A 284,506-nucleotide genomic window follows, 5' to 3' on the forward strand; every position below is an offset into this window, starting at 1 on the left:
AAGTGAATACCAAAATGGCAATTAAAGAATTACAAATTTCAAGAAGGGAGTGGGGAGAAGCTGAAAATAATTTCATAGATAGAGGCTTCCTAGAACTTAAAAGGAAAATGTTATCACAGGGCAATCTAGTAAGATTTGTGATAAAATAGTGATGGGGCTAGCTGCGGCACATGGCTGAGTTACAGACTCCATGAGTGTGGGAACATGTGACCCTTGTGGTCAAACAGTCCTTTCCAGGAACAGAGCCTAGTCCATTGGAGATGCTAAGACAAACAAATATAAAATTTCCAATTAAAAATAAGACCTTATTATGCTATTAAATACAAACATAAACATGAATGTACTTTCCACATTCATTCATAATGAATTGTTAACCTATTCTAAGAACAAAGATTAAATAATTTGAACCACAAACCTCATATTTTATTGACATGCAAATGCTGACAGACTTCTTCACCAGCAAAATCATGTTTTAATAAATATTAAAAGCAGCCTTGCAGGCAGAGGAAGAATGATACCAGAGGGTAACACAGATCTAAACAAAGAAATTAAAAGCAATGGAAATAGTAAATAAAAGGGTAAATTATACATTTTTTCTAATTACTTAACTTCTTTAAACAATAACTGAATATTTAAACAAATATAACAATGTAGAGTTAATAACCTATATAAGGGGCCTCCCCGGTGGCGCAGCGGTTGAGCGCTGGGTTGCGAAGCTGCCCGCAGCCTCTGCAGCGCCGGTTCGATCCCCGGCTGCTCCCCGGCCACCAGAGGAGGGTCCCGCATGGCGCGCAGACCTCTCCTGCCGCCCGCTGCTCCCCTCAGCAGTGTACTTCAGTCCTTCTGCCTGTTCTGCTCCCCGCTCTGGCTCTGGTGAATTCTCTCACCCTCCCGCGCTTCTGACTGTACCCAGTGCTTGTATGCATGTATGTATAAATCAATCAATCAATAAAAATAAATAAATTTAAAAAAAATAACCTATATAACCATATGTATATGACACCAATAGCATGAAGACTGAGAGCAAGGAAACAGAAACATACTAGTATAATTTAGTATGAAGGTGTAAAAGTCAATTATGGTGATTTGAGGATGTGTGCTATAAGCCCAAAAGCAACTATACAAATAACAAAACCAAGAGCAATAGCTAATGAGACAATAATGGGGGTAAAATAAAATCATAGAAATAATACTTGATTAAACCCTAAAATGGCAAAAAAAAAAAAAAAGAAAAAAATGGAAGAACAGATGAAACAAATGGGAATAAATAGCAAGATAAAACAGAAGTATTAATCTCATTAAAGTAATGATCCAAATATACCCCAAAATAGGCAGAGATGATCAAGTTCAATTTTAAAAAAAAGCAAACCAAGAACCAGCTCTATGCAGCCTACAAAAGAATACTTTAAATATTACTAGCAAAAAAGTTATTTTATAATGATAAAGAGATTAATTACCAAGAGGTAATGATCATGCCATTATAACTGTTTATGTTCGCAATGTTAGGGGGAAATGATGTCCTGAGCTAATCCCATACAGGCTTTGTGGACCCCACCCCCACTCCAGACTAAAGCCAACAAGACATTGGGAAAGACAAATCCCCTCACCACCAAAGGGAGGTGGCTGGGACCTGAGGGTGGAGTTGGGCAGCCAGGTTGGATATAAAAACCAAACACGTGGGCCTTGGGGGGCTCGCTATCCCTCGCCTCCTGGCTTCACGGCTCCTGGCTGGCGGCCAGCTCTCAGAGTGCCATTTTGGGATTCCAGATCGGCAGATCGGGTAGGAGTCATTTAAAACTTTGTCTCCCACTTTTCTCCCTGAGCTGTACATTTCCTCATTTCCCCTTCCCTTGTAAATAAACCTTTTATTAACCTTTCGCGTGTGCCTGCAGTAGAGCATTGATAAGTCCTTTTAAGCATATGGGTGAGGACCCACAGTCAGGCACCCCGTTTTGTATCGGGGTTGCTCTACAACAGTAATAACAGAATTTCAAAATACATGAAAGAAATACTTATAGAACTGCATTGATAGATAAACCCACAATTATAGTCAGAGATCTCTATGTGCTTCTCTCAATAATTGGTGATACCAGTAGACAGAAAATCAAGAAGGATATATAATAATGAATAGCACTATCAATTTGTTCTGACATGTATAGAATACTTCACCCAACAGCAACAGAAAACAAAATTTTCTCAATTACACATGGGATATTTACTAAAATAGACCATATTCTTGGCTACAAAAAAAAAACTTTCAATAAATTGAAATGAGTTCAAATTATAAAAAGTATGTTTTCTGACCACAATAGAATTAAATTAGATATCAAAAACAAAAGATCTCTGGAAGATTCTCAAATATTTAGAAACAAAATAACACACTTCTGCAGAACCCATGGGTCAGAGAAAAAAACAAGGGGATATTGCAAAGCATTTTTAACTGAATGAAATTTAAAAGACAACTGAGGGAGAATTTATAACATATCTTAGAAAACAGACATAATCACTGCTTCAGCCACCACCTTTAAATATTACAAAAAGACAAGTAAATCAAAACCAGAATAATCAGAAGGAAATAATTAAGATTAGAAAGGAATTAAAAGAAATAGAAAACATAAGAACAATAGAAAAAATCAATATACAAAAAATTGTTTTGGCCCTTAAGTTTTATTCAAGAATTCATATAAAATATTTCAGATAGGGCCTCCCCGGTGGCGCAGCGGTTGAGCGCTGGGTTGCGAAGCTGCCTGCAGCCTCTGCAGCCGGTTCGATCCCCGGCTGCTCCCCGGCCACCGGAGGAGGGTCCCACATGGCGCGCAGACCTCTCCTGCCGCCCGCTGCTCCCCTCAGCAGTGTACTTCGGTCCCTCTGCCTGCTCTGCTCCCCGCTCTGGCTCTGGTGAATTCTCTCACCCTCCCACGCTTCTGACTGTACCCAGTGCATGTATAAACCAAACAAACAAACAAATAATAAATAAATAAATAAGACATGCCTCTAGAAAAAAAAAAAAAAATATTTCAGATAAATGAGCTTTAATCCTCAACTTCTTCCTCTTCTTGAGCTGTTAATTTAGAAGTCATGCAATTTGTAATTGTTATTAGCAACTACTTGCAACTGATCTTGTAGATTACACTTCCTCAAATATTTTTTGGTGAGCTTTCAAGTACATTTTGGAAAAGGCACCTCAGAAGTTACAGGAATTTTGCTCTTGCTCTGTTCAATGGTTATAACCCTTCCACAGAGATCCTTATCTTCCCATTCACTCTGATTCTCTCCTAAAGAAACTGCTCAAAATTGGCAGCATCCATGACTCCTCTCCCCAGCGGGAGTGCAGTCAAGAGGGAACTTAATAAATGCTTTTTTTTTCTTGTCACAAGATTTTCATGGCACCCTAGTAGCAGTGAAGGTAAAAGGGCTCAATTGTATTTCTCTCTATATTTCTATTTATGTATTGGCAATGAGCAATTGGATATTAAATTTTTAAAAACTGAGTTTAGGGCCTCCCTGGTGGCGCAGCGGATGAGCGCTGGGCTGAGAAGCTGCCCGCAGCCTCTGCAGCGCCGGTATGATCCCTGGCCACCGGCGAGGGTCCCACAAGGCATGGAGACCTCACCTGCCGCCCGCTGCTCCCCTCAGCCGTGTACTTTGGTCCTTCTGCCTGTTCTGCTCCCTGCTCTGGCTCTGGTGAATTCTCTCACCCTCCCGTGCTTCTGACTGTACCCAGTGCTTGCATAAATAAATAAATAAATCTAAAAAAAATATTAAAAACTGAATTTATAATAGCATCAAAAACAAAATACTTTGGGATATATCTGACCAAATATATATAAAGATCTCTAACTAAAATCTACAAAACTTCTGAAAGAAGTTAAAGAAAACCTAAATAAATGGAGTGATGCCTTGCCACAGGTCAGAGCATTCAGTATTGTCGTCAATTCTTCCTAAACTGATATATGGATTCAGTGCAACTCCAATCAAAATCACAGCGGGTGATACATGCTGCAACATGGATTAACCCTGAAAATTATACACTAAGTGAAAGAAGACAGATACCAAAGGGTATATAGGTGTGATTTCATTTCTATGAAGTGTTCATCAGAAGCAAATCCACAAAAACAGAAAATAGGTAAGGGGTAACTAAGATCTAGTGGGAGGGCAATGAGGAATGAGAGATGGAAATAATATGGAACTAAGTAGTGATGAAGGTTGCACAACTTTGTGAATATACTAAAAATAACTAAAGTAAACACTTAGAATGACTAAAATGTGAGTTTTTATGATGTGAATTTTATCACCATTAAAAAAAAAAAATCTACCTAAGAAAATTCCAGTAGGCATTTTTTGTAGTAATTGACAAATTGATTCTAAAATGTTTATGGAAATAGAAAGGACCTGATTTAGCCAAAGCAACTTTGAAACAGGAGAACAAAGTTGGAGAACTAACGCTATTTGATTTTAACACTTACTATAAAGGTATAGTATTCAATAGTGTGGCACTGAAGAAAGATAGATAAATCAACAGAACAGTGTATAGAAACAGGCCCACATAAAAGATAACTGATATTGAACAAAAGTGCAGAGGCAATTCAGTGGAGAAAGCATAGCCATTTCCAAAGGGTTAAGTCTCAGCATTATGAAGCTATTGGCAGCCTTTGCAGCACAGGTTCAATCCCCAGCCATGGAGCTAACCTACATGGCGCAGCAGCCCTCTTCTGTCTCGCCTGCTGCTCCCCTCAGCAGTGTATTTCAGTGGATCCACCTGTTCTGCTCCCCATTCTATCTCTGGTGAATCCTCTCACCCTCACCCTCCCACCCCCACACCTCTGGCCTACACCCCAGCTCTTGGATGCATAAATAAATAAATCTTTAAAAAAATAAATAAAATGTTATAAAGCATAGTCATTTCAAAAAATGGTGCTGCAATAATCAGATATCCCTATAACAAATAATAATAATTAAAAATTTTCATCCATACCATGTACCATACATGAAAGTTAACTCAAAACTTATCATTAACCTAAATGTGAAACCTTAACCTATGGACCTTCTAGAATATAATACAAGACAAAATCTTGCAATCCTGAGTTAGGAAAGATTTTAGATAAAACACCAAAAACACGGTCATAAAAGAAAAAAATACTAATCAAAATGTAAAGCTTCAGCAATTTAAAGGATTTTGTTAAAAGAATTAAAAATTAAGCCATGAATTGGGAGAAAATACTTTCAAAATATATATCTAATAGTGGACTTGTATCAGAATATATTGACCTTTCAAAGAAAGAAGTGGCCCTATAGTAAAAGAGAAGCAAACTGAGTCCTGGTATCCAGTACTGGTTACCCTGATGTTTAGCTATACTGGAGCCCTCCCTATAGTTTGTTACATGAATCAATGTTACCCTTTTTGAATAATCTGGTTCAAGTAAGTTTTCTATGACTTGCAACCCAAAATACATCTTTAATATGAGTCATTTAGAGAAATGGCAGTATGAGAGGTGTTGAGGAATGTAAGAATGCCTTTCTACAAGAGTAACTGTTAAGATTTGGTGCTATTATAAGGACCTAATGACACATGATTATACAATTGGCTGGGTTTATTTTTTACTGAATATTAAAATTTTTAAAGCATACATACATAGTTCGACTCAAAAAAATCAACTGCTGGATAGATCTAGCCTAGAGAATCTCTGGGATAAGTATAAGAATATAAACCACAGTTTCATTGCATTCAATAACAAACAAATACAAAATGAATTTATCCACTAGACGATGAATAATTAAAGAATCCACTGCAGATCCATATTGCAGACTATTTGGTAGCAATTTAAAAGAACGAGATAAATCCATTTGCATTGACATAAAAAAGAGCTCTATCCAAGAGGCTGTTATATGAAACAAGCCAATTGTATTCATTATTTAAACATTTTAAAATAAAACATATTAAACATGCAGGTACAACATTTCATTTGGTCCCTGCCAAGTGAAAATGGCTGTGTACACACTTTTAGGGTCAATATATTAGGGGCCGATGCATATAACCACCAATAATAAAATGACTAGACAGCACTTAGGTTTCTTTTTTTTTTATTATTTCAATTGGTATAGAATGTAAAAAATGTTTCATAACTATGAATAGACTATGTCACTTTTTAGATTTGTGCATTCTCATTGTTTAGATTTCCTAATTTAGTTGCAAAATCTGTTATATCAGCTTGATAGGAAACATTAGAAATGTTCTGAAAATCAAGGCAAAAAGAAGTTATTGAATGTGGAAGGGGGCAGGTAGGGAGTGGGAGGTGGGACTCAGAATCTAAGGAGACAGGAAATAATCATGTCTCAGGAAGAACAAGAATCTAGGGTATTGACAATAGCTGAGGCATCACTTTTTCCTGGAAGTCAGAATCTTGAACAAATGGAAGAAGATCAGAAAAGTTTTGGCAAGCCCAAAATCTTTGTTATGACCTCTTGGATACTGAACATTCTCTGTTCAGTTCCTGAGAATTTGGAAGTTTTGAAGACTTTGTGAGTTTACATTTCAACTGCTTTACTTACTAACACACATTCCAACTGCTTTTACTTTTACTTACTAACCATGTGAATCTGAGCAAATTATTTAACCATAACCACCTTCATCTGTAAATATGGACATAAAATTATACTTAGTGCCTAGAGTTTTTGAGAGGATTAAGTTATATAATGCATCTAAAATTACTGGCATAGAGTATTATTAATTCAACATTGGATATTATTCCTAAAAGACATCAAAATATCAAAATGCTAATTATTCATAGTATTGGATAAATGAAGGGATCTTCTCTCATCCTTTACAAAGTTTCTCTGAGAGTATTTTATTCTAATTGTAAAAAACTTATTTAAGCTGAGTCAGAATAATCTGATGCAAGAATTATAGTAGGATCTGCCACTCAAATTAGATATTTTAATGATCAATCAATAGTTTTATGTCTTTAGAAGAATATAAGAACTATGCTGTGAAATTTTACCCATGTAAATTAACAAAAAAAATTTGCCTCCAAAGGAAAAGATAGTAAAGTTCTTTAATTGGAACAGTCTTAGTTCAGTAGACTCAAGTAAATTTCAAAAGTGTGTATTTCATTGCTTGTCTCTCCTCTTCCCCCACCCCCCATTCATTATTCATGATGGTTCTGTCTTGGTCTTGAACAAATAAACACCAGAATATTTAAAAGTACTGAACTGTCTGTCCTGGCAAGAATTATAACCCCAATGACTAACCCCAAAAGGTCACAAGATGTTTCCCTTCATTTTGTCATTTGCTTTTAGATAGGCTGCTCTCAAAATACAAGCTATAATAAGTAGCTATTTAGAGACAAGACAGCCCAAATCTATCATTTAAAAGAGGAAATAAGTGGTAAGAACACTGCATCCTTAAACTAGAACTTCTGAGCTGAAAACTTTTTGTTTAAAATAATTCCACATGACAAGGGATCAGTAGGAGAAAAACCCCCAATCGGTGGTGGCAGATACTGTAAGCTGATTCCCTTCCCACCCATCTCTGCATCTGCACAGTGTGTGGACTAGAAAGTGGGATTCTTGCTTTCCTAGATTCAGTGGATGGAAGTAGAGTGGCCGTGTGATCTGGTTCTAGAAAATACATTGTAAACAGCAGTCTCAGCTGAGGTTTTTAGAAAAACTTTTTTTTAAAGACTGAGCTGACATCTCCCTTTACACTTTGCCACTCCTCCTACCTCCTTCTTCCCATGAGTATCATTGACATGATGCTTGACATGAAGTCCTCTTTAAACCATGAAAATGACAGCCATGTGAAGACATTCCTGGGCCCAGCTCTGGAAACTTGCCCTTTCCTCACATACCTTTTGTTTGAGGCAAACAAATCCTTTACTTTTTAAATGCTCTTTTTTGGATTTTCAGTTGTTTCAAACACATTTACAACTGATAATATTAACACATCAGGGAAAACAGATTTTTCTCTGACATTAGAAATTAATTTTTCCAGAAACTATAAAGGACCTAAGAAAAGAGATGTTTTATCAAATTGCACTAAAAATCCTGAGAAGCTTGATGGGCATGATGCACAGCATGGATTTTGCTTTGCTGTGTTTGTCACTAGAATCAACTTAATGAAAACAACTAAACAGTTTTTTGACTTTCATTTTCATGGAGAATGAATATGTAACTTAAAGAGAATATGAATGGAGGGCCTCCCTGGTGGTGCAAGGGGTTAAGCACAGCACTGTGCAGCTATCTGCAGCTTCTGCAGCATGAGTTCAGTCCCCATTCAGGATGCTGACCCACATGATGCAGCAGATCTCTCCTGTCTTGCCACTGTTCCCCTCAGCAGTGTATCCTGTTCTGCTCCCCACTCTGTCGCTGGTGAGTCCTCTCAACCCCCACACCTCTGGCCTGTGCCCCAGTTCTCCTATACCTAAATAGATACATATTTTTTAAAAAGAGAGAGAGAATATGAATGGGATTTTGACATGTGGATATATAAGTCAGTCTCCTCAGATCTCTCTCCCAAAAGAAGGTAAAAACATTTTTCACTACTAAGCCAAAACATCGCAACGTAACAACTACAGAAATGTTTTTCATTCTGGGAGTATGATGGGATTGGGGAGGGTAGATAAAGTAAATAAATACCAGCAACTTTCACAACCATGTACAATTATTGGAGCTTGACCAATCCCCTCTCCAGACCCCTAACCATGAAATGATGTCAATTTTGGACACAGCTCTTGGTTTTTCCTAATTTTTATAATCAAGTGACATCATTGGACATTAGATAGAGAAAATTCCCTACTATCTAACTTTCATCTATCTCCTCAATAGGAAAAAGACTTTTGAGCTACAAGCAAAGTTTACCTGCCTTGGAAGTATACCTATGGGTATATACCTGAAAGTCTCTGTAGACCTAACAGATCAGAGTTCTCATTCCCCTGTAAGTAAGTTAGTGATTGGCCATGACTTGCAAAATTTAGGGCATATGTTTCCAGAGCAAGCTGAGGTGGGAAGAGGAGGAAGAAATGGAAGGAAAAAGCCTTCATTTGAGCCAGAACTGCTGTGCTTTAGGCACTTCTACTTAAGGGGCTTTGGAATGAGTTTTCATCTGTAGCAAGTTTATATTGAAGCAATACAAGATTAAGGGATAGCCTAATGCCAGTTACAAATACAAATATATTACTTGGAAGAGGTAACATTACACCATCTGGCATCTCCATAAACATTAAAATTTAGCTTACTTAGTAAATTAGAACAGTGGAGCCGTCTGGAGCTATTCATTTGACTCTTGGGTTGTTACATCTTCAATTGAATTAAATAAAGATTAGTGCAAACCCATGAGTTTGTATTTATATCCTAACAAGTATTTAATCACTCAATCATTCAATCATTTCAATATGGGCAAGTTCACTTCTCTGGCCTGTTGTAACGGAGCTACCACCTCCACCAGGTATTTGTTCTCAAGAACATGTTTGAAGCACCTACCAGCACATGTCCCAAAGCAAGGGAATGACAATATGATTGTTTTTTCCAAATTCTACAGTTAGCTCTTTCAAAGACTTCTGGACTTCATTTAACTCTTATTGCTATTCTTAGAACAACTATTTCAGGGACAATATTTTTTTCTTTCCAAATCTGAACCCTTACCCATTTTTTATTGCGGTACTGCCTAATAATATCATAAGGGTCTCTGGGATGATATGACACTGAACTCTTTCAAGGGAAATGCACATTTGTTATTCCTATGACCAGAGTTTCTGTCTGATGTTTATCTCCTATTCTATGAATTTGGCCAGACAAAGTAGAAACCACAAGTATGTTTCCCCCTTAGGCCCAGAGAAGAGCCAGACTCTTTTCTCATAAGCTCTGAGAATGAAGTCATGGACCAAGAAGAAAGCAAGCCCTTTTAAAGTTCTGCAGGGGGAGAGGGAAGAAGACTCAGCAGGGGAGAAAGAGTGTGTTGATGCCTTTGTTCTTCCAGAATGGCGACCTCACTCTATTCCTCACTCTTTACTGCCTCCTTTAATGCTGCCCAGAACATGGTGCTAGAGCGGGAGCATGCATTAACAAGGCCTGTGGTTAACATGCATTTTCAAGGCCTGCTCTAGTCTCAGTCCCCTCAGAACCACTGGGGGCCAAGTTCATCCTTCACTCCTAGGAAATCTTGCAGTGCTTTACTATTCTAATCTATAAACTCCCATTTGGCAACTTTTATTTTAATGCAAATAGCTTTTCTCCTAATGAATATCATAAATACTGTGAGGGCAGATTGTAGACAATAGCACTTACTAAATGTTTACAATTGATCAAAAAAAGGACACTTTTTCCGGGAAAAGTATTGAGCTAACTCCTGCCTGGTTTATAAGACATTTGAAATTAATTTATCTCTTATAAATCAAGAAATGTCAAAAAATAATGACTGGGATTTCACCAGATTAGGAAAGCCGGTTTATAACCAAGAGCAAAATAAGATGCCACCAGACAAGGAAGTGGTTTAGAGGTTAGGTATAAGGTTAGCACTGCAGACACTGCAGGGACAACCACAAGGAGAAATTCCAGTCAGGAGTATTACAAATACACCTCCATGAAAGGGAGGCACATTCCCTTCCCGCCCCCAATTCACATACAGTCGCCTTGGATTACAAATCTCAGTATATCAAAACCAGATTTTTTTTTTTTTTTCAGTTCTGTAACTTTATTTGATAATCAGTGGTTAGTTATCATTCACATTGACTGGAAGATATGGAATGCCTCACGAATTGACATGTTATCCTTGTGCAGGGGCCATGATAATTTTCTCTGCATCATTCCACTTACAGTATATGTGCTGCCAAAGCGAGCACTCAGACTAGGTTTTCTAAGTGGGAGTTACTGGAAACTAGGGGCAGGGCTGTGTGGCCAGGTGGACCTATAAAACATGGATGCAGGCTGTGCTTCTGTGGACTGATTTGCATCTCAGTACTTGGGGGAGACATAAGCATGAGAGACATGTAGAGACACTTGGAAGAGATACTCAGAAGAGATATGTGGGTGAGAGACACGTGGGGAGGCTGCTCCTGGTCCTTGGTAGAGACAGTGGCATCCATTATCTTGACTTCCTGTTGGACTCTTTGGTATGTTTTGAGTCTCTCTTTTTGTCCCAGCTCTCTGGGACCTGCTTAATCCCTTTCTTAAGGTTCCTTGCCAGAAAGTACCTAGGCAAACTTTTGGGCCTCAGTGGCCCCCCTTTAGGCCGAACCAGCTTGACTGGGAATTTGCCCATGAGGGGATGGATAATTTTTGGAGACTTACTGAGAAGCTACTATTTGAAATCCTTTCTTCTCTCTATGCACACCAAAGATTCATAAAAAATCTTTCACACTAAGAGTCTGCTTCTTTTGCCTTTGTGCAGTGGATAGCTGAAGCCCTTTTAAAGCATGTATCCCTTAGCAGTTTAGGCTCCCTGGGTACCCCTCAGCCACATGCTAACAGGATTCAGCATATTGTTGTGACTCAAAGTAAATCATTTTATACCCCTCTGGATTCTTCTAGCTTGGCAAATAGTCCAACAATTATCAGATTGATAAGAGAAAAAGACAAAAAGAAGTCTCGTAATAGCATATATACCTTCTATATACATGAGGGAAATCCAGCATGACTGAGTAACTTGCACACATGGCTTCAAATGACGTCTTAAACAGTTTAGTTAGGGCAGGTCGTCTTTGGGAGACAGAAAAGGAGGGTCCGTAAGGGAGTCTGGTGCAGGGGGAGGCACAAAAGACAAAAAACATGCAGATTTAAGTTCTGCCTTCTCTAATGAAAAGAGATAAGATTAAATCTTCCCCAGAGAGTCCTTTACAGACAAATTTACATATAAATACCAGAAACAACCTGTATCCAGTCTTCAGAGTCACTCCCATAAAATTGAACTTTGCCTAAAAGACATTTTGGGGTAGCAGATTTTTAATCCCCTACAGCGTTAACTCACATCTGAGACTGAGGACTGATTAGTGGGTAGATCCACATTTGAACCACTCTTCCCTGTGTCATGTGGTGCTGGGGAATACCCACTGCAGGACTTTAGACCACTGTGATTTGTCTATTGCAAAATATGTACATACTTGTTTATCTTTAAACAAAATTTGGTTTTACTGCACTGCAATTATTGAACACAGCATGCAATGGAGTTCACGCCAGTTGACTACACCATCAAATGGACAGTTTTCTTGGGTTTGGGTTCCTGCCAAAGGACATGATTTTTAAGTAAAAAAAAAAAAAACAAACAAAAAAACCCACAAAACTCTTACAAACTTTCTGAGCCTACTTTTGTCTTTTCTGAAATGAGAGTATTTCTCATCTAACCAGTCTTTGCATCTACATTACCGTACAGAACATAGAGTAGACGCTTCATGAATATTAGTTTCCTTCCTTTCTTTATGCCATAAGTATATCTGGCAAGATGATTATAACTTGAGACATTAGTGCATGTTTAAGCTATAGTAAATGTTTCCTGTAAGAAAGTAAAGGAAATAGCCCAAGGTTTCAGAATCACTGAAGCCCAAAAAAGCATTTAGTTAAATTAGTCTTGTTCTTCTCCTAAGCAGATGATTTATTATAAAATCAAAGTGTCTTTCATTTGTTATTTTTATGATATGTTCAATTCTTATAAAATCAGTTCTAGCAATTAATTTTTTTTCTTTAAGAAGAAAATAATCTTTCAAGCAGTATTTATTTTTTTTACTTCTTCATGCATTGTGATCCTTTTATATCTATATCATATCATATTTATATCATATAATTTTAAGTTTAAAAGATTTAAAAAATAATTTTATTTTTTAATGATTTATTTTTTATGCATACAAGAACTGGGGTACAGGCCAGAGGTGGGGAGGGGGTGAGAGGATTCACCAAAGACAGAGTGGGGAGCAGAACAGGCAGATCTACTGAAATACCCTGCTGAGGGGAGCAGTGGGCAAGACCGGAGGGCTCTGCGGTGCCATGTGGGTTAGCTCCCTGCCCTGGGATCTAACTTGTGCTGCAGTGGCTGCGTATTGCTTCATAGTGCTGAGAATTAACTCTTTGCACCACCAGAGAGGCCCCTGAAAAGTAATTTTAAATGATATTTTCACTGGCCTATATTTATAACCTTGAAAATGAGTAGATTTGGCTTATATTGGTGCTTATTTCTGACTATCCATTTCTAACTATTCAAAAAAAACATTTAGATGTTCTTTTAAGGACTCAGCACATCAAATGAATCTGCAAATAAGTAATTTTTAAAAGACAGCTGAGAAAAACAGCAACCAGCAATTTGTATTACTCTGGAAAAGAGCAAGTGCAAACATCTCTTTTCTATTGGTGTGATTAATAGACACTAATGAAGTTGGAGGATATTGATCACATATACACCATTATATTAAAAAAAGAACCTATCAACTGAAACCTACAGTATTGCAAACTAATGTTGCCTCAATTTAAAAAAATGTCCACTCAGGTAGAAGTTACTAGCTGTTGATCATTAGTGATCATTAGTAAAGAGTGAAACAATGTGCTTCAATCAACAAATATTTATTAATCACGTATTACATGCCAAGCACTATATATTATATACCTCTAGGTCCTACTGGCTGTGAATGAGATTAATTCATTCATTCTCACTAGTTACACTGATTTGGATATACAGTCAAGTGATAGAATCATACACATTTTCATTTTTTACTGCACTAAAACAGAAAATTAAAGTGTGTTATATTTAAAAATATTTTATCACAAAAATAAACCAACAAAGAAGCCAAAAGTTTGAACCAAAATAGAAAGTCAGATGTAATAGCTACTGGATTTATTGCCAGTAAGTTACTTGGAAACTATTTTCTTCCTTCAGAATTCAAACTAGCTATAGAAAGCCCTCTTACTCCCATAGGGCATATTAGCAATAGATACTGAGATCAGCAGTTGGAGGAGCAGAGACAGAGCTTATGCAAAGTGAAGCCATATGTGCTAGAGCGGATTATTTTTCACAAGTCATCTATTACTTAGCCACATACACCTACAACACACTAGGCTGGATGGGTGCATTCCCCCACCCTATCAATGTTGCTTATAACTAGCTCTGGTCAATGGGATGCAACAAGAAGGACTTAAATGTCCTTGCATTCCTTGATTGCTATGAAGAGAGCTTGTGCCAGCTAGCAGCTGTCTCTTCAGTCTGGACCTAAGAGTGAAATACACGGGTAGTCAATCCTATATTTGACCTAAAGCCAAGAGCCAAGTCAAGCCAAGCAGGATCCTAATGCAGAGCCACACTAAGCAACCAAAACTAAGAATGCCTCACATTATAAGCCACAATGTTTTTGAGATCATTTTGCAGGATTTTGGGTGCAAAAGGTGGCTAACATACCATCCCTGGTTAAAGGAAGTAAGAGCACAAGTACAGTTTATAGCATTCCAACTAAAAAACAGTAAGAAAACTTTATGCAATTAGAGACAAAAAGACTTACAAATTATGCAGTTAATTTAAAATCCCTAACACAATAACCCCACCCCAGGGAAGGGAATTATGGGATACAAATAGAGTTAGTGGCAGGTGCAAAAACATGACTACAAACAAATGAAGCAGATCTAGACCTCACAGCCTGGCTTGGTTATTGAGAGTTGGCAGTCCCAGTGCAAATTGATCCAATTACCACAGTTGAATTCATCTCCTGTTAAAAACATGGAGCTTCTCTTTTTTCGTTTGCAGTTGAACCATATTTTCACAGATCAAAGACTTTTACTTAAGTAATTTAATAAAATGAGACTAATTTGATATCAATATAGTTTGAAAGGCAAGCACAATGATGTTCTTCGTTTTAGTTACTAAGGAAAGTACAGAGGCAGGCTTGTTATGTAAATTATGCATTTGTACCAAGACAAGGCTGAATGTTGTCACAACAAAGCTCTGTGAGTGAAGGTTTTGCAACAGTTCAAATAGAAAAAAGGGATGAAGAAATAATTCTTTACACAACACATATTTTGAGTGTGGGATACAGAACTCAAGACAACCCCACAGCATACTAGCCAATGTCATATTCATGCGAGGGAAGAACTTTAGGTTCAATAAAAACACATTTTCTATAACATTGTTGATTTGAACTTTTCAAAGGAAATCACCCTGTCTGCAGCCCTGCTGGTGACCCAGTCTAAGCAGTTCATCCAAGGGTGGCCAATCCACTGCTCAATCAATGGTCTATGACATTAAATATCCTCAGAAATGAACTGGATATTAGTTTCCTATGGCAGCCATGACAAACTATTACAAACTGGGTGACCTAAGACAATAGACTTGTATATTCCAACAGCTCTGGAGACCAGAAGTCAGAAATGAAGATGTTGGCAGGTCAGTTCCTTCTGGAGCCTCTGAGGGAAAACCACTTCCTGCCTCTCTCCTGGCTTCTAGAAGCTGACAGTCATTGGCATTGCATGGCATGTCACCACCCTCTCATTTCTGCCTCCCTCTTCACATGTCTTTTTCCTTCCAGCTTCTCTGTCTTCTTTGCTGAGTCTCTTAAGAACACTCATCATTGGGTCTCCCCTGGTGGTGCAGACGGTTGAGCACCACGCTGTGAAGCTGTCTGCAGCCTCTGCAGAGCTGGTTCAATCCCGGCTGGCTGGCGAGGGTCTCACATGGTGCAGCAGACCTCTCCTTTCGCGCCCCCTCAGCAGTGTGTCTCATTAGTCTGCCTGCTCTGTTCCCCTCTCTGTCTCTGGTGAATTCTCTCACCCTCCCGTGCATCTGGCCTGTACCCCGGTTCTTGTTAAAATAAATAAATAAATCTTTAAAAAAAAAGAACACTCATCATTGAATGTAGGACTGACTTTTACTCTAGGATGATCTCATCTCATCTCACCTTAATTAGATATGCAAAACTGCTTATTCCACATAAGGACACATTCTGAGGTTCTGAGTGGATATGAATTTTGAAAGGAGTCACTATTGCTCCTTCTACAGCTGGGTCAAGAAAATTATACTGGGCCTCCCTGGTGGCACAAGGGGTTAAGACGCAACCTATGAAGCTGTCCTCAGCCTCTGTGGCATGAGTTCGATCCCCGGCCTGCCAGGGAGCAACCCACATGGCTCAGCAGACCTTTCCTGACCGGCCCACTGCTCCCCTCAGCAGTGTACTTCGGTCAATCTGCCTGTTTCTCTTCCCCGCTGTCTGGTGAATCCTCTTATCCCCCCACACCTCTGGCCTGTACCCCAGATCTTGTATGCATAAATAAATAAATATTTTTTAAAAAAGACATTATTTAGAGAGCTAAAAGGCCAGCCAAAGACTTAGATCCAGAATATATAAGGAATTCCTATAAATCAATAAGAAAAAGAAAAATACTACAAGGAGATGAAACAAATGGTAAAATGTACATGAAAAGATGATTAATGCCATTATTCATCAAGGAAATACACATTGACACTATAATTTGATCTTATTACATTCCCACAAGAATGACTTAAGTTATGAAAAGGACTGTCAAGATGAAGTTAGTACTTGATGAAGATATGAAACTGGAATCTTTATACATTGGTGGTGGTAGCATTCAAATCAGTAAAACTAATTTGAAAAATTGCTTTGCAGATTTAACTAAAATTATGTGTGCTAGAAAATAACTAAGCTATTCTACTCCTGGAAAATTATTTATTTTATTTTATATATATATATTTTTTAAGATTTATTTATTTATATATATAAGAATTGGGGTACAGGCCAGAGTTGTGGTAGGTGAGAGGACTCACCAAAGACAGAGTGGGGAACAGAACAGGCAGATTGACTGAAATACACTGCTGAGGGGAGCAGCAGGTGAGTCAGGAAAGGTCTGCTACACCATGTGGGTAGCTTCCTGGCAGGCTGGGGATCGAACTCTTGCTGCAGTGGCTGTGGATAGCTTCATATTTTTCATCTTAACCCTTTGCACCACCAGGGAGGCCCATATTTTATTTCATATATTTTTGACATCACTTTTCATTTTGTACAATATATGTATTTTCATCTTGGTTATAGTCCCTGTAAAATTCCCACCACCCTTGTTTTGATACTACTCCCTTCTCCCCCCGTGTAGTGGGTCTCTGGTTTATAGTTGCCTGTTGATTTTGATTTTTACTTTATTATAATTAGTCTTTTTCCTGATCCCTTATTTGGGTCTTATAAATTCCTGCTATGAGTGTGAGAGACCACCCAGTATTTTTCTTTTTCTTGCATCAAGAAGATGTGGTACATATACACAATGGAATATTACTCAGCAATCAAAAAAGATAAACTCATGCCATTTGCTGCAACATGGATGGAGCTGGACGGGATCATGCTCAGTGAAATAAGCCAGAAAAAAAAAGAAAATACTCCTGGAAAATTCTACTCCCAAAAGAAATGAAAGTTTATGTCTGCCAAACGTCATATGTAAAAATGTACATAGTTGATTGATCGTAATAACACAAATTAGAAATAATCCAAATGCTTATTAATAGAATGGATAAGTGAATACTATGCAATGTTGAATAGCAATGAACAACAACAAACTACTGCTTTACACAGCAAATGACTACAAATCCCAGACATAGTAATGAGCAACAGTATAAACCATGAATGTATCCATTGGGTTGTCAGAAAAGTCATGACGCATTTTTGCTTGAAAAACAGAAAAAAATGTCATGGACTTTTCCAACAACACAATATATGAAATTAAAGAAGAAAAATGAATTTACAATGAATGAGGCCACAGAGTGAAACTCTTTTGGGAAAATGTTGCTTGGGAAGAGCCTGAGGAGCTTTCTGAAGTGCTGAAAGTAGTATGTATCTTGATTGGGCTGTATCTGTTATGGTGCACAGACATACCACACTCTAAATGTTTGTTCTTTGCTGTATATGCATATAACATATATGTACTTTTTAAAAATGTGTGGGTTATAACTTGATAAAAAGTAAATAAAAAGAGGGGAAATGAAAAATAAATAAAATTACCATTTCCTGTATCTGTAAGGACAATATATGCAAAACTCATGCCCAAGATTTAACTGTTACGGTGGCAATACTACAAACAAGTGTAGATGCACAGTCTCAAAAAGTTTTCTTTGTAAAAGTCAAGGTCTTGATAGAAAAACTTGGACCCTGACATCTAGCATAGTGATATTTGTATAGATAAATTCACTATCTTGAATCCCCAGAATGTTATTAATCTTCTGTCTGAAGAATCAGTCCTTTCACCCTTACTAGAGAGGAAAATTACACAAAGGCTAGAAGCTTTGCAAAAACCTCATCTCAGTCAGATGTCTTGCAGGATGGATGCTTTTTTCTGTTCAAGATTTGTTATCACATCTTTGTTGTCTCAGAAATATAGGGGTCAAGTGGGAAAATACATTTTCTACTTTGGGAGGAAACAGTTATACAATCAAAACAATTACAGCACCAGAATAACAAGATCTGAAGGAACGTACGTGGAAGTGTATCTTGAAAACATTCAATCAGGGTGATGATTAGGGGATAGAATATAAATCTACATGGTGGAGAACTTGTTAACATTGGGACACTCTCCTGTGACTTGGGTTTGGAATCATTCTAATACTGCTGAGATAGCGTCTCAGAGCTTGGCCATGTCCTTTCACATGTTATTTTAAGTGAGGTTGAGATGCTACCTCATTTACAGGGAACTACTTTGGCAGACTATTGATGGAGTCATAAGTCTCAGGGAGGTAAAAATGTTAATAAAGATTTATTACTTATTACATATGCTCAGAAAACCCACTATCTGATCACATTCCCTAGAAAATCCTAGAGGACATTGGCTTCAAAAAGGGAATAAAGAACACACAAGTGGGCCTCCCCGGTGGCGCAGCGGTTTAGCGCTGGGTTGAGAAGCTGCCCGCAGCCTCTGCAGCGCCGGTTCGATCCCCGGCTGCTCCCCGGCCACCGGAGGAGGGTCCCACATGGTGCGCAGACCTCTCCTGCCGCCCGCTGCTCCCCTCAGCAGTGTACTTCGGTCCTTCTGCCTGCTCTGCTCCCTGCTCTGCCTCTGGTGAATTCTCTCACCCTCCCGCGCTTCTGACTGTACCCAGTGCTTGTATAAATAAATAAATCTTAAAAAAAAAATTTAAAAAAAAAGAACACAAAAGAACTTTGCATAGGGATCTCTGAGAAACTCCATTACACATTGCCTCTATATATTAAAGAGATGCCTTGAAACCACCCTAATAATATCAATAGCGATGGGAGAATTCCAGAATGGCAGAGGCCAGGGAGTAGCATCTAACTGACAGAGTCAATATGGACATAACTACTTAAGAGACAGCAAGGCTGAAGTGGAAATCTGAGTATCTTGACCTAGAAATCTGTGGTGATAGTTACTAGATTATGATGTTCTTAGGGGTAAGGTGTATACACAATCAAAGTGCTATTTTACTTGCCTTGTAAACAAAAGAAAAAAACAAGCACTGAGAAGACTGACATCAGCTGCAAATTAAAAAAAAACTACTGAGGTCTTTCATGCAGTTTTACCCAGTTCATTGGCTAGAATTCATGATTAAAGAAGTGCAGGGGTTCCTTTGAGGACAAGCTATATAATACCTCCTAAATTATACACACTATTTCCCATTCATGATTCAGTCATTTACCATAGAAGGTGTACACTGAGGAAAAAAGTCTTCCCAAACTTTTTGATGACTGTAACATAACAGGGTCTGAAGTGAAACAAGCAAACAAAATACCATCACAGGCCACCAAAAAGGACTTACAGAGGCCACATCATAAATGTAGATCTGTGTACATTAATCCATGTTGCTGTGTGCTCCAAAATTCTTCAGTATACACTCAGAAGATAGGAAACAACCTACTCTGTGGTTAATTCTCCAGTTCTTATGTATGCAACTTGAAAGGACATAGTTATGGTTTGGCAGAAAATTCACTATCCTGACAATGTAAAAGCTAGTGGCAAAAAGAGTTGTGAAGAAATCTGAAAATACCCTCCTTCATTCTCACTGTGGTCAAAGTTCTAAGCTCTGGTACATGCATGGTATATAGCTCTTGATCTTATAAACACATTCTTTTCAATACTCAACAATAAAGAGGATCAAAAATTTTTAACTTTATCTGAAGGTAGCAGTCTATGTTACAGTCTAGATTCTTCTACATTCTTCACATTGTCTGCAAAATTCTTGACCCTCAACATTCTCAGAAAATCAAGTTGGCCCATTGTGATATCATGCTAAGTAGACCTGGGGACTGGAAAGGGACAAGTATTTTAGATGCCTCGGTAAAACCCCTATATGATGGATGATGGAAGATAAACAATAAAAAGATTCAAAGACTTGCTACTTCAATGAAACTTCCAGAGGCTCAGTAGTCTGGGATGACATGGACAGGCCACCTAAGAACGGGACAAGTTGTTGCACTTTGCCCCACAATTACTAAGAGACATAGGACTAGATGGACCTCTTATATTTAGAGCAGCATACACTGAATTGAGGAATACTGCTCTAGCCCATTTATTAAGCAATTTAGGAGGTTTTTGGGCAAGGTAGAGATGGAAACAGGATGCAGAAACAGAGACTACTATTTTTTGTTCTCTTATTGTTTGATATAGGAAAGTTTGCCTCCATTATCTTACTGTCTAAAAAAATCTTGACTTATTGTTATAATAGCTAAATTTATCCTTCCATCTAGCGGTCTTATCAAGACATTTGACTAGCCTTACACCATTCTGCATGCTACTCTATGAATGAGCTTAATAATCTGGGAACTTTCTTTTCCAATTTTTTTTTTTTTGGTGGGGGAGGCATGCTATATGCCTAAATGCATATATGAAAGTTTAATGCAGCTGTAATAATTTGGTTATTCTAATAGATTTAGCATTATGGAAATAAAGTGATGGGATTCAACCAGATATGTTCATCTTTGTTTGCTTTAAGTGCTGGATGCTTATAAGTTGATTTTTAAATGCCTAAACTCTAGTGTGACAGGGAAGACTTTGAGCCCCAAGTTTCTTTCTTAAGATGGTCAAGGAAACATTCTAGAGTCCTTATCAAGTTCAATCATTTAAAGATAGAAATAGTAAGAGGCTTCTTCTTGTAACTCAATTCTGACCCTCTTCCTTCTCTTTCAATTACAGTGTCAGGTGGACAACATTGATCATATAAATGATGTTTAATGTTCTCATTCTTTCCCACCTTCTGTTCTTTGGACTTTTATGCATCTTAATACAAATTCTACATCAAAGGAGTTAATAGTAAAGTTGCCTGGGCATTGTTAGCTGAAAAATAAATATAACTAACTCATTGCAACAAAAAATATGTTAATAGCTTTTCACGAAGATGGCACCAAAAGCAAAGAAGGAAGCCCCCGCCCCTCCCAAAGCCAAGGCCAAGGCAAAAGCTTTGAAGGCCAAGAAAGCAGTGCTGAAAGGCGTCCACAGCCATAAGATAAAGCAGATCCGCACTTCACCCACTTTTCGGAGGCCCAAGACATTGCGACTCCAAAGGCAACCCAAATATCCACGGAAGAGCGCTCCCAGGAGAAACAAGCTTGACCACTATGCCATCATCAAGTTCCCTCTTACCACTGAGTCAGCCATGAAGAAAACAGAAGACAACAACACACTTGTGTTTATTGTGGATGTCAAGGCCATCAAGCACCAGATCAAACTGGCTGTGAAGAAGCTCTATGACATTGATGTGACAAAGGTCAATACCCTGATCAGACCTGATGGAGAAAAGAAGGCCTATGTTTGACTGGCTCTTGACTATGATGCTTTGGATATTGCCATCAAAATTGGGATCATCTAAACTGACTCCAGCTGGCTAATTTTACAATTTTTCACCATAAAAAAAAAAGTTAATAAAATATAAACTAAATTCACCTCAATAGACTGTTACCTTTTCAAATATCACAATTATTGATGTTTTCAATGAAAGGAATTACTGAATGATTTTAAAGTAATCAAACCAAGACATTTAATTTGAAAATCACTAAGGATATGATATAAGGACCAAAAAAAGGACATAATTTTAAAGTATTCAACTTAAATACACACATGTAAATAAAGAGAAAATAATTTTGTGATAAATTAGCTAAAGAACAAATGGGAGCAATGATGTGGTTTGTTTCACTATAAAGTATTTTTTTTTTTACAATTTATCACCAATTTACACCAATTTACAATTTATCACCAATTACAATTTACTATTTATCACCAACCTGTAAACTCTATTATGCAATAAAATGTAATAATTTCCTTCTGCTTGTAGATTTAGCAACTCAGAGATTCATTACAGATCATAATAGGATCCAATTTGTAAAATTAATTTTAATACTGCAGGAGCTTGTCTGAATCTCTGAATTACGCTTCAAAACGTCCTAATGACAATCTTGCTCTTCTTAAAATGCTATTTTTTTTTAATTTATTTATTTATACAAGCATTGGGTACAGTCAGAAGCGCGGGAGGGTGAGAGAATTCACCAGAGCCAGAGTGGCAAGCAGAACAGGCAGTCTGACAAAGACACTGCTGAGGGGAGCAGCGGGTGCAGCAGGAGAGGTCTGCGAGCCATGTGGGACCCTCACCCGGCAGCTGGGGATCGAACCGATGCTGCAGAGGCTGCGGGCAGCTTCGCAAGCCAGCGCCCAACCGCTGAGCCACTGGGGAGGCCCTAAAATCCCATCTTACAACTTGGTGCTCAGTCTTCATCAGCCTAGATTAAAAAAAAAAAAAAACAGTAAGGGAACGTTTATACCCCAGGTGAAGTGATAACTGGAAGGGTTGGTGAAGTCTTTGTGAAGAACATACATGAATTCTTTTATACAAACTATACTCTAACTAGCATCATCTCCAGAAAAATCTCCCATTGAAAGGTGAAACATTTAATTATCTTAGATGTCTGTCAAAGACAATTTTCTTTTTTCAAACCCCACTAAATGAGTCAACTTTGTAAAACTAGAAACAACAAAATATTTCATATGAAAACACTGTCCTTTTCTTTTTCTATACTGTCTTCTTCCAGTGCCAAAATAAAACAATAACATTTATCATTATGGTTATATACCACATTTATAAGTGACACCAAGATTTAGGAAAACCAAAGTATAAGAAATGGGAGAAGGTCAAGGTTTATAAAAAAAGGATATAAATATTGAAAAATGTGCAAAAATGAATAAAATTTGTGACAGCTATGACTGATCAATAAAGTCATAAGTATTAGTATTGACTGAAAGATATGGAAATCACAAACATGTCTAATCATTTCAAAAAGCTGTGGCATGAGAAGATATTCATGATGGATTAAACAAATTATAGATAAAAGAAGTATAAGGTGATCTTCCTTCTCAGAGTTAGGAAAATAAATTCCCAGCAATGGTGCTAGTTATTTGAAAAAAGAAAAAAACAAAACAAAACACCAAGATCCTGTTTACTCTAGTTCAGTCTAGTGTAGATTTCTTTCCTACCTGGACTGAGACTTACACTACGAGAAGCACACCTTTGGATACATAATGCATACAGGGCATTGGCCCAGAGGATATAATTGCACCCAGTGAAGGTGAAAACTCTTCCTCTCTTTAGCATGGATTCTCTTGTAGATCACACATGAGCTGAGAGATTCAGGCCTCCCTTTCCCTCCCTCCCTTCTACTGAGAGCCTATATTCTTCAGGCGATAACTTCAACCATAGGTATCAGAAAATGAAAAGGAGAACGTCTTTTTCCTTTAGGAGCTCAGTTTGGCAGAAGATACCAATAGGGAAACAAATACAATGCAAAGTGATCTATTTTTCTACTAACTGATATGTGAAAAGAATAATATCCTTTATGAGCTAGAATGTGAGAAAACAGAGCACTGAACACCACTGCTAGAAAACTAACAAGTTTTCCAGAATCCTCTTTGGTACTATGTAGCATTAATCAGCTCAAAATATAGGTACTACTATATCTAGAAAATGGCAGTTTTGCATATATCAATAATGGAAAAATATCTAAGTTATATCAAGTGAAACTTGCTGAAAACTGTGCATATTCTAAACGGGGGAATTCATGCGCACACACACACCAATTCATATAGTCTACACACATGAGCACATGTAAACATATACACATGTTCATATTTTATACATACATGGATACATGTGTACACATGTTAATATATTGTGCACACATGAGTACATGTGTGCATACATATCTACACTGTTGTACCCACATTAGTACATATGCATACATATCCATTCATACATTGTATAAGCATGAGATAAAACCAATAAACATCTATCTAGAAGAGTTCCTTTACATTATTAAACTTTTAGTACCATTTACTTTATTTATTTATTCATTTTTTTATCAAGTACAGAATACCTCTGTTTATGTCTATCTGTCTGTCTCACTAAGTTTACTTTTTTTTTTAATTTGAAAGTTCAAATTGCAAACTATTCTAAGTGTGACTTAGGGCACTTGACATAGAGACTTTTCACTGTAAAGTCACATAGTCAAGTCACAAAGTCTTAGTACCATTTATTTTAATATTACATGCATGTATCAAAATTTATTTTTAAAGAGATCTATCAACTTTATATTACCAAAATTGACTTTAAAAAAAAGGAAGTTGGGTCCTCCTTGCTGGTGCAAGGGGTTAAGTCTCAGCACTACGAAGCTATCGCAAGCCACTGCAGCATGAGTTCAATGCCCAGCCAGGGAGCTAATCCACATGGTGCAGCAGACCTCTCTTGTCTCACCTCCTGCTCCCCTCAGCAGTGTATTTCAGTAGATCCTCCTGCTCTGCTCCCCACTCTGTCTCTCATGAATCTTCTCACCTTCCGCACCTCTGGCCTGTCCTCCAGTTCTTCCATGTAACAATAAATAAAATCTTTTTAAAAAAAATTAAAAAAGGAAGCCATATATAAACAAAGGAAAAATGTCTAGGATGATCTGTACCAAAATGTGAATGGTGTAATCATTGTCTATGAACATTTTTTCATTTTCTTCATTTCTATCCAGGCGTCTATATCTCAAGTTTCTAATTTTGCTGGTTCTTCTTTTCCCAGAGTTCAGCCTTTAATAGTTTTCTCCCCTTCGCATCCTCTTGGGGATCTCATGGAGTCTCAAGGCTGTAAATACCAACTACATGCTAAACAAGTTTATGTTTCCAGGCTAGATCTGAGCTCCAGAGTTAAATATTCAACTGTTTACTTAACATTTCCACTTGTATGTCTAAACGTCATCTCAAATATAACATCCAAAAAATGAACTCAATACCTGCTGCCTTTTAACACACAAGCTTTCCCATCTTAGTCAATGGCAAATACTTTCTTGTAGTTGCTCAGCCAAAAACCTAGGAGTCATTCTTGACTCATTTTCTTGCACCTCACATCCAGTCTCTAATTAAACATGGTTAGTTTTCCCATCAAAGTGGATGTAGGTTTTGACCACTCCTCACAGCTGCCATCTTGGTCCAGGTTCCATCATCTCTCACATGAATTACCTCAATGCTTCTACCATGCTCAGTGCTTCTACATTTTACCCATTACAGTTTATTTCCAGCAGGAGTCGAGGTAGTGGTCATCAGAATACAGGTCTGATCATGTCTCTTCTCTGCTCAAAACTCTGCAGATGCTTCCATTCCTCAAAAGAGAAAAGCCTAGACCCTTAAAAGGGCCCAGAAGGCCCACCTGTGCCCACTCTTCCACCTAGCCTTACCTCTCATACGTCCTCACTTCTTGCCCTTCTCTTCAACCGTTCCTCTCTAGCCAAGAAGATGGCCTCCTTACTGGTCTTTACATGCCAGATTTTCTTCTACCTTCTACCATTGCACTGCTTTTACCTCAGATAGTGTCATGATCCACCCCCTCCCTTTCTTGAAGTTTTTTCTCAAAATTCATTTTTTCTCAAATTGAAAAAATGAAAAAATAAACAAAATTCATCTGGTCCTTAGGTCTTCCATAGGTACCCTATCTAAAACTAAAACTGAGGCCTCTCTGGTGGCCTAGGGATTAAGTCTCAGCACTATCACCACCTTGGCCTGAGTTCACTCCCCGGCCAGGAAGCTGACCCACGTGACACAGCAGACCTCTCCTGTTTTGCCCACTGCAGTGTATTTCAGTAGATCCACCTGTTGTGCTCCCCACTTTGTCTCTGGTGAACCCTCTCATATCCCACACCTCTGCCCTACACCCCAGTTCTTCTACACAAAAATAAATTAAAAAAAATTTAGGGCCTCCCCAGTGGCACAGCGGATTGAGAGCAGGGAGCAGACTGTCAAGCTGCCCGATGTCAAACTGTCTGCAGCCTCTGAAGCATGGGTTCGATTCCCCGCCAGCCAGGGAGATACCCATATGGCGCGGCAGACCTCTCCTGCCTCGCATGCTGCTCCCCTCAGCAGTGTTTTTGGTCCATCCGCCTGTTCTGTTCCCTGCTCTGTCTATGTTGAATCCTCTCACCTTCCCACACCTCTGGCCTGTACCCCAGCTCTTGTATAAATAAATAAATCTTAAAAAAAAATACCTAAAACTGACCACCCACAACACTATTCCTTTTTCTCAGTTCTTTTATGTATAACACTTATCCTTTTCTATTCTATAGAAATGGATTGGTTATTACAGTTATTTTTTATAATCTGTCATGCTCACCTTCGAAATACAAGCTCCATGAGAAGCTTGTTGTTCCCTGAAACTAGAAAGCATGTAACATAAGAGATGCAGAAATGCATGTTAACTGAGTAAGTAGTATCATCTGTATAATAGATTAATTTAAAAATAAGAGTAACGGGCCTCCACTGGTGGCGCAGCGGTTGAGCGCTGGGCTGTGAAGCTGCCTGCAGCCTCTGCAGCGCCGGTTCGATCCTCGGCCGCCGGGCAAGGGTCCCACATGGCACGCAGACCTCTCCTGCAGCCCGCTGCTTCCCTCAGCAGTGTACTTCGTCCGTCTGCCTGCTCTGCTCCCTGCTCTGGCTCTGGTGATTTCTCTCACCCTCCCGCGCTTCTGACTGTACCCAATGCTTGTATAAATAAATAAATCTTTAAAAAATAAAAATAAAAAAATAAAAATAAGAGTAACTATAATGAATGAAAGTTACAAGTATCTACATAGCCATAATTCGAAAGATTTACTGATTATTTACAGTCTATTTTACTAAAAAAAAAAAAACCCTTCCAATTTTGTTATCTTAGGAAAAAACATTTCTGGTTTTTATGTATTTATTTCCTATTTATCAAGTAGAAGTGGAAAAAGTTGCAAATGATTTTATTTCAGTGATTGCATTTTCTATTACAGGCAGCACTTTAGAGGAAAGATCAATAGCATTAGCATTGAATGTCTCTCTCTACCAGTATGTTATATTCAAGTGCTTTCCAACAAGAACCTTCACCTCTCTGAGCCTCTTTTCCCACATCTGTAAAATGGGTATGATCTCTATCTCCCCAGCTTGTGAAGAGGAGATGCGATCAGAGTTAATAATTGCCAGGTGCTTGCATCACAACGTGGGTAATACCCCCTTTGTTTTCACAGTCTAGGAAATGGGCCAAAGATGAGGGAACTAATCAGATAGTAGGGTGAGCACTTTTCCATGAGCAGTGAGTCCAGGATTCTTTCCCTTCCACAGGCACAACCTCTTATCTGGTTGAGAGAGGATAAAGAGCAGGAAGCAAAGGCCATCTAAAAACAACTAACCAGCACTGCGGTCTGACTCTCTTAGCACTGGAGGGAATATCACCTTCAGCAGGGCTCTCTGGGGAGCCACGATGGTCATGCCGGGTGGAGCATGGATAATCTTAGGTTATCACCAAGTATGTGAGAGAGAATTAACAACAATTCAAGGCACTACCCCTCCCACTTCCCCTTTCCTTCTCATGTAGATAATTCTGGAAAGTCAAATGCTCCTCAGTTTGGTTTTACTTTTCAGGTCTCAGCCCAGTTATTTCCACTCCAGCAATCTCTTTTTCATACCCCACATACAAGTACTCGTTAATCCTCTTCCACCGTTCATTAACTCTTATTCAGTTACCACCCCTAAATCATTCTCTTTCTTTCCGACATTCTTTGCTCCATTTATAAACTCCAAAACAGCTCTTTCTGACTGGTTAGGATGTAGTATTCATAAAATACTTAAATAATGGAAAATAGCAAGTGAATACAGTGTAGTACATAGACAACCATTATGTGTCCCCATCACAATCATCTCAGGTGGCTGACTTTCCTCTTGATTCTATTTTTTTTTTAAAGATTTATTTAGTAGAAAAACTGGGGTGTAGGCTAGAGGTGCAAGGATTCACCAGAGACAGAGTGGGGAGCAGAACAGGCAGATTTACTGAAATATACTGCTAAGGGGAGCAGCGGGTAAGACAGGAGAGGTCTGCTGCGATTGAACTCAGACGGTAAAGGTGATAGCGCTGAGACTTCCTTCCTCTTTATTCTACACTAATGTAGCTGTGATCTGCAGTGGCTGATGTAGCTATGGGCTGCCCAAATCCCAATTCTATTATAAGAGTAGCTGACTTTGGGCAATTAACTTTTTGGGCAAATTTTTTTTTGGGCAATTTAACTTTTGCCCCAGTTTTATAAGAAGGGATCATCATAGAATCTCCCTCCTAGGTTTATTATGAGGAGTAAATGGGTTAATTCATACACAGTACTTTGAATGACTCCTAGAACAGAGAAAGAGCAAAATAAACATGTGTTCTTAATATTTCCTCAAACATGAAGTCATTATTTTAAAAACTATCATCTTTATTTCTTTCAAAATACTACTTTCACAAGTCTTTTAAAAACTAATTTTAACCACAAGTATAGTGTTTCAGTTACATAATCAAATATATTCTTACTAGGTAACAGTATTTGACTATCACTACCAACTCATTTCTATGGAAAGATTATTTTGAATTCAGAAATATTTACAGGTGAATTTCTGAAGTTCATTTTATCTGGAAGATAGGGAATGTTTATATTAAAATGTGAATATACACATAAAAATGACACATGATTGAACTTATTGGAAAATTCTTTACTTTTTTGAATTAGGATTTATTTCATAAGTAACTTAACTATTTCTATTGCCATAGCTGCTGTTCATCAAGTATCTTTGAGAAGTATAACTAAAAAATGAACAGGTCTGGGGTCTTATTTATTCACAACTTGGCTTTTGCAACCTGATCCACAGATGCTACAAAACACTGTTTCTATAAAATAACTACTTTAGGTCCTCCCTGGTGGCGCAGCGGTTGAGCGCTGGGTTGCGAAGCTGCCCGCAGTCTCTGCAGCACCAGTTCGATCCCCGGCTGCTGGGCGAGGGTCCCACATGGCGTGCAGACCTCTCCTGCCTCCCACTGCTCCCCTCAAGCAGTGTACTTCGTCACTCTGCCTGTTCTACTCTCCGTTCTGGCTCTGGTGAATTCTCTCACCCTCCCGTGCCTCTGACTGTACCCAGTGCTTGTATAAATAAATAAATAAATCTTTAAAAAAAAAAAATACTTTAGGCTATACTATCTGCACTTGGTTGAGGGGACAGTTTCCTGAAGATAAGATACTCAACTGAGAATCTCTGCTCTGCATGGGTACAGCACAAAGAGCAATAAAGTTAGACTTACAATGAGGAAGTCTATCCTACCAGCTCCTTCCTTTTTATCTCTCCAAATAAACACCACGGGGCATCTCAGACCTGGTGAAGTGAAGTTCTGTTTATTTTGGAATTAACGACAACAACAAAATAGCTATTGATAAGATTGCCAGATTTAGTAAAGAAAAATACAGGATGATCAGTTAAATTTGATTTTCAGATAAACAAGGACTAATTTGTTACCATAGTATGACCTAAATATTGCATGGGACATACTTACATGAATCAAGTATTCCCTACTTGAAATTAAAATTTATCTGACCAGTCCGTATTTAATATTGTCAACGTATTTGTTGAGGAATGATTTCTAGACACATTGCTGCTCCACCCTTTCTTTCTCTCTCTCTCAACACACAGTTTTCATACTTTGAAGGAATACATGTGTTTAATAAACTAATTAGTTTTTACCTTCAAGGTTTTGGAAACTGCATGATAAAGAACTACCAGTAATCCTCATTTGTGTTGACATTAGGGAAGAAACCATTAATTTCATGTATGTATATTTTATTTCTTTTTCAACTCTATACACTGACAGAAAGAAGTTACAGAATTGTTTTAATTCACATTTTTCTCTTTTCTCAAAAGTTAAACGGAATCTATATAGTTTCAAAACAATTTAATGAGATAATACTGCCACCTGGAGATCAGAGGCAGGTATTAACTTAATTTCTCAATCTTCAAGTAATGAGTTATTGAAATATGTGTTTTAATTAAAAATGCATTCTATCACTTGGCATTTTATGAATCCAATTTTTTTCACATTTACTCCTACACTTAATAAACATTTTTTTTAGTTTGTATTGTATGCCACATATGCCAGGCTTTGGGAATATAAAGATGTAGATCTAGTTTCTTAGACCTCCCTGGTGGCACAGGGGTTAAAGTCTCAGCACTGTCAAGCTATCACTAGCCACTGCAACTTGAGTTTGATCCCCAGCCAGGGAGCTAACCCACATGGCATGGTAGACCTCTCCTGTCTCGTCCACTGCTCCCCTCAGCAGTGTATTTCAGTCAGTCTGCCTGTTCTGCTCCCCACTATGTCTGTGGTGAATCCTCTCAACGCCCCCCACCTCCTTTTTCTGGCCTATACCCCAGTTATTGTATGCATAAATAAAAAAATCTTAAAAAAAAAAAAAAAGACCTAGTTTCTTCCAGGGAGGAACTAATGGAGTAGCGGGAAAGACAAGCAGATTACCAGGTATCATCCCCCGACCTTTGCCCTTTAAGATTAAAATAAAAATAAATATAACCACAATTTTCATATGGTGGAAAACTCATATCTCTCCCTTTCTAAGATTGTAGGATAGAATGTGATTGTAATTTTTTCTGTTCACCTTATACTCTAGCTCCTGCTTCATATGATATAGCTCAGTTTATGGACTACTCTATGGACATACACATATGCCCCTGGTCTCTACCAAATCTCTCAAAGTTGTGCAACACGAAGCTTTTTCCTTGACTTTCATAATGATTAATTTACACAAAGCTTTGGGTTTGCAGGAGATTCATCTTGATGTTTGGAAGCATAAAAGGGATGTGTGTGTGCGCGCGCGCACATGTATACAATTACAGCAATGCTAATGATTACAAATTGAGAAACATTTCATTGCTCTTTTTAGAAAACATCCACCATTTTAACTTTCTCCCTCTGATCCTCTCTGCTCTCTCAGCAACATTTTCCAACCTCTACCCTTCCCCCCGCCAGTGAACAATGCTTCCCATTTCATACAGAGCAATTAAACTTTCTCAATCTCATATCCCCAAATCCAACCTTCTGCCCACTTGTGCTTATCCAACTCTCATTGTTGTTTTTCAAGACTCAAGGGACATCTATATAGAGTGTCATTACTTTTCTTGTCCCTATATAAATATTTACTTTCCCACTGGCAGGAATTGTAGCAATTCCTTAAAAGACAGAGTGATAACAGTTTCAGTTTTAAATAACATTTTTAAACTCCTTTGTTAGATAGAGAGATAAATAAAGTGCCGATGGTAGTCATTTTGCCTTTCTTTCCTCCCTTTCTTTGTGCTCTCCCTCCCTCTTTACTTCATTCCCTCACATCTTTCCTTCTTCCTTCCTATTTCCCTTCCTTCCACTTTCTCTGCTGTCCCTGCAGGTATTACTGAGCAGTCTCGTGGTATTTCATGATAAAACTGCAGAACTCAAACTAAAATTCAACTAAAGATAAAAACTGAAGAAAGTGTTGTAACGCAGTATGCTAATTATACTATGTATGCCATTTTGCTGGTCCAAGGTGTATTTTATTTTCTGGGTAAGCCTACAACACAAGCTTTCTAAAGCTGGAGTCTAAATAGTTATCTTGCTGATAACTATTCCCTAATCTTGTTAACTACTCCTGGCCCTGAAAAAGTGAGAATGTGAAATTGCATTAAAACATTAATTTTGCAGAAACATAAACGGAAACGACTGTAAGATAATCAATCACCGATTTTAAATAATCAATCACCGATTTTCCTAAGCTAAGGATTATTTCCTTCATCAGATAGATCCCTTTGGTATGAAGGCTGGCAATTCAAAACACAAATTGCCCAGTTAAGAAAAAAGCACTTGCCAGAGTACTAGTGATGTCATCAGACTGATGGGCCCAGATCTTTGGACTTTCAGGTTTAAAGAGGGATTCTATAAATTACTTTCAGGAAATAAAGTCAGAGAACTTTGTTCATTTACAACATAGGTTTATATCATGTTCTATGCTTAAGTTACAAATTCAAATGACATATGCTAGCTGCCCTCAAGAAATGTACAGTCTAATGAAGAAGATGAATTTATCAGAGACCACATATGTTAAGAATTTTGTAAATGTCTAAGTCTTTGTGACTTTCAAGTCTGTTTATCCACTATACGTTTCTCCAAGGCAGTCAGCAGTAAAATACATAATTACAAGGGCCTCTGTCATTATGCTAGGACCCCTCAGTAATGCATAAGGTAGGCCTCTTAGACTATACAAGAAATCCTGACCTGGCATTCTTTCAGTTCCATGAATGCAGCAAGCTCGTTTCTGTTTTAAGCTTTTTCGCTAGCTGCTTCTATTTATTTATTTAAGCTTTTTATTTATTTTATGCATACAAGAACTGGGGTGTAAGCCAGAGGTGTGGGGAGGGGGTCGGTGAGAGGATTCACCAGAGACAGAGTGGGGAACAGAACAGGCAGACTAACTGAAATACACTGCAGAGGGAAGCAGGGGCGAGGCAGGAGAGGTCTGCTGCCCCACGTGGGGTTAGTTCTGCAGCTGCTGCAGTGGCTGGCAGTGGCTTGATAGCTCTGTCTTTAACCCTTGCACCACCAGGGAGGCCCCACTAGCTGCTTCTTAAGCCAGGCATGCAAAGAAGCATGGAGCCTGATGTGTCTTGGCCTAGGCATTTGCACGGAAGGAAAAGGAAATGGAGAAATAACTACAAAGTTAAGATAAAAAGCAAAATAAAAGGCAAAAAAAAACTTTTCCCTATGAGAACTACAAGGGACAATAAGGGGATAACTTGTTCAAACACTGGAATATGTATTTGTTTTGGGGTCAGCTGCCCTTTAGTGCATAAATTTCTTGAGAGGAAGAACAGTGCATGGTTGAAGCTCAACAAATGAGGCTGTACAAACAGAAGCATAACATGGGTCACTGGAGCACCTGGAAATATTGTTGACTCAAATCCAATATACTTCTGATACTACTGGAAATTTGAACGATGACTGGGTATTTAATTGTGGCTGTTTTAGGAATAGCAATATTGTAGTTAAGTTTCTAAAAATGTTTAAAGCTCCTTACTGAAATATTCTGGATTCCTTGATGTCTGGGTTTGTTTCAATGTATTATTAGAGAGGGGGAAATGTGGGAGGGAGATTAAGTGAAACAAGATTGGCTATGACTCAATGGCTGGATTATGGATACATGGGGATTCATTATATTATTCTGTCCTCTTTGGTATATGTTTGGAATTTTGTACAAGAATTTTTTTTTTTTAAGATTTATGTATTTATTTATACAGGCACTGGGTACAGTCAGAAGCGCGGGAGGGTGAGAGAATTCACCAGAGCCAGAGTGGGGAGCAGAGCAGGCAGAAGGACCGAAGTACACTGCTGAGGGGAGCAGCGGGTGGCAGGAGAGGTCTGCGCGCCATGTGGGACCCTCCTCCGGTGGCCGGGGAGCAGCCGGGGATCGAACTGGCGCTGCAGAGGCTGCGGGCAACTTCGCAACCCAGCGCTCAATCGCTGTGCTGCGGGGGAGGCCCAAGAAATTTTTTTTTTAGAGATTCCTGGGTTCCCAGAGATTCTGATCCAGTGGGTCTAGAGCCTGTACAATGTACATTTGCATCACTATCAATACTACGAGGTTCACCTCACCAGCACTCTTCCTTGCCTGCTCAGGCTGGAGAATACATTAATGCTGGCAGAGGTCCCTCAGTGAAACCTCTCACCCTCTATAGGAAGTAAGTATCTAAGCAGAGTAATTCACACAAGGTGAACATTTGACAGTTAACCCAAAGGAAGGATTTTTGCAGTTTAAAGGAAAATCTAGTAAGTTTCAAAGTACAAAATTTCTTTCAGGGAGGAACTCCATATTTCAGGTAAAAGAAATCACACTCAGAAATATATTTCTGTGACTCTAGCTCATTACACTCAATTAGTACAATTTAGTGACACTACCCCTTGCTTCGTTAAACATGCCAAGCTGATCTCATTCATCACATTCATAGATGAACCCTGATATCCCATCACAGTTTCTGGTGAAAATAGCGTCTTTGAGTACCTGAAAGGGGTATAGTTGGAAGGGTACCTTCTTAAACCTACATTTTATAAGGGGTTGCTAATGCAAATGCAAGATGGGTATGAAAGACAAAAGGTCCTAAATAAAAACTAGACTTGAAATGATATAATGGAGGCTGATGCTCTTCGGCGTGAACTATTGTTGCTAGACTACAATGTAGATCTAGTGTGGTTAGGCCTCATTTATTCATGGGATGTCAAAGATTCATTTTTTCCCATTTTTATGAAAATATATTATAGACCAATTGATTAGGCAATCAACCAATTAATTAACCCAACAGCTCTTTCTAGACCATCATTTTAGTCACCCGAATATCTATAGCATGGCCCTTAGTATTGGCAGGTGCTAAAAAATGCTTCTTTAAAGTGTTTATGGTAATTGTTTATATGCCTGTAATTCATAAATGCTAGTGGTGTCATCTACATCAGGGAAAGCTACAAAGAAAAAACTGCCAATAAGCACAACTCCCTTGCTTTTCTTCCTTTTTATCTTTGACCCTTTTCACTCATCTCTCTTCCTGATCCCCTGCCTCTGGCAACCACTGGTCTGTTCTCTGTATCTATGAGCTTAGATTTTTGTTTTGTTTAGAGTCCACATGTAAGATACATTATGTGGTATTTATCTTCCTCTGATTTATTTCACTTAGCATAACTTGTTCTCTTAGCTGTGACTTATTCCTTCAAGTTTAATGTCATGAGGAAATTTGAAAAAAAAATTAAAACGCTAGTGTTATGTGTAATGGTGAAAATAGGAAAAAAATCTAAATATCTATCAACCATGGGAATTCCCAAATAATGTGGCAAAGGTATTTCACAGAATACAATACAGTTTTAACGAATGAAGTCTATTTAGTTAGAAACCTCAATAGGATAGATATAAAAAACATGGAATTGGGTTTATAAAAGTTATAGAACAGGGGGCCTCCCCGGTGGCGCAGCGGTTGAGCGCTGGGTTGCGAAGCTGCCCGCGGCCTCTGCAGCGCCGGTTCGATCCCCGGCTGCTCCCCGGCCACCGGAGGAGGGTCCCACATGGCGCGCAGACCTCTCCTGCCGCCCGCTGCTCCCCTCAGCAGTGTACTTCGGTCTTTCTGCCTGCTCTGCTCCCCGCTCTGGCTCTGGTGAATTCTCTCACCCTCCCGCGCTTCTGACTGTACCCAGTGCATGTATAAACAAACAAACAAACAAATAAATAAATAACTTAAAAAAAAAAGTTATAGAACAGTATACAAATATAACAGCATTCATGTAAAACTTCAAGAGTCCCTGGGGCCTCCCCGGTGGCGCAGCGGTTGAGCGCTGGGCTGCGAAGCTGCCCACAGCCTCTGCAGTGCCGGTTCGATCCCAGGCCACCAGGCGAGGGTCCCACATGGCGCACAGATCTCTCCTGCCGCCCGCTGCTCCCCTCAGTAGTGTACTTCGGTCCTTCTGCCTGCTCTGCTCCTTGCTCTGGTGAATTCTCTCACCCTCCCGCACTTCTGACTGTACCCAGTGCTTGTATAAATTTAAAAAAAAATTTAAAAATTAAAAAAAAACTTCAAAAGTCCAGCCAGTCTATGTAGTTTATAAATACATAGTAGCACTGAAAATACAAAAAGCTAGATTAGCAAGATTCCAATGAAATTTACGATCCTGTAATTAGAAGAAAAATAAAGTGGAACTGAGAATAGGGGTCACCCGCTTTACCTGTAATGTTCTATTCGTTCACTTAAAAATATAAAATGACAAAACATCTATTTATTCTGCATAGTGGGTAGATGAATGCTTGCTGTTCTAAAAACATTTCGTAACTTTAACAAAGGAAGCATGGTGATGGCGGGCCAGTCTATACTATGGGCACATCTTTGCTCTGCTTCTATGTCAGTGGTTTCCTCATTGGAAAACGCGGGGAGGTACGTGGTGTTCTCCAGTCTCTTCAACCTAAGTCTACGAATCTAGAATGTTCTCAACCCTAACACTGGAAAAGCTATCCAGACTAGGTAATGAAACATGAATTTCTTCCCTCGTTTGCTATAGCTCCATCTCTCTCAACCCACAATTCCTTCTCCAGAGGCAGCATATCTAGTGAAGAACTGCCTTAGTGACAGTGAGACGTGAGTTTGCAAGTGTAAAACGAGGATTATAATACCTACCTTACAGAACTGTAGTGAGGTTTAGAGCCTGAACAGAGTAGGTATTAAAAACAGGCGCAATAACAGAATTTAGGGACTCAGCACCGGGGTGGCTGAACGGAATCACGCTTTTCACACCGTCTTCCAAACCAAAGTGGGCTCACCTAACCCAGCCCGGCCAAGCGTCGGCTACAAGCCAGGAGCAGTTGCCATGGCGACACTCTGGCTCCGCCTCCAGACCCGGCCGAACAGCATGCTGGGGATTGTAGTGCGTGGGCGCTGACAGCGAGGGGCGGGGCAGCTTCCAGGAAGGTACTGCGGTTCCCATTCCTGCCTCCCCCGCCAGCCCGACCGTCCCCTGCCTCTGGGCTGCAGGGCCCAAAACAGAAACCAAGGAATGGGTCCTCCTTTCCAGGCCCACCGAAGTTACGGCTACAGTCCGACCAGGGGACGCCATGAGGGGCCTAGGGGTGGGCGGGAGCGACACCGCTGGAGCCGGAAGAGGCGAGGCTCCCGCCCGGTGCGCAGAAGCTCCGCCTTCTTGCGTCACTTCCGTAAACAAAGGCCTCTGCGGAGGCGCGGGGTCCGGGATGTGACCCTGACTCCAGCCGCTGCAGTGGCATCGGCGATTGCGGCTGCGCCTGCGGCTTCGGAGGGCCCGGGGTGTTTGCAGGTTAGGGAAGACCCTCATCCTCTTCTTCCTCAGGTATGAAATGGAAATAAAGGCTCCCCCCGCAGCGTTCCCCTTTAGGTCCCTCCCACCACTCATTCTGGCCTCTGCTGGGTGCCGGGCGGTTCCTGAGGGGTCTTGGGGTGCTTTGGGGAAAGGAATGGGGTGAAGTCAGGGAGACTGCGGGTTCCTGACTCTCGAAAACAGCCTGTAAGTAACTCCGTGCAGTTTACCAAGGCCTTCCCTAAAACGCCCCTTGCTGCTTGGTGTACAAGGATTTCGTTTCTCTTGGGACAGATGTTACTTCCCCAAAAGGAATTGATTTTCAAACGCTGCCCCTCCGAACATCTCGGTTTATATCACTACACTGTTGTTTATTTGCATTACTTTACCTCCTGTGTTGTTTTTTTTGGTCCTTTTTCGTATATCACCAAATGTGTATTAGCATCATGAAATTTGAAAAACAGGGTGGTGTTTTTTGTTTTTCGTTTTTGGGTTTTTTTTTTTGGATCATAAATTTGTACAGATACTTGCCTCTTGGAGAACTGATATCCCATAGTCTCTATTTGGTTGGTTTTTTTAAGTTCCATTTAATTTGTGTTGCGTGTTGAAACTCCAAAATGTCTGTTCTGTTACTAAAAATGCTTTTTAAATGAAAATTGTTAGCCAAGATTTAAGTGGATTACACTTGGCATGTGGGATTAGAGACTGGGAGGTAAAGCCTTCCCTTTAGAAAAGCTCGCTGAGTCGTAGGTATCTAGTTTTACTTATGATTGTTTACAATCAGGCTGAACCACTGGTTTCAATTCCAGTGCTAGTGGCAGGTAGCCAGACAAAAGCGAAATTACCTGTTTTCGTAAAAATTCTCAGGTAATTGTTTAGGAGTGACATCAGTGGATTTGAGTCTTTTTGATTGGTCATAGCATGATTAAATTCATCACAATGTTCTGAAAAGATCTAAAGACATTTTACAATGTAATGAGGTAAATAGCCATATAAATTTCTCAAAATTTATGATGCATGAAATAATATAATCAAGAAAAATTTAATTTTATGCATAAATAAAAAGAAAATGTAGGAGGATCTTGTTACATGGATGAGTGTTAGAGGAATAAAGTGCTTTATACAAAAAGTAAGGGAAAAGTAATGGAGAAATATAAGGTTTTACACAGTCTCTCTGAAGGGGCTAGTTATAACTTCATAGTGTATCTTTGATGTTGACAGAATTAAACATATAATAAAATTTCATGTTTCCTTTGAAGTAGGTAGAGAATATATATACAAAATAGTCATGATGGAAGTTTAATTTTATAGAACTTTAATCCAGGAAGTAGAATCAGCTTCATTTCTATTCAGAAACTGAATTTTCGGCTTGGTAGTTGAAATAAGGTTTCTAGTCACTAAATACGCCTGTGTCAGTTACACAGCTTTTTGGGTCTATTTACTTCTTCCAAGAATACATTTTAAAAAGGTTGTATTTTAAATCTTCAGTCAGGCAGGGAACATCAGGTAGATGATTTGTTATTAGGTGTGTTCCCCTTCTATAATTCATGCTTTTAAAAAAAAAAAAACTTTTTTTGCCATAAAATCTATTGCAAAATCATCCTTTACATTAAGGGTCATACATAAAAATACTATCGAGCTCAGGAGGTCTGAAGTGGATTGTGAAGCCCACTGAATAGATCCTTCCTACTAAATGAAAGGGCAGAACCCTCCAAATCAACTCCATAAAAAACAGCAACTGTTATCTTTAGTTTTCTGATGTTTTTAGATCAATAGCTGACCCAAAGAAAGAATCCAATAAAAGTTTGTAGATGACATGGGTACATGATGTATAATTCATGCTTTTTTGAGGGCAGGGAATGTCTCTTTTTTAGTACATCTCCCCCCAAACCAGAATAGTTTCTGGCATGTGGAATAGAGTAAACACTTATGGGATCAAGTGAATAAAGAAAATAGTAAAAAAAAAATTTTGTCTAACAGGCAGTTTTGCATAGGGCTTTTGAATATATAGTACAGTGGGTTCAATTTAAGGGACCATTATTTTGATTTTCTCTGATGAACTCTGAAATTCTTGATCCCTTTTCAGCCTGTGAAATGGATCTTTGAAACTGTCTCATTTTGGCAAATATAGCATACATATATAATAATTTTCTTGTATTTCTTTAGGTCATAAGAAGCTGGTCTTGGAGCAATAAAGAATTTAAAACTATGGAAGAACGAAAAGTGAAGAGGAGGAGTCCTAAGTCATTTAGCGCCCACTCTACTCAGGTTGTTAATGCCAAAAAAAATGCCATTCCAGTTAGTAAAAGTACTGGGTTTTCGAATCCTGCATCACAGTCAACTTCACAGCGACCAAAGTTAAAAAGGTGAATTTTTTTACCTTATTACAGCAAAATCCTGTTAAATATTATATTTACTAGTTCTTATGTAACCTTTTTTTTTCTTCACTTGTAAAACAGTGGATTCACATACAACATGTGACTTAGAAAAAAATTGTAAAGGTAACAGTGTATGGCGATTAGAAAATACAAAATAAATAATTGGCTTGAAGCCCCTTTGTCTCATATTGAAATATACAGAGGAATAAAACAAAGTTATTTAAGCTGGCTAGAAATCGGGAAAATATAGATGAATTTGTTTTGTTTTTTAAGTAAGCTGAGTGTGCTTTGGTAATGATTATTTTTTAAAAAGAGTTGTTTCGTTATTTTTGTAGAAATGGTTTGCATTTATTGTAAAATTCAACAAAGGAAAAGTTCAAAGAAGAAATTTATTTTTAAAGATTTATTTTTTATTTTTATCTTATCTGTGCATACAAGAACGTAGTGTAGGCCAAAAATGTGGGGGAACGGGATGGGGTGGGGGGTGGGCTGAGAGAAGATTTACCAGAGACAGAGTGGGAAGCAGAACAGGCGGCTGCTTCTGTTTCAACACTTATTGAAATACCCTGAAATATACTGCCGAGGGGAGCAATGGCAAGACAGGAGAGGTCTGCTACGCCATGTGGATTAGCTTTCTGGCCAGGGATCAAACTCATGCTGCAGTGGCTGGCAATAGCTTGATAGCTCTGAGACTTAACCCCTTGCACCACCAGGGAAGCCCCAAAAAAGAAATTTAAAACACTGAAATCCCACTACCTAGAAGTAATCACATAATATTTAGTGAACATCATTTGTCTTGAGGTTCTAGGGGAAACAGGAGGAACAAGTTTAAAAGGTTATATACTACTGCTACATATATGTACTTTGTAATATAAGATATTTGGAAAACACTATTAACAATTTTAGAGAGAAAACCTTTCATGATTGTGCCATGTAATATTGGGGTGAATTCACCCGAGACAGAGTGGAGAACAGAAAAGGCGGTTTTATTGAAATACTCTGCGAGAGAGCAAGGGGTGAGATAGGAGAGATCTGTGTGTGAAGAATCTGGGGCTCCCTTTTATAACCTGTTTTGGCAGGCTTTTGATGGCTGGCAGAGTCTCTGCCTGTTGTTTTCTGCTGGAACATCAGGTTTCTTTTCAGTGGGCCTTATGCATGAGGGGTGGCCTCCTGGGTTCTGTTTGCCCTTTCTTCTGCATTTCTGCGAATTCTGGATAGTCCCCTATTGGTCATGTGAACCCATGGCCAGGTCCCCATGGTAACTATCAATTTCCCTTTCTTATCTATTTTGTGTCTCCCAGTATTGTTCAGCTGAGCAATAAAGTTTTAGCTCTATTAAATGATACCCTAACAATGATCCCAAGTTTCTTTCTATTTATGGTTAAGTAAATTTTCTAACACAAGCACGTGGTGGAGAATCAGGTAAAGAAACAGCACTGTAGCCCTCTTGTCAGTGGGTGTGCACCTAAGAATATTGCTGCCTTCATTATGATCTCACATTCTCTTTGAGGAAACAAAGGGGACATAACCAAAGACATTTGGAAAGGGTGTTTCTCCTGGAGGAACTTAATTTTAGAATCAGATTTTGAAATAAGGTAATGGCTGGTGGAAAAAGCAAGCCAAGAGATTTTAAAGGTAATCTCTCCTTTCTCTGAATACCAGACCGGTTTACTTGTATCCCATTGTCATTTCCTACCTTGTAATTTTATTTCTCTGTCCTTTGATAGAGGGTGAGCTTTTTGATCATCACTGTGTGCCAGAAGCACATGGGGGACTTTGCACGGGATAATTCATTGAGCGCTTTTTAATTGTTGAATTATTTTTAGCATAAAGTGGTACTGACATGATTAAAGCATATTGAAATAAGAATGAATAGGCTTTTATTCTCCTTTTTTAAAGAGATTTTCTAAATGATGAACTGATACAAAATCCTTACTTGGGTAAAACTTCCTATTTGAAAGAAAAAATATGTTTGCTATGTTCAAACCTTACAGTCATTAGTAGTTTATCTTAGATTTTAATGTGAATATGGTTGTCTTGGGAATCTTTTTAAAAAACAAATTTTATACCTCCCTTAGTCTATGGTCAGGCTTTAGATAAGCATTTCTAATAAGCTCACAGGTGATGTTGATGCTACGGGCTTTAATCAAAAATCATCTGTATAAAATACAGATCTTGCTTTCCGAAAAACTGTTAATGACCTACTAGCGATAGCTTATATGTTCTAATTTGGTTCCTTATTAAAAGTATTAGTGTCTTTATTGCCCTACCCCCTGCTGCCACCATATACCCCATTATCATATCCTTATTGTGGCAAGTATACCTATGAGGGAAGATGTCTTCATATAACATTACATGGAAATTGACTGAGTACTGAATGTGTATTTAAGATTCTCCCTTTTTTGCCCAGTAAACTCTTACTTTTTAAGCTTTCACTCATAACACAATTAGGAAGCTTCCTTTGACTACCCCTGGGTTGAATGAACTGCCTTTTCTGGTCCTATATCATGGTATGTATAGCACAATCACTTAAATGTTTGAGAGTTAAATTTAGACATGTAGAATAAGAGCTAATCTAGTCTAGGCTCTGAAAAGGCCTTCCTGGAGAAAGTAACCTGTAAACAGACTGAAGGATGTGTAGGTGGTACCTGACAAAGATGGCAGGAAGAAGGTTGCTAATGCAGGCAGAGAATTAGCATGTAAGTTGACAAGAAAATAAATTTCTAGGAAGCAAAAGAGATTCAGAGTGTCTAGAACCTAGACAGACAAGGGAGGGTAGGTTTCTTAAGGATATTGGACTTTATCCAGCAATCAGTGCAAAGCTACCAAAGCATTTGAATTAAGTAAAACATATGATCTAATTTTACTTTACAAACCTTTGCTTGACTGCTCGGTGGGGAGAGAAGGGAGATTAGAGAAAACACATAGAGACAGGGATGACAGTAGGAAGATGTTGGGGTATTTCAGTCAAGAGAGATCGGTGAGGGCCTCCCCGGTGGCGCAGCGGTTGAGCGCTGGGTTGTGAAGTTGCCCGCAGCCTCTGCAGTGCCGGTTCGATCCCCGGCTGCTCCCCGGCCACCGGAGGAGGGTCCCACTTGGCTCGCAGACCTCTCCTGCCCCCTGCTCTGCTCCCCGCTCTGGCTCTGGTGAATTCTCTCACCCTCCCACGCTTCTGACTGTACCCAGTGCTTGTATAAATAAATAAATAAATCTTTAAAAACAAAAACAAAAACTTAAAAAAAAAAAAGAGATCGGTGATAATGGAGGATAGGACTAGATTAGAGATATGAGTATTATCAGTAGGATTTCATGACTGTATTTAGGGGCCTCAGGGAGAGTAAGGATGATAGCAGGATTTTAACACTTCATGCTGCTGTGATTATAAATATATCTTCTTTTCTCCTTAGATTGGGCGCTCTTCAGTGTCATGACTGAGGTGTGCATCTTTGTAGACCTAGTACTTGGCCTAGAGTCAGCAAGAATAAGGGTCCCATTAACCATTTGTTGTGTGACTGATAGTTGAAAGAAAAAGTCTGATAAGTGTTTAAACGGCAAAAGTGTATATTTTGCTGAGAAATTAACTATGAAACATATGCTAGGAAAAAGATTTACTCATTCCCTTTTCCGTTTTTGCAGTCCAAAGAATTATTGTAATATATAAATGTATTAACCAATATTTGTATATGCTTTAGTTTTTACATTTCATGCATTTGTTTGAGATTTTTTCACAACTTGCTTTTTTGGTTCCTCGTTGGAAATTACTGGTTTTATTTCTTGTTAATATCTTGCTTCTAAGTGAAATTCTAGTTCAGTTACTATTTTTCCTTAATCTAGAATAGCCTAAAAGGATATAATTATCTCCTTTTTAAAGATAATTATATATACTTAATTTTTGCAGAGTGATGAAAGAAAAGACCAGACCTCAGGGCGGAGAAGGAAAAGGTGCTCAGTCAACTCCAATTCAGCACTCCTTTCTCACCGATGTCTCAGATGTCCAGGAGATGGAGAGAGGGCTTCTGAGCCTTCTGAACGATTTCCACTCTGGGAAACTTCAAGCATTTGGTAAGCTGGAGATGTTCCTCTGCACATCCTGTTTTTTGTATTTTGTTATTCCTTTTGAAGTATCATTTTCTTTTATTAAAGATATTGTAAAATATTGAGTCATTCAACTCAAATGGCAGTTGCCAATCTTGTAATCAGTTGATTTTGTTGCTTCTATAGTTGATATTCCTATTGAAAAAAATTACATTTTTTCTACCCAAGCGATGCTTTCTTTTTTAAAAAATGTATATCCTGTATAATTTGATTCATGTTTATGGTTATCAGCATTATTTCCAAAATTTGATTGTAATTATACACAGAGACAATGAAATCATTAACCTGATTTACACAAAAAGGGAAACTAATTTCTTTTGGAAGATCTACAGTTTAAAAGTTTTCCGCAAGAAGGTAAGTTTGAACTATCTTAACCTTTACTAATGTTCTGGAATGTTCCCCCAGGAAATGAATGTTCCATCGAACAGATGGAACATGTTCGGGGGATGCAGGAGAAATTAGCCCGCTTGAATTTGGAGCTCTACGGGGAGTTAGAGGAACTTCCTGAGGAAAAGAGAAAAACAGCCAGTGACTCCAATCTGGATAGGCTTTTGTCTGATGTGAGTATAGTTCTTCTTTATCCTTTTTTAAAAACAATTTTTTATTGAGATAAATTTACCCTTTTTATCATTTTAAAGTACAACTCACTGGTTTTCACAAATGGTTTCACCATGTTGTGCACACATCACTATTATCCAATTCCAGACACTTTCATCACCCCTGAAAGAAACTCTGTACCTCTCAAGCCTCCACTTTCCCAATCTCCTAGCAATCCCTCTATCTGCTTTCTGTCTCTAGGGATTTGCCTGTTCTGGACATTTCACATAAATGGAATCATGCAATATGTGGCTTTTCTATTTCTAGATTCCTTCATTTAATAGAATGTTTTCAAATTTCATCCATGTTTAACTTTTATTTTAAAGAAATATATTCCAAGGAAATGATCATATTTACATCTCAATATATATTATGAGAACACTGACAAATCTAAAAACAAATATTCACTTTTGTACATATATGACAACATCTTAAACTATAGGAAGTTTATATGTGTGTTAACCTGCTAGAACTGCCATAACAAAGTAGCATAGATTGGGTGGCTTCAACATCAGAAACTTATTGTGTCTGAGATCTAGAGGCTCAAAGTTGGAGATCAGGGTGTTGGCAGGGTTGGAATTTTTTTATTTGAGGTCTCTGTTCTTGGCTTGGAGATGCTGTCTTCATGTTCACATGTCATTCTCTTTATGCTTGGGCACCTGTGTACAAATTTCCTCTTCATGTAAGGACACCAGTTATACTGAGTTAAGGCCCATCCTCAATGACCTCATCTTAATGACCTCTTTAAAGAGCATATTTCCAAGTATATCACATTCTGAGGCATTAGGCCTAAAACAGGAATTTGAAGAGCACACAACTGAGCCCATAACACTGGGCATGATCCTTACACTGAGAGGTATTAATTGAATTTGCCTCTTTACATCTTTTTTCAGAACAAAAATAAATAAGAATTAAATTCAACATACCTTAGTTTCATATTTCATATTTACCAGTGAAAAGAGGATTAATTTCTGTTGCTTTTTCTATCTTTTGAGTAAGTAAAGGTGAGCGAAATTGTATGACCTTACCTTTAAAATTTCAAACCTATATTTATTTTAAATACCATGTTCGGTCTTTGAAATATTTCCTTTTGTAATAAATATATGCTTAAATTGCAGTACCTTTAGGAGAGTGGCTGTGATTGGTGAAAAGAACACTAACTTTGAAACTTAAAAGCCTTAATTTAGCCCAATATCTACATTTGTCTTATAACTGTGTACCTTTGGGCAATTTAGTTAACATTTCTGTAACTGAAATTTTTCCCTCTGTAGAATAAGGATGATGAATTCTTAAAATGGTATTATAATCATGCATGGTTTTGAAAATAGTTATAAAACTCTAGTTTTTATCATATGGCTTAAGTCTCCTCTCATATACTTAACAAATAATAAATACTAAAACTACTTTATAACTTTAATATAAATGAATTTGCAGTCTGGATGTTTTTGGAGAATTTTCTTTAGTGTTTTCATTTAAAGGAAGCTTAATGAAAAATACTTTATTTTAAAATGTATACTTTGCAATGATCTACTTATGCTATATATTAGAAAAATTAAATTTGTTTCTTTGTGTTACAGTTAGAAGAATTGAATTCTTCCATGTATCCTTTGCCTAATATCAACAGTGAAAAATTTACAAATTATAATTTATACTGAATAGCCTAATTAAGTAGACAATAACATCTACTCTTACTTACTTGGTTATCTCCACTTTGGTTTTCAAATGGAATTTTCTAGTTATTTTGTATGCTGAAATTTGATTTGTTTCTGGTTTGTACTGCTTTGCTTTGTATTTTCAGATTTTTGAATCATTAAAAACTTTTAATCAGAAGAAATGAGAATTAGGCTAGTTACCATATAGATTATTTTGAATCTTAGATTCTGATGCTAAATTGTAGTTGGATATGTAGATACATTATTACTGCACTTAGTAGCATTGCATGGAATATTTTAGATGCATCAAAAAGTGTATAATAGGATTTGCTTAGAGCAAGTCACCAGGGCACATGTGAAACATCCAGGTTTTGATTTTTCAAAATGTATTTTGAAATATACGCAGTTATCAAAATTTATTTGGAATATGGTGATAATCAGAATGTGAGACATATAACAATAGTAAGAAATGATTCTGCTTATTTACCAACTTTAGTTGATAGGTAAACATTTCTTTGAACCACACAATGATATAATAGGAAGGATATTGATTGTAGTCAAGCGATTCGATTTTTGAAATATGGTTCCACATCTTGATAATATAACCTTGGGCAATTGCTTAACACGTTGGAGTATCCTCTGTAATATGGAACAATTGCTACATGTGTATGAAAAACTCTAGACTATAGAATATATAGATATAGATATGTATTACTGTTATTATTGTGCATATATTATTATTAATTGCTGATTTGTGTAACAATGAAGAAACACGGAATTATGTATAAATCCAGTAATAACAATATCTAATCTATATCAGATACTTAAAATTTGCCAAGTATTATATGAAGGGTTTTTACACACTTTCTCTTACTTGGTCACACCTTTGGAAGCAGGTGATATTATACTCCCACTTCATAGATGAAGAAAATAAAGGTATTAAGTCAACTAAATTGTGGGGAGATATTAATGTAAAATATAATTGCTAAGAAAGACTTAAATATGCAACTAAGATACAAGTTAATTAGGAGGCTTTTTTTAGGAGCAGTACCTATTTCTTTGTTCTTATATTTATTTTAAACTTTGTTTTTTTCCTATGATTATAACACTTATCTCCTATCATCTTACTTGAATTTTTTTGTTAAACATTTAGACTTACTAGTCTCATCACTTTGCTCAGTTTAACCACCAGAATTAAACAAGGTGAAGTGGTAGAATACAAGAGCGTGATAATGGATTGCTTAGTTTCAGATCTGTGCAATCTTGTACAAAGTCTGGAATCCCTAGTTTCTTAATATGTAATGAATGTTCTCTTTGTACTCAAACTTTTCCATTCTGTTTTTCCCCTGTCATCAGTGACTTTGTTATTGTTATTTTCAAATCTATTCTATGACCATAGCAGACATTGCTAATCAATCATGGCACTATTTTCCATTAACCTGGACTTGGACATGGAATTATATGCTACCTCTCAGTTACATTTACTTGTCAGATATCATAAGTTATGCCTTTTATTCTTCCTTTATTCTCTACCCTTGCCTTCTGATTTCATAACCTTTCAGATTTCTGTTCCAGCTGTACAGCTGCACTATCTAAGACGGTAGTCACTAGCCCTGAGCTACTGAGCACATGAAATGTGGCTATCAGGATTGAAATGTGCTTTTGCAGGCACGCCTGATTTCAAAGAGTTATTCTAAATAAAAGTGTAAAATATCTCAGTATTTTCATATTGATTATATGTCAGAATGACAATTTTGGGTGCTAGTGTAAAAATATATTAAAAAAAATTATTTCTGTAGCTTGCATTATATTTCTATTGCTCAGTGCTACTGTATACTTTAGACATTGTCACTAAATTATTCTCCCTAAAATGTCACTTTCATCTTACCGTTCATATTTTTTAGCAAGTTTTTTTTACTAGGTCAAAAGGCTCAATAATTTGATCATAACCTGTACATCTGTTTTGTTTCTTATTCCTACTAAGCTTGTTCTCCAGACACCTAAGAGCACATGTGTTTTTGGTCACCTTAGTGTCTTTTGTTCAGGTTGCACTTCCTGCCGAGAGATGCTCTGGCCTCCCCCTTCTCTTTGTCATACAGCAATTAAGTTGAGCACGTCCATAAAATATTTCATTTCAAATCAGTGTTCTGCCTTATTGCATTATGTGTTACATTTCAACCTCCCAACTGGATGAGAAAGTCTTTGATGGCAGTGCCCTTGTCTGTATATTTTCACCTCTACCATCCATGTATTACTAGCATTTAGTTGTTCTTAGTGTATCTATGTCATTATCTGAATTGGGTCTTGAGAAATAACAAATGTGGGCAATATAGATGAAAGAAGATGAAAGGAAATGAAGATGGTAAGGGATGGTAATAATAAGTGCATAAGTTTTATCCTACATCCAATGTTCTTAAAGAATAATACAGAGGGTTATAGAAAAGCTTTTGGAGTTATGATAATTTTATTTTTACCTTTGCAAAGAAATTATTTTCCCAAGATGATAAAGTAGTGTTGTCCCCTCAAAAGAACAGTTTTAATCCACTGAGTTTTCATGTTTGCTTCTAATCAGCTCCTTAACATGAAAATGATTCTTGCCTGTATTACAGTAATTCTTTGTTCTGTTATAGCCTGTAATATAGTCTTGATTCAGTGGCTTTTTAAAAAGCCTTTGAATTCTATCTATAATATAATCACTTCACTACATTTAAAAATTGCCTTACCACTTCCAGCTTTCTTGATAGCAACATAGGTACCTTCCCTTTAAACATAGCTTCCCCCACCCCCTGCCTTTTTAAAAATACCTCTGTCTCTTAATCCCTAAGTGTAATTTCGAGAATTTGAAAGTTCTCATTAAAGAATGAAATTTTTCTTAACTAATGAATGCAGACAAAAACTCCATTTGGCAGATGCACAAGATGTTCCAAATACTTCTACCAGCTAAAATGAAATGCAATTGCTTTCTTGTGATTTGAAGTGAAGCAGCATTCTTTACATTTCCAGCTGAATCCAGTAGCAGAATCATCTTCCACAATATGGAATTAAAGTAATTAAAGTGCAAGTGCAATGATTGTTTCCACATATTGCTTTCAGTAAATTTGACTTGATGTAACTCACCATAACTGGAGGTCTGGGCCTGTTGAAGGTTTAATCAGGAAATGTGACACAGAGGTTGTGCTGCTATGCTTTATATTGTTGCCTTATGGGTTTATACTTGAAAATGTGTTGTGCTAAATGTCATTGATTGGGCTGAAGGGTTCACCCTTCCTGAGCTTACCAAACTTATTCCAGTGTTGATCATAAGTTGATGATGCTCAGGCTTTTTGTGGCAGCCCAGCTTCAGTTTATGTTTGACAATCAGTACACACACTGGTGTGTGTTCCAATGGCCAGTGACAACAAATGCTGAATGAGTATTTGTGAAATTCGCTATTTTTAATAAAGTGACTGTTTTAAATTAATCTCTGTTGTCTGTTTGGAAGAAACCTGTAGTTTTCACTCTGAGAATATAAAGATTCACTCCTTACAAGTGGAACTGTGCTTGTAAAATTTAAGGTTCTGAAACTTTCTTGCAAATTTTGTGTATTTGCATTACACAAATTTAAATATTTGTATAAGAAGAAGATCATGAGCTTTAACATTACTTACACCTTGATTTGAATCCTTATTCTGATCCTTAGCTTTGTGTTCATGTACATTTACTCAGTTTCTTTGAGTTTAATTTTTGTTTTTAATCTAGAAAATGAGGTTAATAAGCAGTTCACAGTGCTTGTTATGAAGAGGAAGTTTAAAAGTATGTTTAAAATATTTAGCACAATAACTGACACCAGTAATTAAGCAGCCTCATCACCCTTTTCAAACAGCTTGAAATAGTAATTCATGCATCAGAGAGTATACCCTTTTAAATGTACAATTTAGAGGTTTTTATGCACCCATCACCATAATCTGATTGTAATACATTTCATCACCCTAAAGAGAAACCCATTAGCAGTTACTTCCCATTTCCCAAAACGCCCATCCTTTGGCAGCCACTACTCTGCTTTCTCTCTGGATTTGCCTTTTCTGAATATTTTCTCTAAATAAAAGTATACAACATGAAGTGTTTTGTGACTAACTTAGCATGATGCTTTTGAGGTTCATCCATGTAACATGTCAGTACTTCATTTGTTTATCCATTCATAGCCCAGGTGCCTTCACCCCGCAGAAGAGGCTTGTGCTGCTGCCTCCTTGTTTCCAGGCCACAGAAACAAGCACGTAATTGGGGTTGGGAAGAGTAGGGACCCATTGAATAACACTGAAAAATATTCTTGGTTTTAGTAATTTTTGGCATTCTGAATTCAAAGAGTATTGATCAATTTATTTAATCAGTGTTTTTATTCTTTTGCATTCTCTATGTTTCCAGTTTGTCACTAACTTTCTTCAGCCTCATATTATACATGTTTATTTGGCTTTTGCCATTTGTATTTAAAATGGGGACGTTCTGATCCTACCCAAGTATTAATAATAGATTTTCTCTCTCTGAAAGCATTTTAGTGGCTTGTCTTGACATTATTATGGAAGATGCACTTAAAAAAATGTATTTTCTGCAACTCAACCACAATGACTTCTTTATTAAAGCTGTTGCCAAACATTGTTATTAAGGGCCAGGAAAAAAAGTTTAAAATGCAACTCTTAGCAGTAATAGTTGGCTTTAAGGTATGCAAACTATAAAAAGAAGCCAAATTCTTCTTATTGGAAATGATTCAAGCATAATCATACTTTTAAAATCACCAGAACATGAAATATGCCACTTTAAAAACTTTTCTGTTGGGTTGAAAAAATAGGGATTTGAGGGGAGAAAACTAGCACTCTAGGGTAAGCCCACAAAAGGAAATTTTGCCATATGAATGTTTTTCTTGGATGAGCCCTGAGATGGAGTAAAACAAAAGCTGTTTCCTGTGGATTAGTGACCAAGCAGCCTTTTGACCTTGTTTATTCATTCGTTCATTGGCCCTTTGTGTAAAATGAACTCCATGTGGGTCCAGTTTTAGTTCACCTAATTTTTATCTTTTCATGCAATTTAACCATGTTAAAAGCAACAGGGAAAAAATGAGAAGCTTGGATTAGAATACAACTTTGAGAAAGAAATTTACTATTTAGATGTTGCTTAATGTAGAAAAAAATTTAATTACAGAGATTTAAAAAAACCATACTAGGGGCCTCCCTGGTGGCCTAGGGGTTAAGTCTCAGTGCTATCATGCTATCACCTCTGCCTCCTCAGTTCTCTCCTGGCGGGGGAACTAACCCACATGGCACAGCAGACCTCTCCTATCTTGCCTGCAGCTCCTCTCAGTAGTGTATTTCAGTAGATCTTCCTGTTCTGCTCCCTGCTCTGTCTCTGGTGAATCCTCTCATCACCTTGCACCTCAGGCCTACACACCCAGTTCTTGTATGCAAAAATAATAAGCCTTTAAAAAAAAACATGCTACCATAGCAAACTGTATTTACGTACATATTTCCAGAATTCTTAAACTGTTCATGAAAATTAGATGGTAATATTCATACATAACCTGCCTTTATATACTTTCTGCCTCATACATTTTCTAACCTGCCTTTCATATAGTGAACATTTTTCCACGGAGAAAAGTATGCATCTACACATAAAAGAAAAAAAGGCTTTCGGATAAATCCTTAAAGACTGGCCAGCACCATGAGAAACTAATTGGAAAGGGTGGTATTTAAAAACGTTTGTTGTTTTGGTTTTGGTAACTCCTGCATAATGCTAAAATTGGCAATAATACGCATTAAAATACTCCAAGGATTGGCTGAAGGTGACAACCCCTACCTTTCCTCTCACACGGGCTTGAAATTGTTATTTAAGACCAAGCAAACTTTAGCTTTCGTGCCCCAGTCTCTTCGTGGGGTCCCCAGCCTGGCCTCTGGCCTCTCAGCTGACCCTCCAAGAGCTTCTAGGACAGGCAAGGACCAGGGCTGCACTGGAGGGTGGCAAAAGAGCTGGGGCTCCACAGTGGCAGGAATTGGGCTGCGGCAGGTGGGGACGCGTGCGGTGGCCAAGCAGGCCGGGCTTCGGCGCAGTCCAGCCGCAGTGACCGCTCTGTCCTGCGGGCGGCGGTGGCGCTGCCTTCGCGCGGGCTGCGTGCCCGGGTCGCTATGGAGACGGCGCGCGGCGGGCCCTACCCCATTCCCCTGCAGCGGTGCGGAGGGCTCGCTCTCGCTTTTGAGGTGCAAAGATCCAAAGAGCGGGCATCCCTGTCGCGCCTTACTGGGTCTCTCCGCCACCTCCCCGAGGTAAAGCCCCGGGCTCCGGGCCGGGTGTCTTTCGCTTGGGACCCCAGGGGCGCAGCGCCCGGGCCCCCGGGCCGGTGTGGTTCGCCTGGTAGCGAAAGGGAAGCCCCTGGGCTCGGAGGCAGGCGCTGGGCCGACCGCACTTCGGCTTTGACCTTGAGGAACCTTAGCCACTTGGAGGTGGCTCTGGGGAGCAACAAATCTCTGCCTTAGGGTCACGTTTGAGTTGGGGTGTGGCACGTGGACTCTGACCTCCAGAGCACTCTTTTGGGTGAGAGATGAAGTCGAGCTGCGGAGCATTTTGGAAAACACTGATTTTCATAGTATTCAAACTCCCTCCTTCCTGCCAGGTCTCCCCCTGTTTCCAGCTGGGGAGTCCAAAATGTGGGGCGAGGGGTGAGGGGTGAGTGTTGAGGGGCGGGGGAGCCAAGGAGAAATCCAGAGAATGCACTGCAGGTACAGTTTGTATAGAACGGTAGCCTCTCAGAGTTAAGCCTGCTGAGATTTGATGAATGGACAAGTGATTAAAACCACGTTGCTCCTCAATATTTGTTTTTTTGTTTTTTTTTTTTAAATGCTTTGCTTGTTAACAAATCTTGCCACAAAGACCAGGACAGAATATCCAGGCAGCATCTCTATTAAAGGTTAGGACAACCCATGCAAATGTTTTCAGGTCCAACTTGACATGTATGCTCTTGGGGAACCTCAGAAACCATGTTTTAAAAACAATGATGTCATTGGGGAAAAGCAAGGATTAAGGACTTGAAAGTAGAACAATAACTGGTCACTTTGCTTGGATGAATTTACACAATACAGCTGCTTCTTGCTGTGGATTTAATTTTCTTGCCTTATCCTTATTACCAGGGAGCAAACCCAGCATTTGATTGTGTCCTGCTTTGGCTCCTGTGGGTGTCATTGACTGTCACCACCTGTGCTAGCAATAGTACAGGCTCCTGCAAACATACTTTCATTCTCATTATCCATTATTTTTTCATGCATTTAATATTATAAACTGCTTTATGTTCAAAATAAGTCACATGGCCTTAACATAGGATATTAACTTAAGTGGAATGGTCTTTTATTTTTTGACTAGTCACATCCACATCCATTTTCCTTGTGCTTGCTTTTTTTTTTTTTGGTTCAGCCTTTAGAACCAGAAAACCTCTTGAGAGACATATTGAAAGGATTAACTTTTAGATAATAAAATAAATTGCATGTGTGAATTCCAAGAGCACTCAAATGTAGGTACCTCTGTGCCAGAGAACAATGTTTTAATTTTCATTCCAGAGCCAGACTAATACACATTTCTCCTCCCTGCCTCCAGGAGTGAATGTGAGGATTTAACTAGTTAGTGTATAGGAGAGAGAGTCACTAGCACAGTGGCAGAGTAGCCATTCCAGTGAAAACGAACATGTTAAATACAGCATTCATTAATAGCCGCCCTACTTTTAATTTTGTTACTTAATGTGTCTGTTGCATCCAGTTACAAATGAGAAGAGCACATATTGGAGTCTCCGGTTTTAGTCCTTTCTTGCATCAAACTTCAGAAACATTTAGAGACCTTGTTGCACAGAGTGAGATAAGAGGTCTCCAGTTAGCATCAACCACAATTTCAATTCAATGGAAAGTTTCAATTCAATGGAAAACTGGGCTAAAACGAAGGCAGCACCTGGGACTTTATTTTTCCAGGAGTGGCATGCTACTTTGTATAAGAACAAGAAAAATCCGACACTATGCTCCATGAAACTGGCAAGAGTGAGCATCCGTGAGCATCATGGCAAGAGTGAGCATCCTTGTCTTGTTCCTGATAGAGGAAAAGCATTCAGGTCTTCACCAATGAAAATTATGTTAGCTATGGACTTGTCATACATGGCCTTTATTATGTTGAGTACATTTCCTCTATACCCTCTTTAGTGAGAGTTTTTATCATAAATGAATGTTAACTTTTGCCAAATGTTTTTCTGCTTCTATTGATATGATCATATGATTTTTTATCCTTCATTTTGTTGATATGGTATAGCACAATGAGTTGCAGATTTTTTTTTGTTAACGATTTACTTATGCATACAAGAACTAGGGTACAAGCCAAAGGTGCAAGGGGTGAGAGGATTCACCAGAGACAGTGTGGGGAACAGAACAGGCGGATCCACTTAAATACACTGCTGAAGGGAGCAGCGGGCGAGACAGGAGAGGTCTGCTGTGTCATGTGGGTAGCTCCTTGGCTGGGGATTGAACCCATGCTGCAGTGGCCGAGGACTGCTTTATAGGTTGCATCCTAACCCCTTGTGTCACCAGAGAGGCCCTGATTTGCAGATTTTGACCCATCCTAGCATCCCTGGAAAAATCCTCTTTAATTGTAGCATATGATCCTTTTAATGTATTGCTGATTTTTGTTTGCTAATATTTAGTTGAGGATTTTTGTGTCTATGTTCGTTGATTATATTGGCCTATAATTTTATTTTCTTGTGGCATCTTGTATAGTTTTGCTGTCAGGGAAGTGCCTGTATTGTAAAATGGGTTTTGAAGAGTTCTCTCCTGTCCTATTTTTTTGAACAGTTTAAGAAGTATTGGTATTAATATTTCCTTGCATGCGTGATAGAATTTGCCAGTCAAGTCATCTGGTTTTGAGTTTTTTCTTGTTTGGTAGGTTATTGATTACTGATCTCTGATCTCCATACTATAATTAATGTGTTTAGATATTCTCTTTCATCCTGATTCAGTCTTGATAGGTTGTATGTTTCTAGGAGTATATCCATTTCTTCAGGGTTGTCTGATTGGTTGGTATATGCTTGTTCACAGTACAATGAGTCTTTGGATACCAACTCATTCGATGCTGTTATAATGTTGATGAGAAAAAAATTGTGGTCAGCCTTCATCAAAACAAAGTTATTTCAGGCCTCCCCTGGTGGCACAGGCGGTTGAGTGCCGCGCTGTGAAGCTGTCGGCAGCCTCTGCTGCACAGGTTCGATCCCGGCCAGTGGGCGAGGGTCCCACATGGCGCAGCAGACCTTTTCTGCCTTACCTGCTGCTCCCCTCAGCAGTGTATTTCAGTCAGTCTGCCTGCTCTGTCCCCTGCTCTGTCTCTGGTGAATCCTCTTACCCTCCTGTGCATCTGGCCTGTACCCTGGTTCTTGTATAAATAAATAAATCTTAAAAAAAAAAACACCAAAAAACCAAAGTTATTCAAGGACGTGGTTTCCATGTAGTCATTTTTCTTAATGTTACCGTTTCCAAGAATCTCTCAATGACATTGAGGACTTAATGTTTCTCAGCTTTGTTTTTCTGTGGTATTGGTTTTATCATCTCTTTCATTTCTGATTTTATGTGAGTCCTCTCTCATTTGCTTGGTGAATGTAGCTAAAGAATTATCAATTTGTTTATCTTTATAAAGAATTAGCTCTGTTTCACTGATTTTTTTCAAATTGTCTTTTTATTGTATTTCAATTATTTCTTCTCTATTCTTTGTTATTTCCTTACTTCTGCTAACTTTGGGCTTTGTTTGTTCCTTTTCTAGTTCCTTGAAGTGTAAAGTTAGGTTACATATTTGAGATGTTTGTTTCTTGAAGCAAATATTTATTGCTATGAACTTCCCATTAGAACCGCTTTTGATGCATCCTATTTTGTATTTTATATTACCATTTTCATTTCTCTTAGGATCTTTTTTGATTTCTTGTATGATTTTTTCATTGACTCAATTTTCAGTAGTGTTGTTAAATCTCCACATACTTGTGAATTTTCCAGTTTTCTTTGTGTAATTGATTTCTAGTTTATACCATTGTGGTTGAAACAGATGCTTGATATTTTAATCCTCTTAAATTTATTGAGACTTATTTTGTGGCCCAACATATGATCTATCCTAGAAAATGATCCAGGTGTACTTGAGAAGGACGTGTATTCTGTAGCTTTTGGGTAGAATGTTTCATATATATTTGTTAAGTCTACCTGGTCCAATGTCCCATTTAAGGCAGGTTTCCTATCTAAGATGATTTAGTCATTGATGTAAGTGAAAAAGTTAATAAAAATACATTTTATTTTAAAAAAAAATCACAAGAAATCCTAAATGATTAAGGAAGAACTGTGTGGTACAGTATTTTGGCTTTTGGAGAAATGATCCACAAAAAAAAAAATTAAAAATGGATGATAAAACTTTTGAATATTAGGATTAGAAACTCTCTTGGTATGAAGATATTGTAATATCGTGATATTGCAAGATATGGTGACTTCCATATTGTATATGTAATTGGCAATAAGTATTCTTGCCACAGGGTTAAGTATTTTATAAGTACCCTAAAATACTTCCCTTTTTTCCAGTGTGTTGTCATGAGAGAATTATCTGTCAGACCTATATATGCATTCAATTCTAAGCTTATTTTACTATATAACTCATTTAACATAATGATGGAAATTACTAATAAGAGGATCTATCATACAAGTTGATAAATTGTCACAATTGTGACATAGTTGTCAAATTCTAATATTCAGTAAAATAATTGGCTTCTCTTAGCTAGTAACTTGGTTTTTAGCTCTCAAATTGAGAAAATTGGTAGATATGGGTATTTACTCATTCAGCAAATTCTTGCCAAGGGCCTACTCAGTGGCAGCTACTTCATAGTAGGCAGCTTCTAATACGGCTCCCAGTGACACCCAGTATTAATTTAGGGAAGGTGAATTCACTACCCTCAGTGCAGGTTACCAAACTTTTTCTATAAAGGGCTAGGTATTAAATATTTTTTGACTTTGTAGGACTTATGTTTAATTATGTTTAGTTCAATCTCTCACACTTAATTTTGCTGATATGGTATAAAAGCAACCATAGATAATATATAAATAACCATGATAATCTATATTCCAGTAAACATTTATTTAAAAATGGAGGTCCTGCTGACCATGTTTAATGACCCATAATCTGAGTAGTCAAAAAGTGATGGTATATCACTTCTGAGATTATGTTACATGAAGCTTCTCTAGCTTCCATCTTGCCTGCTCTTTCTTGCCCTCTCACTTGCTCACTTGAGTGGCACCCCACTCCCATTTTGTGAATTAAGCTATGGAGAAGCTCACAGAGGGGCAGGCAATGGAGGAAGAGCTTCTAGTCAATAGCCAGCAAGGAACTGAAGCCCTTATTACAATAGTCTATAAGGAACTGAATCTTGCCAACAACCACTTACATGCATTTTGAAGTGAATCCTTCCACAGTTCAATTTTGGGATAACTATCATCCCAACTGGCACTGGATTGTGAGAGACTTTGAATGCCTAGAATCCCGACTCAGAAGCTGTGAGCCATTAAAGGTTTATTGTTTTCAGCTAACTTAGCAACAATATGTTATACAGCATATGATAACCAATACACACCGTGATAGGCTTCCCATGAAGAAGGGAAGCTCTACGTGTGGTTTTCTCGTGCTAGAGCTTCACTGTGACCATCAGCATGTTCAAAGTTCCAAACATCTTACCAAAAGAAACATGTTTGATTTTCTTCAGTCATTTCCTAAGCATATTTAATCATGTATCCTGTTTTTCTGGGGAATACCTATTAATTACTTACGGAGCTATAATTTGGTGAAATAGAAAATGTGGGACTATATATATAAGAAGAAACCATTCCATTTAAAGAAGTAGTGATTGCCAGCCTGCTATTTCTCCCTGGGTTGAATAACTAGTTAGCAAAGTTGACATCTTAGAGAATGAAAAGAATCCTGTAGAAATTTATATCTTTATAAATGCAGATTTCTATCTATCTCATGTATGTAATTCTACCAGCAGAGACAACCACTATTCTCTCTGTAATGTTCCACTCATTATGTAATTCAGTAATCCCTTAACACAAACGATAATAACAATTTTAAGAACTTGCTAAATAAAAATCCCTTATGTTGGTTCTTGGAGGGATTTCACATAACAACAGCTGGGCATCTTATGAAACTAAGGATTTGTTTTGATTTAATGTTGCTTCAGAAGGAGGTATTTAATTTCCCACATTGCCATGAGGTTTTTCTCTGAACAACACATTCTCATATTGTTGTTTGCCAAGACACATCACTGCCTTGCACAAGGAAACTGAGGCTCAGACTAAATTACTCGTGAACCTTCTATTTGGATCAGAGGGGGGACCCAAATCTGATGCTTTGTCATACTGCCCTTCTGTAGTATTTCTAAAACTGTTCCTCAATAGTACATGCTATTCTCATATGTTCATGTTTCAAATGTGCTTCTGTCTCACTGAAGTGTGGAACGAGAACAAGCACTGCAAATGTTTGTCCTATTCTCAGATTCTTCCAAGATAACTCTCTTCATCTACTCCAGGTCATATTGGTCTCTCTCTTCTTGGAATTTATAGCCACAGAGGGTTACTTAGAAATTTAGACGTTTCTGATGCTAGAATTTCACTGACAAGTGGTTGTTCAATCTGTGTTTTCATATCTCTAGTAGTGGACACAGCTCCTGGGATAACTGAAGCTGCTGAAGTGATTGTTTTCTCTCTTAGATTGATCCAATATCTGCCTCTTTCATGTCTGCTCTCTGACATCTCTCCATAGTTTTAATTTTGTCTTTTGGGGATTCACAAATCATATGTGTATATGAAATATAGAAAACCTTCAGATGGTGCATGTGTAGAGTAGGAAAGTGTCCAATTACTTTCTCTTTTTGTAACAGATATTCAACTTTCTATAAATAGAAAGATATATCTCTTTCTCTTGGATTTGTCATCTAACAAATGCCCATATATAAAAGACTTATTCAGGACTTTCTCTTTTGTTCCCCTGTCCCTGTCCCTGTATTAATACCATATCACTACTACAGCTTTATAGTAAGCTTAGATATCTAGAAACACGTGTCCCTCCATTGTCCTTCCAGACTGTCTTGACTATTTTTTGGCTGTTTAAATCTCCATAGATATTTTAGAATCAGCTTTTCAAGATACACCCCCCCCACACACACAATATCTCTTGAGAGTTTTATTAAGATTGCATTAAATATGTAGATCAGTTTGAGAGAATCTCTTTTCATGAATAAAACATCTCCTCATTTATTTTGGTCTTTGAGAATGATTTTCAATAAAATTGTATAATTTTCTTCACATGGGCCTCTCCATAGGGAAGTTTTCATGGCCACTGGCTTCCGTTAGAGCAAGCAATTAACAAAGCAAGGCAAGATATGAGAGGGAAGCCACAGTCTCTTTGTAACCTAAGCTCAGAAGTGATATCCCATCACTACAGCCGTAAAGTTTGGACTTTTGTTTTTTTTCTAGGTACTTAATAGTGTTTGATGTTTTTGTGGATAACACCTTTCTAAAGACTTTTTTCATTTTTTTATTCATTCTATTTCCACCCATAATGATTTCTTAACTAAGATAGAAAGGTATTAAAAAATATGCAACTCACAAGGGTAGAACTCAATGAATTATGGCGTGAACTCCCCTGGGCTCCCCCAGTACCCCAGATTCACCTCTTTTCCTTCCACTCATTGCCCTCTTTTTCTCCCCCAAAGGTAATCACCATCCTAACTTCTAACCATGGTGTAGCACTTTGTATAAGTGAAACCATATGAAACATATATTTTGTTACCAACCTCTTGTTTAATGTCTTATGTATGTGATTCATTCACATTGTGTTAGCAGCGGACTGTTCATTGACGTGTGGCATTTTACTACATGAATATATGCAATATAATTATCCATCCAAACTGTTGATGAATGCTTGAGTTGTTTCCAGTTTGGAACTATCTGATGTAGCTGTGAATATTTTTGTGGATGTGTTTGGTCCACATGTACATTTCTTCCCATTGGGTCAAGTGTATACATATGTTCAACTTTAGGAAATAATGCCAAACATTTTTTCAAAGTATACTAATTTATACTTCCACCAGCTCTTTATGAGAGTTCTGGAGGCTTACCAACACGTCACTTTGTCAGTCTGTGATAGATAACAAACCATCTCAAGATTTATTTTTTTTTTTTAAATTGTATTTTATACCTTGATTTGCAACACTGCTCACATCTTTTTTTTTTTTTTTTTTTTTTTTATTTGTTTGTTCGTTCGTTCGCCTCGCTTATACATGCACTGGGTACAGTCAGAAGCGCGGGAGGGTGAGAGAACTCATCAGAGCCAGAGTGGGGAGCAGAGCAGGCAGAAAGACCGAAGTACACTGCTGAGGGGAGCAGCGGGCGGCAGGAGAGGTCTGCGCGCCATGTGGGACCCTCCTTCGGTGGCCGGGGAGCAGCCGGGGATCGAACCGGCGCCGCAGAGGTCGCCGGCAGCCCCGCAACCCAGCGCTCAACCGCTGCGCCACCGGGGAGGCCCCCATCTCAAGATTTAATAGCTTGAAACAAGAAACATTACTTTTCATAGTGCTATGGGTTGCTGGAGTGTCTTCTGAATGTGAGAAAAGGAACTGTTCTGTAGGGTAAAATGTGAAACAAGGTATCAGTGCTCTTAGCCTTTTACCCTTGAGTCTGGGCTAAATTTGGTCACTTGCTTTTAACAGAACAGAGCAAAAGTGATGGGATATCACTTTTGAGATCAGGTTATAAGGAGACTGTGGCTTCCCTCTCATGTCTTCTCTTGCTTTGTTAATTGCTTGCTCTAATGGAAGCCAGTGACCATGAAAATTGCCCTATGGAGAGGCCCATGTGACAAAGAAGTTGAGGGAAGATCTCTAGCCAATAACCAGTGAGAACTGAAGCCTTCACTCCAAATGCCATGAGCAACTGAATCTATCAACAACTACATGAACACATTTCAAATCCTACAGATGAGAACGAAGTCCTCACCCACACCTTGACTACAGTCTTATGAGGGATATTGAAGCAGAAGCACCTGATATGGACTGAATTATGCTTCCCCCTGCACCTTCACCTCCATTGAAATTTGAAGCTCTGATTCCCAGTGTGACTGTATGTGGAGACAGAATCTTAAGTTAAATAAGGAGGAGTTAGAAGGTTATAAGAGTAGAGCCTTAATCCAGGAGGACTGGTGCCCTTGTGACAAAAGGAAGAGACACCAAATCAATCATGGATGCTCTCTCTGCCTTCCCTTTCTCTCCTTTGCTCTCTCTTACAGAAGAAAGACCATATGAACACGTGAGAAGGAACCATCGACAAGTGAAAAAGTGAGGCCTCCCCAGAAGCCAACTCTGACAGCATCTTGATTTTGGACTTCTAGGCTGCAGAACTGTGAGAAAACAAACTTCTCTTGTTTCAGTTACCCTCTTTGACTTGTAGCTCAAAAGATAGGCAGGCAAAGTGCCCTTTTTAAACCCTTCAGATTCATGCTTTCCCGGGAAAGAGTCAACAGTCCTGTCTGATGAAGGATCTATCTAATTTCTGAGTTAGTTTCCTAGAAACATTCAAAACAACCCTGGTTTAGATTCACATTTGGATGTAAGCAGGTGAGGACAGAATAAATTATAATGATATGGAGTTCATGTGCCCCCCCGTGTACATCTGAATGGATTATCTTGCATGCAGATATGTGTGTGTACTGACACACACACACACATATATGTATAGATTAACTATATGTATGTCTATAAAATAGTATAAATGAACCACTGTAATTCTATAATTCTATAAGAACATTAATATACTGGATGTTTCTAGGTGATCTTAATTAAATATCTGTTGAAATAAATCTGTAGTTCCTAGAACTGGAAGAAAATAATTTGCTGAGATGTCAGCTGGGGATTCAAGCAGGAAAGCCCTGGAAGTGGAGAGTTTCCACACAAGATTTAGTGCCTGGACACCTTTTAGCAACAAGTCATTAAATAGACAGGTGAGTTACATACTCTAGAATAAAAAATGCCTAATTTGTAAGGTTAATTTACTGTGCTGTCTTGGGTCTCATGTTACCATATTAAAAAAACACTCTAAAGATGGTTTTGAATTCAACCTACATTTGTCTGCCCCTAAGATGGTGTCTTCTCACCCCAGTTCCCAACGCCTACCTTGTGAGAGGCTCAAATCTGCCTCCCCTTTCCTCTAGGGGCAAAATAGAAATCTCCAGGACACACACTTGATTGCTATTGATATAATGGGGGAGAAAACAATGAGGATGGAGAAGGAAACAATGAGGATGTGCTATTGGTGGTGATTGGATGTGGAGAGTGTTAATAAATACCTAGTGATTCTATGTGGAGAGTATTTTTCTGTTTCTATCACCCTCTCTTCCCTTCCATGCCAACTATATGGTCTGATGTTACTTGAATTTGCTCTCCTTTGAAAGGTAGTGCAGAAAGTAGGCACTGAGTGGCCCAGCAGCTCCAGAGACCTCAGTGGAAAAGGCAGCTGAGTCCTCAGAGCACATGCATCATTCAGGCCTGTTCATAGGGGATGGTGACTGGGCAGCTTGGCGGCTCAAGGCTGACCCAGTGACAGACAGTTTGTATATGTCATCTCAGCACAGCAGGACTGAAACCCAGGTTTGGGGTGAGAAGGGGCTTGCTGGTCCTTGATGCTTGTTTTCCCCAGAGACACTAGCAATGGCTATGTAGAAATCATTATAAATTTTCAGTTTGGCAGGTGCTATGAAGACCAAAGACTGTGGCTTAGTCAAGTTGCCCTTACACGTCCCTGTTGCACAATAAACAAGTGTGGCCTATATGTGTCTTCCAGATGTCATGTTTGAACCTTTTCCCCAGGCCACATTAGCTTAGGAGGAAATAAGAACCAGGATGCATACTTCTTTGCTTGGCCCCTTCTGTAACTCTATCTCCCCACCACCCCCAGCTTTGCCAACCAGCTCACTCAACAAGCCTGGACTTGTCTTTTATCCCTGGGTCAAAACAGTTTAAGCTGAAGGGAGAGACCCTGACTACATATGTGAAAATACCCTGTGAACTGTAATGTGCTGTGCAAATATTAGCTGTGAGGTTGTTAGATTATCTATGGATTGCTTAGCAACCGAGAATATATTGAACTACACAGGACAATGTCATTTTCTCCCCTTTATAGCTCTTTCAGGAAAGAGTTGCTCTCATATGTCATTGGTTTGACCTCTGGACTAGCAAGCAACGTCAAGAGTTCTTATTCAAGATTTTTTTACGATGTACTAAATCACAAATAAGGTAAATATAGCCTAGTGATGTCATTATCATTAGTTCTTAAAGAAAATAAAATACAGTAAAAGTGTTTATATGATCATCAAGGGTTTCTTTTCCTTTTTCCCCCCCTAGGACAATAAAAAACAATTGACATTTTAAGGATTATAAAAAGACTCTCTGAAGCCTCCTTCCTGTTGGGATCATTTACACTTTCATACCATAGTGGGATGTTTAAATAGCCCAGCCAGTGAAATTTTAAGTTATTTTTTTTTTAGATTTATTCTCATACTATATTTAACATTCTTGTACTATATTAAATTCTCCATGGAATTATCAAACAAGGTATTGCAGGTAGCTATCCGGTACATGGTAGGCAATGGTAGCAACATTTTGGAATATGTGTAAGACTTGTGTGGTCCCTGATTGCCAGTGGGTCCTTGTTCTTTTTCTTAACTTTCCCTCCTGTTATGTTTGTAATTTGCTGTAAATACTCCAGCAGAGAGAGTGTGACATTTGAATGTGTTCGTTGAAATTACACCCAGGAGCAGCTAGTGTTCTGATCAGGAATAATCGAGGGGTGATTAGTTCGAATTGTATTGGAAGGTCACAGTGTCTCTGTTATTGCCAGATACTTTGCTAATTAGCATAGCAAATATATCACATGTTAGTCATTATCAGAGAAACTAGTAGCTTGTTAACTTGCCAGATGAATGTTAGAAATGAACTCATTATGGTAAAATTAAAGGTATTCATGTATAGGGACGGAACCAAATTGTTCTAGAGAGTCCTCCAGTCTGTGTGGACCTGGTTGAAGAATCCACCTTGGCCAGTGGCAGCAGTTTGTAAAGATGGTTTCTCAGGTTTATCCCTAAATTGATGAATTAATTGCCTTGTCGGTCTGGGGATTTCTGGTAGCCTGAAGCCAATAATGAGGGTAATAATAGAATCCTGTTTTTGGAACATTGGCTTTTCTCCATTTAGTGAATCTTTCACCCGAAGGACAGAGAGCTGGGACTTCATCAAGCCCACAGAGGCACTATGAAGTGGTTTGGGCTTACATAGTAGGGTTTGTTTAGTAAAACTCTAGGTTGGCATTATTTGCATTAGTTGCTTTCGCTGCAACCTGGTTGCAGCAACAAAAGTATCTGAGAGGTGCACAGGGCCAAATTGGCTTATTTTAGTTTACAATTCCTGCCTCCTGCTTTTTTCCACTGTCTGCTCATCTCTCCCGCCTACTCGCTCACCTTACCCGCAGTCAGCTTTCTCCTGTGTCCACAGTGAATTGTTAACTAGCTGTTCCTGGTGGAGTCACGAAATCCCTAGAGACACATCTTCCTGGCTGTGTTGAAAAGAGACCGCAAAGACAGACCACAGACAAATAAGTTGGTTAGTCAATGCTTAAACATCAGAGGGAAGGGAACTTTCTTACGGTCACACTGGCTAGGCTTCCTTTCACTCCAACTTTGCAGCTTTCACCCTAAGAAAGGAATAGACCAAATCTCATACCCACGCTTGTTTAATTGCTTCTTGGTGCATAGAGTTCTAGTCTCTTATCTCACACATCTCACGCAATTTTCCTTGTAACCACTGGAGGTCATTAGAGATCTTGGCTATATTTTGAGGTTCATTAAGATTAGGCCTGACATTTCATCAAAGGGAATTGCATCCTTTGTCTGGAACCTGAATTTTTCTTTCTGTGGGATCAGGATATGGAACTACGCTGCTCAAAGTGCTTTACTTTGTTTGACAGCAGCTGTTTTTCTGTAGAGAACTGGTGTGTTTTATAGTTCTGTATTCTGGGCTATTGATTTCAGGATAAGTTGAAAGTCAATTTCTGTTCTCCAGATTCGGCATCCTGAATGCATCTGTAATTTGTAGTGGTAGTTTTTGTTGTTAAACATCAATCAGCCCATTCCCCAAAGACTGGACTAAGTTTCTGTTTTGTTACTTTCTTCTCATCTCTCCAGGAGGACATTTCTTCTTTCCTGTCAACATTTACAGACACCCCATGCAGATAATCTAATCCAATTTCACCTGAGCTTGATTGCAATTAAATTTGAACACCCAACTCATTTTCTTTTTTAGGTTAAAATTAGTGCAGCCAACTTTCTTTAAACATCTCTATTGAGATATAATTTACATATAATAAAATTCACCCATTTAAATGGTACAATTCAATGGCTTTAGCACAGTCACAGAATTCTGTGATCATCACCACAATCTAAATTTAGAATATTTTTATCTCCCTAGAAAGAAACTCCCTGCCCATCAGCAGTTCTCTTCATCTCTATCCTTCAGCCCCTGGCAACCACTAACCCACTTTCTATCAATGTGCCCATCTGGACTTATAAATGGAATCATATAATATATGGTTTTCTGTGACTGGCTGCTTTTAGATATTGTAATGTTCTCAAAGTCCATCCATTTTTCAGCATGTATTAGTATTTCATTTTTATTGCCAAATAATATTCCATTGAATGAATAAACAAAATATGGACTATTCATACATCAGTTGATGGACATTTGGGTGATTTCTACATTTTAGCTATTGTGGAAAATGTTAAGAATGTCTGTATATAAGTTTTTCTCTGTGGATGTTTTTATTTCTTTTAGGTATTTATCAGGAGTGGAATTGTTAGATCAAATGGTAGCAATGCAATCAACTTTAATTATTAAGCATTAATTTCAAAACATTTATCTCTGTAATCTCTATTTCTCCCTAGTTGTGTGTTTATGAATAAAGAATTCAGTATTATTGAATGCCAGAAATCTTTATAAGTAAGCTATGCAATTCTTTGATTTTTGCAATTCTTTGTTGTCAAGACAGAGAAGCCATTGTTTTGGATGTTTTGTTTTGTAATTTCTGAATAGTTTTTGAAATTCAAGAAGTTTTAGCTATAAAATTTAATCAGGGTATTAAATTACTGATGAAAAACTTTTTCAGAATTTCTTTAAAAGTTTCTTCTTAATATCTGAGATATAGTCAAGCATCTAAGATTTTTCTTTTTGTCCTAATATTCCATATTGTTAAGTTTTGAGATTTTTTTTTAAATTATTTTTAAGATATTTTCCAAAGCAGCTGAAAACCTTCTGGCAAATTCTCTCACCCCAATTCAAATGTCATCTGTTCTGGGAAGCTTTACTTGCTTATCTTTCACCCCTCGCAATCCTTACATACTTCAATAGTGGCATTTCACCCAATACATTGTGCTTCTATGTCCACATGTCTAATGGCTTCCAGTGCTGTTGTCCTCCTGCACTTTGCTCGACTGACCTTTCCTATGACTCCTTAAAGGAAGCTGGGCTGTTTGTGTCTGTCACACTTGCAGGCACCTATGAGAAGTCTGAATCAGTCTCCTAGCCACACTGGTGAGACCGGTTTCAAATTGCCTCTGCGGCAACAGGTCACACCTTGTGCAAAGGCCTTTCATTCCAGGAGCTGTTCAAACTTGCAGCTTCCACGGTGGGTGGGGCAGCACTCGAGCTACTGCATTCCCAGGAGCTGGATGAAGTGTGTGCGAGAGTCTGTGTGTGTTGGGGAAAACGGGGAGCCTGTGCTGAGCTGCCATCACTTGTCTCCATCAGAATTGACTAGAAGTGGGCTTGTGGGACGGAAGAATATCCCGAGTGATGTCCTTAAGAGACACCACCCACTCTTTCCAAGCACCCCTTGGGGGGGTGCGGTGCAGGATGACACTATTTCAATTGTGATCTATGGTGTCTAAATTTTTCAAAGACAATCTACTTCTTGGTGAATGTTGAATATAGAACAGCTGTCTCCCTCTGAATCCTGAGGTCCATTTGAAAAGAGAATGTTTTTATGTGAAGGTGGTAGAGAGAAGGGAATATAGTCAAAGACAAACCAGTTTCTAAAAATCTAAAACAAGTCTGGAAATTTGGGTTTAACTTGACCCTTCCTCAGGCCCATATTCTGGACATATTCCTGTCCTTCCACATAAGCGGATCATCATGGCCAACCATATGAAGCATTAGCCTTTGTTGTGGGGTAGTTTTGGGGAGTGGATAAAGGAAGAAAATCTTTTATAAAGATAAAAGTTTATAAAGAAAGGGGAATCCAGAAGCCCAAAGCTGTTTTATGGGGTGAGTATGGGAGAGTGAATGGTGTGAAGGTCATTGCCTGATATTAGGCACAGTCTGTGCACATGAAATTCTTGCTATCCATTTTCTAAGTGGTGCCGCTCTCTCTTTTAATGTGTAAGCTTTATAGCACTTATATCACCTATAATTATGTACAGCACTTGTTACTTGCCAGCTTCATAAGAATTTAGTTCCATGAGGACAAGAACTTTTCTGGCGTCACTTTCTGTTTGGAGCACTTAGAGCAATACCAGTACATAGCAGCCACTCAATAAATGCTGCTGAAGAATGAGGACATCTCAACCCATCTGGTTGCCACAATAACAAAAAGTTAGGTCATCAGAGAAAAAAAAATTATTGCATGATTTTCTAGGAAGGACTTTTTCAAGATACTACATTTTCAAAGATGAGAGATTCCTAATACTTTGCATCCTTCAGATGAAGTAAATTATTATTTCCTTAACCTGAGACCCCTAAAAAGCAGTTCAAGAGGAAATTAAGAACAGTAATAATACCCTAGAGTACCATTTCAGGGGGTATTATCATCTGAGTGAATTAATTACAGGAGGCATTCTCGTCTGTGTGAATGGCACCTCTTAAAGTTGCTCATTGCACAGCTTCCCAAATGCAGTGGCCTTGATAGACTTCCAACCACTTGTAAGTCCCTGGTAGTAGCTTCCAGATCTACTGTGTCCTCTTACTCAGAGTGAAATTCACAGATAATTCATGGAAACAGAGATAAGTCTTTAAAACGTTGCCTGTGTTCTATATTCTGTATTTGAGAACCTCTTTAGGAAGTGTCCAAGAGGGTCCACTTCTTGGAATAAGGGGCCTCCCCCCACTGAGGCAGGAACACGGACCACACGAGTCTCCCATCCCTTCCTTCCTAAAACAGTGACCAAAATGATTTATGCAGGTTCTTAGTTTCCTTCTTCATCTTTCCCTTGGGATGCTACTTAGTGGTTTTAGAATGTGTTTCATTTCAAGTAACCCTAAACTTGATGTAAATAATACAAGAAGATTTTACTCTCACGTACCAGAAAGCCAGGGATGTAGGTTTGGTTGCAGCTGACGCTTTATGTGGAGGTTCAGTAAGAAAACCAGTGTCTGTTTCTTCTGTCCTTCTGGGCTGCCTTTGGCACTCACAGCTTCATTGTTTCCTTTCCTCAGATGTGTCCAAAAGTAAAAAAGTTTCTGTAGCAGCAGAAAGGGACAGGAGCAGGTTCTCTATGACCTGTAGCAGCAGAAAGGGACAGGAGCAGGTTCTCTATGACCTGTTGCAGACAGGTGAAGGAGTCCTGGAGCCCTCAGGGGCTTTTGCAGGCTTTTATTGGGATTTACCAGGTACACATCAGGCAAGGGTGCTGGGGGGCCCAGAGACTGGCAGACCACCCAACCCCCAGTGAGTTTTCTCTTTCTGGGCTCTCTGGCGTTCTCTCATGGCTTCTACTACTTTGCTCATTTCACTCTGCTCTCTTCACTCTGCTGGCGTCCCTGTGAATGCTGCCCTTATAAGCCCAGTCTCAGCCTAGGTGAATCCCACCTATATATGCCCTACTCCAGGTGCCCGCCATCAGGCATGCATTCAGGACCGCATGGATCCATCGTCAATCCTGATGGTGGGAGGGCAGAAAAGCCTGATACTTTACTTACCCTATAGTTTCTTTGTGCAGGTTTCACTCTGATTGGATTCATTTAAGCCCATGCCCACTTAGGACCAATTGTGGTAGCCAGGGCCTTGACCCATGTGAAACTGACTTAGCCTTGATCATGTGCTATTAGGAGCCAGGGTTGGCATTAGCATTTATGGAACTACAGGGACTGCCAAATAGAAATGGAGGTAATTTTACATAAAGGAGAAGTAAACGTTGGCTGGAAAAAGCTAAATTTATTCATTCAGCATCCAACACATAGTTACATACTAGTGTCTACTATGTGCCAAGTGTGGTTTGGGGTGTATTGGATTCAATGCTAAACAGAATGTAAAAAATTCCTGCTCTCTGAAATTCATCTTTTCATACAATAGAACTTGTCCTAAATAGAAGAGGGCACTGGCCGTGTCCCTCACTGGATGTTTAACAGCCCCATGTAGCACCACTGTAAATATATATATATATTTTAAGATTTATTTATTTATCTATACAAGCACTGGGCATAGTCAAAAGCGCGGGAGGGTGAGAGGATTCACCAGAGCCAGAGAGGGGAGCAGAACAGGCAGACTGATGAAATACACTGCTAAGGGGAGAAGCAGGCACGGCAGCAGAGGTCTGTCGCGCCATGTGGGACCCTCGTCGGCAGCTGGGGATCAAACTGGCACTGCAGAGGTTGCAGGCAGCCCCGCAGTCCAGCGCTCAACCACGGCGCCACCAGGGGAGGCCCCCACTGTAAATATCTTGAGGTGTTTTTCATGTTTCTGAAGTTAGAGCAGTACAGGAGGCTGGATAATGGCTTCCAAATATGTCCACACTAATTCCCAGGACCTGAGCATATTTCCTTACATGGCAAAGGGATTTTGCAGATGTGCTTGAGGATTTTGAAAAGGTGGTGTTGGTGTTGGTATTGGTGGGGGTTATCTCAAGGTAATCACAATGGTTCTTATAATAAGGATGGAGAAGGGTGTGAAGGGCCGGTTTTCCTGGTCCTTTGAGTAGCACTACCACGCTTTGTGGAAGCATTGGAAAATGTGATTAAATACCAGGAGGAAAATACCAGTCACCTGTAATGCCACCTCCCAAATAGAGACATCTAATTTTTTTATGCTTTATGTAGCCATATAACTTTATGGGTCAGAATTACAGATGATTTTCAAATCTTGAAAAAAATCCTGCTCTTCAACCACACCTCCTTATTGCCTTATGCCCACCCAGCTTTGCTTTCCTCCTTCACTGAAGACTTTAGCACGTCTCTCATTTTATGTGCTCCACCCTAGTGATTATTGTGGGTGACACTGGCGTCCATCTAGAAACCTAACTAATACAGCCCCCCAGCATGCCATAAAGTGTAAAGCCACCAGACACAGGGAAGAGAAGCAACCCAGGTGACTAGAAAACGGGGATCCTGCCAGTTCTACCCATCCCTCTCGGGGTTCCCAGTCCAAGTTGCTCTCCCATTCATTGTCATCACAATGTAGTCAGCTTCTTTCTATTTCTTATCAGAAATTTAAAAGCAGATTAGATTCAAGTCCCATATTACTAAGCCTTGTTGTTTTTGCAGAGTACACATTGTACGTTCGGTAGCACACTGCAAAGCATTATCATGAATTATTTAAGTGGAGCTATCCTTGTCACAATAAATGAGCAAAGCACATTCTGTTCATTGTCTCCTTACATGTTGTTATTTCTCTTCATGGATCCCTTACTTTGCAACATTAACTAAAATGCAATGAGCCACAATGTCATTACTGTGAACTACTCTAGTTCTGCTGCTCACACACTGATTTTTTTTTTTTTATGTGACTAAATCGTTTTTCTTCCTTCTTACTTAGGATTCATTCTAGTTGAATGTGTTCTTGTAGTAGCACACACTAAAAACAAGTAGACAACACGTATAATTGAGGTTTACTTTATAAGTACTCAGATTCAATTCTTCTCATTTGCTTGCCTGGAATGAAACAGCAGCAGCTGTGGTATATGGGAAGCAGGGGAAGGACAAAAACTCCAAAGATACTGAGACTCCTTTTTGAAAAGGAGCCTGAAAACATTTCTGGTTTGATCTTATCTTATCGATCTGTTTTTTAATTCCAAATGAGAGCAAATCGTCTCTCAAGGGCCAAGAAAGGCTGCTAAAGCCAAGCAGACAACGAGGAGTCAGCTTAGTGATCCCCTGGGATTGACTGCTCTTGGTGTTGGCCTGGCCTCATTTAGCTGGAATGTTAACCTCTGTTAAGACTGAGAAGATTCCCAGGTGACATTTCTGTCTGTGATACTATCCATGCACAACTCCATTCATTGTCCTGCCTGCTTACACAACACAGACACACACACACACACACACACACACACAGGGCACCTTTCCCAGACTGGCATTCCAACAGGTTCATTTTAAGACATTCTATTAGGACTCAAGTTGTGACAGGGCTGCATAAACAGGAATCAAGAAAGACCAGCAACTTGAAGCTGGGGAATAGAATACTCACAAAATAACTTAATGATTGCCTAATCATTAAACCCAGCAACTGAAGCAGGTAGACTCTTCTTTAAAACAAGACAAAACAAACCTTTTATATTGCAATCATTTTCCATGTATTGAAAAGTTGCCAAAATAGTGCAAATACTTCTTTATTCTTTCCACTTAGATTCCTCAATTTTTAACATTTTACCATTGTTGCCATACTTTCAAATCCTTTAAGAGTATAATGCCAATATAGCACCCCATGAGCTCTAAGCATTTCGGTATGTGTCTTCTTAAAAACACTCTTGAAAAAGCAAATTACATCCTTCAGTACCAGGAAATCAGCGTTGAGGTCGTACTACCATCCTAGCCACGGACTCTATTCAAATATCTTTGATTGTTTCAACAATGTCCTTCATCATTGTCCTTTTCTTCTCAGTCCATAATCTAGTCCAGGGTCATGTCGTGCATTTAGGGTTCATGGCTCTATCGCCACCTTCAATGTGGAGTTTTCCTTCAATTTTGCCATGTCTTTTATTGCTTGACATGTTTGAAGAGTATGTAGAGCTGCACCACTTTGTTGCATGGCCTTCAACTTGTGAGCTGACAATTCAAGATCACATTCAGGTTTTAGCAAAGATTATTCAGGTTAATCTTGGCAGGAAGAACAAAAAATGATGCTGTGTTCCTAGAGGATCATATTGTGTGCCTATTGTGTCAATTTGTCCTATTGCCAGTGATGTTGACTATCAAATCATTTGGTTAAGATGGTAAATTACTAAGTATTTTTATTGATTAATTAGTAAGTAATGTGAAAGTATTCAAGTTCTTCATTTTAAATTAAATTAATTAAAAAATATTTGAATCTATGTAAGTATCCTGTTCCTCAGTAAACCTTCACCCACTACTTTTAGCCTCAACTAATGAGTCTTGCCTGAAACAGTAATCACTGTGATGGTTGTCAGTGGTGATTATTTAATTCTTAAAACTCCTACTGCAGCTTGGTGTTCTGTTGCAAGGTGAAATTCTTCCTTCTCCCAAGTCTTGTAGATGAGGCAGCAGTTTGGATAAATTAATGGTCAAGACTATAGGGGTCTGATGGGTGTTCAGCAACCTGTTCATAAAAGAGACTAAGGTCCTTTTTGTCTCTTGCTGGAGGTGTCATCTTCATTTCAAATTGGAACATTCTTGAACTTGTATCTGGAACATGCCATGCTATAACTGCACAGCCTATCACATAAGAGATGACTGTCCAATGAGCTTAAAGAAAAATCCAGATTTGTAGATTAAGCATTTAGGTTTATTTCAAGGGGGCTGGGAATGGAGCGTAGGTGTTTTTGTTACTCATCTTCCTCTTTAGAATGCATTGTTGAAAGTGGAGGTTTCCAATCTAACCTTATGCTATTTAGGATTTAATTATTTTTATAGATAGAACATTAGTGAAATAACAATGACCGTTATTTATATTGAATTTTCAGTCAATTGTAGAATTAGTGTTCTGTACTAAATTTCTGCATCTTTCTTTTTAGGTTTGTTCAAGACTGGTTTTCAGAAAGGATGCAAGTTGCCAAACTGGATTTCTCTACAGTGTTGCCACGCTTCATTTCTTTGTATATATTTTCCTTTCTGAGTCCAAAAGATTTATGTGCAGCTGCACAAGTCAGCTGGCCCTGGAAGTTTTTAACTGAACAGGTTTTCTATTTGTCAATTCCTAGTAATGGGGCACAAATCCAACTGCTATCCTTAATGAGGCAAATGGGCTAGCTCCCTTCCCTGAAGACAATAGCTGAGGGTATCCAAACCATAAACCTACCCTTAAGAGAAAACATGGGGATAACTTAAATAATTATTTTGGTAGTAAGGGGATATATACTAGTCAAATAAGTTGTGTCATTTCAATACTCTTTAAAGTCAATTTAATCTTTCAGAAAACATTTTATCTTTGCTCAAGAAGTCCATTTTTTCCCATGAAAAAATATTTAGCTTTGGTTTTTATATATGTTAGCCATGGTAATCCAACTCAAAAATTTACTATATAATGACAACTTCAACTGATTCCTTTGTTCAACATCTGTTAAAGCATTTAAATCTAGGCCTTCTATATCTTCTGCCATTGATTCTGTGTCTGGTCTGTTTGCCCCTCATTTTCTTTTAAAAGATTTTAAACAATGTAATGCTAGACATACTTTAAATACAAATCAACAGCTTACTTCTTTCAATAGGACAAAATATCCAGGGTGGCTTGAGTTGAGATTCTGAATCTTATCTCTATGGAGGTCACACGCAAAAGCCTACTGTAAGGCCTGGATTTTCAGCATTTAAAACCCAGACTCAGTGCTTGCTGTCTTTTTACTTTTAACCTTTCTATGTCCTTGTATTTAAGCTGTTTGTGTTGTAGACAGAATGTGGTGGTGCTAGTTGTTTTTTTAATGTTTGGCAATCTTTCAATTTTATATGCATGTTTAGTCTGCCTAGGGGTGGGGTGTGTGTATGTGATGTTTGTATTTATCCTGTTTCGTGTTTTGCAGTGATTTTTGAATCTGAGATTTAATAACTTTTATCAGTTTTTAAGAAGTTCTCAGATGCTATCTCTTCATGTATTGATCCTGTTCGCTTTTCTCTTGCGTTCCAATAGCTACACACTAGACTGATTCACCATGTCCTCTAAGTATCATATTTTCATATGAAACATAATTTAAAAAATTGTTTCAGTGTTTGAGTCTAGAGTTTTCTTCTGGCCTATCTTTTATTTACTAATGCTTTCTTATTTGGATTCTAATTTGAGCTTAAATCCATCCATTGAGTTCTAAATTTATTTTATTATATTTTTCAGTTCTCAAGTATTGGTTCTTTTGCCAAAATTTTGTACCTATTTTATTTTTAGACATATCTATTATAGTTTTTATCAAGTTCATGTGTGATAATTACAATGAAGTCTCCTGAGGATCTCTATTTATTAAAAACTAAAGAAGAAACAAACAATTCTTGTGTGTGTAGCTATTTTTGATTGAGTACCAGACATTGAATATAAAAAATTCATGGGATCATTTGAGTCTCAGGGGGATGTTTTCATCCTCTGGAGAGAATTTGCTTTCCTTCTGGCATTTAGTGATACTAAGAACAGAACACTTAAATTTAACCAGAGAATGAGATATTTCAATGCTAACCTCAGTTCTTGGGATAGTTTGTCTACTCCCTTATCATCCTTACTGAAAAAGATCTCTACTGAAAGTCTCGTGTGACTATTAGGCCCTTCCCTTTAGTGGGTCATGATTTCAATTGCTTCCTTTCTTCCCTATAAGAATGCATAGAATGATTGCTTCTAGTCTTTCCGTCATAACTGTCTGCTCTGCTTTTTAGCCTAAGCATTACTTTGGAACTGTGTAATGCCTGGAAGTAAATGTGAAACCAAATATCACGCTTACTTCCCTGGGTTTCCTTTCTTGCTAGGGCCTTGGTTGTACAAGTCCTTACCTACTCTATAATGTCTTCAAACATCATTTTTTCTAAATGTTTGGTTAGATTGAATCATGTATTTCACTGCTCTCATATTTCAATGCTGTTCACATGTTGGCTCATCTGGACCAATCAAAGTTCTCGGTGATAGGCTTAGTCTGAACAAACCACTACACCATTGCTGCAGGCAGAATTCTCAGAATCTAGGATTAAAGTAACCAAATGCCCTGAGAGTATTGGATCAGAATACAGAGATGATTAATACTTATGTTTATATATAATGTATGTGTTCATCAAGAAGTATTTTTCCTGTGGAGTAAGCTATGCTTTTTATTTCTCAGTGGCAAGTTTAGATGACAGATCAATTGAACTAGAAATATCAACATAATAAAAAATTATCTATGTATATAAAAACTTTACTAGGAAACTATCTTAAAAATTTAGCTTTAAAAAAGACTCATATTTCTCTTTTCTTTTTCTGAAGGATTGCTTATGGATGCCCAAGTGCATTAAGTTTGGGTGGTTTCTGCCCTACACTCCAGCAGATAATGAGTATGGGGCTTGGAAGCATCATTACATTGCTTGCGTGTCCAACTTAGATTGGCTAACACCTAGAGAAGCTGCAGCTACTTATGGAACCCTGAATGAGCCCAAAACAAAAGATGAGGAGATACAAGAGAGACAGAGAGAAAAGTACCTAAGGAAAATAATTTGGGAGAAAATTACACTACGTAACAGTGAGTGCATTTTATTTCATTTATATTTTTTATTCAACTGACATTGTATTATAACATTATATAAGTTTCAGGAATGCATCATTAACATCTGTACATTAAATTAACATCTGTACATTAAGTTACCCCTGAAAGTCCAGTCCATCCTTCACCATGCCATTGACCACTTTTACCTGATTTCTACCCTCTCTTCCTATCTGGGAACCGCTAATATGGTCTTATAGTCTAAAAGTTTTATTTAATTCATTCATTTGTTTTGTTTCTTTATGTACCACATAGGAGTGAGTGCATTTTAAAATGTTATATCTATACCCAAGTATTGTAGAAACAACTGGATTTACATACAACTTCCCCCAGGAAAGAGGACAGTGTTGTCTTTCTGGTACAGCACATGAGAGGAAGTCTCTAAAGAATGTTCAGGATAAATAGTTTTTCTACCCCACTGTATAGCTCAACTTGGTTAATAAGAAAAAAATGAGTTCAGATAAAATATTTAAGGCAAATATTAGTACTTGCATTGTTGTGCTAGTTCCTCTTGGGTTTATAAGACCAAAAACAAGCAGGAGAGAAGAGTACAAACAGAGTCAAAAGCAAATAAATAGGTTTAGGACAGAAGAATTAGAACTACTGAAAGAAAAAAAAAAAGAACTGAAGAAGGAGAAGAAATGACTATGTTAGCAGGAATAATGACTTTTTTATTTAAAAAGCCATTACTTTTAAAAAAAAGTTTCTCAAGATGTTGGCAACAGATCATAGTATAGATGTATATTTTATCAGTGTGTGTCTTTATTTATATGTCAGTAGGAGGTAGAATACCTCATTGGCTATGGGGAACAGACGTGTTTATCGACTGTGAAAGCTGGTCTCCTTGTCCACACACCATGCATTTCCTCCCCAAGTGTCATATTCACAAATTAAACATCATGATACTTTTAAGGGTCCAGTCCTCAGAACAGAGCCAAAACCACATGTCACTCCTTACTTATTACAAGGCAGAAGTTCCTGAACAACATTGTGGCTGGTAGCTATTTCATTATCTGTAAGAGCATTAGCCCAGGCTGACCAAGTTCTCAACAACCACAAAAATGTGGCAACCAGAGTAACCACAAAGTTATCACAGGACATTTTCTACTCTCGACGTAAGGTTCATGTAACTCTACAGAGCACAGAGCAGCCCCGCCGCAGTGCAGGAAGACAGACTGCAAATGTGACATTGAGTTGGGGATAGGAAGAGTGATCTCTGACAAGGATATGAGTCCCCCAATCCACATTTACTTGTGGAGGTGTCTGAAATGCTGCCTGATTCAACCTGAATGGTTAGCCAGAAGAAGCTGTAATAGTTTTATTTTTAGCAACGTTAGGAGAAGGAGACACTAGAATTTCTATTTTGCCCATAAAATGCCCACAGATGGCAAAAGCAAATCTACTTGATTCTAGTAGATTTCCAAGCAATCTACTTGAGAACCTCGGTGAAGCTGAGCAGTTCTTGAGTGAGTTGAGCTGGAAGGAGGCTATTCTCTGTAGGAGAGCAGGGAAGTCAGGCCTGTGGGGTTGAGGAGGAGGGGACTGACAAACTCAGCAGCTCCAAGAATGACATTTAAAAAATAAATTATTGTTATTGAAGAACTATTGTTTCATGTCCTTGCTAGTGTGTTGACAGTATAGAATTTCTCCCCTCAGGTGTGGTCACTGCAGCACTCCCAACACTGCAGCACCTATAGTCCGCCCCCTCGCCCATTGTGTTCTCCCCCCACCCACGCAGTCCCCCTATTCTCATCTCTCTCTCCAGGCCTCAGATCTACTCAGCTTTAAAGGGTTGGAAAGTTTGTCTTTGACCCTTTGTTTGGTTTCTTTAAGTTCCACATATCAGTGAAACCACCCGGTATTTCTCTTTTCTTTTTGCCTTATTTCACTTAGCATTATCCCTTCCAGTTCCTTCCATGTTGCTGAAAATAGTATGAGTTTATCTTTTTTTGATTGCTGAGTAGTATTCCCTTATGTGTATATACCACATCTTCTTGATCCACTCATCTTTTGGGGGGCATTTAGGGTCTTTCCATATCTTGGCTATTGTAAATAGTGCTGCTATAAACATAGCAGTGCAAGTTTCCTTTTGATTTAGTGTTTTTTTTTTTTCAATTGGGTAGATTCTTAGGAGTGGAATTGCTGGGTTTTATGGCAGATCCATTTTTAATCTTTTGAGAAACCTCTATTTTCCCAGGTGCTGGTAAGGGTGTTGAGGGAAAAAAAGGGCATTTTTAAAGAGAGTGGAAAGGGTTAATGACAAGACATTTCAGCTAAGCCTTTTGGTTTGCAGTGTGTAAAAGTAATCAACAAAACTGAGTTGAGTATTCCCATTTTTTTTTTCACTGATGTGCCCTCTGTGAGATGGTAACAAATGGTAAATTACTTACAGCTAAGAAGGGATGTGAAGTCTATAAATTAACTGTTTTCCATAAGAAAAGAGTTGCCTGTTCTCTGAGCTTTGTTTCCTGACCTGAAATAACTGGTAACTCACAGCACAGTACTGGGAGGATAAGAAATCCAAACAGAGCCTGTAAAATTGGCTATAATTATTGGCATTTGGAATATTGCCCTGGTGCAGCTTTATTTGTGATGCCTTTATCTATGTAGACTTGGCTGGGAGAAGCACGCAGTAAACAGCGGAGCCTGCTGCTGTTTGTTTTTCAGAGGAGTTATTCAAAGTTCGACCCCCTTGGGTGAGCGGAACATCCTGCTCTAGATTGTTCAAATCCAAATGCCAACCACGTCTCTCCCAGACTGTGAGGGATCGAGTGGGATTACACCGAGCTTTGGAGAAACAGCTTGTTTTGGCATCCTTAGAAGCTTTGCCCAAGCGGTAAGCAAACCTCCATCTATGGAAGGCTTAGGGCCATCCCATGCCACCAAGAGAACATTCCAGAATATCTTAACCAGCATCCCAGGGTCTTGTATGAGTATATGGCTCATATCTTATGAAAAAACAATAGAAATATTTATTTCTTTCATCTTTGAGAATAGCGGTCTTAAACATGTTTTCTGAAGAAAGAGATACGTAATATTCAAAATTTATATTTCAAATAGTCTGCCAAGAGGCCACATTGTGGAACAGTATGTTTTCTATAGAAAGTCATTAAGCAAAAATAACCTTTTCCCAGAAATGATTTTTAGGGAGTAAGTGTACCCAAAGGGCAAGGTGGGGGTTGGGTGGCTGTGCAGAAATTGGAGACATTCCTCAGAAAACTGTGAGACCCAGATGATTAAGGAATTTAAAAATCTCCTGGCTGCTCCTTTTTAAAATGTCTTTTTGAGCCCCTAAGTGTGTCACTACGTTCGTTTCAACTGCCCAACAAAAGCAAAGTACATTCCAAGAGACCTTTTGGGGATCCCACAAAGGGAGAAAGAGAGGCCCCACCTGGCCCAGGACCCTCCTTTGCTGCTGCCCCTGAGGCCACATGTCTTGCCAGTGTATCTGATACCCATATTGGTGCTCATGTAGCAAAATCAAATTAAGAGAAAATTAAAACTGCACTCATGCCCCCCTTTTCCCCACAGAAGCAATGTTTCTGGCACCCATTCCTACCCTTTATTATCAAGGAAAAGTTGGCATGATGTTTATAAAAATGATGACAGAGCTTCCTGTGCACCCCAGCCACACTTCATATTAATATCATCTCGGATTCCTGCTTACGAGGTACGGACAGTGTTTTGAAACCAGCCCTTTCCTGAATCGGCTTTTTTTAAAATCTGACCTAGAGGATGTAAGGCAATCTTGGGCTGCCATCTGTATGAAAATGATTCCTCTCCTAAAAGGAAAATGGTCTGATCTAAGTGGAAATTTACAGACCCTCAGCTGTTTAAAAAACCAGAAGCAATAAAGACAACCATAAATCAAAATTATCTTTTTAAAAAGTATGAAAGACCCAAACTGACTTGCTCTTAGTAGGTGTCCAATGAATTCTTATGGAATTAAATTTGTTGCCTATTATTCAAAAAAGAATAAGGTGATTAGGAATTATCTTAAAACTTCTTTGTAATGTCCAAAGAATTTAACAATTCCACGTAACTATCATCTCTTAAAAGAACGTCAGAAATCCTATTTTGTGGCCTGTTTAATGATGGTGTCATTAAATTAAAATATATAACTTCATTATAGAAAGAGCATATTTCTAACATGTACAAGCAAAATAAAAGTACAAGCAAGGGAGGAGGAGGGAGAGAGGTCAGAGGGAAGGAGGGAGGAGCCCAGGGGACTGAGGTGATGGTGCACAGGTGCATTGGGGAAGGAAACTCTATGGGGACTACACCTGAGGAGGTGGGGGGAAGCAAATACTGTTTAAAAATGAACAATGATGTAAAAAATATAAATAAAAAGAAAATTAAAAAAATAAAAGTACAAGCAAGAAACAGGAAGCATGTATTTACATATATGTATGTGTGCATGAATACACATATGGGAACATTTGTAAGGGGTACTATTTAGAAGGTTATATTCATTGACCTACTTAGAAAATTTCCTAAAAAAAAAAACCCAAACTCCTATTTGTAATCAAGTGGTTGTTTTCAAGATATGAAATCACTCCTTTTTTCTGAGTCTGTAGGGCTATGTTTAAAACTGGATCTATTCCATAGGTTGTGGTCCACAGATAGTTTCCCCTGATACATCATGCTGGGCATAGAGGATAACTGGGCATAGAGTTGGGGTGAAGAGATTGGCATAAATAAGTCTCTTCTCCTTCCAATGTCTTTTTATTCTAATACTCTGAGATCATTACGTTCTTGGTTATGAATCTGATAGAGGTTTACATTAAAAATAGAATGGAACCATGCAGTAGTTCTCTAATTGAACTGTGACCTTCAGAAAGTACATGAGATTTAGGAAAAATCACTAACTTCAATGACTTTCCACTTGTCTGCTGTTAATGATGACAATGAAAGTTAATTTTGTTGCTGCGTTCAAAGAATAGTGGTTTTAATACTTAAATGGAAAATGACAATATTGATAAGAGGTCCATTGTAAAATTGTATGCTCTCAATGTTATTACTCTTTAAAAGTTGTACATATATCTCTGTGCGTGGGTGTGTGCAAAGATGAAATGGCTGGGGAAATAACCTAAGTTGTTAATAGTATTTATCTCTCTGAGTCATGGTGTTACAAGTGCATTTAATTTTCTCCTCTGATAATTAGAAAGGAGATAATGTACAAAATAACCAATGAGAGAAAAAGCTTATTTTCTCCCTTTTATAACTTCTGTAAAAGTTTTTATAAATGACAACATAGGTCATATTCATTATGTTTTTTATTTCCAATATTCTAAAATAAGGGGTTTTGGTTACTATAGCTTTGATTTCATTTTCTAGATGGTGGTGGACAGCGTTAGGGCAGGTATCATTTCTGTGGTGTATGAACACAGTGGCATAACCTTGGAGAGCCTGCTTTATCTTATAGAAAAAGCTCTGGATGGGCAGAAGGCCCAGAGCATGGGACTGTTTAGTGATGGAGATAGCAGAGAAATCAATTTACTTCAAGGTAAGACTGGGGATTTGAAAGAATAATTTTGCACTGATGTGGCAATAACCCACATCTATGACCGTCAGAGTATTACTTCATTTCCAGTTTGCTAAGAAGAGAGATATCCAAGTTCAAAGCAGTCAGATAGGAGGAGTTCTCTCTTATTAGGAGATCAGCTTTTTTGTTCTTCTGACCTTTAACTGATTGGATGAGGCCCAGTCACATTCAGGAGAGCAACTGCTTCCCTCAGTCTACTTATTCAAATGTTAACATCTTCCAAAAACAACATTACAGACACACCCAGAACACTGTTTGACCAAATATCTGGGTACGCCTGGCACAGTAGACACATAAAATTATCACACCATTATCCCATCCCTCTAGCCCTTACATTATTCTTCTGTTCCTATGAACTTGACTGCTTTAGATATCTCACATAAGCAGAATCCTGCAGTGAGTGGTTTATCAACACAGAGATTATCTGTGTTATAACATAGGAGAGGATTTCCTCCTTTTAAGGCTGAATGATATTCCATCTTATGTATCTATTCATTTGTTGAAGATTTAGGTTGCTTTTACCTCTTGGCTGTTGTAAACAGTGCTGTTGTGAACTATGGGGTACAAACAACTCTTTGAGATCCTGCTTTTAATTCTTTTGGATATATACACAGTAGCGGAATTCCTGGATCACATGGCAGTTCTATTTTTATTATTTTGAGGACTCTCTATACCATTTTCCATAACGGCTTTGTCATTTCATAATCCCAACAACAGTGCACAAGAGTTCCAACTTCTTCTCATCACCGTACATACTTGCTATTAATTATTTAATTTTTGTGGATAGTGGTTCTCTTAGTCGCTATGAGGTGATATCCATCATGATTTGATTTGCATCTCTCTGATGATTAGTGATGCTTAGCATCTTTTTACATGCTTGTCATTTGTATATCTTCTTTATGGAAGAAATCTGTTTCTTTATGGAAATATCTATTCAAGTCTTTTGCCCATTTTAAATTGACTTTTATTATTGTGGCAGTCATTCTTCATATAATCTGGATATTTACTCCTTGTTGACTACATGATTTGCAAATGTTTTCTACCATTCTGTAGGTTGCCTTTTATCTTGTCAGTATTTCCTTTGATGTACAAAAGTTCTTTAATTTTATGAAACTGAAGCAATTTCAATAGCAACAAATACCAAGATCTATAAATTGGCATGCACTAATAACATTTTTTGCACTCTCAAATGGTTTATATGACAAAGGAAAAGATTGACTGATATCATTAACTCAGTATGGGGCCATCTTATAAACATTACAAGGGTAACTATTTTGGGGGGAGGACATGAGAACTTTCAGTGTCTCTATTCTTCATTCTATAACTTGTATCCTTCCTTCCTTATAACTAAAACAGAATTGCTTCAAGTTTAATTAGAATGAAATCTTCCACCTGTGTGGGACAAAAGAATAAAGAGAAAAAGATGAATAAAGATTCAGCTGGCAGGCAACTGACAAAATGGGAAAATGAGTACTTAAATCATCTCTCTGTGGCTGGAACTCAGTGTACTTGGGACAAATTCAGAATATCATTATTTGCAAAAGCTGACTGCTTTTGGTTAGTTTTACCGTCCTTTTTGGCATTTCTTGTTAAGCTTGCCTGTGCCTCGAGCAAGTTGTGTCTCATATTCAATTTTATATGTTCCCTCAAAGTAAAACACAACTACTATTTTGTTTGGGGGCTATATTTATGGTTATATTAGTAAAGTGGTATAAATGGTGCCCTTTCTCTGAACGGTGGAGAGATAACAATTGCAAGTTTGTAACTGTGGGTATGGAATGACATGCTTATTAGGGATTCCTGATCCCCCCAGCCTTTTTGTCTCCTGGATGAGAAAGGTGTTTTTCTGTTGTCGTTGTTGTTTTAAAAGCAGTAGTAACAATAACAAAATATCTCAGAAAACCTAAGTTTCCCTTGATATAGCTTTTTTTCCCAAAAGCTTTTTCTGAAAACAGCAAAATGAAATCTCTTAGAACAGTCACCTGAAGAGGCGCTTCCATGTGTGAGAAGCTGTCAGTGGGATGGAGTTAACTAGGGTTCTAGTGGCTGACGTTGTCATTTCATCTCGGGGTTTAGGAATAGAGCATCTCCAAGACTCCTTTAGAAGTGGGCCCCGTCACCTGTAGATCAGTTGTGTCACTGCACAGAAAGCAGCCTTTTCCATTTCTGGGAGTCTTGTGCCAGCTCCGAATGACTTATTTTTGATTGGCAATTGTGGGAAACATTTCTGCTTTGGAAGTTGGTTGCAATATCCCAGGCTTGACTGACTGGTCATCCATTTTAATTCCGCGGTGAGCCTGATCACTCACATTGCTGCCAAGTGAGGGTGGAGACACAATGTCCTTCGGCCAGTTTCCAAAAAATCCAGAATTTGATGGCAGTTGTAGCCATGATGGAGCCAGCCTTGCCTTTTGTGGCCCTCACATGCTACCATGTTGAAGCCAAGGTGTCCTGCAAATCTTGGTCTTAGAGGAGATGTTGGCTTCCTGAATTGTGGAAGCATTTTCACAAACTGCTGAGTTTCTGTTCATGATAATTTACAAACTAATATGGTGTTTTGATTTTTCCTCAGGCTGTAGGATTGGTATTAAGAACTTATTGAGGCCTGAAGTGAGAGACTTCTGGGAGAAATTAGGAAGCTATGTGGCCACTGAGGAAGAAGGGGGTCATGTGGACCTCTTTGTGCCACTCGGAGCATCAGGTCAGTTTTGAAAGGGCCTGGTGTTGCCCACTGTATGATGCTATTTTGTGAATTTGTGAAATGCCCTCAGTTCAAATGACCCCGTCACACCATACTCTTTATTTATCTCTTTTTACTTCATACACTGAGGTATTTAGGGGGGATAGCATTGGGAGAGTGGTTAGAGTAACCTGTCTCTGTGGAAATAAAGTTACCCAGCAACATTATTTCTATTTCTTCTGAAATACATTAAACACAGTGCCCACAATCCAGAGGAGAGTGCCTCAATCTGAGTGTCAATCTGAGAAAACTCCCTCTGACAAGTTCTGAACCCAGAATCAATGAGATGAACTTAGTGACCAAGGTCCTGGCCTTGAATGCTATCCCTGCCACTCCAACTCTGTGGCCTCGGGTAGGGTGCTGGACCCTGTTTGCGCACATGAAAGTTTGTAGAACAGCACCTTACCTTAGAGGACTTGTGCCTATCAAAATAATGTCAGTACTGAAACAACATATAACAAATACTTAAATAATATTAGAATATTGAAAACAATGAGGTACTTTGTAAAAAGAGGAGTTGATTGATGATGGCTGGGGCTGCTGATACAATGTTAAGTGCCTACCTGTACAGTATCATCCTCCACAAGGCAGCATTTATTTCACTACTTGAAGGGAAACTTCAGAGACATTAAGCTAAATTCACTTTTTAGAAATCTTTTGAATAAAAGTCCTGCATTCTGGTTGTTGTTGTTTTAACCGAGCAGAGTAGAGGAGAGAGAATGTGAAATTAAATTTTCTCAAACTGCTTCTTATTACCCATTTCTTAGGAAAGCATGAATTTTAAAGTTCTTAAGTCTCAGCTTTCACTGACTATTGAAGCCTGTCTCTGGCAGGCTTCAAGCAAGGAAAAGGAAAAAGACAAAAGGATGGGAGGGGGATTAAAAGAAAACAAAATGTGAACTATTGGAAAAATATTTTGCACAGTTATTAAACTGCAAAATATGCATAGAAAATATGCACAGAATAGAAAATAGGCATAGAAAAATCTGGGAGGAATTGTAACAAGATGTCACAGCTTCTCTCGCTAGATAATGTGTTGTGCTAGCAAGGCACGGAGCAGGATCTCTGTGGATCTGGGAGACAGGTAAAGGAGAGTCCTGGAGCTCTCAGTGGCTTTTTCAGGCTGTTAATGGTCTTCCCACACTGTTTGTAGTGGAAGCAGGCAGCAGGGCGGGCAGGCAGGCGGACCAGGCCGGGAGGCTGGCAGGACTTTCAGCCCCCAGGGGATCTGTACACTTTTCTCTTTGGGCGCTCTCTGGCATTCTGTAATGGTCCTGCCTCTGTACTCACTCGTAGCAGTAGCCATAGCTATAGCCATTGGTGTAGCTGTTCTCTGCGGCTCTCCGCCCCACACCATCTTCTGCGGCTGTCCTCTGTGTGAGGCCGCCCTTATATCCCTGACCTCCTAGGCGCAGCGGTGCATACTTAAGCATGCCCATGCCATATGCCAGGTGTCCACCATCAGACAGGCGTACCCCAAGCCCACGATCCCAAGTACCTCCTGCATTCAAGGCCTCAGGTGATAGCCATAGAGGCTAAAGGCACAAAAGCCTGACCATCACTTACCCTACAATGTTTTTCAGATTTTCTGCTTTTGAAATCCATTTTATAAGAGTAGGTCACACAAACTTTGACTGTGATCCCAATGTTTAAAACCTGTGTGTGTGTGTGCTGGGAGGGTGATGGCTGTGGATGTGCAGACAGGGGTTGGAAGTACTAAGGTGTTAACAAAAGTTGGATGAAAGGTGAGTTTTCCTCCCTTTATTTTTATTTCTTTTCTTCCATATCTTTTATCTGCCTCTATTTTCTGTAATGCACCAGTATGTTATGCAATCATTTGAACTGGAGTCAAAGAAAGGAGGTATGGGACAGTCAAGTACTGGAAGGCAGAAAGAGTAAGAGCAAAGGGAGGAAAGACAATAGATTTGGTGACAAAAAGATAGTCTCAACTGAAACTTAATGGCACTGAAACAATACATATGCCCTCACCATTCTGGGTCCTAAGGCATTCCTTAAAATTCTTGTCAAATGGAACTTACCCCAGGGTGAACCATTAAGAAGCCACTCTGCCACCGCCCTCCGCCCCACACTGTCCTCTGTGATGCTGCCCTCGTAGGCTCAGCTTCCAGGCTCAGGGGTGCCCATTTACCCGTGCCCACACCATACTCCAGGTATCCACCATCAGGCATGCGTGCCCCGAGCCCACACACCCAAGTGCCTCCTGCATTCAAGGCTGCAGGTAATAACCACAGAAGCCAACAATGCAAAGGCCTGAGAAATCTTCATTTACCTTACAGTGCGCATTCCCGACCTGGCTGTGCTTTGCCTGATTCCTCCAGGGCACACAATTCCACTTTTTCACTCATACGATGATGCCTTTGTTTTCTTGGTTCTTTCCTTGCTTAACTTGGATTTAGTGGGTCAATGTTATCATTACCTTCTTGCAAAGAATATGAAATTCTGTTTCTCTCTTGGCTAAAACCTAATTCATTTGGCTAAATTCCAGTGCTGGTTAAAGCATAATTAACTACATAATCTAGGCCTGCCTGCACTACAGTGGCTGAGGACTTGTTAGAAAAAGCAGTGCAGCTGCTCTTATTGACCCACTATGTTGCCCAATATATTAGTTTCATTCAAGGCAAACCAACCTATGTGCTGAATTCAGTAATTCAGTCTATGCTGTTTCACTGATAAAGGGGTAAAATCAATGCCATGCTAAATTTTGGACATGGCATGTAATAGCTTTAACAGTTTTGCAGCTACTCTCCATGTTTCCCAGTTTTAAAACTATCCTCTTAAAATGAAACTTCTCCCTTAAGTCAGGCTATTTTAACAAATTTATGCAGCCTTACCTCTCTTTGGCCTGATTATTCCAAGTTTGAAAATGAGCATCGGGTCCAATATCATGCCCTCTTTCTGCACCCTGTTCTTCAGTCCTCATAAATGAAGGGTTATGGGTGAACTCTAAAGTGGTTATGGACCATTCCAGGAAGGATTTGACTTGAAGATGAAAATTGTTAGTGACCTTTCTTGGGCAAATCATTAGTGCTCCTAAGTAAAAATTAACTGTTCCATGGCAAACCCTGTGAAAACTAATCAAAGTATTTTTGACTGCAGAGGCTGGAATAGAAGTTCTTTCTCAGCTGTCTCAACTAACTGGCACTTTATTTACGGCCCCCACGGGGATTGCAACTGGCTCCTACCAACACAGTAAGTGTTTATGGGGACTGACCACCATGTCCAGGCACATCACCAACTCCAGGATCACTGAAAGACAAAGCACAGCTGGTAATATTGGTTCTGGTTGATGTCAGCCATTGTCTCTCATTCCTTCCCTGTCACTTCCCAGGGATCAGATCTTTGCTGATCACTCAGTTATTTGTTTAGAAGGGGATTACTTATTGCACATATTTGCTTCAAACCATTATTCACAAAGACTATTGAAAACATCATCTTTAACAGTTAAAGATTGTAGTTGCTGATCTAGAGAAATAAGTACAAAGGATAATTTTTCTTGGTACAATATAATCAAAATGGGTACATTTGAAAAAAAAAATCAATTGTAGCTATAAAGAGCTGGTGAAGAGATTTGTTTAGGTTCCCTTTTGGTAGTATTATAACGACAGGAAAAACAATCAAAAGTAAAATATACCTGACAGTAAAATTTCATTTGGATGTAGAAATGAATACAATCTAAATATAGGATCAAATATACAATATAGGATCCTATACGAATACAGGATCAAATTGTAACATTGATGGGGCAACAAGGGAACCAACCTGTTTTGCTACAGTAACACCGTTTTGCCCTCCCTCTGGGGTGATATAGGAACTATATGAATTTGTTTCTCTAATCCCACTTGCCAAGGGCCTTTTTTTTTTTTTAAAGATTTATTTATGCATACAAGAACTGGGGTACAGGCCAGAGGTGTGGGGAGTCAGAGGATTCACCAGAGAGAGTGGGGAGCAGAATAGGCAGATTGACTGAAGTAAGGGGAGCAGCGGGTGAGACAGGAGAGGTCTGCTGCGCCATGTGGGTAGCTCCCTGGCCAGGGATCGAACTTGTGCTGCAGTGGCTGTGGATAGCTTCATAGGTTGTGTCCTAACCCCTTGCACCACCAGGGAGGCCCCCAAGAGCCTTTAAAAATTGGGAGAAGCTGGACTGATTGGAATCTTGTAATGGAGAAGATTCCACGTAGGTAAAACAAAAATCACACTGACCTAATGTAGTTTTCAAGCAGAAGTCACATTAATTCCAGTTTATGTAGCAGCTCTCTAAAGGACAGCATATTTGTCCTGTGGAGAAAGGATTCAACCTTGCAGAGTGAAGCAGGGCACAGACATTGAGGTTTGTAAAATGGAACAGTTTTACTTCTGTCTCTTCTCCTCTATTCATCTTCTTTTCCCTCTCTTCTTATTCTACTTCCAGAAGAACATGTTGTAAAGATTTTCACATTTATCAATAAACATGGGGCAAATAAGACAATATATTTATTTAACACAAAAAATCAAACTGAACAGGCACTGAGTCATTCAGCAGTTGACTTTCAAGGACAGAAGCCCTCAGCACCCACTGCAGTCATCTAGAGATATCTACGGAAAAAGACAACAGCTTGAGTACTGATACACTGTAAGAAAGATAAGGGGTTGGCTACAATGGGGATGACTTTGGATGGTTTGACAGGGAAAGCAGGCAGAAGAGTTTTCTTGTCTTTTCATTTTTAGGATTAAGGAGAAAGTAGTATATTCTCACTTAGATAACTAATCTGCTCCCCAATGTAAAAATCCAGCGGCTATTTTTTTTTATTTCAAATATACTATCCCACACTTATCTATCAGAGAGTAGCTAGGTACTTGAAATTATTCATTGTGTCCTTTTTAAATTTCTGATTTACCTTTGAAAGCAGATTATGGGTATTCGTCTTAGTCTTCTAATAAGAAAGGACAATAGCCTGAGATAAACACATCTAAAAGTGTTCGTTGTATGTTAAACATAAAGGGGACTATTTTCATCTGAGCTCAAGTCTGCAATAACAAAAGGAGAAAATAATGTTAGTTTTCAGTGACTGGCTGGGACAACGTCAAGAAAGCACTCCCCCCACCCTCTACTTCAGCCAATCAAAGCTGCAGACTTGGACCAGCTCCATGGACTTCTTGGAAGATGCCTTGAAATCAGTAAGGAAAGAGTTAAGTCCTCTCTTCAAGGAATTTCAGAAGAACATCAGTGGCAAGATGATAGGTAAGAACTTTTGCTTATTCTATTGCAAGTTAATTGTAAAGTTTGTTTCATATTCAGAGTGAATATCAGTTTAGGAATGGCACAAGGACAAGCTGACCGGTGAACATCTTTGGTAAAACTTTATATTCCCTTTATTTTAATAACTCCTTTCAAATAGAACGAATATCCACTAAGAATAAATATACTCATCTTCAAAATGCTAAAGCTGGTGTATTTTGAGATTTTACCTTTTTTTTTTTTGAGGCATGTTTATTTATTTATTTGTTTGTTTGTTTGTTTTTTTGTTTTTATACATGCACTGGGTACAGTCAGAAGCGCGGGAGGGTGAGAGAATTCACCAGAGCCAGAGCGGGGAGCAGAGCAGGCAGAAGGACTGAAGTACACTGCTGAGGGGAGCAGCGGGCAGCAGGAGAGGTCTGCGCGCCATGTGGGACCCTCCTCTGGTGGCCGGGGAGCAGCCGGGGATCGAACCGGCGCCGCAGAGGCTGCGGGCAGGTTCGCAACCCAGCGCTCAACCGCTGCGCCACCGGGGAGGCCCGAGATTTTACCATTTTTTAATTATTTGCTAAGCTAGAGAATTCTGCCCTTTTCTCACTTGTTTGCTCTAAAAGTTAAGCACCTCCTAGGCCACAGTACATATTACTTAAATTGTTCTATATCTGTTCTATTTATCTGCTATCTAAGACATATAATTTTGTGACAGGCTTCTTGTTCCTCTGCTGAACCTATTGGACATTATTGAATGTATTTTCCCATTTCATACTTCATGCTCACAACTGAATTATCACATTAGTGTCTTTTGGAAATAATTTTCTATGTCAAATGGATCTTCACTTACAACAGTCTATTCTTTAAATGAAGTTGGGTTACTTTTTGTTTGTTTTTGGTTTTTACTTTCTGGGAAAATAAGCCCCCTTCACCAAGTCTTTATCCAATTTTTCACTAACTCTTCCCATCTAACTAAAACATCCTCTAGATCAAATCCTGGGTATCTATGTCTCATGTCCTTTCTTCCTTTCTTCTGCTGTTCAAAATATTAAAAAAAAAATAAAACATGTTTGTGTATGTGTGTTTGTATGTATGTATTTGAGCCCAAGTTAAAGAGTACAGAGGGTTTTTTGGCGGTATTGAGAAAATACAATTTAAACTTATAAGTTTCATTTCATATGTTCTTGTTGTCCAATTGATCAATTTCATTCAATAACAGCTTTGCTCAGTTGTATGGTGAAAGACCGAATTGGACGTTTAGTGGTGAACTTAAGTGGTATACACTGATGCTGATTTATTATGATATGTACCAGAAACTTTTATAATGTTGACATATTACTTCAATAAAAAAAGAAAAATTAAACAACAACCAAAAAACAGTATTAGCTTTACCAGGATGTCTACTTTTCATATGGTACACATTTAGTTGCTTTTGCTCATTTTGCATTTTTATCATGGGAAATAATCCTCATGACATAATAGAATTTTTATCCTTATTCTTTGCATCTTTATTTACTAAAAAGCAACTGTGAGGATGAGTTGTTTTCTTTTTTAGCACATATCTTTCATAAATTAATTGCAAAATATATGGCCTTATATTTACAGGGCAGTTTATGTTTGATACCATGAATATGGCAAACATTCTGAATAACCAAGAAATTGCACAAACTCTGGCAGATGGATTGACAGAGCTCTCAAAAGAAAATTCTGTAAGTGTTTATTTTGAAGAAAACAAGCTACAAAAGCCCTTACACTTACATATGTTTTTAGTTTATGTTTATTGTTTTGTACCATTTTATCCCTTTGGGGACACAATTCCTCAGAGAATACAACAGTTTGTTAAACCAACAGCTGAGGGATTCTGGACCAAAAATGTAATAGGTACACACAAAAGAAACAAACAAGAAAACCTTCTAGGTTGTTGAAAAGTTGATTACATTGTGCATTATTTTGTGTCTTGAGATTAATTCAGTCAGAGAGAATTTGTCAAATAACCTATGAATAGTTTTATATTCTTTATTATTATTCAACAGTTAAAAATGATTGAACAGTGAAAACAATACTATGACAGTTATTATTCAACAGTTAAAACAATACCATGGGAGAAAAACTGAGGAAACATAAAACCAGACATAAAAAATAGGCAGGCCAAAGAAGTTTCCATGAAAGAGAAAGGGTTTAGAACACAGAAACAAACAAATCAGCAATCTGGGTGGAGGAAGCCTGAAGAAGCATTTTCATCAGTCCCAAATCTTGGCTGCTCTCCCAGCCAAGTCAGTCTGAGTATAGAAGGGGCAGCACACAGAACCCACCTGACCCAGGATGAGAGCGAGGCTACGGGAAGTTAAATATGCTGCTCTGGGTTCTGGGGATGGTGAGACCAGGATAGCAACAGAAGTGCATAGAACAAAAAGAAGAAGAAGAAGAAGAAGAAGAAAGTCTTTAATGTTCCAAGGAGTGATGCGCAAATTCCTGTTTTCCACTGTTGTAATTCTACTTTATGGGTAAATCTCACACTGTTTTTGCACACATTCTTTATCATGTGTCTGTTCTGCTCTCCACTTGGCTTCTGGGGTAAGCAGCAGACATCTCCAGGTTTAGCAGACGCTGCTAAAGCGGAGTCTGAGAGCTGCAGTTGCCCATGATATATCTTTTCTGAAGATCCAGTTCTGCAGCTCTTTAGCCAATCCTCAGGCAGCCCAGAAATAAAGGCCCTGATAAACTTCAGGGGTGTTCATGGGGGCGACCCTGAGGCCTTGAAATATCCTACATAGTCTCCTGAAGCACTAAAGAATTACTAAACACGCTTGGTGTCCAATGTACTTATTGTCACCTAATTATTTAAAAATAACATAATGTGATATAATTTGGATGGTGCTCAAACCTATAGTCTGAGAGGGAAGCATATTTAGGGGCCTCCCAGAGTATGGTTCCCAGTAATTCTCTTGTGCAGCCTCACCCAGGCCTTCTATCCCCTGAAAAACAAAGATGCCCTCCTGTCTCCCTTCATCATGTCGCTAAGAGATCCATGTGGGCCATTTTGGGTCCAGAGATCTTGAGACCTCCCATAAGATGACGGCATCCTAATTGGATTGCAACAACAAGCCGAGAACTAAGATCAAGTAGAATGTCCTATATATCGACTAATCGAATAATAATCACTATGTTTTCTGGACTTACACATTAATTGGGTAGAAAACCTAAAACTACCAAAAATTATGTTCTCTTTTCTCCTGCACTTTTGTGGACTTGTATTTCAGATGAATGTTTTAAATAGGAATTCTTTGGGGGTATTTCAGGACAAACCTCTGGAATTTTTGTCACATTTTCTACTGAAGAAGTGTAGTAAAAAGACCGAAGATGTTGAAGGAAATGTTATTCTGACAAAATCTGACCCCAAAGCAACAGTCAGTTTATTCATGAAGGTAAAGTTATTGGCACATTTTCATGTTGTTGCTTTACTGTAGTTAGACACATGTGTTAAGAAATTCATAAACCATAGTGATAATTCTACCTGGAAAGCTTTAACTTGTCATTTCTTCTAAAAACTTTATTTTCATGGATTATTATTAAAAAGGGTGTTTTTCAGTTTCACAATATGAGTAGCCATTTAAGCAACTCAGAAGCATAAGCTACACCTTGTTGACCAGAGGAACGGTATTTGAGTCTTGGGGGAAGAGGTGGATGTTTGCATTTTGTTTGGCCATTTATTTAGTGGTGTTCTGAGAAGAGCTAAAGAGAATACTTATTCTACTTGCAGTCCAGGAGAGGGCTGTGTGTGTGTGTGTGTGTGTGTGCACGTGCAACTAACAATAGTTCTTCTTTTCTTTGTTGAGATTCAAATCCATATTTTAAAAAATTGTGTTTGGAGCTAATTCTTGTGGCAAAAAAAGTAATTCTGCCTGTACTATATTCAGAAACCATACATTCTTGGTTAAATGACATAACCAGGGTTCGGGATACACTGAAAATTGCATTTTCATTCAGAGAGATGATTATTTTAGAACAATTTTTATTATTTTAGAACCATTATTTTAGATTATTTTAGAACCATTTTTAGAAAAATCACCAATCTTTGATCATCTGAGAGTTGGGATACCACATCCAACATAAACTCCCCATGGAGCTGGCAGGAAAAGATGTGAGTTCCCCCAGCAGCAAATCATCTGTTGTCCTATTAATTTGATATTCTAGAAGTCTTTGCTAGCAATTCTTTAGAGGATAACACAGTGCAGGGATGGGCAGTATCCCTGCTGGTGGCAGTATCCCCTCTGCCAGGCCACCCCAAACTTGCTCAGCAAAATGAAAGACCCTGCAGTTATTAGTTATTCAGACCCACCCATCTGGTGTTACCTTAGTCTAACTCCTAACTGCTAAAAAGACTTGTTCTTTCAAACGACATGCATCCACCCTGAAAGGAGTCTTAATAAACACATTTCCATGGATAGCAATGACCCTTTGTAGGTCATTGCCCTGCTTTCTGCTGTCCCATCCCTAAATCTATCTTTTTCAGAAACTCTCAGAGATCACTTTTCTGTTTTCCCAGAAACAGAAACAATTAGCTGTGTATATGTAGAAAGAGAGTTGTTATATGGACTTGAGTTACATAATTGTGGAGGAAGCCTCCTTTGAGTTTCCTATCCACCAAGGAAAATTTATATATATAAAAAAAATGCTGCTGGTGAGCCAGAAACAAAGCCCCAGTGTGAGCAAACAGGTTCTAAAGTAACAGGTGGCGTGGGTGTCCTTGCCAACACCCAAGTGTGCATGCGAGCCTGCAGAATGGGATGAGGTCCCAGGTCCTCACTGTGTCCTGTACTGTCTGCAGGTCTCTTAGTCTTGGCCCAGACAGTTTGAATGTAATTTTCATTTAATTAATTAATAATGTCTACCTATATGACTGACTAGTGGTGTCACCACAGACCAATTGAAATTATCATTTCCTTTCTTTTATTAAAGATTTATTTTATTTATGCATACAAGAACTGGGGTACAGGCCAGAGGTGGACAGGTAAGAGGATTCACCAGAGACAGAGTGGGGAGCAGAACAGGTAGACCAACTGAAATACACTGCTGAGGGGAGCAGCAGGTGAGACAGGAGAGGTCTGCTGTGCCATGTGGGTAGCTCCCTGGCTGGGGTTTGAACTCATGCTGCAATGGCTGCTGATAACTTGATACACTGAGATTTTAACCGCTGGGCCACCATGGAGGCCCTGAAGTTATCATTTCTTGCTAGAAATAATCAGAACGTTTGTTTGAAAAGAAGAGAGTGTTCACTCAGACATTTTGAATTACTGTCAGAATTCAAAGTAGGTTTTTTTCTTAGCATATATATAAGTACATGCCAGGTTGATGTGGGGAAATAAGCAATAGGAAAGATGCTAGAGCAGATGGGAAGCACCCAGGCTCAGGTGGGAACCCCCCTGGCCAGATCGTGGTCTGGGACCAGGGCTCTGATAGGAAGGCTTCAAACACCCCAAGAAGTGGGGGCAGAGACAAAAGAAAAAATCGTTTTTGCCTGAAGAGAGTAAGACAAAAAGGGAGTCTTGGTTACAGATGCATGTTTTCCTTCCAGCCTCACCCCTAGATATCAAGGTGTCACATGGGTAGGTTTATCTTGGACTAGAAAGGGCAGCAGTCATGGCCATTAATTGTAAATGCTAATACTAGCACAGGACCATTGCTCCAGGGCCAGCCGGGGCCCTGGGATTCTGCAGGCAGCCAGGTGTGGCTATTGTTTTCTCCCACCTACTGTATATTTTACTTATTTCTACTTCAATTCAGAGTTAAGTTTTTAGAAAATGCAGCTGCTTTTTAAATGTGGTTATTTGTGTGGAAGCCCCAAGAACGAGTAATAAGATGAAGTGACGAAAGAATGAGCCACATCAAAATGAGGAAACTAACAAGTCTGGAATTGTTTCTGACACACATTTTGTTAGGTGAAGGAGGAGAGAATTTTTTAATGTGTTGTGAAGTTTTTCTTCTGGCATCTTAAAAAATAACCTATTTGTTGTCAACTGACAAGTGAAAGAGCAGAGCTGAGACAGAAGTCCGTCTCCCAGGAATGTCTGTGAGGAGTTGCTAACAACTGTATTGCTCCCCCTGGCACCCAGGGGAAACAGGAGCTGACTTGACTTTAGTTGCTTATGTATAATATAGTTACAAGGAAGCTAATGGTTTATTTTTAAACATCAAATCTAATTTAAGAGAAGCATCAAATTGGTCAAGGACTGAATTCATTGTGTCCAGAGAGCAATGTGGTGAGCGCTCGAGGCAGATAGCCTCTCCTGTGGCTATCTCCACAGCCTGCACAGGGTGTTCAGCGATGCCGAGACCTACCTCCAAGTAATCCAGTTTGCATTTAATCCTCAGGAAAGAAGTGTGCTAGAAGACAATCCTCAGGACACAAAGTCAAGTTTCAGCAAAAATGATCCAAATTTTGAGGTGCTGGTTAAGCTGGTAAGCTAATTTTCCATTTGTTTTGCTCCTGACAGAAACAAAACATAACAAAATAAAAAACAAACAAAACATCCTTCAGTCTTTTTTCTGGGTAGCTTTCCTTTTTTCCTGACAGTTTCCCTTGGGGGAGGGGAACCCCACATAAAATTGAAGGGAGTCCAGCTGATAGATTTTTCTTTTGAATAAGCCCTGGACTGGAAAGAAATGGCACCAAGAGAATGGAGGTATAGTGTCGTGGGAGCAAGAACAATCTCTATTCTACTTCTGATTTTCTAACATGATGCAAGGATGACATTGGAAGAAATGGCTCATGGACATGAAGCTTCAATTTCTCACCAATCCACCAAGTTATGTTCTGACTTCAAACACTGAGCATAATCAGAGTAACTTCTAGGGCTCTGTCTTTTGGTTTAGAAAGCCTTGTGCCTGGAAGTAGCTGCAGATCATAGACGCTTGTTCCTGACCTACCAAAGTCCTCACAGCATGCTTGTGATACCGTGTGTTTCTTTAAGGCACATGCACACTTACTATCATGTTTCATTCACAGAAGCCTGTAAGGTAGATGTAAGTAATTACATTTTATACATTAAGAACTAAAGTTAGAAATGTTAATGACTTCTCTAAGATCAAACAATGACCAGCGAAAGAGACTTGAATTCTGAGATCCCAACACAGGCTCCTGGCTCTTTCTCAGCCCACAATACCCTGGTGGGCTCCACCCTCTGCAGATGGTGCTGGGCCTGGCAGACCTGGATTTGGGTCACTCCCAAATCTACCCCAGGAATCTCCACAGAGGAGGGGCCTTACATAGTGCATGGATAGGATGGTATCTCATCCAACTCTTGGTAATAACACTGGATAGTGGTTTTAAGAAAACAATGAAAGGTTTTTACAACTCAAACCTTAAGTCAAAATGATTACAAATGTCGGGTAGCTGCAATGTTTTGTATATATATTTAACACGGGCTGCTTGTTAACTGCCAAGTCAGCATCTGGGATACAGATGTGTTTTTCAAACTCATTAGATAAGTCATTATCTAGGCATTATATACCATTATATATAGACTGTGTTTGAAAGATAAAATTTAAATAAACAATATGTTATATAATATTTCAAATGGGCTGAGTATTCAGATTTTTCTCTTAAATTACTTTTTCCAGTGAAGTTTATTTTAGTTCGTGAAACTGGTTGACTTATTTTGGGTAAAGATCACATAGCATTACACTTAGTATTGTCAGACTTAATTAGAGATAGTGTGGGGTAAGCTTAGGGCTGGAGGCAAAAGAGGAAATTATGTTTAGAGTATTAATAGTTCTAGTCTCAAATGCATGACCATTTAAATTAAAAAGGATGGAATATAATTGTCTTCATTATACAGCCGCTCATTTTTCAACTTTTTAAAGTACACATAAAAGAAACAGAATTCCTCAGTCCCAGTAATAGAAATTAATTTCTCCATATATAAACATACACACATAATAGGGTATGGAATTTCTTTACACTAGTGTATGATTTTTCCCCTCTGCATTAAAAAACAAATCAGAGCTTTTAAATATAGAAAACATGGGACATTTGGCAATGGGGGTACTCAGGGGAGAGATGAGTTCCCAGATCCTAAATACAGAAAGAAAAGCATGGGCTTCAGTGTTCTAGCATATGTGAGTGGGGAGCAAATTAATTAATGAGAGGGCTAGCTCATTTCAGTCCTTTAGTCTGATAATCAGTACAATAATCACCACTACGAAGAAGTAGAAAAACGCACAACAGTGGGCACCCCAAAGGCTTTCTCACTAGACGGTCACCCCCATGAAGACAGGACTCTGTCTCATCATTGGATAGCCGGAATTAGCCCCTGAGGCTGAATACGACTTCTCATGGAAAGATGGGGAAAAATAGTCTTCATTTGCCCTTCTGGGACAAAAGGTTAAAAGTCCTCGGCATCAGGCTGCCTGATGTGGGGAGCTAGGTGGTGATCCTGGGTCAAGTGAGGGTCAGCAGGGTCTTCCATGGGGGTTCCCACCAACCCGCATATCACAAACCAGGAAGGGGGCCGCAGAGTACTGCCGGGCTGGGTGATACTGCCATTCCTCTCTCCTCCAGCTCTCAGGCTTTTTTAAGGCTGTAAGCCTGGGAAGAGTCATTGTGCTTTCCCTAGGAGTTCTTAATGCTTTTCTACAGGAGAGGACGCTCCAGATGGACTCAGCTGAAAGGCGAACTGGAGTTGTCAGGGAACTCTTACAGAGCGAGAGAAAATATGTGCAGATGCTGGAAATCGTGAGAGATGTTTACGTAACGCCTCTGAAAGCAGCATTATCATCAAACAGAGCAATTCTGAGTGCTGCTAATATCCAGATCATTTTCTCTGATATTCTGCGCATTTTAAGTCTCAACAGGTAAGCCCTGTCATTTTTAAAAATATTCTTTATCAGGTGGGAGGAATCCACACTCAATTTTTTCAAAAGCTGTATAGAGGCCTAGTCATTCTTTGCCTCCGTGGGGACCCTGATCACCTCACAGAAGAGAGGACACTTCCCTCCGGGCTGTGGCCAGCAGTGATGAGCAGGGACTTACCCCAGCTCAGACCTAAGCCACAGAGTAGGAGTGGAGTTCCAGGCCTGGGGGATCTTTGCAGACCTGCCCTCTGACTGACCGGCCCCTCCCAGAGGTACACATCCATCATGGCACCCACAGCTCCTGCACCCCTGTCCCTCTGGAGCAGGTTCTGGGGTGCAGCCCCAATTGCCGGCCCCAGGTTGCTTGGCAGGGAAGATATTCTGGAGATTCTGTATTCAATATCCTGTTCATACAAAAGGCCATGGGAAGGAGAACCACGCGTAGCCGTCTTAATGGGCAGTGTTCAGTTGGGAACTGAAACCAAAGGGTTTAATGGGATTAAGTTATAAAGGTGCTTTGTGTAGGCTGCGAGTCAGCTCAGCAACAGTATGTGTCGAATATATACCAGCTGGCAGACAAAAGTCATCACTTGCTCTGCTTGTAAAGTAAGACAAGCTGAGCTTGTGCTTCTTTGCCAGTAACTTCTAGGTAACTCGGAACAAGGCCCTTACCCTCAGTGAGCCCCATCGCCTACAAAATGGAGCAGTTGAATTTGGCCTCTTCTGACTTGTACTTTAGATCCTCTGAGAAACAGGCAGGTGAAGGTTTATGGCATGCAGGGCTTGATACTGGGAATGCCTTACTCATGGCTGTGAAAACCCTTTACCCACCCTTGGGACTGGTGATGAGGGGATAGGCCGGTCAGGGGCAGCCAGCTGGCTTGCTGACTCCAGGCATTAAGGTGCAGAAGTGAGATTCTGTCACAGTCAACCTCCTCACTTCCCAGCTTCTTCTTCCCTATCAAGTCTGAAGGGTTCTATGTCGAGACAAACCATTTGACAAGAGCCCCACCATTGATAGCTACGCAAACACAGGCTGCATTAATGATAACAAACTTATTTTTTAAATTTGTAGATTGTCACTGACCAGTATTTCACAGTCATGCTTTTCTCTCTCATAGGCAGTTTCTAAACAACCTGAGAGACAGACTACAGCAGTGGGGCCCAGCTCAGTGCGTGGGGGAAATAGTCATCAAGTTTGGAAGGCAGTTGAACACCTACACCAATTTCTTCAACAATTACCCTGTTGTTCTGAAAACTATTGAGAAGGTAAATGATTGAATTCCCATCCAGGCATTCATTAGACCTTCTGAGCATGAAAGGAAGTTCTGTGTGCGATCCAAAGGGCTGGAACTAACAGGGAAGATTTCTTCCCAGCTCGTCATGTCAGATCGCCAGCTTATTGTGAGCTCAAAGTATTTAATTCTGTGTCACCAGGGGCTAGCACAGAGCTTGACAGCAGCTGATCCCAGGAGCTGGTTGTTGGACTGAACTCATCCTCCTACAAACAGCCAGACTTTCCTCTGCCCCAGATAGTCTGTGGCTCAGGTACACAAAAGTATTTGTCAGGTGGAAGCAAGACTGTGCGCTCTGAATTCACTCAGTCATTGTTGTCCTTTGTGGTTGTGATGAGTTCGGTTCTCTTAGGGAGAAAAGGAATGTATAATTCATGTTTCTTAGAATAAGGACACTCAATCTGTGAAACTTTATTGGGGGATAGGGAATGTTTTCTATTCCTTACTGAGTCCATTATAAACCATTTCCCTTATGGTGCCACATGCCATGTTCGCTGAGCAGGAATGTTCAACTCCCCCAGGATCACTTGTTTCTCTTCTTGGGATCTCTGTTGATAGTACTAAGATCCTCCTTTCTTCCCTCCCCAAGCTGCATGAGCAGTGTAGCAGAAGAGGCCACCTCGTGAGGTATGGCACTGCCAGCGTCCACTGTGTCCACTTTGCTGTCTACATGGAGGCCCAGGGCCTGTGTGAATAAGGCAACTTGCACCCAGTCACATTTTCCACCAGAGTCTCCCCATCTCTGGGTGGAGGAGAAAAGATATTGGAGGTCAAGAGTCCCCCAGGGGCTTCCTTTCCTTTGGAGCCTCAAATACATGATCATATTTCTCATTCAATGTGACATGAATTAGAGCAAAGTGTCACATATTATCAGAAACAAATTGGTGCCAAAATTTTATGGGTAATAATAATATCTATTTTGCTAGCACAGGGCGTGTGTTTAAGTACATAAACAATAAGTATCTTTGAAATCAGTGAATGTTTGACCTCTAACATTAGTATTACTGGCATCTTTTAGGCATGTTCTGAGAAAAATGAGGGCGCTTCTTGGCTAATGGTGATGGATGAATACATTTTAAAACAGATATTAAGTAGTGGGTGAATCAATGAGTAAAGTGGTGGATGGAAACTAGATTTTTGGTAGACACTACAATGTAGGAAGCAGAGATGTTACAGCATAAAACTGTACATCTGAAACTTATTCAATATTGTAAATCACTGTCACCTCAGGAAAAAAAAAACCTCCCCAACAATAACAGCAATTAAGTACAGTGGAGCCCTTTTAATAATAATAATACCAGCAGTATTACAGGTGAATATCATTGATAGATTTTTATGCTAAGGAAATAACTTTTACTGTGTGACAGGTACTTAGTGGATAGAGTTTTTCCTCTTCACCACAAGAATTAGGTGAAATATGCACAAAAAGACTGAGGTTCAGAGAAGTTAAATAACTTGACAAGATCACAAAGGATTACACAGTATTAGATTAGAATTCTAAACTGAAGCCAGGCCACCTTAGTAGCAAAGTCCCTTTTCATTTGTCTATACTGATTAGGTTCAGTGACTAGGATTAGTCCCATGGTATAAACAATACACTATTTAGTATATTAGTAAGCACCAATAGTACTAATAATACTGATCTGAGTTGCATGTGGCCTTTTCCCTTGAGTGTTTCTGAGCTCATGTTTGCTGGGAGAACTGTTCTGTTGAGCAAAGCTCTGACAATACACTCACTTTTCAGAGCAGAGAGATGACACCATCATTCCGTGCTTTCTTGAAGAGACATGATAAGACCATTGCTACCAAGATGCTGAGGTAAGTGGTGAGGGTGAGACAGGGCAGCTGGGACTCCCCAAGGACAGGGCATTGTCTGACCTTCGGAAAGAGACTAAGGTCCCTTCTCTGCCTCCTACAGCCTGCCGGAGCTGCTTTTGTACCCATCCCGAAGATTCGAGGAATATCTTAATCTTCTCTACGCTCTGAAGCTTCATACTCCTGCGGAACATGTTGACCGTGGGGACTTGACAACTGCAATTGACCAGATCAAAAAATATAAAGGTTACATAGATCAGGTTGGTTGCTGCTAAGAATGTATGTCCTTTAAAAAGATCACAATGCTTTCAGGGTGCTCGAACTCAAAGATCCTGAACTACCCTCTCCTCTTGTCATATACTCCCCCAACTGTGCTCGGGGATCTTGGGCACAAGGGAAACCTAAGCCAAACACCATGAGACAGGACGTTTCCAGATAGAACAATGAGCCTTTACCAACATGCAAGTCTGAAGACTAGGGTATTTGGACTGTTTTTTCTAGAAAAATAAAAGGAAAAAACCCAAAGTGTAAAATCCTTTGTTTCTGAAAGGACTTGACTAGTCAGCTTTTCTTCCTCAGCAAACATAGCAAGAAACTGAGCACCGTGGAGCACAGTGCTGCAGTTATGAAGCCTCAGCACTGTCCTGTGCGTCCTGCATGGGCCCTTGGGCTGCATGTAAACAAACACGCAATGCCCTAGAGATGCTGTTTTAGTAGAGTCGGATGTCTCCTCTCCGGGGGGCAGTGTTGGAAGTGGTGTGGAAAAAGGGAAAGATTACTCAGAGTCCATGTGGAGCAACAAGAAGCTTAGAGGGGCCACACAGGGATGCAATGTGCAGCCCCATCCAAAGGCAGTCTCGTATTTATTGGAACCGGGTACAAGGGGCAAGAACTTAGGGAGTGTACATGCGTGGGGGACAGAATCAGGGATGTAAGCTGGGGTGGAGTGACCAGGGGCCAGGTTTCCCAGTATGTTCCTCATACCTGGACTTTTGCCCTTGGTGAGAGGCCCCTGCCTGACCCTATACCTAGCTGACAAGCAGAAACTCTGGGCACCAGGACATTCCCAAGAACAAAGGGGACAGGGGACCCCACATTCAGATCACTTGCTTTGTTTTATAACATTGTGTACAAAAGATGAAGGATTTGAGTATAGTTAATAAAACTATGGAACTGTAAATCAAGTGCCATAGATATTTTAAAATCTATTTAAGTATAAAAGTCTCATAATTTTACTTTACCTAAAGTCACTGTTTTTTAGGTGAAACAAAATGCCAGTATGAAGGACCAGCTGTCAGACATCCAGAGAATCATCTGGGGGTGTCCTGTACGTATTCTGATGTACTTTATCTCATGCTCATGAATGTAACTTCACGTCATTGGCCACAGAGACATCCAGATGTCATTCAGCTGACATCTGTTGAATGCCTGCTGTGTGCCAGGTGCTGCCAAGCATCACACTTTATATCCTTGTTATCTGTGGGGATGCTATATGAGAAGAGGCACAAGTGGGTTTTACACCAGCCTATAACCCTTCTGTAGTCTTAACTCATTGCTTGCTGCTTCTGTGATCGTGACCTGCTTTGAGGAAAGAGGCTGTGTCTTCTATTGTTTTCTCTCTCCCTGCACATAGTACCTGGTACCTGTACACTGAGGATATCTGAAGAAATTTTAGAAGTCCTCTGTTAGCTATTTGTTACCTATAGGCTATCACTCTACCTTGTCTCTTACTGCTTTGCCAACCACTTCATGATCAAGCCCCACAGATCTACTCAGAAGTCCCCAGTAACACTGGCCTCTCATCACACATTTGTGCTTTATTCAGGCTCCTTTCTTGGAAGTTGCCTTCCTTTCTTACTCCACTGGATAAACTCCTATTCCTCCTTTAAAAATTCAATTATCTTCCTTGTAGTATTTCCCCAACATGTCCAGCTGAGTTGCCCCTTCCTAAGTATTCTGCAGCATCTAAAACATCGCCATCACATTTAATTGCAATGCTTTGTTCATCAGACTGGGCGCTCCATGAGGTACCAGCTCCGGCTCACTTGTCTTCTGGTGGCAGGTGGATAAAAAAAGATTAATACATGAACATATTCAACTAAAGTATCAATGGACTAGAGATTTTATATTTATTTTCTCAAATTGGGAAGGCAAGATGAAGTTGTTTTGTCAGAATTTAGATCTTTACATTTTAATAGGGTAAGAGAAGTGTGGATTATAATTGGATTATAAAGTCCCAAATCTTGGAATTCATGGAGTCCACAGAACTTGATCTCTGGGTCACTGTTCACATGAAGTGAGTATCTCCCTACTGAGATCAATATAAGAACCTCACTTCTTAATTTGTAACAATTTATTCATTTTCTTGATACATCCCTTCTTACCCACCCCACCCCACTTTGTTTAAATATAGATTTATTTATACATACAAGAGCTGGGGTGTAAGCCAGAGGTGGGGGAGTGAGAGGATTCACCAGAGACAGAGTGGGGAGCAGAACAGGCAGATCTACTGATATACACTGCTGAGGGGAGCAGTGGGTGAGTCAGGAGAGGTCTGCTGCACCATGTAGGTAGCTCCCTGGCTGGGGATCCAACTCCTGCTGCAGTGGTTGCTGAAAGCTTCATAGTGCTGAGACGTAACCCCTTGTGCCACCAGGTAGGCTGCCCACCCCACTTTTTGATCTTACAAATAAAATAATAATTTCAGTAGCTTTAAAAATTAGGTCATACACACAAATGAACATAAGAGATTTCATTGTCAACTCTGTGGTCTCCTAAAGAAAACTTGTTTGATAAACAATGAAAACATCCACTTTTTCATAACTGACTGAGTTTTACTCCTTAACTATATATGGTAGTATATAAAAGCATTTCTGTGATAGTGGAACTTTTTTATTTTCTAAAAATTGTGTTTCTATTTTTTTCTTATTTCATAGACTTTATCAGAAGTAAACAGGTATCTTATTGGGGTCCAAGATGTAGCCCAACTTCACTGTTGTGACAAGGATATATATTTCTCTTTAAGGTAAACACTTGACTATGCTACAGCTATGACTATGCCTTACTCATCTTGTACCTGGTGTCCAGTACCAAGTCTGACACATTGTGGGTTATGACAGATCTTTGTGTTGAACTGAAAAGTTATTCACATACACCTCTGAAATAAAGTAAGGCACTTTATCGCTATTCCAGGCAGTTACTGGGTAGAAAGGGAGAAAGTACATTGTCTCTGCCAACTCCACAAACTCTACATTAGCAGGTATTCTGCAGGTTGGCTACTTTCCTACAGGGAGGAGATCCAAGGGTTATGGGATATGACACCACTGAACTCAGTTATAAGAAAGAGAAGCCCAGTTCACTGTCCTCAGATAGTTATTGAAGTCAGCATTAAAGTCTCACCATAAAACCATTATTGGGTTGAAGTATCAGCATATCTGGTTTGCACAGTGCTCACTGTCCTGTAAGAACAAAAGATGGGAGAGTGCCAGTTTCCATAAACCAGCACCTCATTTCCTCCTTTAGAACAAGATGGGCAAATTTTTTTCTGTAAAGGGTCAGTTCATAAATACTCTGGGTCTTGCTGGCCAAATGGTCTCTGTGTCAACCACCTAGCTTTGCATTGTAGCAAAAAAGCAGGTACTAAAACAACACACTGCATAACAAAAAATACAATCTTGGTAAATAATATAATATATGCATGAACATGGCTGTGTTCCAATATGATTTTATTTATGACAGGGCCCTAGTTTGCTTTAGAAAATTGTAGCCAAGTTATGTTGTCAAAATTAATGGTAAAGGTGACAACTCAACAAGTAGAACCAAATGGAGAGGAATTAACTCCTTTAATTTGTCCAATCCAAAAATAGAGAAATAAAAATTGTCTTGTCTGTTATTGCAATGAATATTTTAGTGAAATACTTCCAAAGGTACAGGATGAGGGGAGTTGAGAGGAAGAAATCCCTTCCTCTCTTATCTCCACCTAGAGTGGATTTTAAATGAAATTCAAATTACACAATTGTTGATTTCTCATCATGGCTTTGTTTTATTAATTTTGTTGTTTTTGACCAGTAGCAATAGAAAAGACCTACAGTGATGGACGAAAACTAGCGACCGAACTAGCCATTCTAAACACACTGGTGTAATAGGAGTCATGCTAGGGATTGCTTCAATTTTGGATTATTAGATTTTGGCTTCATATTTTCATTCTAAAACACTCTTTATGTAAGTCCAAGTTTCTGACAAATCTGATTTTCCTTTTTTCTGCAGAACTTCTTTTACCATTTCTTCCTAGGGAGGCCAGCCGGCAATACATTCCCTCTATTTTTGTTTGTCTGAGAGAGCATTTCTCCACTACTGAGAGACTGTTTTGCTGCTACAGAATTCTAGGATGGAGGATCCTTTCTTTTAACATTTTCCCATTCATTCTCTCCTGCATGGTTTCTGGAGAGAACTCCAATACAATTCTTGTCCCTCTGTAGGTAAGGAAATTGTTTTGTTGTCTGGTTTCTTTTAAGATTTTTTTTTTGCTTCTGATTTTTTGGAGTTTGAACGTGATATGTATAGGTATAGATTTTTTTTGGTATTAATGCTGTTTGGTGTTCTCTAAGTCATTATTACTTTAGACATTTTTTTCTATTCCTTCTTTTTTTCTTCTCCATTGGCTACTCCTGTTAGACATATGTTACACCTTGGTAATTGTCCCATATTTCTTGGATATTCTGCTCCCTTTTTTTTTTTAGTCTTTTTTCTCTTTTCTTTATAGTTTGGTGAGTTTTTATTGATATATCTTCCAGCTCACTGATTCTTACTTTGGCCTTGTCCAGTCTACCAGTGAGTCTGTCAAAGGCATTATTAATTTATCTTAAAATGTTTTTGATTTCTTTTTTTTTTTTTAAAGATTTATTTTATTTGTACAAGAACAGGGGTACAGGCCAGATTTGTGGGAGGGTGAGAGGATTCACCAGAGACAGAGAGGGAAACAGAACAGGCAGACAACCAAAATACATGGCTGAGGGGAGCAGCGGGTGAGACAGGAGAGGTCTGCCGCGCCATGTGGGACCTTCGCCGGCCGGCCGGGATCAAACAGGTGCTAAAGAGGCTGTGGACAGCCTCACAGCACTGTGCTCAACTGCCTGCACCACCAGGGGAGGCCCAGATTCCTTGTATTTTGACTTCTTAGTTTCCATCACTGTTTTATTTACCCATTTATTATTCCACGTTGTCTAATTTTCCCATTAGTGTTCTTATTTATCACAGTTATTTTAATTTCTTGATCTCATAAATCCATATTGAGTCTGTTTCTGATGTCTTAGTTTGTCTTTTCATGCCTCTTAACATGCCTCATAATTTTTTGTTGAAACCAAACATGATGTATTGGCTTAAAGGAACTGGGATAGTGAGGTTTTGTTTAACTGGCTAGATGTTAGCCTATGTTTACCGTTTGTTATTGTGGTGTCAGAGGCCACAATTTTCTCATGTGTCCTTGTTTGTTTCTCACCCATTTTCGTTATTAAATCCTTAACTAGACCCTGAACCTTCATTTTTTTTTCCCCAGTTCTAAGCCCTTATTATTTTCATTTTAAATATTTATTTTTATACAAGAACTAGGGTACAGGCCAGATGCGTGGGAGGGTGAGAGGATTCACCAGAGACAGAGCGGGGAACAGAACAGGCAGATGGACTGAAACACACTGCTGAGGGGAGCAGAGGGTGAGACAGGAGAGGTCTGCTGTGCCATGTGAGATTCTCCCCAACTGGCCGCGATCGAACCCGCGCTGCAGAGGCTGCAGACAGCTTCACAGTGCGGCCGGTTGCCTGCGCCACCAGGGAGGCCCTAAGCCCTTATTATTAAAAGGATCCCCCACTGATGTGGTTGTAAGACTGTAGGGAGAAGAGTCCTATGATTAAGGCTCACTTTTTAGTGAGCTTGTGCCCCTGAGCTATGACCTTCAAAAGTGCTCCTCAGCTTTTTATTTTTCTCTAAAGTGTGTTGGGAAGGCCAGAGAGAGCTGGAGTTGGGTGTTTCTTCCCCAGTGTTTGCCCAGTTCTGGTACATTTCCCTTGAGGGCAGGCTTTGTTAAGAACAGAAATCTCTGTGCATGCTTCAAAATGGCACTTTTTCTCTCCCATGGGCAAGAATGAAGGGATTTTTCTTAGCTCTTCAGTGAGAGCCTATGGAACTCCCAAGTTTTAACTCATACAAGTGTTGAGGGGTGGGGGGAGAATCCCTGAGGCTAAGCCTCTGGGAGTTTTTAATCTCTTAAAAAAAAACCCCAAAAACTTCCTCACATGCAGTCTCTAGCAATTAGTCAATTATCCTTGAAATAGTGTTACTGTCGCTGGCTCCCGTTTCTGCTTCCAGTAAAATTCTCTGTATCCCTATGTCTCCAGCTTGTGGGGTGATTGTTTACCTTGGATCTAAGAAGAGATGTTGATTCTGAGTTTTCAGCTTTTTTTTTTTTTTTAAAGATTTACTTATTTATGCATACAAGAACTGGGGTACAGGCCAGAGATGTGAGGGGGTGAGAGGATTCACCAGAGACAGAGTGGGGAACAGAACAGGCAGACTGACTGAAATACACCGCAGAGGGGAGCAGGGGATGAGTCAGGAGAGGTCTGCTGTGCCATGTGGGTAGCTCCCTGGCTGGGGATTGATCTCATGCTGCAGTGGCTGTGAATAGGTTCATAGGTTGTGCCACCAGGGAGGCCCTCAGCTTCTTTTTTGTTATGTGAATAGAAGCAATGCCTTTCAAGCTCTTTACATGTGCACCCAGAAAAACCTTCACTTACTGGAATTTAGACCTCTTTCTTCATTATTTGAACAAAGAGTACATTTGAGAATCTGAGGATAATGGGGGAGTACTAGATTCCTTTATATTCTAGTTATGAGGTACACTTATATTTAAATAGGCACTATCTCAATAATTTGTCAATTAATGTCATTTTATATAGTATGTAAAAGTAAATGGAAAATAGCTGCATATTCCAAAAGGTATCATAGAATATTTAGCCTGTAATCTTGTTCTCTGTCTTTTTAGAAAGTCACGTAAAACCCAACAAATACCATTCCCATAATTTTCACCCATGGTTTCTACTTAGAGGAACTCTGCTTGGTGAGGCAGGAAGGACTGGAACCATATTATGCTGGGAATCTGAACCTAAGTTGTCCAATGGGACTAGTAAGTGCTGGTCTGGAACTCAACACCAGGTCTCAGTTCTCTTGTCACCGATTAGCCCAGCAGGTGGAAGGATGAAATAAGCCGTCTTCATAAACTCCCAAGTAACATCAATTACTGAGAAAAGAAATTACTACTAAATAAGATCTGTGACATATAAATAACAAATATTTGCTCTATAAATGAAAAAATTTTCTCTGGGGTAGAGATGAGGTCATGGCATCATTTTAGAGCCAGGACATTTGGAGGCATTTGTCCTTCCATGGATAAAGTGCACCAGTTTCAGTTTATCAAGCTTTTATAATACATTGTTACCTTGGAATTGGTGTATTATTGTTTTTCAGAAATACCAATTAGATTTCTGTGACTTTAGATATGCCAATTTTTTTTTTTTTTTTTCTCTTTGTAATGGGGTCTGGCCAATGGTGTAAAAATGGAACCATCTCAGACTGGTGGATAGTGGTGTGTCCTTGAGTCACAGAGAAGTGATGGAACCATCACTTCTCAGACCCTTGGGCCTCTTGGGGGAAGCCCTACTACACTACCAAAATGTAAACTTTGGACTTTCCCAAAGGGAGCTACAGTAATTTCCAAGGGTAACTATGTGCTAGGAAAAGGGAAATACCCAGCCTTGTTAGGGATACTGAGTTCTGGCTGAATTGGCTCTCACCCTGTGATCCATCTCCAGATTATGAGCATCCGGGGCTAGGTGATAAGTTTTGGCTCAGGTCTTCACAGAAGCAGTGGCCAGTTGTTGTCCTTGTCAAGGATTGTATTTTGGAAATTCCTTTTAAAGATCTTTATGTTTGTAGCAGTTGGGTTCTTCTCGTGGACTGGCTAATACTTCTTGTGGACTGGCTAATGTAAACACCTCTAGACTGGCATTAAGAATTTAAACTATAGACCTATCCTATTTTACTGAGTCATTTAACCTACTTGTGAATAAGCAAAGAAATCCTATCCAAGTCCAGGGGGAAAAATGTTACCCTTTGAGCTGATTCATTTGAATGTGACAGTGATTTTCTGAAGCCTGAGGATTCAGTTTCTACTTCAACTGCTCCATTCTATCAGTAGGAAAGGTAAAATGGTTTGCTTTTGCATATGTGGCGGAATTGTTCTGTGTTTTTTGTCCTTGGAAGAGAAGTGTTGGAGATCTTGGAGGCTTCAGTTTAATAAATGGATTTTTAAAAGCTTTTTTTTCCTAAATAAAACTCAGATTTATATATATTTTAAATAGCCCTCTCATAGCCAGATTCAGATACAGAAACTTCTTTGTGTGTTTATCTGTCCTGCTCCTAGTCCTCAGATTACAAGTGACCTCAACTCCCGGCTCCAGTTATTGTGCCTGCTCCTGCCCTTCTCTCTGCCAATAACCACCAGGTCCAAGTGGGTCACAAAACTGGGATTCACTTTTATTTACTTCCATTCTCGGTGTTCTCTTCCAAAGGAAAAAACTGAACATGTTTATCAAATCCAGCAGCCCCTCCAAAGCCACCTTGTAGTCACATTCCCTGATACTGCAGATAAAACAGCAAAGTTTTATTAGAGTCTTAAACATTTTCCTAAACTTGTTATGCTAGGAGAAATAATTGCCAAGGAAAGGGGCAAGAATAAAGGTGCAGCTCTTTCCCTTGTTAAATGGCCATTTATCACGTACAGCCCATCACACTCAGAGTCCATGTCTGTCTTTTATGCTTCCTCTTTTATCCCTTATTCCATATATCCATTATTATCAGAAAATTCTATCAGTTTCATTTAGAACATTATTTCTTACAAAGAGATATCAGAAAATGCGAAGCACACCACTCTTTCTAGCCAAAGTCATAATCACAGAGCAGGGAAAATTTTGAAAAAGGAAGAGCTGGCTCTAGTGGTCGTGTGAGCACTGCCTGCCACACACTTGCAATCCACAGGCTTACCACAATCTGCACTTTCAAACACTCTCCAAATAGCTGAGCCTGAAGCTCAGCAATGTTGAAAATGTTTACCTCCCTGACCTAATTCTTTGCCAGCAAACAGGCACAGTTTTGACTAATAAATGACGTAAGTGCCTCACTATTCAGTGTGTGGTCGGCATAGCAGCATTACTGGAGAGCTTGTTAGAAATATAGCTCAGGTGCTCTGGTTGTACTAAGAATTTACATCTAAGCAAAATTTCCAGGTAATTCAGATATGCATTAACATCTGCAGTATGTGTAAGTCAGAGCATTTATCAAATAAAGTGGATTCAAATGTGATTTATAGCAACTTAATGGAGAACAATCTGGAAGTCTTTGAAAAAATACACAGATCCTTCAATCAGTTCTAACCTCAAGAAGCCTGATAGAAATAAGAGTACATGTAAGGAATTTGTTCACAAGTAAGGATGAGTTTATTCCAACATTGCTTACATTCACAATAAAGAACAAACGAAATGAGGGTGAGAGAGAGGGAAGAAGCTAGTAGAGACTCAAGTCTCTAAACAAATGTCCACCAAAAGGGGAACTCCCAACAAAAGCACAAGAGTTGAATAATGAATGGATGGTCCATCCATCCCATGATAAAGAATGAAAGTCATACCAGTTAGCTCAGTGATTTCCACTGCTAAAGGAGAAAAGCAAGAAAAGGTGTGACTATTACCATTTTTGTAAAGTAATGGCAACCTATTTATAAATAGATGTGCAAATATGTACATATGTGTGACTACCTGACCTGGTTAAAAAAAATGGAAAGACAGGTACCAGTTCAGTACTGTCGGTGATCTGAGTAGAGGGAGGAGAAAGCTAAGCAAAAAGTGAAGTGATGAAAGTACACAAAAAAAAAAAGGCAATAGGACAGATTAATATTAACATTTATGTAAAGCTGTATGTGGACTTAAACTTAGTATTTAAAAGCTGAACAACGATGGTGAAGACAAAAGTCAGTAAGTTGACTACCTTCCTTAATTTCCTGAGGTTTGCTTGATGCTTCTAAGAGAAAACAAACTTTGGCTACTCTCCATCAAAATATCAAGCTTGTTACACTTAGGGGTGTGGTGCATCTTCCCAAGTTCCTCCTTATCATCACTTGATGCTAGAGTACAGAGAAACCTATAACTTGGACCCCACAATAAAAAAGCAAATGAGAACGGATGGTGGTTGGGGAAAATTTTGCCCATCTATAAATATGCCCACAATTCACCGTAGGAGCAACCACAGTGAAAATGAAGAGCTACTTAATTCTAACCCTTTCATATTGATGATCCTTTGCCCTCCAGTCAAAATTAGAAATTCTCCTATTTTATGCATAGCAAGTGCAATGCTTTTCTTGACCTTATGCCACATTGGTTCTGCTTTTCCCTCCCCCATCTGTAAATTTTAAAGATTAAGCAAAACTTATTTTCTCCAGATTGCCAAACATACCAAACACAAAATACCAAATGTGACATTAGCCTAAAAATACAATTTTAACATCATCTATGTCATAAAGGAAGACAGGTTCAACATTCCTTTCCCCCACATTGACAGAATACTTGTCTCAACGGGCAAGCTCAAACCATCCATCAGGCCACTGGAGGCCCACCCACAGTACTGGTCTGAGAGATACAGGAGGAAGTCTTCACACCAGGAGGAAAATCGTTCCCAGAACTTGGACGAGCCTTGCAAAGGGGGCAAAGTCTCGATTATTGGCCTGTTGTGATGCTGAATTGTGTGCGAGCACATATGGAAGTACATAAAACTGCTAAAACTGCTTCTTCTCCATCATAACACAGGCTCTATGAACATACCCGAGACCTCAGTCTTTTCCTCTTCAACGATGCCCTACTTGTTTCCAGCCGGGGCACATCTCATACTCCATTTGAAAGAAGTTCAAAATCAACTTACCAGTTCATCGCATCAGTGGCCCTGCATAGTTTACTCATTGAAGATATTCCAGATTCCAAGTGTATGTATGCTTTTCCTCCTAAGAGTTAAGTATTTAGAAAGGTGTATTATATAAAGCTCACTAACAATTAATACATGGAAAAGTAGGAATAAGTCTAGAACCATAATTGGCCTGTTTGCAAATAGTTCCCCCAATATTAGGACTTCATTACTGTAAACTTCCACCCAGCACCTCTGAAATACTGCAAAGACTACTGGCATTGTCAGACACACACCCTAGACATTAGGAACATCTTTCAAAATCACAGGAGGCATGACTCCACATCATAGTTCTTTGAAGTGCCACAGTCTTATGCTCACATTGTATCTTTCCTGTATTTGTTAGGCCAGACAATCTGAATATAACACTTCACATTCCAGCATTTTTCACTGTGTGAAGGAGTTAAGGTTAAAATTGGAACCAAGATCTCACTGGAGAAACTCATCTCAAGAAAGCTGCTCAATAATTTCATTTTAAAATCTGAGCCTGAGAAAAAAAACAGGTACCTAGTATAGGAATATTTACACAGAGGACAAACTCAGGTATAATGGGTTAGTTACCTATAACCATTTGGTATAGTATATGAAATGTCTCCTTTCAGTTCCCCTAAATCATCTCTGTCCCATGTCAAAACACTGTTATGTAACCTATAGATTGTGGGTATTCTGCTAAATTGGCTTAATTCTGTCATTGGTCCTCACACCAAGATTTTCCATGTCTAGTTCCCAGCATCTCTATCTAGAATCACTATTAATAATGACCTTTACTGATTCCAGCTCCTCCTGGAGTGGTCAAGACAAGGAATTAAAGAACACTGCATGATCTATCAGTCTTTAAAAGTAATTGCTAATTATAACTAAATAATACAATATAAAGGCACAATTAGATTATTTTTGAACTATTCAGTAATTGAAGGAAGTTATATTCTAAACTGGGTATTTGAACTTCTTTTAAAAAAATTTAAAGATGACTTAGTCAATTCTTGAACTTAAAAACACTCTTTTTTGACTGTTACCTGCAAATATTTATTATTGTACCTCAAATGTTTTCACAGATATCAAGAATGCGTTTATTCTTCAAGGTCCAAAACGTGAATGGATTTGTGCCACAGAGGTTTACGATGATAAATTCCTATGGTTGTCAGTACTCCAAAATGCAATCAGAAGCAGTATGGAGAAATGTGACTCGACTTAAAAACATCGAGGTGCCATCAAGGTGACACATAGTTTTCTGTTTTCCCTGACAGAGACACACATTGTGTATTTTCTGTTCTGAAGAGCCAGTAAAAAACACGATGATTTGTCATGGATGATGGAAATGGATGAACTAGGATGATCCATAAGGTTCCTCCTAACTTTTCAACTTTGTCATCTCTGCTCAACTACGTAAAATGTACATTAAGAAAAATTTGAGTCCAAAAATTTAAACCACTTCTTTTAGTAGTTATTTTTCATGGACATTATAATTTAACATGATGAAACCTAAGATATAAATAAGTATATTATGAATTAGTTTTGTCTTGTGAGCCAATGTAAAATAAAACCAGAATAAAGTTGCTTACATGACCAGTCTAGAATTATTATAATTTGATGGTGATTTATCAGTCTTCTTTAACATTTTCATAAAATACTGATTTAAAAAATATTAAGAAATAAAAATGACAAGTTAATCAAAGCTTGTCATATATATTCTTCAAATGAGTGTATTTTTTGGGAGAGGATTAAAACTGAACTACTACCAATGGTAAAAGGTTTTCTGTAATTTCTAAGTGTTCTTTAACTACAAAATTAAGATCTCAGAAGAAGCTTTAAAAGTTTATAGCACTGTTAAATTAGTAGGCTATTTGGGGAAAAAACTTAAAAAAATGGAAATGCTTGTAATGCAATTCAGCTGAGTACAAAATGAAAAAATCAAGACAGTTCTGTTTTGAAATAGAAACAGCAAAATAGATGTTCAGTAGTTTTTTGGGTCTTCAGTCTTCATTCATAACCTGCTATTTGGAACCGTTACCTGATATATGTAGTAGTATTTTTACTTATTTAATGGTAGATAAAAGCATGAGTCTTAGAAGCTTTTGGTTGTCAGTTCCTTTCGGCTTCAAATTCTCTTACAAAATCTACTAACACAGTCTAGGATTGTGAACTTGGATATTTTAAACATTTTCTTCTTTCCACAATTAAAATACAAATTTCTTTTAATTCTTAAAAGTGTTAATTCTTTTGAAAAATATAAATTAAAATACTGTGCTGTTTTATTCATGTAAAACCACTTTTGATCATGTTATGACATCACCATGCAGTCTGACATCTATGATCCCATACACAGACATCATAAAAGGATTAACTGTCTGTTAGTCAGCTACACATGCAAATTTACAAATGTGATCAAAATGTGTATTAACATTACATAAAAGAAATTCTAAGAGAGGATTCTGAGTAGCGCGCACTTCAACAATGCTTTGTTCATGGGAAAAAAAACCTGTCTACATGGCAAAAGAATGAGTGACAGGACAGCTGAAAGTAAACTAGAAATCTTAAGTAATTTCAATTTATTCTATAAATAATATTCTGAGAAGTTCAAAAATATTATTTGAAAATAAATCTCTGTAGAGATTGGCGTAAGCTTCTGAAAGTTACGCACATAAATCATGCCAGGAGTGATGTTTTCAAGTGGGACAGTATTTACATTGGGGTTCTGACACTTTCCATTCACTACTAGGGAACAAATAAGAAAGGGCTATTTTCCTACAGCTGCTGAATTAAAATTTCACACACAAAAATATTAAGTCACTAGTGATATTGATCAAATTTTCATAAGGAAAATATAATTGACCCCTGAATTGACATGGAAAAGTCTGAGAAGTTATCACCTGACTGCTGAAGAATGGTGATTTCTGTAGAGATTATGGTTAGACTCCTTATCCGATATAGTCCTTTTAAATGAAAAATTAAATAGGAAACTCATTTTGAAGATTTTTTTTCATAAAGCAAATGTAGATGTCATTTGTAAATCATGAACCCTAAAAGACAATGGATAGTTCATTTAATTTTGTCCTCCTTTGCAAAGATTTTTGAATCTGTGCTCGAGATGTCATTGAGAAGCCCAGTAGGTAAATCAAGCTGGTGTGAGGTTTGCCACACAGCACAGTGAATCAGTGTATGTACTCCTAATGCTGTGGAATAGCAAGGGTGGACTGTGCCAACAAACACAATGTACCCTCCAGAAAAAGTCATCCTGACCCTTTTATTGTTGAAATTAAAAAATAAAAGATACTTAAATACAATGGTGAACATATAGGGCAAAACAGAATCATAAAATTTAACGATGAATTAAGCAGTGAGCTGATGTTTGGGTCTCCAAATTGGCTTTGAACCCAAAACCACTTAAAAATGGGTATGTTCACAGTTAACGGCAATTGGCTTATAGATGAGAGAATGGTCGAAGTTGTTCCAGTTGAACTTCCAGGGAAATTCTCTCTTCAAGAACATCCTGAAAAAGATGTGAAAGCCAAGTTATTTTTCAAAGATTATAAAAAGGAAAGCTTATCTAAAACAGCCCCTGCATCAAGAAAATAATTTAAATTTGTGGTGAAAACAAAGGACAGCTATTCATATTTTTAAATTTTGACTTTAGAAGGTAGTTTCTTTATATGTGTAATATCAAAAATATCTTAATTAAAACCTATTTTCTTATTACATAAATTAGGTTAATAAAATATTTTTTCTCTATTTATTAGAAAAGTCAGTATTTACAAATGATGGCTAAAAATACATGAACCTTTGCCTAGAGCCCACACTCTGGCAGTAACTGCAGATAAATCTGTTAAAAGATTTTTTTCCCCTGGTGACTACATCTGGTCATAGCAACTCCCAAATCTCATGCTGAGTTTCAGTTTCACAAAAAAAAAATATATATATATTTACTTTGCAATAAAAATTTCCAATCACTATTGATTTTGAGCAGTCTTTTTAGATAGCCACCAAATTCTAATTTACCTTCTATTTTCCCTTTTTCTCTAATATACGAATAGTGTTGTATTTTAACAGAACTTCTTCAATTTAGGACCGTACTTCCTTTTTGTTCTCTAAGTCTGTACTGTCTTTTTGTTCTCAGAGAAAAGTAACTTTTAAAAAGACTCATGCATATATATTTTCTATGGGTTTCCCCAGCTCTTCAGAAAAGCACACAATAACTAATTTTCATCTCATAGAGTCTTCTTATGACCAAATTTTCACTCACTCAACAGCTACAAATACCTTCTTTGATTTATACAAGAATGTCATTCATTCAACAGGTATTTATCAAATCCATACCATGCATACCATGTGCTAGGTTTTGTGGCTAGAGACATGATGGTCACAAATTTATACAGGATAGTCCCAATTTACCCAGAAAGTCTTGGCTGAAATATTCACACATCTTTTCCCCTTTTCCCTGAGAAGTGTCTTGGCCAGGACAATATGTTATATGGTCACTCTAAACAGAAATGATTATGTTTTATCCACAGTGAGTTCAGCTTAGAAGGACAGAGAGATAAATATGCCATCAACAATAAATCCAAGAGAGTGTGGATGAAGGATATGAACAAGTGTTATGGAAATAAACTGACACTACCAAACATTCTATATTTGTATGGACTCTTCTCATTTTTGTGGTGTACCACACTGATAGTCAAAAGTGGGGTTAACAGTTAAGTAGCAGCACCAGTCCCTGGAATGCAGACTTCTCAGGCCCCATTCCATAGCTAATATGAATCACCATTTGCATTTTCACACAATCCCAAATTAACTGTGTATATACAAAGGTCTGAGAACTACTAGTTTAGAAGCCTTGAGTGCTTAATAATGTTGGTGAATAATGTGATTCCAGTTATAATTTTTATTCATAGGGATGTAGAGAAATCATGGTTAGCAGTAAGTAGGAAAAACAAACCCATTCCTCCCCAACAGAAATGACAGGAGTACACATAAATCATAAGCACCATTTCTTTCTTTAAGACTTCTCTTCCAAATGCAAGGTAATCTAAATTACTGCCATCCCTCTTCTTTTAGACCTGTTTAAACTCCCTATAATAGTATTTGAGCTGTCTTTGATAAATGCATAAACTAGCAATACTCAAATCATCTCAATTAAATAGTGTAGAGAGCCATGCATGTATGTGATGTATGTATGTGATCTTGGAGTATCTGAAGTCATGGTATTTTTTCTCTTGGTTTTCTTTATGAAAAGGAGTATTATATGACCAGTGATGCCTTATTATAAGTAGAATAAGGCAATGCATAACAGAATTGAGTACAAAAATTCTTCTTACCATTAAGGTTCAAAGGCTTACAAAAGATTTTACATTTCTCTTGCTACACAGAAAGTTTCATATAAGTCTAAGAACTGCTGGATGACCTCTAAGTTCCTGTTCAACTCAGATGCTGTGAGTCCATGGGAATTCCCACAGAAATGACATTACCTTTAATTGTTGTTGTAATTCACTATTCAATCTGGCCAAAACTGTGTTGGTTTCCTTATTGCGTCGAATTGATGCCTGAATGGCTTTCTTATCTTTCCCAACAGATCTAAGAAAATAAAGAAAGCAAAAAACCAGAACCTTCATTTCTTATCTTTAAATTCTTTAAAATTTTTAAGTTCTCTCCATTTGTCCCTGATCTATTTTTAAATCCAGAAAGTAGAGGAAGATAGTCTTTCACCTTATATATTAGCATAGCTCAACCTCTTTTTGCGCAGCACCAATGGGGAACCACAGTATCTAAGCTTTGGAAGTGTAATTCTTGTTGTTTTAATTATTCTTCAGTAGAATCCCTAGTTTGAGTCTAAAACAAGAATCTACAGACTTGCTGTTTATGGTCAGTAGCAAATATTAGTAAACAGTCTAGGCCTAGCAGGCCATAAAGTTTCCAAAGGATATTTTTGTTTTTGTTTATTTTTTCTTTTTCAGTCTTCTCTTCTCTCTCTTTTTTAATTTAAAAGTTCATTTATTCCTGAGTGAAATCCCATCTGTGCAGCTTAACTTTTGGCATTCCAAAAATGATTCATTTATATTAATCATGGCAAAGAAATTTCTGAGGTTGCCCTTACCTCTTAAATACCTATCTATAGGTGACTGTTCTCTCTTTTACTGTTTGCAAAAAATTAAAAGCCATTCTTAGCTCAAAGGCCTTGCACAAACAGGCTGAATGTGGTTATGAGCTGTAGCCTGCTGACTTCTGGTCTAGAACTATTAAACACAGTTAAATGATTGGTGTTACTGGACACTATTGATTTTTAAAAGTCTGCTTCTGGGTTTGCAATAAGCTATTAAAGTGAAACAGGAATTAAACTTAATAAAAGGGGAAAAAGTGTGAAGAATATTCTACCTACTCAAAAGTGAGGAAGCTCTCAACAAGGAACAGTTACAAGCCACTGCTCAATTAAAGAACTAGTCGAACCATAATTTCTTTCATTTTGATATTTTTTAATTGCTTTGATTTTTTGTTCCTAGTAATTAAATGTATTTAGCAATAGCTTTGATTACCTAGGAATAGAAGGTTGTGATGCAAGAACAGCAGCTAAGACACCTGTCTTTTGTGTATGTTCATCGACTTCTGGCCTTAATTCATCTTCTGATTTTAATCTTCTTCGAACAGGTTTAGGTGGTGGAGCAAGAGGTGTCGTGCCTTTGCTCTATAAGACAGGAATTCCACTGATAATGAACATTTCTTGAAGACATTCATTGTTAGTCAGCACTCTGCCAACATCATTTGTTTCTTTAAGCTGCTTTCTCTCTGAAAATTGAGTCACTTTTCCTACTTTAAAATTATATGTGGCAACAGCTAACTGAAATTACAATGGGAAGAACACCATTAGCTGACATCACAATTGTGAATATACCTACCATACAATTTTTAAAAAATGGTAACATAAGCTCTTTGAGGCCTGAGTCTGATTCAAGAGTGTAAAACCCAGTTTAATATTAACATGATACATCCTGAGTATATAACATGGGTTCAATAAATAAAAAAGGAGGTCTCTAGAAATAGGCATTCTTACCACATAATTTCCTACTCAAAAATACTAAGGTATATTATCTTAATGAATAAAACATATTATAAAGAAGTGGAAATCTAGGCAATTTTTAAACTCATTAAGATACACACTTAATCTTGAAAATGAGTGGACATTTTGTTGGAAATGATGAACCTGCCTGCAAGAGAATCAAGTATGACATTTTCGGGTATTTATCATAACCTAAAACGACCTGTTAATAAATAAGAATGAGTCAACTGTTTTGGTTAAATTTTAAATTTGCTTCTGTGAGATGCAAAAATAAAATTCACTGTTAAAAAAACCACAGAGTCACCAATGTAGTAAAAAAATCAATTGTTCAGAAGGTAATATTTAAGCAATTTTAGAAACATATGCTATTTCAATAACTACTGGAAATATCTGGATGGTAACTCAAGGGGGAAGCTTACTGATATCTGTTTACTTTGAAATGCATAAAACAGATAAAACACATTAACAGTGATAGAAGGATGGAGAGAAACCTGCTAAAGCAAATATAGTAAGATTTTAATGGCACAATAAAGATGTGGTTTTACTGACACACAATTTAAAATTCCTCTCTGTCTTTTCTGTATGTTTAAAATTGTTCATAATGAAATAGTGGGGAAAAATTACCCCTAAAACAGTTAAAGAAAAAAAAAAAACAGAATAATACCTTAGTGAATTAATTATTTTTCCCCATTACACTAGAGACTACAATAAATAAAACCAAATTTGATGAATGAAAAAGTTCTAGTTTCTATATTTGGAAGAATACAATCACATAAATTTTGAGAACCTGTGGTACTGTAGCATATAAATGACAGACTATCACCTCCTAGAATTTGTAAATAGGTAGATCTTGTTCAGAGACAGGCAGTGGAATGTGTCAAATGAGCCCTAGTTAACTTTCTAAGGTATTTAAAATCTTACCCAAAAAAAGATCTCATAATCTTTATATGTACAAAATGATCAATATTTAAAAAGACGTTTTGCATACCACATTGGCGGGAGCACTAGCAGCTGTCTTTTCCTCAATTTTACTCTCTGTTTTGGCAACTCGAAGAGAACTTGCAGGATCAGAAGTTTTTTCAACCTATAGGTGAATACATTATCATTACTAATTACATATAATATACAATTATGCATAAAATATAATAAAGTATTCATTATGAAAATAATAAATCTGAGATGAAGGTGAGAAGGAATTGGAAAAAGCCTTGTAAAATGACAATTTTCTACTACTCAAAAGTAGAAAGAAAGGAAGATAACAGATCTCTGAGGGGCAGGAGAAAGCTGAGGATGCAGCTGCAGCACAGACTGGGAAATTCTTGAGGTGGGGGAGGGGATGTGTCCACCCAGGAATGTGCGTATCTGTAGCTGTGTACTCTTGTACTTCCCTTCAGAACTATCCCTGCCTTCTTGAAGGTGCTGTCCATTCCCTTAGTTGCTCCAGGGCCAGTAGAAAGTTACAGGTTTAAAGAAATAGAAAAATGTGTAAGAAACCTTTATCTAAATTATGCCTGTCAAATAACATGGATTTTTAAGAGGCTCAGGATGAGTGGAGACAATGAGAACAGAGGTTTTAGAATTCCTCTGGCCCTTCCAACTCCACATTTATGTTTGGTGAGGTCACAGATCCCTAGAGAAGGTCTTGCCTCTAGAACCAAACGACCTTCTGAAACACTGTCTCCAAAGAATAGTTTTTGGCATCCTGTGGTCTGTAAGCCTGTTAACGAAAGTGACTTGTCAACTTGCATACATACTGAGCATTGCCATGGTTACCATAGCCTCTTATTACATAGAAGTCTACCCAAATCACACAATCCATATGCTTATCAGCATTAAGATGCTGCCCCAGAGCTGTGTTTTAGCCAGGACCAGATGGTGTGTGTCTATTCACATGTTACTGCCACCCAAGATCCTGAATCTTTTTAAGCATTAGACTACAACCAGCAGGTGCCGTGGCGAATAAAAACATTGAGAAGCACTGACCTAAGGAATATAAATCCTTTTAAAGAGGATACTTTACTCACTAATGTCCCCTCTGCTATATATTCTTTTAGGGGTTCCTCTGTTTACAGACACTCTATGAGTGTGATGTGGGTAAAGATTCCCAGTAGAAAAATGGGATAAGCTCATGAAAACTGACCGGCAAGACCTCTGGATGTTTCTCAGTTTCATCATCTTGTTCTTCATTTACATTTGATGCAGCAAATACTTCAAATTGGCTGAAATCTGCAAAATTTGGTTGTTCTGGTATCTGCTGAGGTGAGGTACTAGTGTGAGTTATTAGGCCATCGGCATCTACTGGGCGATGCACAACGGGACCAGGAGCCTATAAAATGGTTTGAAACATTTCATTAGTGAATTAGTGTCACAGGGTATCCTCCTCCTTTGAAATGGTATCATACAGGTGCTCTGTTTTATTATCTGTAGATTCAGGGAGGTAGGGAATATTTAGCTATTAATATTTAGCAATAAAATACCTGTAAATGAAATGCTAAAATACTAATAAAAAAATAAAGATGACAAACCTCTAATAAAAAAGATACTTTTATAAAATTATTATAGCTAAGAAATTACATCAGAGAGGGGAAGATCTGACTCTGATTCTCAGTTTGATCTATTATTTTCTTAACTGGGCTACTGCATAATAATTTGTTGATTAAACAAGTCATTAAAAATGTTTTATTATATTTCTAGAAAAGCTTATTTTTAAAGTGTGAAAACCACTATTCTAACTATTTTTCCAACTTCAATGTGCTTCCCTTTAATATATACAAGATGTACACAGAGCACAATTTTGCTAAAATCTACAATTGAAAATTACATTTATTCAGTTATCTACTTTTGGCCAAGTAGCTGGATATAACAGTGAGTAATACAAATAAGATCCATGCCCTAATAACACTGAATTCTAATGAAGAATAAGAAGTAAACAAGGAATTTAAGTACAATGTAAGAAGTTTTATGACCAAGGAAGTATAGGATGCTCTAAGTCTTTGAAATCTTTTCCCTTTTGCTCTTTTAAAATTCTCCATCTTCTTTAAGAAAAATTCTGTCCTAAGCATGACAAAGAATATACTTTTCCTTACCTCTTTTTATTTTCATTTTCCATTACTCTGAGTTGTACTGAACTTGAGGATATGGCAGCTTACACCTCTCTGGCTTTGTGGATGCCACTCCTTCAGTTTGGGATGCCTCCCTCCTCAAGAAATACCATTTTATTTTTCAACTCTCTGTGCAAGTCTTACTTCCCTCAACTCTCTGCGCAAGTCTTACTTCCCTCATTTTACTTACTCCTTTTCAATCTGATCCATAACTTTACTAGCTAGTAAGGTTAGCCAAAGTGTTTCATAAATACAAATATACCCGGCCATCAGAAAGTTAGAGTTATCCCGTAAAAACTTTTGTAAACCAAGTAGTCTAAAGTAAAGAAGCAATTACCAATCATTTGTATGGAAATTTTTTTGAGCATTTGCAGATCCAAAGAACAACCTACCAAATCATACCATGTAATACATAAAACCTAAAATAACATGACACACAGTAAAAGCAAGAATGGTTAAATACACAGCCTGTATAAAGCAGTTCCTTGGCAAGAAGCTTAGTGGTGGTGCTGGGTGCAGCTTCTAGAATGACTTGCTGCAAAGCAGCCTGAACATTATTTCACTTTACAACTTTTGTTATAAAAGCAAAAATCCTAAACAACAAGTATTGGTGAGGATGTAGACAAAAAGAACGCTCATGAATTGGTGGTGAGGATGTAGACTGATTTGCCTCCATGGAAAAGAGTATGGAGATATCTCAAAATATTAAAAATAGATCACCATATGATCCACAATCCTACTCTTAGGTATTTACCTGAAGAATACAAAAACACTAATTTGAAGGGATATATGCACTCCAATTTTCATTGCAGCCCTATTAATAATAGCCAAGTTGTGGAAACAATCTAAGGGCCCAAAGACAGGTGAGTGGATTAAGAAGGTGTGATGTATATAGATCATGAATACTTACTACTCAGCTATTAAAAAAAAAAAAAGAAAAAGATAAAACTCTTGCCATCAGTGACAACGTGGATGGATCTAGAGGGGATTATGCTAGGCGAAATATGTCAGAAAAAGAAAGACAAAATACCAGATGGTTTCATTTATATATAACAATATAACACAGAGAAACAAAATAAAGGGTCAGCTAAAACCAAACCAGCAACAAACCTTAAAAATCCGACTGAGGCTGAGGCTACCAGAGGGGGCTGTGGAAAGAGAAGGCATGGTGGAGAGGGGTACAATGGACTATGGTGGAGAACTGAGTCCTAGGTGATGGGTGTAGTATGGTAATATACACCTGGGCATGTGATCATACACTTCTAGATTATGTATAGTGTTGTAAGCCAATGTTACATCAAAAGAAGAAGAAAAAAAAAAGCAAAATTCTTGGTTGAAATAATCAGGTCACTCATATGGGTCTTACATAAAAGTGAAATTGGCACAACAAAAACTTCTGAAAAGTGGGGGATACCTGTATATCTACTTTAATGCTTCTACTGTAACTGCTGTCTGTACATTTGTCTTATCCACGAAACTGGTTCTTGAGTCAAGAGACTAACTCATTGAGTTTCAGTCTAACACCAGTAAAAGCATTTTTGTTGGCAATTTAGGTAATATTCATTATCTTTTATGATTAAATAATTTTAACTGCTACTAACTTCATTACAAGAATCTAACTCAGAAAAATCAGCCAAACTCTTTCATATAAAAGTCAGTCACGTAAATTTAACAGCTGCAATCCAAAAATCTATCCTGAAACGTAGCAGCTTTGTTCAGATCAAAACAAGTTTGACTTGGCAGGGTTGCAGAAATTATCCAGCACTTATTTTACTGATGCGAGACGTCCAGAGAGAAGTAGTGAGGTCACTCAGAGTAGCTATAACATCCAAGATATAAATGAGTATGTCCCTATTTCCTAAACCACTGTTCTTTCCACTAAACCCTCCTCTGTCAAAACACTATCATTTTTAAGCCTCTTTCAAAAAACAACTCAAGTCATTGTTGGAATTCTTATCTTCTAAAATAAGACTTAACTTCCCTGAATTAAATGTTCATTCAGAATGACAATTAGGCAATTTCTGATCTTCAAAATAATTCTAGAATAAAATCAAACACCCAACAGACAAATTTATTGTGGGAACTTTAATAACTGATGATTAGTGATGAATATGCTGGAGAATTACCTGTGAGGGCTGTGGTCTTGGAGGCACTGCAGGAGGATGGGCAACAACTCCAGCCTGTTGTTGTCCTGCATGAACACACGAGTCTTCTTTTTAGTACATGTTTAATTACCTTGCTAGAACTAAAATGTTGAATGAATGTGATCAAATGATAAGCATTTCTAAGAATGCTTGATAAGTACTGCAGGTATGTATTGTCCTACAGGCTGTCTAGAGGTGACCTAAGGACAGATTTCATGGCCTTCTCAGAATCATTTCTCTTGTTCTATTGCATGAGGCATTCTTCTCAGGCTACCTCTCGCTCCCCTAATACTACATTCTTCGTTTTCTTCTCATATTTCTTTAGTTATTGAATTTCCTCTTTTCTTTTAACATTTTACTAAGTAAAAGATTCTCCAATAACACATCAATCTTCCACAGCCTATATGGCAATGGCCTGTTATTTTCCTATTTCCTCACATTCCTAACTTATAATGTCCGAAAGAGAACATCATCACCCACTCCCCTAAATTTTGACTTTGATGGACTTATTAAAATACCACCAGTTGAAATCTCAAAGCCATGAGTCTTCTCCTTCGTCAGCTAAATTAAGACCTATTAGCAAACCCTTCATGATATCTTTTGTGCAGATTATTCTTTCTAAATTTCTCTGCCATCTCTCAGGCTTTATTTTCTATCACTTGTACTCAAACACGTTTCAGATAGTCATTTAAAAAAATCCCTTTCATTTGATATCTTTTAAATTCAAAATTTTCCTTCATATAAACATCAAATAAAAAAGAAATGTTAAGATAAAAAGTTGTGTATAATTGAAGTACTTTTAATCAAATTATAAAATATACTATGGTTCTTGGACCCCTACCTGTGGTGACTGTAAAGGTCCGATTCATATCTAATGACGATGACCGGGAATGAGAGGGCTGTGGCCTGGGAGGAGGAGGTGGTGGTGCAGTGTTATCAGGCGACGTTCCTGAATGAGACCTGCAAAATTCACACTCTTATACATGATCATGTCTTTCTTCTTTTTAAGCATTCAAACTTGGCTGATTATACTCAAGCAGGTATACGAGTATTCAATCAAAATAAAGATGGCACTGTTGATGATGTGCACTAAACAAGTAGTTATTTAATGTGGGAAATAATCTTTTACATAAAGTATAAAGGAAAATGATCTTAGCTTGCCACTAAATAATTTAAAATATTAAAATGCAGTGAAATATTTTGATAAGCTTTTTATTGACAGATACTGACCTCTGCCGAGTTACATTGTTCCCAATCTGTTCTGGGTCCGAAGTGAAAGAGTCTGAACTACTGTAACCATCTGCTGATAAATGAGATATATCCTATTTAATAATAATCATGTCTTCACATTTTCTCAAAAAAAAAAAAAAAAAAAAATTTTTTTTTTTCCACATCAGAGATACTCAAAGACTGGCTAACAGTTCATACCAGTGTTAACTAAAAAATTAAATATAAACTATGGCAAATTTATACAACAAAATATTATGCAGAGAGAACAAGTTGTAATCTAGAAAAAATTTAAAGCTAGAAATAAAGTAAGGTACACAAGTGTTAAAAAACATGAAATAAAAGCACATACATTACAAATTCATGTTGCATGAAAATATAACTATGCTCAGAATGAGGATGAAGGTTTGACAATAAATGTTAATTTTGGTCATTTGTGGAATAGTGAGATTATGAATAATTCTATTTTCTTATTTTATTTATTGCATTTCTACAACTGTAAACTATTTTTATAGTGAAAAAAGTCATGTTTTAAAGAACAAATTAGAGGGAGCAAAGCCAAGACATGGCAGAATAGCTCGCTACCTGTAAACTCTCCTTCAAGTACAATTTAAAAATCACATTTATACCTCACCAACTCGTTACCAGCATCTTTGGATTGACACATATCTGTCTTGCTGAATGACCTGTCACTTGCCAAGGTTTTGGACCAGGGGACTTGGACAATGTGGTGGCCTTTCTTGACAGATGAATAGACTTGGGAAGGACACAGGATCTGACAGCAAACTTCTGAAGTGAGTGTGAGAAGATGTACTGATTCCTAATTGGGTTCTGGGACAGATCCATCAGCCCCAGAGTTATAGTGTAAGTAACAGCAGAGTACCACCACCTCCTAATTCCCACACTTTTCTCCTGAGGGCAAAAGGAAATCTGCTGCAAACTGTGGGTCTTTAGACACTGAGAGAAAGATATAGGAAAACAGGTTCCAGGCACAGAGAGGAACTTGGACTGCACAGAGAGAGATAAATAGCAGTACAGGCTCCCAGTCCAAAAGTGACCTCTTCATCCAAGAATTGAACATTTGCTGAAGATATCTGGGCTCCTACTTTCAAAACAAAAGCCATAGTGCCACTTACTAAGGGAGGGGTGTGTTAAGTAAGGGAAGAGAGGCGAGGGGAAGAAGAAGGCATGTGAAAGAAGGCACAATTCAGGCAATGCAGCATGGAAAAGGACAACAGAGCAGAATCCAAGTCTCATAACTTGGAGGAACTTAGACATGAGTCCAAAGGAGCAATCATTAAGATGTTCAGTGAAGTTCAAGACTCAAAATTAAACACAGAAAGGTAGATTTAAGGACATAATACATCTAGGATCAAGAGAAATTTTCACCAATGAAAATAAAACTAAAAAAACAAGCAAAACAAAATCCTCAAGCAGAAATGACTGCAATACTATGAATGAATTGAAAACAGTCATGAAAAATGAAGTAAACTTACATAATGCTGAGGGAAGAATTTTAAAAATAATATAGAAATGTCTAAATAAGTGGAAGAGAATAGGTTTAGAAAAACTAAAGAAATTCTATATGAAATATCAGAATCCATTAGAAGAGGAAACATAAAGATAGTGGATATCCTGAAGGTGTAGAGAGAAGGACGCAGAGCCCCTATTCAAAAGAATAATAGTGAGAACTTTTCAAATCCCAGAGAAAAACACATTGTAGATGTCCAAAACGCAGACAAAATACTTAAGTCTTTACATGCCAAAAACCTACACTAAGACACATTGTTGAATTATCAAAGGTCAATGACAAAAATAAGGAAAAAAATATTACAGGCTGATGGAGGAGGAAAAAAGCAAACACATGACATACAAAGGCACTCTTGATCATACTCTCATCATATTTTTCAGCAGAAAGGCTACAGGGACGAAGATGTACTGGTGGTGTGACATATTCATAATTCTATATAATAAAAACTGCTACCTAAGAATACTATATCCTTCAAAGTTACCATTTAAGTATGAAGCAGAAATAAAGATTTTCCAGGCCTCCCCGGTGGCGCAGAGGTTGAGTGCTGGGTTGTGAAGCTGCCTGCAGCCTCTGTAGCACTGGTTCGATCCCCGGCTGCTCCCCGGCCACCGGAGGAGGGTCCCACATGGCGCGCAGACCTCTCCTGCCGCCCGCTGCTCCCCTCAGCAGTGTACTTTGGTCCTTCTGCCTGCTCTGCTCCCCGCTCTGGCTCTGGTGAATTCTCTCACCCTCCCGCGCTTCTGACTACCCAGTCATGTATAAATAAATAAATCTTTAAAAAAAAAAAAAAAGAAATAAAGGTTTTCCCAGGAAAGAAAAATTAATGGGAGTTTACAACCACCAAACCCGTGCTGTTAAGAAATGCTGAAACAATTTCTATACAAATAGAAAAAACAAAAGACCTTAAGCACAGTGATAATAAGAAACACAAAAATGAACAATATGGGATAACAACAACCAAAAACATTAAAGAGTAGAAAACAAAAGAATCTTTTTAGTTAAATGACAATGAGTTGATATCAGCACAAAAAAGACTATTCTAGACACTGAAAGTTTAATACAACCTTCATGGTAACACCAAAACAAAAACCTAGAGCAAATATACTTAGAAAAATAAATGAAGAAACTGAGAAAATCAGTAGGGAAAGATACCCAAATGAAAAGGTAGATGGAAACACCTGGAAAAAGAAACAACACAAAGATAAAACAACCAAAAAAGAAAAGAATGGTAGTAAATAAGCCTCATGTAATAATTACTCTAAACATTAGAAATCTAAACTCACTAATTAAAAGAAACAGAATTACTGATTCCATTAAAAAACATGACTGATAGATATTACGCATTCAATAATCTTACTTCAGATCTAAGGGCAAAGACTTAAAGTGAAAGGCTGGAGCAAAGTATTTAAAGTCAACAGCATAGGAAAAACTAAAAGCAGAAACTATTATTTTCATATCTGATTTGACTTTCACCCAAACAAGGTTATCAGTGACAAAGACAGATACTACATAATGATCAAGGTAACAATTCATCCAAAAGGTGTAACTATAATTAATAGTTACACATCCAATACAGGTGCACCAAAATATATAAAACAACTATTAACATACTGACAGCAGCACAGTAACAGTACACGATTTCAATATACCACTTATATCAATGGATAGATCAACCAGGCAGAAAGTAAACAAGGACATAGTTATATTAAAGTAGTAATGAATCTGATGTGCTTAATAAACATTTACAGAGTTTTCCATTTCAAAAGAAATGAATACACATTATTCTCAAGTGTATGGGTAACATTTTCAAAGACAGATCATGTGCTGGGACATACAACATGTCTAAAAACAGATGATACAGATGATAATAGAAAAACCAACTATCGTTTGTGATCACAATGGTGTAACTATGAGGCACAAAAAGAAACCTGGAAAAAAATCATAAATATGCAAAGACTACACAAAATGCTTTTGAATAACTCCTGGTCAGTGAATAAATCAAAGAAATAAAAAAATCTGATGAAAATGAAGAGACAATGAAAATGAGAGACTAATGAAAATGAAGAGACAAGCTACTGGATTCCATGGAATTGAAGTAAGAGTGGTATTAAGAGGGAAACACATAGCTATAAAGGTCCACACTAGTAAAAAAAGAAAAATTTAAAATACAATCTAAATTTACATTAAAAGTAAGCAGAAAAAAAAACAAGTGGAACTAAAAAAGAAGGAAATAATGAAAATTAGAGTAGAAGTAAAATAGAAACCAAAAAGACAACACAAAAGATGAATGAAACCAAGAGCTGATTCTTCAAAAGAATAAATAAAATTGATAAACTCTTAGCTAGTCTTACTGAGAAAGTCAAATAAAATGAATAGGAAATGAAAAACATGAAATTACAACAGACACCACACAAATACAAATGATCAGAAGAGACTACTATGTTTAACATGCAAACAAAGTAGACAACCTATAGGAAATTAGCAAATTTTTAGAATTGTACAAACGAAATCATACAATCATACAAAACTAAAACAGAAAGAGACAACTTGAACTTATCAATCAAAAGTACAGAAATCATAAGAATAAGTAAAAGCCTCTCTATGAACAAAAGCCCAATACCAAATGGCTTCACTAGTGAATTCACCAAAGCTTCTCTCATACATATCCTTCTCAAACTCTTTAAAGATACTGAAGACGGTGGCGCAAGGGGTTAAACACAGCGCTGTGAAGCTATCCACAGCCTCTACAGCACTCCAGCCGGCCACTGAGCTATCCACAAGGTGCAGCAGACCTATCCTGTCTCGCCTGCTGCTCCCCTCAGCAGTGTACAGTGTATTTCATTCAGTCTGCCTATTCTGCTCCCCACTCTGTCTCTGGTGAATCCTCTCACCCCCTGCACCTCTGGCCTGTACCCCATTTCTTATATGCATAAATAAATCTTTAAAGAAAAAATACTGATGAGGGAGTAAAGCTCCCGAACACATTTCAGAAGATCAACTTTACCTTTACCCCAAAATAAACACAGCTTCACATGAAAGAAAACTGTAGACCAATATCTCTAATAAACATAGATGGAAAAATCTTCAACAAAATCCTGGCAAATTGAATTCAGCAATATATTGATATTCTAAGAATTACCCATTTATGGCCAAGTGAGATTCTTGGATGGTTCAGCATATGCAAAACAATCAGTGACATTCACCACATAAACAAAAGGACAAAAATCACATGACCATTTCAATAAATGCTGAAAAAGCATTCTACAAGTCAAAATCCATTTATAATAAAAACAACAAAATAGAATTAAAGGAAGAGTCTCAACATAATAAAGGCCATCTATGACTAATCCATAATCAATATCATACTCAATAGTGAAAAACTGAAAGCATTTCCCTTAAAGTAAAGCAACAAGACAAGGATGTCCACTTTCACAACTACTCAACATAGTATTAGATGTTCTAATCAGAAAAATTAGGCAAAAAAAAAAAAGAGAGAATCCAAATTTAAAAAGAAGTGAAACCATCACTAGATGCAGATGATATAATATACATGGAATAGATGAAAGATTCTACAAAACCTACTATAAATAATAAATTTAGAAAGTAGCAGGATACAAAATCAATACACAGAATTCGTTGCATTTTTATATGCAAACAATGAATTAGAAGAAAGAGAAATTAAGAAAAGGAACCCATTTACCATCACACCACAAAGGATGAAATACCTGGAAGTAAACTTAACAAAGGAGGTTTAAGGACATATACATTGAAAGTATTCAAGGAAATCAGACACAAGGAGTAGACAGATAACCTGTGTTCATGGATTGGAAGAATAAATGTTCAAAAGGACATATCACCTAAAGCATTTTACAGATCCAACGCAATACTTATCAAAATTCCAATGACATTTTTCAAGGAAACAGAACAGTTAAAAATTTGCATGGAACCACAAAGACCCGCAGTAGCCAAACTGATCCTAAGAGAAAGCAGAAAAATGGTTAATACACTGCCTGACTTCAAATTATACTATACAGCGATAGTTATCAAAACAGTGTGGTTAGTTTCCAAAACAGATAAAGAACTATAACTCAACAACAAAGAAACAACTCAATCAAAAAAATGGGCAAAAGACCTAAAAAGACACTTTTCCAAAGACATTCAATGGCCCAGAGGCACATGAAAGAATGTTCAACATGACTTATTATAAGGGAAATGCAAATCAAAACCACAGTGAGATATCACCTCATCCTTGTAAGAATGGCCTGTATCAAAAAGACAGGTATCAGCTCAAAGAAATATGAAAACACGAATACAAAAAGATTTTGGCATGCTTATCTTCACTGCAGCATTATTCACAATAACCATGTCATGGAACCAACCTAAATGTCCATCAAAAGGAGACAAGATAAATAAATTGTGGACTATTACTCCATGGAAGTCTACTCAGCTATTAAGAAAAGATGAAATAGTGGCTTTTGGGACAAGATGGATGGAATTGAAGATGGTCATGCTGAGTGAAATAAGGCAAAAAGTGAAAGATAGTTACAGATGGTTTCATTCATTTGTGGGTATCAATAGCCAAAGAAAACAATCTGGTAAACACAGCAAAAATGACTATTGGACTCTGTGAAATATATACTGGTTACTAGGGGGCCCAAGGGGAAGGAGCAGTAAAGAAGCATATACCCATGGAGGTATGAAGCTGTGCTCCCTAGATTATAGTTACATAAATGGTTATATAGTTACATAAATGTATGATTATAGTTACATACATAAATTGGCAAATGAGTGAAATGTGAGAAAAAATACAGATTAATGTAAAAATAAAAAATTAGATATGGGAATAAAATATGAATAATAAAACCTTTGAAATAGAGATTCCTGATTTGTCTCTTAAGGAAGTATCATTTCCAATTTCTTCAAAGTCTTATGAATGAGTAGAGAATCCCAGAAGCAGACTAACCGTTGTCATGCAATAAAGAAATTTTAGAACAGAAATTCTAGGAACAATTTGAAAGAATACTACTATATACTTTCAAGAGTTATAAATGGAAATAAATGGTTATTTTGTTGAGATTCTTTTTAAAAAAGAAGATTTATTTATTTATGCATACAAGAACTGGGGTATAGACCAGAGGTACGGGGGGTGAGAGGATTCACCAGAGAGAGTGGGGAACAGAACAGGCAGATCAAAGGAAATACACTGCTGAGGGGAGCAGGGAGTGAGTCAGGAGAGGTCTGCTGTGCCATGTGGGTTGCTCCCTGGCCGGGGATCGAACTTGTGCTGCAGAGGCTGTGGATAGCTTCATAGGTTGCGTCTTAACCCCTTGCGCCACCAGGGAGGTCCTGGTTTAGTTTCATTTGAAAATACATCCTTTCTCCTTTTTCTTGTGAAATCACTAAATTAGTCATGTGGTACAAGAATGATGCTAAAACTAACAATATTCCATCTAGATGTTCTAATGGGCACCTCAAACATAAGATGTCCAAAACTGAACTTCTATTCTTCTCCCAGAAACCTACCCCTAACTTTAATTCCCAGTTGTTCAGGCCCAAATCCCTCAAATCTCCCTTGATTCCCTCTTTTTCTTTCATATTATATCACATATGGAAGCAAATCCTCTGGATTTTTCCTACAAAATCTGTCCACTTCTCAGCACCTTCCATTCCTACCAACTACGCTAAGTCCTCATCTTCTCTTGCCTGGATTATAACTATCTCCAAAATGGTGTTTCCCTGTTTCAAGTCTTGCTTTCTTTTGATCTATTACTAAAATAGCATCCTGAGTAATCCTATTTTAAAAAGGAAGGTTGAGGGCCTCCCTGGTGGCACAGGCGGTTGAGCACAGCACTGTGAAGCTGTCCGCAGCCTCTGCAGTGCCGGTTCTATCCCCGCTGGCCCTGGAGCAACCCACATGGCACAGCAGACCTTGCCTGTCTCGCCCGCTGCTCCCCTCAGCAGTGTATTTCATCAGTCTGCCAGCTCTTTCTGTTCCCTACTGTCTCTGGTGAGGGAACAAAGACACGCTTCTGCACATCTGGCCTATTCCCTGGTTCTTGTATCAATAAATCTTAAAATAAATAAAAAAAAAAGGAAGGTCAAACTATGTAACTTCTTCATTCAAAATCTTCTAATAGCTTTTTTTCTCACTGAGTAAGTCAGTTTTACACACTGCTTCCCAGTTTCCATACACTACCATTTGCTACCTCTGTCCATCTCCCAGTAGAAATAAGGCGTGCTTCCCTAAATCAGGACTTGACGTTTGCCATATATACCTTGTGCCTTAGATGTCCTTCCAGCAGATAATCACTGTCAAATTCCTCATCTCCTTCAAGTTTTTTTTAAAGACTTACTTATTTATGCATAGAAGAACTAGGTAGGCCCGGGGTGTGTGTGTGTGCGCGCGCGCGCGTGCGTGCATGCGTGTGTGTGCGTGTGTGTGTGTGTGTGTGTGTGTGTGTGTGTAGGGAGGGTGGTGTTGAGAGGATTCACCAGAGACTGAGTGGGGAGCAGAACAGGCACTTTTACTGAAATACGCTGCTGAGGGGAGCAACACAGGAGAGGTCTGCTGAGCCATGTGGTGATCTTCCTGGCCAGCCAGGATCAAACTCATGCTGCAGTGGCTGCAGACAGCTTCATAGTGCTGTGTCTTTAATCTCTGTGCCACTAGGGAGGCCCCTTTAAGTTTTAATTCAAATATTGTCTTTCAGTAAGGCCTTCTTTGACCACATTATTTAAAATGTCACTTTCCCCTCCCCTAGTTTTGTATTTATCCAGGGTTTTAATTACTTCTTAAGATATATAACTCAAATTTTTTTTTTCTCTTATTTCCTCTATAGAACGTAAACTCCAGGGCCTCCCCGGTGGCGCAGCGGTTGAGCGCTGGATTGCGAAGCTGCCCGCAGCCTCTGCAGCGCCGGTCCAATCCCCGGCTGCTCCCCGGCCACCAGAGGAGGGTCCCACATGGCGCGCAGACCTCTCCTGCCGCCCGCTGCTCCCCTCAGCAGTGTACTTTGGTCCTTCTGCCTGCTCTGCTCCCCGCTCTGGCTCTGGTGAATTTTCTCACCCTCCCACGCTTCTGACTGTACCCAGTGCTTGTATAAATAAATAAAAATAAATCTTTAAAAAAAAGAAAAAAAAAAAAGAACGTAAACTCCATAAGGGCAAAAAAATTTTTTTTCTGGTTTGGATACTGTGGAATGTCTAGTGTCTACAAAAGAGCTTGGTACATAGATCTTAACTAACAGAGGTTAAATAAATGAATATATAAATAATTTCTTGTGTGAGAGAAAGGAGTTAGTGGGGAAGAACCATGGACTAAATCTGGCTAATCCAGAGGATTGGCAAATAGGAGGCCTGCCTTGAAGCAGCAGGTCCAAGTGGCAATGGGCAACCACGTATTCATATAGAGGACAGAGTGTTTAAAAGGGCTGACCACTCCCTACTTTACTCAGGAAAAATGCTACTAAATATTGTTATACATTTGAATCCTTCAGACTCTAAATCCAGACTTAATAAACTTCAAATGGAACATGCAATACTATCTTTCACTTACCTACTGTATTTCCAGAAGCAAATTTCACTGATGAATTCATCTTATTTTCTTCTGAAAGGTCAGAGGTTTTCACTAGTAACGGGCTAGTAGGATTAGTATGATCTAGTAAAAAATTAATAGGTAAAAATACAGAATATAAGTATTTGAATTAACTTATAAACATCAGAGTATAACATTAACACTTCAGTTAGATATTTCAAAGAAGCAGTGGGTAAATCCATGAAACATAACAAAAAGTTTTATTTTTAATAAAAAATAAATGTAAACCTTCTTATACAGATTGTTTTCTGCCACAATAGAAGATATTTTATAATGAAAAGGTCAGTTTGCATGTTCATACCTCATTAATTTTATTACTGTAAGAAATTACTTAAACACCAGACAAATGGCTATAAAATAAGTAACTTATGATATGACTTATACAAAAAATAAATCTACCTTTAGTCCTAATTAAAACATTTAACCTAAAATGAGGAGAAACATGAAGATTTTAAAAAAGTAAACATACAATCTCCAAGTTAAAATTTATTCTAACACATGCCTCTTTTCATCTAAAATTTGAACACATTTTAAATGTAAGCTCAAACCAGTGATCATAAAAACCCACAGGGGATTAAAAAAGTCATATTTTCCAAATATCCTTATTTGAAACGTCATAATTTAAATTCAGTAATTTCCTTTTAAAAACTAATATAAATTAATAAAAATAGACAAGCATACATGTATAAGTGCAGAAAGAACTGTTAAAAAATAAGCACTTGGGCCTCTCCAGTGGCGCAGCGGTTAAGTGCTGGGATGTGAAGCTGCAGCCTCTGCAGCGCCGGTTCGATCCCCAGCCGCCAGTGAGGGTCCCACCTGGCGCGCAGACCTCTCTTGCCGCCCGCTGCTCCCCTCAGCAGTGTATTTTGTCAGTCTGCCTATTCCGCTCCCCGCTCTGACTCTGGTGGATTCTCTCACCCTCCCGTACTTCTGACTGTACCCAGTGCTTGTGTAAATAAATAAATAAATCTTTTTAAAAAATTAAAAAAATAAAAAATAAGCACTTATGAAAAAAAACCTGAGCCCTGACAGAATAGTGACTCGTGTGTTTTAGTTTGATGCTAAACTAAAATACAACCAGGCAACAGCTTCCTTACCACTGCCAGTTCTTTTCAGTTCCATTTCCTGCATGTGGATTTTGCTTGGAGTCATGCGAATGGGAACTGGATGAACAATAGCAGTATCCTAGAGACAATGGGAGGAAATACAAAATTTGTACTAAAAATGCCAAGCTGGTATCATTATATAATCAAAACTAACATTTTAAAAACTGGTGGATAGATTTTCTGATTCACAGTAATACAAGCATGAAAATTCATCTCAATTAAAAGTTCTGGAATTGTATTTAAAAAATTAAGTTTAACATGTATAGACATGCCTAGTAATCTGACTGCACAGAAAGTACACTTTAACTGAATGATTAGATATTATGTGAAAAAATGATATAAAAAAATTCAAGACAGTATTCAAAGTGTGAAATGATCTGCTGAAATTATACAAATTAAACCTTTGAGTTTAATGAGAATCCCTACACTGATAACTCATTTTCACTAAATTACTGACATTTTTCTGATATAAAACAAAGTTAACAAGATACTTGTCATATTGCAACAAATAGTGGGCACAGTACTGTCTATAAATTAGTTCTATAGAGCTTCTTAAAATTTAGTAAAGAACTTCCATAAAGGAATCCATTTTTTTTAAACGAATAAGTAACACTTCTAACTGTTCTTAAAACTTTCTCATAATTAATATATCCGACATTCCTAAGCTTCATGAAAACAAGTTTAGTTAGAGCAATCAAGGAGCTGATAGAATAGACTTTAAAGGGAACGAAAAGAGAAGGGTACACAGGTAGGCCTGGCCCTGGGAGCTGAGCCTCCCAGGGGAGGAACTAGCAAACAATCAAGTATTTGGCTTAAAGAACGGTAGACCAAGTGAGAAATAACGCTAAGCTCCATCTATGAGGACACAGTTCATATTTTGTATGTGCTGCTGCTGCTAGAGACTGAACTTGAGATTCTTAAATTTCGGTTATCTTGTGATGAGTTAAGTAATTTTTAGTGAAGGATAAGGACCTTTCCTTTAAGACAGACAGTTTTGGGGACTATACGGAGAAACACCAAGTCTCTGCTCTAGCCAGTTAAGTTCTAACATACCATCTCTTTTTTAACAGGCCTCCTTAGCTTTCACAATTTCTAAAATTGAACAGTAAGTCAATTCCTTACTGCATTTATACTGACAAATCCATTCATAGTTATTTCCGATCCCCATATTAGTGAGATTCTGAACAGAGTTCTTAAATCAACCTAAACTAATATTTCCCCTATAACTTGAAACTTATATTGAAAAAGATGAACATGATATATATTGGTAAAAGTTTAGCTTTCTCACATCATAAGTCACTTGCAGTTAAGATGCTATGTTTAAATAAATGTGGCTTTAGAAATAACACTAATTTCTTAACATACAATTTTAATAACAGAAATAACTTTGAGAATCAGAATTTATTACAAGGCATGATCAAAGGAGAAAAAAATGACAGTTCATGAGACAATAGGATCTTATTCCAAACCCAAAACAAACTAGGAAAAAACAAGCAAGGACAATTTACTAGATGCTTTAATTCATAATACTCATCTAATATATGCTATTTGTGTATATATAAAATCAGATTTATAGTTTCTAACAGCTGGAAATATTAAGCAGCTTTTCATGTATTTCCATGCAATAAATGTAAGTCATAATAATAACTCCAAGAAAACAAAATCGTAAGCACCCTATTCTGCCAAATAAGGTTGCCCAAGTCTCTATACAAACAAATCAGTTTTCTAGCTTACTTCAGTCTTACTGTTACTGTTTGTTATAAGCCTGAAATAGATTTAGCCCAGCAGATTCTGCAGCAGGTAGAATAAGGCAATTTTTTGATGTGTTTTCCACAGGTGATCAGGCCTAATCTCAGACCAGTACATCAGAAGCTCTATTTGTGACTGTGATATGCAACAGAATAGAGCTTTGACCTGACGCATTTCAATACCCAAATAAAGAACCAAGAATGCCCAGAAGCCTTGAGTCCTGAGCCACAAGATGACAAAGTAACACTTATTTGTTTCAAATTTAGTGTTCCTGAATTTTGAAAAAGAGAAAAAAAAAAAAAAAGCATAAAAATTGACTGCAGGTTCGGCTCACTTTCCTCTACCTATTAAAATCACCCAAACAGGAAACCCACCCCTAATCACCCATTCCTTTGTCCACACTGTCAATTTGTACTTTCATTCAAGACTCACCACGCAAATATAACAACTTTGTGAAAAACTTTCCCTAATAAACTGGGCTGAGTTAGCCCACAGGTCTCTGACCAGTTTGGACCAAGGCTCTATAGGATAATATACAATTAGGTATATTACAAATACCAACTTATAACAATTAAACTGTGTACTACTTAAAACTGGAATTTAGTTTTTGGCATCTTGTATTTTGAGAGACTAACACGGGTCCTAAAAGGGGGCTCCACTAAACGAGGTGAGTTGGGTGGGCATAATCAGTGGTCAAACTAAGTCTTTTTATACTATAAATTACTCAGAAGTTTTACAATACTCAAGATCAGGCACAAACCATGGCAAAGACGACTACATTACATTTCTAGAATTTCCTAGCCAAAATAGATTCGACCAAAAGCTATTAACTGATAAGCAGTTTAACAAAATAATCAAGTTTCTGGAAATGAGATAATTGGAAACTCAATCTCATCAAAATTATGGAAGCCTCATAATTAACCATCTCAGTCTGCATGTGAGGTCACTGCACCATGTGGTAGCTATCTCTATACAGAACAGTGTGGAGCTTTTCATACATTCACTTTATTGAGCAAATGGCTAATTATCAAATTTTAGCTTTTAAAAAATATTTCATTAAATGTTTCCAAGACTAAACTCCTATTAGAACTGTATTTTTCCCCCCAAGGTGATTCTCTTCTCATTTAAATAGACCCTAATTACTTACTTACAAAATCCTTGTTTATACAAGCCTTGCAAAATGTCATTTCAGATTGTGGCTACAGCTGTGTTCTATAGACAGGTGATGTACGTTAAGTAAATTTTAAATGAAAGTTAAGAAACTTAGACTTCAAGTGAGAGTAGGGAATTCTCCTAAGGTTAAACTGAGATTGCTGTTGGGGAACAAAGATGAGATTCACCAGCCACTGCAGCATGAGTTTGATCCCGAGCCAGGGAGGTGACCCACATGGCCCAGCAGACCTCTCCTGTCTCATCCGCTGCTCTCCTCAACAGTGTATTTCTGTGGATCTGTCTGTCCTGCTCCACACTGTCTCTGGTGAATCCTCTTACTCCTGCACCTTTGGCCTGCACCCCAGTTCTTGTATGTATAAATAAATAAATTTAAAAAGAATCATAACACTGAATGATTATTTTCACTTTCTTAAGGGTTAGAGAATAAATTAGCTCCCCTATTGCCATATTAAGTTTTCTTTTCCAATGAAGTACTTTTATTAAGTACTTTAAATGACCCTATAAGTAGGAGATAAGACTAATAAGGAGAATTAAAACTTTGAGCTAAGGTAACACTTTCTTTGCATTTACAGTATTATCACTTTCCAAGAGACCTTAAATCTGCTAGTGAGGAGTCTCTCTGGTGGTACAGGGGTTAAAAACAGCACTACCAAGCTATCGCCAGCTATTGCAGGATGAGTTTGACCCCTGGCTGGCCAGGGAGGTGACCCACATGGTGCAGTAGACCTTTCCTGTATCACCTGCTGCTCCCGTCAGCAGTGTATTTCAGTAGATCTGCCTGTTCTGCTCCTCACTCTGTCTCTGGTGAATCCTCTCACCCCCCCCCCCACAGCTCTGGCCTATACCCCATCTCTTGTATGCATAAATGAATAAATCTCTAAAAACAAAAACTTAAAATAAAAACTGCTAGTGCAGCAAAAATTATGTTACCATTTTATTTCTTCATTTTTCAGAAATTAAAATCAAAGATTAATGCTCTCAAAACAGCAAGCAAAAGGCATAGATGACTGACTTATTATTCATCCTTAAATAATTAATGCACTATTTAAAGACACTTAAACTTCCATATACTCCTGTTTGAATTCAAGATAATAGCATTCTCTATGTTTCAAATAGATATAAATCCTTTTAAATAATAAAACACACCAAGATCCAGTCATTTAAACTATTGAAGATATAACATTATCTTTAAATGCCACTTCTCTCAAATTCACTTTAAATAACAAGACTATTTTTTGTAATGAATTAATAAATGTTGGTTGTGTCTTAGATCTAGAAAGAATGCCTTTTCTCACTTTCTCCCTATCTTGCCACTCAACTCATTGAATAAAATCCTATCTTTACCCTTTTCTTCCTACCTACTTCCTCTTTTCTTTTTGAAAGGGGATTATTAGCAAAATTTCTTTTAAAAAAATTAAAAATAAAGCTGGAGTGAACAGTGAGAAGAATGACTAAAAGCCAAGGTCTGAAGATCTCAAATCGTTTGAGGTGGACAAGGTGGGGCAAGTACAAAATTAAGTCTAATGGGATAGAATTTATTTTTAAATCAGGATGTGAACTTTGTAGCATTTTTCAAAGCAACACACTGAACCACAGGAAGACAAGACAGGTTCCTTCGCACAATGGGAATCTTTGACCAACAACTCTGAATCTGTTTTGCTGAATCTGATTCTCTTTAACAGAATTCAACATACTAATTAAGTCAAAGCAGTACCAATTATATTATTAAAATAAGATGACATTGCATATTTAACATACAAAGTACATACTACACAATGTATATGTATACATATAAAATAGTATTTACTGTTACTTCACTGAAATCAGCAGTATATGTTTAATAAAACATACACTTAATTAGCAAATGAAAACAAGGTCAACTAAATCAATTATAACAAAATGCTATTTTAGACACGTACGATTTTTAAAAACATAAATTTTCTCACCAGAATAACTAGAAAATACAAAGAATGATAAAAAAAAAATGTTCTTTCCACCATTAAGCACACAAAAATTTAAAAGCCTGCCAACTGTTTTTCCCTCTAAGCACTCCACTGAATCATGCATATCAGCTAAAAACCATAATGAATGGAAATTTGGGTTAATAAAATTAATTTCAAACAAGCAAGCTAAGTGATTGACTTACAGGATCAGCTGGTGCAATGTTAGAATCAAATTGGGTCAGAGTTTGTGAGCTTGAAGAGCGTTCACTAAATGTCTCCCACTGCTGAACAGACAGAGGAGAGACAAGTCAGCATGATGAGAAAGAGGGAATAAAAGATCACTGGAGAAGATTTAGCAAAGTAATTCAGAGGTTGCACTGCAAGTTGTGTTTGATAGGCCTGATAAAATTCCATAATTTTTATTTTTCCTTCATTGAATACTTGCCTATGCTGGGTCATCTTGTAATGGAAGATGAGTGGCTTCACAATCAAACGTATAGCAAAAATTTGTTGCAATCTCTATAAGAGACTGAAGTCTGACAGAATTGAAACTCAAAACATAATACAGAAACAGAGTCTAAGTGTTATGAATGATGACAAAGTAAATAAAGGCGTTTGTCTTGACCAGAGAAAGAATAATTCCGAATCTTTTTAAAAAAATTCTAACGTTAGTGTACTGATTTGGTGACGCTAATGAATCTAATGAATTTTTGGTCAAAACAAAGCAAGTCAGTGTGACTTGCCAGTGCGACCCCTGAAAGGTGATTCTATTATGTATGTGCACATATTTTATACTTATGTATAAATATTTAATAAAATATAATTGATAAAATGCAAAGATTCTGGAATTAATATATGTTTGAGCTTATGTCAATCTGTAGCAAGTCAACCCCTGCAATCAGCACTACAAACAGGGCCATGCCAGACCACAAGACAGAACTGCCAGTCAGGCACCCACCTCCCACCCCATGCTAGAAAAATCAGAGTACGGCCACAATGAGAGCAAATCAAGCATCTGAATGTGTGTTATATACAGAAGATGTGTTTTGATATGAAATACTATTCCTCTAAAAGAGACACACAAATATGCCTCCTTCAATATAGGTGGAATGATAAAAGTATTAATTTTAGTATATTCCATTCGTTTTGGAAATCACTAATAATAGGATTTTTATATCAAAACTCTTAAAATTATCATTAAAATTTGATTAAGAATTATCAGTTATCCTTTAAGAGAAAAAACATCTACACGTATACAATATATACACACAAATGTTTACACACAGACACATCTATCCCATTAACCAAAATCTTCTTTTTATAAAAGTATACATTTTTATGCTTCAAAGTTCGACTTACTATTTAAAACAGTGATGTTCAATTTGAGAAAACAGGTAGAAATTAAATATTAGCAAATGAACACATTGATGAAAACTGTTTACAAATGGCTAATAATTATTCCACAGCTTAGCTACAGATTAGTTTTAAAATCATGAAAATTAAGATATACTAATACTGAGGCATTAAAGTGTTTCTTGAATAAAGTCTACAATAATTAGCTTTTATCATGGGACAGCACTTCAGGGAAGTGACTTAACAATATTTGTTAATATAATTTCTTCAGTAATTATTCTTGCATGGGTACAGAAGGGTTTTTAAAAATTCTAATTATCTGACTGCAGAAAAGCTGAGATGCAACAGATTTTTTGCCAAAGAGAAGGCATTTTATTTATCTGGTGGCATGAAGTTTTAGTTGGTTTCACAAGATTGTATATAAGCCAGCTGGAGAGCAGAGAGACTCATAGTTGTAACTTTAGCATAATGGTTAAGAGCATAGGCGTACAGATTTAGGAAAATTATTTAACTTCTCTGCCTCAGTTTCATCTGAAGCAATACCTACATTATAGGATTGTTATGAGGATTTCAGGAGTTAATAAATGTAAAGAATTTGTGAATGGAACTGGCATATCAAAAATGCCGAATAAATGTTAGGGATTATTAGTATTATTAGTTCATCCTCTACAGTGCCTCATCTGTATTGCAGGTGCTGAATATTTGTTAATATTAGTGCTTTGTGGCAGAAAATTAAAATATAATTAAAATTCCAAACCCTAATGAGATCTTTTTTTACAAATATCTCAAAATCAAAGTTAGTTTTATTTATATTTGGCTTTTTTCCAAGCATATTTTAAAAATTATGAATTCATGATCTTATTACCAAATACTACAAAATAAAACTTGCTAGGAATATTGACGGAAAATCCAACTACTGAGGTCAGAATTTGGAAGAAACATATTCCTAGTCTTTAATGACTACACATGATTTTATTTTAAACAGATTGTCTTTAAAATTGAGATGCTTTACAAAGAATTGCTTTATTTATGAATTGATACCAATGAAATGAAAATACTTTTTGAAATCTCTTATTGCTTTCAAAATGATAGAAATGAATAAATGCAGTGGGAATAAGTGGTTTCAAGAACACTGACTCTGTCCTCTATAAAGCCTCTCTACTAGTAAATTCCTCCCAGGTTTAATTTCTCCCTTTCAAAAAGCTTATAAAGATATAGGGTTTTATATCTGATGGTATGATGGATGATATAATGTTCTGATGTAGCAGCAAGTACCTTAAATCTGCCAGTTCCCTTGCTTTTCAACAGTACAAAATTAATTAGTGTCTCTTTATCCAGCACTTTTCTGGCTTTAAATATTGTGAAAAGCACAGAAGCTTAGAATTTTTCCCTGAAAGTGAACAAACTCTCAGATTTGTAGCTAATTAAAACTGATACCAAAAACTGAAAGGAAAAAAAAATGTATCTTGTTCATGAAGAACACCCTAACAGGCCAGAGCAGTGTTTTTCAAATGGAGGTCTATGGAGCACTAAGGTTTAAAAGGCGTCACAGGAGTGCTTTGGGGAGGTAGAACTCAGGCCCTCTCCCCTTATTCTAAGCAGAGAGGCCCTACTTTTTACTGTTTCATATAATGAAGGTAAAGGGGGGAGGAGGAGACATGCAATTCATTTGTCTCAAATTCTGTTTTGCATGCTGTGCTTGATCTCTTTAAACCACTGCGTTTAATAAGGGTTAAATAATTCCATTTTGTATTGAATTAAGCAGAATTATTATAAATAGCTTGGGTTGTAGAAAACACTATTTCATGTGGAAAGATGAAATCTCATAATGCTAAGATTACAAATACATTATTATATCCATTGATTGATTACTGGAATGAGAATGCAGTGTGAAGTAGTGGGTATGGCAGATGAATGAATATTAAATGACTTGTGTTCAAATCTTAGCTCTTATTCCTCACTGGCTATGAGATATCTTGCTCAAGATATTCACCCCTTTGATTATTAACTTCACGCATATGCCATGTCTAACTCAAAGACTTAGTAGGAATGAAAAATCAAATGATAGTGTATATATATATATACATATATATACACACACAAAAAAGTACTCTGAAAACCTCAAAGAGTCACATTAATTACATTTATCACTGTGATGTTAGGTATGTTTTCTCAACTCTAAATGCATGCTGGAAGGGTTATATGCTGAAATTATTTTGTTTGGAATTTCTTACCTTAAAAGAGTTAACATTAGTAAAAGAAAAGGGAAGGATTGCTAACCTCACTGCTTTGATTCAGCTCAGGCCAAGTCTGGTTTAGTGATGGCATTGATGGTGACTTGCTTGGAGGTGCTTCTGCAGGAGAGCCTGAATAACCTACCTCACCTTGCTGATCCCCAACATCTGCAATTTAAAAATAAAGAAATTCTCTATAAACAATATATTTTAGTTTAGGAATACTTATTTTAAAAAGCCTAACAGAAGGTCTTCACGAGCTGCAAATTATATTGTGAATTTCTTCTCCTCATATCCCCAAAATAAACATGTTAGCAATCAGACAATTCCTACTATTTATTGTCTACCTGTTTTCCATGAAATAAAATCTAGTTATGAATACATAGGAAAAGGAGTGTAATATTTAACAATAATGCAAAAGGTCAAACACTTTGAAGCAAAGTCAATGAGGCTACAGGACACAAATATTTATCTCCACCTGTAACTGAAGACAGATCTGTACCAGTTTCCGAAGTGCATTTCATGGACTATTAATCACTAAGGTGCTTTGAAAAATTAGATTTCTGTTCAAACAAATTTGGAGATTCTGTAATTTCCTCTTGGAGGACACCCATGCACATTTGTTTATCAAAGACCTGGAATATTAGAGAGGAAATAAACTGTGTTTAAATCAGCTTTTCCCTAACACAAACCATTTTGAATCAAATAAAATCCTTCAATATTCCCTTGGAATGTACTTTGGGAACTGCTGATTTACTCACATTTTCTCTACCATAGACTGTTTGGTAACAGTCTCCCTTATTATCAAAAAGCAGGACATACTTGCAAGGCAGACAGTAAAAGGAAAGAAAGCACCCCAGGCATGAACACAAAGCAAAGTCAATGCAGCTATAGGATACAAACATTTATCACTAGGTTCAATGGCACCTGTAGATTTAACTGAATAATACAAGTCCATGACATGATTTCCAAGTGTTTTTCTTTTTCCAAAGTATTATGTGGTATCATATTCTACTTTTAACTAATTAAGTTTTAACTGAAAATGTTTCTTACATTACAATTTAAAAAACGAAAGCACTTTCAAGAGTGAATTCTCATTCCAATTTCCCCAAATTTTACATGGTACTGAATATAATCTGTCTGAAAATTACAGTAATTGCCAAATGAACAGCAAATATGCATAATCTGTTCAGAAACTGTGTCAAAAATATGGTTCTAGTATCTGTTACTATCTCATTGTTTGACCATGGGCAAGTTGAATAAAATAACAGCAAGTTTCTCCATCAGAAAGAACAACTTTTGCCATTTACACACTATCCTTCAGATTCCTAAACAGGCAGTCAAATAATACCTTAGTAATCTGTAGGTTTTACCCTCCCAATCTGTTCATAAATAAATCCGTAACATCTTTCATGCTTAACAAAGGATCTAATATATACTAGACGCTCACATACTTATTGAATTGTTTTTCTGTTGTTCATTTAAATTTATTCTTTACTATTATTTTCCTAAACTGAAATTAACTATTGGTAATTTCACCTTATTCTGCTACATGAGTATCTGAAAATAATTCCCCTTTACTTATCCCGACTTACTTCTTTATGGTCAATTCACACTGCAAGTTCTAATTTGCAATCCAGCATCATATATAAATTTTTGTTTTGCAAAGTCAGGAATTATTGTTATTTCTTTCTTAACCCTACTCCTTTCTCAAGAAAAGTTTCAGAATGATATAGAACCAGTAAGATGAAAAAAAGGCTTCAGATAATTTTCTATGTTGAAGACCTCCTAACTCAAACTTCTTAGAGTAAAACTTATTTATGATAAATAGTAGGAGCAAATTCCTTACGGGGATAGTTTGTGGAACAAAAATTGTGGAATTTTTTCCTTATGAAAGCAATGGGAATGGAAGTTAAGAAAAGGCAGATAATGGTTATAAATTGAAATTATAAATTTCAAATTATAAATGTGAAAGTTTATTGAAAGTGAAACTGTTAGTGAATGAAGAAGTGTCTTTAAGAGATCTTACAAAGTAGGTATTAAAGAAAAATAAGGAGAACTGAAATAACATTAGCTAAAGGATAAATTTCAACACAACCTATTTAAGTTCAACTGTATTACTTAAATTTCAAATGTCACGTTACGGAGAACTTGGTACCTGGTTTGGTTTTCCAGACCACCATTCTCATGACACCTTCAAATGGCAAATTTAGAGCCACTGTACCCTGCCCCATCTCAGGCAGTTACAATTTGGGGTAGACTATGGGAACCTCTTTGCTCTACCAGTACAAAGCAACTGCAGGGCCAGCCTCTTGAAGCTGAGAATCGAAATGTTACACCTTTGTACTTAAATTTCACTATTATTCCAATACAGTATTTTAACAGTTACCGTCCTAGAGTAGCCATTCCTAAACTGTGATCCACAGACTTTAGGGACACCCCAGGTCTCTTTTAGGAGGTCTGAAAAGTCAAAATGATCTCTGTAGTATCAATAGTAGTATAGTAGTAGTAGTGTCAGTAGTATAGTAATAATAATGCCTTTTCACCTGGCTGGCATCTGCACTGATGGTGCAAGAACAACAGTTGGGTGAAACTACTTGCTTATCAGTGAGAATCAAGACAGAGGAACCAAAATATACCAACAGTCAAATATTCACCATCCCCACATATGTCAGTTAAAATAAATATAAATATGTGTAGAAATTTCACTGAGGAATGTTCACAAGGGGTAAAAATAATATTTTAGTAAATCTCAGTCCTGAAAACATTCTTTTAAATACTTTTTTGTGCCAAAATGGGAAATATGCATAAAGCACTTATGTTTCCTATCAAAAGACAATGGTTGTCTCAAGGAAAAGTATTGAGAGATTCACCTGTCATCTGAAAAGGTCACTTTTTTCATGGAACACAAGTTTTTTCTGAAAGAACAGTCAATAAACTATAATTATTCAATTTTGGGTATTAGGCAAGCATTTTCTCAAAAATGAATTTCCACTTCAAACAAGACAACTGTTTTCAGTATTTGTTACTAATAACAGTCAAGTTTTCAAGTGAAAATCAAATTTTGGAAAATGTTTATATATGTCCATAATCTCAAGAGCTTCCTAGAACTTAAAGATATCTTTGATTAGATAGGTCGTAATGTTAACAAGTATGCTTTTTGTAATAAAATGTGCCAAGATTTGGATCTGTGTATTTCAGTGAAATATTATTTTAGACATAATGAGTTATGTTATAAAACCATGCATGGGCAAGAGATTCATTCAAAGTGTAAAACAGATCTATGAATTTTAATATAACAGTACAAGCAATTCATTAACATGGTTTGATTTCATATTGCAACTAACCTTTAAAAAATTACCATCTGTTGAGTTTTGATGCAGTACCAATGAATATACATAATTATCTGAAAACAGTACTTTTACTATGTGAGGCCAAATTTTCTTCATACGCTTTAAGGAATGACAATCTTTTTCTACAAAGGGCCAGATAATAAATATTTTAGGCTGTGCAGGCTACACAGCCTCTCAGCTATTCAATACTGCTGTCAAAATGCAAAAGCAACTACATATAATTTCTAAGGGAATGACCGTGGCTGTGTAACATCAAAATTTTATTTATGGACATTGACATTTTAATTTCATATAAATTACGTTCCATGAAGTGTTCTTTTTAAAATTTTTTCCAACAATTAAAAATGAAAAATACATTTGTGGTTTATAAAAAAAAATAGTAGACTGGATTTGGTCCTCGGTGCTTACTTTGCTGATTCCTGATTTATCTTAAACAAAACATATCCTGGGCCTCCCTGGTGGCGCAAGGTGTTAAGACACAACCTATGAAGCTGAGTTCGATCCCCTGGCCGGCCAGGGAGCACCCCACATGGCGCAGCAGACTTCTCCTGACTCACCCGTGCTCCCCTCAGCAGTGTACTTTGGTCAATCTGCCTGTTCTGTTCCCTACTCTGTCACTGGTAAATCCTTTTACCCTCCACACCTCTGGCCTGTACCCCAGCTCTTGTATGCATTAATAAATAGATCTTTTTTAAAAAAACATCCAACAGACTGGATGCAGAAGCCAACATGAAAATCTAGTTATCTTTTTTAAGCCAGATAGTAAAGAGTTCTGCAAAAATGTAAAAGAATTCCACTCTTTTCATAATTTTTAATATGAATTTTTTTTTTTTTTTTTTGTGGGACCCTCGCCGGCAGCCAGGGAAGGAACCGGTGCTGCAGAGGCTGCGGGCAGCCTCGCAGCCCAGCGCTGAACCACTGCGCCACCAGGGGAGGCCCTATGAAAAATTTTTTAAAAATTTAAATTTTAAAATTTTTTAAATTATTAAATTGATGAAGTTATTTCCCTACAAATATCTCTACTAATATGTCTATTATTGTTATCTTTAAATAAAGTAGAAACTAATAGTCATAAATCTGAGAAGCATTTAATCTGTAAATAAACTGCACCTCCTTCAATTTTGCTTCCTATAAATGTTCAAACAAAGAACTTCATACCCCCCACAACACTTAGTCTTTAAGACTGTATCTTTAGGGAGGCAGGGGGACAGTTTTACTCTTACCTGATGCAGTGTTCCAACCTAGCCTCCTGCTGGAACACTGAGTCAACCCTGCCTCCCTCCTGAGGGTTCTGCTCTGCCCCTGACATCATCAGAGCATCAGGGCTGAAAAAGAAGAGCATGAGCCTAAATTATTTGTTAAAGTCAACCCCAAAAGGGCTTTTATGCAAGAAGTATTCCCATGGATGAAAGTGTGCTGGAAGACACAACCAGTGTGATCACACTGCTGACAGTCAATCTACATTTAGTTAGTGATGATAATATGTGCAAACCACATTTTCAGGCTCACACTAGAAAATAAAAACACTGTCAGCAGTTTTTGTCCTTTTAAGCCTCCAAAGATTCTGAAAAGTTTATTGATTCAGCTCAGTATAGTTTACCTGTGGAATAAACTATTTCCTAAAAAGCTTTAGTTTTATTTTAGGTTTATAACCTATATATCCTAAACGTCTGTTATTTTCTTAGTATTATATTCATCATACTAAAAAACTGTTTAAAAAATGACTGTATCTCTTACTGATCTTATAGCAATATGAACATTCCCTAAAATCTGATCATTTAAAACTTAATTTGCTTTTATATGGCAAAACAAATCTAGGGAGAGTTCCTCAATAATGAAGATTCAAGGTTTCAATCTCATTTAATGGTTTCATCAAAGCAAAAACAACTGTATCTTTATATTTATTTGAAGTACAAATATTATTCTTACAATAAAACTATTTAAAATAAAAAATAAACAGGTTTGGATAATTTTAAGTCTTCAACAAAAACCATAAAGGATACCTTTGGAATAAGCAGTGCATATGCAGAAAGTAATTAAAGACTTAAGATATATATGTATGTTTTGTCTTCATTGATATTATACATATCAAAAACTCTATTCTAGGGCCTCCCCAGTGGCGCAGAGGTTGGGCGCAAAGGTTGAGCGCAGCCTCTGCAGCACCGGTTCGATCCCCGGCCGCCGGGCGAGGGTCCCACATGGCGCGCAGACCTCTCCTGCCGCTTGCTGCTCCCCTCAGCAGTGTACCTCATCAATCTGCCTGCTCTGTTCCCCGCTCTGGCTCTGGTGAATTCTCTCACCCTCCCGGGCTTCTGACTGTACCCAGTGCTTGTATAAACAAACAAACAAACAAACAAATAAATAAAAACCAAAAAAAAAAAAAAAAAAAAAAAAAAAAACCAAACCCCTATATTCTATTTCCAAAATTAATTTCACTTCTCCCCAACACGTCACAGAATGAACACTACGTAAGTAGACTTTAGAAGGTCTATGTAGAAGTCTCTAAGTTTTAAATTAAAACCAAAGATTAAAAATAAAAGTGTAGGGCCTCCCTGGTGGTGCATGCGGTTGAATACAGCACCGTGGAGCTGTCTGCAGCCTCTGCAGTGCAGCAGACCTCTCCTGTCTTGCCGGCTGCTCCCCTCCCGCAGTGTGTTTCAGTCAATCTGCCTGTTCTGTTGCCCGCTCTGTCTCTGGTGAATCTTCTCACCCTCTTGCACATCTGGCCTGTACCCCATTTCTTGTATGCATGAATAAATAAATCTTTAAAAAAAAAAGAAAAAGTGTGTCTGACAAGGTTTGAAAACCAAAAAATGAATGAGTACTCACTCCCGTTAGGTTTTTCTAGGTTTTTCTGATGTACTGATGAACATTTTATCAAAACTATTATTTGATTCAGTTATTTTACTTCAAGAAATAATATCTACAGGTATATAAGAGGTTCCAATATCAAAAAGAACTAAAAACGAAAAACCCATTTTATCTTCTTTATATAGGACTAAAATTTCATAAAGAGAACAAACTTAATTGGGGCTTTGTCTTCAAAACAAAGAAAATCATGAAAATGAGTATAAAGAAAAAAGGGAAAGATGTCAAATTTATAAGTTAACAAAGCAGATTTGTATCTAATATTGTACAGTTAGAACATTTGTAAAAAAATTTCGTCACAAACCATATAATATTATGTTGGAGTGGGGGTAAAAAAAAAAACACCTGAACCTCTGATACCTTTAAAATCAAGCCGGGGGCCTCCCTGGTGGCGCAAGGGGTTAAGCACTGCACTATGAAGCAATTAGTGCTGGAAGCCTCTGCAGCACAAGTTCAATCACTGGCCGGCCAGAGAGAAACCCACATGGCGCAGCAGACCTCTCACGTCTTGCCCGCTGCTCCCTTCAGCAGTGTATTTCAGTCAGTCTGCTGTTCTGTTCCCCACTCTGTCTCTAGTGAATCCTCTCACCTCCTGCATCTCTGGCCTGTACCCCAGCTCTGGTATGCATAAATAAATAAGTCTTTAAAAAAATAATAAAAAAATAAAATCACAGCTGGAGCAATAGCACATAGATATATATATGATTTGTACAGTTTCTCTTTGCTACAGGTTAAACAGACAAATGCTCAGAAAAAGAACTTCCATCACCAACCTTAAAATTCAGGCACATCAAGTTTACAAACAAACAGATTTTATTTAAGTGAAATAAAAGAAGCAAAACCCCACTGACTACATGGAAAAGCCAGGCTAACCAATCTGAATGTAAGAGGTAAGAGAATCAGACAAGTCTCTAGGAAATGATGGAATAAGCCTAACTTATTTTCTTGCATTAATATGGTATCAGTTTTACAGGATTAGAGTCAATAAAATCTCTAGTGTAGTCAAGGCCCAATTTTTAAATCAAGGCTAGATACAGCAATTCTGGAGCTACTACAATTTCTTCTCTTTTGGTTACTATCAAATAAACTCAATGAACAAATTCATTGTTTATTTAACTAGATAAATCAAAGTACTCTAAAGGAAAATTACCTAATACAAATCTTAGCTTTCAGCTCATGTTCAAGATTAAATGATGCTTAAACTACCTAAAATGCTAGGATTTTTTAATCAACTCACTGCCTGATAAAAGATCAGTATATAATTCAGGTCATGAAATATGAATGGCATTAAATTCACATTTCAAGTGGAGAAACAGGAAAAAGTAGAGTAAATAAATGTTTAGAACTTGCCCAAGGTCACAACAATAATTAGCAAAACTGGAAGCACACTCAGATGCTTAACTCCAAAGAGATTACTCTTTTAGTGGTAGTAATAACACAAATAACTCCATGAGTATAATTTAGACAATAAAATCATTATATGCATTTCTGGGTTAAACAGACACTGACTAACACATAAATGCCCTTTTGAGAGCCATATTGTATTAGCTTTTCTTTTAAAATTATAAAATTCCCTCTAATTCAATATCCAAGAGGATTTAGATTCAAAAACAGAAGGCAATTAAGTTTTAATTAGTTATTTAAGAATTTAACATTATTGTTTATTCACTCAAAATTCCAGAAAAATAACATTTTTTTACCTCTCATATTCTTGTTTCCTTTTAAAGAAAACTACCAATGAGCATTTACAAAAGCATTCCTTAAACATAACATCATCTACGTCAAACACAAAATTTCCAGATTCCTCTAGTCTGAAGAGGAGAGTTTGGTTTTTTAAAAGGAAAATGCTTGCTGTGAACAGTAGAAATCTAATGATAATCAAGCACTTCTATTCAATACACTAAGATGCATTAAATGGAAATATGCTGATAATGAAAACAGGCTACTTTTACCACATCAGACAATATATAACACAATCAAAGGATAGCAAAAAACAAGACACCAAAATGTTCTTCAAATCTCAGCAAGTCATAAGTATCAAAATAGTGAAAGAGTGGTATATATTCTTAACCTCAAACCATTAATTCAAGCTCAGTCTGTACATCTTACTCTGATATCAAATCTACATGCTTTTCATGAAATATTTAAGCTTGAAAGGTAAACTTTAACAGTTATCTTGATTTTGCTTCAAGTGTTAATGTTTATCAAGGCATCAATCAGATCCTTTCAGCTTCTAATCTTACCTGTTGAATCTTCCAAATCAATCAGTTTGGGCATTAAGCTTTCTGGGAGCTTTTCTGGTAAATCATAGCCATTCTTCCTAGCAACTACCAGATGAAAAGCAGCACAAAACTCATCCAGTGTCAATGCTCCATCTTTATCAAAGTCTGAGAGTTCCCTAGAAGATAAACTTATTTTGAATATAACCATATCCTGCTTTGGATCCCTTTCTGTATCAAAAGAAGGAAGAGAAATCCTTTCCTAGAAAAAGTGCTATCAACCAATAACTTAAAAAATCCCATGGAGGGGAAGACGCATAATAAAGCAAACACAGCAATGTAAACTGTAGAATATAGGTAGTGGGCATATGGTGCTTAAAGCAGACATTTTAAAACTTTTCTGTAGGCTTGAAATTCTCATAATAAAATGTTGAAAAATAGCCCCAATAAATAAAATAACCTTCAACCCATACTCATTTGTAGAAACAGGATAAAGCTGGTTTATTTAATAAGCTAATTTTAAAAAACTTTTATTGTTATCAAAATTCTACATGTGTGCTTTAAAGCATTTGACAGATTACAAGGCTTGATACAAAAAAAAAAAGCTCAGCAGCTTCATTCTGCTGTCCTTCTATTTCCTAGATGAATAAACAACCATGTTTATATTTACCACCTTAAACTATAAATATCATATATACACTGCTAGTTCTTGATTTTTCTACCTACCTCTTACTGTAGCCATCTATGTCAAGATCCCTATTAACAAATTAATAGTGATATAAAATGGAAAAAATGTTTTTAAATAATTTAAGTAATTTATAATTGTGTTTTAATTGCTAATACACTTAGCTTCTCTGAGTCTTGGTTTGTATTTAAATGGGAGTTATGTACTGTCCTTAAGCTCATAGTTTGGTATAAGACTTACTAACTGTAAAAACTCAAATGAAATAAATGACACCATTTATGAGCGAACTAAGTTTTTGCTATGCATTATACTGGCCACAAGAAACAGCTCATAGTGGAGCTCCCCAGTGGTGCAGTGGTTAAGCGCTGGGTTGTGAAGCTGCCCGCAGCCTCCGCAGCGCTGGTTAGATCCTGGCGGCTGGGTGAGGGTCCCACATGGCGCGCAGACCTCTCCTGCTGCTCCCCTCAGCAGTGTACTTCGTCAGTCTGCCTGCTCTGCTCTCCCCTCTGGCTCTAGTGAATTCTCTTACCCTCCCGTGCTTCTGACTGCACCCAGTGCTTGTATAAATAAATAAATAAATCTTTAAAAAAAAGCTCATAGAGCTTAAAGAATTTTAGCACTTTTTAAAGAACTACTGTACTGCTATATTTCTTTTTTTAGAGAGCAAGGAAGAAGTTGATTATTGTAAAGTATTACTTAGAATAACCTTTTCAAGGTTCTCAAAGAACTAACACAGTGTATTTTTTTCAGGTTTAAAACTCTACCTTCTAGAAACTCCTTTGAAGCAACCCACATTACCCAACTAATGATAGATCACACTTACCAAATATGAGAAAGTTCAAGAATAGGAAGTTTTGATTTTGTAAAAAACTCTTTAGCTGCAGATCCTGTAATATTAAAACAGTGTTCTTTAATGTTATTCTGAACATAGAGATCCAAGAATAAAATGTGAGGTTAGTCTTGAGACTTTTTTCATTGGGGAAAAAGGCATCCTTAACGTTAGGGCATATGTCATGTTTTTGATCTCCAGTGATTATAAACTCTTTTCAGACAAACAATTCGAGAATTAATTATCTTTTATGATCTCTGACCAAATAAGATCATGTCCTTGGGATTACGAAATTGAGACTTTGTCCTGTCCCATCTGGAAGAATTTGTTTTTAACAACTCACCTGGAATAAATCCGTTTAGATCAGGCTGAATGGTTTTAAATTGATTTACATAATACTGTCTTTGTTCATCTGTTATTTTCCAGGGATCATCATAACTACTGGATTGCCTACGAATTTCATTGGCAGTTGTAGCTGATGCTACAGTTCGTACTGTTGTCTGGTCCTGTAATGAAACATTTTTTCCTCAGTACAGTATCTATCTGTATGATTACATGGACCACGATTGCTAGGTTACTTATCTTTGAAAGTAAAACTTGCTTTTTTTGTGGAGATTTAATATATAAGAAGTCTTCACAAACTCATCAACAAACCACATACTTGTTATATCAGACTACTGAATGTTTTTGCACAATAATTATATAAATGTGTAGAATGATAGCAATATGTAAGCAACAGAAAGTTATGAAAAATGTGCTAAGAAAGCCAAGCAAATACATTTGTAGATGTAGAAATCGTAACTTTACTAAGACATTAGAAAAGAAATCAGCAAAACTTTTAGAGAAACATTACAATGATAACAGACTTGAAGAAAAGGCACAGAGCAGATAGATATTTTTTAAAAGAGTGAACTTGCATTTATACAATTTGCAACAGCAAAATATAAAAACAATGACTGCAGCAATACTCGAAATGAAGCAAATAAAAATGCAATACCAATAAAATGTCACACCTGGACAGAAGCAGGATGCATGATTAAAAGAGTACTGGTTGGTGGAGTATCTGCAAAACTGACCCAGTTTTCTTGAGGTGGAGGTGGAGAATGCCCTGACCATACTGTGTCACCCGCAGAAGAACCTAAGAGCAAAATAAACAAAAAGCTGACTTACTTCTGAAGAAAAAAAGTTACTAGAATTTTAAACAAAACACATCACACTCTATAAAAATTTTCTTTCAAACTCACTTTGAAGAAATACCACTAATTTCCAAATTGGTATCTCTGTTAACTTAAAATTATATCTCCTTTAAATCTTTTTTATTATTGTGCTTTCCTTGATAATACTGAAACTAATGTAATGTACATATATACATATATATAAATATAAAATCCTAGAAAATTATTCATTCATTCATTTAACTTTCAGAGAATCTGGTGTCCATAAACACAACAAAGTAAATGCAATTACCACTGTTCAAAGTGATATATATATATACACTCACAATAGACCTACTTTTTTTTTTTAAAGATTTACTTTATTTATGCATACAAGAACTGGGGTACAGGCCAGAGGTGTAGGGGTGGTGAGAGAATTCACCAGAGACAGAGTGAGGAACAGAACAGGCAGAGTGACTGAAATACACTGCTGAGGGGAGCAGCAGGCCAGTCAGGAGGGGTCTGCTGCGCCACGTTGGTCACCTCTGGCTGGGGATCGAACTTGTGCTGGAGTGGCTGCAGTTAGCTTCATAGGTTGCGTCTTAACCCCTTGTGTCACCAGGGAGGGCCCTAGACTTAACTTCTATTTAAGGTGTTTAACTTATAATTAAAATGGTCTTACAGGTTTTTAAACTTTTAAAGAGAAGTATCAAGTTTCCTTCAATTTACAACCCTTAATAAACATAACTTTTACTCCTAGAGAATTTCTAAATACCTGATTGTGCTTCACCAAAGGGAGACCAAAATGGACCAGGTCCTGCAAGAGGCCTCTCACTATTACCCCCACTGGGATGACGATTGTGCTTCCTCCATGTGTGTGGAGAAGTTGGTGGGGACTGCTGTGGTGAAACTACTGGAGATGCAGGTTCCTAGAAAATAAATTATTTTTAAATAAAAAATTTACAGTAGCATTTTCGTTATTATCACACTTAATAAATGTTTTAGTGTAAACATACACACAGGAAATCAACTGATGACATTTACATGCAGTGATTACCTGCTGATCTGCAGACGTACGAGGCTGGACAGTATCATGACTTACGGATCCCTTTTTCACTTGCCCCCGGCCAGGTGGTGGGGGAATCACACCAGAGTAAGACCCTTGACTTTCAGAATCTGAAGAATATGAGGCTGCATGGCGAGATTCCTGTTCATTTTTTGAAGCAACAAATCTTGGCAGAGGAAGGTCCTTTACTGTTAACCACAAAAAATAAGGGGTTACAACAACAGCAGTATTACTGGTCCACTGCATGTCTGGCCCCATGCGTGTACTTTATATTAACTCATCCCATAATCACATCAACGTTGCAAACTGCTCACTTTACAGGTAAAGAAATCAAGGCTCTGAGCTCCCACAGTAACTGACAGTAACTGAAAATAGGATCTGAATTCAGTTCAGGCTAATCCTGAAATCTGTTTCTACTCACATTAATGCTCTGAAGTGAAATATTAGAGCTCTAAATAAGCCACAGAGTGTCACTAAGTTTGAGAACAAACATTTTCATGGCAGAAATGAAAATGTCTTATTGCTCACCTCCCAAGGACACAGTAAAGGGTTTATATCTATCCACTTTAGTCTGGCTTATGACACACCTACAGACAGGTATTGTGCATTCAATTTTTAAAGGAGAGATGGAGGCTAAGAATTTCTCTGCAGATCAATCATTTCTCATACTTTTAGACTAAAACAATACAGCAGCAGAATAATTTTTAGAAAAAAGTGTAGTTCCATCCACTATCTAATAACCTGCATTTCTCTTTAGAATCTTCACATTAAAGAGAGGAAACATTAAGCTTACTCAGTATTTATGTCAAATAATACTAAAAAGAATATAAACGCTCAACTTTAGAAGAACTATGTATGTATGGCCAGAGGTCCATGAAGAAAACCTGCTGCTGACTAATAAAATGAGCTGGTACTTAAAAATTCTGAATTTCAGATTTTTCTCTTTCTCCCCTTTCCCTATGAAAACCACAAAACTCTCTCATTTACATGCCTACCTTTACAGAATTTCCATTACTACTGCATTAACTGGACTCCAACAGAAAAACTAATTATCCCAGATGACATCTGTAAAGCAGTTGCCAGTAAGTAGGTTTTCGTCTGCCAATATTTTAATATTGTCTATCAATCAGTAAGTTTTTATTAACTAATACTTTCTAACTTCAAATGGTGCTTTCGTAGCCTTCCCAAACAAGAAAACAAAAAGCACAATTCTGTTTTATACTTAGTAGAAAAGATGGAAATAAGGCTACCATAATATATCATTTATCTTGATTGAATCACTCATCTAAATTTTAAGTACTTAGTGAATTCTGAGAAATCACCATTTTATGTCTTTACATTGTCATCAAATATGTACATACCTAACAGCATTAGGACAGATATAAACAAAATGATGACCCTTTCTCAAAGTCGCAAATGCCATTATAAAATCAGAAAGACACAACAGTTCCATTGACTTGACATCAGTTACGATTAGATGTCTATTTTCATTCCATATTTACCTGTATTTATACTTTCCACTCTTAAAGGAAAACCAGACTGGGCAACGGCTACAAGTTTCAAAGCAATATAGAATTGACTTCTTCCAAAATAACCAAGTCTTGTTGCACCACAAAGCTCCATAATCTATTAAAACAACAACAACAACACAGTGTTAACAACGAGATTTATGACAATGTTTCGCTATTCAAATAAGCAGCTAACTTGTGTTTATAACGTCCCCAAAATACTTAGTTGATAAATGGCATATTATTCCCAACTGATAACCAACTTTCTTGGGCTTCAAGTTTATATGTTTAAAAATAAAGACCTTACAGGAAGACTATCATTCTTCTACTTATAAAAATTCATGTAAGAAGCAATTCTACTTTACTAAACTATATTTCATTAAGTCAATTTTTTTAGAAACAATGTACCATCTATTCTTCTTTATAAGCACTGCATACAACAGGATTATGTAGCTAACAGACCAATTATTATGCAGTCATTTAAAGTAAGTCATAAAACAACATGTTAAGTGGAAACAAGCAGCATATGTAACCTAACCACATAAACACAAATTTGAAAACCATATATAAAAATTCAATTGGCAATTTTGATAGGTAAGATTAAGAGTAGGGTTTTTTCTCTTATTTACCAGGTTGTATTTAATGTGGTTATTCTACTTTTCTTTCAAACAGCAAATTTTGTTTCCTTTGTTATTTTAAAACATGAAAATTTGCAAGGATCTACCCTTTTTTAATCATTCAACAAATATTTCTAGACTGGTTATTATAACCAGACTAGAAAAGAGAATTTTAGGTATAAGTTCAAGTCCAAAAGCTATAATAACTATCTACTATATAGACACTATAGAGTAATTGTAAAACAACATAAGCACTAACTATCCTGGTCTCATCTTTTCAAAAAGTACAAATTCAAATAGAATGGGACAGAGAAAATAGACTGAAATACCCTAACACTCAAGGAAGATTGATGTACCTGTGATGTTTTGCTGTTAAGTTACAAGTATTTACTAAAATTGCAAAAAATGTGCCTCTCAATATATCACAGAAACAATAACCACTTGTTTACATACACAAGAAAACATGGTTATTTTTGCTGTGAGTAATTAGCACTGTAAGAAGTTTCAGGTTTTGCTACTAAAGGCATCACTTTCGTGTAGATTTAAAAAGGCAAAAAGGATAGAGACAGGTTTACATTAAGACATGATGAGGAAAGGCAGCTGAGAGGTGGGAAAGGAAGGTCACAGTCATTTTGCTGTCATCACTCTCATTACCTACCACCCTTTCTGCCCACTTGGCACCCCTTAAGGGATCCTTGCATGTCTCACATACTTTTGTTTACAAAATAAAGCATCTAAAACATGCCAAGTATGTGCTAAATAAAGGGAAGACTAAAAGGAGATTACATACAGATTGCACGGTTAGGTGCCTGCAGGTATTTTGGAGGGGATAACCGAGAAAACAGAAATGCAAGTGTGTGCAGAAGACAGGAGCACACTACAAACATATGCCCTGTCCCTGGAAACCAGATACTATGTGAGGACTGAAGCTGGGACAGAAAGTGAGATTGCTCACAGCAGTGAAAGGAAACTCTGGAGAAAATCAAAACCTAAAGGGCAGGTATAAAAAGGAGCCTATGAAAGAAAGAGTGGAAAAAAGGACTGGCAGGAAATGGGAAACCAAGAGTGAAAAGAGGTTTTGGAGAGTGGGACCAAGTCTTAAAGAAAATAATCATTGTACTTATAGGTTTATGCACAAAGGTACAAATGCATTGTACTTATAGGTTTATTAGAAGCAACCTAAAATCACAAAAACAAAATAAATAAAATTATATGATAACCAGATGATGAGAAAACCATACAGCTATAAAATTCACTGTTTATGGTACTAATGTTATGAAAACAAAAGACAAGATACAAAGCAGTGGTGTACATAAGTATAATCCCAATTTTAAGATATACATATATAAATGGTAGTGAACATGCTAATGTATATTTCTGAGTGCTAAGATTAAGGGATAAGAGTTTTCTTTACATAAGTCTATATTTACTACCAAAAATGTAATTTAATTAGAAAATTGAGTAATTTCCAAAAGGAGTCAAAATTAAAAAGGATGGGGAAGGGGAATGCACTCAGTATATTGCAATTGGGAGGGTTTTGTTGTTTGAGCTGTTACAATGGATTAAAGAATAAACAGGATAGATTCAAGTGAAAAGATAGGTAAGGCCTAAAAACTGGCTGAGATGCATGCTTAACTCTGAAAGAAAGTTTAGAAGGGTAATTTTGCTTCTTAGAACATAGTTCGTGGAAGAACTGGCACTAAAAACCAGGTCTTCTGATTCCAAAACCAAAGCTCTTTTCCAGGCAGGAGAGCAAGGAGATACGCTATCTTTCTACTGCATTAAATACAAAAAACTTTCAACTTTGTGTAGAATGCTTATCCCAGGAAGGAGGAAAGGCATTTTGAAATGGGAGCCCAAAGGGCTCAAAGGCAATATTTACAGTTATTTTTACAACTGATCTTGGCTGTATCACTTAAAAAAACCCACTCTGGGCCCAATCAAGTACCTGTTCACTGATGACTGTCTCTACGAGCTACCCCCAAATTGAGAGACCTCAAGTCCTTGAAAGCAGGAAGAAAGGAGTTGTGACACATAAATTTACAAAAATAACTCCTGATATAACTAGTATCAAGAGGCCTATTGGATCAATACAATCTTGTGAGTTAGTAAAAATCTGTCTCTAAAAAAACTTGAAAAAATTCCGATCAAAGTACAAAGTACAACAGCAAGAAAGTAATATACAATGAGTAGAAACCAAATTTTGAATTTTCAACTTTTCTTGGGCTAGAATATGCAATATTATACTCTCTTGCAAAGTTAGCTGGCAGCAAAGTGAGATGCAGCTCCTGATCAGCCATGCAATTGCAGGGTGTTTGGCAGGTTTAGGTGTATTAAATGATTTTTTTTCTTTTTTAATTATTATTCTATTTTATGTGTACTGAAGTACTAATAAATGTTTAACAATTAAATTAAGGTGAGTGAAGAAATATAAATCTGTGTGGCTTCTAGGTTCTTATTTCTCTGCATATTATATAAGCACCCCTGTTCCCAAAACACAAGGTTTATCTGAGTGTAATCATGGAAACAAGCTTCTAATCTGAGCTCACTGGCCATGACACTGCTGCAGAAAATCGGCTGGTGATGACATCTAACAATGTCAACAGGAATCAAGGAACCAGGTTTCTAAATGCATTTTCAACTTATAATACTTTCAACTTATTAATCAGGACGTAATCTTTTCATAAGTAGAGGAAGATCTGTGTATATATATTTTAAAAAGCATCAACTATTACATACTGCCCTTCAAAAAGGTTACTGAGGGCCTCCCTGGTGGCGCAAGGGGTTAAGTCTCAGGACTATCAAGCTATTGGCACCAGCTGGCTCCATCCCCCTCCCCCCCCCCCCCCCCAGGAAGCTAACCCACGTGGCAGGGTGTTAGGGCAGACCTCTCCTGACTCACCCCCCACTGCTCCCCTCAGCAGTGTATTTCAGTCAATCTGCCTGTGCCACTTCCCACTCTGTCTCTTGTGAATCCTTTCACCTCCCACACCTCTGGCCTATACCCTAGTTCTTCTATGCAAAAAAGGAAACAAAGAAACACTGATTAAACAACTATATATATATATTTTTTTAAAAAGGTGGCACTAAATAATTCTTTAGTCTAGAAATGAACTCTCTTTTGGTTTAAATACTAAAATGTTTTAGAATTAGTGGCCCACAGATCAAATGTTCTGTATAACACACTTTGGGAATCAATGTTGTAAACTCTAGAGCAGTCACTCACAAACTCTTTGGTGTCAAGATCCCTTACACATACTTAAAAAGGTAACTGAGGAATGCCCCAAAGCTTTGGTTTAATTTACTGATAGTGACTATATTAGAACTTAAACTGGGAAATTAAAAACTATACATATTTGTGAACTCTTTTAAAAACAAGAATTCTATAAATGCAACAAAAATTTTATGAAAATAATTATTTCCCAAAATTAAAAAAACTGAATGAAAAGACTACATTGTTTTTTATATATATATATACACATACTATATATATATAGTATAGTAATCTATACTATATCTATATATATATACACACACACAAATTACTTTAACATTCAGCTTAGGAGAGTCTAATATTTGCTTCCGTATTTATTTTAATATGTTGCTTTGTTTACAGTATAAAAGGATACTCCCAGTTCACACAGGTATTGGAAAAAAGAGGACAATTTAAACATTTTAGGTAACTATGATATTGTTTTTTGATACGATACCAAATTCAACAAGTGGTAACTACTTTAAAGTTTGTTGCAATATGGATTCTGGAGCCACATCAATAAATCATTTTTGTATATTCAACATTAAAAGCCATCATCAGTGTGCCTGATGCATTATTACATCCTGGACTGGTCATTTGTAAACTATTGATTCACTTTATGCAAATCTTCCAGATGTTGACACAATTAGAAAAATATTTAAAAATCATATTTACTAATATCACCTCTGATCTCACCAGAAAAATCATTAAATACTGGGAAGTAGTCAACTACATGGTGGCAGATATGATTCCCAAATGCTTTCACCAGAAATCTGAATTCCTGACTTTCGCCAAATTCATTCTGTCTTCATTTGAACTGTGTTTTTCTTACTTGGAAAGACTGTTACCATTTCATTAAAAACTAAGTATTTTCTAATAGTAAAACACTGTTTGCTTTCCCCATGGCAATGTAGATTACATATGGTATATGCAATTGTGCCTGGATCCTCCTCACCACTGCATTACATTGTAGCAAAGAGACAATGTCAAGTAAAAAAGTCAATGGCAGGGAAGGCAGGGGCATACATCAAAGCCTGTTCACCCTGTATGACTATTTCCTTGCAAACACTGCTGTAAACACAGAGAATGTTTAGCTTATTTACTACACTATGTATACACATGAGTCTCTCCTATTTTTTTTACAAAAATACTTTAATTCCAATATTTTGCACAGTCCAATAAACAAGTGGAAACTCATATCCATACTGCACTCATAAAGCATGTTTGCATCACTGACTTCAGCTATCATTTTGTGAGCAACTCAAGTACCCAGTCCCTAGTAATCTCAAGTAAAAAGTGAAGTGTAATCTTACGGTTTCAAGATACTCAGTAGTTGTAATAGAGCAAATATCTCATATCTCACTTTTATTACTTTCCAAAACATTTAATGCTTAATGCTTTCCTTATACAACTGCTTTGATTTGAAACTCGCAGTTCAAGACCACATTGCTTCTTTGCTGTCTACTGCCATGGTTTAATCCTAACACTTATATAAATAAATAGGCATTCTATTGTTTCTTTTCTTCCTTTCACTCATACTTTCATACATAAATTACATTTCACAGTTCAATTGCTCTCCTACCTCAGTTAAAGTTAAATTTTCCTGGTTTTACCCTTAGATGAAATGAACTGGTATGCTGGTATGTTGACATACCAACGTAATTGGTATGTTGACATCATTTTACAGGCAAATGAAAAAGAAATGTATAAAATTTGTTATATCTACAATAGCTAGACAGTAACAGCTGACTTATTTTTGAGTCTGTACTACCAGTAAGATACTGAAATATCAGGAAAGTAGTGGCAAAGTAGTAATCCTCTTTTCACTAAATACAAGTATACATAAAGGCATATTTTTCACTACAAAGAAAATCCACAAAATGTGTCCTATAACTTTTCAGCAAAAATAGTCCAAGTATATTAAACATATTCTTTCCCCCACTAATATTGTCAGATTTATCAAAAGAACACACTGTTAACTAAATAGATTACTGGCCCTTCCTGGTGGGTTAAATCTCAGCACTATCACCACCGTGGCCTGGGCTCCATCCTGGGCCAGGAAGCTGACCCACATGTCCCTGGCCCACATGACGCAGCAGCCCTTTTCTGTCTCCCTGCTGCTCCCCTCACAGTGGATTTCACTAGATCTGCCTGTTCTGCTCCCTACTCTCTCTCATGCCTCTCAGTTCGTCTATGCATAAATAACCTTTAAAAAGTCAAAAAAAAAAAAAAAAAGATTACTGTTATGGGAACTAGAAACTTCCTAATACTTGGAAGGCAGATTTTTTTTCTACCTCCTAAAGAAAAGAGCTATTGAGAATGTGTCGAGTTAAAAGTTTTATGGAGCTTTTGACTTGAATGTCTCTGGATAGTAAAGATAATTGAAGTGATACCTCTTGACAATATCTGGCTCCTAATTCTTTAAACTGTAAATTTTACTTTCTTTAGGCAATATAAACTCCTACTCATTGTCTATCATAAGAGTAGTATATGTATAAATTAATAACTTATTACTTATTATCAGTATCATAGCCTTAGTTATTGAAACAAATAAAACACTTTGGATAACCTTCAAATACAAGGACTCTGACATGAAAAATATGATGGCCTATAGAGTTTATTGGTCGTTGAGTTCAAGCCCCAAATTCCCAATTAAAATAATGTTTGCATTATCTTCATTAACCAAAAGACAGACTAAAAGAGAAAAAGAACAAAAATGCAAAAGTGGTTTGAAAAATACCACGAAACCATCTAAAACTTAAGTTTAAAAATAGAAGTGTTTGCCTTTAGAAAATATTACTAGAGGATGTGTGAGAATCTAATAAAATAAATGGGGTCTGTAAACCACACTTGGAGTGATAATTAAAATTTATATCCAACTTGGGGCATTTGCAAGAGGCCATTTTTTATAATTATGCCTGGAAAATGGGCATAAGCGGAGATTGTCCTAAGCAAACTCAGACTTGTAACTGTCCTTCTAAACCACCTTTAAAGATAAATAAATGAGGGGCCTCCTGGTGGCGCAAGGGGTTAAGACACAACCTATGAAGCAATCAACATCCTCTGCAGCACAAGTTCAATCCCCCAACCCACATGGTGCAGCAGACTTCTCCTCACTTGCCTGCTGCTCCCCTCAGCAGTGTACTTCTGTCAATCTGCCTGTTCTTTTCCCCACTCTGTCTCTGGTGAATCCTCTCATCCCCCACACCTCAGACCTGTACCCCAGCTCTTCTATGTATAAATAAATAAATCTTTTCAAAAAAAGATAAATAAATGAGCACATTTAACCAATAAGATGCATAAGGTGACATGAAAAGCCCAAACTTACAAACTATTCCCCTCAAAGAGGCCATATTAAATATTAATTTCAATGAAGAAGTAATATTTTTCAGGAACCACTTACTAGTGACCAAAACCCTCTGTTTCACATGAAAGCCTGACTAGTCTAGAGCCACAGACACTCCCAGTTAATCAAAGTTTTCAAAATAATAATAAGGGCCTCCCCAGTGGTGCAGCGGTTGAGCGCTGGGTTGAGAAGCTGCCCGCAGCCTCTGCAGCATCGGTTCGATCCCCGGATGCTCCCCGGCCACCGGAGGAGGGTCCCACATGGTGCGCAGACCTCTCCTGCCGCCCGCTGCTCCCCTCAGCAGTGTACTTCGGTCCTTCTGCCTGCTCTGCTCCCCGCTCTGGCTCTGGTACCAGAGTTCTCTCACCCTCCGGCACTTCTGACTGTACCCAGTGCTTGCATAAATAATTAAAAAAAAAAGTTATTTCTTAAAAAAAAAAAATAATAATAAAAGTCAAGCATTTACACATTGTGCCATTCATTAATTTAAGCACTGTATCCATCAGCTCATTCAGTCGTTCATGAACAGGAACTTTATCTCTGAAAACCAGGACATTTATGCCTATAATAAAAAGAAAGCTAAAGTAAAAAGAGGCGAAGTGAACTACCATAGTCAAAGTAAGTGGAGAGCTGAGGATCCACAGTATATAGCCTTATCTTCTGCACTATGTTATCACTATAGCTCCTTAGTGAGAGGGCTACAAGCCCATGATTTTTCATAAATGCACAGAATAGAGCTCTGAAGTGTCTATGATCAGTAAGTAGAATCAAAGTGAATAGGGTTAAGCACCTGTAATCTAAGTCCCTAGTACACATTCTTTATAGATGGCAGCAAACATGGGCCTGGAAATTTTTTTACTTGCAATAATAGAGAAATTCATTTACCCCACTATTAGGATAATATTCTAGCCTGTGCTATGGGCTACTGAAAGTTTTTATGTAGTGAGGTCATGACAATAATGATGATAACAGCTACCATTAATGGTGTATATACAATGCGTCAGTTACTGTTCCAAGCTCGGTAACATATTAACTAATATAACCATCCTCAGACCTCTATGTGATAGGTACTGTTTTACAGATGAGAAAACAAACACACTGGTATACTTGCTCAAGGACACGCTAAGGAACAGAACTTGAATTGAAACCCATGCTTTTAACCACTATATTATAAGGGTCAAATTTGCCCAGTGGTAAATTCATATAGTAAGCTACATTATAACAGAGTTCAACTATGTCATACACACACACACACACACACACACACACATATGTATGTATGTGTATGTATATATCTATAAACAAACACGAGTTTTCATTTTTGGAAGATAGGCCACAGATTAAGTTTTGATATCTGCTTACTGTATGAATATAGTAAGTCTCATACATATGTAAAGTTGCCTTCTAAGCAAAATGAAAGGTTGGATTCTATCTCTAAGATCCCTTACAGTGCAAATAGTATTTCCTGAATGCAAACTCCATAGAGTCTATCATTACATCATAAATTACTCTGAAAACATCTAATTTTTTTAAAAAAATCTATTTCTGCATGGCACAGATTATTACCTATATGCTCTCTTTAAAAAAAAATCACACAAATGTATATTTAAATGTGAGTTATGATGAATAAAAACATAGTTAATAAATTCACTGTTGTAGGAATTTAGGTGGGAATAATTAAGTTACTAAACCTTGTCCTGTAAAAATCTAGTTGGAAAGGAACAGTATCTGGTGTAAAATTCAAGCATCAATGCCTTTATTTTTCAAATGAGTGTTTTATCATATTTTCTGTATTAAATATTTGATAGGGGGGCCTCCCTGGTGGCGCAGCGGTTGAGCGCTGGGTTGCGAAGCTGCCCACGGCCTCTGCAGCGCCAGTTCGATCCCCAGCTGCTCCCCGGCCACCGGAGGAGGGTCCCACATGGCGCGCAGCCCTCTCCTGCCGCCCGCTGCTCCCCTCAGCAGTGTACTTCGGTCCTTCTGCCTGCTCTGCTCCCTGCTCTGGCTCTGGTGGATTCTCTCACCCTCCCGCACTTCTGACTGTACCCAGTGCTTGTATAAACAAAACAAAACAAACAAACAAACAAATAAATAAATAAATAAATAAAAATATTTGATAGGTTTTTTTTTTCACTCTAGTTTATTATGTCTTCGGGTCAATTTCTGCCTCTAAGAAAGATTACCAATTTAATTACTCAAGAAAAATGGGGATGTGGTTTGGCTTCCCATATTTGTTCTAAAACCAACATTTTGGAAACATAACCTACCCTCAAAATAAAAAGCACTACTTGTAAACCCAGCTATATCTAACAAAATAGATAACTGAAAAACAGGAATTAGTAAATGTATTCATGCAACTAATAGGAGCCTATATTACCCTAAAGAGATAATGATTAGTTATGTCAACATCAATATCAATATCTCTGACATTTTACTTAATTAGAAAGGGCTATAAAGATACGAAAGTTCACAATGATTTAGCATCAGTCTTTTGGGAATCATAAGGATTCCTTTGAGTTCTTTAACAACATGCTACAATAATCCTAGCTTGGAGTAGTTTTGCTGAAGACCTCCTTATTTTCACTTGCCTGTTTACCATGATCACAGTATGAAAACATTTTGCATTCAGTAGGTTCTTGATGAACATATACAAATATCATAAAACATTCAGCCTGCAACTTAGGATGAGAACTACAACAAAAAGTCTCATGATCTTTCAAAAAGTTATGTCCTTTCGAAGTAAACAATAATAGTAATAGCTAACATCTATATATACTCTAAGTACCAAGCACACTTCCAGGTATTTTATGAATTAATTTCATCCTCAACCCTGTGAGGTAGGTGCTATATTAACCCAATATACCGGTGAAAACTAAGAAACTAAGAACAGTTAATTTACTTGCTTGAAGGTAAGATATCCTAAGAATTAAATAGCATCTTTACAATTTCATCAAAAATTTTGATATTAATTAAATGAGAAAATAATAAACAAAATTACAAAACTGATGATGAAAAGGCTACCATTTATTAAGTGGTAACTGGTATTTATTAAAGACAACCCTCAAGCAAAAAAGTAGGCATTGTTATATTCATTTTACAAATGAAAACAATGAAACAAAGAGAAAGTTCTTGTCCAAGGTCACACACTAGAAATCAGCAGTGCTAAGACATGAACCTAGCTTTGCACAATTCCAACGCCTAGCTTTTCTCCATTATGACAGTGTTTCCCAAACTTTAGGCACTCACCACTTTCACAAATTTTTATGTCAATGAGCTAATTGTGCTATTATGTGTTTATTAACAAGATACTTTAAAAATGTTAATAAATTTAGTTTAAAAGGAACCTGTGTCATGCCATAAATGGAAAATAAGTAACACTTGAAATAAATAGAAGGTAGGTAACAAAACAACAATAAATTCAACAAGAACAAAACTGCTAATTCAGCCAAATACCAGTGTCTGCAAACTATCCTTGTGGCATATTCATATATCAGGGCCTACCTGATCTTTACTACAAGAACCTAATCTGGGTTAGAAAGTTGTTAAAAACATACTATTAATAAAGTTTACTAGTAGTATCAAACAGAAACTTTCTCCTTTTGGATATGAAAAACAACTGAAAAGGGAACTTTCACATTTTGCTGGGTATATATATCCCACACTTTGGGAAACAAAGGGCCTAAGGCTTCCTTTAATCTTAGTGGGCAACCCTGTCTGCAGTCTTTCTTGTACTCATAACATTTTAGAGACTATTTTTAACACACAAAAAAGGAGGCACACTGGTTATTACTACTAGTTGCACTAAAGGAATGCCTCATCAAAATGTTCTCCTTTTAGGTACTTGCAGTACTTTAGGTGCTCTAAGTACATGTAGGGAGGCACACAAAATTTTCACACACACACTACTCCCAAGGAACATGTGCGGAGCCTCACTGCAAGCATAACATACAACCCCAAAAGAGAAGCTGTGATATAAAGCTGCAATCTTACATACTGGTGTCTTGAATACAAGTTATGCCACTAGATGCAATAGGATTTGAATCCCAACTCATATGGAATGTGAAACCGCTTGAAGCTCCAGTTTTTTTTTTTTTTTAAGTCATAATTTTTTTTTGAAGCTCCAGATTTCTAAGCTGTATAATAGAAATAATATCTATTCACAAAGTTCAAAATTAAACATATGTCAAATAGTTCAATGTCTGGCCCATAATAGGTGCTAGGTAATTAGTATTTGTTACTGTAAGAATTAGAACATGGTTACTATGGGTTGAAAATATTAGGACAAAAAAGAAAAAAAAAAAAAAAAAAAAAACAGCCTGATCTGGAGTTAAAGAACAGACAGCTTTTTTTTGGAAGTCAAACAAGAAGGGTATTCCATTTGGGGAGTGCCAAGCAGGGACTGCAGTGGTGACCAGGTAGTAAACTGGACAGAGCTAGATGGTGAGTCCTCTAAATGTCAAGCTAATATTTACTGAGCCTTTATGAAGTGAAGCATATAAGTTTTTGAAACCAGCTTTTAGCAATCACAGAAACACTATTAAGATTTAGGAGTTTACTACAGCAGTTTAGCAATGAGGGGATCAGAACTCAGATAAAGGACAGAAAAGGATGACCTTTCAAAAAAAGAAAACCTGAAAGAATTTGTAGGTTGGATATAAGGAAAGGAGGAGTCAAAGCTGCCTCTGAATAAGTGAAAGAGACACAGTAGGGAGACAGGCTGCTAAAGCAATAACAACTTAGCAGGGGTGAAAAAAACGAGACAAAATCCACCAAGAAGCAATTCAGTGTTTTAGTAATTCAGTTTGATTAAAGAAGTACAAGATTTCTATCTGTAGAGGTTGAAAACTATGGGGAGTATACAGAAAACCTAACCACACATTCACTTTCCTCTAGTTACTAAATTCTTAGTTTTTCTGAAGGCAGGCCTAGGATATAGCAGGCTCTTAGATTTCAAAGTTTTACTGTCGGCAGTTTTTTCTGCAGTCTGAGAGACTTATACCAACCCTGACAAATGGAGTAATTTGTAATTCTGACATGACACATGTCCTCAATGGTCTGTGCCAGGGAATGTGCTGTCCCTATGTATGCTAGGCATCCTCATCTCTTAATGGATTTGTGTTCTTCTTGCAGCCAGGTATAGTGAGCTCAACAGAAGCTGTACTCCAACACATTTTGTAAGAGAAAGTATATACTACAGTGCCGAGATATTCAGATTCTACCATAGTTTATTTCTCTAGTTGCCAAAAAATTCCTAGTTTTGCATTCTTTAAACTTGTTACAGTCACTCTGCTCTGTAAAAAGGAATGGGGTGGGGGAGAAGGCCCTGGGAAGGGAGGGAGGGAGAACTGGCAATGTTGGTCAGCAAAGCAACAAAGTCAGAACTCGGAGAATTCTGCACTATTTCTTTCTGTCCTTTCTGCCTCCTTCTCTTCCCATGCCCAGAATGTTGATTGAGGTGGAGAGAGAGTACCCATAGAGTGCTAGGCAGTGGAACATCCAGGGCTGCAAGCTTTACCACCCCCACTTTTTACTTCCCTGGATGAGGAGCCCAGAATTGCCTTAATTCATCATCCCAATCACGTCTATGAATGCACAGTAATTAAAAGAGCTAAGGAACTTGCTTGCCCTAGAAAGTTGGTGATGTTTTCTAACATTACCATGTGCTTTTGCTGCTCTAGACACCATGAGGTTATGAAGGAAAATAAACCTGAATTATATTCAGTTTGCTTATGATATGGTTGTGATGAACATACACTGGAAAAGTAAACAATGGCATTAATAAGCCAAGCAATGGCATAAGCAAACAAAAAGCCATATAGTGTGAAACATACAAAAGAACAGGCAGGAGGTAAATGAAAGTCTTAGAGTGACGGTGAGGTTGTTCAAATTAAATTTCCAAAACCTGTAACAGCTAAATCAGGCTTGGAAAGGGGAAGGATGGAAGCACAGGAGTCGGGGTAGTGAATTGCACACATGATGAAAAGAAACTGATAAAGAACAAGTAACTATATGAGAAACAGAAAACAGATATGCTGAATTGGAACACAAAGTCCACTTCAGGAGAATAATCAGAAAAAAAGATTCCAAGATGTGACAGAGTTGGTACATGACATTTTAAGACTGGATAGGGATGGCTACTCAGATCTGATATGCTCTCCCTATTGCCATGCATTTTATGATAATATGTGTGAGTCCCCTCTCACCCCCCAGCAAGAGACAGCTAAATTAAGTGAGAAACGATTGACCTGCTTCTTTAGATTACTTGTCTATCCCACTTGACTCACTGTCAAGTTCAAGAATTGGAAATTCTAAAAAATAATGGAGCATACCAGGAATATCTATGCTGTGTTTTGGGATGTGGACATCAATGACAGAGAGGGAGAACCTTCTCAGGACAAAGAGGGGGTGACATCTTTATTCAACCTCAGTCTAAGTAAAAATGAGATTCTTAGATAGAGAGAACATGCTCACTAATAAACCTAGAACTGGATCAAACCCCAAACTATATTCTTCTAGGTCATGAAAGGGGGAGTAGTGGTTGTTTCTTTGATTAGGAAAAGGGCAGAAGCTTAGGACATGATGGTCTTAGATAAGACCAGACTTCAGGGGCCTCACTGACCTCAAGGCAAAACAATCTGCATTCTTGAAGAAATGGTCACAGACCTCCCAAGGCTCACAGGCTGTGACTTAGTTCCCATACTAAGGTGACAAGAGGCCTACTTTGGACATATTGAGAAAAGCCTACCTGACTCTTTTGGGGATACAGACTCCACACTACCCAGATTTTCTAAAGGTGATCTTGATTAACTGTTTTGGCAGATACAAGTATTCTGTTCAATAACATTTTAGAATGCTTGTCTTTATTGTGTTCTATAAAAATAGTTTTGGATATTATCTGTTATTTTAATAAAAATATTAATTTACTTAGCAAACTATGGATGTATCCAAATAAATGTAGCACAAAAGGCTATTTTAAAGTATTATTTACAAAAGTGTTCCAAGACATGCACCTGAAAGACATGGGTAATAAGACTTGTTTTAAGTGTTAGATTCTAACAGGACTCACAGCAGTATAGATTCTACAAGAATGTACGGGGACCTCAACATAGTTTATGATGTCAAATAATATTAAATAGAAATTTGGAGTTTTAGACTATTTTAGAGATACATTAGAAGGCAAATATATGAGCATGGAAGTGGGATAATAAATACTAATCATATAATATTTAGGAATCAGAACATAGTGATTAAAAACAGGGGTACTTAAATTCCAACTCTATAGCACTTACCAGTTTTGTGACCTTGAAGAAGTCACTTATCTTCTCTGAGTCTTCATTTTAAAAAATAGAGATAATAAACTGTACCCACTTCACAATATTGAGAAATGAATTAATATTTTAAAGGGGTGAAAACAGTACCTGGCATGTAGTAGGCACTACAACAGCACTGATTATTATGATTAACATTTGAATTGGCTGTAATATAAATGAAATTTAGTGGCAAGCAAACATAATTCTGGGGGAATGAAAGATAAATTCATGTTCACTCATTCAACATTCAACAAGCTGAAATGTCTCCCTAGCAATTCAATATTTTGGCAAATGTTACCAAAAATGTATCAGAGATATAGCTAAAAACCGGATAGGCAGAGATTTGTGGAGCTTAAGGGAAAAGAAGAAATTTTCCAGAAGGGCAGGAATTATGCCTATTTCACACACTTCTGTATACTCAGTGCCCCAGGCGCACACTCTGGTGCACAGTAGGTGTTTTAATAGTGTTCACTGAATTAATGACATGTAAGAATTAATGACATGTAAGTATAGAATATAAAATAGGAAAAAATATATGGATATATTTAGAGTAAAAGCTCAACAGAACCATGCCAAGAAATGTACAACAATGCTATAGGGTAACTGAAGAATTTGCCCACAAATCTTTAAGAATTCACCATTTCTTGAGTATCTCAAGAATATACATTTTCTTATTCATGAAACGGGGATAACAATACCTGGTAGGCTTATTATAAGGATAAAATCAGATCTAATGTTAAATGAGAACCACAAAAATGCAGTGAAATACTGGCAGCCTCAAAGCAAGGGGTCTTTTTGCTCCAATCATTCCTCAGCTAAATGCAATTACTATGTATGAAGAGTATTAGCAATGCCTTGCAAATAGCTAAAGCCTCTTATGTTAAATGTAGAAATACCTTCTGGATTTAACATCCAAGGTTCAACTCTTTGGAGGTTGGACTAAATATAGATAGAAAGACACTCTCCGGTGGCGCAGTGGTTGAGCGCTGGGTTGCGAAGCTGCCCGCAGCCTCTGCAGCGCCGGTTCGATCCCCGGCTGCTCCCCGGCCACCGGAGGAGGGTCCCACATGGCACGCAGACCTCTCCTGCCGCCCGCTGCTCCCCTCAGCAGTGTACTTCGTCCGTCTGCCTGCTCTGCTCCCCGCTCTGGCTCTGGTGAATTCTCTCACCCTCCCGCGCTTCTGACTGTACCCAGTGCTTGTACAAATAAATAAATAAATAATTAAAAAAAAAAAAAAAGAAAGACATTATACTTCCATATCTACCTTGCCTTCCTATTAGTCTCCAGAAAATTTCAGAAAATGTCTGAGATCATAAATGAAAATACTTGAAATCTCTGTAACAAAGGTGCAGTTAAATACTTACTCTGAAAGGACATTTCAAATATAACGTAGTTGTCTGCATCACTCATTTTCAAAGAATGGCCACATTCATGAACCACCAGCAAGTCTGCAAAAGCTTTCTACAGCCCCCAGCAGCTACTCTCCAGCTTTCCAATGTCCGTTAAACTTTGTTGCCCACATAGATAGAACATGGCATCTAACTATGCACATCCAAAATCCAGCACATTGTCTCCCCAGCAAAACTAGGGCCCCTTCTTCACTTCTGTTAATGGTTATCACCATTCTGTAAGCTATGTAGTCTCAAAACCTCAGAGCCTCTATTTTAGTGTTTTAGTGGCATACTTTATTATAGGAGAACAAATCCTCTAATTACAGGGTGAAACAAAAGGCACCACTGATAGGATCAAAGGACTGGGGGCAGCTTTAAATTCACTCAACAAAAACGTAAGGTATAAAATTAGGCTTGAAGAACAATGCAGAGATTTTTACTACTAGTAAAGCCAACATTCCATAAATTATGAGTTTTCTCACATAGAGCAAAACTAGAGTAAATGATATTTATTTGATCACTGAGACCAGGCAGTATGATAAATGTTTACATGTTACTTCATTTTGGTATTATGAAATCTTCAGATTTGATATTATCTTCAGTTTAGAGATGAAGAAATTGGAGCCTTCAAAAGAGGTTATTTGCTCAGGGCAAAAGAATGAATAAGCAGAGGGGAGATTCAAATTTATAACTAACTGTCACATTTCAAAGTTTACATGCTATTTTGAGTACTCAATATTTGCTGACACAGAAAACTACAAGTGTTGTAATTAATTTTCTATGGACTGTAAGTACTTTAGAAAAAAGGTAAATCCTTCCAAATCAACTATTAATATACAGTATTAATAAACACTCTAGTTTAGACAACCTCTCATGCTCCTGGTCACAAAATGAGACACCAACAGAAATAAAAAATATTCAGATAGTTTTTACATAATAATTATTTTTTCAAGGCTATAGGTAGTTCTATTTCCACATACAACATTTTACATAATCACAGACAATACTCAATAATCACTCTGAGATTAGAACTCTTAACAACTATTCTTTATCCACAGGAACATATGACTATCATTGTGAGGACTGGGCCCAAGGTCTATCTATTTATGCAAACTCATTACTGGTTATGCAATTTTGAGACACAAAGACACCAAATAAGTGCCTTTAAGTAACATTAGAAGCTTTTAGCCTACAAAAGGATTCATAATAGTAACAATGATTATTTCAGTGGAACAAAACAACCAGAAAGTCTCATCAACTACTATTTCACTACAATTATTACTTTTAGGGCATGATTACTTCAAATTCACATTTCTTTTGAGGTATTACATTTCTGTAATTTTCCAAAAAAATTAAGATCTCTGACTTAAATGTAGGTATCAACTGTCAATAGAAATGGATCTCAATTCATTCTAAATCCTTTCTAAATCTATTAAATAATGTACTTATGAAATAAGCAAACAGATACAAGATATGCAGAGCAGTATCTTGCACACAGAAAGCAGTGAATAAATGTAAGCCAGAATTATTTCAATACTGGTTTTTCATCTAAATATGAAGTGGCATTCAACCTTCATATGGCAATCTCCTCCACACATAATTTATATCACTATATCATTTTTCATATCTTTGATAGGGACATAAGACCCTCACCTACTATCAGACTACAGTTTTTATAATTAAAATTTTATAAACAGTACAGAGTGTCTTTTGTTCTCTACCATACTCACCTTCACAATTTACAAAACGGCTGTTTTATGCATTCCCTTCAACCCTCAATTATTTAATTTTTTAAAAATTATAGCTTTCAGGTTATCATTTAAATACCATAAAATTCAACCACAGAAAACATCAAATTCATTGAGTTTTGAGAAAATTTATAGTGCATTATTACCACGAGCCAATTTTATAATTTTTCTAGCATCCCAAATATTTTCCTCTAGTGTTTTCTATCAATCCCTACTTCTGCCCGGCCCTTTTCCTCCCTAGGAGAATGGGTGGGTGTGGGTGGCTGAAAACTCCTAGCTTCTATTTATAACTTGTTCTTTCAAGTATCAGCATTCTTCTAGGAGCTATCTAAGAACAAACCCAGAGCCTCCAGGATTACCTTTTCTAGATATTTCCTATATGTGCATATGTACATAAGTACTCTGTGTCTGGCTTCTGTCACTTAGGTACTTTACTTTGGTATAGCATTTACCAATACTCTGTTCATTTGCATTACAGAATAGTATTCTATGACATGGATATGCCACATTTTACTGATTCACCAGCTGAACATCTGGACTGCTTCCCAATTTTTGACTGTTGTGAATAATGCTGCTAAGGGATAGTTGCAATTCTTTCTATGCAACACTTTCTTTACTCAAGTTGTTTGCTAAGATTGAATTACTGGTTTACATGGTAAGCTCAAGAAACAGTCAAACTATTTTACAAAATGGCTGTACCATTTACACATTTCAAGAGCAGTGTGTAAGGATTCCGGTTTCTCCACAATACCAATACTACATATTAGCAATCCTTTTAATTATACTAATTCAAGTGGGTATGAGATAGCAAATCACTGTGGTTTAATTTCCATCTCCTTAATGACTGATGATGCTGCACATCTTTTCATATGCTTATAGGCCATTCATATAATTTCCTTTGGTAAAATTTCTATTAGTCTTTTGCCCATTTTTAAGATGAATTTCTTCTCTACAATTTTGACTTATAAGATTACTTCATATATTCTAGATTAAAAATCTTCACCTCATTTGTAATATGCATATGTTTTCTGACAGTCCATGGCTTGTCTTTTGACTTTAAGTATCCTCTAAAATGCAGAAGTTTTTAAGAAATTTTAATGAAGTCCATTTAATGAAGTTTTTTCTTCTGTGACTCATGATTTAGTGCCATATCTAAGGACTCTGCCGAACCAAGGCCACAAAGATTTTCTCCTATACTAGCATCTAGAATTTTTAGTTTTTAGAATTAAGTCTAGGACATACTTGAGATAATTTCTGTGTATGTTATCGAGTATCTCAGCACTATTTATTGATAAAACTATCCTTCCCACTTTTAACTATTCTGAAACTTTTTCAAAAATCAAGTGATCGTCAATAAGAGGGTTCATTTCTAGATTCTCAATGGATCAAGTCTGTTCCATCGATCTCCATACCTTAAGGCATATCCTTTTGCCAATCACACTCTCTTGATTATTGCAGATTATAATAATTAGGAAGGTAAGGCTCCTATTTTTGCTTGTTTTCAAAATTATTTTGACCATTCTAGGTCCTCTACATTTTCTTATAAATTTTAGGATCAACTTGACAACTATCATATCAAGTCACTGGAACCAACCATACTTCAATTAAGCCTCCACTTGTACCAGTCCATGAAACTGGTTTATTAAAGTCACTCATGCCTACTAGATTGCTAAATTCAATAACCATCTTTCTGACCCTTGTAACCTACTAGGTGACAGCACTAGGGACATATTTGTTCTAATATTTGATCTTTGACCCTACTTTCTGACCCAGGGCTCCTGAAACCTTTGAAATATCCTGGATGATGGAAGTGTCTTTTGATCTAATGAGGTGGTTCTGGGTTTGCTCTTAGCTCCTGGATGAAGGCTGATACTGAAAAGACAAAGTTTCAATTATAAGTTAGGAATTTTCAGCCCCCTGCCCCTCAATTTCCTTAAAAAGGAAAGAATTATAGGTTAATAATCTTTCGTGCCTATGTGATAAAGCCTCCATAAAAAACCCTAAGAGGTACAGAGAGCTTCTGGGTTGGTGAAAACATGGAGGTGCTTAGAGAGTGGTGAACCCCAAGAGTACATGGAAGCTTTCCCACATATCTTGCCTTATTCACCTTTTCTATCTGGATAGTCTTCTGCATCCTGTACCATATCTCTCTATACTAAGCTAGTAAATGTGTTTCTGCGAGTTCTATGAGCTATTCTTGCAAATTAATGAATGCCAAGCAGAGGGATTACTGGAACCTCCCATCTACAGCTGGTTGTTCAGAAGCATAGATGACAACACAGGCTGACACTGGTTTCTGAGCTGAGTGTACGTGTGTGTTAGAAGTGAAGGTTTGTCTGTGTAAAAGTAAAGGAGACAGACAGGGAAGAAACACACAGTAGGGCTGAACAGCGGTTTTCTCTCCAGAGGAGAGAAGGCTCAGTTTTTTTCATTTATATACAAGTAAAGGAAGAAAAGACAATGAAGACGCATCTATCAAAGGAAATGCTATGGAAAATGAAACATATATGAGAGAAAACACAGGAAATGTGAAGTCTTAACATCCATTTCAAATTCTCATTGACCAGATACTTTAAAACCTAGCACAAGGCCTCCCCAGTGGTGCAGCGGGTTGAGCACAGCACTGTGAAGCTGTCCGCAGCCTCTTGTAGCGCCGGTTTGATTCCTGGCCAGCCAGGGAGATTCCCACATGGTGAGGAAACCCTCTCCTGACGTATTCGCTGCTCCCCTCAGCCTTCTGCCTCAGTCCTTCTGCCTTTTCTGCACCCTGCTCTGTTTCTGGTGAATTCTCTCACCACCCTGCACCTCTGGCCTGTACCCCAGTGCTTGTATAAATAAATGAATCTTAAAAAAAAAAAAAAACCCAGCACAATGGTCCTTACAACACTTTCACCTGTTCCCTCTTATACACACAGCCCACTTCAACCTTCTAGGCTAAGAATCTCCTCTTCAAATTCCCCAAAGAACATAAAAGAAATCAATTCAGGTGTCAAAATAGTATAGCAACCGATCTCTAGTCTGTGCACTCTTTCTTACGGGAGTGTTTGGACAGAGTGGCCATCCTTACACTACCTAGGGTCTCATTTGAAAAAGTCAATCCAATCACTCCTGGGGTAAGAGCCATAACCCAGAAATTAAGAGATTAGTTCAAGATCACAAGGCTAGTTTAAGACAAGACCACCGTTTAGTGCCTCCCATGTTCAGTGCTCCTTATGCCAACCTCTTATGTGCTCTTATAGCTCAGTCAAGATGCTTACCACGAATTCCCAAAATACTAAGAGACTAGGCTATTGGTTTAAAGGAAAAAAAAAAAAAAAAGACTAGAACTAACATTATAGAGGAATGAGAGATTTTAAAAGCAAATAATAAATATGACACTACAGAAAGCCATCCTTTCACAGTGGAAGTTTTTCAACTGTGCAGGAAAGTCTCTGATTAAAGCAAGATTATTTTTGTAGCTTGTAATTACTTTAGTGATTCAGACATTACAAGTAAAAAAGCTAACACTCCAGAATAACAAGGCTGACGTTTATTTGTATTAAGTTTATTACCTTCAATGTATGAGACTGCTTCCTTATTTTAATGCTAGCACTAAATAAATAGATTTTGTAACCCAACAAATTTCGAGAGACAAAATGGCTTACATGGCTCTGGTGTTACTTTTCTCCTATTATGTGTGTTATTCAAATATTCTACCAATATACTGCTCAACACAAATGACCTAAAAGATTTTTCAGCTTCATTAGTAGGGTACATTTCTTATAACTTTCAATAAAAGAACAACTAGTATTGGAAACTTTTAGCAAGCTATTATGTACTTCAAAGTCTGTATGAAATCTTAAAACATTGCCCAATTAAGTAAAGGCTAAGAAAATGTACTGATCAGTGTAGTAAATAGCATGCATTTCCTTATTTGAAAAATAAAGTAAAAAATTTTTGGAAAAGGTGATGTTGAAGCTATTGAGCTCAGCAGAGAGCAAAATTCCTTATGATTAAATCCTATCAGCCAGATTTTTCTCCCTGCAATTCTGCTTCTCTTAGGTGTAGAGCTTAATTCTATAAAGCATTAGCTCATTCACTTTGTCTATTGACATACTGTCTCCAAAAATAAACTTTGAACAGGTTTTACTCTGCTATTCTAAAACAAGTACAATGAACATACCCACAGACGCTTGACAGTTGTAGTAATGTAAAATTGTGTTTCTGTGTGCCCAGAATACCAATTTCAAGAATCTTCCTATTTCTCTTAAGTGGCTATGTTTCAAGAATTCATCATACACTGAACCATTTATTATGCAAAGATATCCATATATAACTCAAAATGAAAGAATTAAAAATCTCTACTTTTATAAGAACTGATGACAAACCAATCCCAAGAACAATTGAAAGTAAGAAAGAGCTTGAGAATAAGGCCTAGAATAAGGGAAAGACACTCTATTCATTGACAAGTTACTTAATTTCTCTGCCTGCCATGTTCCTAGTTAATAAGCAAGAATAATACTCACTTCACAAGGATATAGCAAGGATCAAATGAGTTATTACATGAAAATTATTTGTCCAGTAAAAAGAACGTAACAGGCCCTCAATAAATGCTACCTCCTTCTTTCTTCAGTTCTGGGCCCTCTGTTCTTTGTTCTCTATACTTATCTCCCTAGATGACTCAGCCTTCTTGACTTTTATTAACAAATGCTGAAAACTACTACACCAATCACAGCTCTAAAGAGTATATACATGTCCACAGAATGAGAAGCTACCTGCCTCCTGTCCCCAAGAGAAAGGCAAAAAACCCAAACACCTGAACTTCACTGTAAGAACCAGCCCTTGAGGTGGACAAATCTCCACACATTACCAACCATCACCTGAAGACTTGCACTGCCACCTCAAAATGCCTGAAATCAAACATCATCTCGTTAATGATCAGGCCTTCTTCCTGCCCCTTGTCTAAGAATGATAATCAACAGAGAACAATCTTTGCCTTGTTCTTCTCTCATTTAGATATTACCAGGTAACCCAGGTCTATTAAAGTCTACTTTCATAGTCTCTTCTGTACCTCTAGCCTCATTTTCTGTCCCAGTGCCACCGCCAGAACCCAGTCAAGATTCCTTGATCTTGGAAATACTGACATTTGGGTCAGACAATTCTTTGTTGTCGGGGCTCTCCTGAGCATTGTAAGGAGTTTAGCAGCATCTCTCACCTCTATCTACAATATGTCAGCAGAATGCTCCCTGACCCCTAGTTATGACAACAAAAATGTCACCAGTGTGCCAAATGTCTCGGGGAAGGGAGTTGGCAAAAAGTATACTCCCCATTGTCTCCTCATACCCACATTCAGTACCAAGGTCCAGCCCCTCACCATTTTATATATGCAATAAAGAATCAGTCCCCAAATTCATCTCCAGTTTCTTCCCTCAAACTGCTGTGGCACTGATTGGCTAAAGGACTCCCAAAGCACTGCTTGTGTAAGTCCTTTCTCCTAAATTCACAACTCACTGTTTACCTTCACAATTAATTCAGAGCTCTCCACCTACCCTTGATAATCTGGCCTCCATTAAACATTCCACAAAGTACCTCACACAGTGGCTGTCCAGCAGTCCTTCAACAACAGACCTGGTCATGCAGGCCCTCCTTTTCTGCCCTACTGTTGTCACCCTGGTTTGAATGTCCAATACCTAGAATCCATTTCAGACCACTGCGAGAGCCTCCTTTTCCAGCCTCTACTCTTTTTCACTCAAAAGTCAAAAATTATCATTGGGCCTTCATTGCCTATTGTAATATGAAATCTTTCACCTTTTCTTTAGAGTTTTTCCTTAGATGATCTCCACTAACTCTATTTCATTATATCCAAAACATACCCTAGCTTCGGCAAAACCTGACTATTGGCCAGTTCTTGAAAAGGCTCCCACACTTTTTACCTTTCGTCATGTTTTCGCTTTGCTTGGAAGTCCCCTTCATCCCACTATCCTTCCTCCACACTAATTCAAAGCCATCTGAATTAAGTAAAAGTCTTTCTTAATCAGATCTTCTCTGTACCTGTCCTATGGCATCCACATTCTGTTTTATACACGTGTATTCCTGTAATTTACAAAGTCCTCTTGGTGTCTTGTAATGGCCAGTCCACTGCCAAGTAGATAACTCAATATTATCTGTGAGTTGTTGCAAATGTTTCCCATCGAGGAAGCAATGGAGGACCATGTTTTCAGACAACCCCAAACTCCCTACTGTAATTAAATCCATATTCCCCTTTTGTCTCACATTTATGTCTTAAGCCTATTTTTAAGTAGATTACTTTCAAGATATCCAGAATGCTACTTAGTATATCTTATTGGAAGAATTCTGTTGGGGGGGGTGGTTCCCACTGCTTCTAACTTGTAAATGAATCCTGAATATGTACCTTATTGAGGCTCTTTACACAAAAGGCAATGTAAATTTATTTGTGAATGTTAACAAAATTGTTAACATGTGAAAATAACTTGGATTAGATTAAATATATTTCAAGCCAACGTTAATTGATGCTCATTTTCCTATCCTAAACAATACATTTAAAGTCTTAGTCTTCATGCAGCATTAAATACATTAAAGTCAGTTTATTTCAGCCCCCTTCACCTAAAGACATAAACCAAAATACAACAGGAGGTTCCTCCTTATTTTCAGTTCCCAAATGACTGAAAGGTGTATTTACTTTTCTACCAATAGAGAGAGCGAAAGAGAAAGAAAGAAAGAGAGAGAGAGAGAGAGAGAGAGAGCGCGCAGTATCATTAATGAGCATGTTTAGACCAAACCTGCTCCTCCAAGTTTAATTCCAAAGCCGTATTGAGCACAGCCACCCTCGCAGCCACCACCATTCTCTAGCAGGGGTCAGCAAACTGCAGGCCCTGTTTGTATGCCCGGAGCCAAGAATGGTTTTCACATTTTAGAGAGCTGTAATGATAATTTCAAAGAAAACTATGCAAACAGAAACTGTACGTGGCTGGCAAAGCCTGAAATATTTACTCTGTCCCTTTTCAGAAGCACAAATTTAAGACTCCTGGCTGTTGGTTCAGAAGACACTCCACTTTTCCTCCCAAGATGTTCAAAAAGCAATATAAAACATACAAGATTATGTAAACAGATAAAACTCATTTAACGTCATCGTGAATTCACAGGTTAACTTTGCAAACAACCTGTTTTACATACTTTTTTACTTCTCAGAATCTATTAGAAGAAACTTCATCTCAGATGATGACACTTACGCCTTAAGGAGTGAAATGCCTGACCCAAAGTCACACTACCAATCAACAGAGTGGGGTCCCAAGCCTCAACACTGATTTCAATGCTTTCTGCACTACATCACAGGTACACACGTGGCTGTTAAGTTTTGGAGCTGTGGATAACAGACTTAGGTCATCATAAAGATAAAAACCTTAAACCTATTCCTGATATGCTGTTTGCAGACAGACACTAAGCAGTTATAAATCATTAAAGACTAACGTTAATGACCACCATATTCATTAAGTAAGAATTTCTAGGAACGCTTCTCCGGTATTTTAAAAGCAGATGTGATGGAGTAAGCTTAAAACTTACTCTGCTTGCTGCTCTAATTCTACAGATTGTGGTAAATAGGCATGGTTGACTTCCAGTTGTTCAATATTATCTCCCAACCCAAGCCCACAAGTTTCACCAAATGTCATGGAATGCCATTCGGAAAGCTGTCCAGTTTCCATCAGCCATATGTTCTACAGTGAATAATTACACATTCTTTTTACATCTACGTGCAAACTACTAGCTAGGAGCCAATAATTTTTCCCCTAAGAACTGAACTTCCTTCAAAACCTGCTTTTTCGATTCCTCCATCTAGAAAACCCACTATCGCGTCTATCAGTTAATTCGAGAATTAAAAACCCTTTACCCCACACTGACAACTTTCCTAGGGCAGGATCCCTGGAGCTATGCATGTATCAGGATCCAGGATTCCAAGACATGGTCACAATCCAAGATCCTGCATCTGAAGTTGCTCTTCCAGTGTTGAAAAACACAGATTCTGAGGGGCAGTCGCGAGATACAGGGCTGGGGCTCCGGAGGTAACCCAGAGGCTCCCCCCTTCCCCGCTCCCCGCCTCTTTGCAGGACTTTTGTCCTCCGAGAGCGACCCCCTCCCCCTCGGCCGCGGCGCGAGCGCGGGCCGCCCGGGCACCTGCGGCCTCGCCGCTGCGGGGGAGCCCGGGGCCCCGGCCCCCCAGCCCGGCCCGCAGGGGCCCGCGCCCGCCTCCACCCCACCGGGACGAGCACCCGAGGCCGGGCCGCCGGGAGGCGACCCCTGGGCGCCGCGGCAGAGCAGCGCCGAGCGGAGCCCAGGGCGGCGGCGTTACCTGGAGGACCACGTCGTTGGGCAGCTGCGCGGCCCGGAACAGGTCCAGCACCCGCCCGTTGGGCGCCACCTTCTTGGTGCTCTCGATGTCGCAGTAGGAGAAGAGATCCGAGTAGTATTTCTGCTCCGCATCGCTCAGCGTCAAGCCTTCCATCTTCGCCCCCGGCTCCCGGCCGCCCCGCCCCGCATGCACCACCCGGGCGCGGGCCCCGCGACCCCGGGCGCGGAGACGGCGCGCGGCCCGGCCTGCTGCTCGACCCCGAGGCCGCGGGGAGCCCCGGCCTCGCGCGCGCGGGGTGCGCCCGAGCCCGCGGCCGGAGGTGGCGCGGCGGGGGCCGGCGGGGCTCGGCGCGCCGCCGCCGGCGAGGCCCCGCGCACTCCCAGGCGCGGCGCGCGGCTCCGGCTCGGGGGCCGCGGCCGCGCGAGCCACGGGCGGGCTCCGCCCCCGCCCCCGCCGCGAGTTCGAGTCTCGCCGGTGCCGGGCCGCGTCCCCCCCGCCCCCCAGACTTCCCGCCTCGGCTTCCCCTTCCGTCCACGCCCCCGGAGCGGCAGCACTTCCCGGGAAGTTGTGGGGCTGCGAGTTTAAAGTTTCGGGGGCTCTGGGGCGAGCGTGGCCGCCGCTCCGCCTCCCTCCGCCGCCATTGACTGCGCCCCGGCTCGGCCCCCGACGCGCCCGCACCGGCTCTGACAGCGGCCGCCGCGCGCCAGACCCGGATGTGAGGCCGGGAGGAGAGAGCGCGAGAGGGAGAGAGAAACACCCACCGGGCTGGCTCGGCCGCTCCCGGGAGAGGGGGCCGCAGCGCCCCCTGGTGGCCGGAGCCCCGCGGCGGAGGCCCCGCGCCGCGCTGGGGGGACGCGCTGGGCAGCCCCGGGGGCGGCGACCGGGGCCCCCGCGCACGACGCGGCGCTTGAGGACCAGGAGAACCTGTGCAGGGGCGGCGGCCTGCGAGGTCGGGGAGCTGCTGGCACGACGCGTTTCATAAGCATTTGACTGTACGGGGAACACTGACCAGATCAGTGCACCTTTTTGATATCAGAAGTTATCGAGGATGAATTAATAATTCTCTGGGCTCCAAGGGCTACCGAGAGCCCGTCTTCCCGGGAGCTCTGGTCAAATGGACACTAACATTGAGGTTGAATTTCTCACTCTTGTTCGAAGCCCATGTTTACCTCAGAAATAAAATTGCTGAAGAGAGGGAAGCCCTGGCAAAGTTTTCTTCCTTGTGGAAGGTCGTTTTGATCACTAGGATCTTAGTGCTATTAATTTATACCATCAATCTATACGGCCAGGGGGGTCCTTTTGTCCTCCTGTGTGAAAATGGTGGCGTTAACGCTGTTGGAATCCGCACCTGAGAGGAGGTTCTTAAGAGAGCTCAGGTAGAATGACTAAGCGTGCATTTGGCTCTCACAATGGCTGTTAATGCACTATTGCAACAGATTTTTCAGTTTGGCTTTTTGTCTTCTGCATGTTGGTTACCAAACTATTGATCCTGCAGAGGGTCCAGAGGAAGAAAGTAGCATCGGTTCTCAATCCTTTACCTGCAACTTCAAAATTCAAAAAACCCTGAGAACCCAAGGATTTTTTTTTTTTTTTTTGACACTGTCACAACAAAACTTGCCCTGCCTCATTTGGAGGCAAAATCTTCACTAAACAGACAAAAGTTTATATGTAGTCTGTGTACGTTCCTCTTGGTGTTAATAGTCATCCATTTTACTCCAGGACTCTGGAGTCAAGATAGTCACACAGTCATTGCATTATCTTTCTCTTTAAAAAAAAAAAGCGGAGGGACTGTGCAACTCTTTTTTTTTTTCTTTCAGATTTATTTTTACTTGTTTATGCATACAAAAACTGGGGTGTAGTCCAGAGGTATAGCAGGTGAGAGGATTCGCCAGAAACAAGAGTGGGGAGCAGAACGGGTGGATTTACTGAAATACACTCCTGAGGGGAGCATCGGGCAAGACAGGAGAGGTCTGCTGCAGGCCATGTGGGTCAGCTCCCTGGCTGGGGATCAAACTCATGCCACAGTGACTGGTGATAGCTTGATAGAGCTAAGACTTTAACCCCTGAGCCACCAGGGAGGCCTGGACTGTGCAATTCTTAAGTATTTTCTGACTTGACTAGTAGCACTTTATATAAATATATACATAACATGCTCTTAAGGTCACATTTCCCTAGCTCTGAAAATTTCAATTTGGTAAATAAAGCAGGACCTCTCAGACCCCTATAGAACATCTACCTGAGGTGACAGAGCCTCGAAGGTGGCCTGCATCCAAAGAGAGGAGCACAATGGAGTCAAGACTAGTTTGTTTTCAGCATCTTTTTCTCCACCACCTTTCCTAGCTCTTCAAGGTCTTTCCTGCACCAGGACCTTTGTTCCTGCCACCTAAAATACTTTTCCTACAGACTTTGTGTGGCGTGTTCTCTCACACCATGTGGGTCCCTGTTTATATATCACCTCCTCAGAGAGATTTTTCTTCGGCACCTATTTTGAAACAGTTCTACCACCACACTTGCCCTCTTATCTGCAATATTTTCTTTATAGCTCTTTCCACTAGGACCTAACATTAAAGTATATATCTGTTTACATTTTTAATAGCTAATAATTATTGAGTGCTCCCTATGTTTCAGGCACCGTTCTAAGACTTTACACTAATTACACATTAATTACAACAACCCTATCAAAGTAGGTACTCTTAGTATTTTTATTTGGGGAAACTGGGGCACAAATGGGTTAAGTGTCTTATAAGTCAAGCCCCAGCAGTTTCAACTCTAAGATTGCTATCTTCTGGTGTCGTTTTATTTGTTAATTCATCCTGTCAGCTACCATCCCTGTGTTTACCAGAAAAAATATTGACCTACCCATAGTTCCAAGTCTAGCATGTGGCATAAAGTGCTCATCAAGAATTATTTATTCAGTGAATGAATGAACCAATGATATGACCAGTCACTCAAAAGCCTAATCTAGTCTGGGATGTTTAGCTCCACAAACCTGTAGCTCCACTTTGTTTTAGAACCTAGCCTTATTAGCGGGTTTCTTCTTTTTCCAAGTTCTGGGATTTCAAAATTCCTTCTCAGCCCATAATGTGCTGTCCTTTTACTCTCGCCTCCCATTCCTTGAATAAGCCTGCTTTTAAAACCTTCAAGTTCTCCTCTCTCAACCCCTACACATAGTACATGTATTTAAAAATATGCTTTGATCACCTACTTCCCTTGTGAAACAAGCTGCATGAACTTCTCCTCAGGGGATCATCAGGCCTAGGGACCTTGTTGTCAGCCATGTCAAGGATACTCCCGCAAGCATCATGCATTGTCCTGCCCCGCTGCCCCTCACCAAATACTAACACTGAATCGGCCACCTTGTATGAGCTCAGGGTGCTCCTTGGTCCTATTGCTTTTTGAGTCTTTCCTAATGTGCTCAGACACAAACTAGGAGATTTTTCTGTTGACAGTTAAGGTCAAACTGAGCACAAAATGTTATCAGTATCACGTATCTTAAACAACAAAGCCAAGCTCCTACCTGGTCTCAGACTAGAAGGGGAGTCCTGGGCTTCCACAGCCTTGCGAGGAGCATCCAGTCTATGTAAGATACATTCTTCAAACAAACACATACCCCCTTGTGAGACAGGAGCTCAAAGACACAGGAAGGCCTCAGCAGGGGAGCAGGGCCTCTCAGCAACCCCCAACTCTACATAATGAGGGGGGAATTTGGTCCTACAGAGTTGAGCAAGTGAGATCTTTCTTTATATCTATCATTTCAATTTATATTTGCAGATATGAAACAAAATACAATTAACTGGCTATCACATTGCAATATGTTGTTTATCTTAAGCTTATACAAGTTATATGTAAAATACATCTCAATAAAAGACGGTTTCCAAGAAAAACAAAAAAAGAAAGGTTTCTCAGGGTCCCTTTGAGATCAAGTCTAATTTCTTTCCTATACATTCCTAGACATATCATACTTGAAACATAACCTCACGAGAAAGCTGTTTAAAACAAATGGTCAGTATTACAGAGATTAGAGAGCTACAAAGTTAAAGATACTGGTTTTCAGTCAAGATCAAGTAGTTGATTTTTACCAGAGATTTTAACTGGAACTCTCTAATTTAAGTTTTTAAATAAATTTAAAATTCCTGGTGTACAGAACTGTTTTTGGTTTATATTCTATGAGTTTTGAAAAATGCACGTAGTCCTGTGACTACCACCCAAATCAAGATGAGTAACTATTCTGTGACCTCCCACCCAAATTCCTTTGTGCTGTACTTTTTCTCAACTCTACCTTCTAGCCCCAACGCCTAGGAAGCATGAATTTATTTTCTATTTCTATACTTTTGACTTTTTCAGAATGTCATGTAAGTGAAATTGTATGATTTTTAAATGTGGATTTTCTTTTAAGATTTATTTATTCATGCATATAAGAACTGGGGTACAGGGCAGAGGTGTTGGGCATGAGAGGATTCACCAGAGACAGAGTGGGGAGCAGAACAGGCAGATCTGCTGAAATACACTGCTGAGGGGAGCAGTGGGCAAGACAGGAGAGGTCTGCTGTGCCATGTGTGTCAGATCCCTGGCCAGGGATCGAACTCTTGCTGCAGTGGCTACAGAGAGCTTCATAGCGCTGCGTCTTAACCCCCTGCGCCACCAGGGAGGCCCAAATGTGGATTTTTTCATATTGCAAATTGCATTTAAGATGCTTCCATGTTTTTGCTTGTATAGTGGTTCTTTTTAATTGCTAAATAGTAGTCTATTATATCAATGATTACACTTTGCTTATTCATATATTAGTTGAAGGACATCTGCATTCCTTCTAGTTTGGGATGGTTATTTAAAAATACACTGTGTGTATAAGTTTTTTGGGAAATTTAAGTCTTAATTTTTTGGGGGGGTAAATTTTTTTTTTTTTATAAGAATTTTTTTTTAAAGATTTATTTATTTATTTCTACAAGCACTGGGTACAGTCAGAAGCGCGGAAGGGTGAGAGAATTCACCAGAGCCAGAGCAGGGAGCAGAGCAGGCAGATTGACAAAGTACACTGCTGAGGGGAGCAGTGGGCGGCAGGAGAGGTCTGCGCACCATGTGGGGCCCTCACCCAGTGGCCGGGGATTGAACTGGTGCTGCAGAGGCTGCGGGCAGCTTCACAGCCCAGTGTTCAACTGCTGCGCCACCAGAGGAGGCCTTTGGGGGGTAAATATTAAGGTGTGGGATTTGGGGGTTATATGGTATAACTTTAAAAGAAACTACCAATTGTTTTTCCAAAATGGCTGTACTAATTTACATTCCCACCAGCAATGCATAGAATTTTAATTTCTGTACATCTTCATAAGCCATTCTAATGTCATTCTAGTGTATCTTACTGTGCTTTATATATAAATATATATATCATCAATGGCAAACAATATCGCTTCTCTCTTCATGTGCATTGCCACCTGAAAATTCAGTTGAATTTTGGCTGAAAGCAGCCAATATGGGGAGACACAGTTGGATAGCCATGTGGACAAAATGATGCAGACAGTTAATGTCAGGCAGCCTCTGCAATCAATGACTCCAGGTTTGGTACTTTGGCTCAGGAGCTGAAAATGCTATGGTGGCATCAATGGAAGGTATTCATGGGAACCACATCCTGGAGTTCTACTTCCCAAGGCGAACCTTCCAACCTGCCAGCAACAGTGAGCTCACTTGATTCAGTTCCTCATGTTGAATTCCCAGTGCAGACTCATCCCCTAAGGAGACCCAGCAGACACTTGATGACAAGTTGTTCTATCCCTACTGGAATCAAATACGATCTGAGCCTAAGTTTGCTTTCCTGTCCACAGGGCCTCTGCTATCACTACTATCTATGGGTCTAACAGTGGTTTTATCACAATCCTGGAATCTGTATAATGTCGCTAAGACTTAGAGGCCCACTTTACAGCAATATGAGCGCATTAGTGGACAAACAACCACAGGATCCACAGGACCCCTCACAGACCACATCATCCAGAAGCTACCAACTGTAGAGAGTATAGAATAGCCTTTTGAAGATGCTGTAGATGTGTCAACTTGGAAGTGGTATTCTGTGAAGATGGAACCCTATACCCCAGGATGGGTATCTACCCTACCTCAATGATCCTACATGTTACTTTATCTCCAAATAATCAACTATATGAAAAAGGAAATTAAGAGGTGTGTAGAGGTAGGACTGGGCACTGTGCAGGTTTTTCTGATCCCATGCAGACCGGGTGAAGGAGTAGTCAGAGTCCTCAGTGGCTTTTGCAGGTCTTTTATTGGGGTTCAGCGGGTACGTGGCAGGCAGAGGTGCTGGGGGGCTGGGAGGCTGGCAATTCTCCCAGCCCCCAGCAAATCTTCACTCTATCTGGGCTCTCTGGTGATCTAGGCTTCTCTTCGGCTTCTCTTTCGGCTTCATCTGGCGTCCCTGTGACGCCACCCTTAAAAAGCACAGTCTTAGCCCAGGTGAATCCTATCTACATCTGCCCACACCCTATTCCAGGTGCCCGCCATCAGGCATGCATTCAGGACAAGGATCCATCATTTATCCTGATGGCGGGAGGGCAGAAAAGCCTGACATTTTCTTGACCCTACAAGGTGGAAGTAAAACTGATGCCACTTGCCTTTGCCCTCAGCAACCCACTTGGGGGTGTTTGTATATACTACCCCCTAAATTCTAGGTTTTGAGCATCTGGAGCTCCTCTTCCCAAAGAGGAGTGCTTTGATTAGGATTATTTTTAGTCCTGTTCAACTTAAAGGTATAGGCTCTGTCTGTCAAGACTCCTTGTGCTGGCAACTTAGTAGGAATCTAAGAATCATCATACGGGAAATTAAACCTGCTCATAAGGAGAAAGTAGTACTTATTTTACATAATCAAGGGAGTGAAGAATTTTCCTACCCGGAGAATACACTGAACAGTCACTTAGTACTTCCTGTGCAATATTGATGGTAAATGGAAAAGTGTAACTTCCAGGCCTGAGAAGGCCATGTGACAGGGACTCAGCCCACTCAAGGATGAAGCTCTGTGTCGCTTCACGGGATAGGCCACTCCACAAGGGAAAACACCTAGTTGAGGTGCTTCTTGAGGATAAGTACAAGAAGTAGTGAAAAGATGATGTATAGCCGATGTGGCCTTGAAATGAGCTGCAATTGTGACAGTTGTAGTTCACTACACTAACCTCTCTCCTGTAAAAATTTTCCAGGGTATGTGACCCATCAGAATCCTGGGAGACTTGTTCCCACTTGGGGTAAATATTTTATATGCAGCAAGTGGACCTGAGTGGTTTGGTATGGACTGTGGCAGCGCCTGTGGTAGGCTCCCCAGACTACCACCCTACCCCCTCAGGAATGAGGCGCCAATTCTTTCAGCTGTTGGGAATGTTGAACAGTCAGGTGTTCACAGCTGAATCCCTCTCCAAGTATTGCCCTTGGGAGAAGGAAGCTGCCTCACTCACAGTTATACCCTCGCCCTCATCAGTGGATATGGCAGCCTAAAATTCCTTGTGTTGTTTTGGGACAGGGTTGAAGACCATCTCAGCTCTGGAGTTGTTCTGGGGACTGGTTGGGGCCTCTCTGTTCTTAGGCTTTACAGTTCTCAGGCATTTAGTGCTTCAAATCTATTTATCTTCTTTTAATAATTAGTTTAATATAGGTACATAAGTATAGTGGGATCAAACATTTTAAACACTATATGTGGCTTTTTAATTTTCTCTAATGAATATAATTTTCGACAGTAGCAGCATGGAGTTGAACTTAATTTTGCCAGTTATCATAACTCAGGATCTTTCTGTTGAACTGTAATCATTTAAGTAACTCCGGCTTGCATACATCTTCCTCTTTTCTCCGGTCTTCTCCCAGATGTCACAGGAGTCTGTGGGGGTGGGGAACAGAGATTAGCTCTCCTGATTTCTTGACTGTGAGGTTTCTTGACTGTAAGGCTGAAAATCTACAGTGAGAGTTCCTTGACATAGCCTCCAGTTCAATTGCCAGTTGATTGGGATAGCCTGGTCCCTAAGTATATCTTGAAGAATCCTCAGAGTTAGCTGGTATGTGGTTGTGGGGTCACTGGGCTGGTATCATGACATTACTTGGAGGCTTTAACCTCCAATCTTAAAAAGTCTTGACGTTTGGTGACCTCTGTCATCTGCTTTCCCATTAGTAGTTGCACTCGTCTATGTAGGAACTTGGGGAGAGCCTGCATCTTCGAACTGAGACTTCAGTCTAGGCAGGTAGTTTGTTGCAGAACAAGCTATTGTTGCAGAACATGTGTAGGGTAAAGAAAATGTCAGGCTTTTCTGTCCTCCCGCTATCAGGATAGATGATGGATCCTTGTGGTCCTGAATGCATGCCTGATGGCGGGCACCTGGAGTAGGGTGTGGGCATAGGTAGATGGGATTCACCTGGGCTAAGACTGTGCTTTTAAGGGTGGCGTCACGGGGACGCCAGCAGAAGCCAAGAAGCTGAGAACGAACAGAAGCAGAGAGAGAAGCAGAGAAGGCCGGAGAGCCCAGATAGAGTGAAGACTGACTGGGGGCTGGGAGGCCTGCCAGCCTCCCGGCCCCCCAGCACTACTGCCTGCTGTGTACCTGGTAATCCCAATAAAAGACCTGCAAAAAACCACTGAGGACTCTGACTCCTCCTTTACCCGGTCTGCTGGATCCTAGAAAACCTGCACTGTGGTCCATTCCTGACCCTACAACATGTTACCCCCAAATTTGAACAGCACAGAACATTTTGTAGATCAGGTTGTTGGGAAGGGCTCAGGAGGCAGTTATCTTTTTGTGGTATCTGTGCAGTCCCTTAAAAGCTGGACTGGACTGGATGTTCAGGATGACTCATTCACATGGGCAGTAGTTAATGCTAGTTGTCTGGCACTATCTCCTGGAGCATCTCTGGCCTCTCCATTTGCTTGGACTTTTTACAGGATGTTGGCATAAGAGAGAGCATTTGAAGAGCAAGTGTTCCAAGAGATCGAGAGAGAAATTATGCAGCATCACTTCAATACATTCAATTAATTATAGGTGAATCATGGTGCCCAGTTTAGACTTGATGAGCGGATAATTGTGTTCTGTCTCTTGATAGTCCATGTTTTTCATTATAATGAATAGCCATGTAAAATGATTTGTCTATTTAGAACATACCTACTGTAATTGACAAAAAATGAAAGCAGCTATTGAGGGGGTTTATGTTTGATTGGTTTTCTCTCTGCTAATCAATCTTACCTCTTTCTGTTGTTGATATTGTACTGTCGTGACTTCCCTATCAAAGTTGTTTATTGCTAAACTAACTCGACTTGTTCTATTTATCTGTAAGGCCATTTGACATTTTTGAATGGTGTTTCTTTGCAACTTTATAGGTATCTTTCTAGATTATTGATCTCTTCAGATTTTCCTTTTCTAGTTGAATAAATTTTTTGTCTGTAATTTATCCATTGCATGGAGATTTTTAAATTGATATCAATCTTTTTAAAATATGCCTTTTGAAACTATTTTATATACAAAAAAATTAAGTTTCAGGGTAGAAGATAAGTTTACTTCCTTGAAATATTTAGAAACAGATTTGCAACATCTCAAAAATTTATCTTTAATGCTACTTGGTCAGTAGCAAAGGTGTGCTACTTTTTGTAGCATATAGTAGGAATGCTCATAAGTCAATCAAACAAGGAGTTGATAAGCACAGTAAGATTTAGTCTCAGTTGTCCATGGAGTCACAACACCCACATTTTCTGAAATAAAACCTTTATTTAAAGATAGAGGGGCCTCCCTGGTGGCACAAGGGGTTAAGTCTCAGTATTATGAAGTTATCCTCCACCATTGCAGCACAAGTTCGATCCCTGGCCAAGGAGCCAAATCACATGGCAGTGTAGACCTCGCCTGACTCGCCAGCTATTCCCCTCAGCAGTGTATTTCTGCAGATCTGCCTGTGCCGCTCCCTACTCTTTCTCTGGTGAATCCTCTCACCCTCCCTGCACCGATGGCCTACACCCCAGCTCTTGTGTGCATAAATAAATTAATCTTTAAAAAAAAAGATAGAAAGCTATTTTATCAAAGTAGTTTAATAAACCAGTTCATTTGCTCAAAGGAAATATTATTTGAAGGTTTGGTGTATGAGGAAGGCAGTCATTAAGAGAATCATTACATGAGCAAAGGGAAATAAGAAAAAAAGAGAAATATACCTAAAGAATTAAAACCAAATTTTTCCTTAAGTTATCCATCCGGTAGCCAAATGTTATTTCGACTTAGTGCTTGGTGTTGGTTGTATTTGTAGAATTGGGGACCTTTAAAAAAGTAAATAGTTGCCTTGCATGCTAGCACATACTATGTTCCTTTGAAATTAGCCCCTCCCACCTAACTCAAACTATGCTTCCCAATTAGTCTGGTCATTCCAAATGATCTGGCTGAGGAGCAGTGACAGTGATTTTGATGTAAGAGTGCTTATGAATAATGTTTTTCACAAATTATTGTTGTATTTTCCTCTCTCTTCTGAATAGAATTTCCCAACTAACTTCTTTTCTCCTCTTTCCTTCTTTTTTTCCCTTTGCTCCCTTTTTCTCTCTTCTCCCTTCCTTCCGTGTACTGTGCTAAGTTGGAGGATTTGAGGAAAGCATTTCTTGCTATTAAAGAGCAAAGAACCTAGTGAGGGTAACATTTACTCTGAGTAAACAATTATTTGTGGTGTGGTTCATGGTCTAAGAAATAAACAGTACTTCTACAACATATGGAAAATTTGTCCTACACAACCTATAATAGGGAGAACTTCAATTTCATCTTTTCTTTTTTAGACTTAATGAATTACCTTTGTTTAAAAAAAATTACAGGAAAAGAAATAGACAAGTCAAAAAAACTCGAAAACTATATATCAACTAGCAGGCACTTGTGACTTTCACCACTGACCGACTGTTGAAGTGGACCAGTTGATGAACTATTACTCCATTTGTCCTTATTGAGCAAATTTCTGCTCACTTGAGTCTTACATAGCCTGGAGTGAAACAGAGGAAAGGTGGCTTCTGCAGCTTTATGAATTGCTGTTGTTTAGGACTCTCCTTTGTTTGGGCATAGTAAAGCTATTTTAATAATAATAGTCATCATTTCAGAGTACTTTCTATTGCCTTGTCAATTACCTTCATCATCTCATTTGATCTGCACAATAGTTCTGTGGGGTAGATATTAACATTACTCCTGGTTTACAGATAAGAACACCAAGTAGAAAGAGGTTAAGATCTTTCCCTTTGATATCACAGCATGTAAGTGGCAGAACCATTTTAATTTAATCTATTGCTGTTGATCCCTTCTTCAGGAGGGAACTGAAGGAAAATTATCAATTCGTTGACAGGTAGAACAGGACTTGTGAGAATTAACAGAATTGAAGTGACCTAATTTCAAATTAGGTCTTTGGAGATGAGAAAATGAAGATTGGAACGAAGAGATATTAATGGGAAAGATGAATGAAAGTGAGAAAAAGGAGAGATAAGTGAAAGATGGAGAAGTTCTAGTGATCTGCTATATGACATCACATGTACACTTAATGCTAGATCTCACACTCAAAAAATTAAGTGAGGAGAACTCAAGTTAACTGTCCTTAGCACAAGCAACAACAAAAACCAACCCACCAGTGTCCCACAATTCAAATCCTTTTGTCAACCAGGGAGAGTGAGGTCTTGTTCTCTCTAAACCAGCCAGGGCCCAGAATTTACTTGACATTTATAATACATGCTTCATTACTTTTATCATTTTGGGAAGTTTTTTTTTTTTTTTTTTGGAAACATGACTGTTATTCACTGTCTTGAAGCCTGTTTCAATGAGATCATCTAGAGATAAATGAAATAAATTATTTGATGTGACTATTTTTGAAATAGGCGAGTCACCACTTACTTTATTTTTTATAACCATGTTCTTTTCTGCCTATTTCTTTATATTTGTCTTTCAGTTTTTCTAGGACCTTCCTTGATATGCATTCATTTAATGCTTTAATAAATCTCAAATTCCCTTGAGGTTCCAGAATTATCTGAGATGGGCACCGCCTATAAGACATCTGGGAACTTTGCACATACCTATTAATTCCTGTATGAAAACCATTTGGTAGGTTTAGTTTACTTCAATCAAACATTCATTGAACATCTACTATGTGTTATTACTGTACTAAATGTTGAGAACAGAAAGTTGCATCATTTAAGGACTTTCTAGTAGAGTGATGGCGACAAATATACACTAATTTCTTTCCTGGCCCCAGTGTTGTACTTTATATCTATGCACCTCTCCAACCCCGTCACCTCTGAGTCCAAACTTGGCTTTGTTCCTGGTTTGAGAATGTCTGGGTCTCTTCCAATGGCCTTTGATCCCCTTTGATGTGGCTATTTTGAAGCAGCTTCTAAACTTTCATACTACTGACTGTGAAAGTTGCTTTCTCTTGCTTGTCCGCACTGGAAGGTGAAAAGCAAGTATTTACCATCATTTCCAGGGAGGATTTGGAATGAAACAACACCTGCTCTCAAGAAAAGCTAAATTTTCACTTTTTCAATTAATAACTCATTTCCAAATTATCAAGGTCTAGTGGAAAAATACTACAGGAGAAGAAGGAGACAATAAAAGAATACACTGCTTCTGAGAGGACAAGACATGGGGAAGGAGGGACTTCTCAAAGAAAAGGAGCTTACACAGCTCCTTAAGAGCCTGGGAATTGATCTTAGAGAAGCAGCCTAGAAGGCTTTGAGCCATTGCTCAAGAAAAGCAGGGTGAACAGAACTTAAAGAACTTCCAAGGGGCCTCCCCGGTGGCGCAGCAGGGTGAGGGCTGTGCTGTGAAGCTATCTGCAGCCTCTGCAGCGCGGGTTTGATCCCTGTCGGCCAGGGAGATTCCCAAATGGTGCAGCAGACCTCTCCTGACTCACCCGCTGCTCCCCTCAGCAGTGTATTTAGGTTGTCTGCCTGTTCTGCTCCCGGCTCTGTCTCTGGTGAATCCTCCCACCCCCCCTCCAACCCCACAGCTCTGGCCTGTACCCCAGTTCTTGTGTAAAAATAAATCTTTTTTTTAAAAAAAAAGAACTGAGAAGTGCACTGTTTGAGGACCCACAATTCATCCAAGGCTGAGTCTAATAACCCCTGACTTCATTGTAGAAACCCTTACCTAGTCTTGGGGACCAAATTACCATTCTCCTTGTGTATCCCTAGCAATGCCCAGCAGAGTTAAGCCTATCTAGACTTCCCAATATGATTATCCCCTGGACCTTCCGCCACTCTGAGAATGTCCCATTACACCCACACCTCTGAGGGAAAAGGTCAAGGGCTCTCCACTTAGATAGGATTGGAAGAAGATGAACAGTCTCCCCATACATCATTAGAAGTTGAACCAAAGAAATTTGAAATCAGCCTGCTGAGGTTATAACTGACCTCCCGGTGACCTGTCTGCTTCCCTGCATGGGCTTTAAGCTGGGTTCACTCATATCCATTTGCCACTAACCTCTTTAGTCCCCACAGCAAGCCATTGACTGAAAGAGGGTAAATACATGTCAGTTGGAGTTTGCTGTTTAGCCCTCAGGATGCACCCTATCTAGGGGGAGACCAGGCAACCTCTTCTGGAATTCATGGGTAATGTGCATGCATTGCAGCTTAAGTTCACAATAAGAAAGGGTACCGTATCTCTTTGCATTTTGTAGGGATCCAGGAAGCTGAAGGAAATTGTCATGCTGTTCCAGCAAGATATTCAGGCCTTGCACAGTTATGCTAAGCCAATTTCCTAGTTAGCTATATGAGAATTAATCAGTAATCAGTAATTAACTTTGTGTGGGTTTTAGGAACCCCTGAGCCTCCTTCCCATCTGCTGGATGAGACATATTCCTCTTGTAAAGTGAGTTAATGTTTCAAACAAGAAGTTTACTGTAGCTTTTTTATTCCCTCCAACTATTTGTTATCAAAAAGTTATTTTGGGGGGGCCTCCCTGGTGGCACACGGTGTTAAGCACCGCATTATGAAGCAGTCTATAGCCAATGCAGCACGAGTTTGATGCCCCAGCCTGCCAGGGAACAACCCACATGGCACAGCAGACCTCTCCTGACTTGCCCGCTGCTCCCCTCAGCAGTGTATTTTGGTCAGTCTGCCTGTTCTGTCCCCCACTCTGTCTTTGGTGGATCCTCTCACCCCCACACCTCTGGCCTGTATCCCAGTTCTTGTATGCATAAATAAATAAATCTTTTTTAAAAAAAGTTATTTTTTCATTGGAGAAAGAAAATCCAATAAAGCTGTTGCCCTCACCCAACTCTGGTGTAAACAAAGCATACAGTTTGGTGTTCAACAGGGTACAGATGGAATCCCAGCTTTACATAGGATTCCTCCTATGTAAAATGGGAATAAAAACATTTTCTTATAGAGTAATTGTAAGGCTAACATCATTAAGTGAAAGTAACCATTATTATTATGTACTGTTATATGATTAAATGATGGAGTTTTTCTGTCCAGCCCTCAGGAGGCACCCTGCCTTAGAGGGGAGACCAGGTATCCTTCTGGAATTAGTGGATAGCATACATACTCCAACACCCACAGCATCTTCTGCCCTACATGGAACCCAGGCCAATTCTGCCCCTTGACCAATGCCCCAATCAGGCTGTGTTCTCCCCTTCCTTCACCAAGTGGAAAGGAGAGATTTAGATGTTGTGCCTCAGCCCACAGTCCAGGTTGTTATTACCACTCCCTTGACCCCAGTAGGCCTACTGGTAGGGTCTACCTGTCAAACTCCTTTGAGTTACCATGGAAATCAATTTCCTGAACCATACTAGCTTTTTGGGAATTTCAGAGGAAGAATTTCTTGTACTCAGTTCTAAAGATGGATTACCAGATACTGGGTAAGCTGCGGTGTTAGATAATATGAGAGCTCAGATGTGTGAGCTTAACACATGCCCTTATTTGTTTTATTGAGCACCTGAAATGGTTTGGAAGGCACTCTTTTGCAATTCCTAGGATGTTATCATTCAGTGAATTTGAAATCAATGAAGAAATTGGAATTACTTCTAGAAAAAATAATCTCTATTTAGCAAAGAATTCTTCTGGTTTATTTAGAACATGTGTAGGGGCAGGACAGGACACAGTGCAGGTTTTCTGATCCATGCAGATCGGGTGAAAGAGGAGTCAGAGTCCTCAGTGGTTTTTTTGCAGGTCCTTTATTGGGGTTACCAGATACACAGCAGGCAGGGGCGCCGTGGGGGCGGGGGGCCAGGAGGCTGGCAGGCCTCCCAGCCCCCAGCAAGTCTTCACTCTATCTGGGCTCTCCGGTGTTCTCTGCTTCTCTCTCTGCTTCTGCTACTTCTTTCTCGGTTTTTCTTTCGGCTTCTGCTGGGCTTCTTTCTCTGCTTCTGCTGGCGTCCCCGTGACACCGCCCTTAAAAGCCCAGTCTCAGCCCAGGTGAATCCCATCTACCTATGCCCACACCCTATTCCAGGTGCCCGCCATCAAGCATGTATTCAGGACCTCAAGAATCCATCATCTATCCTGATGGCGGGAGAGCAGAAAAGACTGACATTTTCTTTACCCTACAACATGCCAATGAGCTTTAATCACCACTGCTAAGACTAAGAGAGGAGAAATTGTGGTAGAAGTACCTTCCTCACACATTTTTGTTGTTTTATTCCATAATTGAATACATAGAATAACTGCCAAAAATGCTGGAAAGAGTATTGTTATAGATCCTTTAAAAATTTATGTTGGCAAAATATCAAATCGAATTTCTGCGATTTTTTCCTGAAATATCTTTCAGTTAATAAGGGTGTATTATGAGTAGTTAACTAATAACTGACAGCTGAAAGATAGCTATTATGAAGAATTTTACATGCAATTAATATTTTAAATTTATAGTGTTGTAAATCATAACATCAATGAAATTTTTGTTGTTATGAAATTACTTGCTACTTTATCCATTAACATATACTCAACTAATTTTTTTATATATTTTAGTGGCTTATTTCAATTAAATATGATCCAGACATTGATATTAAGGGCAGAAATACTATAGTATCTCTCACAGTAAAATTATAGTCTCACAGTAAAATTCAGTGGAAATGGAATATAAATGCTGGTAATTATGTTGTAGGGTAAGTGATTTTCAGGCTTTTCTGCCCTCCCGCCATTAGGATAGATGAGAGAACCCTGTCCCGAATGCATGCCTGACGGCGGGGCACCTGGAGTAGGGTGTGGGCATATGTAGATGGGATTCACCTGGGCTAAGACTGGGCTTATAAGGGCAGTGTCACGGGGACTCAAGCAGAAGAGCAGAGAGGAGAACCACGAGAACAGAGAGCACAGAGTGAAGACTTGCTGGGGGCTGAGAGGCCTGCCAGCCTTCCGGCCCCCCAGTACCCCTAACTGCCAAGTACCTGGTAAATCCCAATAAAGCCTACAAAAGCCACTGAGGACTCCATGACTCACTTTCTCCTTTACCCCGTCTGCTCGGGTTATAGAGAACCCACTCTGTGCCATTCCTGCCCCTTACATATATGTACTCAACATACTAAATTCTTTTACATTTTTCACTAGAAATTTGTTTAAGTTTTGGTGAAATTGAAAAAGATATTCAGTCTACAATGGCTAAGATAATAGGTTTACACATCTAATTTTCATTTTAAATAGACTGGAGAGGAGTCAGGAGGTTAAATATTCAACTAAACAATGCAACTAAACAATTGCTGAGTGCCCACTCCCTGCCAGGCTTGGTGCCAAACATTGCAAGGATATAAAATGAATAAGACATTGTCCACCCTCAAGGACTCTATAGTTAAGTAGGGGGAAATGACTATGGTACAAGACCCAATACAAATTTTAATAAATGTGTTACTTAGAGCCATAAACTACAGTAACTTTTGTCTTAAGGGTGTTGTCATAATTCACATAGTTGAGGAAATTAATTACCATAGGCTACTTTTTGCTGATAGAGATTAGTGGTGGAAAGGAAGAAAAAAGCAAAGAAGAGCAAAAGCCAATTTCTAAGGCTGTCAGGTCTTCTAAGTTACTCTGTTCTAACCCTTGAGGGTCAGAGAAAAAGTGCTTTTTTCACAGAGGAGACTTTGCAGTTTGGAGAACAATAAACTACTCTGCATAATAAAGGAGGACACTGGGGCTCTGGAGCCTGAGAAATAGGATCTTGGGAAATCCACAGGAGATGTGAGGACAGTGCCGGGCAGAAGCTGGGGGGGGGGGGGGGGCCTGGCGCTGCAGGGAGAGGGCCAGTGAGCAATTCCAGAAGCAGGAAAGTAAAGGGAATCTAAAAACAGGATGTTTTGTATTCCAGTATAATGGCTTGCTCTCCCTTAACTTGCCTTCATCCTTAAACCTTTGGATGAAGGTTCATTCATCGTCTCCAAATATGAGTTTTTGAGGGGTAAAGGGTGTGGTTGATGAGTTAAAGTTATAGAACTCTTTTACGCCTGTTTTGGGTGGAGATGGTTGAACATTCCTGAAATGTGAGATCTAATGAGGATTAGAGAACTCAGAACCAGCAGAAAGCAGGAAAACATACGTCCTGAGAATTTGCAAAAATATAAGAGTATTGGACTTCTTAGCAAATTGAGATAGTCAACCTAATTTTATCAAATGATGGTAATATTTGGATTTCATAAAGTGGCAGATAACTGTCCTGAAAAATGTCCTAAGTGTGGAGGAACTCTCAGTATGACATTGGGGGCAGAGGGAATGCAATGAAGGAAGAGAAACCAGGCTGGGTGTGTATAGGGTCAGGAATGGACCAGTGCAGGTTTTCTAAGATCCAGCAGAACGGGTAAAGGAGGAGTCAGAGTCCTCAGTGGCTTTTGCAGGTTTTTATTGGGGTTTACCCAGTACACAGCAGGCAGGGGTGCTGGGGGGCCGGGAGGCTGGCAGCCCTCCCAGCCCCCAGCAAATCCTCACTCTTTCTGGGCTCTCTGGTGATTTCTGCTTCTTTGCTTCTCTCTTGGCTTCTCTTCGGCTTCTGCTTCTGCTGGCATCCCCATGAAGCCGCCCTTAAAAAGCACAGTCTCAGCCCAGGTGAATCCCATCTACCTATGCCCACACCCTACTCCAGGTGCCCGCCATCAGGCGTGCATTCAGGACCGCAAGGATCTATCATCTATCCTGATGGCGGGAGGGCAGAAAAGCCTGACATTTTTCCTTACCCTACAGTGTGTTTCACATATTAGTTCATTTTCCCTCAAATCTTTTTACAAAGAGGAACGTTGCTTAAGAAAAGACACAATTTTATTTACTCATTACAAGAAGCTTGCAAGTAGTCTTTGCTATTGAATCCTAGGGCAAGTTAAAGATAATTAGGCAGCCTCAAGGACAGTGCAGGGACTTCATGAATTAGGTAGCCTCAAGGACAGTGCAGGGACTTCAGGAGAGTTAAGGAAGGCTCCAAACATAAGGACAACAAATTCCAAAGGGGACTAATCAAACATCGCAGGACTTATGACATTAGGGAGTTACTTTATGACCTTTGGGTCAACAAGACATTCCAAATAGAGGACAATGAAGAAAAAGATAAGGGCTGGGACACAGAGACTTAGTTCTGAGCACAGAGACATTTCGGCAGTGAGTGAGACCACCGAGAACTAACCAATCACAAAGAGACAGGTGGAGCTTTAGAATAATTAGGAAAGAAGGTATATACTCCCTGAGACACGACTCCACTTTGGCTTCCTTGCCCCGCCCTGGCCTGGTTTCACGCCCTGGGAGTCCCACTTTATTTCTGTTCCTTTTCTCCTCAATAAACTTTTTCTTTCTCTAAACAAACCTGCTCTTCTCACTTGCTTGCCTGAGTGTCTGTGAAGTTCCTGCTGTGGCTTGGTGAGACACCAGCCCGTGGTGGTCTAGTGGCTGGGACTCAGCGCTGCAGCTGCAGCCTGGGATCTATTTCTGCTTGGGAGACTAGGCCTGAAAACCTACAGTTCCGGTATCGCTATCACTAATTTTTAGATTAGAAAATCAAAGCTCAAGCCTTTCCCAAGGATACATACAGACAGGATTGGAGAGAGACTGGGTGGCAGGGTCATATCTGTTTCTTGTTAACCTGGAGCCTGGTGCACAAGCTGGTGTTCAAGTTTGGCCTTGGATTTCGATGGGCAACTGATGTGGCAGGGTAGGAGGACTCATCATGCAGAGGTGACATACTGAGCAAAGGCAAGAAAGTGGAGATTTGGTGGTTTCATATCTAGAAGAAAAGGTGGTACAGGTTGCATGTGGAGCACACAGAAAGCAATGACTGAATAAAATTAATCTCTGCTGCATCCTCACACTGTTCTCAGGACCAGATGCAGGAACAGGATAGAATTCAACTTGAATGACTCACGGTTTTCACAGATGGTGTTGGGTGGTCAAGAATCTAGTTGGGAGTAAGGCCAAGTGGTGTAAGTTTTTACAAGGCCCGCGGGAGGTTTTAATAGACCAGGAAGAGACAATGAAGGATTTGGGCACAGATGTAACATAATTAAAGCTGAACTTTCAGAAAATAAACCTGGCAGTAAGGTGAAAGGTGGTTTGGAGCAGGGCATCTTGAACTTGAACTTAATGCTGACTCTGTTTTGGTATGTGTGAGATTCTACATTTCTAACAAACACACTGGTTTGGAGATTCTGACTTGGGAGGATGGGGAATCTGAGGACGCATACAAAGAAACACTGGGGAGGGGGGAAGGAATAGAGTCAGTGTGAGACCACTTAAGTTTCAGGTTGTTTGATTAGAGCCTCAGAACAGGAAAAGGAGCCAGTGAAGGAGTTAGAGAAGAAAAACATGGAGATAGTTTTTGTCATCCCTCAATATAGGAAAGGGTCTGAGTTCTTTCACCCTCCTGCCCTGTGCTAGCCTTTGTGTGCATACACTCCACCTGGACCCTGGCACCCTGCTCTGATTGCTCCCCGCCCCCCCCCCCCCACCCCCGCCTCCCCAGTCCTGGACAGAAATGCTTGTTGATGTGCTTCTGTTCCTGCATCTGATCCAGAAGTCAGTGAGGGCCTGGGAAGAGACCAGAACAGACACTTTCTATTTTGTGGGATGGACTAAAAGACCTTCTGTTCTGTAAATGTTTATTTCATGCTTTCTGCCAGGCTCAGGCCCTCCAAGTGAGAACTCGGAACTCTCATCTGCTTTAGCTAGTTCTTTTGGATGCATCCTTAGAACTTCATTTCCTTCCCAAGAGAGTGTGCTTGCCGGTTTCCTGAGTGTTCCTGGCTCCTGCTTGCTCTCTTAAATCCACTCTGGGGGCGCCACTTCTTCCTCACCTTCAAGATTTCAAAAAGTTGGTACACTTGAGCCGCTTATTTCCTTATTGGGTAATGATTATGACAGAGGGTTCTGGAGACAATGCCAAGTGCTACAGACAGCTGCAGGATCCTGAGAATTGGGAACAGCAGATCACTGTGTTTGTCAATTAGGAGTCATTAGGGATTTTCAACCAGAGAGTAGCTTAAGTAAAAAGGTAAAGGCAGAAGCTAGGTTACTAGAGGGATAAATGGGCAATGGTGAGCGATAGAAGCAGTAAATTTAGCATTCTTTGAAGAAAATACGTTTTCTTAGAAAAAGATAAAACAGAAGCGCAAGAAATTGGCACGATTCAAGGAAGGATTTGTGAATAAATGAAAGGATTTATTAGACTTGCAGAAAGAGAAAAATGTTCCAAAATAGACTTAAGAGAAAGGAAGCTCTCTGTTTTTACTTCAAGAGACACTTGCACTTTAGGAAGGGCTGGTTTGCACCTGCATCAAGTTTCATTTTGCCTGGACAGTTTTATAAAAGCATTTTAATGGTTTCTCTTATTTTTAAAAAGTCCACTTTTCTATCTTCTCTTGATAAATGATAAGATCTAGAAGCCCTGGTGTACATTCCCACAGCAGTCACTTATATTATTTGCTTGTCTCTAAAAGCATTTGAATTTTATCCTTTGTTTTAAAGCAATCTATTAATATTCTGATTCAAAATTCAGGCATATGTTATGGTGGTACCGGAGATATTTGGGGGGTAAAGAGGTCCTCCTAAATACCCCTCTAATATTATAATGTAGCTGAGTCTCTATGTTGCTTAGATTGTCTTCTGCTCATCTTGGAATGGTGCCCCTATCAGAGACATCTGGAATAACAGGCCCTGGGCAGAAACCAGAACAGACACATTCTATTTTGTGGAATGGACTAAAAAGGCCTCAGTGAGTATTATAGCTGAAAAGCAGCAAAAGTCCCTTGGAATTCCTTAGACCAATGGCTATCACAAATTTTCCCTAGCTGCTGGCTTTAGAGACTTGAGTAAACCAGTGGTTCTCAACCTCAACTGCTCATTAGAATTACTTTGTGCCTGAAAGCATGATTTAATTGGTTTTTGTGGGTCCTAGATGCTACTTTTTAAAGGCTGACAGATGATTCTAGTGTGTGACCCAATTAACTGCTACTGCTATGCTCCCACACCAGGCCTTCTGTAGCCCCCAAGTAACACCTTGGACATCTGGACTCGATATTGTTCTTCTTAGTACCCGCCTCGACCCCTGACTCAACTGTGATCACCACAACGGTCTATGTGGCTACTCAGTGCACATAGCATTTAACTCCTTGTGACTGAATTCAATTATCTTGAAATTTTAACTCTCAGCTGGCAACACTGACCATTTGGCCCAGGCTCAGTAAAGGATAATGTTGCTTCTCTCTTATTGAAGTTACAACAAAGACACAGGAAAAATAAAGGGGGAGAACTGAAAACCTAATTAATCTACAAAAGAGAAGAGTGAAATATGGGTAGGATAACCTATTGTCCTAAATTAACTGGGGTGTAGGGGTAAGAAGATTCACCAGAGACAGAGTGGGGAGCAGAACAGGCAGATTGACTGAAATATGCTGCTGAGGGGAGCAGCAGGCCAGACAGGAGAGGTCTGAGTCTGGAGAGGTCTCCTGCGCCATGTGGGTCAGCTCCCTGGCTAGGAATCAAACTCATGCTGCAGTGGCTGGTGATAGCTTCATAGTGCTAAGACTTAACCCTTTACACTCCCAGGGAGGCCCCTTTAAACTTATTTTTTAATCACTAGAAAGGAACTTCATGCCTTTTAGGCATAGCTTACTTGTTGCATCTTCCCCTAGTCTTTAGTAACCACGAATCTATCTGCTTTTAACTGTGGATTTACTTACTTTGGAGTTATAACTCCTGGATGTAGAGCTAGGAGAGGAATTGCTAGGTCAAAAAATGTAAAATATTCATTCTTTATTAATTTCAATAAGTGTACTGTATCACATTGATTAATCTCCTCTTTTTGAACCAAATTTGCATTCCTGAAATAGATTGGACTTGCTCCTGGTATGTAACCCTTTTTTCCACTATTTCTTGAGATGTTACTTTCACTTCCTTGTGTGGTGCAAAGCTCACAAACAATATTATAACTGGATTGAAAATTAGTGCGGAGACATGCAATCATGCCTATTTTCACCACATTGTCAACATTAACATGAGCATAAGGTGACAATTGTCTGAACCAGATAATAGGTCCACGTGTAAACTCTCATTTTAAGGGATAAGATAAAATTAGAAGCTCTTGGCCATAGGGAATAACTAAATTTCCCCATGTTTTTGAATAATACTTTACATTTCTGGAATAAGCTTAGCTTGGTCAAGATCCTCTGTTCTCCATTAAAAAAAATGTTATATTGAAAGGACCATAGTCACAGGGACAAAATATGTATCTTAAGTATCCAGTTTAATGAATTCTCAAAACAAAACACCTGTTTAATCAGTACACAGGGAAAGAAGCATAATGTTATCAACATTCCAAAAGGTTTAAGAAGCATAACATTATGCTATCTCAGCATACTCCCCACCGCCCAAGGAGGTTATCCTGAGGGATAACCACAATCCTAACTTGTCACACCTTGCCTGCTTTTAAAAAAATGTGAAAGAAGTAATAGTCTCACTTCACTTAATACTGCATTTCTGAAATTCATCCTTATTGTTGCATATAGTTGTCGGTTATTCCTTCTCCTTGGTGAATAATTTTCTAATATACGAATGTGCCACCATTTATTAACCATTCTAATGTAATTGGGCATTTGGGTAGCTCTAGTTTGAACTATTATGAAAAATACTGCTGTGAATACTCCTTACATGTCTCTTGGCACATCTATTTATTTTTACTACTGGGTATTTACTTAATATAGAATTACTGTCCTCAAGAGCCTTTACAAAGGGTTTTTCTATTCATTACAATGGAGATGATTATATGTTTAAATGAATACTTCAGTTTTCCATGAACCTTTGAATATAATGTAAATTTTTCTCATTCCAGTAACATGTGATTTCTTAAGTAAAATTATTAGCCTGTATGTCTTGCCTTATTCTGGAATTGCCTTCAGCTACATTGACAGTAGCCACTAGTCATATAAGGCTGTTGAACACCTTAAATGTGCTGGAAATATAAAATATACAATAGAGTTCAAAAACTAGAACAACATAAAGAATGTAAAATATCTCATTAGTAATTTTTTAATAGCCATTCCAAGCTTTAACGATAGTATTTTGGATATACTGGGGTAAATAAAACTATTACCCAAATTAATTGTATTTCTTTTGTTTTAGTGTAGCTACTAGAAAACTTTAAATTACAGATATGGTTCACAATTATATTTCTATTGACACATGCTGGTCTATATTATGCAGTTAAATAAATAAATAAAGATTGTCTTCATATTTTACATATTCATTACTATGAGTTCTTTTGGCAAAGACCATGGTGTAAGCTTCTTTGTAAATATTGGCATATTTTTGCTAGCACATCCTGATAATTAATAAATACTTCTTAACTGTTTGATAAACTTTATTTTCTGCTTTTTAGGTTAAAATTCCACATTTTATCTACTTAATACTATTCCTAAGGAAAGACAGCAAAAGTGTGTATGAAAACCGAATTAGTAGGAATTAGATATAAAATACCATTTGGAAAATGCTGATATTTCTTTCATCAGAAACTTTTTATATACATGTTATAGATTAACATGCAATGTTTTATGCTCACAGCAGCAAATGTATAAACAAAATATTTTAAAAGAATGAATCCATTTTTGTATCACCAGGGACTTTTACTTGCTTATCAAAAGTAATCTATTTTTGATCCATTAGCAGAATACTGTGAAGCAGTAATTACTTATTCATAACAGAACAGGAACACTCCGGGTTGCTTATTTATTTCATTAGATATTATCTGAATGAAGAACACTGATCACAGCCACAGGTGGAAATAGCCAGATCCTGCTTGGAAGAATTGCTAAATACATTTTTCTTGAATGATACCATTCACAATAAGTTGACTTTAAAAGGTTTAAATTTGACCTCTTAGCTTTCTTTTAGGGAGAAAAAAAAATAGGCCTCAGAGGATCTTAGAGTCTCTTTAAACTTCATTTGACACAAGAAACTGGAAGATCCAGAGCTTTGGGGAAGTCTTTTTTGGTGGTAGGGAACTGAGACACCTTCAGAGTCCTTTCCAAGGCTCTGAGTGTTTACTTTGAAAGGGGAACATATTTGGGAAGTGGGTGGGTCCCAGTGCAGCCCAAGGCACTGGGATGTGCACATCCCTCTGGGGAGCAGGTCTGGGTGGCTGGTATTCTGTCTCTGTTACCGAACGCCGGCCTCAGTTTCCCTCAGCCAATAAAAGGAAACTAAGTTTGAGGAAAAGGAAAGCGGTTTTATTTGTCGACAAATGAGGAGGGAGGCAGACTCATGTCCGAAAAACCACCGTCCTGCTCTTTGGCAGTGGGCAGGGGTATTTATACAGGGGGAGATGGGTAGGCATCCGCGAAGGGGAGGGGGAAGGGGTCCGCACAGAGACAAGTGGGCGCCAGCTCAACAGGGAGATGGATGGGTGTCAGCTCATTCATCTTAAGGGAAGGGGAAGGTGTCAAGGCACAGAGACGGGTGATCGCCAACTTGTTTTCCTTAGGGCGAGGGGGAAGGGTCTACAGGGAAACCGGTGGGCGCCAGCTTATTTTTCTTCCCAAGGGGAGGGGAAGCTGCAACAAATGGGAAAGACAAGTCATCAATCCTGTTAATGCTAGATAAGGGGAATTGCAAAAAAATGGGGGAAAGACAAACTTGTTAACTGTATCATCTCTGGGGCTCCACTTCTCTCAGAGTGGCTTCTACCACTTCTTCCTCTTTGACTTCCTCCTCCCAGTTTCTGCTTGCTCAGAAACAGGAGGCCTGTCTTCCTTGTAACCTGGAGGCCTGTCTTCCTTACTCCTGCCTCTCACCCTCTCAGCCTGGCTTTTTTATCTGAAGTCTTGTTATAGAGCAACCCCGATATTAAACGGGTTCCTGGCTGTGGGTCCTCACCCGCGCGCTTTAAAGGGACTTATGAATACTCTACTACAGACACACGCAAAAGGGTTAATAAAAGGTTTATTTACAAGAGAAAAAGAAATAAGGAAAATGTACAACTCAGGGAGAAAATAGGGAAATAAAGTCTTTAATCCGTCCTACCCGATCGGACGACCTGGAAACCCAAAGTCACTCTCAGAGCTGGACGGACGCTGCGAGCTGGCCGAGGGCCCAAAAATGGAGAGCCCCCAAAGCCCACGTGTCTGCCTTTTGTATCCACCTGGCTGCTTAACCCCACCCTCAGGTCCCAGCCACCTTCCCTTTGGTGGTGATGGGATTTGGAGTTCCCAGTGTCTTTGGCTTTGGCCTGGGGTGGGGGTGGAGTCCACAAAGCCTATATGGAATTTGCTTTGGGACATCCTTTTTCCCCCTAACAGTCTCATTATCTGTTTTCTCCTTTTTTATTTCCAAGGGAGAATCTGATTGACTTACCTATTAATCAGAGACTCCATTCTATGAGAGTTGTGTGTTCCAAGTCACCTGGGAGAAAGGTGACCACTTTATGGATTGTGTCCCTTGGGTCATATGCTCACTCTGAACCCAGCCTGTAGAGGGCGTGGGGGATGAGGGCTATTTGTGTAAACTCTGCCTAGGAATACTTCTGGTCACTTCTCTCAACAGCACCTGTGTCCCTTCCAAATGGACTCCAGGTATAGCAAGACAGCAAGGAGCTCTCTCTTAACACACACACACACACACACACACACACACGCATGCACGCTAAAACATGGCTAAAATACAGGGAGTATGAATAAATTGATTGAATGATACAGCTAAATATAGGAAAAAGTCAACGAAGACGGGGGAAGACCTATGTTGACCCAGGATGTAGAACTAGCATTGTCTAAGTAAGATTACTTTGCAATAGAACATACTGGTTTTCAAGAATGCATTTTGTTTTGCAAATCCGACAATCCTGCTGTCTTACTCCTGCTCTTTGGCACAGTGAGCCAATGTCACGTTCTTCTGAGGAAGAGAAGCGCTTAGAAGAGAGCTCCTGGCAGGAAATCAGGTCCCGGGGCGCGCGCGGGGGCTGGGCATCTTTGCCCTGAGTGGCACGGAGGGAAGGTTGCGCTAATCCCAGCTCTGGGGCCCTGTTCCTAGAAGCCGCAGACACCCCGCCAGCTGCCTGGAGTCTGCCCCTTCTCGGGCGTCTCCTTTCCCGGGTTTCTCGCTCAGAGGCTTGTCCCTGGGAGTGTGGGCGGCCCCTTTCCAGTGCGCTGAAACTCTTCCTTTGCCCCCACCCTGCCCCTCCCTCTCCCTCCCCCTCGCCAGCCTTTCTCTTTGCCTCAGCCACTTCCTTCCTCAGCCTCTTCCTCCCCAGTGGCTGCAGACGATAAGCGGCTTGGGACCCGCGCTGCACCAGTCCTTTGGAAAAGAGGAGGAGGCGGAGAGGTGAGCCCTGGGAAGCAGAGGCCATTCTTGGCGATGACCTGGGCTTCGGTGCAGGCGAAGCAGCGCTGGGGATCGTGGGCCGAGGGGGGAGAGCCGGGCCAGAGGGGGCTAAGGTGCGGGGTTAGAAGGGGAATGGGGCAACGATGACAAGGCGTGGGGTGACTGGGTGGGCACCCCCTACCCCCCACCCCTCCAGCCGACTTCCGCAATCAGCTCACGTGATGGTTCACCGGCCGGGGGCGGACTGGGAAGCGAGCAGAAATATCGATTTTTACTGCCGTGCAACGTGTTCCCTTTGCACTTGGCGGTGGCTTGGGAGCCAGTTCCGCAGAGCTGGACGGCGAAGGACTGTGGGTAAGGGGAGCTTCTCCCCTGGGGAATTGGGGGGCCGCAGTACGGCTGATTTGGTTGCGCCGGCGGTGGGTGCGGCTGCGTGCGCCCCAGATTGTGTGTAGAGGCTGGGGTGGGGGAGGTAGAGAGGGGACAGTGGGGGCTCGTGGAGCCCCAGGCGGGGTGCTTTTTCATTGCCTGATTTGGGTGCTTGCTCTTTCTTCGCTCCCGGAGCGCGGGAGTTGCGGAAACAAAGGCTTCCTGGACACGGGCCTGCCCGGGGAGGCCTCCCGGGGGTCCGCAGTGTCACCCAGGAACGCCGAGCCGCATTCCCCATCTCTGCACCGGTGCCATTTGTGAACCTGTGATGGCCTGCGGGAGTCAGGGTCTGGGGACCTTGGATGGGCTAGCGCCCGAACTTGGAACCGGGATGACCAAATATGGACTGTGCGCGCGCCCAGGAAGAGGCAGGAAGGAACCCCAGTCACCCTTCAGCCCTCCCCAGCTGCTGGTCCGCGATGGAGGGCTGGAAAACCAGGCCAGCCCTAGTATGTCAAGTTGTCTCCTAGTTCCCCAAGTCTTCATTGCAGTAGGCTTAATTTCTTGGCCGTAGAAAATCTCCATGTAATACCTCCGAACTTATAAAACAAATAAACAAACAAAACACCTATAACAGAGTCCTTAAATATAAATATCTGGGATGGTGGAGCATTTCAGCACAAGACATTAGGCTTGTTTTGTGATTCCCACTGGCAATGCCTAATTAGATTCCGTTCCACTTGGAGGGCCCAGCTAGGTCTGCCATCACTTTCCTTTGAGCCTCCCTGCATTAGCTCTTTCTTCATCCCAGACATGCTGTGCTTGTGTCTTTAATCAGTCATCTTGCTCATTTTTGCACACTGTAGTCCCAGACATCTGTTCTTCTAAAATGACATGGGCCTTCCAAAGATTGTGTAACCATACGTATTTTCCCTCTGTCCTAAATAAATAAATAATCCGAATGGTGTAGACTACAATAGTTTCTAAACCTGTTATTTTCCTACTTGTAGGCATCCAGACAGGAAGCCTTTCTTGCTTTGTAAGTGTTCTGCTTGAGTAAGCATTCAGCATAGGATATTTCATACAAATCGCTATTCTATTTAGTGCATGCAGGTATTCACAGTGTACATAATCGTGGGATTTCCTGTTTGTGTCTCATTATTAAATGAGAACTACCTCCAAAGTGTGCTTCTGGGGTAGGGGAGAGTAGGGGAGGACTCTAATCCCCTTTGACATTTCATTCTCCTTTCTGTCCAGTGAGGGCTGGACAGTTCTCATCAGTCCTCATAAATCCATATTACCTCTTGCATTAAAGCTTCTAGTAACAGGGTGTAAAGTTGATTGTCAGAGAAATTATTTTCTTATCCAAATCTATCTTTCTGTTACATCTATCCATTTTACCAAATACAACAACACAAAACAAGACTTCTCATAGGTATATATAATGATCTTTAATTATTAAAAAAAAAGTGGCAGGTTTCCTCTGGGCTAACTTTGTGAGTCAAGATTTTTTTAGCATACAAGTGACAGAAACTCAATAAAACCAGTCAGAGGGCAGATTGATTGGGTCATATAACTGGGAAGCCCAGGGTTCAGACTCACTCATTGTTGTGTGGCTGGAATTTGTGATCCCTTGATCCCTGGCAGGCTCTTCCCACATGGTTGCTATTTACATCAGGAACTGTCAACTTACTTCTTAGAACCTGGTAGGAGGAGAGTGTCCTTTTTCTAACTGTTCTGGCAAAGTCACTGGGCTGAATCTCATTGCACCAGATGGGTCCCCTGCCTTATGCCCCACACCAACCATTCAGGCCTTGCACCACAACTAGAATCTAGGGCAGGGCTGCACCCAAGATACATGGATGTAGAGTAAAGAAGGAAAGACTCTATCTAGACAAAAATTAGACTGCTGATTTCAGAATGGAGAATGGGTGCTGGGTATGTCAGAATGGCAGCTGTCCTCCAACTGGTATCACCAGGGTTTTACCCTTTCCTTACCCCCATGGTGCGTCTTGCAGACCTTCCACATGGTGGCTGTGGCCCCTGAATAAACTTCAGTTTTTTTAGCATTTCTCTTAGAGTACATCTCTATTACAGTGTTATAGATATGAGTGGGGTTTTATGTAAAACTATTGACCTATGATGTTACTTTTTATTGCTACTGAGCTTCTTAATTATAATATTCACATTAATACTGTAACAGATGGTGGTGGTGCTTTTAATTATTAGCTGGTAGAAAGCCTGGGTTCCCAATCAATATCATTATAATATTAATGTCATTCTTGCTTTTAAAAGTTACCCAGAATTAGTTATAATCTGTGAGGATCAAATGGTTTCTTCCAAACTGTCCCCGCAAAGCAAACCATACATGCACCCCACATTTTTAGTCCCTCATTTGACTTGGAAAAATTTCAATTTGAAAACAGACAGAACTGATGCATATTCTGCCCATTTGCTCATACTCTTGACACTTGTGTTGTTCTCACTGTAAATTCCCCTTCTCAGGGGAACGCTTCTTCCTTTTCTCCTATGACCCCATATGGCAGAGCTTCTTCTCCTCCACCTCTTTCTTATCGTTCTCATTTCTAGCTGGTGTTTATCTCCTTTGACTTTACCTACAAACAGGACAAACCTCCCGTTTGTCTCTGAGCCTCCTTCTCCCAGAGCTCCTCTCTCTTCCTCACTTGAATCTGCAGCTGTGTGGTGCCAGCTCCCACAGGATAACTCCTTCCCCTCTCGTGCCTTTGCTTCTTTATTTAGTTCATGAAACCAGTACTTACTGAACTGCTCTCTTGGTGTTGGATGTGATTCAGCAGTGGCCATTACCTGCAGTAGATTCCTGCTGAGAGGAGCTCATGCCTGGTGGGGAAAGTTGAGGGACTGCTCATTCCAGTGCAGTGAAATGAAGAGGGCCACGATGCTATGGGGACATCTTTGGGGGCGCGCAACTCCACCGGGGTCTCAAGGGAGGCTTCCTGGAGGAAGTTGTCTCTAAGCTGGGACTAGACTTGTGGGAATTGGCCCCAAGCAAGAGAAATAGCTGTAGTCTGGGTTGAAGAAACAGTATGTGTGAAGGATGTAGATGAAAGAAGAAAAAGAAGGTATGGAGTAAATAGAAGCCCCAGGTAGCTTCAGCCAAGCGTTCAGGGAAGGAAGAGTGGTGGGAGCTGGAATGCAGAGCCCAGTCCGTGGAGGACCTCAGGAGCCTACGTAAGTCTCAGCTCCTGTTAGTCGTGGCCTGCTCCTTTGCTATAGAGAAAGAGTGGGTTCAGCCCAGAGAAGGAGTTATACAGATTGGGGGGAAAGAGAGATACACCTGTGCCATGTATGTTGCATGTGTATTTTTCAGAAGAGGAATATGACAAGTTAATAGTGACAAATCTTACATGAACAAAAAAGCGACCTTGGATTTGGCAAGATATGGGGGGAAATGTAGAAATGTTAATAATACTGACTTTTATTCCTTCTTCAGGCAGCAATGAATGTGGATCACGAGGTTAACCTCTTAGTGGAGGAAATTCACCGGCTGGGTACAAAAAGTAAGTTTTCTAAGGCAGATACAGTATTTAATTAAGAGAGGGCAGGGACAAGCTTTATGGAAGAGGCTTGGGAAGGCATCACCCAGGTTTTCAGGGAGCAGTTATGGCAGCTCGGCCCCCAGTCCCAGGTGATAACTAAAATAAACCATTCTTTAGGTGGGGTTTTTTAAAGTCTGTTTTTTCTTTAGCAGCATGTAAGCAGCTATTGTGAAATTAGTGACATGTAAAATTGGTTGTGTTAATGTCCTTTTCCTAAGCTGAAATGAAAGTAACTGTTGTATTTGTAGCTTTAGGTATTTGGTACATTGCAAGTAAGACATGCAAAAGTTTGGGGAGCATTTTGAAAATTGTAAGAGCAATAGACATATTAAGCCACTAGATTAATGGAACTCAAAGTTTAAAGATTACAACTTATAAGTGAAAAGCATCTTTAAAAAATAGCTCTTGAGAGTCGTCTTGTCATTATAACATATAACTCTATCTGCTTAGGATCTGTTGTTTGAAATAATAAGACATACATTGAAAATTCCATTAAGCCATTGATATAAAATGCCCCCCTGTATTAATTTTCTTTTGCTGCTGTGACCGAGCACACAAACTTAGTAACATAAAACAACACACTTATATCTTCACGTTATGTCTGTTGTGATCTGTTCAGGATGGTATAGCAACACACCACAGACTAGGTGGCTTGTAAAGAGCAGAAATTTATTGCTTATCATTCTGGAGGCTGAAAGTCAGAGATCAGGGTGCCAGCCCGGTGGTGTGACAGCCCTCTTCCAAGTCACAGATTTCTCCTGTGTCTTTACATGGTGGCAGGGGCTTAGGATCTCTTTGGAGACCTCATCCCATCCATGAGGGTTCTACTCTTATGACTTTAGCACCCAAGCATCTAGCTTTAGCACCCAAAGCCCCACTTACAATACCATCACATTGGGGGTTAGTATTTCAACATATGAATTTAGAGGTGGGAGAACATAGTCAGACCACAGAAAGTCTGATAAGGGTGTTGCTGGCATTGGCAGGGTGCATTTCTTTGTGGGTGCTCTAGAGGAGTTCTGTTTCCTAGTCTCTAAAGGTACCCATATTCTTTGGCTCATGGCTCCCTTTTTCCATCTTTAAGGCTGTCAACATCTGGTCAAGTCCACATAACACATCACTCTGACCTCTTCTGCTTCCCTATTCCATTTTAATCATGACATTGGACTCACCCAAATAGTCCAGGATAATCTTATTTCATGGTCCCAATTTAACATATCTACAAAGTTTTCCTCTTGCCGGGTAAGTTCTCATATTAATGGGTTCTGGGGAATAGTACATGACTATCTTTGGGGACCATTATTTTCCTCATGCCTTTTTGGGCCTTCTGTATTTACTTTATTTCTACACCAAACCTGAGTCATCTTTATTGAAATATACAAAGAAAAGGTAAACTAGGTATATAAAAGTTTATGTGGCCTCAACAACAAGTGCTTTTAATTTTATGGTCAATTATCGTTTGCTGAATACCTGCATGTGCCAAGCTCTGTGTAAGTACAAATGGCATAGGTATGTTGCTTTTTCTCAAGGATATTCCTGCTCAGTGGGAAAAACTCATGCAGCAATTATCAGGAAAAAAAGGTGTGCTGAGTGGTAAAGAATTAGGTTCTCTGGGAATGAATCCCTGATGCCGTTCAATTCAGTATGGCCCCAGGGAAGTAGGTTATTATATAGAACACTAATAAATATGATATATTAGCTGCAGTTGGAGATGGATGAATTTAAATTTGTTTCTTTTAAAATAAAATTCTTTAAAACACTTCATTTTTAACCCAGTAGAAGCAGATGAAGTGGATAAAGATTAGAGATTTAAATTCTTTCTTTCACTGAATTCACCTGGGGGCACTCGATGAAGCATTGACTCTCAGGTAGGACTTGATGTATATGAAAGTTCAGCTTGGGAGGAAATGCATGAACTGAATTTGGGCTGTTTGTGGAGAGCACCCAGGAGACAGTGGAGAATGTAATTCATTAATTCTCCAATATAGCAAATGAACAGTCTCTCTTAACCCTATTTTTATGCCACCCTTTCACCATAACCACTTGATAGAAGTTTGGTGAGTTTTGTATTTGATAGTGATGTTTCTACTCGTGTTCCTTGCCTCTTCATTCCCAATTTCTCCTAAGCTCTGCGAGGTCATATTACTGATGGGAGAAGTGATACTGTATCAACTGTTAAAGGTTTTAAAGCTGTCTTTCCCAAGATTTGTAGGATGTTCTCTCTTAGATCTTTCTCCATGTCAGTTTAGTGTTTATTGGTCTGATTCAATTGCATTTAAATTTCTACAACACTAGGGTAGGGCAGGAAGGCACAGAGCAGGGTATCTATGATCTGAGCAGACCTGGTAAAGGAGAGTCCTGGAGCCTTCAGTGGCTTTCTCAGGCTTTTATTGAGCTTTACATGTAGTGTGGCAAACAGGTACACGGCAGGCAGGGGTGCCGGGGGGGCCAGGTTGGGGGTAGGCCTCCAAGCCCCCAGCAAGTCTTCACTCTGGGCTTCTCTGGCCTTTCTCTCCTCCTCTTTCCTAACTCTTCTGCTTCTGCTTCTGTACTCTTGGTGACTATCTTAATACTCTTCCCATGGCCCACAGAAGTAAATAACAACAATGTAACAACTGCAGGTGCCCCATCAGGCAGGGGAATCCTAATGGTGGGAGGGCAGAAAAGCCTGAAAACCATTTACCCTACACCTAGAATGGTGTTATTATTCTACTAGGGCAAATTGAAGCTGCACCTCAAAGTTACCAACTTTACAAAGTAGAAGACTACAAAGGAATTGTATTATCTTATATAAAGATGAAAATATTTTGAATATTGCAGCATCTGTAGGCCTTTTTGATTTACCTGTACGTGGTGATAGATGACTCACAGCATTGGAAAGCAGCTATGGAGTTATGTGATCTACTGACATGTTATGGTTAATTATTTAAGTTGTATCTGGAATAATTTTGACTAACCTAAGTTATGATTTAGATTAATCATATCGAGACTGATTTAAATATGGTACATTAGCTGAAGTTGGAGACAGATGAATTTAATTTTATGTTTCTTTTAAAATAAAATTCTTTAAAACACTTCATTTATAATCCAGTAGAAGATGAAGTAGATAAAAATTATTTAGGGTTTTAAATTCTTTCTTTCAAAAATATTTCTTGAGTCTTTGTGGTCAAGTGCTAAAAATGTGACATTAAACAAAATTCCTTCTTAGACCCTGTGGGTCGCTTTAGAGAGAGGGGAGTAGGACAAGTAAACTGGAAATATGTATTTGAAAGTGGTTAAGAGCATGGGCTCTGGAGTCAGTATCTCTGGGAATGATTCTCAGCTTTTCTGCATGTTTGCTGTGTGGCCTTTGGTATATTACTAAACTTTTTTGCACCTTGGTTTCCTTATTTGTAAACCAATTATTCTATTATAGTGGTTCGAAGACCTTTTCCCCTCCCCCATATTTTAAAATCTCTAAAATTACACACATGACATACTTACATACATGCCATACTGTAGCTAAATTGGTAGCTTAATTGGAACATAAAATAATGTTTCTTCTTGCAATCAATTGTGTCTTTGATGAAATGAGGATTGAGTTTTAATGACTATGAAATGCATTGAACAGTTCTACAGCATAGCATGGAGTCAATAAGTGTTAATTATTATTATTGTAATTGATAGTAAGTGCTTTGCTAGATATATAATCTATTTTGTAACAGCTATTAACTCGCCTGAAGAAATGATTGAAGACTTCTCAGGGAAGTTGACATTGAGTTCATTCTTGAAAAAAAGAATTTAGCAAGGAAAGGGGTCTATGGGATACTGGCCGAAGGCTCAATATGGGTAGAATTACCAGGACAGGATCCCTAACGTCATTTTGGGCAATAGCAAGTCATTCATTATGACTGGATTCAAAGGGTGCCTGAAACAGTAAGTCAGGAGAGAAGGGGAGATCTTTGTGTTGGGGCAGAGGATGAAGAGTCATCTAAGGCCATCGACTTAACTTTATTTCAAAGGTGATAGGAAGCCACTGAATGACTCAAGTGGAAGAAAAACAATCAGGTTTTCATCTTACAAAGTTTCTTCTATATTCCTGTCACTCCTCACATCATTGTGGAAGAGGTATTAGGGGCTAAAATTAGAGAAAGGGGGGTTAGGAAGGAATCTTGCACTCATCCATATGAGAAACAATTTGGCCTAAAAATTTGGAGAACACATTGTTTTGATTCCATCACTTTTTGGATCTGGGAAGTGGTTACATTGACAATGAATATTATCTGTTGAATTGTCATCATGGTTAAATGGTTGTTACATATTTATTAAAAATTATGTTAAATTTGCCATTCATAGGCAAGAAACATACTTTGCATTTGTTAACATTGTATTTTTTTCACATTAGATGCTGATGGAAAGTTAAGCGTGAAATTTGGGGTTCTCTTCCGAGATGACAAATGTGCCAACCTCTTTGAAGCATTGGTTGGAACTCTCAAAGCTGCAAAACGAAGGAAGATCGTCACATACCAAGGAGAGCTACTTTTGCAAGGCGTTCATGATGACGTTGACATTGTATTGCTGCAAGATTAATGTGGTTTGCATATCTTTGTCATTATTTTTTGTTTCTGGTAAACTGGAATATGAAGTCAAAGGACAAACACAGGAGCATACTTAATGTATTTTTATAGGACTTTGTAAACAAAAGGAGGCTCGTATTTTAGAATTCTGTCCTCTTTTGTATCTTAAAAATTTACGTATTACACTGTAAAATAAATAAGACCTATTATTTTTCTCAGGATTCTGGTTGGAAAATGTAGGCAATGTGGTTTTTATAGTGGGGTGGGAAATGTTTGCTTCATTAATCATTCTTCTACAGATTATTGACATTCCACGAAAGCAAGAAGCAAACTAAAGACCAGTTCCCCTGGAATATTAAATGTTTATGTAATAAAAGTATATAACTGTCTTAATATTGCTTTATTTTCTTATTTACGTATTTATGTGTCTCTCAGAATTGAGTTTTTGCATCAAGGGTAGGTAATTGCAGTAAAAGTTAGCCTAATTTAAAGATAAATTCTCTTAAAACTATAGAATTTTAAAAGTAGAGATGATTAGTTTTATAGTTGGACCCTATAAAAAACATTAACTTTCAAGCCTATTGTGAACTGAACACTGGGTTTGGGGACACACCAAAAAACATAACCTAAAAATTTCACTTTCTTAGAACATTTTTTAAAGGATATTAAGCTCTGTCATTAGTACCCTTTCTATTGTAACATGACCCCAGTTCAAACTAGATTAAACAGCATAATTCATTGCTAACATCTATTGAACATTTATGTTCATCTTCACATAACCTGTGAGGTATTAATATTATCGTCCATTTTATAGATGAGGAAAGAGAGGCACAGAAAAGTTAAGTAGTTTGCTTAAGTCACCTAACTAGAAATTTGCTTGAGATTTTGATATTTGATTCATTTAAATGGCAAATACGGCGGTGAGATGGACTTCAGGTCCAGCTGGCACCAGGACTCAAACTGCCTTGTCAAAATTCTCTACCTTCCCATATTGGCTCTAAAGCCTTCTCTGGTTCAATCTCAAATTTTCTACTCTAAATGGGTTTTCTTAAATAGCTGGAAAGATGCCTGCTGTTAGTTGCAAATTCAGATACTCTTAAATTAGCAACCATAGTGAAGAGAATTCACTATATCTAGTTACAAATTCTAAGAACAGAACTTTGACCCAATTTGTAACATGAAGTGACCCCCTTGTCAGTGAGATGAGATACAATGAATTGACAATCTGGGTCACATGTTTGTTTCCAAGTGGGGATGGTGTGGGATCAAAGCCTCATTTTGATTAGAAGGAGCGTCCTCTAAAGGAAAGGGTGCTGAAAACATAGAACAACATAGATTCTCTATAGATATGGGAGACGTTTTTATTTTATTTCATTTTTTATTTATATCTTTTATATCACTGTATTCCCTGTAAAATTCCCACCACCAGTTCACCTATGAACTTTCACCATAGCCCTGTGTGCTCTTCTCTCCCCTGTTTGGATCCTTTTTCCTCCCTCTCCCTCACAGAATGTCTCTTATTTATGGTTGCCTGCAAGTTTTTATTATTACTGTTATTTTTTTCCCTGATCCCTTATTTGGACCCTCTACAGTCCTCGGATAAGTGAAAGCATTCTATATTTTTCCTTTTCCTTCTTGCTTATTTCACTGAATATGATCCCTTCTAGCTCCATGCATCTTGCTGCAAATGACATGAGTTTGTCTTTTTTGATCGCTGAATAATATTCTATTGTGATAATATAGATCACATCTTCTTATTCTAGTCATCTATTTTTGGGCATTTGGGTTGTTTCCATATCTTTTTTTTTTTTTAGAGGCATGTTTTATTTATTTATTTGTTTGTTTGTTTGTTTTATTTATACAGTCAGAAGCGTGGGAGGGTGAGAGAATTCACCAGAGCCAGAGCGGGGAGCAGAGCAGGCAGAAGGACCAAAGTACACTGCTGAGGGGAGCAGCGGGCAGCAGGAGAGGTCTGTGCGCCATGTGGGACCCTCTTCCGGTGGCCAGGGAGCAGCCAGGGATAGAACCAGCGCTGCAGAGGCCGCAGGCAGCTTCACAACCCAGCGCTCAACCGCTGCGCCACCAGGGAGGCCCTGTTTCCATATCTTACCTATTGTAAATAGTGCTGCAATAAACATAGGGGTGGAGGTATCTTTTTGCTGAGTCATATGGAAGCTCCATTTTTAGTAGTTTGAGGAACCTCCACACAGCTTTCCATAGTGGTTGGACCAATTTGCATTCCCACCAGCAGTGTAGGAGACTTCCTTTTTCTCCACATCCTCGCCAACAATTGTTTCTTACTTTTTGAATGTGTGCCATTCTCACTGGTGTAAGGTAGTATCTTGGCGTGGTTTTGATTTGCATTTCCCTGATTATAAGTGATGTTGAGCATTTTTTTTCATATACCTGTTGGCCATTTGCATTTCCTCTTTGGAAAAGTGTCTTTTTAGCTCTTCTGCCCATTTTTTGACTGGATTGTTTACTTTGTTTTTGTTGAGTAGTATGAGCTCTTTGTAGATTTTTGTGATCAGTTAGTCCCTTATCACTTGTATTGTGTGCAAAAATTTTCTTATGGTAGAACTTTTGAAAGATGAATCCAATCATCCTTGTCAGGAAAAGATAATTGAGAAGGAATGTGCAAAAGTAGGCACCATATGTATCTCCAATGACTGAGAATAATGCAATAACAGACAGGGAAATTGAATGGAGCAGGAAGACTAGTTTAGGGAGAGTTGTTCCATGGTGGTGAACTTAGGGTTTTCAGAATGGAAGTGGGTAGTGATCAGGGGAAGATTTCATTTGGGACTTAGGTGAAAGCTCAGGAGTATTAGACAGAAGCTTGAGAATTATGGTTCAAGACTGATTTCCATCTCAAATTTGATATGTATAGTTAGGGGTAATCCTGCCTCCATTATTTACATTGAAATTTTAATGATCAGGTGCTTTGAAAACACCAAAGACATATAATCTACAGTTTTTGTGAAAACCTGAACTGAGAAATTAAAGCAATTTTTAGAGGAAAACAATTTGGAAATCTCATGTCTGATAGATTTTTTTTTGAGAAGAAGCTGACCTCATGTAATTGGAGATTTTTAAAAATCTACAGAAGTAAATTGAAATATTTATTCAACTTGTCACTATTTATTTAGTGCCTTCATGGTGAGTTATCAAAGTTTCAAACTCATTTAGAATTTATGAAGTTTCAAAGTTTCAAACTCATTTCGAATTTAATAAATATCTTCCAGAAGAAGTGCAACCATGTCATTAGTTATTAGGGAGAAAAATGGCAGAATAGTACATCTATCTACCTCTGACATTCACTGTTCAGTTTTATGTGTTTTCCTTTAGTTTCAAGATGGCAAATTCCTTTGCAATGACTTTGTATATGGATAGTTCTCTTTTATTTAGATCTTGGCCTGAAAAATTCAAATTATAAATTTGACTTCTTTTGTGCCAGATCCATATGAAAATAATCTCTCATGGGCTTATGCTACATTTCGATTAATCTTCTCAGTAATGAGTGCCATTGGCTTATATAGGTGAATGGGAATTAGAAATTATGAACAATTAGACAAAAACGAGTATTCATGCAATAAAAATGTACAGCATCTAGTTCATTCAAGTTAGTGTGCTAGGCATTTGGGAAAATCAATATAGAGCAAAATAAGAATAAATAAAATTTGATTCCAGTCATTGAAGAGAAGCAAACAATTTGTAGAATATACATTAAATACAGGAAAAGACTCAGGTAAATGTTAGAGGGACAGATGCAAAAATGATGAATTGTTCCAGGTCAGGGAACCTGGGATAAAATTTGTCTTGAAGTTTTAGAATGATAAAGAAGCATTTTGCTGGTAGTTTTGTCACTGTCAACAAAGGTAGAGAAAACAAGTCATGTCAGGTAAGAGGAAAGAGGAGTTTTGAGAGCTAAAGCTGGAAAAGGTTGGAACAATTCTAAGTATATGTCCTAATATCTAGCAGCTTCTACCAAAGTTTCCTTAAAATGTTTTTTTCTGTAGTTCTTTTAGTGAACAATACTATGTCTTCATCATATGTTTTAGGTTCCTTAACAGTGCCATTTTGTATATTGAGATTATGTAGAACAATCTATAATTAAGCTTATCTTCACAGTGAATGACTGATCATTGAAAAATTGATTAAATTGACCTCTTTTGCATACTCAAAATTTCCTTATGTTCCCATCATAGAAAATCCAAGTACCCCTTTATGTCCTGGGGACACAATTTCAAAATAAGTAAAAAGATGTTGATTTGAGGAATTTGTCTCCATGGAGCACTAATTACATAGTTGAACATCCTAAATTTCCCTGGTGTCTACACTGCCTCCTATGTTTCCAGACAATAAGGAGAAAAAGGCCTATGGACTGAGAGATGAAATACAAACATGTGACTACAAAAATACAAGTCTGCCTTTCTTTGTGGCAGGCAGTATTGGACTCATTAATTTATGGCCTCATATATCTAGAAAGATTCATGAGAAAAGCATGTATCTTTAATTTATGTATAGTCAGATTATTCTGGAGTTTCCTCTTCCTTAACAAAAGATATAAATAATACTTCAAAGAAAACTAGCTCCACAGTAACTATTTGTGATGACAAATCAGAACTGACCATGTTTTCCTGGAAGATGATTCCATATGAAAACCCCTCCTTTACAGCTATTGTTTCTCTCTAACAGCCTCAACCAAAGGCTTCTTGTAGGGTAAGGTAAAAAGTATCAGGCTGTTCTGCCCTCCTGCCACTAGGATAGATGACGGAACCCTGTGGTCCCGAATGCATGCCTGATGGCCGGCACCTGGAGTAGGAGGGCGTGGACATATGTATATGAAGATGGGATTCACCTGAGCTAAGACTGGGCTTTTAGGGGCGGTGTTGCGGGGATGCCAGCGTAAGAGAAGCAGAAGCATAGAAGCAGAGAAAGAAGCAGAGAGTACCACGAGAACAGAAGAACACAAGAGAAGAAATGGCCACCAGAGAAGGCCGGAGAGCCCAGAAAGAGTGAAGACTTGCTGGGGGCTGGGAGGACTGCTAGCCTCCCAGCCCCCCAGCACCCCTACCTGCCATGTACTTTCTTTACCTGGTCTGCTGGATCACAGTGTCCTTCCTGCCCCTACTCATCTTAAATTTTTTTCTGTAGTTCTCTTAGTGAGGACACTTTTGGTTAGAAGGAATGGAGAGCTTATCTAGTAAAGGGGATTAACTCACAGGGTAATTAGGAAGAAAAGGTAAGCTCACTGAAATCCAAGCCAGTTCTGGAGATGAGGGTCTCCTGACCAGAGAGTGTTGAAATGGCTTTTCTAGCTTTCTCAATAAATAGATGCACAAGATTCTGATTCAGTTGGCCAGGCCTGTCCATGGGTATAGGTTCAGGAACGGACATGGTGCAGGTTTTCTGATCCCATGCAGACTGGGTGAAGGAGGAGTCAGAGCCCTCAGTGGTTTTGCAGGTCTTTTTCTTTAATTACCAGGTACACAGCAGGTAAGGGTGCTGAGGGGCCAGGAGGCTGGCAGGCCTCCCAGCCTCCAGCAAGTCTTCATTATATCTGGGCTCTCCGGCCTTGTCTCAGCTTCTGCTTCTCTTGCTTCTCTCTCGGCTTCTCTTTGGCTTCTGCTGGCGTCCCCGTGATGCCGCCCTTAAAAGCACAGTCTTAGCCCAGGTGAATCCTATCTACCTATGCCCACACCCTACTCCAGGTGCCCACCATCAGGCATGCATTCAGGACCGCAAGGATCCATCATCTATCCTGATGGCGGGAGGGCAGAAAAGCCTGACATTTTTCCTTACCTACAATGGGGAAGCTCCTCCAGGGCTGATTCCCACCCCCTCTCCCTGACTCCCACCCCCAGCAGCCCTGGGGAAGAATTGTTCCTCCCCACAAGGGAGCTCTCCCTTTAACACCAGTCAGCTGTGTTTAAGGATCCACATTTTTCTATTTGCTTCTCCTGCTTCCAATAGCTTCCTCATTCTCCATCTTTTCTCTATTTTCTAGTATCTACTTCAGCTTCCATTTGTTACTACATTACATTGACTTATTACTGTCAGTTGCTGCTAACTATTTCCTAGGCTGACTGGCTGGCTGGCTGGCTGGCTGGCTGGCTGGCTGAGTGAATTAAAGTGCTTAATAAAAAGAACCTTAAATAGCTCACCCTTTCTCTAGATGACAGAAATTTTTGTGGCAGGCCATTCCACTGGTCGTTGGCCAGTTTAGAGATTGATTGGGTCAGCTGTCCACCTTGGGTCAATCAGTGGTAGCTGCAAAGCCTAGAACTGAGCTGCCTTGGACCTACCTGTGGGTCTGGCAGTTAGTCTGATGGCATTCCTCAGAGAATTCTGAGATTTGTGGTAGAATATGAAGTCAGTAACTTTCAGTTTGGTGGTTACGACCACCCCTTTTATTTATTTTTTTTAAGATTTATTTATGCATACAAGAACTGGGGTGTAGGCCAGAGGTGCAGGGTGGTGTTGTTGTTGAGAGGATCCATCAGAGACAGAGTGGGGAACAGGACAGGCAGACTGACTGAAATACACTGCTGAGGGGAGCAGCAGGTGAGACAGGAGAGATCTGCTGCACCATGTGTAGCTCCGTGGCCAGCAGGGAATTGAACTTGAGCTGCAGAGGCTGCGGATAGCGTCACAGTGCTCTGCTCAACCCCTTGTGCCACCAGGGAGGCCTCTATGACCACCCCTTTTAAACACAAAAAATCATTCCTCCACATGTAGTTGTACTTTTAGTATCCAAGATTAAGAAAATATATAATACAAGATACAAATTACAAAAAATACAAAATACAAAAAGCTACTATGACTTCAAAGATTTGAAATGAGTACATTTTTTAAATCATAAGAACAGCATTGGCACTTCAAAGATAAAGCATTTATTTATGTGTAGAAGGCACATCCTTTATCCATAGAAATGCTTGGTGCACATATGGTTTTCTTAACTTGAAATAACTCCTTAGGGGTGCTTTGCCCATAAATTAAGAATGATTTTGTGGTATAATAAGCACAGGTTTTATATCAGGAGTGTTGATATTTGAGCCTCATTTCCAAGCTCACTAATTTCATTTCTCTGAGTCAGTGGGAATTCTATATTTCTTACCCTAGAATCGGGGCAGGCTAGTGACTGCTTCAGCAAGTGGAATATAGTGGAAATAATGCTAGTAACTTAGGAGGCTAAATCACAGCGGTCATAGAGCAAATTACTTGGCAAACGATATGGAAAGTTTAGTGGGAGGTTGGACTTCAGGGATGGACTGATCAAGTAACTCAATGCTATCAACAAGATACTGGATTTCCCCCCCTGCTTCTGCTTTCTGCCTTCCGTAATAGCAGTTTCATTTATTTCAATTTAAGTCTGATTTTCTTTTTGGTCAAAAAATAGCTGCCAACAACTCATAGGGGTGACTTGGTTCCTTGGAGAAGGATGAAGTGATAGAAATATTTCTCTCTTCTCTGACCAAGAGAAGCTCCAAGTAAGATAGAAAAGAAGCATCAGTTAGGTTGTCAAGTAGCTTCCAGTACAGTTGTTGAGAAGCCAGGTGACATTTTAATTCCTTTTTGTGACTTTTGTGTTGTGGAAACTTTTAGGATATTTCATCCCTGGTCCAAAGTTTTGCCATGTTGTGCCTTGGTACAGAAAAAAAGTTTGGCTTTTATTCTGGACATTGGGATGAATATTTCAACATGGAAACTTCTGTTCTTTAATTTTGGGAAGATTCCTTGTGCTATCATTTTAAAAATAATTTCCCCTCAATTCCTCTGTATTTTTTTAAAGATTTATTTATGTATACAAGAACTGGGGTACAAGCCATAGGGATGGAGGGCGAGAGGATTCACCAGAGACAGAGAGGGAAACAGAACCGGCAGATCGACTGAAATACACTGGTGAGGGGAGCAGCGGGAGAGTCAGGAGAGGTCTGTTGCACCATGTGGGTAGCTCCCAGACCGGGGATTGAACTTATGCTGCAGAGGCTATGGACAGCTTCATAGTGCTGCGTCTTAACCCCTTGTGCCACCAAGGAGGCCCTTCCTCTGTATTTTTGTGAACTTTTTTTTTTTAGCTGAATGGGATACTTCTAAATTAATTCTCTAAATATTTTAAAATGTTTCCTTCCTATTTTCCCCTTTTTTTCTCCTTTCTAAGAGATCAGTTTTGCTTTAATGTTTAAACTTAGCAGTTACATTTTTATTTTTATTTTCATTTCCAATACATTTGTTAAAAAATAACATTTATTCTCGCCTCATCTCTCTGAGGATATTAATTATGGTTCCACCAATGTTTCCTTCTATTTTCTGTATTGTCTTTTGCAACTGCAGGCCTTTTCCTATTTGTATCATTTTAATGTTTTGCTATAGTATTCCCATAAACACCTAGAGATTTTTGGCTTACTTTAAGTATTGAATAGTGAGTTACTCACTTACAAATTGATAGGAGATTCTATATTGGTGGACAATTTTTTGCCAAATAATGAATTTTCCTAGATGGTAATCAGCTTTTCATTGTGAAAAATCCCAGACATCAACTTTTTCAAGCTTCCCCACCCCCAAAGTCATTTAGTTCCTCCTGAGAAGAACTCAGCCATTTGCCACTGGGGTGTACCTCATGGTTTCTGGCATTCTGGAAGCAGAGTAGTGCAAAAGGCTGGGGCTCTCTTCAATCAGCAAACTTTATTTATGTCTCTGTTTTCAGCTCTGCTCATCACCCTTGCTGTTTCCCACGCCTGGGGTTCTCTGGTATAGAACTACCTTTACATTGTCCCAGAGACCTTCCTTCATCTCTGTGTAGGGAGCGTGAAAGGTCATTGTATGGATTAGGAGATAGGGCCTGGAGAATGTCCATCAGCTTAGCATACAACCAACCAACCAATTAGTCTCTCTAATTTCAGTCTCACATCTCATTCCTGCCCTAAGGATTCCCTGGAATGATTTGTTCTGATCTTTCTGGGCCTTTGTAGGGGTGAATTGGCTCTATTTCTGCTGGTATCCTTGTCCATAGGTGCTTAGGTGACGGCTCTCTCAAGTCTATTATCATTTTTCTATCTGTTTTCTGACCTTCAAAAGATTATTGATGTTGTTCACCAGGTATTGTCTCCTCATACATTCTTTCGCCTTGTGAATTTGTGACTTTCTTCATTTATTTTCTGCAGATAAGAACACATTCATGGGTAAGAGAATATTAAAAAGTTGACTGATTCATCATATATAGCTGGACAATTTTTCCCTTTGAAATTCCTGAACTGTTTTCTCTACTCTTTTTGATCAATGACTTGCCGATCTCAAATGCAGGAAATCCAGAGTTCATTTTCAGTTGTACTTTGTTGTTACCTGTGTTGGAGGTCAGGGTCATGGTGATCCCCCACCACAGATGCATTTGCAGTCCTTGCAAGCCCAGTTTTGTCTGAGTTTTACTCTCGCTGAAGCCAGGCAGAGATGAGGAAGTTGGTGTGGCATGCCAGGAAAAGTCCAGAAAGATCTTGTTTCTGGGAATGTGGGATTTAGGCCAACAGGGGATCAGTCTAGTCTCATCATATTTTATTTCTTGTGAGTATGTTCTGATAAAAGAAAACAAAACAGGAGAACAGGCAGGAGAAGAAATCAGACTATTATATCAGGAAATGGTAAATGTTGCAAAGTTAAAAAAAATGGTAATTGAAGACAATACAATTATTTAGGAGCTGATTACAGAATATTGAAACAACTTATCTAATTGTCATGGGATTCAATAACAATTATGTGTCTCCTTAAATTGGTGCCAAATTTACTTTGTGGAATGCACTCTTTGATTACAATGGTAAACAGTGTACACCTATATTCAATATTTGTGTGTTGATGTTGTAATTTAACAGAGAAGGAGTTTGTTGATAACTGACTGTAGAGGGAGGCACAGGGTACTGTATCAACAACCCGAGATCGTGGAAGAAAGTGTGGAGCTGGAGTCAACCACAGAATTAAGGACCCTACCAGTGCAGCCAGGAGGCACTGAGTAAGTCAAAGAGCTAGACCCGTGGCTTGGGGTAAGGGCAAATATTGTCTTTCCTCAGTAGTAAAATGAGGGAAATGATAAAAATATCCAACTCTTAGTATTATCAGGTTTCAATACCTGATACAGTAAATACTCAATAAATGTGAGTTGTTGCTATTGTCTTCACCGGGACACTGTTTTGGAGGGTTGTAACTGTTACAATTACTTGTTTCACACCGTACTGAAAACAACCTGGGCATCAAGGATGCCTGAAGGCAAGCAGAGGAGATGGTCACAGTCAAGCTTGAATTGCATCAGACTTCAAGGGGAGGAAACAACGGTGACTCAAAGTCATAGGACTAAACCCAAAGGCACATCTGCAAACTATAGTGTTATTTTTTGGTAAATTTTTGTTTGATGGTTGACTCTTCACCTCTCATAACTCATCATACCTTTGTCCATTCTATTGACACTTTGTCTTTTTGTTCACTGATGACTCTCCAGTAGCTAGAGCAGTACTGATACAAAACAAGGACTTAATAAGTAGTTGCTGAATGACTGGATGAATGAAGGCATGGGTGGATGGGAGAATGAATTTAGCAGAAAAGGTGGTGGTTTTTCTGATTAGCAGAAGTATGTGCATGTATCACAGTCACTTACAGCTTAAAATAAGAAGATGGGTTGGCAGTTACAGTTCTTTGATTTGGCAGCGTGCTATAGATTTTTAAAATCAGTGTTTTGGCAACTTTTATTATAGAGCATTCAGATGATAAATGAGTACTTTCTTACAGAAAGATAACACATGGTTCCTACATTTTATGAAATAACAACCAGTTCATTTTATTGCTGGGATTTTAGAATATGTTTCATAATTAGAGGAATGAAAGTGAGCCTTTCTAAGACTGCGCCAAAATTGAAATGCTTTGGAATGAATCCAGAGCAAACTAGTCTTAGGTCTGTGCATATTGGGGAGCAGGGCCCCATATATGCAGGAGGAGAGAGGACCAGTGTTGCTTCCCAGGGAGTTATGGTCCATAAGCATTTCCCCAATAAACAGGTCTGACTGATGAGACTGCAGTTGAATAGAATATTCCCAAAGTAATAATAGAACAAGAGTAGGGGATTTTAGATTTGGACAAAGGCTGGAGGTTCTTTAAGTTTGAAGAGATTTTAAACTCTGGGCTGAGAGAGACAGAATGCTAAAGACTAGAGTAGAGAGAGAATTAAGAAAGGGGCGTTTATATAGTGGATATGGAAAAGATATATCTATTAGAAGGAAATGGGGCAGCAAATGGCTTAAAGGAAAGTTTCCATATTGTAGGGTAAGACCATGAATGGGACCTATTGCAGAGCCCCGACCTGATCTAAATATGCCAAATATTACTTAGGTGCATTGGAACAGTGAGTTTCATTTTACTTAGGGCTAAGAGCAGTTGCTAGTAACCTACTGAGAAAGTAAGGGTTCTCAAACTTAGCTATTGTAAACTAAAATTATTGTTCTATCACAACAGAAAAAGCACCTAATCTGACAGCTTACTGATAGGTCGGTTGTTCTAAAGCTGTGTTCTATAGGCACAGATGATGAGTGGAATTCCCACACTTTTTGGAAGGGGTGTATTTGGGAACAGTTAATGGTGTGTCACCAGTGTTCCAATTACTACATTCTGGCTACTTACTGACTAGCTGTGAATTTAACATCATTATTTGTAAGTTGTCATACATGTGTAAGGGTAATAGTATTTTTGGCTTACAGTTTTCCCTAAAACTGGACTTTGAGGTATTAATTATCCATATTTTATTGCCAGAGTAGACGTACACATGCAATCTACACATTGTGATTATAGAGTGATCGTTTATTTTTTTCACTCAGTTTTTTCTTGTACTGAAAAATAGGAGACTATTTGTGGCTCTTGGGGTCATTTTCCTTCCTTAAATGGACTATGGCCCAGAAAGCTTGTTATACAATGTCCTGACAAATGGCATGATAAAATATTTAACCAAGGGTAGCTACTTGTATGTTTGTAATATCAAGGAAAGTAAAATCCCCATGAAAATTACTAGATAATAGGAAGAGTCTTAATGTCACTTACTTCTATTGTCAAATACTTGAAAATGCAATTGTCATGATTCAGCAAGAGTTTATTGCAAAGGATGTTGATAAATCAGTGTCAGGCAGAAGGGAAAAGGAGCTGTCAAGAAGTTGGTAAGCCAGGGGCTTAGGAAGCAAGTGCCTCTGTAGTGCTGGGTTTCTAAAAATTGGTCATGGTGGCTGGCATGTGGGAAATTCCAACTTGACCCAAGTAGGTTGAAAGTATCAATCTCTGTAATTCAAAGAGGCTGACATTGGGCGCTACTTGAACATAGGATTTTAGTTCAGAATCTTAGATCTTGAATTAGTAAAGAATATAGAACCTTCTAGATTATTTCTCTTCTAGGCCTGACTATTTTTTGATGAGTTAGGATGTCTACAAGGCTCAAAACAACCCAAATCTAAATGGGACAACACGAGGAAGGAGGGATTAAAAAAACTGAGAATAAACGCTTATCGCCCACAGTGATTTTTCTGAATGGGTCTAAGTATTTCTTTGCTGCACAGGGGAAAGTGACTTTTAATGCAGTTAAACATATAATAGAAGAAGAGGAAGAAAGAGAAAGACAAGGAAAAGACTCCTAAAGACTATTCTCTCTTTTAGATTCTGCCAAAAGCTGAGATGATGCTCCATTTTGGGCTTAATTCTGGGTTTCTTTTAAAATACTGCAAGACAAAAACAAAACAAAGAACACCAGGAGAGAGAGAACTATGAAAGGGTTTCTTTTCCTTTTGTTCCCCATCAAATCAAGTGCTAACTAGTCAGGTACAATCTGCATTGCTTTGAGCCCTTGGCCCAAAATGGCAAACTTTGAGAGACAGGAATCCCAGAGCAGGGGCAGCTCATCTAGAAAGGGAGCTACATGGTAGCTTTGCCCATCTGGGCAACTATTCCAATGATGGGGGAGGATTAGGATGCCTGTTGTCATCTCCCCTGGAGAGACACATGGACATTGCATCATGGTTTTTCCTTATTTGAAATCCAAATGGAGACATTTCTTCCAAATTTATTTATAGAAGTACAAATATCAAAAGAACAAGAAGGATTTCTTTAAAAAACTTTTTTAAGCAAGAGATTTGCAGGTGTTACATTTTCTCTTTGGTTGGTGCTGTCTCCAGGGAAAGTGTGAAAAGATCCTGGCATAGCTGTTATTAACAGTGGTCACAGCCCATCTGGGAGGAGAAATCAGTACCTGGTGATGCCAGCTACCCCAGGACTCAGACTTCCCTGAAAATCTCACTTATTCATTCTCTTAAGGGTCTCAACATTCTCATCTGCTGCAGAATCACCACCCTTCACACTAGAACAGAAACCCCCTGTGCTTCAAACAATACCTGGTACCTGGTATTAGGTACACAAATAAGCAGTTGTTGAATGAATGAACAAATGTCCTTCACTTCATACACCACAGGTGAATATCCTAGTGATAAGTGACATTTATTAATCATTTACTATATATTTTGCAATATTCAAAGCATTTTATATACACTAATTTAATTTTTATATTTTTTAAAGATTTATTTTTATTTATACAAGAACTGGGGTACAGGCCAGAAGTACGAGAGGGTGACAGAAGTCACCAGAGACAGAGTGGGGAGCAGAACAGGCAGATTCAGTGAAATACACTGCTGAGGGGAGCAGCGGGCGAGACAGGAGAGATCTGCTGTGCCATGTGGGTATCTCCCTGGCCTGCCAGGAATTGAACCCATGCTGCAGAGGCTGTGGACAGCTTCTAGCGCTATGCTCAACCTGCTGCGCCACCAGGGAGGCCCCACTATTTAATCTTTATAACACCCCATTTAATAGACATTCTTATATTATTCCTGTTTTATATTACTGTATTATTTTATTATTATTTTTCCTGCTTTATATTCTGAGGCTAAGGGAATCTAGTCACTTCCTAAGGTTACTTAGTTTGGAAGTAGCATAATGTGGAGTTTGAGCTCTTAATCACTATTTACATTGTCCTCAAGAAGTTTGCAATCCTGTTAGGAAGATAAAGGAGATGCTTGTGAAACTAGCCTTATTGTGGTCTCTGTCACTGCTTCTATTTGCCATTCAGAGCATAAAAATCATCTGGCAATCTTGTTAAAATGCAGATTGTGTTTCATGAGGTCTGGAGTGAGATACTTCAGGCCTGATAAGCTCCCACCTACAAGGCCAATACCACTACCCCCAGACCACTGTTCTGGGAAACAAGAGTATGTCTCCCCTCTCTCTCCTTGGGCACTGCTGCTGTGACAGGCTGCCGTGGTGTAGGGCACTGTTCCTCCAGTATCGTCTATGAAGTGACTCCTGACTTCCTGGTTCTTATATATTCATGGAACACTGGAATTACTCTTTTTTTTTTAAGATTTATTTATTTATGCATACAAGAGCTGGGGTATAGGCCAGAGATGTGGGGGGTGAGAGGATTCACCAGAGACAGAGAGGGGAACAGAACAGGCAGATTGACTGAAATATACTGCTGAGGGGAGCAGCGGGTGAGACAGGAGAGTTATGCTGCACTATGTGGGCTGCTTCCTGACCAGCCGGGGATCGAACTTGTGCTGCAGAGGCTGCAGATTGCTTCATAGTGAGGTGCTTAAACCCTTGTGCCACCAGGGAGGCCCCATGGAATTACTCTTAATTTAGCATTTGTGATTAAATAAATTCACTTTTTAAAAATGGAAATACATTTATTTATTAAAATTTTATCTTTTATTTCTGGAATATGTGACAAAGTACGTCAGTCTTATTTGTAGAGCTCCATGAATTTTTATATATACACACACACACAATTACTACCCATATTAAGATATAGAATATTTTCATCTCCAGAAGGCACTCTCATGGCCCCCAGGTAACCACTGTTTTGACATCTCTCACCATTAATTAGATTCACCTGTTCTGGGACCTAATAAAAATAAAATTGTATAGAACACAGTGTTTTGTGTCTGCCATCTTTGCTCATCACAATATCTGACAGATTCATCCATGGTGTTGAATGTAATGATAGTTTCTTTTTTAGTATTAGTAAGCAGCATTCCAGTATATAAATATTCCATAATTTATACATTTTAATGTTGATGAAAATTTAGACTGTGTACAATTTGACAACTAAGGATTAAACTTATGCTTGTCTTTTGGTGGGTATTTACATAGAAGTAGAATTATTGAGTCAGAGAGTAGGCATGTATTTATTTTTTGAATTGTATCTATTTATACAAAGGAACTTCTATCATGGACTTAATGTGATAGTTTCCCCCCTAATGCACATTTAAATGAAAGCACAACTTAATATTCACTCATGTAGCATCTAGAATGATTTTGCAATGCTACTCTGGAAAACATTGCTAGAATGTAGCAGAAAAAAGGTCATGGGCTTTGAAATGGGTCCTGTGTTGAATTCTTGACTCTGCTGCTTACTATAATTGTGTACTTTTGGACAAATAATTTTATGACCTTAGTGACAGTTTACAGTCTCTGAGTCTTAGATTAATGAACCACAACTTAAGGTTAATAATAAGAATGAATTTTACAAAGATAAAGGTGAGGGAAAGAAGTTGGACTCAAGAGTATAGGTATATGATTCCATTTATATAGAGTATCCAACAAGCAAAACAAATCTTTGCCATTGAAGTCAGGATAGTGGTTATCTTTGAGAGGAAGTGATTGGAATAGAGCTTAAGGGGAGTCTTTAGGGTGCTGGAAATGTTCACAATTTTAATCTGGGTAAATGTTACACATATACACACATGCATATGTACATTCATGTGTGTACATAATTTTACACATATACAACGTAATACCTGGGATTCTGGTCATGTTCTTTTTCTTTTTAAGATTTATTTATTATTTGTGCATATAAGAACTGGGGTATAAGCCAGAGGCGTGGGGGGTGAGAGGATTCACCAGAGACAAAGTGGGGAACAGAACAGGCAGATTGACCGAAGTACACTGCTGAGGGGAGCAGCGGGCAAGTCAGGAGAGGTCTGCTGCTCCATGTGTGTTGCTCCCTGGCCGGCTGGGGGGATTGAACTAATGCTGCAGAGGCTGTGGAAGCTTCATAGGTCTTAACCCCTTGCGCCACCAGGGAGTCCCCAAGTTCTGTTTCTTGATCTAAGTGGCAGCTACATGAGTTTGTTCAAATATGAAAGTCATGAAGCTGTCCATGTATATGTCTTCTAGGGATGCTTTCCTTCTCTATAAAAATGAGAATAATAACAAAAATTATGCTTCAGATGCTTGTTGAATGAAGTATAAAATGTATCTATTCAATAAATATTAATTTCTCTTTAATATTATTTATACTATATAAAAATTTAATATATACATTTAATATAAAATTCTCTTATTTCCCCATAAACTGAGAGGCAGCCAAAGGCAGAGTTAGAACTTGTGATATGGGCCTCCCTGGTGGCGCAGGCGGTTGAGCACAGCACCGTGAAACTGTCCGCAGCCTCTGCAGCACGGGTTTGATCCCGGCCAGTTGGCAAGAATCCCACATGGCGCAGCAGACCTCTCCTGTCTCGCCCACTGCTCCCGTCAGCAGTGCACTTCAGTCAATCTGCCTGTTCTGTTCCCCACTTTGTCTCTGGTGAATCCACTCACCCTCCTGCGCATCCGGCCTGTACCCCAGTTCTTATATAAATAAAGTAAATCTTACAAAAAAAACCCTTGTGATATAACATGAAAACAGCCACATCACGAAGTATTAACTTTATTGTGTTCATATTTTATCAGAGATAAAAGCATTTCACTAAAGAAATAATCCTCTAGGGGCCTCCCTGGTGGCGCAAGCAGTTTAGCGCAGCGCTGTGTAGCCGTCTGCAGCCTTTGCAGTGCCTGTTTGATCCCCGCTGGCCTCTGAGCAACCCACATGGCCCAGTGAACCTCTCCTGCCTCACCCGCTGCTCCCCTCAGCAGTGCATTTCGTCAGTCTGCCTGTTCTGTTCCCCACTCTGTCTCTGGTGAATCCTCTCAACTTCCCGAGCATCTGGCCTGTACCCCAGCTCTTGTATAAATAAAAAAAAAAAAAATCTTAAAAAAAAAAAAAGAAATAATCCTCTAGGACAGAAATGATGAGCAGGTAAGAAAGACTTACTTGAAGAAGGTAATTTCCAGACTCGTATTAATCAGGGTGTTCCAAAAAGACAAAACCAATAGGACACACACACACACACACACGTACATATGTGTATATATATGTATATCCGAATATACACATATATATGTATATATGAACATGTGTATCTGTATGTGTATTTATATGTTTCTAGAAAGATATTTTAACATATTGGCTAGTGTGATTCTGGGCTGGTAGGTCTGAAATTTGTAAGGCAGATCAGCAGTTGGGAAATTTAGGAAGATTTCTATGTTCCAGTCTTGAGACAGAGTACCTACTTCTCTGGGAAACATCAGCCTTGGTGCTTAAGGCCTTCAACTGATTGAATGAGGCTCATCCACATTAAGAGAGAATCTCCTTTACCTAAAGGTAACTGATTATAAATGTCAATCACATTTAAAAAACGTCTTTATAGAAATATCTAAGCTAGACTTTGGGCTAGAACCTAGCCAAGCTGATATATAAAATAAATCATCAGAACATCTATAAATCCTATTTCAAGTGGAGACATCCAGTTATGTACTCTGCTTAAATGACTGATTATATATTTAGTCAGAACACATCAATCTTCCGGTAGATATTTATATCCCGTTCCAAGTGATTTATGATCTTATGGTTTAAAGTTGGATGCACTGCAGGCAATAATACTAATCTTGGCTGAGAAATCTTAATTATAAAGGAGATTAGATATCTATGGTATATCAAGAACATCAGATAGTTAACTAAATCTTCAGGAATTCTCCAAAATCTTGTCAGATCACTTCTCATAGGAAACCCTTCCCCATTAAAGTACTGGATATAATAGCTTCCTTCAGTCAATGAAGAGGTCAAGTTCCAAAACTTTGTTGTTCTTGAATTTAAAACATACTTTTCCTAAATAGAATGGTTATAAATTGGGGTTATTATGTTCCCGATGCTCAGAAAAACTTAAGTAATATCTCATTTTTGGGTAATTAATACTTTGGGTAATTAATACACATTGGGTAATTAATTTTACAATTAATTTCCTGATTGTCTATTCCTTTTTCTTAAAACCCATGTGTATAGTAGAAATGAATATAATCCCAAATTAAAATAACCAATAATGAAAGAAGAGAAATGAGTGACCATGTGTTCCTGCCACACAGTTATATGGAGACGTTTACTGAGCAGAAAAAGATCTTTAGGTGTAACCATTATGGAAAGCAGTGTGGTGATTCCTCAAACATTTAAAAATAGAAATCCCATGGTTCAGTAATCTCACGTTTGGGTAATAAGGTACTCATTCAAAGAGATATACTCCCATGTTTTTTGCAGCATTGTTTACAATAGCCAAAAACTAGAAACTAGTGCCTGTCAACAGATGAGGGGAAAAGAAGACATGGATGCATCATAATAGTATAACATACACTACAGAAAAGGATGAAAATCCTGCCATTGTACCAGCATGGATGGACCTCGAGGGTATTATTTTTAGTGACATATAACAGACTGAGAAAGTAAAAACACCATAATATTTAAGGTATGTAAACAAGCAAACAAATTAACTAAATAAAGCAAAAATAAACGCTTGGACTATTAGACCGATTAAAAATTACCAGAAGGTAAGGGGGAAAAGAGTGGGTAAATGTGGGTAGAGGGGACAATGATATGGTGAAGTATAGACTTGGACATTTAGTGGTTAACTTAATGTCATATACACACATGTTGATCCTCAATGATGCACATCTGGAACTTACATACTGCTATATGTAATGCAATGTGACTTCAGTAAAAAAAGAAGTGCTTGAATTCTTTTGGAAATCTCTAACTTAAAAAATTTGCAAACATGTAAAGATCTTTTTACCAAGTGCCAGAATACTAGGATGAACTAGCATTCTTTTAAAATAAAGGTTGTGGGCCTCCCTGGTGGTGCAAGGGGTTAAGCACAGCACTGTGAAACTATCCACAGTCACTGCAGCTGAGTTCAATCCCTGGCCAGGAAGGTGACCCACATGGTGCAGCAGACCTCCTCTGTCTTGCCCGCTGCTCCCCTCAGCAGTGTATTTCAGTGAATCTGCCTGTTCTGCTCCCTACTCTGTCTCTGTTGAATCCTCCCACCCCCTCCCCATACCTCTGGCTTATACCCCAGTTCTTGTATGCATAAATAAATAAATCTTTAAAAATATAAAAATAAAATAAAGGTTGTAATAAATTAAAAAATAAAAGATGCTTAACTGACAAATGGACCTATGATTACAGGTAGTCCACAGAAGTATTCTATTTTGATCCATATATTTAAAATATTTAGAATTAACTGTTAACATTTAAAAATTAGGAGAGTTTTTTTTTTAAACCCAGATTCTCTTGAAAAATGAAACAAATAGGAGATCTGTTAAAATCAGGTCAAGATTAGGACCTGGTAGAGACTGGCAGGAATGACGACACGGGAGCTCCTGGCTTATGCTTCCCCGGTCACCAGAGCCACCTCCTGGTTGGTTTCACTGTTAGGCTACCAGTGTGACCTGTAGGCCTGTGACAGGTTGTGACCTTTGTCATGGGCATTCTATGACATTTTACTGGGAGTTCTGCCACAGATACAGCATTTGCCAATTGGGCCTTAAGGCTTTTATTTCTTTTTTCCTGCCTGCCAAGAAGATACAGCCTACACAGTGCAATGGCCCTGTCCCAAAGGACACATACTAGACCCTCCATCTCTCTCTCTCTCTCTCACACACACACACACACACACACACACACACACACACACACACAGGAGTTGCCAAATGCTTTTCCACATTATTAAAGTTAGAAGGTTTAAATTCTTTTTTTTTTTTAAAGATTTATTTATTTGTGCATACAAGAACTAGGGTATAGGCCAGAGGTGTGTGTGTGTGTGTGGGGGCAGTGAGAGGATTCACCAGAGACAAAGTGGGAGCAGAACAGGCGGATTGACTAAAATACACTGCTGAGGGGAGCAGTGGGTGACACAGGAGTGGTCTGCTGCGCCATGTGGGTAGCTCCCTGGTGGGGGACCGAATTCATGCTGCAGTGGCTACGGACAGCTTCATAGGTTGCCTCTTAACCCCTTGCACCACCAGGGAGGCCCCCTTCAGCCCCTTCTTCCTGAGAGTCTCTTTTATTCATAAAGGAGGTGAGTGGGAGGAAGATTTATTCTGAAGAATAACCTCCTTTTCCTTCTTCCTGACCCCTCCTCCCTATCCATACTTTTCTTTCTATATCCCTTTCCTCCTCCCCCATTTACAAACAATCCTGCATAGCTGTGGCTGTTTTTGCAAAGAAGAAGGAAGAAAGAGCCAGTCCCTGGAAGGGAGTGTCCTTTCTCCAGGCTCAGTTTCTCATAGTGTGTACTGAGGAGTCAGGGGAGATGCCTTTATTTCTTTATATATTTTACACTCCAATTAAATATATGATTTAATTAAATATATTATATGATAATTAAAAATAAATGCCTAAGAATGCCAAGGAAATAGGTTCTCAAGTCCAATCTTTATGTGTATCATACCAAGTTTTGAGCTTTGTAGAGAGGTCCTTTAAAAATAGTTACTAATCACTGCATATTATGAAGAAACAAAGTCTGGCCAGATGTTTCCAACTCAGTGTTTACTTTAATATAGTGGAACATAAATCTGGCATCATTATCTCTTCTCAACTCTGAGTACATAATCAACACATAAGCCATGATGGTATCTGTATTGTGATGATTAAATGGACAATTCACATTGTTGGAATTCAATTATCATCCCAAATGTTTATTTAATGCTGACGTATGGTCTAAGCCTGAGCTTAGACCCTACATAAAATAAATTAATCAGACAGACAACCACCCAGGCACCATCCACTATTCAAAATAAACAATAATGCAAATAAGACACTCAAAATAATGACACCAGTCTGATGGGAGTGGCAGTTTTAGAAATTGCTGGCTTGGTTCCATTTTATTACTAGTTCTGTAACAGGGTGGTCCCCAGGAAAGGGGGAAGTTCCAGGTTCCCTGCCCCACCCAAGGGAGGGTGGAGCTGAGCAGGAAGAGGAGAAGCTGCAGAAGAGACTGAGGAAGGGAGCAGGATGGAGCCAGGAGACCTGGAGGAGGCGCATGGAGCCTAGAGACACGTGAAGAAACTGCGCTTGTCTTTTGGTCGTGGACTGGGTGACACAGATGTGGGTGAGACCCGTGGGGAGGTGACAATGGCAGCTTTTATCTTGATGTTGATTTTGCTCTTTTCCTTCCGGGCTTGTTTGGTTGTTTCTGACTCTTTTCTGTGGGTCCCCACTGGAAGGTGCTTTAGACTTGGGGCAGGCTTTGGGGCCTTGCTCTGGGCCAATCCCATATGGATTGACTTTTACCCATGAGGGGACGGGTAACTTTGGGTGCTTGATTTAGAAACTATATTGTTTGCCTTTCCTGTATTGTTTCCTAGTTGTATTAAAGTTCCTTCCCATTAAAGTCTCCTATGTTTTGTGTTGATGCGGTGGATGGCAGAACCCATTTAGAATAGGCAGGTTTGCGGGGTTTGGGCTGACCCTCTCCCTGTCCTATAACAGTTCTATAAAAATATTAACTTCAGGAAAGTTACAAAATCCATAATCAAGGATGTCAACTATAACAGGATTGAATTTTTAACTCGATTACATGTATTTTTAACTATATAACCACATATATGGGACTGACTACAGATGCATAAAAAAGTAATTTTTCTATACTCATGTAGAGATTGCAACATTTCAATTCCCATTTTTTAGAAAAGGATAAGATGATTATTAATCAAGTCTTATTAATCCTCTCATTCTCTTTTCTTATGTGTTCAAGCAAAGCTCAGGAAGGCTTTCAAGAGTGATATGAATTGAATGTTAAAAGAAGACCATGATCATCTGCCATGATGTTGAGAAGGGTGAATGTTATTTTAGGAGAAAGAGGAAAGACAGAAAAGATCTAAAAATAACAGAGGACTTAGTGTAACTCAATTTGTCTAGAGTGAAGGGCACGGAAGCACAGTTAGGAATTATTTTGGCAGAGTGAGCAAGAGTCAGGTCATATTCGATCCAGTGTTTCATGTGGAGAAGTTGGTGCTTTTCTCTACAACCTACAGAGGACATTTAAAGATTTGCTGGCAAGATGAAACACTAATTAGAAGAAAACATTGCAGTCAGAGGAATGGAAAATTCAAGAGGCAAGACTTCAAACTAAGATAATGGTTGTAGGAACAGAAAATGAGAATGAGAAAAATGTTAGGGAAAGAACATAATCAGGTGACACCAGGTGAGTGCAGGGAAGTGAGGGAAAAAGAGCTGGGGAGGATGGTCCATGTTTCTATGTGGGTTAAGATGTCAGCATTGTGTTTGACTGGAAAAGCTGGCAATTTAGGTTACAGCAGGTCTGCAGATTGTGATGTGGGCAGGGTCATTGGCTCCTCCTCACTTCCTGCTCAGCCTTGTTCAGCAGTGGGGGTTTCATCCTCATGATGTGATCTTGTTATGGTAAGAAGCATGTGCTACATCCAGCATCCTGTCTGTGTTCCAGGTTGGATGAAGAAGGGTGAATAATAAAAGACTGAGTCTACCCTTTATGAAAGAGCATTCTTGGATGGTCTATCCATGTCTTTATAGTATGCATTAGCCAGAACCAGTTTGTACAGCGACCCTTAGTTGCCATGGAGACTTTAAGTTGTGTGTATTGTCTTGTTGAACTAAATAGCAGTTGTGTTAGTGAAGAATGGATATTGGGTGAACAAGAGAAATGTTTTTCATAGGTGATTACAGGGATGTCTGGTTTCAGGCTCTGAGAGAGGAGAGGGAGGGTGAATAGCAGGCCTGAATAGAAAGACACTGAGTTCAGCTACAGATGTGTTATATTTGAGGTGACTGTGAGTCATCCTGCTGCCCATTTTGAGCTGGCATCTGAACATTATCTAAAGCATGACTGATGATAATTTTGGGAGTCCTTGGCCTATAAGCAGTAGTTGGTCCTTTTCCAGCATAATAATAATTGTTACTGATTATAGGCATGGTTCCTTTAAGTGTCCAAGCAGATTGGTTATTTGATTCTTAAGAACAGTCAATTTCAAACTGAGGTTTTCCTGGGCATAGAAGATTTTCCAAGGAGCATATGAACATAGATAGTTTTAAGGAAATCAATTTTCAGGTTTTCAATTCCCACACATATACTTACTTGAAACTGATCTGCCTGAGAACTGGCTGGCATGTTTCCGAAGTTTCTTTCCTACAAGTCCTTCTACTCTAAAGAGAAACACATGCTTCTACTCAGTGAGAATTCATATTGCATAACTTAATTATAGATTTACTATGAAAACGACATTTTTCTTGTTTAATAATTTATTGAAAAAATGAGAAAATTAATTCTATTACCTCTCTCTGTAATTTTATCCTTGAATTTATTACTTCTAGCAATCAGTTTTATAACATGTGCTTTATAATTTATTTCTTAGTAGTTTTCATAATTTTCCTTAAAATATTTATTCATATGTTTACTGAATTGAAAACTGAAAGCAGTTTTTCTGAGAGAGTAATTGTGATTAACCAACTTTGGCATTTAAGTTTGATGGTGATTGTTTCCCTCAAATTCAGTGAGCCTGATCTGTTGTTTTAGCTCCTCAAAGTTTTGACAGAAATATATTTAAAATGTGTGATAAGATAAAAACAATTTTATTAAAAATTATGACTATTCTAAGAAATATTAAAATAATTTTTTTATTTCCCAACTCTTTTTGAATATATCCTATTTTAGAAAGTACTTCAAAGTCAAAGTAACAAGTATAATTAATAGTTATTCTATAAACCTTGGCAAAGCTTTCTTGGTGAAAGACCTAATAACTGGATAAAAATTCAGTTGCAAGCCAGGTGGTTTCCAATTCTTTTCTTCCAACAAAATTGAAAGCAAGCCTAGTCAAGTTGTCATTTCAAAGAACATGAAAAATCACCAGGTGATTTTTGACATAAAACTTTGAAGGAAATCCAAGACTGGAGTGATTTTGTTTCAGAAAACCTTTTCTATTCTTGTATACTTATTTATCTAAACTAGATTCCTTAGTCCTTACTTTAATAAAAATGAAAAATAGAAGCAAAAATGAGACCAGATTTTTTCATTTTAATAACAATGATATTCATGGATGGATATATGAATTAATTTAAAAAACATAACCTCATTCATCTCATTAAGAGATGTATTTCCAACAAAAATTTTACTTTATGTTTAATAATTATCTACAAAGTATCCACATATTGATATTGTTTTGATTAACAGTGCACTAGTGTAACAGTGAGGTCCCCAGGAAAAGGGGAGGTTGCAAGTTCCCTGCCACACCCAAGGGAGGGTGGAGCTGAGCAGGGAGGAGAAGATGGAGAAGAGACTGGAAAAGGAAGGAAGGAGGATGGAGAGCCAGAAAGAGACCTGGACGAGGCACATGGAGCAAAGAGACATGTGAAGAAACTACACTTGCTTCTTGGCCTTGGACTGATTGAAACAGATATGAGAGACCCATTAGCAGGTTAACAATGGCAGCTTTTATCTTGGTTTTGATTTTGCTCTTTTCCTCCCAGACTTGTCTGGCTGTTTCTGACTCTTTTCTATGGGTCCCCACGAGAAGGTGCTTTAGACTTGGGCAGGCTTTCAGGACTCTGTGGCCTAGCTTTGGGACAACCCTATTTGGCTGGGCATTTACTCACAATGGGGGGTGGTAACTTTGAGTGCTGGATTTGGGAATTATATTCTCTGTCTTTTCTTTGTTGCACACTAATTGCATTAAAGTTCCTTTCCATTAATGATCTCATATGTTTTGTCTTGGTGGGGCAGATGGCAAAACCTATTTAAAACAGGCAGGTTTGGGGGTTCTGGGGTGCCCCTCTCCCTGTCCTGCAACACTAGTAATTATAATGATAGAAAAATTCAACATTTCGACATAATATGCACATTAATTAAAAAATATCAAAATACACACATTCATGTTGCAGAGATATAATATGGTGATCTATAAGAGACTTTCGAGCATAGAATGATAAAACAATTGGATTAGTTTATGTGGCAGAGGTAAAATGGAGTTAGCAAGGCACAGAGTAGAATTTCTGAAATCTAGAAGGAAGTTCTGGGTCAGAGTTTTTTAAAAAACAGATACTCATGGGTATCAAATTGTGAGGCTATTTAGATTCCTTTGGCTACTTTTATTTATTTTTTTAAAGATTTATTTATTTATGCATATAAAAACTGGGGTACACGCCAAAGATGTGGGGCATGGGAGGATTCACCAGAGACAGAGTGGGGAGCAGAACAGGCAGATTGACTGAAATATACTGCTGAGGGGAGCAGCGGGCGAGACAGGAGAGGTCTGCTGTGCCATGTGGGTCACCTCTCTGGCCGGGGATCTAACTCGTGCTGCAGTGGCTGCGGACAGCTTTACAGTGTTGTGCTTAACCCCTTGTGCCACCAGGGAAGCCCTCCTTTGGCTACTTTTAAAAGAATGATATAAATGTTGTAAGAAATGCATTGATATTTAATGCACACTGGAAATTATATTTTTTGCAAATATTAATACACAATAAGTTCTGGATCAATCAGGTTTAAAATGTTTGAAGGGTTACATACTTTTATAAAATCTTTATCAACACAAAGGACTTTTAAGCTATGGAACAAATATGTATTGTAGTTTGAAGAGCATCATCCCATTGTTGTTCATGGAAGCAGGTACTTCTGACCCTCTTGGGCTTCAGGCCCCAGTTGGGTTGCCCACACAAAACACACTTCCCTCTCATCCCATACCTCCTCCAGAGCCCGCATGAACGCCAAGTGCCACACTTTCCTTTGGAGATATGTTCCTATGAGGAGTTTTTTTTGCATGGGCTCCCTGAGAGCTGGTCCTGACAGGGTTCTAAGGTCGTAGGAATAACCAGAGTGCCTGAAGAGTGACTGGAGAAGAGAATCCAGCCTTTCCCCAGAGTTACTACTTCTGCTGACATTGAGAATTGTGTGTGACAATTAAGAACAAGAGAACAGGGGCCTCTCTGGTGGTGCAAGGGGTTAAACATCAGCACTAGGAAGCAATCTGCAACTACTGCAGCATGAGTTCTATCCCCAGTCAGGGAGGTGACCCACATGGCACAGCAGACCTCTCCTGCCTCTCCCAATGCTCCCCTCAGCAGTGTATTTCAGTGGATCTGTCTGTTTTGCTCCCCACTCTGTCTCTGGTGAATCCTCTTACCACCACCACCACCCCTGTGCCTCTGGCCTGTACCTCATCTGTTGCATGCATAAATAAATAAATATCAAAAAAAAAAAAAGAAGAAAAGAACAGGTAGGAAAGAGCTTGTAGGGGTGTCTGTGGAAGGAAGTGAGGGTCTCTGAAAATAGAACCTAGAAGCTATCCTTGAGTCTTTGAGCCTGAATAAGCAGAATAACATCGATACAAGTGATTTTTTTTTTTTAAGATTTATTTATTATTTATTTCTACAAGCACTGGGTACAGTCAGAAGCACGGGAGGGTGAGAGAATTCACCAGAGCCAGGGTGGGGAGCAGAGCAGGCAGAAGGACCGAAGTACACTGCTGAGGGGAGCAGCGGGCGGCAGGAGAGGTCTGCGCGCCATGTGGGACCCTCCTCTGGTGGCCGGGGAGCAGCCGGGGATCGAACTGGCGCTGCAGAGGCTGCAGGCACCTTCGCAGCCCAGCGCTCAACCGCTGCGCCACCGGGGAGGCCCGATACAAGTGATTTTTTTTTTTCTTTCATTTCAGTTTTCAATCAAGCTTTTAAGAGAAGATCACAAAATAACAGTTTCTCATCACTGTCCATTAAGACTGAATGGAGAGATCAGCCATCAGTGAAGAGATTTCCCATGACTCAGAGGCTGCCTACCTGCAGGTCTGAATCCCAACTCTTTTTTTTTTTTTTAAAGATTTATTTATATAAGAACTGGGGTACAGTCAGAGGCACAGGAGGATGAGAGAATTCACCAGAGACAGAGCAGGGAGCAGAGCAGGCAGACTGACGAAATACACTGCTGAAGGGAGCAGCGGACGAGACAGGAGAGATCTGCCATGCCATGTGGGTATCTCCCTGGCTGGCCAGGAATTGAACCCGCACTGTAGAGGCTGCGGATAGCTTCACAGTGTGGTTCTCAACCCGCTGTGCCACCGGGGAGGCCCTGAATCCCAACTCTTGAGGAAAGTAATTCCATGTGAAGACTGACAGTGGCGGTGGCCCACAACTAATTTCTTAAAAAGAGAAAGAAGGAAATGTTTTTAACACACAGAAAAATATAAAGAATACAGAAGTCTTTCTTATCCATGGTATTCCATTCTGTGGTTTCAGTTATCTGAGATCTGAAAATACTAAGTACTGTGAAAGGCTGACATCAGTGAAGTCATTTAAAGTAGGGGCCTGCACCCCTATGTTTATAGCAGCACTATTTACAATAGCTAAGCTTTGGAAGCAGCCCAAATGCCCAAAAATAGATGACTGGATCAAGAAGATGTGGTACACATACACCATGGAATATTACTCAGCATTCAAAAAAGATAAACACATGCAATTTGCAGCAACATGGATGGGGCTGGAAAGGATCATGCTCAGCGAAATAAGCCAGAAAGAAAAAGAAAAATACCGGATGGTCTCACTCATAGCAGGGATCTAGAAAACTTAAATAAGGGACCAGGAAAATGAATAACTATAAGAAAGTGAAAATCAAAATCAACAAAAACTATGAACCAGAGACACTTTTTGGGGGTGGGGGGCGGGAGGGGAGGGATTGGGGTCAGAATGGGGGGATTGCAATTGTATGGGGAATATAAAAATAAAATTTATTAATTAAAAAAAAATAAAGTAGGGGCCAGGTGGCCAATGCAGACAAATACTTTCCCTGGCCTCTTTATACTGAGCCAGACCCTTGGACTGGACCAAACAGCCAACATTCCAAGAAGCTAGCCAGAGTGAGAAAAATCTTGTTTAGAAGGACCGATAAAGTGAATTTTTATCTACATTTGCTTTGTGATCCCTCAGCCTGACCATTTTTACCCTGTGAGTCTTTCACATGACTATTACCTCATCCTTCACAACCTCATTCCTTCTTTTTTGCTTTCTATAAACCTCGCCCTCTCCCTTCCAGAATTACACTTCCACTTTTGTCTCTCAGGACACATTTTAAATTTCTGCCAGTGTCTCTGAACCTCACATTGCAATTCTTTGATCCTAAAAAAATTGCATTTTACCTTTTTAATGACCCCCTGATTTTTAAGTTTTATATTCCAATAAGATATTTTGAAGGGGGGTCAAGTGTGGAGAGAAAGAGAATGCTCACATTCACATATATTTTATGGCAATATATATTATAATCATTCTATGGCATTATTAGCTATTGTTGTCTTACCATGCCCAAAACATAATAAGGATTCGGTACTAACTGTGGTGTCAGGCATCCTCTGGGGATCTTGGAATAACTATTCCCTGTCAATAAGGGAACTATTATAAGAAGTGACCATATTCCACTCACCTAAATCTAATGTGATCATTTTGCTGTTTACTTTAGCTCTTTCCCAATTAATTTTTAATTCTGCCATAAGATACTTGACACTTTTTAGCTTAGGCAAACTTGATTCTTTGGGGTTGTAATAGCTATTAGAAAAAGAAATACATGGATTGCTCACTGTAACCTTGAAACTTATTTTTTACCATGAGTTTCTATTCCTTGGTTGTGTGGGTTTCATAATACATAAAGTTGAAGACTTCTATTTTCATGTTGTGACTGTGTTGATTCTTGAAATCCTTGGATTATTCTCAGTGTACTCAAGAAATTCCTTTTTTGCTTACTAGTTCATATCCTGACTAAGATCACTAAAGAGGCTGCAAAAAAAATAATAATTATATAATTATGAAGTTCACTGACACACCACAAAGACCATCATGAAAGTAAAGTATTTCTGATTCTGAATTTTTATGATGAGCTGCACTGACTGATCCAGACAACTGCATGTCTGTTGTCAAGTAAGAGTGAGATGAGGCATTATGTTAGGTCTTCATGCCAGCTACACATAGCTCACATCCTGTCTCTACTTTGTATCCTCCTAACACTTACATGATCAGTATATCTTGTGGTAGTTTGTTGATTTTGTGATGGGGGATGCTATCTTGCTTTCAACTAGAATCAGAGAGTGTCATATTTTTGATCATGAGCCACAGAAAGAAATACATTTTTATTGACACAGACACAGACACACAAACATGCACACACATATTCTACTGGGTTGAATAGTATTCCCCCAAATTCACATTCACCTGGAATTTCAGAATATGGCCTGATTTGGAAATAAGGTTGCTGCAGATATATTAAGTTCAGATGAGTTTGTGTTGGAGTAGGCTGGGTTCTTATCTAATATGACTAATAACCTTATAAAAGGAGAAGAGATACAGCGATAGACATGTAGGTAGGGAAGAAGACCCTGTGAAGATGGGCAGAGACTGGATAAACTGTTGTAAATCAAGAAAGACAAGGAATTACCAGCACCCACCGGAAGCTAGGAAGAGGCAAGGAAGGATTCTCTCCTAAATCCTCTAGAGAACATGGCGATGCCAACACCACCTAGTTTGTGGTCCTTTGATATACTAGGGAAAAGTATTTATGTGTATATATATATATGTAAATATACACATAATGTTTACATGTATTATATATAATGCACTCTGGTACTTTATTTTTTGTTATAATTTATTCTGCTTTAATTTTTTTAAAGCTTGGGGTTTGATATAATTGACTTCATTAGGATGCCATGCTCCTTTCAGTAAATCTGCAGAAAAAAAACACTGTACTAGATAATCTTAAAGGAAGAGAGTACATAACATATTGGAAAATACCTTAAGTGTTGAATAATTAAGGTCCAAAAAGGCCACCACAGTCACTTGCATTATATTAGCATAATTAATACATTAGTTAAAAGCCCCCAAAGGAGTTGAAAGTGTTAATGTGCTTCTTGAAGTGTGTGAATATTTCTGTGCCACGTTGCAGGGGCTCCACAGAGAGCACAAACAGGAAGCCCACTTTTCTATCAAATTTAGAGACATGCAGAATTACACTAATAAAGCTATATATGCCTCTAAGTGTTAAAGTGAGAAGAAGTGATTTTTCAGTCATTTTTCACAGTTGCTAGATAAATGATTTTCAATGAATTTAAAAAATACTTCTGGATGCACTTTTCTCATCTGAGAATAAATGTAGTAACACTGCCTACCCCACATTGTATATAATATTAGGCATGGAGATCTTGGTGCCAAGTTAAAAGACTGTTAAGTCCTAGAACTTGGTGTTTGTTTATGTTTGGAAAATTCCAGAACCCCCTTATGTACTCACAAGGGATTTTGGTGAATGTTTCTGTGTACAGAGGTGACTCCAAGACCTCTGATAGGGTAGATAATCCAGAATGTGCCAACACGATCCAGACCCAGCACTGGTTTGGCTAAGTAGAAGACCAGTTAAAGAGACCCTATCATCTTACCATCAGTCTAGGGACAAATTAGGGCTTCCTGGGCCAACTCTGGTGTGAAATAGGAGGCCTTTGCTTCTTTCCAGATAAGTGGCAGGATGATGAGATGGAGATTCCATGTTCTGATTTTGTATCCTCCATAACACCAGCTCCTTGTAGCAAATATAGCATCAAGATTGCTGTTGCTGCTACCATGACTCAACCACCATGCAATTATTACACTACAACCCTCTTTACAGTGAAATCTGGAGGAAGCAGTTGCTTATTTTTCATTTGGAAGTGACAATAAACTATTAGGTAATTTTATAGACTGAGAAATGGAAAAATAATTCAACTTCCTGAACATCTTACCATGAACACATGATTATTGGGCTATATGACTCCATTACTGTTTATTTCTCATGGACCACATTTAAACACTCAAAATAGATCTGACTGTTATGTCTTAAGAAAGTACTATGTTTTTTTTAAAAAAAGAAAGTACTATGTTTTAAGAAAATTTATTATAATCTTGTAAAATTATAAAAATGACAGGCTGTGTGTAACAAAAATAGTCAATCTAGTTTTGATCTTGTAATGTCACACAGCTAGCAACGCAGCACAGTGGAGGACCATGTACACTCTTCATATCCTGAGGGCTATTGAAACAGTCACGCCTATTTGGTGTGTGAAAACACAGGTGATGGATGAATGAAATTTTCAGGAAATTACTTCACGAGAGAATGAAAGACAAGTCCCTCCAATGGTTAGAAAGGAGAAAAGAACTGGGTCCCCTCTATTGATATTTTCAAATAAATGGGATGCTTGGTTTCTTAGCCACTGCTGTTTGCCTTAGAGACTTTAGGATGGGGAATCTGATTGGAATAGAAGGGTGCTGAGATGAGAAAGGGCTTTCTACTCCATATATTTCTCTATTTGTCTTTCTCTGCCTCCCCTCCCTGCCTGTACATTCATCTTTACCTAATTTGGAAAAGTAATGTCTTTGGATTGTTAAGGTTTGGACTTTAAAGTCAAGCTCCACTGTGGCTTAGTTCTGGGACTCTGCTGAAGTTATTTAGTTCCTCTGAGCTTCAGTTAGTTCACTAGGAATTGTTATTACCCTATAAGCCTGTTAGAGTTGTCCAGGGAATAAATGAGATAATGTCTCTAAAGTGGTTAGCACAAATCATGGCACTTAGTAAATGCTCATTAAATTTAAACTCTTATATTCTCAGAGAACAATCACAAACGTCAATGTGCAATTTGAAGGGACTAGAAATGTGTTTAAATATTTAAAAGGAGGGCCTCCCCAGTGGCACAGCAGGTTGAGTGCAGTGCTGTGAAGCTGTCCTCAGCCTCTGCAGCAGGTTCTATTCCTGGCCGGCCAGGGAAAGTCCCACATGGCATGGCAGACCTCTCCTGTCGCACCTGCTGCTCCCCTCAGCAGTGTATTTTGGTCGTCTGCCTGTTCTGCTCCCCACTCTGTCTCTGGTGAATCCTCTCACCCTCTGTGCCTCTGACCTGTACCCCAGCTCTTGTATGAAAATAAATAAATCTTTAAAAAATATACTTTAAGGGATTATTTTTGAAGGAAATGGCATTAATAAACATATAGTGATATGTTATTATCAAGGCACCTATAAATATCTCATGTTAAAATAACAAGGAAATGCATTTATTTTCAGCCACAAAGTTGAAAGTATATGGTTAACTTAGATGCATAAAGAGCAACACGAGCTCTCTTAGGAAACTGTAATTATATTAAATATATTAAAATTCCATTAAATCATTTATAATATTGTGATAAAAGTGTATCAGTCATGAGCAAAGAGGCAGAGCATGAAAAAGTAAAAGAATTTTCAAGTATTGAAGAGGGCATTTTGCCGGCCTAGCAGTTGGAAGTCTGGTTGCAAGGTCTGCATATTAACTAAAGATCTTTTTGTCCCTTGCCCTGAAGTTGTGGAAGGAGAGAGATTTTTTTTTCCAAAGGGGATCTTGGAAGCAACTATGGAGAAAAGAGTCATCTATTACTAAGGAGCCTAATCCACCCCACCAAACCACAGAGAAGGTAGAAATAGTGCTTTCCAGAACTGGGTGAGCAGAAACCCATAATTCCAGAAGACAACAAGAACATTAAGAATTGGGAAATTGGGAGAAACAACTTGACACACAGCAAAAGATGAGATGCCACTGAGGCTTATGATAGGAACAAATTAAAGAGTGAAGATGGAGAGAAAGAGGTTACTGACCTTGTGACTCTGGGCCACAGCACAGTCCCTGGGGAGATTTTCTTTAGGGGCTCAGGAAGCAGAGAGGAATCACGGTTTAAAGCAGGCAGAGCATGAGACAAAGAATCACAGATTAGACCTTGAGTCCTGCCTTCAAGACTTGACAGATGGCCTAGTGCTGAGTGATGAGTTTAGTACAGTGTATGAATGGACGGGAATGCCAGCAGTGATGGGCGACACAAGATATAAACATCGAAGTAACCATGGTTACCCAAGGAAAGGCAAAAAACTTAAGGAAATTTGTGGTGAATCTTACAAAGTCATGATTACTATAAAAGACAGAGTAATGTAGCCAGGTCGGGCCTAGAATCCAGAAGAACAAGGCTTGAGGATCATGACAGGGACTCAGACTGGGCCTCCACTCACCTGTGGCTGGAATCTCTCAATCAGAAAGAATGTGGTGACAGCAAGAAAACCATCCCTCTGTATTACTCTTCTCTGATAACAGGACACAAATAAATGCCTAAGTTAAAGCTTGGAAAACCCATAGTGTAGCCACATTCCTTTTGATTTATCTTTACATTTTCAGTTCCAAAGGTAAAAAATGTTATTAAAAGTGAAACCAAATGAAAGTAAAAAAAAAAAAAAAAAACTTCAATAGATTCAGATGACCATGTGCTTGGAAAACTAGTATGGCACAATTTTAAATTATAAGAGTACATATTTTGAAGTCAACCAGATTCGAATCTGAGATCCATTTCTAGCACTAGTTAGAATCACAGGCACATTTCTTAACACATAAAGCAATTAATTCCTCCTGTGCAAAATAGGGATGGAGATAGAAACCTCGCAGGATTGTTGATGTTATTAAGATTGAATTAATGCAAGCCTCTCTGGTGGTGCAGGAGTTAAAGTGTACTTGTTATGGCTTTGAATAGCCTTAAATACATGTATTTTAGAAAGGTACGAGATTGAAAATGAATGTTCCAAATTAGAATCACAGAAAGTTATAAAAGAATAATGCAGTAAACAAAAGAAAATAGAAGCAAATAACAAAAATGCAAACAGAAATTAAGAAATAAAAACAAGTAAGAGAGAATGAACAAAAATTAAACATTGGCTCTTTGAAAAGACTGCTAAAATAGATACACTATTAGCCATGAAGGAGAGCAGAGCTACACACACAAAATTAAATGAAAAGGGAGTATAACCAACATGTAGTAGACATTTGTTTTTTTTTTAAAAAAGCATAGCAAATACTATGAAGAAGTATTTGTCATAACTAGGAAAACATGAAATTCCAGTTATAAAAAAAAGTACCAAAACTAGCTGAAAAGGTAAAGCACAATGTCTGAATTAAGAAATTGAATCAGTTGTTTAAAAAAAAATATGCCTCTGAGCAAAACCAGACATCATAAAGCCAAAATGGTTTAATAAGCAGCAGAATGGGTAATTCCCATCTATGTCTACTATTCCAGACAGTCGTGAAGTAGGCATAGTCTCTAAGTTCATGTGATGAGAATAACTTAACTTTGATTCTAAGAACTGGACAAGAAAGGAAAATTACTGGCTAATTTTACCTAGAGTCACAGGTACAAATAAAATTAAATACATCATTGCCTCTTCCAGCAGGGGGAGCCCACCAATCGTATCCTTTCTCATGGAAGCTTCTTGGTAATGGTTGGTTAATTCTGTTGGCTAGTTCAGGTCCTGATCTGAGAACCTTACTGATGTTCTTTAGTCTCTCATTGTAAGGAGAGTCATACTGGTACTTGTTATAGGTTGAATTGCATCTTCTTCACCAAATGTTTAAGTCCTGTACTATTATATATAAATCTGTATTTATATATAAATATATTATATTTATATATAATATATTATATATAAATCTGTACTATATATATAAATCTGTATTTATGTTATACAATATTTATATGTAAATCTATGTGTAATGGATTTGTACACATGGCTTTACTTGGAAATGGGGTTATTAGGGGACCTTCCTGATGGCCTGGGGGTTGAGTCTCAGAGCTGTCACCACTGTGGCCTGGTTTCCCACCCTGGCCAGGGACATGCCCATGTATGGCGCAGCAGACTTCTGTCTCTCCAGCTGCTGCCCTTGGTAGAATGTTACAATGTATTTGCCTGTTCTGCTCCCCACTCTGTGTCTGGTGAATCCTCTCACCCACCCCATACCTCTGGCCTACACTCCAGTTCTTCTATGTAAAAATATGTAAATAAAATCTTTTTAAAAAAGATGAGGTCATTAGGGTCTCCCCCTCACCCAATATGACTAGTGTTCTTATTAAGTGGAAATGTGGCCATAGACACAGTGACACAGGGGAAACACCAGGTGAAGGGAGAGGAGTAGAGTGATGTATCTACATGCCAAGGAACATTGTAGACTACCAGACGGTAAGAGAGAAGCATGCAACAGCTTCTCCTTTTAAGCCTTCAGAAGGAACTGCCTTTGCCAATAGCTTGATTTTAAACTTAGAGACTTCAGAACTATGAAACAAAACATTTCTGTTGTCTCAAGCCACCTAGTTTGTGGTACTTTGTTACCGCAACCAGAGGAAGCGAATGCAATGCCTCCTACAACTTCCATTCCAAGACAGAACGAATTTTTCCCATCCAATGACATGTTCAGATTAGGGTCAAGATGGTGGATTGTTGGTTTTAGTTGGTGTTTTACAGATACCCATGCCTAAGGGTGGACATTATAGCTATCGTTAGGACTTTAATGTATTTTGGGGTGGTGGATACAGTTCACCTCATAACAGAGCATAAAAATGTTTAATGTTTACCTAAAGTAGATGTTTCATTTAAAAGGCTGAGAACTTCAAAGTTAAAGGGTATGATAAGAGAGTATCCCATCTTCACACCACAGCTGCTCCCTAACTTGCTGATACAGTTCACAGCCCTTTAGGCTACACAACTCCTATTCCCCTGTCCCTTCTCACTCCCCAAGGTCAGCAATTCCGAAGATTCATAGACTGTACTGAAGAAGCTTCCACACTTTCAGTGACTTTGGGCTCCCCAGACAGGCAATATTCAAGAGTAATTGCCCATGTAGTTCTCTTGAAAAATTAAGTTCATAACTGTAGGAGAAAAGAAATAATTAAAAAGCGTGAATTATGCTAGCAACACAAACCCCCTCCCCCAAACAACACACACAGACACACACACACACACTCAGGCACATGAGAGCATACGCACAATGCAAGACTGAATCTGTTGCAGAAGAATTTTCACAAAAGTGAAAAGGTTCACTCTTGGTTGGACTCTTGTAGCTTGGACTCCTGGTAGGTGGGAATAGAGAAGAATTTCTATATCCCCTGGTCATGACCTAACTCTTCTGTATCATGTAGAACTTCTCTCTGTTTCTGTCTGAATCCCTGCTTGTGACTGACTGTGCTGTTTCCCTTTCATTATTCCCTCATGGCAATCCAATATTTTTTCCTTCACAACATTAAATTTAAAATTTTAATTATAATTTTTAATTTGTTTACTTGCTTATTGGTGTCTTCCCCATTAAATTCTGTGAACACAGTGAATTGCACCTGATACATAGTGCAGCCTCAATGAGTGTTTGTTGAATGAATAAATGGGTGAATTTATGATTGAGGCATGGTGGCATCAGAGACAAACTGTGGATGTTTCAAAACTTTTCAAGTTTGAATATGGCACTGTTCCCACAGAGCGTACTAATTAGTCCAACTTAGCATGTCACATTTCTACCTAAAGATTATGGGACACAGTTTAATTCTACTATGTTTTGTTACCTATGGATGAAGGCTATTGATAAAGCTCATTTGCTGCTCAACTATCACTGTTGATCTTCAAGCATTGATTGTACTATTTCCCAATGAAAGATATTACAGGAAGGTCAGTTTTGATTCTCAAGCAAGTCTTATGGAAATTTCACTCTCAATTAGTTAGCCAGTGAATAGCTTATATACTTCTTAAACTGTCTTATTACAAGTGACAAACATATTCATATTTGAGACAGTTCTTCTGAAAACAGAAGTAGTCTTTAAAACAGGATCAGAAACATTTTATAATTTTTAAGAAGGAACTAGGTTTAACTCTTAGGGTATCATTAGGATTAAACTTCAGTGAAAATATTTTATTAAAATATTATGTTTTCCTCCCATGGTCATGAACCCATCATAAGACCCTTAAAAGCTACTCATTGTGGATACTGGGACATTTTATAATATCTCAAATTTATTTTGCATTGAATGGGGTTAAGATCACATCTGATTGCAAAAATGCTGAAGCTAAGTAGTGGCAGTTGATAATAGTATGTATTTAAATCTATTTCTTGTGCTGCTGGAAAGACAGTTAGTGGGGAAGAAAGAGTGAGCAAAATGATCTTTGGGTCTTAATCTTTCTGTCTTTGAGAGCAGAACAGGATTAAATGGATAAAGTAATAAGTTCACAACTTAATCTGAAATACTTAATGGTTTTCCATTATAATTATTTAAATTCAATTACAATGGAATTTAATTACCATTTGTTGAATGCCTAGAGGAAACAAAGTTTTGATCATGGGTTTTTGGTATTCCTTAATTGTTTTCAGTTAAAACCTCTATTCCGGCTCTGAACATAATTCATGCTTACATCTCTAAGTCCCTGCATAATGTTGCCTTCTTTATTCTTATAATAAAACTACACTCTCTTCTCTTTCCTTCTCAGCTAGTTTTCATCTCCTTTAAAAGCCTTTCCAACAAACATCAGTGAATGCCTGTTGTGGTATTTATTCCACAATATCTTTAACATAAGCAGAAACATAGATTCTCAAGGAGAGCGAGTTATTGAACTGTCCTGTGTCAGTTTTCTGAAATTCTCCAGAAACTCCCTATAGGGACTTCCCAATTCACCCCAAGTCAGTGGCTCTGCATCCTTGCTGCATAAGAGAATTACCCAGGGACTTAAAAAAAATTATTTAATTTAAGAACTTTCAATTTGGGAACATGGCCAGTCTGATTAAATCATAACTTCTGAGGATGAGACTCACAAATTTGTTTTATTTTTAAATTTCCTGGTCATTTTCATATTTGTCCAAGGGTGAGCATCTCTGTCTTACATAAAGCAGGACTCTTATGTGCCTTAAGATGTCAATATTTAGGGCCTCCCTGGTGGTGCAAGGGGTTAAGACGCAACCTATGAAGCTTCCACAGCTTCCGCAGCCTCTGCAGCATGAGTTCGATCCCCCAGCCAGCTAGGAAGCAACCCACACGGTGCAGCAGACCTCTCCTGCCTCGCCCACAGCTCCCCTCAGCAGTGTACTTCAGTCAATCTGCCTGTTCTGTTCCTCACTCTGTCTCTGGTGAATCCTCTCACCGCCCCCCCTTCTACCACCTCAGGCCTGTACCCTAGCTCTTGTATGCATAAATTAACAAATCTTTTTTTAAAAAAGTCAATATTTAAATACAAGTTTCTTTTTTTTCCTTTTTAAAAAATGGGTAGTCTCAAAATCATGAATTTTAGAGTTAAACATGTCTTTGAGATCATCTCTTCCAATTTATTTTCAGAAATCTCCAACAAAGGACTGGCATACTCACGCATAGAAGGAGAATCGTTTGAAAAATCTTAAGATTTACTGGGCTAAAGGTGTTTGGAAGATACTATTAGAAAGCAAATGCGAGAGTCTTGTTCACTGGAAATTGTAGACCAAGATGAGCCACAGGTCCCTGGAGTAACTACGCAATGGTGGACATGCTGGGGCTCTGAAGTCACCAGACTCTTTCAAGTCTGGCACTGGGCCTGTCTCAGCTCTTCCCCTTGGAGCCAGTTTCCTTACTCACAAAAATCTGGAAAGTAATGCCTTCAATCTTATTTTGAAGATTAAATTGGATAACTATTTCTGAAAGTGGGGGATATGTAACTAATGCATTTTTTTAAAAATGCTATAAAATTGTGAGAACCTTTTTTCTGTGGCCTTAAAAGACAAAGAGGATAATAACTCTTGCATTTGAATTATATTTCTTTATTCTGTCAATTTTAATGACTTTTAAATACTGTATCTTGAAGATTCCCAGGCTAATTTGGCTTAAGCTGGCCATTTGGATTTAAAAAAAAATATATATCTGAAGCATTTCCTAGCACTCATTCTGCTATAATCTTTGAAGTTTGTGAGAGAAACAAAATCTCTCTTATTCAAAAGGAATTCAGCGTATTAGGAACCTATGTGAGAACTAATCTACAGTGTTTAAAATATACCTATTTCAAACTTTGGAGAAAGAAAAAAAGAAAATCAATTGCTTGAAGTGAACAGATCTCTTTTATTTGAATTTATAGTTACAAAAATCCAAAGCAGATAGAAGATGTGGTGAATTTTCCATCAGATGAGGAAGGAGAGTTAGAAAGAAAGGCGGTTGCAGTGGGTCTGCCAGTCCTGGGGGAGTAATGTTGGGTTGGAGTCTTATTTTTTTTTTAAAAGATTTATTTATTTATTTATTTATTTATACAAGAACCGGGGTACAGGCCAGATGAGCGGGAGGGTGAGAGGATTCACCAGAGACAGAGTGGGGAACAGAACAGGCAGATTGACTGATATACACTGCTGAGGGGAGCAGCTGGCGAGACAGGAGAGGTCTGCTTTGCCATCTGGGACGCTCGCCGGCCGTTTGGGACCGAGCTGGCGCTGCAGAGGCTGCAGACAGCTTCACAGTGCAGTGCTCAACCACCTACGCCACCAGGGAGGCCCACTTTCAAAGAGAAGTACCACAGCAGCCTATCAGAGGAAGAAAAACAAGAGAAGATAAGATCTTAACTAGAATAATGAGTGTAAGCATTTAACCTCAGAGGGGAAATGGTAGAATTTTGGAGTGCTGTTTACAAAGTGTAAAGTTCTACCTGAGGTTGGAGCAATGCTGATGTCTCTCCAGCCTTCTGATTCTGAGTGACAATTTAAATAAAGTGTACAGAGTTGAAAATATATCAGAAAGAAATGCTATTCCCTACTATATTTAGGGAGAAATTCTTAGAAAAATAATTTCCCCGAGGCCTCCCTTGTGGTGCAAGGGATTAAATCTCAGCATTATGAAGCCATTTGCAGCTACTGCAGCAAGATTTCCAGTTCAGTCCCTGGCCAGGGAGCTAACCCACATGGTGTAGCAGACCTCTCCTGTCTCGCCTGCTGCTCCCCTCAGCAGTGTACTTCAGTCGATCTGCCTGTTCTGCTCCCCATTCTGTCTCTGGTGAATCTTCCAACGGCCCCTCTGAATGGCCTCCCTCACCCCCACCTCCCAGCCCAGCACCTCTGGCCTACAACACAGCTCTTGTATGCATAAATAAGTTAAATAAATCTTTAAAAAAAATCATTTCTCTATGTCTTTGACTTCCAAAATCATTAAGCTGTTTGATTTTAGGCTGAGGAGGGTACGAAAATTAGAAAAGTATAAAAATTGAAGAAGGTATCTGGAGAGAGGGCGGAGCAACATGGCGGCGAGGAGACGCTGCGAGTAAGATCTCCCATTAAAAAAAGTGAATAGGGAGGAAAAGCGGCAGGTCCCAGTGAGAACTGGGACACGGAAGATAAACGGACGACTCCAGCAAACTGCCCGAAGAAGAAAGTTGCCATAAAAGAGGACGAGAAGGGAGGGAAGCGCAGAACCCTGCTCCCCTCCCCCGCCCACAGAGGCGGCACTCTCCGACCGGCAGAGAGGAGGAAACAACAAACCAAAACGGCCAACAAGAAAAACGGACGCAGCAAGCGGGACTGTGAGTGGAAAGGAACTATTGCAGCCACCACACCCCGTGAACGGGAGCTGAGGCGAACCCTGCAGGATCCGCCGCGGAGGTGAGCTCCAGGCGCCATTAAAGAGAGCCCCGCCCCCCAGGAGGAGACCAGCACCAGCACACAGCACCGGCCGCCCGGTAAGCTTGCGCGGAAAGTGGCGCGGATCCAGACCGGATCGCAGCTGCCCAGGTCCCCGCGCCTGCGACCTAGGCTTGCGGGGAGACGGCGGAGGCCCTCCCTGAGTGAGCAGGAACAAGGCGCCCAGGCACGGGAGCGGGATTCAAAAGGCGCCATTCCCGCGCCACTGATCTGGGCTACAGCCCGCGTCCTGGAACTGAGGGCTTTGGAACTGAGACCCGGGGCACGAAATTAGGGGCGTGGGTTCCCCACGACGGTGGGGCACAAGGCAGACACAGCACCCCAAAGCCGTTGAGGTGTACCCTACCATCCCCGCTCTGCTCCCTGTCCCACGGGGTGGAAAATCAGCTCCCCAAGGGCTCCAGGAGAGATCTCTGGCGCCACCTAGCGACTTGACCCCAGCACAGGCTACTGAAGGAGCTAGTGGCCAGCTGGGGAGTTAGCCCACACCTGGCTCCTTCCGAACAAGTAGTCTGAGCCCACAGGGAGAGCGAGCACCCACAGCCGGGGCAGACCAGGCGCGCAGAAGAGTGTGCCTGAGACCAGACGCGCAGGGAGTGTGTCCCACATCACCATTTTAGAACAGGGACATTTCTTCAGTAAAGACTACCTGCAGAAGGCTTCCTCAGGAGCCAGAGGTGAGCGGGGGAAGTTCGCCCACGCCAGACCCCCTCTGGCCTGCAGTCCAAGCCCAGAGGGGAGCAGGAACCCACCGCCGGGGCAGACCAGGCGCACAGGGGAGTGTGTCCCCACATCGGCATTTTAGAACAGGGACCTTTCTCCATTAAAGGCTGCTTGAAACTGACAGATGACTCCTGAAAGAACCAGAGGGGAACAGAGAAGCCCACCCAAGATGCCGGCCAGTCCCAACAACACAGTGTCCCAACGCATACGGCAAATTAGAAAACAGACAGTAGGGGAGAGAAGAACCACACGCAACCTAGCAACTCTCCAGAGAAAAGCACACCACAAGAAGAAAGCCAGCCCCCAGATTGCAAAGACAATAACTTGGAAGAATTTCTGAGCCTTCCAGAAAGAGAATTTAAAATTGCCGTGATTAAAAAACTGACAGAAGTCATAAAGGAAAACAATGATAAGGGAAAAATAATCAACGATCAGAAGAATGCAATTGAGTCCCTAGAGAGGGAAAACAATGGTCAGAAGAAAGAAATTGAGTCCCTAAAGAGGGAAGTAAAAGAAATGCAGGAGATCAAAGAATTAATGGAAGAACTAAAGAATTCTGGGAAAAGCAATGAAAGCAGAATAGATGAAATGGAAGAACGAATAAGTAATCTTGAAGACACAGAAATAAAAAGAACCAAAACAGAAAAGGAAAGAGAAGTACGAAGGAAAAAGAACGAAGAAAGACTTCGGAACTATCTGACTCCATGAGGAAAGGAAATATAAGAGTTATAGGAATACCAGAAGGAGAGGAGAGAGATGTAGGAACAGAGAAAATATTCAAAGAGATAATTGAAGAGAACTTCCCAAATGTGAAGAAGGAGCTGAAAATTGATATACAAGAAGCAAGAAGAACACCAAACTTCCACGACGAAAGGAAAAATACAGCAAGACACATAATAGTAAAGCTCCCAAGAATCCAGGACAAGGAAAAAATAATGAAGCTGGCAAGAGGGAAGAAACAGATAACATTCAAAGGAAAACCAATCAGGCTGACATCAGACTTCTCCGAAGAAACACTACGGGCAAGGAGAGAGTGGAGGGACATAGTCAACAGACTCCAAGAAAACAGATGCCAACCAAGAATACTCTATCCCGCAAAGCTCTCCTTCCTCTTTGAAGAAAGAATATGGACCTTCCCAGACAAACAGAAACTCCGGAATTTCATTGCAACTAAACCCCCACTCCAAAAAATACTACAAGGAGTCCTAAAGCCAGAACCTCAGAGGGACGAATAACAATGAAAGAAGGCCAAAAAAAAAGAAAAAAAAAGTTATTAAAAGAATAAATAAATAAAATCAAAGGAAAGACAAACACAATGGCAAATACAGATGTTAACATATCAATATTAACTCTAAATGTAAATGGACTAAACTCTTCAATAAAAAGACACAGAGTGGCAGCCTGGATTAAGAAACAAAACCCAACCTTTTGCTGTCTCCAGGAAACACATTTAGCTACAAAAGATAAAAATAGGCTCAAAGTTAAAGGATGGAAAACAATCCTACAAGCAAATGGACCAAAAAAGAAAGCAGGAACAGCTATACTTATATCAGATAAAACAGATTTCAAACTCAAAAAGATAAAAAGAGACCCCAATGGTCACTACATTATGATCAAGGGGACAATACTTCAAGAAGAAATAACACTCATTAACATATACTCACCAAACGAAGGAGCACCAAAATATATCAGACAACTATTGTCCTCTCTGAAAACAGACATCAGAGAAAACACATACGTAGTGGGAGACTTCAACACACCACTATCAACAATGGATAGATCAACAAGACAAAAAATAAGTAAAGAAACCAAAGCTCTAAATAAGGACCTAGAGCAATTGGGCTTAACAGACATCTATAGAACACTAAACCCCAAAAAAACGGAGTACACATTTTTCTCAAGCGCACACGGATCATTCTCCAGGATCGATCACATACTGGGGCACAAGACAAACATCAACAGATACACCAAGATTGAAATCATATCAACCATCTTTTCTGACCATGAAGGCATCAAACTAGAAATAAACCATAAAAAGAAGGCAAGGAACTTTCCTACCTCATGGAGATTAAAAACCACACTACTGGAAGACCATTGGACTAATGAGGAGATCAAAGAAGAAATTAAAAAATTTTTTGAATTGAACGACAAGGAGGACACTAATATCCTAAATGTATGGGATGCAGCAAAAGCAGTAATAAGAGGAAAATATATAGCAATAGAAGCTCACATCAAGAAACAAGAAAGAACGCAAAGAAACAACCTCATCTCGAAGCTCAAAGATCTAGAAAAAGAACAACAAAAAAACCCCAAAACCAGTAGAAGAAAAGAAATAATAAAAACCAAAGCAGAAATAAATGAAATTGAAACTAAAAAAACAATCCAAAAGATCAATGAAACCAAGAGCTGGTTTTTTGAAAAATAAATAAAATAGACAAACCCCTAGCCAGGCTCACAAAGGAAAAAAGGGAGAAAGCACAAATAAACAGGATCATCAATGAAAGAGGAGAAATCACAACGGACACAGCAGAAATCAAAAGAATAATCAGTAACTACTATGAACACTTATATGGAAACAAGTTTAACAATCTAGAGGAGATGGACAAATTCCTACAACTCTACAATCACCCAAAGCTAGATAAAGAAGAAATAGAACACCTAAACAGACCAATTACAAGCAGCGAAATTGAAATGGTAATAAAAAACCTCCCCAAAAACAAAAGCCCAGGACCTGATGGATTTACAAATGAATTCTACCAAACATTCAGAGACGAATTAGTGCCTATCCTTCACAAACTCTTCCAAAAAATTGAGAAGGAAGGGACAATACCAAACACGTTTTATGAAGCCAACATTACACTAATACCAAAACCGAACAAGGACAACACAAAAAAGGAAAACTACAGGCCAATCTCCCTAATGAACACTGATGCAAAAATCCTCAATAAAATTTTAGCTATCAGAATCCAACAATGTATCCATAAGATAATTCACCACGACCAAGTTGGATTCATTCCAGGGGCACAAGGATGATTTAACATCCGAAAATCAATCAACGTTATCCAACACATCAACAAAAAGAAATATAAAAACCATATGATAATATCAATAGATGCTGAGAAAGCTTTCGACAAAGTGCAACACCCATTCATGATAAAAGCCCTTGAAATTCTGGGGATACAAGGAACATACCTCAACATCATAAAGGCCATCTATGACAAGCCAACAGCCAGTATCATTCTCAATGGTGAAAAGCTGAAAGCAATTCCATTAAGATCTGGAACAAGACAAGGATGTCCACTCTCACCATTGCTTTTCAATATAATACTGGAAGTCCTAGCCAGGGCAATAAGACAAGAGAAAGACATCCAAGGAATCCAAATAGGAAAAGAAGAAGTCAAACTATCACTATTTGCAGATGATATGATATTATACATAGAGAACCCCAAAAACTCCACAGAAAAGCTAATTCAACTCATCAATCAGTTCAGTAAAGTGGCAGGATACAAAATCAACACGCAAAAGTCAGTAGCCTTCCTATACACAAACAATAAATCTGAAGAAGAAGAAATCAAAAAGACCATCCCTTTTGTTATTGAAACAAAAAAAATCAAATATTTGGGAATAAATCTAACAAAAGAGGTAAAGGACCTATACAAAGAAAACTATAAAACACTGTTAAAAGAAATAGAAGAAGACACAAAGAAATGGAGAGACGTCCCCTGCTCATGGATTGGAAGAATAAACATTATTAAAATGGCCATCCTACCAAAAGCAATATACAGATTCAATGCTATTCCAATCAAAATTTCAATGTCATTCTTCAAAGAAATAGAACAATTATTGATGAAATTCATATGGAATCACCAAAAACCCCGAATAGCCAAAGCTCTCCTGAAAAAAAAAGAAGGGAATGGAGGCATCAGACTCCCAGACTTCAAACTATACTACAAAGCCATAATCATCAAAACTGCATGGTATTGGAACAAGAACAGACATACAGACCAATGGAATCGAATAGAAAATCCAGAAATAAACCCACAGATTTATGGTCAACTAATCTTTGACAAAGGAGCAAAGAATATGCATTGGAGCAAAGAAAGTTTGTTCAATAAATGGTGTTGGGAAAACTGGGTCGCTACATGCAAAAGAATGAAGCTTGACCACCACCTCACACCATACACAAAAATCAACTCAAAATGGATTAAAGAACTAGACATAAGACCTGAAACCATAAAATATATAGAAGGAAATATAGGCGAAACACTACGTGATTTGCACATCAAAGACATCTTTACAGACACATCACCCAAAGCAGTGATAGTGAAGGCAAAGATAAACAGCTGGGACTACATCAAATTAAAGAGCTTTTGCACAGCAAAAGAGACAATAACAAAAACAAAGAGAAACCCCACCAACTGGGAGAACATTTTTGCACCCAACACTAATGATAAAGGACTGATCACAAAAATCTGCAAAGAGCTGATGAGACTCAACAACAACAAAGAAAATAATCCAGTCAAAAAATGGGCAGAAGAGCTTAAAAGAAACTTCTCTGAAGAGGAAATGCAAATGGCCAACAGGCATATGAAAAAATGTTCAACATCACTTGTCATCAGGGAAATGCAAATCAAAACTACCATGAGATACCATCTTACACCAGTGAGAATGGCACATATTAAAAAAACTAGCAACAACAAATGTTGGCGAGGGTGTGGAGAAAAAGGAACTCTTCTGCACTGTTGGTGGGAGTGCAAACTGGTCCAACCACTGTGGAAAGCTGTATGGAGATTTCTGGACCTACTAAACATAGAGCTTCCATATGATCCAGCAACTCCACTCCTAGGTATTTACCCAAAGGACACAGAAACATCAATTCCAAAGAACACCTGCACCCCTATGTTTATAGCAGCACTATTTACAATAGCTAAGCTTTGGAAACAACCCAAATGCCCAAAATAGATGACTGGATCAAGAAGATGTGGTACATATACACCATGGAATATTACTCAGCATTCAAAAAAGATAAACACATGCAATTTGCAGCAACATGGATGGCGCTGGAAGGGATCATGCTCAGCGAAATAAGCCAGAAAGAAAAAGAAAAATACCGGATGGTCTCACTCATAGCAGGAATCTAGAAAACTTAAATAAGGGACCAGGAAAATGAATAACTATAAGAAAGTGAAAATCAAAATCAACAAAAAACTATGAACCAGAGACACTTTTAGGGGGCGGGGGTGGGAGGGGAGGGATTGGGGTCAGAATGGGGGGGCTGCAATTGTATGGGGAATATAACAATAAAATTTATTAAAAAAAAAAAAATAAAAAAAAATAAAAAAAATAATAAAAAAAAAAAAAAAAAAAAAAAGAAAGTATAAAAATTTGAATGCTGACAGTTAAGTCTAGTTAAGGAAAGTATTACATTATACTTTACATTACTATATACTTAAGGGTGATATCCCATTATATCTCTTTTTTTAAGATTTATTTATTTATTTATACAAGCACTGGATACAGTCAGAAGCACAGGAGGGTGAGAGAATTCACCAGAGCCAGAGCGGGTCGCAGAGCAGGCAGAAGGACCGAAGTACACTGCTGAGGGGAGCAGAAGGTGGCAGGAGAGGTCTGTGAGCCACGTGGGCCCCTCACCTGGTGGCCGGGGATTGAACCTGCGCTGCAGAGGCTGCGGACATCTTCTCAGTGTGGTGCTCAACCGCTGCGCCACCAGGGAGGCCCACCATTATATCTTAACTATATACACTAACTCTTTGATTAATCATTGAATATAAGTTAGAATAATGAGTTATGCCATTTAATCAAAAAACATTCCTGGATATGAAAGTATATATCATCTTTCACCTCCCTTAATTCCTTAGTCTTTGAATTTACGGTGTCTTAAATTGTCTATCTACTTTCGGGCTTTTCCACAGATTGTTATATAGCATCTTCCAGATCACAAGTCTGTGATAATGGACAGTGCAGGGGAAGAAAATTTCTAGGTGCTTTTGTATGGTTTTATGATTAAATCAACTTAAGACAGATTAACAGGAGAAAAACAAACTTAATTATGTACTTATGAGAGCTCAAAGACAAAAGACTCATGGGAAAATCCAGTTTATTGACTGATAAGTCATTCTGAGGGCGCAGGTTCCTGTGGCTCTTAAGGGGGAAGGAAGGGTAATTCACCAGACAATAAAGAGAGAGGATATTTGGTAATTAGCAGTTTGTCTTATCATACAGACAGGCCATTCAGATAAAAAATTATCTCAGGTAATAGCTCTCTTCAGATCCCCTATCTAAATTCTTTTCTATGTTAAGGGAGAGGTAGAAGTTTTTCTTGAGCCTGTTGGGCTTTGATTGCCTTTAGTTCAAAAGAATCTACATGACAAAATGGCACATTTTGGGGCAGCCTGTTCTGAACCCCTTCAGTAGAAATAATAGGATATAAGATTTGAACATTCCAGAAATCAATCATGTCCAACAACATAGTAGACGCCGTCATAGAGGACATAGTTCACGGTAATGGGTTGAATTCAAGCTAAATCTACATGATTCAGCAAGTCTGGAGGCAGGCTAAGACTACAGAACCTCCTGCTAGGGATGTTGGAGAAGGAATCCCAATGCTGAAGGAAATACTGGATTGCAAGTTTCTTCCAAATCCAATGAAACGACTTTGAATAAATTAAAATATGACACAGAATACTTGGGTTTCTGACACCTTTCTCATTTTGGATGATACTTCATCAAGTATTTACAAATTAGGCACAAATTTAAAAATGAAAGGATAAAGAGTATGACCTGTTTTAAGTTGGAACCCCAGCATATTATTTTGGGGTTCTTTGGATGACTTTGTTAGTACTTTTCAAAACTGAAATATCACACAACTTTCTTTCCTGGATGGCTTTTACATGTATTCTCTTGACCTCCGTTTGGTCTCACCTGTCAATGTGTTCTTGTTTCATGTTTTACCTCTTTATTTTGTCAGTTATACCAACTATGGGATACTTTCTTTTCTTTTCTTTTTTTTTTTTTTTGCATGGAAGAACTGGGGTGTAGGCCAGAGGTGCAGGGGGTGAGAGGATTCACCAGATACAGAGTGGGGAGAAGAACAGGCAGACTGACTGAAACACACTGCTGAGGGGAGCAACGGGCAGGACAGGAGAGGTCTGCTGCGCCATGTGGGTCACCTCCCTGGCAGGAGATCGAACTCTGGCCATAGCAGTGAGAGCGCTGAGACTTAACCCATAGGCCACCAGGGGGTCCTACAGGATATTTTCATGACAGATTGATTTCCATTGCAGACTCAAGTGAAATCACGTATTTCATTTCACCAATTACCTTTGCAGCCTGAAGTTCTGTGCTCTGTATCTACCTCAAACATTTGAATGTCCAATCTATCATTGGTGCTTTGAATGAAAAACAGATTTCATAAGACCTTATTTATCATTAGGAATTATTTCAAAATAGATTACAAAGTTTATTCCCTACCAAAAAAAGAGAAGCTGCAGTTAAAGTTGAAGCCTCCTCCCCAGTGCTCGGGTATTGCTCATGTTGGAGGTAACAGCTGGCGTGGAGATATTAATAGACCACTATTATCCTGGCACCTGGCCGGGGATCACAGTCTGAGACTATAACCAATGCAGCTGCAGAGGTTCTTGTTGGATTTTTCTGAGTCACATAAATGAGAAAAAAAAAATCATTTTACAAATATAACATGCTGTCTTTCATGAACTATCTCTGCTACCCAGGAGGGACAAATAAAGAATTTAGTAAAATAAAGTTATGGAACAATCTCCAAAGCATTTAGTCCACTTTTCCATTATCTTAAGGATAAGAACATTGACTACAAAGAAAAACAAAATAAAAGAGATATATAAGTGAAAACATTGATGGAACAATGTTGAACATTGGTTAAGCACTGATATTTGAATATGTACAAGCCCTGTGTGATTTAAGTTCTTAGAAAGTGTAACAAGACACCCATTCCAAGACAAAATAAGGATCTGGTTACGAAAAGCCTTATAGGGAAAGAACTTAAATTAGACTTGTTCTGAAGACCTGTTATATACCCCTTATAAAAAAGATGTTAGAGAATTTTTCTACTGTCTTCCTTCCCTTTTATTTTATTCCATTCTATTCCTTTACATTCCCTTTTGCTTCCTGTTTCCTCTCCTTATTCCTTCTCCTTGATTTTCAGAGAGATTTCCTAAACTATTTGTGTATAAAACCCTGACAAATGCATAAAATTGAGAAGAAAGCAGCCCTCCTATCACTGCTGCCATACTCAGGAATTCAAAGTCTTTGTAAGCAATTCAAATATAAGCTGGAATGGACCCAACAAAGCAAATGAAATGCAGTAAAGTGTGAAGGGTGTTGAGGAGTGGGAGAGATTGTGTTCTCTCAGGCAGGTCATAGAGGGGAAATAAAAGTGGAAATAGAAGAGAGGGGTTTGAACTTGTGAGAGACTATGACAGCATAATCCACAGAAGCTGGAAATTCAGTGGATAGAGTGGGCAAGAGTGAAGTGGAGTCAAAGATGTCTGCAGTCTTTCAATTACATTTACAGTTTCCTCACAGAGTTAGGAAAAAAACAATGGGTGAATGTGCCTGGCCTCTGTGGCAGCCCCTGTTCTTGCTCCACTCTACTTGTGAAGTAGGATGGAAAACTACTGGCTTGGGGCCTCCACTGGTGGCGCAGGAGACTGAGTGCAGCGCTGTGAAGCTGTCCGCAGCCTCTGCAGCAAGGGTTCGATCCCAGCAGGTGAGAATCCCACATGGCATGGCAGACCTCTCCTGTCTCGCCTGCTGCTCCCCTCAGCAGTGTATTTCAGTCAGTCTGCCTGTTCTATTCCCTGCTCTGTCTCTGGTGAATCCTCTCACCTTCCGGCACATCTGGCCTGCACCCCAGTTCTTGTATACATGAATAAATAAATCTTAAAAAAAAAAAAAAAAGAAAAAAAAAAACTACTGGCTCTTCCAAAGAAAACCCACTTTAGAAACCATAGTTGAGAATTTGGAATTCTGTGTGGGGTGTAGTATGTACACATGTGAGTGTGTGGAGACTGGGGCAGATGGAAGGTGGTTATTTTCTTGTGTTGATAAGTCATTCTTCTCTTGAAGTCATTTTGAAGAAAAGCATGCGATGAAGACACATTTGCATTTCTTCTTCACCAAGCTTGAGTTCCTGGAGAGTGAACTAAGTTTGTCTCTTCATCACTTTGCACTTGAATTTGGCATGGACCTTGATTTTATGCTTGTCAAATATTTTTAAAAAATTGCCATTACAAAATAGAACTAAATAAAATTGCCATTACAAAATAGAAAAGAATCACCTAGTGATACAAGTAATGCCAGTTTTCTCTTCCATGGTAAGACAAAGGGAGAAGACTATGAATTACATTGTTATCAACAGACAAGTAGGCAAAATATTCCTTATGCGAGGAATTGCATGAGGTTGGTCTCCTGCCCCAAATCTCTTTTCTCTGCCAAATCATTACCCCTCCTCCCCCTCCTCAGTTGATGAGTCTCTCACTGCTTGTCTCTCCTTCCTCTCTTTCACAAAAACTTCAGCATCCTCCCCTTTTTTTTTCCCTTTCCACCGACCTTTCCACTCTCTTATGTGTAGAAACGTATCTCACCCCTCACTGAATAATGACATTCATTTGTGCTTGGCAAAGAAAACATCCCGAAACTGAAAGAACCACCCTCTTTACAGGGTATTGGATTTTATTTATTTGTTTATTAAATTTTATTATTTTAAAGATTTATTTATTTATGCGTACAAGAACTGGGGTGCAAGCCAGATGTGTGGGAGGGTGAGAGGATTCAGCAGAGAGAGTGGGGAGCAGAACAGGCAGAATACACTGCTGAGGGGAGCAGCAGGCAAGGAAGGAGAGGTCTGTTGCTCCACATGGGTCACCTCCCTGGCTGGCCGGGGGTCGAACTGCTGCAGCGGCTGGCAATGGCTTGACAGTGCTGTCTCAAACTCCTGCACCACTGCCACCAGGGAGGCCTATATTGGATGGATTTTAAATAACTTGGTTTTTATTTCTGTCACACACACACAAAACGTCAACCTTACTATCTCAAGCACCACTGGGTAAAGATTTCCAGTTATCACATGTACTCAGAGACAGAGAAGTCAATGCAAATGTTTCCTACCTGACTGTGGTCAGCAAGGAGGCTGGACTCAGATTGCTCATCTGTGCTCATCAGTCTCATCTTCTGTATTACTATCTGTGGCGATTTAGCATTAGCCTTGGTTTTCTGGTGTTAGACCCAACCACGGTGCTATGGAGGCCCTTCTGTCACTCACCTGCAGGGTTCACAGAGGCTGTGCTCTATCTGTGGGTGAGGACACCCCTCAGTGATGGGATAAAGAAGCTGCAAATACTACTTCTCTTTCACACCTGGACACTGAAGAAAAATGTTACCTTCATAATGCCAACCATACAAATAGGTTCGTTCTGCTTTTCTTTCCCTTTAAGGCAAATCTTGTCACCCCTTTTTATTTGAATGAACTAGAAATCTAAGACTTTGATACCAGATGTGTGGATGATTTTATGTTGAGTGCTTCCTTTATTGCTTTATCTTTTCCTTTGCTATGATTAAGTAGGAAAGTTAACTCTTGACTGTATCTTTTTTTTTTTTTAATGCAGGTGAACATGGAACTAGAACTAATCCCCAAAGGACTCCTATTGTTCTGTGGTTTTGGTTGCTAAGAGGAGCTTGCTTTAAACTTGATGTATCTCTAAACCTTCATTGATTCTTTGGGCATTCACAACTTAGGTAAGGAGACTGTTTTCTTAATTTATTATTTATTGTATTAAATAGTAAGTATGTGGTAAAGAAAAGGAGATCTTTTGATTAAAGTTGTGGGTTTTGTGTCTGAACTTTATTGTGATGAGAAAGCCCTAAATAATATTCCATTAATAATCATTTGGATCTTAAGCAAATTTAGGTGTCTACAACAAAGCCTGCATATTTCCTTTGGAGATTGAGTTTCCCAGAATCTCTACTCAGTGATGATGTTTCCAAACTTGAGAAATAAACTTGCAGTTGTGTCCTCTCTGTTCATCCATAGCACTTCGTGCATATTTCTGTCCGTGTATTTGCCACATGATGATGAAATTTTGTACTTCAGTAAATCCCTGTAAAATTGCTTTGACTGAACTGAACATTGATGTTAAGTCAACAGCTCATTCTATGATGTTTTTATCCAAATAACCCACTCCATTTATTATAAGAATATTATGAGGATGTTCCTCAGTATATCACATAGTATTGCATACTTGAATATTTGATCTTATATCAGAACTATTGTTTTTTCTGAGCAATTGGTCTGCTTTTATTGGGCAGAACTTGCAGATTGTGTTTCTCCTTTTATAGAGATTGCTAAAAAATTTAGAGCCAAATTCCTAGTGGATCCATAACAAATATCTGTAGGTCTTTAATTGTATTTATTCTGTGCATTAGCCTATTTCTACTTTATGATTCCATCTTTCCTTTCCCGTCATCTTATCTTTGTTCCTTGCTTCTATTATATATTTGTGTGTGTGTGTGTGTTCTATCTTCTTGTTCTCTGTACGTTATTTTGAAGAAAGGCATGGAAATAAGCTATGAGTTAATTGAAAATGGGCTGGAACTGTTTCTTCTTCACTTTGCACTTGAATCTGGCACAGACTTTCTTTTTATGCTCAGGAAATATTTTTGAAATTGATCTAAATGATGTTACTGTTACAGAATAGAAAACAATCATCTCATAATTTAATCAATACCACTTTTCTCTTCCATGGTAAGACAAAAGGAAAAGACTGAATCAAATTGTTACCTAAAAACAAGAAGGTAAAAGATATTTCCTATGTGACTGAAGGATGAATAGATGGACTAAATCCAAATGTGCAACTGTGGGAATGAATAGTTTCCTTAAATTGAGAAGGTAATTTCAGTCTGAAGAATGAAGCAGGCACATCCATTAATCACAATTAAAGTTTATTAAGGGCAACTTACAAGCAGGGGTCATCAGCGCCAGAGTAGGTAGACAGCACTGGGTCGATACAGGATCCACACCATCTACTACAAACGGTGTCTCCTTATAGCCTGACTAGTATGTGTGATCATTCTTGTATAAGACTAATGGCATCAGATGTTTGGGGGGACAGTCACATGTGTCTTTGTTTTACAAAGAATAATAGAATTGTGTATGGATCACAAGTACAGGTTAATACACATGAAAGAAGCAGTGGGGAAATTGGCTGTCTTCCCAGGGCAGGGGAATTACTGGTCACAAGCCTAAGATAGCATCAATTCAAGATGCAGTCACTTTGGCTTTCCTACACCAAGTTTCCTGCATCACACCAAATGTATGATGCTGTGGTCATACATTTTTGTTGTTGTAAATCAAGGGAAGTAAAAGTTGCTTGCTATCCCTTTATCACAGAGCCATGATACCAGGTAAATTGTATTGTACCCAGTAAATAATATGTTCAACTAAAACTACCTCTCTGGACAGTAGATTGGGAAACAGAATAATCTAGAATGTTTGTCAGGGTATGTCTGGCACTTCTATCTCAGAGAGAAATCTAAATATGATTTAGGAAACCATCAAACCCAGGATTGTTTATTTAATCCAGAGTGGGTATAAAGACTTCTAGCTGTCTGGGTAATGTCTTCTAATGACAAAACATTATCTAGTTTTTCTTTTTTTTCTTTAAGAGCAAAGAAACCAACATAGTTCTTTTAACTCTTATGGGCTTTCCTAGAATAGGAGGTATAGTTTGTGGTTATTGAAATTCATGGTATCCATCTAAAAGGAATAAAATATTGATTAGATTGCCTTTCTTTAAGTTCAAAGATTTTTGACTTTATATTCTATGAATCTTCCTTCAAAATTCTTGTCATGTGCATGCTCTGCTCATGGCTCCCTTATTAGCCTTCCAATCCTCAGCATTTATGATCTCATCTCAGTAATGATGCAATAGACTTTGAGCTGGCTTCCCTGCCACCCCTTTTTCTATCAGTTCAATCCTGAATGTTACTATTAAACTGTTCTTGCAAAAAAATTATTTTTATCATTTTTTTTTTAATCTAGTAACTTGTAGTAACTTCTGTCTGCACAAATCAACTTCAAACTCTTGGATGAAACATTGCTCCTCCTAATCCCCTCCCATCCTGGTTCAGCTGTGTACACCAGAGTGCGCTCTGTTGCAATCTTCACATCCTGTGTGGGTCCCTGTTTTGACTGTCCCTTTAAGGCACCCGTATTTGTCGGTAACAGGAAGCAGGGTGTGGTTTGTTCTTGGATGATACTGAAGTTGTATGCTGAAAACAGTTTATTCTTGACCTAGAACTAGCACTGCTTTTAGAAAAAAAATTTTTTGTTTACAGTTAAAAATGAAAAGTTAAATAGTATTTTCAGTTAAAAGGAGGAAAATTAAGTAACAAGAGTGAATATAAACTTTAAAGGCTAGTGCTAACATTAACAATAATAGCTGTTATTTTTAAAGAGCTTATCCTGTGCTGGGGACTACACCAACACCATCCACGTGAACCCTGAAATAGATATCATTATTATACCTAGTTCACAAATATTTTGCCCAAGGTCAAACAGCTAGTAAGCCAAGACTGAAATCCAGGAAGTCTGGCTCCACGCACAGTCTCCTAACCACACAACTATAATAACTCTTAATAGAGGCTAAATCCAGTGTCCACCCTGAAACCTAAGGAGTAACTGTTCTAGGAAATAAAGAATATTTGGGGCTTATGTGCTAGGAGAAATTCCCTTTATTTTGAAAGAAAAATTTTTTTCTGAACAAAAGCAGGTTTCCAGCATGAGCCCAAACTTGGCAATGGTGTTCCTCCCACCGTCCCTGCTTCTGCTTTTGTCCAGCTCCTTCAGCTATTGTTTAGGTATTTCATTTCTCAAAGAAAACCTACAGATTAGTCAGGGCAATGTTCTGTCCCAAACCAGACCACTTGCCTCAAAACCACAAATTCAAGTGTTTTAGGATTACTTTGGGGTGTAGTCCATGCTGTGATCCTCTGTGGGAACTTCATGACTAAACCCAATTTGACAGCTTTAGTGGTGCAGAAAAATGCTACAAGCCAGAAAGGCTGCAGAACCAATGTCTTGGTATTTAAGGAAGTTTTCAATAGAGCCATTGTCACATTATATGAGTAGAAAGTCCTGAATAGGCTGACAGTCAAACACAAGAAATGCCCATACCTGGAGTATAGATGTGATGACACTGTGATGGGAGGCAGCCTGCATTGCCTAATGAAGTGTAACCAGGTCCGACTGGCTCACAAAGCCAGCTCTGCACATCTCTCTGCAGCCTTAAGTTCAGTGGTTCATGTCGGTTGCCTACAAATCAGAGCTCTCTCTTGCCCTTCTCATTGGTGAACAGCACACCATTGAAAGTACCCCACTGTTTGCTTAAAACAACAACTATGTATTATTTCTTATAATTTTTTCCATAGACTGTGCTCATTGGAGCAACAAGCACTTATGGTAAAAACTGTGGTGACTCAATGGCTGCATCAAGCTAGGATAAGATTTCTCAACCATAGCGCTACATTTGCTGTTGGGGCTGGCCTGTGCATTGTAGGATAATTAGTAGCATCTTGGCTTCTATCAGATGTCAGTAGTGACAACCAAAAATATTTTCTGGAGGCCAAATTGGTTGAGAACCTCTGAGCTAGGAGCTTGGCTAAGAATGGAATGTCAAAGATGACATCTTGTTAACCAAGTTAACAATAAAGTGGGTAGATCTCTCTCTGGTCTCAACTAAGTGGGTGCATGCCACAAGTCAAGACACAGCAAAACTGGTCTTGTGAAGATTTGCCAACAACAACAAGAAGTTGCCTCTGGGCAAATCAGGGTAACTTCAAAAATAAAAAAAGACGGACTCAAGGTTTATGGCATTGCTAAAATTCCCAGTTCCCAGAAGATAAAGCTTTAAATAGTTAGGGTAAAATTTAAAAACCCTTTTTATTTTCCTTTAGGCATAGACGACATCAGCTAGAGGCATTAGCTAGATACCTGCTCAGATCCTTAAAATATTTCCTTTGACAAAATGTATAAAATCCTGTTTGAGAAGCTCAGATTTGGCCTAGCTTTCCCAGAGCTATCTGGATGCTGTTGCCAGGTTTGAGTCCTTAGTCTTAACTCTTTGTTAGGCTAACTTATTTTCGCTTGCCTCAATTATTTATTTATTTTAAAAAGATTTATTTTTATTTATTTATTTATACAAGCACTGGGTACAGTCAGAAGCGAGGGAAGGTGAGAGAATTCACCAGAGCCAGAGCGGGGAGCAGAGCAGGCAGAAGGACCAAAGCACACTGCTGAGGGGAGCAGCAGGCAGCAGGAGAGGTCTGCACGCCATGTGGGACCCTCCTCTGGTGGCCTGGGAGCAGCCGGGGATCGAACTGGCGCTGCAGAGGCTGTGGGCAGCTTCGCAACCCAGTGCTCAACCGCTGTGCCACCGGGGAGGCCCTGCTTGCCTCAATTTATTTATGTCAACACTACTCATCTTCCAGGTGCCTGGGATCCTTTGTTAAAGAAAAAATGTATCCATGACAATTAAAAAAATTTTTTTATTTAATTTTTTTATTTAAATATTTTATTTTACATAATTCTTACATCTTTTTTCATCTTTGCACAATGTATGCATTTTCATTTTGGTTATATTCCCCATACAATTGCACCCCCTCCTTATTTTAACTCCAGTCCTTCCTTTCCCCACCCATTTCCCCCCCAGCCCCACCCAGTGTGTCTCTGGTTGATTGTGATTTTTACTTTGTTTTGATTAGTCTTTTTCCTGGTCTCTTATTTAGGTTTTCTAAATTCCTGCTATGAGTGAGACCATCTGGTATTTTTCTTTTTCTTTCTGACTTATTTAGCTGAGCATGATCCCTTCTAGCTCCATCCATGTTGCTGCAAACTGCATGTGTTTAACTTTTTTGATTGCTGAGTAATATTCCATTGTGTATATGTACCACATCTTCTTGATCCAGTCATCTATTTTTGGGCATTTGGGTTGCTTCCATAGCTTAGCTATTGTAAACAGTGCTGCTATAAACATAGGGGTGCAGGTGCCCTTTGGAATTACTGTTTCTGTGTCATTTTGCTAAATACCTAGGAGTGGAATTGCTGGATCATATGGAAGCTCTATGTTTAATAGTTCAAGAAATCTCCACACAGCTCTCCATAGTGGCTGGACTAGTTTGCATCCCACCAGCAGAGCAGGAGAGTTCCTTTTTCTCCACAACCTCGCCAACATTTGTTGTTGCTAGTTTTTTTAATATGTGCTGTTCTCACTGGTGTGAGATGGTATCTCATTGTAGTTTTGATTTGCATTTCCTGATTACAAGTGATGTTGAACATTTTTCATATGCCTGTTGGCCATTTGCATTTCTTCTTCAGAGAAGTTTCTTTTTAGCTCTTCTGCCCATTTTTTGACTGGATTATTTTCTTTGTTTTTGTTGAGTCTCATCAGCTCTTTGTAGATTTTTGTGATCAGTCCTTTATCATTAGTGTTGTGTGCAAAAAATGTTCTCCCGGTCGGTGGGGTTTCTCTTTGTTTTGGTTATTGTCTCTTTTGCTGTGCAGAAGCTCTTTAATTTGATGTAGTCCCAGCTGTTTATCTTTGCCTTCACTATCACTGCTTTGGGTGATGTGTCTGTAAAGATGTCTTTGAGGTGCATGTCAGTATCCATGACACTTTTAAAGATAGTAAGGCAGACTTCATTCAGGGGGGACTAATGTAGTAAGGGAGGAAGATTGAGTTACAGACTAAACATAACAAGGAAAATTGGGGAATGAATAGTCAGGGTGCAGCATGAGGGAAGTGTATGGAAAATACCTGAGGAAATATCAGGGATAGGGAGATTGTGCCTCAACTGATTTGACAGGATTCTGGTTGAAGGCAGGCCATGATGCTAAATTACAAGGGTGATCAGACAACAGGAATGGGGAATATTTGATAGACTGACACACTAGAACTCTTGCTAATCCAGGAAAAAGCAGGCCAAGGACAGAACTCTAAATTAGAATCTAGAACCCTCCTAGAACTCCTTTAGGAGCCGGAGTCAAGTTTGATCAAGGAGAAAGACTTTGTCTCCTTTTACCTTATGATATATTGTCTCTCATCCCACAGTGTAGCACAAATTTCTTTATTCCATAATGACTGACTTTAAAAGAGTAAATGCAAAAGCTTGGATCTGAACTGGAGTAACATTATTTTTGCTGCATTTCTAATTGGTCAAAGCAAGAACCAAAGTCAGGTTGGATTCAAGGGGGTGGAAAATCTCATTTCTTAAAGGGAGGAGTAGCAAATTTGTGGTGATCTTTAATCTGTGTAGTACCATCGTTACATTCAAGGACTCAGAATGAATATTCTGTAGAAGGAAATGAAATCTTAAAAAACAATCCTACTTAAAATTATTCAGAAAAATGAACTCTGGTAATCCTTTTTTTTTTTTTTACTGTATTAAAGGTGAAATTGATTATTCATGTGATGACAAAGAAAAGAAAGTTTTATTCAGAGAGTACAGGCAATATTGTTCTAGGTTCTATAGTATTTATTATATCAAAGGTTTTTAACAAAAATTAGAAGTTGCTTCTGTAATATAGGTAAAGATGTCTTCCCATTAGGAAAAAAAGTGGTTTTTACTACCGTGTTGACCCTGATATTTGTTCTTCAACACAACTGTGCAGCATAATTGATGTTTCTGCAAATGGGAGCAGTATCGTGAATGTTCAACTGTTTTTATGTCATTTAGAATTAGTACTTAATGCATTTATATCACTACTATTGGTGATATATTTGGAGCTTAAAGTTTAATGATATTTCTCCAGATGTATCTAAAGATGTGTTCTAAAGAACTTAGTCGTTATAAGAGTGATCAAGTATCATTTGACTTTTTCACCTGAATTTTTACTGTTGCCATCACCTTACTTAAATGCAGTTGCTAGAAGTAGGTTTTTTCCCCTCTAAGGTACTATTTCCTCCCAAATATTATTTAGTGGAACCCTGTTTTCACAGGATGTTAAAGGATATTACATGTCAGTGTATTTACAGGTTGTATATACCCTGGGAAATTCTAAGTTGAGAATAAGTAGGTTTCTTTACTACTGAACTTCTTAGGGCCTTTACTATACTAATGTACATTGACTAATAAAATATATGGTGTTTCCTAGGCTTACTGAACCACAGAAACAGGCACTTCTTATATAACTAATGTTCCCCAGGATACTCTTGGTAAAATTTATTCTAAGTGCAAATAAAGGAGGAGGAGGAGGAGGAATCTTGAGGGAGAATTCTATTCTAGATCAATCAATAGGAACTCCAGCAACAGGCTTAGTACTTAAGAACACTGGGGTCCTTGAAGTACCCAATAGTGTACTGTACCGATTGTGTTTGTTCTAAAAGTCAATCATGTTTTGGATACAGAGGATTGAAACAGTTTAAGCTTTTCACATTTTGCAAAAGTTCATTAAAATTCATAAAATTTTATTCTACATTATCACCAAAGATTGATTGAAATAGTGAGAAAGGAAGAACTAGTGTAAATTCATACTTTTCCCTACTGTTTTTTAACTCCCAACTTTATTGAGGTGTACCTAACAAAAAATGTATATATGTACAAAGACCCCAATATTTTAATATACACATACACATTCTGGTATAAAGAGAAATGGCAATAAAATCTACCTTTCCTGTCCCTTAAGCTAAACTAGAAACTCTTAGGCCTTAGAATTTAGATCTCAAGAAATGTTTCATGTAGGTGTCATAGGCAGTTTCTAAAATGGGCTTCAATGGGAATATCCAATCCCTCTCACGCTCCTGAATAATTTCCTCCCCTTGAACCTAGTGACTTACTTCTAAGAAATAGAGTGTTGCAAAAGTGATGTTTGTTACTTCTGAGACTAGGTTACAAAAAAAGACTGGCTACTATTTTGCTTATCCTCTCCTGCTCCCTTCTTACTTGGGAGAAGCCACTTGCCCTTAGCAGATGCAAGGAGTTGAGGGAGGGAGGTCTAAGGCCAACAGACCTGAGAAAGGGAATCCTGTCAACAACATTAAGAGAGAGTTTGGAAATGGATTTTCCTCTCCCAGGTCATGACAGGACTTGACTGCAGCCCTGACTGATGCCTTGACCTTGGTGTTGTGGGAGATCTTAAGCCTGATGACCCAGCAAAGCCATACCTAGATACCTGACTCACAGAAACCGTGAGATAATAAATGTTTGTTGTTTTAAGCCACTAAAATTATGGGGTAATTTGTTAGGCAGAAGTAAATAATTAGTGCAGTAGTAAAAGAGGCATTTAGAGAAGGCCAATCCTGAATTATCTGGGTCAAACCCTGCAGACAGCTTAAGGAAGGACTGGTGAACTCATGCTTTGGAATGGTAGCATAGAAAAATACTGACTTAATTGGGAAGAAACACAGAGGATCTTGAAGAGGAAATCTAACTAATAAAATATCTGAATTTTCAAGACCACTTTCAAAGAAGATATCAGAAATACAAGGTATAGAAATTGATAGTTGCATGACCACTGCAATTGCTGAGGAAAATATTGCTACTGTATTACTTCTTGATATTCAAAGCTGGCCTAGACTAGTATTATATAGTTCTGCTTAAATATTATGCTAGCCGTGGGGGAAGGATATTAAAGTAAATATACATAAAAGTAAAAAAAATAGTAATTAAGTACTATTGGGGAAAAAAGGAAGCAAGGAAGAGAGATAGGGAGGATGTGGTGAATTCTTGTTTCCTTACCTAGTTAAAGCAGTGTCTATGGCTTCCTTTATCTCACTCTATGCTCCATACTTATTCTTGTTCTCATGCCTTTTTAAAAAGCTGATCTTGAAGGCTTTCCCATGAAGTTGCTTTAACAAATTTGCCTCCACTCTTTATATTCTGTTCATCTGAGTGATCCACACCCAATACTTCCTTCCACCAAAAAAAGGGAAACAAAATGAAACACTCTCAACCCATTTTTTATTTAATTTCAGGCTAGAAGCTGATTTCATGTATGTGTGTTGTGTTTCTCCCTGCCCCCATTAGAATTTGGGTCTTTGAGTTTAGTTTGTTTTTTGCATATGCATGGAACTTGGAAGCAAAATCCTCTTTTTTTAATTGATTAAACTTTTTTATTTTCTTGCATTTTTGTTCATTTTTGTACAATATTTGATTTCTCCCCTCAGGTGTAATCCCCATAAATCTCCCACCACCATAGCACCTGTTAACTCAAAACAATAGTTCCTTGTGCTCTCCCTCCCCTGTTTTGACCCCTCTCCCTCCTCTGCTGTCTGCCTCAGATCTATAGCTTGCCCGCAAGTGTTGTCTTTTTTTTTTTTGACCCTTTGTTTGTTTTCCCTATATTCCTCCTCTAAGTGAAACCATCTGATATTTTCTTTTTTCCTTCTGACTTATTTCACTGAGCATGATCCCTTCTAGCTCCATCCATGTTGCTGCAAATGGCATGAGTTTATCTTTTTTGATTGCTGAATAGTATTCCATTGTGTATATATACCACATCTTATTGATCCACTCATCTGTTTCCATATCTTAGCTATTATAAATGGTGCGTCAATAAACATAGGAGTAAAGGTTTCCTTTGAAATTAATGTTTTTGTGTCCTTTGGGTAGATTCCCTAGGAGTGGAATCTCTAGGTCATATGATAGATCCATTTTTAGTAATTTGAGGAACCTCCACAAGGCTTTCCATAGTGGTTGGACCAGTTAAGCAAAGCCCTCTTGATGCTAATGTCACAAGAAGATAAACAAAAGATGAGAGATATGATCCCTGTCTTTGGAGAATTTAAACTGTTCTCCCTGAGGTGAGAAGACAATAGAAAGATAACCTACATAAATCAGAAATATGTGTGTGTGCATTAACTGTATTTTACAAAATAAAATGGTTTATAAAGCAATACTTAATTTCTGTATGTAATGCATTCTGATACTTTAAATTTTGTTCCAGTTTTTAAAAAATGCTCATAGAAACTCTCTGAACTGACTTTACAACCTGCTAACCATGACCAATGGCTTGGAGAGTATTGAGTGGTACAAGTCCAGGGAAAGCTGTCTCGGAAAAGATTAGACTTGATCTTTCCTTTATAAGAAACATCCTGTTTAGATTGGGGGCCCAGGACAATGCTGATACTGAGTTGGGACAACCGTATAAACAAAGAAGACACAGAGGTTGGAATAAGCCATAAGCTCAGGACTCACAGAACAGATTTCCTGTCTTTTAAAATGACTACTTTTATAGATTATGGAAATAAGTTTAAAGTCACAACTAAAGGCCCAAAGGGAGATTTTTGAGAGCACATACTTAACATATATTGATAATATCTTGAAGGCACAATAAAAATACATTGATAATTGGGAATAGTGTAATGGTATTTAGTAATCTATATTATTATTTGTGTTAGTATTCCATTTTCATCAAAGTTCTTTATATTAAACATGTGGGTATAGAAGATGCTATTTTCAGAAAAGAAAAACTTATGCATAGAGATAATACAGGTTGCTCAATTTACTTGAAATGACTTTAGCAGACCAGGCTAACTGTAGCCCAAATGACTTACCTACACTCAAAAATTCAGAAGACAGTCACAAATGTTAGCAAAAAAATCAATCAGAACAAGAGACCTGAAATAATGACCACTCATTTTGTTTGACTCATCTCTTAAGATTAACTTGTCCTTTTTCTCAAGCGTGTTGTTTACCTTTGATGACCTTGATTTGTTGCTGTGCTTTATTTACTTTTTCAAAGACCTGAGTGTTGAAGCCGGGGGAAAGCTTGAGTAGAGATATAATTTTATTGAAATTCATTTCAGAGAATGTGAGTTGATCAGGGAAATTAATAAAAGAGAAGCCAAGCACATTGACTAGTTCCATTTCCTAGAGCTCTTCATATTTCTTTCTGGAAGCATCTGAGGGGAAGGCTTTGCGTTACTCTTTTACTATTTAGGCAGATTCGCCCTTTCTCTCTCCCTTTCTCTCTCTGGGGGCCTTCCCTTCTCCCCATTCCCTTTCCTACTCTTTCTTTCCATTCAGAAATTGTGAGAAAAAGGGAATGATAAAAAGGCTAAAACAGCAAAATTCCTGTGAAATTTTTGCAAGTCCTGTGGAAGTAGAAACTGAAGTCCTTTCACCTCACTTAAATTGTGTTTCTAACATCTTGATTTTAGTATATTTTGGGGTAGCATATAGTCAAAACTATTCCTCTGCATCAAATTTGAATAAGCCTAAAAATAGATTAGCATGGGCGAAGGGGCCCAGCTTCTTTTTCCTCCTTTTCATTTGGTTTCAGTTTGAATGAGAAAGAGGTAGCTTACACAATTAACAAGAACAGCAACTGGCTGAATGTCTGTGTGTATTGAGCCAAGTATGGTATTTTTGTGGGAAAGTTTCCAATTCTTAAGTCTCATTTATGGAGAGGTGGGAGGCAGCTGGTGTGAATGTCTGTCTGCAGGGTACATGCACACTTATTCTGATCCAATATGGCACGACAGCAATGTGTTTATTCAAGAAAATAATTACCTCAATTTTCTTGTACTCTAACTTACAGTTTCTTCATTCTCATCGCCTTAAAAAAAAAAAAAGACCAATGCCAAGATCATCAAAATACTTTGCTATCTCTCATCACCTCTAGTGGGGATATCAATAATGAAGTTAAGTCTAAGTGGGCTATTAACTCAGTATCTTCATGGATAGCTTCTGAAATTTCCATTTAATTTATCATCGTCATAATTTCCTCCAGTTTTCAGAATGTCTTGACTGAATTCATGCTTTCTTTCATCCCTCATATCCAAGTAGGCAACCAGATCTCACTAGTTACCTTCAGAGCATTTATCCACTTATTTATTCATGCATTTGTCATACATTCAATATATACCTAGTGTGCACCATGTAACTGTACTAGGTACCGAGGATACAATGACTATGACAGACATAGCTCCCACCATCATTAGAGTTTATAGTCTAGTAGGGGCCCAGCCAAGAGATGAGGAATATATTGGCAATTTCACAATCAGGTGTACCAACTGTAAGGGAAGGTACAGGGAGCACAGGGGTGGGGGTGGGATTGGAAAAGGGGGTGAGTCTAGCTTTAGATTGTCAGAGACAACTTCCTTGAAAACTGATGATTTAGTGGAGGCTTTTAGGTTCAGAAAAATGCAACAAGAATAAGAGTGTTTTAAGCAAACACATGCTCTGGGTCAGGCTTTCTGTTAGACTCTAGAGTGAGCAAAATCCTTGCTCTCCTAGTGCTTACAGGACACTAGGGTAGGGGAGAAATAGACACAAAAAATAGTCACAAATCCATCCATCTATCCATCCATCCATCCATCCATCCACCCACCCATCCACTCATCCACCTATCCACCTATCCGTCCACTCATCCACTCATCCATCTATCAATTAGTACAGTCCTCTAAAGGGTCACTTTCCTCTAATGAATATCAGGGAATTAAAAGTTTCATCATTTTCTTAATGAGAAGTCCAACTAGCATTTGCTCCAAAGAATCAGGAACTTCTCCCTTCTGCTTCAAGCATTGTTGTGGACTCTACTGTGAATATCTAACACTCCTGGTCAAAAGCCTCCTGGTGAGCCTGGGAGGGCACTGTGCTTCCCTACCTATCTCTTTATGCTTCTCAGCACAGCTACAGAGTCTTTCCAAAGAGCTAGCTGGATTCATTACAGATTACACTAGAGAAGGGGAAAACTGTAAATCACCAGCTAAAATAGTTTGGGGAAACCATTTATGGGGAAAAACCTAATTTATACATTCAACAAACAAATGTTAGCTGTTTCTTGAAGTTTCCAAGATT

At 38.7% G+C, this 284,506-nt stretch overlaps 5 protein-coding genes, 1 long non-coding RNA gene, 1 other non-coding gene and 1 pseudogene across 12 annotated transcripts; 4 read left to right on the forward strand and 4 right to left on the reverse strand.

The window, feature by feature from the left end:
- Positions 1–413: 413 nt before the first annotated feature.
- On the reverse strand, positions 414–36,698 carry LOC119252921 (uncharacterized). Its single transcript, XR_005126943.2, has 3 exons — positions 36,478–36,698; positions 11,599–11,727; positions 414–535 (listed from the first exon to the last, which is right to left on the reverse strand). It is a non-coding gene; the product is annotated as an uncharacterized LOC119252921 (long non-coding RNA).
- Positions 10,729–10,835, reverse strand: LOC119253587 (U6 spliceosomal RNA). The gene has a single exon (XR_005127124.1). It is a non-coding gene; the product is annotated as a U6 spliceosomal RNA (small nuclear RNA).
- Positions 21,100–21,798, forward strand: LOC119252920 (60S ribosomal protein L23a-like). Its single transcript, XM_037520478.2, has one exon. It carries the CDS (start codon positions 21,302–21,304, stop codon positions 21,716–21,718), a length of 417 nt encoding a protein of 138 aa, XP_037376375.1. The 5' UTR covers positions 21,100–21,301; the 3' UTR covers positions 21,719–21,798.
- Positions 36,699–36,765: 67 nt separating the features above from the next.
- CCDC28A (coiled-coil domain containing 28A) lies at positions 36,766–49,311 on the forward strand. Its single transcript, XM_037520477.2, has 6 exons — positions 36,766–37,162; positions 39,296–39,495; positions 43,406–43,569; positions 44,008–44,162; positions 45,777–45,799; positions 48,741–49,311. Exons 1-6 carry the CDS (start codon positions 36,854–36,856, stop codon positions 48,793–48,795), a joined length of 906 nt encoding a protein of 301 aa, XP_037376374.1. The 5' UTR covers positions 36,766–36,853; the 3' UTR covers positions 48,796–49,311.
- A 12,468-nt stretch (positions 49,312–61,779) lies between these two features.
- ECT2L (epithelial cell transforming 2 like) lies at positions 61,780–113,710 on the forward strand. Its single transcript, XM_037520479.2, has 20 exons — positions 61,780–61,907; positions 63,086–63,198; positions 72,912–73,074; positions 75,323–75,575; positions 78,264–78,432; positions 79,128–79,266; positions 80,934–81,102; positions 83,714–83,842; positions 86,999–87,091; positions 88,938–89,120; positions 90,714–90,817; positions 95,481–95,567; positions 97,747–97,961; positions 99,083–99,230; positions 101,001–101,074; positions 101,175–101,331; positions 102,333–102,398; positions 104,008–104,096; positions 111,977–112,149; positions 113,183–113,710. The coding sequence occupies exons 1-20, from the start codon at positions 61,806–61,808 to the stop codon at positions 113,320–113,322; spliced, it is 2,766 nt and encodes a 921-aa protein (XP_037376376.1). The 5' UTR covers positions 61,780–61,805; the 3' UTR covers positions 113,323–113,710.
- LOC119253156 (synaptophysin-like protein 1) lies at positions 76,363–77,310 on the reverse strand (annotated as a pseudogene).
- A 1,635-nt stretch (positions 113,711–115,345) lies between the features above and the next one.
- Positions 115,346–184,213, reverse strand: REPS1 (RALBP1 associated Eps domain containing 1). 5 transcript variants are annotated; one of them, XM_054697869.1, is made up of 20 exons: positions 184,020–184,213; positions 158,004–158,127; positions 156,493–156,689; positions 156,211–156,364; positions 155,295–155,419; positions 154,625–154,787; positions 154,276–154,339; positions 152,792–152,946; positions 144,374–144,495; positions 140,944–141,021; positions 135,867–135,954; positions 134,731–134,832; positions 125,648–125,720; positions 125,259–125,377; positions 124,400–124,464; positions 121,313–121,498; positions 120,161–120,256; positions 118,652–118,800; positions 117,590–117,695; positions 115,346–115,617 (listed from the first exon to the last, which is right to left on the reverse strand). In XM_054697869.1, exons 1-20 carry the CDS (start codon positions 184,170–184,172, stop codon positions 115,549–115,551), a joined length of 2,388 nt encoding a protein of 795 aa, XP_054553844.1. In that variant the 5' UTR covers positions 184,173–184,213; the 3' UTR covers positions 115,346–115,548. The 5 variants fall into 5 exon arrangements, with proteins under 5 accessions (XP_054553844.1, XP_037376378.1, XP_037376377.1 ...); XM_037520481.2 differs by having other exon boundaries at positions 125,648–125,717; positions 140,944–141,024; XM_037520480.2 differs by having other exon boundaries at positions 140,944–141,024.
- A 26,339-nt stretch (positions 184,214–210,552) lies between these two features.
- On the forward strand, positions 210,553–219,635 carry ABRACL (ABRA C-terminal like). 2 transcript variants are annotated; one of them, XM_037520484.2, is made up of 3 exons: positions 210,553–210,741; positions 214,583–214,649; positions 219,073–219,635. In XM_037520484.2, exons 2-3 carry the CDS (start codon positions 214,589–214,591, stop codon positions 219,255–219,257), a joined length of 246 nt encoding a protein of 81 aa, XP_037376381.1. In that variant the 5' UTR covers positions 210,553–210,741; positions 214,583–214,588; the 3' UTR covers positions 219,258–219,635. The 2 variants fall into 2 exon arrangements, with proteins under 2 accessions (XP_037376381.1, XP_037376382.1); XM_037520485.2 differs by lacking the exon at positions 210,553–210,741 and adding an exon at positions 210,960–211,095.
- Positions 219,636–284,506: the final 64,871 nt, after the last annotated feature.

This window comes from Talpa occidentalis, unplaced genomic scaffold (genome assembly GCF_014898055.3).
Source record: "Talpa occidentalis isolate TD23 unplaced genomic scaffold, MPIMG_talOcc4v2.1 talOcc4.2, whole genome shotgun sequence".
In the NCBI taxonomy this organism is placed as follows: Eukaryota; Metazoa; Chordata; class Mammalia; order Eulipotyphla; family Talpidae; genus Talpa; species Talpa occidentalis.

What these genes read in the sequence shown, in the direction of transcription:
- LOC119252920 (XM_037520478.2), top strand. Translation starts at nt 21,302, where the DNA reads ATGGCACCAAAAGCAAAGAAGGAAGCCCCCGCCCCTCCCAAAGCCAAG.
- CCDC28A (XM_037520477.2), top strand. Translation starts at nt 36,854, where the DNA reads ATGGGTCCTCCTTTCCAGGCCCACCGAAGTTACGGCTACAGTCCGACC. An exon ending in CTCATCCTCTTCTTCCTCAG is followed by an intron (nt 37,163 to 39,295) that starts GTATGAAATGGA and finishes GTATTTCTTTAG; the next exon opens with GTCATAAGAAGCTGGTCTTG. An exon ending in TGGATAGGCTTTTGTCTGAT is followed by an intron (nt 44,163 to 45,776) that starts GTGAGTATAGTT and finishes TTTGTGTTACAG; the next exon opens with TTAGAAGAATTGAATTCTTC.
- ECT2L (XM_037520479.2), top strand. Translation starts at nt 61,806, where the DNA reads ATGTCAGCTGGGGATTCAAGCAGGAAAGCCCTGGAAGTGGAGAGTTTC. An exon ending in GATATATATTTCTCTTTAAG is followed by an intron (nt 104,097 to 111,976) that starts GTAAACACTTGA and finishes ATCATAACACAG; the next exon opens with GCTCTATGAACATACCCGAG. An exon ending in AGATATTCCAGATTCCAAGT is followed by an intron (nt 112,150 to 113,182) that starts GTATGTATGCTT and finishes ATGTTTTCACAG; the next exon opens with ATATCAAGAATGCGTTTATT.
- REPS1 (XM_037520480.2), bottom strand. Translation starts at nt 184,172, where the DNA reads ATGGAAGGCTTGACGCTGAGCGATGCGGAGCAGAAATACTACTCGGAT. An exon ending in CTTGAACTTTCTCATATTTG is followed by an intron (nt 152,947 to 154,275) that starts GTAAGTGTGATC and finishes TTTATCTTCTAG; the next exon opens with GGAACTCTCAGACTTTGATA. An exon ending in AGCTGAATCAAAGCAGTGAG is followed by an intron (nt 141,025 to 144,373) that starts GTTAGCAATCCT and finishes CTGTCTGTTCAG; the next exon opens with CAGTGGGAGACATTTAGTGA.
- ABRACL (XM_037520484.2), top strand. Translation starts at nt 214,589, where the DNA reads ATGAATGTGGATCACGAGGTTAACCTCTTAGTGGAGGAAATTCACCGG. An exon ending in TCACCGGCTGGGTACAAAAA is followed by an intron (nt 214,650 to 219,072) that starts GTAAGTTTTCTA and finishes TTTTCACATTAG; the next exon opens with ATGCTGATGGAAAGTTAAGC.